Source organism: Cyclopterus lumpus, chromosome 14 (genome assembly GCF_009769545.1).
Source record: "Cyclopterus lumpus isolate fCycLum1 chromosome 14, fCycLum1.pri, whole genome shotgun sequence".
Lineage (NCBI taxonomy): Eukaryota > Metazoa > Chordata > Actinopteri > Perciformes > Cyclopteridae > Cyclopterus > Cyclopterus lumpus.
Genome location: NC_046979.1, coordinates 18437442 through 18724840, shown reverse-complemented (window position 1 = coordinate 18724840; position 287399 = coordinate 18437442). Strand labels below are relative to the sequence as shown.

Sequence of the window (287399 nt, the reverse complement as noted above, 5' to 3'; positions counted from 1 at the left end):
CCCCAGCATAAAGCCTACAGGGCAGCATGTACGGTTCATTTGTCCGTACACGGTGAAAGCGCCTCCCAGCACCAAATGAGTGGAATCATCCTTTAAGCTGCAGACTGAAATATGAAGTAGCGTTTGCACGATGAGCTGAACGCCACAACTTCTATCAGAGATCAAATCGTGAAAGTTTGAGCTTACATTCAAGATGCAGGGGAGGGAGAAAGAAATAGAGCACATTAATGGAATAAAGAAACCCATGAGCGTGAAATAATGGAGGAATCTCTCAAAACAGCAGTCTAAGTGAGATCTGTATCTGCTCCGACAGAAGCAGAGCAGAGAGGCAGAGAGGAGGAGGAAGAGGAGGAGGAGGCTCCTTGATGTGCAGAGGGCTTTTCTTCCCACCATACTGTGGCTCCGAGATTAGTGTTGAATGAACAAAAAAATAAGAAATATCGCAGCTCATCACGACGAAATGCAAACAATAGATGGACATTTTTGTCGACTTAAAAGTGACGAGGCGAGAGTTAATTATGGTTTGCCGAGGCTGCCGTTCTCGCGTCCTCACTTCCTTCAAATTGATTTTTGTGGGATTCTGGGTTTTTTTGTGTGAGATTTACTCAAATAGGATGCCAAGTATGCACACGTTTTCATGCACGTGAATGAAGTTGTCAGTTAATGAAAGCACAACATATTTATCTGTAAAATAAGTGTCTCAACAACGACAATAAATTCATATATTTTGACACATTGAATTTTTTTTTTTGTATGTACCAAGTCTAAGGTCTAATACGCCTGACAAGACAACCAGTGGTCCACTGGCTCAGTGCCAGTGCGTTGAAAGATACAGGCCGACTTCTGCCTCACAATCACATCTCATTTAATGCCCATCACCAAAAGGCAAGTGACAGGTGGGATGACAGCAGAAGAGGGAGCTCTGTCGTGCACCATGTACCGGGTACCCTTCACAGCAAAAAGAGACAAAACCTCTGAATGTCTCAGAAGCTGTTCCCTTTTCTTTTTTTTTCACTAATTCCAGCGCACAGAGGAAACTCAAATCCTGTTTCACAGTTCCCAGTTCAAGACTTTTCAAGGTTTGAAATGAAAGAAAATGAGCATCCACATTTGTTGTGGCCACGACCAAATGTATGGGCCCCAAAGAGAAACCAGCAGTGGGGCGTCTCCAATTAAATATGAATAACTGAGAAGATATCTCTACCACGTGTTCGGTAAGCGTCACCGGCAGAAGGTAACGTGTTTCGGCTGAGGCCTCTTCATCACACGCCTCAGGTTCTGATGCTCGGAGGGGGACACACACGCGTACACAAGCGCAGACACGCACAAGCGGTCCGTGAGTAATTTTAAAGAAGAAAAAAACGTAGTGCCAGGAAATGAGTCCAACATGTCGTAGCATGAGTGTGGAGATGTGTGTGCGTAAGCATGTTGTTGTTGTGTGTGTTTCAAGTTGAGAAGCGCATTGAACAAGATACCCCACTCTTTTCCATTCTGCCGTCACTCAATCTGTCACGACGTCCCGTCTGTTTGCAGTTCCTATTTGCTGTGTCAACAGTATCGCTGGCAGGGTGCAGCGAGTGTCTCTGACCATCGGTGGCACCCACCTGAAGTCCTTCTTTATGTTTTTCTAAAAATGTTAACAGCATGGGATGCTTTTTTTTATTATCATGTACGTGAGCAGAATTAAGAAATCAGAGTTATGTCACTTTAAAACAACCCAGCATAAAAAACAAAAAAGTTCAAGGGTCCCTGAAAGGTAATGTTGCATCACACACCGTCACTCCACGCAAGCTGTAACATGACAATGCAAACCAAAGGCTCCCCGTTGCCCTTCTGAACACCACAGGAATGACGGATGAACGTGTCGTGTCTTACCCAATGATGTAGGCCAGGACCACCAGCTGGATCAGACGGCACACCACTCCCACCTTCCTGTTCCTCACCAGCACCTGGCGCGGCGTCTCGTACTCGAAGAAGAAGTCAGAGACGGTGTTGGTGATTTGGCTCTTCATCTTCTTCTCTCATCGGCTGGCCCCACAGAGAGGAGGGTCTCTCTCTCTCTCTCTCTCTCTCTATACACCCCACTTATACACCCCACTTATACACTTATATTCTCTTCCTGGTCTCCTCTGCTTTAGTTCCTCACTGGTGACGAAGGTCCTCTGCCTCCTCTCATAAGTAACATTTGACGCGCTTCATGAAAAGTCCTCAAGAGTAGAGCTCCCTCCCTCTCTCCCTCTCTCCCTCTCTCTCTCACTCTCTCCCTCTCTCTCCCTCCCTCTCTCACTCTCTCTTTCTCTCTACCTCTCTCCCTCCCTCTCACTCTCTCTTTCTCTCTACCTCTCTCCCTCCCTCTCTCGCTCTCTCTTTCTCTCTACCTCTCTCCCTCCCTCTCTCCCTCTCTCTCCCTCCCTCTCTCACTCTCTCTTTCTCTCTACCTCTCTCCCTCCCTCTTTCGCTCTCTCTTTCTCTCTACCTCTCTCCCTCCCTCTCTCGCTCTCTCTTTCTCCCTCTCAATTCAATTCAATTAAATATGCTTTATTGGCATGAATGTTGCAAAAACAGTATTACCAAAGCATTAAGACATAACAACATAACATCCATCCATCCATTTTTCAATACCGCTTATCCTCATTAGGGTCGCGGGGGCGCTGGAGCCTATCCCAGCTGACATAGGGTGAAGGCAGGGGACACCCTGGACAGGCCGCCAGTCCATCGAGGGCAACAACATAACATATACAATTAATATAGATAGATAGGTAACAATAATAATATAACAGAGTAAATAACTACAGTATATAAGTTAAAAGAAAACACAGTTTGTGTGTGTGTGTGTGTGTGTGTGTGTGTGTGTGTGTGTGTGTGCCCTTGGGGTGTGGCATGATAGGACATATGGTGAACAAGGTGCGCTGTGTTTCCTTATAGTAGATTCTTAGTTTAGAGACTTGGGAGCTGAGCTGGTTTAAGAATGTTTGTCTTGTTTCAGTATATTTATCACATTTTAGGAGGAAGTGCATCTCTGCCTCAACCTCACCTGTCAAACAGTGACCACATATTGTGTTTTCTCTTGGTTGCCATGGTCACTGAGTCAGTAAATGGTCAGGATATGTCTCTGCTTCTGACCCCTGACATAAAATAGATATTCTACCAATTCATAATCTCTTTTTAGGGCCAGATAACATTCTAATACTTTGACTTTCAGTTTCTTTTTTCCAATGTTCCAAATATGTTTCTTTGCTTTGCTTTATAATTGTGTTTATTCTAACTGGTATTTGGAAAGCAGTGTTAGTGTGAGACTGGTCCGGGTTTTGCTGTGTATGAGAAGTTAGTCTCAGCAACAACTGACTTCTGGGTTCAGCTCTTTAAAATGGAGGGTGTCTTGATAATTTGATGGTAGGTGATTCCAAACACGTAGAGCTTGTTTGTGCATGTTTATTATAAGGGGATATCTGCCTAATTCTGCCCTACATGCATTTGTTGGGTGTTTTTCTTTGAACGTTGAAGATCGTTCTGCAGAATTCTGTTGTTGGAGTCCCTGCTCTGTGGGAGAGAACAGAACCATGGTAGCAGCACGAATCTCTGCCTGTCTGACGGATATCTCTCAGTGGATGTTCGCACTCCACCTTAAAATCAACTCTGACAAGACTGAACTTCTCCTCCTTCCAGGGAAAGGCTCTCCCACCCACAACCTGATTATTACCTTTAACAACTCAGTGTTGGCTCCGACTCCGACTGCCAGGAACCTCGGAGTGACACTTGACAGTCAACTCTCCCTGACTGCCAACATTATCGCAAAAACACGCTCTTCTCACTCAGAAGGCGGCACAGGTCCTGGTCCAGGCTCTGGTCATCTCGCGTCTAGACTAAAGTAACTCCCTCCTGGCAGGTGTACCTGCTAATGCCATTCGACCCGTGCAGCTTCTCCAGAATGCAGCTGCTCGACTGGTTTTCAACCTACACCCACACTACTCCACTCCACTCCCTTCACTGGTTACCAGTGGCTGCCCGCATCCGCTTCAAAACATCTACATCCAGTCCAGGACATGGTTGGAACCTTACACCCAGCACACGGTCCAACCTTACACCCAGGACACGGTCCAACCTTACACCCAAGACATGGTCCAACCTTACACCCAGCACACGGTCCAACCTTACACCCAGGACATGGTCCAACCTTACACCCAGGACATGGTCCAACCTTACACCCAGCACACGGTCCAACCTTACACCCAGGACATGGTCCAACCTTACACCCAGGACATGGTCTAAACTTACACCCAGGACACGGTCCAACCTTACACCCAGGACATGGTCCAACCTTACACCTAGGACATGGTCTAACCTTACACCCAGGACATGGTCCAACCTTACACCCAGGACATGGTCCAACCTTACACCCAGGACATGGTCCAACCTTACACCCAGGACATGGTCTACACCCAGCACATGGTCCAACCTTACACCCAGGACATGGTCTAACCTTACACCCAGGACATGGTCCAACCTTACACCCAGCACATGGTCCAACCTTACACCCAGGGACATGGTCTTACACCCAAGACATGGTCCAACCTTACACCCAGGACATGGTCCAACCTTACACCCAGGACATGGTCTAACCTTACACCCAGGACATGGTTTAACCTTACACCCAGGACATGGTCTAACCTTACACCCAGGACATGGTCTAACCTTACACCCAGGACATGGTCTAACCTTACACCCAGGACATGGTCCAACCTTACACCCAGGACATGGTCCAACCTTACACCTAGGACATGGTCTAACCTTACACCCAGGACATGGTCCAACCTTACACCCAGGACATGGTCTACACCCAGCACATGGTCCAACCTTACACCCAGGACATGGTCTAACCTTACACCCAGGACATGGTCCAACCTTACACCCAGGACATGGTCTAAGCTTACACCCAGGACATGGTCTAACCTTACACCTAGGACATGGTCCAACCTTACACCCAGGACATGGTCTAACCTTACACCCAGGACATGGTCTAACCTTACACCCAGCACATGCTCCAACCTTACACCCAGGACATGGTCTAACCTTACACCCAGGACATGGTCCAACCTTACACCCAGGACATGGTCTAACCTTACACCCAGGACATGGTCTAACCTTACACCCAGGACATGGTCCAACCTTACACCCAGGACATGGTCTAACCTTACACCCAGGACATGGGTTTACACAAGAATATCAACATATTCAATAGATTTTAGGAATTCAGGGTTCGTGCTCTGCAGCCCAAAGATGGAGGAGTAGAGGCCCAGCAGCTTATTTGAAGAAAAAAAAACTATCTCTCTCTCTCTTTCTCTCTCTGCACAGGGTCTTTCTCTCTCTCTCTCTCTCTCTCTCTCTCTCTCTCTGCACAGGGTCACTCTGTTTTCAGTCCTCCCGGCCACATATCTGCTGCACCTCCTGACTCTCTTTTCATTGCCCCCTGTTTTTGTTTCATGCAGCACCACAACATTGGTGAAAAGGACAGCTTTGGAATTCCCTCTTGAGTCAAATAAGTCAACAGCTGCCACAGACCTCCTCCTCTCCCCGCGCAATTAAGCCTTATCGTTTCCACGACGCTCTCTTCCTGCAGGCGATGGCAGAGAAACAAACACACAGTGTGTATTCCACAGTTAGCTTATTTGCTGTCACCGTTTTCAGACATTAAGCCCTCTTATGTTTTATCATAATTTTGTGTGGGAACCACTTTGGGTTTTTCAGCCCTCTCAAAAAGGTCCACTTTCTCTCCTTTCATATACTGCGAGCTGCTTTGCAATTCTAATTTTCGTTATTAGAGGAGAGGAAACGCACATTGATAATATAATGCAATTTCAGTATGCATGAATTGGAATATCACAGGAAAGGATTCCCATCTGCAAAATGGGTTTCTCACCATCTAATCTCCAGAGATTAGAAAATGGAACATCTTTTTTTGGAATCGTGTTTAAAATCCAAATTAAATCCATTAATCCATTCTAATCCATTCTAAGCATGAATATGTCCATGCATATCCATGCTTAGAATCTGGTTGGATTGCAAGGATTTTGCAAAAACAGCAATATGACAATATAAAATAGATTTAATAAATAATAATGAATTGTTATCCAGATATGTAACGATTATTAATAAATAAATTATTATTTGTAAACCCATAAATTAGTATAAAAGAATCATGGTACTCAGTTTACGCGATTACGTTACATATCATTAGTTTAACTAAGATAATTTAACATAAGATTACATTTTGGAAAAATAGGGAACACTTTTACACTTTATATTAATGAAATTCTAATCTGAGGGTTCTTCTTCAAGGTGTACAGGGAACTATTATTTCATATACACATAAATCAAATGATCAAGTTCTTTATAAATATCAAAATGTACCTACATAACTAAACTACTAAACCGCAAAAAATAAAACATACAAAAATGAATGAATGAATGAAGGATAAGTAATAAGAAATAAGGATAAGTGTAGAATGAATAACGATGAACCACAAACAAATGAAAAGGATTGCATGATTTGCTTCTTCCCCAGCGTCTTTGTGCTTTCTCGCCTCACAGGTTCCCATGAATCGTGGTTATATCTGGACCCTTGTCGTCCCTCCAGCCACAATACTGTCATTATTATTATTATTATTATTATTAGGCACATTACTATTACTGACACCATAACTGCTTTTATTATCATTATTATTCTACTACATCTACTGCTGTTATTATTAGTAGTCTGGATTTGTCATCATTATTCTGCTTACTGCTCTCATTATATGAATCATTTATATTTACATAATCATTGAATGTGGTGTAACTCTATTATGTTGTTAATTATGTACACATGCCATATATTGTACAGAGGATGTTGTATGTGTACAGATTGTAAAGCCCTCGGAGGCAAATTTGTGATTTTGGGCTGTACAAATTAATTGAATTGAATCCCTACAGACTTCAATCACAAATGGAACTAAAGTACAGTAAATCTCTGGACAGATAAATGTGATAAAATAATGAAATTATTTAATTATCATAAGGTTTCTCTAGACTTTACAGGGAAAGGATCAAATTATGTTAATAAAAATAGGCTCATGGTGTATTGGAGGGTGCTTTGTACCTCGGAGCTTTCACGTCCCACGTCGTTGCACCTTTTCAATTTGTTGTCAGTGTTATGATATGATTTTATCGCGGCATGCAAATTAACAGTTGATAATGACACAAAGCCAAATAATTTTAATTTTAAAGAATGTTTTTCATTTATTTGTGACACAGTACACATTCAAATAAATACATTTCTTTTTACTTTTTTATTTGATTACCTTATTTGATTTAGTCATTCGGGCATTTTAAATCTTCTTTTCAATATTTCAGATCCTAAGTATATTGAAAACATTACAATTAAAAGGGTGTTATTTGAACAGTATGCACCATAGCAAACCAATAAACTTGTGAATGTACCTGCCAGTCCGTACTCGGGTCACAGAGTCCCAAAAACCCTTATGACGTCAAACATCTGCGCCGAAATCTTACCACGTGGGGACGGATTTTTTTTTTTCCTTTTTTTTAAGCAAAGATAGCAAAACATCCGCAGTGGCGCTTTGCTGGTCTGTCAGTGGGCACGTGGAACAACTTCGCGTTTATTTTTAACGTCACACAAATCTCAAGAAAGAACCGCAAAGGTTTCGCTCCGAGGGTCACTTTTTCTAGACCATGCCCTACGACCCCGACCCTCCTCCGGCTAAAAAATTCAAGCCGGGGTCTGTTTTTTTCCGTCTGGACAGGAATAAACCTGGAATGCTGCTGCCTAGAAAGGGGAATGCCACCATTCCGATAGACGTCCAGAGGAAACAGCTTCCGATCTACCAGGCGAAGCCGCAGCTCCTGAACCAGCTGAGACAGCTCCACAATGCGATCCTCATCGGTGAGCCGCTGCTGCGACGTTAGAGGCTGTTTGTGCGACTCAATTAAAGGGATGATGCACTCTAAACCGGAACTGTATCGTCTGCTTGGCGACATTGTTTGAATCAGTAAAGTTCGACCAACCTTGTTTTCCTGATTCATCAGCTAGCCCTATGTCTATAAATGTTCTACGAGTTATTGTATCAACTAAATGAGTGAGTTGTATCCCATCTAGGTGGACATCGTGCTCCCAAAATGTCCCCTTCGCCTCTACAGGTTGTCTAGTGTAGCACCTGATCTCTGTGTAACCGTGACCCCTATCCTCTCTCAGGGGAGACCGGCTCTGGGAAGACCACTCAGATCCCCCAGTATCTGTATGAGGCCGGCATCGGCCGACAGGGCATCGTCGCCATCACTCAGCCCCGCAGGGTGGCTGCGATCTCACTGGCAGGGAGGGTGGCGGAGGAGAAGAGGACTCAGCTCGGCAAGCTGGTAGGCCCAGAGGACGGGTCTCCCACATGCTTGTTTACATCCCCTGTCACCTAGAGCTCCATCTGTGAGGTCACGAACAGACTTACACTAACCCTGAACCAAACTTCTCTGCAGGTCGGCTACTCGGTGCGCTTCGAGGACGTCACCTCCTCCGAGACGAAGCTGAAGTTCATGACGGACGGCATGCTCCTGCGCGAGGCCATCGGCGACCCCTTGCTGCTGCGCTACACCGTGGTTGTCCTGGACGAGGCTCACGAGCGCACCGTGCACACCGACGTGCTGTTCGGCGTGGTTAAGACGGCTCAGCGCAGGCGCAGAGAGCTGAACAAGATTCCCCTGAAGGTAGGGGTTGTCCTGGCTTCAATAAGATATTCTTTACACCGGGCTAATCCCTAACACTGCATGTGCTCATGAGATGATGGAGGCTCTCCTCTTTATTCATGTCCATAGATCTGTGTTGGTTTGTTAAAGCATCTTCTGTCCACCCAAACTTCTCTGTCTTGTGTAACCCGCACAGATCATAGTGATGTCGGCCACCATGGATGTGGATTTGTTCTCCGAGTACTTCAATAAGTCACCTGTGCTGTACCTGGAGGGCAGGCAGCATCCCATTCAGATCTACTACACCAAGCACCCCCAGTCCGACTACCTGCAGGCTGCGCTCGTCTCCATCTTCCAGATCCATCAGGTCAGAGCCGGCAAAACAATTCAGGCCGGGAATCTAATGTCAGCCCAGCCGATCTCCACAATTTGTTTTGCTTTTTAAATATATTTTTTACAACAGTAATATTTCTTTCTGCTTCAGAAAACACCACAAAAAGTTAATGCCTGGCGCGAGTCTATATATATTTAAGTTAGGAGTGTTTGCGTTGCACTTCCTCAGTGCGCTGACTGGCTCTGGTAGCATAGACAGACAAGAGTACACAGGTCTTTATTTTCAATATTATCTCCATGCATATGTAGCTGATGCTTTCCTACAGAACTTGATTAAATGTTGCAACTTATTTATTTATTTTCTTCAACATAGATCCACCTCAAGAAAGGTGATGCGATATTATAACGCGCTGCTAGCCGCGTCCCTTGTTCGTGAGGACGAGTATCTGTCATTTTGCAGCATTTAGCTCCGTCACTTTGCTTCATGGCTTTTTTTGCAGCCAATCACGTGTGGCGTCAGGCGGCGATCCTACAATCTGGCTGAAGCAGGCGGAGCAACTGTCTGCAGTTCAGAGCGACTGTATCTGCATCACACACTATGCATCTGGGTTTTATTTAGGGCTTATTTTAATAATCGATTAATCTGTCGATTTATTTTTTCGATGAATCGGATAAAAAAAAAAAACAACAAGATTAATTTCCAACCCTTTAGTCAAAAACAGAACTGAAAAAAAAAAAATCTTCAGTAAGTGCACAAACGGGTTACATCCCTGAGCTGTTAAAGTAATAATATATATTTTATTTTTTACAAAAACGGACTAACACAAAAAAATATACACATATGCTTTACATCTGCCAAATATATTTATTAAAATAAAGTGCACAAAAAGATGTATATTTTTGTTTAAAGGGACCTGAGCTAAAATAACGAAAAATACAAATCAGAAAACTTAACAGGATTTGTTGGAACGTCAGAACTTGTTCTTTACGCACACACACACACACACACACACACGCACACTAGTAACACACACACATATATTTGTCAACAATAACCGATATGTGACAAAGCACAGACATGCCAACAGATTGAAAAATGAATGGGCCAAAAAAGGCGAGTAAATAAAAACTTATCTTTTGTCTTGCAAACTACACCACCCCTGACTGTTATTAACGAGCTAACGCTAACTGGTCCAGCTGGATAACGAGTAAACAGCAGCACCAGAAGAGCTTCTGGAGGGACGTTAGGTTCCTTAGGTTCCTTAGGTCCCTTAGGGTCCTTAGGTCCCTCACTTCAAACGGAACACAAGTAGGATTCTGTAGTGACTTCTTACCCTGCTGTTGAACTCCCTTCCTCGTCATCAAGGACTCAACATGTTTACGTTTTAGGTGCTGAATCATCACTGTGTGCTCCCGTGACACGACGTGTCGCTTTTGCATATCTTGCAATTAACAGACCTTTTCGAATTATTTAGTGTGTAATGCTCCCACACCTTGGAGGACTTGGGCCTTACTGATTCTCTGCCTCCGCCATGTGTTTCAGAACAACGTTACGGGTCACTCCGATGCTCTTTCCTCCATCTTTTTTTGCTCTGCTCTGCTCAACTCGCTAATTTTTTTTTCTACTCAAACATCTCCGAGACTTATTGAGTGGCGTAATAATTGTGCGACACAAAGAATCGATGATGAAATTCATTGCCAACTCTTTTAATCATCGAATTTTATCGATACCTAGTTGTCTTCAATAATTTGTATAAATAGTTGGACTGGGTGAAAGGTTTTCGTATTCAGTAATTCATGTGTGATCAGCAGTGTTTCCACTTTTCAAATCAAAGCCCAAACAATAAAGTCTCTTTCCTTTCCCACGATTAAAAAAAAAAAAAAAAAAAAAGCAACAAAAACCTGCGAGTAAAGAGACCGTGCTCATATTCTGTGGTGATTGTTCGTGACACTGGAACCGAACGCAGCCTTTTTGTTTGCACGCAGGAGGCCCCTCCATCCCATGATATCTTAGTCTTCATGACGGGTCAGGAGGAGATCGAGGCTCTGGCGAGGACGTGCCGGGACATCTCCAAGCATCTGCCGGACGGCTGCGGCCCCATGCTAGTTATCCCTCTGTACGCATCGCTGCCCCCGGCACAGCAGCTCCGGGTCTTCCAGCCGGCTCCCAAGGTAAACAACAGCGAGCGCAGGAGAGGCCGAATGGTGTGGACACAGGGACTTGTTTTTGGGGGGGCGGGGGTGGATGATGGATGGATGGCACACTTTGTGCTCAAAGAGAATATCCGAGCAAATCTCAGATGTGCTGACGCTTGTCTGTCTTTGTTTCAGCGCTCCTTCTTTTTTTAAAGTGCCACTTGGAGTCTTGCTATGTGTATCGTAGACTTCATTCGATATTAAATGTGTATGTTGCCCAGAATGTTGTCCTTTCTACTATTTCCAGGGATGTAGGAAGGTCATCCTCTCCACCAACATTGCCGAGACGTCCGTCACAATCTCTGGGATCAAGTTTGTCATAGACACGGGGATGGTGAAGGCCAAGCGCTTCAACCCTGGTCAGATGATTCAGTCTTCTCTCATATCAGTATTAACTATTGAATCATGAATAGTGCCTTTTTATGAGAAGCCACCTCATTTTTTTTAATCACAGGTAGGCCCACAGCAGTCAGTGGGATGTAACTAAGGATGTCTACTCCAGTGCTGTACAATTTTAGACTTGTTTTTCAATTTTTCCATTAAATCTTAATTTCTACCTGTGTAGTTGTAGTACTCAAGGTCGGTCTCAGACAAAGAGGACTCAGGGTTTTCTTTCCTTTTTAAAAAAAATTTAATTTAGATTTATTTGTTAACATTATTACTGTGATTGCTCATAGAAAACATCGGAACGTTAACAACAACAACACGGACTTCTAATCCACTACACTTATAAAAAAATATTCTCCACTACATTAATCAGACATGCTGACTGTTTACTGTCCTGATAAAGATGTTTACATAGAAAACACACAATAAGCTTCCTAAATGAAATGCATTGCTAACGATTAACAGGACTTCCCACCCCGTTACCTCTTTATAAAAAATAATAAAACATGTCTAGTTGATGATTCAGCTGTCTATGCGTTAGACCGTTAGTTTAAATTCAAATTAGATGAGAAAAATAAATAAAATAATGTAAGATTCTTTTTTTGATCAACCCATAGGACTAAACTACCTGACTGATTATAAAGTAGTTCAAACAGTAAAATGCCGCTTGCACGTTGTTGTATTAACACTCACGATGTCATGTATAATCATATCTGTCATGTGGGCCTGTACTTTTTGCTGATATTACTTCTGTACTTTACATACTTTGGGGTATTGTGTATTAGTCGTTGAGTTATTTGGCTCTGACGTAGCTGTCCGTGTGCTGCCCTCAGACAGCGGGCTGGAGGTGCTGGCCGTGCAGCGGGTCTCCAAAGCCCAGGCGTGGCAGCGGGCTGGCCGGGCCGGCCGGGAGGACTCCGGCTCCTGCTATCGCCTCTACACCGAGCCGGAGTTCGACAACCTCATCCCCATGACCGTGCCCGAGATCCAGAGGTGCGTAGGACGTCTTTGTCTCCATGCAGATAATGTTGATGCATTTAGGTCAGCGTGATTGAACCACTGCTCTTGTGTGTGTGTGTGTGTGCAGGTGTAACCTAGCCAGCGTGATGCTACAGCTCATGGCTCTGGGGGTTCCAGACGTGACGAATTTTGATTTCATGTCCAAGCCCTCGCCAGGTAAGACGCTGTCGATCACGAAACATATTAGCCGTGCATTCTGGCCGCCGTCCAGCAGGGTCGGTGCGTCGTAGTGACCCCCGCTGTGTTTATCCCAGAGGCCATGCGCTCGGCTGTGGAGCATTTGGAGCTGCTGGGGGCCGTAGAGAGGAAGGAGGGGCAGGCTTTCCTCACCGCTCTGGGAAAGAAGATGGCAAGCTTCCCTCTGGAGCCCAGATATGCCAAGGTACAAACAAACAAACAAAAAAGCGCGCCACACTCTGCGCCTGCTCCACTCAAATAATATCATGGTGTGACGTCGCCCTGCCTCGTTTGCCCCGTCTTGCAGACCATCCTGCTGTCCCCCGACTTCTCTTGCGCTGACGAGATTTTGAGCATCGTGTCTCTGCTGTCGGTGGACACCGTGCTGTTCAACCCTCCTGCCCGGCGGGAGGAGGTGCTCGCCGCGCGCAAGAAGTTCGCCTCCAGCGAAGGAGACCACGTGACGCTGCTCAACATTTACAGGGCGTTCAAGAAAGTCAACGGCAATAAGGTAAGTAGAGCTGGACGAGGGGATGTGGTGAATGTGTGAGTGGGTGTGAGAGACGAAGCCAACGTCTAGAAAGACATTATGTTGCTGAGCTACGTCTGCTTTTACAGGAGTGGTGCCGGGAGAACTTTGTCAACAGCAGGAACATGGGTCTGGTGAAAGACGTCCAGGCTCAACTCAGAGATATCTGCCTTAAGGTACACATCTTAAAAAATACCTTGAATACTGAGGATGTAGGGCTGGGAAATATCACCTGAAAATCATATCGTAATCCCATCACCTTGGTAAAGATGAGTGAAACAGCATCCTATTATTTGTTTACTAAAACAGGTGGATTCCAACTCCCCAGAAACAAGTAGAAGCATTAGACTCAGCAAAACCCTCTTCTTTCCACTGTCTCAACCATTTGGTCAAATATTATTAATAGTTAAATATGTGCGTGTCAACTGGAGAGAAGAGAGGGCACAAAGCACAGCTGGTGGTTTGTGCCCTCTATCTATATTTTATATTTTACACAGTATGCATACTGTGTAAAATATTCCGTATTTATACTCCAGTGAATCCTTATTGTGAGCTAACGCGTCCCGTTCTGCCCGTTGACCCGCCAGCTCAACATGAAGCTTCAGTCGTGCGGGGCGGACACGGGGAGCGTCCGCCGCTGCCTTGCCCATGGGCTGTTCGTCAACGCCGCCGAGCTGCAACCCGATGGCAGCTACCTGGCCCTGGACACCCACCAGCCCGTGGCCATCCACCCGTCCTCCGTCCTGTTCCAGGCCAAGCCGGCCTACGTGGTCTTCAATGAGCTGCTGCACACGTCCCGCTGCTACATGCGGGACCTGTGCTTGGTGGACGCCGATTGGCTGATGGATGCAGCTCCGGAGTACTTTGGCCGCAAGCTCCACCCCTCCAAGAGCTAACCAATGGAGAGACGCGACTGGAGTGAACCCCCTTCCCTTCCTCAAATCCCCCAGTGGCGATAAAACTGTGAAATGTATTCCCTGCTCAATGATGAAATTGGATGGGGACACTTTTAGATTTTAATACAAGTGCAAATCGGAAACACTTTTCTGCGTAGTTAACTTCTCTGAATCTCACTACCTCCCAGCTGACGAGCTTTTGGAACGCGACACTGCAGCAGAGATCTGCATATCGAGGCCTCACAACTTTGACTTCCTGCAAGACTAATTCAGATTTTATATCCTGTGTTTTCTCCGCTTGGCAGTATTTGATCCGGCCAACTGAAAAGAAGAAAAAAAGATGTCACACATCGATTCTTTCAACATTTGCACGAGTTTAAACCGCACGGATAACCTCACTTGAGCTTAGTCTTGGGCTGAGATGATTTATCTATTCATTTATTCATAAAAGGTATAATCAGACTTGATAGAATGCCACTCTGTGTATGTTCATCTCATGACATATTGTATTTAGTTGTTAAGCCACCTACACAAACAAGATTCAGAAATTAGTGTGGTTCTGTTCAGTTTAATTTTGAATGAATATGAGGAATTAACTTCAATGTTAGCTTCTCAGAAGCTCAAGTAAAGCAGTCTTATCTTAAGCTTTCCCCCCCATGTAGTTTGGGGTTTATACAAAGTGGTCTTAAAGGATTTTATATATGCAAAGACAGTATATGTGTCTTAACCTCTGAGGTTATGTAAATACAAGAAAATATATAAAAAGTGCCAAAGTGTGAGTTAGAACAGGGGGTTTTGTCCCACGTCACAGTGACTTCACTTTTATAATGACTACATGCAGCACTCGTCTCGTCAGCTTGTGCATGCCTTTTCATTTATTTTTACGATTGTACCACCGGTTCCCCAAATACATGCACATGAAGAGAAGTAGCATGCCTCGTTCTCCAGGTTCTACGGATGTTGTATGTACCTCAGCCCCGACACAGGCGCACGCTGACAATATATGTATGCATAACGCATGGGGACTATAGTTAACGATCTGATCCCTTACGTCATGTTTAGGATTAGGATGGATGCTCCTCGTTTTGTTTACACTGGACTCAGGACTGTACAATGTTTAACTGTAACCTGAATAAATTGCTATTTCTAACTGTTCAAAATACCAAATGCATCTCGGGCTAGAGACCCATCAGACCATGTTACAAAGAGGTTGGCCCATTTTGTTTTTAAGATTGTTTTTTTTTCTTTCAATCACAAAGGAAAAGTAGACCATTTAAGATCTGCATGCTATAGAGTTTGTAATGTTCGCATTTGATACGTTTATGAGTGTATTTATTCTGAAGTCTTACATAACCTAACCACCATTGTTATAATTTCTAATAAAAATCAAACCACTGTCCCACAGAACAAGTCTACATGAGAGAGTGAAGATTCAGAGGCACAAGGGAGTAGTGGGGTGGGGGGGGGGGGGGGTATATATATGTGAGCTTCTATTAAAGGGCTTCTGTACAATATCAGACATGAAAACATTGGAAATTAATGTTTTGGATGTTTTTATAAAAGCTTTATTTATTTTTTATACATTTATAAATTCTGCAAAATAGAATGGAGTTAAACTTTACTCATTACAATGTGGTACTATGATCTAACGTCAAAGGGAGCATTTCACTTTTATTGAAGTGGTGTCATCCTCGTTTAGTTGTTGGAAAACAGCGCCACCTTCTGGCAGCAGGCCGTCGTGTCTAAATGATGCAACTGATACACGCATTACCCTGAACACATACTTATTTAGACTGATGCAACCTTTCCTCCAGGATGTCATGTCCACACTGTTCAACATATATTCATCTGTCCTCTCGTCTTTGATGGACAGCTGCAGAGACGTGTTTTATGTCTCCTATAATAGGGCGACATAAAGCACGTCTTTATAAAGCCACAAGGGGCACTGTAGGGTAGTTTGTTACGTACCATACATAACTATATATATATATATATATATATATATATATATATATATATATATATATATAGTTTAGTTATTATATTAGATAAGGCCGGCTGTGGTCGTATTTAAGATTGTATTTAGACACAGAGAATAATTGTGTTTTATTCCTTTTGCCTTCTAGGTATTACTTCCGGTTCAGAGGTCATAGTTAAGAAAGGTCAATGTGTCCTTCCACACGTGTGTCCTGTGAGCTTCCAGAAGCAGAGACGAGGAGCTAGCCGGCTGCTGTGTGCTGTGTCAACTTGTTGTATTCCGTCGTTACACACCTTCACGTTTCGTTACAGTCATGCTGAAGTCCGTAGTCCGTGTGGTGGGAGCCGCTGTTCGCATTTCTTCAGCCTCGACGTCCACAGCCCGAGCGATGCCACTCAGCTGCCCGACACTGTGCTCTCCGAGCTCGGCAACAACTCGGCCCTTCACCCGGTCTCTTTGGATGCTGAATAGCAAAGGAGCCTCGTCGGACTACCGGCCCAAACTGTTCAGTTCAAAGGCGTTGAATCCCTTGGTGTCGTGTGGATGTGGAGCACTGCACACGGAAGGTAACGCGCAATAGTCAATTAGAAAAGCGAGCTAATGTGCGCGTGCTTCGTATCGGGCAATATATTAACCTCCACGGCGTGAGAGAAACACGGTATAGCGGCAGAGAAGACTGAAGTCGCTCAGTTACCTGAGTGTTCTCATTTCCAAAGACACTTGAACGCAACACTAGCCTGTCAAAATTGAATTCAGTGGTCTCCTCTACGACTCAGTGTAACTTCACTGTAAACTTCACCTTGAAGCACTGTTCAGCTATCCTCACCAGAATATGTAAAAAGAGTAAGTGTGTTACAAGAAGTCCTATCTTATTGTAGTATATGTTGGCATGTGAAACAGCCTGGTGCGGATTCATGTTGAGGTATAAAGGCATCTTTTTAAATGCAAGTATATTATTAGTAATTGCAATTACATAGTAAAATGATTTAATATAGCAGATAATCAGTCAAGTATCAACTTGTGCATCTTCTGTTTATATGTTAGGATTACATTTTTATTTTTAGTAAAGCATAGTAGCATTGCATTTACGGTTTGATAGAGACTAATCTAATATCAGGAGGAAAAGCTGTGCATTAAAGTTGTCAGAGGGCTCCTAATGGGAACATGTTGCATTGTGAGAGGGAAGATTGCCTTAAGCAAGTGAAACTCTGAAAGATTGGATTTTCCTCCACTAATTTAGTCATAATTATATAACCTGTTATACCGTTTTCTTTCTTTCTTCAACAGGTGACAAAGCATTTGGCGCTTTCCTGTCTGATGAAATCAAAGAGGAGGCAAAGATCCAGAAAAGCACAACCCTCCCTAAGATGTCTGGAGGATGGGAGCTGGAGATGAACGGCACGGAGGCCAAACTCACGAGGAATGTTGCTGGAGAAAAGTGAGGCTGGCGCAGTCTGTGACTATCGAATCCTTGGTGACCTGGTGGGCACGCTAATGAGCTGCTGTCCTCTTTCTTTTTACAGAATCACTGTCACATTCAATGTCAACAACAGTATCCCTCCGAACTTTGAGGAGGAGGAGGAGGCGGCGGCAGATCAAGGACAGCCGAAGTCGGCAGCAGCAGCAGAAGAAGAGGTGAGTTATAACAGACCTGTTGGTTGAAAATGTATCTGAGATTTAAGCAGTCATGACTGTATAGTTGTGTTTAGACACGCAAAATGATTGTGAACGTTACAAAGATTATCGTTTCTTAACAGGAAGATATTGTCTCGACGCCCAACTTTGTTGTCGAAGTAACAAAACAGGCTGCAAAACATTCCCTTGTGTTTGACTGCCACTTCCCTGAAGACGAGGTAAGAGCACAGGCGCCATGCCAGGCCATATGATATTGACGGCAGCATGTCTCTGACCGTTTCAGTCTGACAGTTTTGAGTTTGCATCGAAAATTCTGGATTTGCATCTTTGCAGATGAGTCACGGTGAAGGAGAGGAGGAGAGCGACATCTTCGCCATTCGGGAGGTCAGCTTCCAGCCCGAAGGCGAGACCGACTGGAAGGAGACCAGCTACACGCTCAGCACAGACTCGCTGGACTGGGTGAGATTTGAGGCCGGAAACGGAGATTAATAATACACGCGGCGGCCGCTAATGAAGCTGATGACAGCCGTGTTCACTGGGATACCTTCTCATCGCTGCTGTTTTTTCAGGCCCTGTACGACCACCTGATGGACTTCCTGGCCGACCGGGGGATCGACAACACCTTCGCTGATGAGCTGATGGAGCTGAGCACTGCCGCCGAGCACCAAGCGTACATCAAGTTCCTGGAAGACCTCCAAGGCTTTGTCAAGTGTAACTAATGCTAGATAGATGCTGGAATTCACTTTTTCTTCCATACGCGTCCCGGCGTAGTCGGAGGTATGAGACTCCAGTAGTGTTGCAAGAGACTGATGATCACTTGCTTTCGTGTCTGTGGCATGTTGCCAGCAGTTGTCACATTTGGCTGCGATCGTGTTCTCCTTATTTAAATGTGATGTTATTTTTCTGTAAGTTAAATGAGAGTTTTAAATTAAATATACAAAGGTCATGACTGTGCAGAAACCATCTTTGTTCCCGTATTAACTGGAGCCCTTTGACGTGCTGGAGTCCATATTTGGGAATATCCTAAAGCCAACAAAGAGATATTTCCGTCAGTGTGTGAACTCCAAAACAAAACATAAAACTCCATGAAAATGAGACTGATTACATAATTAGTGTGAAACAGCGTCTGGTTTTACAGCTTGAGTCTTCTTGCCTCTCACTGGCTTGTAAGGGAGTTCACTTTGACTGTTTTGACTCTGACCATAAAATGTGAAGTATAATTATGAATGGCATTCATTAGGATGTCTTCAAAGAATGTGAGAACAGTGTCCAATAAAACAGTTTGATAATAACGGATGATTTTCTTCTTGCAATTAGACAATTGGAAATGCCGAAAGGGGGCCAAGTTACATTTAGTGGAACACGGCAAAGTACTAACACACATAAATCCTCCATAAGCACAATTAAAACCGTTATGCCTTCTGGTGTTCAGGCCAGAATGAAATCAGCACATCTCCAGACTCAATCGAATATGTAAAAGTGCCATTCAAACCATGTGATTGACCACAGCAGCAGGATGCTGACTTCTCAACAAGTCTCTTCCCGTTAACGTGTCGTGCTTCTGCTGACGGCCGTGTCCAATGCTGCGTATCACGTGGAGGTTATTTCTTCAAATTTGACTGGAACAAGACGTCTTCTCCGAGTAGATTCTGGAGGTCAATGGTCAAGGTGACCTCGCTAAACAATATTTATTTGTCCGTAACTCAAGAATTCGTAAGCAAATCATGACGACATTTAACACAAATATCTAATGGGATAAAACGGTGGCATTTCACATCCAAAAGGTCAACTTCAGCAGAAACACCTTTCTGGCCATTAAATGACAACAGATCAGACGCTGAAGCCGAGGCCCTGATCTTGGTTGTCCCCTTAATACATGTTAATACATTTAGAGACTTACATTTATCAAATACTCTTCAACTACTTGATGAATATGAATGTTACATTTCACATATTTTAAATTGAAACGGTATCCCAGATACAGTAAGAATAGCCTAGTGTATAACTACTGCTATGAACAAGCTATAGTGGTTAACTACTGTTATGAACAAGCTATAGTGTATAACTACTGCTATGAACAAACTATAGTGTGTAACTACTGTTATGAACAAGCTATAGTGTATAACTACTGCTATGAACAAGCTATAGTGTATAACTACTGCTATGAACAAGCTATAGTGTATAACTACTGTTATGAACAAGCTATAGTGTATAACTACTGCTATGAACAAGCTATAGTGTATAACTACTGCTATGAACAAGCTATAGTGTATAACTACTGTTATGAACAAGCTATAGTGTATAACTACTGCTATGAACAAGCTATAGTGTATAACTACTGTTATGAACACGCTATAGTGTATAACTACTGCTATGAACAAGCTATAGTGTGTAACTACTGTTATGAACAAGCTATAGTGTATAACTACTGCTATGAACAAGCTATAGTGTATAACTACTGCTATGAACAAGCTATAGTGTATAACTACTGCTATGAACAAGCTATAGTGTGTAACTACTGCTATGAACAAGCTATAGGACTATGTTTTGTATATTTTTATTCCGGAGAGATGATGAGGTCAAAAGGTTTCAGAGCATCATAACAATGCTAAAGATGGCTCTATTAATAATTACCGTCTTCAGTGAGTGATGGTGAGGAGGACTTTACCTCCAAAGGAAGTTGACACAATGATAGCATCTGCCTCTCTTGCACAACAGTCCACACACACCCGCACGCACCCGCGCGCGCATAGCGTCCCGAGCCGTGCCGTGCCGTGCCGGAGGCAGCTGACAGATGAGGGGCCTCGGTGCGGTCAGCGAGCGCCACTTCTTTCCGGAGACAGCGGAGTCTGTGAAGAAGAAGAAGAAGGAGAAGGAGAAGAAGGAGAAGAAGACGACGACGGGGGGAGTCATTTGAGGGGAAAGTTCACAGTCGGTCGACAACCGCGCGCCATGGCGGGCAAAGGGAGAGTGTGTCCGGCCGGCCGCAGCCAGCCGCTCCACGACAACTCCTCGGACTCGGACTCGGAGGCGGACGGCGGACCCGTCCGGGTGTTCTTCGGCACCGGGCCGCCCGCCGGCTCCTTCCCGGGCAGCCAGGTGATCCACAGCGGGCACTTCATGGTGTCGTCGCCGCACAGCGACTCGGCGCCGCGCGGCAGGAAGAGCGGCGGCTCCACGAGATACGACTTCGACACGGTGAACAGGACGTGGTGCCACACGTACCGCTACGGCCCGCTGAGCTCCGGGAGCCTGAGCATCGACCCCACGCTGACCCGCCTGTTCGACTGCATGTCCCTGGCCTACAGGTGGGTCGCGTCCTCCACACGTCCACTTGGGTTGATTTACGGCGCTGTAAATACATGATCTGTGTGAATGGAGATCTTAGAATGCAGTCATCTTCACATTGTAGTTTTCAAGTATTAAACAGTACACATGAATTATAAATAGCTGACCTTGCAGGCTATAATTGAAGTACCCCCCCCCCCCCCCCCCTCCTGCAGTGATCTCCCTCTGGAGTTCATAATTTACATGTTTTATTGTGAGCTATAAACTGACCACTGTGTAGACTAAGAACTCTGCGTAGAAATATGTTTGAACAGGTTTCCCTTTTTTAAAAAGAGCACAGATGTGTTGGGAGGGGGACTTCACTGTCTCTTGTGCAACAGCTTGGAAAATGTACACTGAAAGCTGGACTTTGATTCTAGTTGGCAGCCCTGGAAAAGATTACAGTGTCACTGAGGAAAAGAGAGAGACCAGGCTCAGAACATGTTTATTGTTATTGTTATGTATTACACACACATAACACAGACACGCGAACACACACGTGTGCGTTTGCGTCTCTCCCTGACGTTTTTTTTTTAAAGAGCAAGTTCTTCTGATTCTGACGTTTGTTTTTTTGATTTGAAAGATGAGCGCTTGAGAACGTTTCGTCCTTTTTGTTGACAACTTGTTCAAAAGAGTTGTCAACCTCTGGCCTAAAGAAGAGATATCTTTTTTTTAAATAGTTTTTTATAGTTTTGATGACAGTTGCACAATAACACCGGAGCCAGGGCTGGTTACCAGTACAACAGACCACACAATACATTTTTATGAAAGGGCTTAAAAACTATAAACTCTGCACCCTGTTTATATAAAACAATATTATTTATCTCCGTGCTACATGTCAAGTATATCGACTATGGTGTGAACCACGGAGACTTGCTGTGCCTGCACAGCATTTGTCATTACCCGTGGTGTTAATAGGTCTCCAGTGATAATGCTGTCTCGGCTGGTTCGGAGTGTGTGACTGTCGCTCCATTAAAAGCATGTTGAAAATGATTCCCCTCGGGCTTCCTAGCAACTCCCCGAGCACCACACATTAGGAAGGCCTCTTTCTCAGCACTCAGCAGGCTCAGGGATGCTGGAAAAAAAAGGTGCAAACAGCCTGACAGTGTACCGGTGGATAAACTGATGGGTCACTATTAGTCAAAACCAGGACAGGTTTCTAACAGGGGCTAATGAATATGTTCCACTTTAGAATAAAATAGTGTCTGTCCCTCTCTCAGTGTGCATCGAACATCGCCCATTTTCCATTTGAACAAATTGCATGTTTTCCCATTTGATTGTGTGTTTTGTTTGCAGCGCGAAGATAGTCTCCCCCAAGTGGAAGTCTTTTAAGGGTCTGCGGTTGCTGTGGAGGGATAAGATCCGTCTGAACAACGCCATCTGGAGAGCTTGGTTCATTCAGTGTGAGTCCACCACTCTTTCCCCCGCGCGGTTAATGAAGAAGGGCGTCGATGTGTCGAGCGCAGCGGAAAGTGCTCGATGGGAAGTCGGAAGCTAAGAACAAATTAGCGAGCAGACAGAAATGAGGAGTCGAACACGAAGTCGCCGTAGTACACACATTCATTTGTCTCCCCTGCTGTGTGTGTGCTGTGTGTAGATGTGGAGAAGAGGAAGAGCTCAGTGTGCGGCTTCGTCACGCCGCTGGAGGGCACGGAGTCCGATTCACATCGGAAACCTGAAGTGAGCGACTGAAGCGCGAGCTGCCTTCATTTTTCAACTGCACTTTATTCCAAATTCAAGTAACTGAAACATTTGTATTTATACTCTGATGAGCTTTGTCATGCACGTCTTATGCTTTGGTGTTTTCTGCATCATGTCAACAGGCAATAGTCCTAGAGGGCAGCTACTGGAAGCGAAGGATCGAGGTGGTGATCAAGGAGTACCACAAGTGGAGGATTTACTATAAGAAGAGGGTGAGCACTCTTTTTATTTTATAGAACACATATTTCATCTCGTATAGTTTTAGCCGTGTTTAACCTGCATTCTACCTCCAGGTCCCTCAGGTCGGCTGACTAGGGGCTCCTGGCCGTCCTGATACCCAAACTTAAAGGGACAGTTCAACCCAAAATCAAAAATACATATTTTTCCTCTTACCTGTAGCTCTATTTATCAATCTAGATTGTTTTGGGTGGAGTCGCCTAGTTAAAAGAAATATCGTTTGTAGAGATGTCTGCCTGCTCTGCAGTATGATGTCATTCAGGTTCTGGGGCTCAAAGCAACAAAAGGAATGTGTGGTTCAGACCCGAAATATTTTGACGCTATTGGATGGATTAGCGCAAAATTAATTACCTTTTTTCAAGGTCCCGAGAGGGTGAATTCTGAGAACTTTCGATTATAACTTAGGTCATCCCGTGACCTTTGCATTCACGTTTCCCTCATGATGAATTGTTATGAAATATAATTCTGCCCAACACTGTCTAAAGACACAACCATCAGCCTTAGCTGCACTGTGTGTTCAGTGCTAATAAGATGGGTATTATAAGCATTATGAAAAGTATTTCTTTTCTTTTCTTTTACAGCTTCAGAAAAAGAAGGATGATATTCTGTCCATGCTCCAAGAGGTATGACACTTTTCTGGTACTTTCTGTACGTCAAATATTGATTTTGACCCCTGAAAACCGAGTTGGCCCAGGCTTGTGTGTTTTGGTGACCTTTTAGCCTTCTTTACTTTTGAATCCAGTTGCAGCTCAACATATGATCATCAAAGTCCTCCATGCGGCTATTTTTAGCACGTTTAGCACGGGAGGGGGGGGGGGGGGGGGGGGGGGAGAATAGTGTTCACATGACAATGTGGCATCAGCCCACTGGGCGGCCGTCTCATCCCACTACTGCCTCTTTCACCTTCGGCATGATGGCCCTTTGATCTCCCGTCCCATTGGAAGCCCGGGTTTAACTCAGGTTAAAGATAATCTCTGTTTGTCTGGAGCTCAAAGTGTTACTGTTGATGCATTGAGCGGCTCTTCAAGGGGCACATATCAGCACGAAGATGACAGGTCAAAGATCACTGAACCAGGTTTTTTATGCTCTGTTTTCCCAACGCGTTATCTGGCCTTTCCTCCTCACAGATAACATCAAGTGGCTGGAGGGAGAAAAAAAAGCTCAGTAAAACCCAGGGTTTGTTTTTGTAACGTTAGGGTTTGTTTCATGTTGTTTTTAAAAGGCTTTCTCAACCCTCAAGGCCCCGGTCTAAATTCTCTCTAACTTGCAGGATATTCCATGATGATATACTATACTCAGCCAATCAGAGAAAAACCAAGACCTGCCAAGTTACCAAATCAGGTCATAAATTAAGACCGGGAGGCTGGCCAATGATTTGGATGATTAGCAATAAGTTCATTATTTTATAGTTGAAGCACTCATTTAAAGTCAGCTTTAGACGGGTCATTTTAAATGTTCTGGGTGTATTAGGACTGTGCCAATCTTCATTTTTGGTATGCTTTTTAGATGAATTACTTGAGACGTATCGATGCTGTCTTGAACAAACTGACCGTCTTTCAAAAGGGAAGTAAAGTAAAGTTTGTTTATCACCAGGAAACACGTCCAAAAGTATTCAGTTATAGTAAATGGTCAAAATAACCTGTACTTGTATATCTCTTTTCTAGTCTTCCGACCACTCAAAGCGCTTTTACACTACATGACATCATACACCCATTCACACCCATTCACACCCATTCACACCCTGATGGGAGGAGCTACGGTTCCACCTGCACTTGGAAGGATTTTCCTCCTGTGACAGGTCCTTGGTCCCAAAAATGATGTCGAAATATCTCAACAACTATATTGGATGGATTTCTAGTGACTTTGATGATGCACAGTGTTTCCCTCTAGTTCCATTAACATCAACAATTCAATTACACAAATTATGACAATTGTGTTTAGTTCTAATGAGAAAATATTAGCATGTTAATACCCTGAGATAGTGAACGTCTACAAGGGTGATGGTAAATATTACCTGCTATGTTAGCACTTAGCTCAAAGTTAGCACTTAGCTCGAAGCTGTGCTAAAGAACAGTCTTATAGAATCAATAGTGGATCCGCAGCGCTGGTCTCGATGTGTGGGGTTTCTTATCTTATCCTCTACTCCGGATGTGGGAAGAAATAGCTTCACTGAAGACACAAGCAAGAGGTGTTCGGCATTAACAGTCTCGTCTCTGCGTTTGTAACTTTCGCTTCATCTCGCAGATTTTTTTCTTCTTATCTATTCGTTGCGGGAAACACGTGAATAAAAAAAAAGTAGAGTAAATATTGCATCCATCGGAAGTGATGGATGCGTGCATGTATATATCCTTAGCGAGTCCGAGGCAGCAGCCGCTTGTCTTGGTCGGGGGCCTCGGGCCTCGTTGCTGAAATTAGGTCAGGGACAAAAGGCTGCTGCTCTTATTGAAACGGTGAGACATCGAAATAACGAATTGAACAAAGCCGACATAATGATAACCTTTAAGAGGCTAGTGTTTTTTAACAATATGTCAAAAGTGCTTTTTCATCATGCCCTGCTCGCACGCGCACACACACACACACACACACACACACACACACACACACACACACAACAATCTTACTAAATGTCTACTTGCACACACTTGTCCACTCGCTGAAAGAAAAACAAATCGAGAGGCAGATGAATAAATTACAAGAGGGGATGTCGTGTGCCGAGACGTAATCAAAACAGTTTCCGGCTCAATCTGGGCTTCCCTATAAATGTGGCGTCAGAGTTAGAAGTGGAGGGCAAAGACGAGGAGAGGCTGAAGCAAAGCAGCTCAAACCGAGGGGGAAAAGGACCGCAGCTCCATCTTCTGTGAGTGTCTTACTGAGAAGAGAACACGATGTGATAGTGGAAGACGTGTCACAATACGTGTTTGTTTCTTTGTGTAAGAGGATGTAAATTGTGTTTTAGTGGCTTGGCATTGTCATATTTCTAAACAACTTATTGAAGGAGCTTTAGCTGCTGTTAACGTGACCTTTTCACACCATCTGCCGGACATGTACGACTCCATCAATGCATCACTTTGCCTGTTCAGTGCTATTTGGAGGGAGCCCTCCATAGATCAGTGCTGGACTTGTCACTAGAAGTTGATTCTAAGCTCATCTCTGGCTGATGTGCTCCAGGGTCAGATCTGCCAGGCCAAGCTGGAGAAATGGTCCAATCACATGTACCAGGAGCCTGAGGCAGCGCCGGTGGAGGTCCACATGTTTGACCTGGACTGCCTCCTGTCCGACATCTCCGACACCTTGTTCACCATGACGCAGAAGCCGTGTCCCTGGGCCGGCGACCGACACGACAGTGAGTAGTCAGCACATTTGCAGATGTTGATTGAGCTGCAGTAATGTATGTCTTTATTTTCATTACTTTGATGTTATAGACATTTTCCAAGAGGCTTCAATATTTTGCCTACGTTTTGTCATTTGGGTCACGTGGGTCAGCCAAAGGAACCCACCCTACGAATAAGGAAATGCTCTATGATGAAAGGATAAAAAGCACACACAATACAGCGGACTATTAACAGATGCACCCACTCACATTTATCCCTCCCTCTAATGTCTGATATGATGTTTTCTTTGTCCTCAGCGTACACCAGCAATGCTGATATTATCCAGCCAGGTCTGACTCTGCAGCCCAACCTGGATGATTTCATGGATATACCAGGTACTCTCTTCTACTACTGTCTGACTGACTGACTGACTGAGTCTGCCTGCCTGTCTGTCTGCCTGCCTGCCTGCCTGTCTGTCTGTCTGTCTGTCTGTCTGTCTGTCTGTCTGCCTGTCTGTCTGCCTGCCTGTCTGTCTGTCTGTCTGTCTGTCTGTCTGCCTGTCTGTCTGTCCGCCTGCCTGCCTGCCTGCCTGTCTGTCCGCCTGCCTGCCTGCCTGCCTGTCTGTCTGTCTGTCTGTCTGCCTGTCTGCCTGTCTGTCTGTCTGTCTGCCTGTCTGTCTGCCTGTCTGTCTGTCTGTCTGCCTGCCTGTCTGCCCATCCAGTGTTTACTGTTTGTAACGTCATTTAATATTCAACTTGTGGCATAATATACTTAATAGTTGATAGAAGACGTTTGAACTGATTCTGGGAAGAGGTACCGGTGTTTTTACAGTCATTAATCGTTAACTTTAATGACAGTTCGATGTCTACATTTCTGAAAGGCCACATCCTGATTCACATTTTACCCACTCAGACACAATGCAAAATAAAAGTATTCTGGTATTAAGTCTTTAAAGCTGATTTGCAGATTCAATTGCAGAGATTGAGTTTTTACATGACATATTACATGACTTAAATCAGTTCTCGAGTGACACTCCTTTGTTTATGTGCTGTGTCTGCAGTAATGTCCCTCAGAGGTTTGCGTAGGGTCAAAGGCACGGTTGAGCGAGGGGAATGGGGAAGTGGGAGAGAATTCAACCGAGTATGAGGCCATTGAATAAAGCGATGGACTGGGAGATGCTGTGCTAGAAGTTATGATTATTAATTAAAAACCAATATTTTCCCAATAACGACGAATAGCAGGCAGCTGTTTTCAGCCAACAAGCTCTGATGAACACATTGTACTCCAGCTGCTCAGCACCAGACAGCAGACGGACACATTTGGGGACTAGCTGGTGAGTGCAGCGGAGCATTTAGCAGCTGAAGGGCCTCATATTTACTGCTGCTCATCTTGCCGAGTAGTTTGACACCACCGGTGGGACGTGTGGGTCCTCGTGTGCGACACAAACAGAACGGGGAGCCACCAGGCGGCAACCTCCGGGTCTGAAAAGTGAAGCCAATGCAAATGTGCCTAAACTTGCATTCTCTCTAAAGGCCACCAGGGGGCAACTCCTGTGGTTGCAAAAAGAAGTCACAATGACAATTTTCTGGGGATTTATTCTTGATTTATTCCCTCTGTAAACATGAGTTTATGGTCTTCTTTTAAACAGCATGATGTTCATTCAAAACAAGATGGTGACGGTCAAAATGTGGAACTCAAGGCTTCAAAACCGAAGTCCACAAACCAACGTGTGACGTCACGGGACATACGTCCACTTCTTATATTTAGCCCTCGGCGGCGAGCGCTACCAGAGGTCAAACACCTTTAAAATTGGGAAATCTTGACGGTGTGCGCTCAAAGCTTGTTTCTGCCTCCTCCAAGTGGCCTGAATAAAATGTGAATACGCCTGTTTTGGTGTGACATAATTCATTCTCTAATCCCCTGATGTCTTATTTTCAAAATGAATATTTGTCAATGATGCGTCACTCAGTGTTACATAACCTCAGTGTGTGAGAGGCAGGGAAAAGTGATATGCCCAGGGCCGCTTGCCAAACGGCAAGGAGACACAGAGAGCTGAGGAGCAGATCTCAGGTCAGCTCCTCGCCGTGGGGCACAGTGGCTGTGGTTGTTTTCGGCCTTTGTGTGCCTGTGGCTTCAAGTCAGCCTTTGTAACCCACAGACAGCCAGTGGCACAACGTGTGTGTGTGGCTGTTTGTCCTCACAGCGTCCGGAGGGGTCATCGGCCCGCCTCTCACGGCGGTCACAAGATCCAGGGAGCTAGTGAGTGTCCGTCAGAGCGCCGCAGTTTGCTCTATGTGTGCTTCTCTGAAGTGGGAATACGGAGCACTCTTCCGAGGCATGTCAGTGGTTTCTCTTCACTGAGGTGAAAACAGACACACTGGTATGTATCTGCAGATTCGCCTTGTGCCCACAGAGCTGTATGTGTGCACGGTGGCTCCAATGAGCCGAAAACAAGGTTCTTTCGACTGAAGCGAGTGAGTTCACGTTTGCCTCCTTAACTGGTCAACAAAAGAAAGCTGGTTTGAATTCGTGAGATGGGAAGAAATAGTTTTGCTCACATGGCAGCTTGGCACATTCAGTTGCCAGCGCGTCTCCAAAGGTATGTGACCTGGCAGGTTGGACGGTGACTCTCTGTGGGATGTGATATCAAACTGCAGGCTGGAACGTACAACTCCGGCTTGTTTCAGCCACACCCGTTAAAGAAGAAAAGCATTTTATCAAATGGATTTTATTTCCCATAAATACTGCATTATATCCCTGTTCTTATTTTCAGTCTATTTCCCGTTATTGCAAAGCACCTTGTGCTGCACTTTGTTGTATGAAACACATGTTTTTTATAATTACACTATAATAAGAATAAAAATACTTATTCTAATACAATTTTCATCCCTATAAATGTTACAATAATATTATTATTATTATTATTATTATTATTTTGTGGGTTTTATTTTCCACCTTATGTCATGCATTCGATGGATTATATTTCATTTAAATTCAAATTGTTATCTAGTTTTATTAAATACATTTTATTTTCAATAAATATCGCATTATAGTGTTTAGTTAAATCACTAAATGAAGACATGTGTGCACTGAAAGCATGGCCAAATACCTCTGGAGGTGTACATCCAGGACCATCCAGTAGATGACATCATCTCATTAGGGCTCTGTTGTGCCTAAGTGAACAAGTAATATTGATATATTGTTGGTAAAGTACAATGTGAAAAGCTTTATGTGTGTGTATTATATTTAATGCCCTTCTAGATATGAGGCGGCTGCATGTGTTGTGTCAGTTTGCAGTTAATTTAACTGCACTTTGGAGATTTGGGCTCGTTCCATCTGTATAGACGCTCAAAGTCTCATCCTACTTGACAGTCTGTGTGTGTGTGTGCTTCTCCCAGATATCTTTATGAACTACCGGGGCCCGCCCACTGAGCAGACTGCTTTTGCTGACTGTGGCTATTTCGAGATCGCGCCCAGCGCAGCGTTTGCTCCGCTGCCCTCCTTTGTGGTGACGACTCCTCAGCTACTCATCGACACCCAGCTGGCTCAGGTACCGCTGGTGTGAACGGGCTCCTCCATCTTGTGACAATGTACTGCTGCAATAAAATACTTGATCAGCAAACCGACGGCGCTACAGTTCACTCCGTAAAGCAGGTTGAATCTTTCTCTTGCAGCCCGATCTGTCGTGTGACACTTTGCCTCCGCCCTCCTCCTCCAACACCCGGCCGGACCAGGCCTGCGGTGAATACCACACATCTGGTATCATATCGGGAGCCATGCCCTACGGACATCAGTCATACCTCGATCCAGCTGTTTCTATAGCATTCACCACCAGCATCGAGCAGCCGGTTCCTTCAAGTATCCCCTTCCTGTACCCGTTGCCATGCCACAAGTTTGGTTACTACACAACCACCAGCGTGACCCCCACGGTCATCACTCACACCGCCTCCACCATGGGGGCCCAGGGCTCCGTGCACCAGGCTCCTGGCTACCCTCACACAGAGGACACGTACCCCCAGGCCTCCTGCCACTCTCTCAGTTACGCGGAGGCCGTGTCGGAGCCGGCCCACGCGGAGCTGCCTTCCGGCACCGCGGCCCACTGCTTCTCGGTCCCGGAGCAGGTGGCCGTCACGGGGGTCAGAGGGAAGCACAAGCAAAAGAGGGGAGGGGTGAAAACAGTCGGTGCCTCCGTGGCGCCGGCTAAACCCCCGTCCACTGCGCCCGCAGCCAGCAGCTGCCTGGCGAAGCTGCTCTCCTCCGGCGCCCGCGAACGTGAGTCCGTTTGTGTGCCTTCTTCTATCTTCGACAGCAGTTATTAATCTGAATCATGTTTCTGTAAGAAAAAGTGAGCAAACGCTTGTTTTGTTTTTGTGCTTTCAGAGAAGCCACCGCTAGGATTTAATACTTCTTTAGTGACAGCCAAAGGTCAGAGGTCATCATCGCCCAGCTCCTCGGTGAGCCTGTCCTTTAGTAAGAGCGGTGTTCATTTGTGTTGGATACTGACTTGTACAAGAACCCGAGAACACAGGGAAATGTTGTGCCAAACTACACATTGACTTCCTCCAGCTTCACGGAATCGACAAACAAGATAGGATGGCGTTAATGAGTGAGCATCAGAGGTAGATTTGATTATCTTCAGGCACATCTGAGCGAGCTCCTAAACCTTTGTTCTCAGGTACCGTCCGAAACTCCACACGAGCATGCTATTTATTTTTATTTACTATGTCCGAAATGCTATTTCCAAAGAGATATTGGAAGTTCAGGACATTATGCCGGCATTAATATCCCACAATGCAATGCGGTAGAGATAGCAATGTTAATAATAGACAACGGCGGACAGCTCGGTAACAACAATAACGTTTCGATTTCAGTATAAGACCTCACTTTTCTCGACGTGATATATATTGTTTAAATTAATTCAGACTTCATGATTCTTGCAAATCATCGTTTGGTTAACATGGGGTTGGCACGGGTTTCCGTGGTTACCCATCTCCAACAGGCAAGCAGCCTCTCAGGAAGTGACGTGGTAATGACAGTTCAGTGCGTGTGCAAAGATACATTCTGCTGTTTATTCACACAAAAGTATTTTGAGTATGTAAAGAAAGTCTCTTTTTAGCAGCTGGACCAGGTTCAGCCATTCACAATTTGATTTAGTGGGCTGACTAATGTAGTGCAGTAGTTTAAATACAATGTTTTTTCATATGCACTGAATCTGATTGGTTTTCAAACAGTCTGACAGTTTTAGAAAACATTTTGTTCACAAGAAGTCCAACATGGATCTATGATATGGCATAGTAGTATGGTATGATATATGGTGACCTTGTGTGTCGCCTAGCAGTCAAGCAGCAGCACTCATGCCGTCGGGGCTTCATCGCAGCTGCAGCACAGAGCTGGTTGGCCGGCGTTGATGCCTCTGCTCGGCCAGACCGCCCCCTCAGGTCACAGCGCACCCCACGCCAGCACCTCCAGAGGCCTGGCCGTGCCCGCCCTGCTCCTCCACGGCTCTTCCACACACGCCGGCTCAACCCTCCTCATTCCCAAGACCGAGAAACTATCTCCCGTCCAGCAGTACGGCGCGGACAGGAGCAGCCTCACAGGTATGCCCAAAAACCAGTGAACACCGACACCTGTCAGGTTGGTGCAATGGCAGAATGTACACGGTCAAACAATAAGGCCTGTATCGCCGCAGAGATATTCAGGATTCATTTTTTAAATGAATTACTGCGTGGTTATAAAGTAAAGAGACACAACTCTTTTAATGATTAAGGGGTCATTTTTCTTCCAATTCAGTTTTCCTGTCATGCAAAGAGAAAATAATACATACATAAATTATATTGGAAAGTAAATAAATAAAGGAATTATTACAAAGGTAACTGAATAAAGAATCAAATTAAAATAAATATCAATTTATGCCTCATTTTATTCATCAGTCTCTACATTTATTTTGTATATTATTTTAGTATATATAATGGCATATTAATTAATTAATCGAGTCATTTATTTATTTTTGGCAGCTTTCGTCCTCAATAGTCAAGGTTATCCAATTTTCCGGCAAATATAACGAATAGATATCACAACCTCTCTTTCTTTTAGTTAATTTTCCAGGACACACAGGTAAAATGTCACCACCAAACCCTTTGGATAGAATCTCCAACCCCGAGTCCCCACACTCGTGCTTCTCAGGACACGGAAAGATAGAATCAAGTAAGGTAGGACATACTGTCTCATTTCATCGACACGCGTGGTATTGAATATATATATATATATATATATATATATATATGGATACACATTTGACCTAGTACGTGAATCTGGGTGTGACATGTGATGTGCATATTTCTACACTGCATATGTTATCTGCAGCAAACAGAGAGCAGGAGGATAACTCACATCTCGGCTGAGCAGAAGAGGCGCTTCAACATCAAACTGGGATTTGACACGTTACATAACATCGTGACAACGCTGAGCTCTCAGCCAAGCATAAAGGTACCGCGAAAAAAAAGACGTGCAACTGCATTAGAGATAGATGTGATGAGCAACAATATTGAAGATTTGTGAATAACTGTGACTGACATGTGGGGATCCCTCTTTGTCTGCTGGCACAGATCAGCAAAGCTACCACGCTGCAGAAGACGGCCGAGTACATCAGTAAGATGCAGCAGGAGAGAGCGCAGCTGCACGAGGAGGCTCAGAGACTCAGAGAGGAGATCCAGCTCCTGAACTCTGCCGTCAAGTGAGACTTTTAACCATGCTTGACTTCCCTAGTGTGTGTGTGTGTGTGTGTATTTATGTATGAATGTGTGCAGACATGGAAGTGTATGCAGTATGAACAGTAGGAATGATCACAGCCAGTCACAACTGTTTCCATCTACATTTGGGTGCCTGACTCCGGACCTTGAAACCTCTTCTTTAATATCCCATCCTAGTATATATATATATACATTTTCTCTCTTCTCTCTTCATGCAGCGCGTGCCAGCAGCAGCTGCCGGCCACCGGTGTGCCCATCACGCGGCAGCGCTTTGACCACATGAGGCAGAAGTTCCGAGAGTACGTCCAGGCACAGACGCTGCGAAACTGGAAGTTTTGGATCGTATCCTTTTGTGAATTTAATGTAAGAGGTCAACAAAAAATATCTCGCTGCCACAAACGCAACAGAAAACAGGATTTTTCTTCCTGTGCATGAAACACAAAACGTGACTATAATATAATTGTTGTGTACTGAATGCGCTCATCTATTCCTGTGTGGGGAGATTTTTACTTTTGGTGAAATAGAAATAGTATGAAACCAAAAGATGGACTCTGTAGAGATGTAAGTGAGCTAATGTAGTTGTAATGCCTTCAAAGCGCAGTCTTCATCTGGGGCGTCTCAGTGTAATCGGGCAGATCAAATAAATGCATGTGTGTTGCAAATGCTAGTTTCATAAAGAAGTACCGGTAATATATACCCATAACTCTTTCCTCAATGATCACCCCCTCCGTTACTGCTGTCCTTATCTTGGATGCAAGATAAAAGGATTAGATTACCATTATATCATCTTGGTGTGACGCATAAATACACCTTCAGGGTGTTTTCTCTGCATGACTTTTGAGCTACTTTCTATGCTCCCTCAGGAGACGCTCATTCATCGAACTGCTGATATAATGAATCGAAAACATAAAGTTCTCCAAGAGGAAGATAGGAGCTTTTACCGTATATTTTACTGCTCATTTTCACGCCTTTCCAACGACAGTGCTGTTCAACAGTGGAAAAAAAAAACAACTATTCTGTTTTTTTGTCGACCACTAGTTCAGTGCCGCTTCCAAAACAATGAGCCACTTGCAGTGATGTGACTGAAAGTCTGATGATATTGTAATATTTATTCTTGTTACTGTAAACAAATCCCACGAAAAGACCAAAACCAACAACAAATTGGTTCTACGTACTATAAAATAGCATAGCACAGAAAAGACTTTATAATTTCTATCTTTTTTACGTGCAAAAAGTCAGAAATTTGTCTTTGATTTGCGCGTGCAAAATCTTCAATGAAGGTAAATTTAAAGAAATGGTGTACCATCCAGACAGGACACATTTACGTTATGACACAGCACAGCAGGGTTGTTCTTCTATCACAGGATCGGCGGTTCAATCCCCGGCTCCTTGGGACACTTAACCCCAAATTGCTGTGTATGAATGAGTATGAATGGTTAAATGGTTAAGTAGATGGGCCGGTGGCCTCTTGCATGGTAGCCCCTCCCACCAGTGTATGAATGGGTGAATGATGTAGTGTTAAAGAGCTTTGAGTGGTCGGAGGACTAGAAAAGCGCTATACAAGTACAGGCTATTTACATATCTAGACATAACACATTTTCATTAAGGTTATGATTTCTTCATATGATTTTGAAATATTTTTTTGTAGTTTTGCTTTTGGGGCGAGTTGTTCTTCTTAATATCAATTAAGTAACGTTCGCAAAACAAGAGCTTTAGCGCGTCACGTTTGAATGACTTCTCTCCTCAACCCGGCATCAGTTCAGCATCATCATCGAGCCGCTGTTCGAGTCCTACAATGGAATGGTGTCCACTGCCAGCGTGGAGGACTTGTGTCGATCCACTCTGTCCTGGCTGGACCAGCACTGTTCCCTTCCTGCCCTGAGGCCCAGTGAGTGCAGCACAACGCAGATCCAAACCCATTTTCTTCCTCCGCGTCATCGTCAGTGTTCCTTCCCACTATGATCTGTGTGTGATCGTCTCGCTGCTTGTCCCCTGCAGTGGTTCTGAGTTCACTCCGTATCCTGAGTACCACCACGGCCATCCTGACGGACCCCAGCCTGGTGCCGGAGCAGGCCACCCTCGCGGTCACCCGGGGCAACCCCGCCGCAGCCCTGGACCACTCCTTACAGCCCGCCACTCGGGACAATGTACACCGCATGTGACCGAGGAGAACAGACTCAGTGGAAACTTACCTGGAGTCCACCACAACGCACACAAGAGCACAAGTCCGAGGAGAGCCTGTGGTTTGAAAAGACTCGACGCTCCTCTCCCAGACTTTTGATTCACATTCCAAACAAAACTCACCAGCTGCAAAAAGAATGTATTCCAGTACACCTATACAAAAAATACTATTTGTGATTCGTGCTTAAATGATTGTAGAAGCATAATATACCTGTACTATATGCTACACGTTGTTTCTCAGCCTCATACATTTTCTTTGGTGAAGCAAAAAAGTTCAGATGAAGTTCAGTCACTGTGAAAAGCTTCAATTTCTGTTTCTGCATTTATTCTTAATTCCTTTCACATCTCAGGTTGTCTTTGGTTTTCGTCACATATATTAGTGTCTCAGATTACTGATTACATTTTCTCGGCACTATATGTCTCACTGCATCTCATAATTATCCCACGTTGTATTGGGTGTCACACACCAGTGCTCATGTGAAGTGAGAGAAAAATAGGTAGCTTTAGAAGGCAGGGGTTATTTCAGAATAGTAAGTGAAGTGGTTCTCAAAGTGCCGTTTGCGGACCATCGGGGCTCCTTGAAGGCGGCCCAGAGAGTCCCCACTCAAATGATAGAACAGTGGTTCTTAACCTTTTTTCAGTGATGTACCCCCTGTGAAATATTGTTTCAGCCAAGTACCCCCTAACCAGCGCAAAGCATTTTTGGTTGAAAAAAGAGATGTAATATGGATGATGGCACTGTGCCATCAGTGTCTGATTTATTATAGAATATATAAAATTCAGTTTATGAACTTACACTTTATTGAATATTTATTAAATAACTATTTAAAAATAAATATATATATATTTTCTCACGTACCCCCTGGAGTGCCTTTACGTGCCCCTATTTGAGAACCACTGTGATAGATGTCTGCATTGATGAGATATTTCATTTTTTAAGGCTAAACCTTCACAACAAAGAGAAACACATTTCCTTTGAGTAAGGACAAACCTCTTAACTCAGAGTTGTGTCAAATGCCTATGCAGCTACTATATTATATAAAAAATGTATTGTTTTGGTTTTTTGAGGCGGAGGGTAAATAATTTGCCATTACAGCTTCCAAACCTAAGCCACAGCATGCAGTTTATAGAAGACCATTCCTGAATACCCGGATACAGGTCTTCATCACAGCAGACAGTCTGCACTAATAACAGATGGCTGTGTTCCATTCAGTGGGCCATTGATCTGGGACCGTGATCCAGCATGTACTCTATGCCAGGAGCCGAGAGCTGCAGCTAACCGGAATGCAGCCATCAGTAGCTGCGCGTGTCCTACTGCGACATGTCTTCCGTGGAAGAAGCCGCTTTGAGGACTTGCCTTCACGTGATAATATACTAAATTAACGGTTGCCCATTGTTCGTGAAATAACGTCTACACCGGATAAAGAAAGGTGTACTCGGCCCGCTAGGTGGCGCTATGCCAGTGCGTTTCGTTACGGGCTGCGGGTGCTCCTCCGGTCCAACAGGGGGCGCCGCGCGTGTCGGCGGTGCCGGGCGAGGCGCCGTGCGGCGGCTTTGTGTTCCCAGAGCTCCTCCGTGCGCTGTCCACTTCAGCACCACCAGCCGAGCGGAGGCAGCGGGCTGCTAGCTAACGCCGAAGAGCAGGCACGGAAGACGCGGCTCAACATCAGCACCGACCCGAGTGGCAGAAGATACGGCGAACACACGCACGCACAGCCCCAGCGGAGGCGGAGGACCGCGGAATAAAGAAAAGGTAAGAGTTGTTTCCAAGGGAGCTCGAAGGGGTTCAAGTTGGCGGAGGGGTGCGGGGATAATAACGGGCAGCATCAGTGAAGAAGAACGGGCTCTCCCCTCCCCGTGCGGCAGCATGAACACGGTATGGGCGCATTAAGGTGGTGTTGACGTCCGTGGAGCCGTCTGTTCCTCGCGGTCACCACGCGGGTAGTTTAATATCACTTCTGTGACAGAGGCTTTGGGGGGGCTCCGTGTGTTCTGCCGGCCAGCCCCTCCTCGCTTTGCAGATGGTGGTGTTTTTCTTTTGTTTTTTTTAATAACTCGTCAATTTCCGTTGCCACACCAGCTGCTGTTTTTTCTCTCTCTTCCTTTTCTTCCCCTCCTCCTCTATTTTCTCTCTGTCCTGGCTGCGGGGCATTTCATGTCACGTCACTGTTTCTTATATCGTTGACATTTTTTTTTGTCTGTCAATTGAGGGGCGTATTGTGTTGGTAAAAGCGCGTGCACTCAGTTTACACATTCACGGGATTACCAGCACACAGTGGTACTCATCTCCTTATGCAGCCAGCATTGTGTCAGATATGTCGACGTTAGTTATCCGGAGCTGCATTCTCTGAAGGATGCTTGACTGTCACAGGCTGGTTTATTGTGCGGCATTGGACACTTTATGAGTGATTGTGAATAGTTTGAAAATAGACTATTATGAGGTCATATATTGTTTTGTCAATCAGGTGGACGAGCTTTACCGTTAACCCAGTTTTATTCTTACTGTGAGTGAATCCTTTACACTGTTTGTAATTATTATTATTATTATTATTATATATATATATATATATATATATATATATATATATATATATATAATATAATTGTCATTCTCCTGGTGTTGACGGGTGTCACTTCACAAACTATGTGCTTGAGTCCTGTCATCCAAAGTGTCAGGTGCACTGTGCACTGGGGGAAATGATGTTTCTCACAGCTTCGGCTTCATTTCAAACTTTGATCTGTGCTGCCAGAAGAAAAGAAAAAAGCAGTCACTATAGAGATTAATGTAGTTAAAAAGTTAAAGCATGAACACATAGATCATTTTATAAGGATTCAGAATTAGCTTAATTGAATTGCTGTGGTGGCTTTTGCAGTTATAGGCAAGATCCCCTTGGACATCCATATAATGTAACAAATAACCAAACAAATGTATAATAATCTATTTTATTGTTAGCACGAGAGTTCATCATACACAGTAAATCCCCGTTGGGGGAAGTACAGTGGTTTGTATGTACAGACCCGTCTCCAAATACATGGAGGGATATATTGTGACAACATATGAATACTAGAGCTGATACAATTACTGGAATCCATTAGTGGATTTACAGAAAAAGATTTGGCAACTATTTCCATAATCAATTAATCATTGGCACAATGTGTGATGTTTCCATCTTCTCAAATGGGAGGATTTGCTGCTTCTTCTTTTTTTCCTTTGTTGCATCATTGTGAACTATATATTTTGAGATTTTTGACTGTTGGTTGGACAAAACAAGCCATCTTGATGACATTTTGGACAGTCATTATTTTCTGATAAACTGAACGGTTTATTAATTGGGAATCAATCCTTGATATCATGAAGATAATCTTTAGTTGCAGCCCTGACTGGTTACAAAAACTCACAATCCAACACGCTGCTGCAAATTCCCTCAAGCTGTGATGTGACAACATTCACAAAAGCCTGCAGCTCATGGACGCTCCGTGAATCAGTAATCAGCGCTCCCTTCGTGACATGCAGCTCGGTTAGAAAGGGAAAAGTCAGCAGAACCCGTGTGAGTGACAGGCACAGCGACAGCGCTGACCAAACACTCGGCTGCGAGGGACTCGAGCGCCGCTGGGTCGGTCTGGACCGATCTGGACCGGTCCGGGCCGAAAGGAGAATATACCGAGCGTGTCTCTTCGCAGCTGTCTGGAGGGATTCGGCCCAGGTGAGGTAAGAGGCTGATCGACGGATAAGCCGCTCACAGAAGGTGTGAGGGAAATGTCAGTCAGTCTCGCAGTTATCTTCCTCCGCCGTCTGTCTCTCAGTTCCTCTCCCCACAAAGCATCTGTCTCCTGCCTGCTCCGCCTTCACATTGTTCCTGGCCGAGCAGCGATACCACCACCACCACTCTGCAGCATCTCAGTGGTTTCCCTCCTCCCCACATGCAGCCTCTGTCAGGGCAGGCCTCTTCTCTCCTTCCGCTGGCTCCTCCTCATGTCCTACTTCCTTTCTTTTCAGCTCTCCTGAAGGGCGAAGAGGGGGGGGGATGACGACGATGGAGAGCTGTTTATTTATTTTGTATCAGGCTGAAGTGTTTCCGGTAAGCACCAGCAGCCCAGACATTGTCTCACGACGAGGTCTGACAAACCATACACAGAAATTGCTGCAACGAGCACATTTGGAGGGGGGGGGGGGGTTACTCGTTTAGTGAGAACCGTGCCAAATAAACCGGGATCTGCAAGAAAATTGGCCTGAAACACCACTTTCGGATTCTCCAGCCGTGGAGTGTAGCGTAGCCGGGCTGTATAGCATCGCTGCAGGTGGTAGTTCCTTTATGTTCTATTTAATAAGCTGTGTTCTTCAAATCCAAGTGCACTGTGGGAATATTTCAATCTAAAGAGGTTTCTTACTGCTGTATCATGTGGGCGGAGGGGATGTAGGGATGGGCGGTAATTAAAATTGAGAATGTATCGCCTTTCAATGGATTCATATTGCGATGAGATATCGTGATACACAACTACGCCTAAATTGATAATAAGCACTCACTAACTCAAACTTGTTGATGATAATTCTCCTTCTGGGAATAACCCCCAGCTCATTTCTCTCAATGATTTCACTTTATGGTGCAAAATTAAACCAGTTATTGCAAATATATTTGAATGTTTTTTTATCCTCAAAGGAAGCTTACATTTGTCAAATTAAAATGCTCCATGTTGGATTTTGCTCTGCCAGTTGTCCTTTAAATTCTTGAGATTGTTGTTTAAGTTTTCATGATTGATGGTTACGATAACGACGAGCTGTAAACAATCTCTTTCCAGACGCATGGCCAGAGCAAATATGTGTGTCATCAAAGAATCTCCAAAAGGCCGCATTAAGGAAGTATCATAATATGAGGTCGAAAAACTACTTTTCTGGTCTGTCTCAGAACAATAGAGCTGTGTGAATATTAAAACCGTTTTTGCTCGCTATGCACATCCCTCCTGTTCATACTGGCCTTTAATGAGACCCCTTCCCCTCCGTTTTGGGGGGGGGGGTAGGGGTAATCCACACATCTGTGGTCCAATATGTATCTTCATCTGAGGCACAGTGGTAATTTATGGAAGATACCCACTTGATGTGAACTATATATTCTGTAGATACGGGTGCTGTGACCTCCAACCCCTCAACACTCAGGTTACCTGAGATGAATTCTATCCTACAAAATAGCACGCCACTCTCCCCTTGTTAAAGCACATCCATTTTTAATCCCCTCCTTTTGAGCAACCAAACAAACAGGTGCACTCTCTCTCTCTCTCTCTCTCTCTCTCTCTCCCTCTCTCTCTGGCTGACTCTTCTTGGAGTTTTTTGTTTGATGTTTTATCCCGTTTCTCACACAGCACATGCATCATGTGTTTTTTCTGTAGGTATCCAATGCTTTGTGAAACAATATTTTGAACTCACTGTGGGGGGGTGGGTTGTATTATTTTTGTTCCATCCTGCATCCCGGGGCCTCTGAAGAAACTCACGTTGCATCTACAGGAAGTACAATGCAGCTCCTGTAATGTACCCATGAAAACATGATCATTCTCAACTCGTGGAGTTATGAGTGGCGTTTTACTTCTTCTATGATTTTTAAGCAGACTCATGGACGCTGAGACACAGAGGACATCTAAATATGTGCATCTTGTCTTCATGTGACTATGATTAAGTTATGACTTTGTGATAGCTATAGAGTAGCCCCTGCTATAGAGCCCCCCCTGCTATAGAGCCCCCCCTGCTAAAGAGTAGCGCCCTGCTATAGAGCCCCCCCTGCTATAGAGCCCCCCCTGCTATAGAGTAGCCCCCCCTGCTATAGAGCCCCCCCTGCTAAAGAGTAGCACCCTGCTATAGAGCCCCCCCTGCTATAGAGTAGCCCCCCCTGCTATAGAGTGGCCCCTGCTAAAGAGTAGCGCCCTACTATAGAGCACCCCCTGCTATAGAGTAGCCCCCCTGCTATAGAGTAGCCCCCTGCTATAGAGTAGCCCCCCCTGCTATAGAGGAGCGCCCTGCTATAGAGTAGCCCCCCTGCTATAGTGGAGCGCCCTGCTATAGAGCCCCCCCCCCCCCCAGGCTGCGTGTCTTGGGGATACAGATGCCGAGACCATCCTCTCTCGTCTGTCGGAGCCCTTCGTCCCCTCACGTCCTTTTTGAAAACACACTTGACATTCAGAGGTGATTAAGTTCTTCTTTCGATTGTTTTGGATTTGGATTCCTTCTGTTCGTCTGAAACGTAACTTTAAGTTTGAGGTCAGCCTTTAAGTTTGAGGTCAGCCTCCCACTGTGGGAGCATTTAAGCAAACTTGGAAGCTCAAGAGAACGCCTGCTTCATCTCCTGATCAAAGGGAGCTTAGCCCCAGATTCATCCTCATCAAGAAGCAGAAAAACATTAGATCAAATTTACATCAAGGACTAAAAACGGAATAATTCAACCCAACTTTCATTTCTTATTTTGTGTGTGTGGGTTGTTCCTGACCGAACTTTGTCCTCTTGCGCTGCCGATTGTTAAATAATATAATATGAGCATGTTTTATTCAGTTGTTTCCTCAGATCTATTATTACTCAATTAAATATTAGCCTTGTTATCCATTAGAACCAGTGCAGTATTTTCCGATCTGGAGTTTGCGTGCATGTGCGTGCGTGTGTCTGGGCAAGAGATGTGTGATGGAAACGGGGGCATGGAACCGCTCGTTGAAGTCAATAGTCATGAGAAACGGACGCGCTCTTCTTGAGTCGAGCCCGTTTGAAGCTGTCACAAAGGGCACTGCATGAATGCTTGTTAGACATCTTTTGGCCTTGTGTGTGTGTGTGTGTGTGTGTGTGTGTGTGTGTATGTGTGTGTGTGGTACTGTCCCCTTGGGATCCCCTCCCTCTATCCTGCTGACTTCAGAGCTGCTTTGAAGTTCTTCCTCATAGGAGAGGTGAAGGGGAAGGAGAGAGAGAGAGAGAGACAGACAGAGAGAGAGACAGAAAGAGAAAGAGAGAGAGAGACAGAAAGAGAGAGAGAGAGACAGACAGAAAGAGAGACAGACAGACAGAGAAAGAGAGAGAGACAGACAGAGAGAGAGACAGAAAGAGAAAGAGAGAGACAGACAGAGAGAGAGAGACAGAAAGAGAAAGAGAGAGGAAGAACAGTGAAAATGTTTATTCCTGCACTCACTGTGCTCAGCTGAACTTTCCACCCCCCTAATAATTTGAGAGTGATGTCATAGGTTGGGGGGGAGAAAAAAGAGAGAGAGCGCTGTGTTAGGAATTTACAGCATGTTCGGGTGCTCTTCTGCCCCCGTCAGCTCATGAATAATGAAGGCGATCAGAGTCGAGTTCCATCAGGTGATCCCGGTGTTCTTTTCAGGAGCTCCGCATGTGCGTGTTTATGTGTGTGTGTGTGTGTGTGTGTATGTGTGTGTGTGTGAGAGAGTGAGAAGAATGGCGAGAGGCGCAATGAGAGCAGCTGCTACGGCCAACACACCCTCAACACAAAACCATCTGCCGTGCCGACTCCAGAGAAGTGACAACACACACATCCCACCCAATTATCTCCTCAGCAAACACACGCCATCTATCTGCGGGTTCCCTTTTGTACTCTCACGCACACACACACACACACACACACACACACACACACACACACACACACACACACACACACACACACACACACCCTTTAATGTGGATGACACCATTATTGCACGGTGGCTCAGGAGAATGGCACTTTGAATTTGTGCAACATTATGGAGGCAAAAAGAATTACAAGAGCATTAACCTTCAAATTTAATTTGGAAGTTCGCTTCATGCAAAAATCCACAAAAAAGGGCATGACATTTAAATAAGCGCCCCCCCAAAAGCCCAATCTGAGCTCTTCAGCCCTGCCTCGAGAGACGTAACACACACACACGTGCGCATGCACACACACACACGTGCAGTGTCGGCAGGTGTTTGTTGTGTGATAGATAGATGGTGTGTAGATAAAGATAAAGGGAAAGAGCGAGTGAGAAATGATCCTCTCAGCAGCCCGTCCAGAGCTGCCATAATCCTGAGTGGTGAAGTGGTGGAGGACGAGATGATGAGGAAATGAGACCGAGCCTCAAGAACGGCTTGTTTGCTAATAACCTCTCTCTCTCTCTCTCTCTCTCCACACTAATATAATCCCCCACCAGCATCGGCTCCCCCGTTTGTATATGGTCTATTTAAAGCCAGTTTAAATGTTGAATCAGAATGCCCTTTATGTGGATCCCGTGCGGCCCTTTGAATAAACAGCGTGTTAATTGCTCCGGGTAAACAGTGCTGTCGGTGGGAGCGTGTAATGAGTGACAATGGTTCAGCGTGAGTGACACCCTGCAGACAGCAGTAGATGACAAAATGTCATCAGTGCTGAGCCGCTCCGCACAGCTCCATTTACTTACCCCCCGAGAGATTGGACTGGGAATGGAATGTGTGTGTGCGGGGGGAGGGGTCAAGGACGAAGAGGAATAAAGAGCAGGAAAAAAAGGTGACGCTGCGAGCAAACAGTGCACTGAAAAGATGAATGCGGGCTCTGACCTTCTCCGTCTCTTCTCTGCCGAGCACCCTGGGAATTCATATCAGGCCAGCCTGCTGCAGCCCCCCCCCCCCCTATTTAGAGCGGGCCCGGGCCTAAAATACCAGTTTGTTCCCTTCATCCTCCTGCGCTCAGATGCAGATGTCTTGCAGTCTGACCTCGGCGTTACACCGTTCTGTCCGTCCACGTGTGTCTGTGTCAGAACAACTCCCTCCTGGCTGTCAGGGAGAGTCATGCATCTGTTATGGGGTGTGTGTGTGTGTCTGTGTGTGTGTGTGTGTGTGCGTGTGTGTCTGCTATGATGATGTCAAGGCGCGTGGACGTTGTGGTTGACGGGTGCCCCCCGGTCTCAGTGTGTTTATCCGCCCGTGTGTGTCGGATGGGGTGATGCTCCCAGTGGCTGCTGGTAAACAATAAACAACCCGTTGAACGGAGACACCATGCCCCCCCTCCCCCCCTCCCTCCACCCTTCTACCAAGCCACTTTGTTGACTACTTTACAAAAAAGATAGACGACATACGCTCTTCATTTACTAATCCATCTTCCTCAACTACACCTCCAGTAACTTCACCTTCTTCCCCCTTGTTTTCCTCTTTTATCCCCCTGTCTCCCAATCAAGTTCTTACCTTGGTAACCTCTGCCCGCCCAACCACCTGCCCCCTTGACCCCATCCCTTCTCACCTTCTCCAGTCCACTGCTCCGGACCTTCTTCCCTTTCTCACCCATCTCATTAACACCTCCCTCTCAACCGGCTGTTTCCCCAACTCTCTGAAGGAGGCAAGAGTCAACCCTCTCCTGAAGAAACCCACTCTCGACCCATCTGAAGTCAACAACTACAGACCTGTCTCTCTCCTTCCCTTCCTCTCCAAAACTCTAGAGCGAGCTATCTTTAACCAAGTCTCCTCCTTTCTTCACTGTAACAACCTTCTAGACCCCCACCAGTCTGGATTCAAGACAGGCCACTCAACAGAGACTGCCCTCCTTGCTGTCTCTGAGCAGCTTCACACTGCTAGAGCAGCCTCTCTCTCCTCTGTCCTCATCCTTCTAGACCTTTCCGCTGCCTTTGACACAGTGAACCACCAGATCCTCTTGTCCTCCCTCCAGGACCTGGGTATCTCAGGCACCGCGCTCTCACTCTTCTCATCCTACCTCACCGACCGCTCTTACCGGGTAACCTGGAGAGGATCTGTGTCTGAGCCTTGTCCTCTGACTACTGGGGTCCCTCAGGGCTCAGTCCTTGGTCCTCTTCTCTTCTCTCTGTACACCAACTCTCTTGGCTCTGTCATTCGCTCGCATGGCTTCACCTACCACAGCTATGCTGACGACACCCAACTGATCCTCTCGTTTCCCCAATCTGAAACACGGGTAGCAGCACGAATCTCTGCCTGTCTGACCGACATCTCTCAGTGGATGTCTGCACACCACCTGAAAATTAACCCAAACAAGACTGAACTTCTCCTCCTTCTAGGAAAAGGCTCTCCCACCCACGACCTGACTATTAACTTCAACAACTCAGTGCTGGTTCCGACTCCGACTGCCAGGAACCTCGGAGTGACGCTCGACAGTCAACTCTCCCTGACTGCCAACATTGCCGCAATAACACGCTCCTTTAGGTACATGCTGTACAACATCAGGAGAATACGACCTCTTCTCACTCAGAAGGCGGCACAGGTTCTGGTCCAGGCTCTGGTCATCTCACGGCTGGACTATTGCAACTCCCTCTTGGCAAGTCTTCCTGCTAATGCCATTCGACCTCTACAGCTCATCCAGAATGCAGCTGCTCGACTGGTCTTCAACCGACCGAAATTTACCCACACTACTCCGCTCCTCCGCGACCTTCACTGGTTACCGGTGGCCGCCCGCATCCGTTTCAAAACATTGGTACTTGCGTACCGTGCTGCGAACAGATCGGGTCCAGTCTACATCCAGGACATGGTCAAACCGTACACCCCAGCCCGTTCACTTCGCTCGGCTTCTGCCAATCTGCTTGTAGCTCCTTCACTTCGAGCTAAAACCACGACTGTTTGCTGTGCTGGCTCCTCATTGGTGGAACGAGCTTCCCATTGACATCAGGACAGCAGAAAGTCTCTACATCTGCCGTAGTAGCACTTAAATGTCCCTTTCCGATAGCACTTTAGTAGCACTTAAATGGCACTTACGGATAGTACTTTGTAGTTTAACTTTATTGAAGAAATTGTACTTGCTTGATTCTTGTTGTTCTGAGTTTGGACTCACGGTTTAATGCACTTATTGTAAGTCGCTTTGGATAAAAGCGTCAGCTAAATGACATGTAATGTAATGTAATGTAATGCCACAGCTCCAGCAGCTCCAGTTTGACTTCACGGTGATTGCTCTCTAACTTGGATTGCAGGCCACTTAAAACCACCCGGAGGCTTCACAGGGAACGATCATGCTCTCAAGAGACAACAACACATGTGCACATTATTATGAATAAGACTCATACGTCATGCAACTCTCTCCTACAGCACAGTGTGAAAGTGACTTTTTAGAGCAAATTATCATATTATTGTATGTGTGTATATCCACTGAGAAGGAACAGGCAGACAAGAATCACCCTACATCAGCCCCATTGTTCAGGGTTTAAAATCTTACATTTTGCTCAGTGAAAAATGATGTCATTGTTATTTATAAAACCCATTGTGTTTGTGTGAAGTCCTTATCTTCAGTAATGAAAACTAATCTAATATGTGTAATATATACAGGATGTGATATATATATATATATATATATATATATATATATATATATATATATATATATATATATATAGATGAAACAATGGGAAATTGTCTCAGAAGTTGTCAATCTACAATCGACTCTGAAGTTGTCTGATATTTAAGGTTTCTTATGTTATTATGTGTGGGCTGCACGGTGGTGTAGTGGCTAGCACTGTCGCCTCACAGCAAGAGGGCCGCGGGTTCAATTCCTGGTCGGAGCGGTCCTTCTGTGTGGAGTTTGCATGTTCTCCCCGTGGCAGCGTGGGTTCTCTCCGGGCTCTCCGGCTTCCTCCCACAGTCCAAAGACATGCTGCAGGTTAATTGATCTCTAAATTGCCCATAGGTGTGAATGTGAGAGTGAATGGTTGTATGTCCCTACATGTGCCCTCGATGGACTGGCGGCCTGTCCAGGGTGTCCCCTGCCTTCACCCTATGTCAGCTGGGATAGGCTCCAGCGCCCCCGCGACCCTAATGAGGATAAGCGGTATTGAAAATGGATGGATGGATCTTATTATGTGATAAATAGCTTATATTTGATACATTTGCAAGAGCAACAACTATCAACTATCACGCTGTGGTAAAGACATTCACGGTTCCCAGATGATGACTTGGGTGATCCTCTGACTTTAACTCTACAGCGCCACCCGGAGGTCTATATCTCAACAACTATTCAATGGATTGTCATGAGATTTGGTTCCGACATTGATGACCAAATATCTGCAAAACTAATGATCAGCCTCGGCTGTGAGTTGTGTTAAGTGCTAATTAGTCAAAAGTTAGTGCGCTTCTGTCCTAAACTAGCATGGTGAAGGTGATATTTGCTTGAAGTTATTTTCACCGTTAGCAGTTTGATAAACACAGGCCTCACGCATCAGCTCATATGCACACTTTCCACTTTGATACATTGGTATTGTGATTGAATGGTTATTAGAGAAGGAAAACAACAACAACACAAATAAAATGGGCCAGTGTTGCCTTTGAGAACAGATGTAGCACCAGTTGGTCCCTTTAAATAACGAGGCGTCCCGCTGTTAGTGGACATTCTTATGGCAGGCCCACTGATTTGATCAACACTCTTATTGGCAGCAGTTAGATTGGGCAAAATAAATCACTCACAATAGATACACTCAGAAAAGGACCAAAATATGTGGAGAGCATCCCTTTTTTGTGGAATCGCATCCATAACGTGTCCTTTGAGTCTGTCAAAGGCCGACAGTGAGAGAGCCAAACATGGCAGCCAGTGAGTATCTATGGAAACTACAATCTTCTGAGAGACAGCTTACAGGTATATAGACATGGATAGTGGATTGTGAATTATTTAGAAGCTCTATCAGACAGTGTCTGCCAGATGCAGCCCCCAGACTGTGAATTCAAACCTGATATTGGACTGCGAGGAAGAAGAGCTATATACGGTGGCAGCCCCCAGAGACAGACCCCCTCACTGGAAAACCCACAGAGAGCAACCCGCTCTCCGGCAAAATATCGTTCCCGTTCCGCAGGCTTTTAATGTCATTTGTAGACAGTTACGCAGTCTAGTTAGTGGAAGACAGCGATGTCAGATGTATTGTGGGTATTCTGCAGTCACGTAGAAGCGTCTATTCTGCCGAGAGGCGAAGTAACACATCACTGCAGTCAGTGGAGGAAACCCTTTTAACATCTCACGCTACCGCAGCCTTTTACAAACCTCTGTCACCACTTTGACGAAGCAACCGCAAGCAATTACTCCGACTAATTGTGTCCAGTTGATGGAAGGAAAGCGTTGGCAGCACAAGAAGCCAGTTCATCAAGAGCTGTGGAAGGGCCGGCCGGGTTCTGTCCAGAGAAGCATTCACTGCATGTCAGCGCTAGTATTGGGCCTTCATTTCCTTCGTACACAGAGAAATACAACGTACTACCTTTGCTATACGTGAGTATTTCCTTTTGATGCCATTTTATACTTAAATATTGATTAATTCACCTATAGTTACAGGTGTCTTTACAGGAAAATGCAATGTGTCAGCAAAGATGAAATACGTTGCTCCTCACACACACACACACACACACACACACACACACACACACACCTCTTTGGAATGTTCTAGTTGTGGCACCTTGTCACAATTCACATAAGTTGTTTGCAGTTCCACCAGACACGTTATCTCTAAACCGCTCACAGCGTTTCATTTGAGTAACCGAATACCCAACAAGGTCAAGGTATTCAATATTTCACAATAACAACAAAGATTAGATAAAATGGCCCAAACTGTTTTGTGTGCTACATACAGACATTGAGAAATGAAATACAACAATTCTTTCTTCCTCCCGACACTTATCTAGTCGCCTTTTTAGGGAGCTATGGTTGACAGTTTTACTGCAGTCATTCTTTAGTAAATTGTTCATTTTATAATTTCAATGCTACAATATGTCGGTAATTGGACTATTTGTGAATTCACCAGCAGTTGTATGATGTGTGAAATGTCGTTAGCAGTCGTGAGTCAAAAGTTATATTGTTATGTTAAAATCTCTGTATGTATGATATTGTACTTTGTGGTGATCTGTAGTACAGAACTAATTGTAATTCATCTACCACACCTGCACAACGTGTTTACAACATGCAGGCTTATTTTCTTCTCTTTCATACACTGATGCTCTCACTGGAGCAGCAATCTTTTTTGTACCATGCCACTATCGAAGCTTCCCATATCCTTGATTTAGTGAGCAAATTAAACTTCAGGCAATCAGTAGAGTTTGCTCTTTGGTCATGAGTGAAATGATGCCATTTCCAGCTCCTGATGCTAATTAGGCTGATTACACTGAATGCAGTCGGCCTGTGGCTGCAAATGCAGCAGAAACCCTCTCTGTATTGTTTAAGGAGAACAGGAGAGAAAAAAAAGAAAGAGTTCTTCTTTATCCACACGCATGCGAACATTGGGCCCAAGAGAATGCACTGCGAGAAGAACACTCGTAATGAGAACGCCAACGAGAGACAATTAAACAAAGAGCCTGCAGATCAGATAAAGCGGAGGAAAACACACCGTCCTGGGAGCTCGGCGAGGCCAAACACCAGCAGCGACGTTTATGGACGGCGGCTGCCATTTCCATTTTTGGGGAGAGCGTTTGGCTCCGTTGCTCTGCGTGGACCTTTACTGTTACACCCAGACCTTCTGTGTAGTTCACTGTCTGTTTTCTGTTGTTGTTGTCTGTCACTTACCCTGTCTCTGGTTTCAGAATCCTCCCTCCTCTGTGTGTCGTCCTCATGTGTGATTGCAGACCCCGCCCTCATTGTTGCCCCCTGTGTCTCGCTTTGTTTCCACCTGTGTCTCGTTTCCCTGTGTATTTAGTCTGTGTCGACCCCTTGTTCTGTGTCAGTTCGTCTCTTAATATTGGCCAGTAAAGATCCCTATTTCCTAAGTTCTGACTACTGCCTCTTTATCTGCCTTTTTGAGTCTCATTTCCTGTGGCTCCAATCCGTGACATTTACTGGAAGAGTTCGAAAAATGGCTATGTGGTGGGAGGCGGGCGCAGGGCTCCGTCCCGGCCCCTTGTCGAGTTATTCGGGAGCTGTGATCGCAAGAGGGACATTTTACTATTGCTATTGTGTCTGAGCGTTTGTCCCCGGCAGCGCCGCCATTTACCACGGCAACCCACTTCTATTAAGCAGGACTTTACATTACGAAGGAGTGTTATTGTGAGGACTTTCATAGCAATGGGAACTTCGAGGCTTTAAAGCCCTCTTACATCAGCAGTGGAGACCTTCTAGTCCTTTAACACGCCACAGTGCTGGTGTTGCTGGATAATTGTGTTGTTGCCGGGAGAATCTCATCTGCTCAGAAGACACAGGGTTCAAGGATTCACGAGGAAGATCAGATAGAAACATTTAAGGTTTCAGGCTATTAATAGTGTTTTTGCTAGTCAGATGGATGGCTATTGGTTTTGTGTCGACAGCAATCTATCGAAGCGGCAGAAAGCGTTGGGTGTAAATGAGCGTCAGCCGGAGTTCTTTGTCAAACTTTAAATTGGCTCGGCCAGCTTGAAATATATCGGTGAGAACTTTTGCCAAGTTTTTCAACGACAAAGGCAACAACAGTAGACTTCACATGTTGTTCTACTGTGCAAGGACTCAGTAGTGGACAGGGTTCCTGTCAAGGGACCCCGGCCTCCTCCAGAGCCCTGCCACTGGATTAGTGTGTGTGACCTTTACGCACTCAGTGAGGCCAAGTGGCCCCTGGGTGCCAGGCTGGGAGGCCGCCACGTTTTGTTCCCTTCACAATAGGACACGTCCGTTTGCAAACCTGGAGCTCTAACACGGACACGTTGCAGCCAGGGGGGAAAAAAAGCAGGAGCGATGGCGCCCTTTTGCCATCTTGTATCTATCCTAAATCCTTCAACCTCATTGATTAACCCCACAGTGTGAGCGCATCTTTCACTCGGTTTAAAGGAGTCAGCTGTCAGGGGAAATTTCATGCCCGATGCCTTTTCCATTAGGGGGAAACAGGAGATTCTACGTCCCTCAGGGGCACGCAGCTAGTCGTTGAGGACCATGGATCCTATAGGTTCTTTTAAAGCTCACATTGTGAGTCAGGAAGCGTGCCGCACAGCTCACAAGGCCGATACAGAGCAATGCAAAGTTCTATGTTCCACTCATCTGCAACTTATTGATGAATATACACTTTAAAGTGCTACAAAGCACTCGGGCATTGGACCCCAGCTCTTCGCTTTGGCAGCCGTGCAGTTATTTAAGGGGGAGGGTTTGTGAGGATGTTAGCCATTTATTCAGCGGCAACAAATATGATTACCAACAGAAAGTGGGAAATGTGGGCGATGGACAGGATTAGAGTGAGTGAGTGAGTGAGTAAGGGCAGAAATGGATCTGTGATCTAGTTACCGCTCAGGGTGAGTGTGTTAGAATCTGACATTGACTTTCTATTCATGCTGCGGGTTGACTGAGATGGTGAAAGGCTGGGCTCTGATTGGCTGATGAAACACCTGTCTTCTAGGCATACCGCTGCCTGTAACTAAAAGTCTGACATGGTAGGCAATACATAGATTAGCTTTTTTCGCTAGATGAGAAGATTAATATCATGCCACCAGAAAGCAAGTAAGCGCACTGCAAAAAATGTCAAACTTTTGCTTAAATTACTTTTATTTTCCACCACGGTCGACATAAACTCTTGGCAAACTGTAGGAGTTCTGGTCTCGGTTTTGTAGTCCGAGTTGTGTGGACCAATCACTTTCCAGCAGGCTTTGTGTTGAATGCAGGTGGAGAGCAAAAGAGGCGTTTAATCCGAAATGCAATCTCGGAACCCAACGGCTATCGTCTTGACAACTCAGCTCTTAATTTGTATAAATGTATTTGTAAACTGGCAACTTGGGAGACAATCCAGTAGCACATGTCATCTCTCAACCCCCCCCCTCAATAAAAAGAAAAAAAAGGTGTGTCACCTTTGCACCTTTCTGAAACACAAAAGTGACGCGAGCTTCCGAGAACAGACCAATGAACCTTTTATGATCTCAAACGTGATGTCAAAACACTTAAATGTCTTTAAGCATGTTTGAAACAGAAACTTAATAATTCAATTGAATGACCAGAGCTCTACCCCACAAATGGTTAGGTCTGACCCAGAAAGGAAGCGCAACAGAGTCTTAGACATCTACAATTAGTGATGAAATGTTTGCCCCTCACCCCCCCCCCTCCCTCTTCGCTGGCGCCGACGAGGCTAGTTCAAGATGACACAGTTACATTTAGAAGAACACTGATACATTTCCACCACATCATTAAAACGCGTACTTCATGATGCTGGAGAGAGAGAGATGACAAGTAAGGATTTTTCTATTTTTCTCTCCAATAATCCATAAATTTGGCAAAATCTGTCTTAAATTGTTGTTGTTGTTTTTGTTGTTGTTTTTGTTGTTGTTTAGGATTTTCAAGGATTTATTTTGCTCTCATAAAAAATTCCACTCACAAGCCTACCATGGAAACTCTAAGCTTTTTAACACCGGTGTAATCGACTGAGAAATGTGTCTACACTTCGTTGTAATTCTTACTACATGCAGAAAATCCTACCAGCGGACTGTGAGCGCGTCTTTGTAACTGAGCACCAGACGCGTGCGTGGAGAGCGTCTGTAGATCGGGGAGCATTTTGTAAGCGAGCCGGAAGACCGGGAGAGACCGCAGCTCAGCAAGGGACTTAAGCCAGAGTGCTGGGAGAGGAAACAGATGGCGTTGGTGGAGGGCGAGGGCGAGGGGGGGGGGGGGCCTGGCCAGAGGATATTACAGCAAGCCTGGACACACTCATCCTCTGTCCCCTGCCTCCCAGGGGATTAATACGCCCTTCATGGCTGCTGCCCATATGGGGAGCCACAGAAGGGATGTGACACTGAGGGGGGGGTTGATACTGTTAGCCATTTTGTCTTCTGATGTCTCACCGTGACTCCGTAATGTTCGGGGATCATGTTATTGTTGCGGCTGTAACATACCCAGTCGGCCTCACTTATGGAGGGCAGAGGAAGCGGAGTCCGGCAAAGGTGGGGGCCCCCACTGAGAGCACTTACAAGACTGCAGGTGTTCAGCGGTTAAGTTCTGTTTACATCAGCATAGCCAAGCTTAGGATTGGCGTAAAAAGCCCAAGGAAGGAGCACCCCCCACCATCTGGAGTGCTCCTCCAGTAATGGCATCCTACCCACCACCACAGCGGAAAATTGTCTCTCCAACAAAGGCCGAAGCGTCCCGTGCAGCTGCTGCTGCTGCGTGAGTATCGACTTGGTCTGGAGCCGCGTTGGTGTTGGTGACATTTCCTCGTATTCTCACCTCACCTCCGGTGCGGCCGAGGGCTCTGTCTAACCTTTGCGGCTCCAAGTGGTAGCCCACTGGAAGAGCAGCAGCCAGCTCACCTGACCTTTACGAGACCTGCCCCCCCCCCGCTCTTCTAGACCTCCGGTGTCTAATGCTGACATGCTAGATCCGCCGCCGTCCTCTGCAGCCTGTCTCTCTCTCTCTCTCTTCCACGTCACCACCGCCTTTGAACAGACATGAATTTCATGTAAAAAAATCACATTAATACATGGATATAAATTGAGGAGGACGAGAGGCGCTTTCGATGACCTCCAATCCCAGTCGTCACCTCAGGTGCCTGAGAGGGATGAAAATGAAAATCCATAGTGATGATATCACGACTGCACTTCTCGCTGGTGTTAAAAAGCTACCAGGGAAAAGTGATGAAATGAGCTTCATTAGTTCACCGTTGAGCGACGATTTACCTGTTCTTTTCCTGTTAAAGGCCCACTTTTCTAACCCCACTCCGCTTCCCATCCCTAAAAACATGCTCCTAATGTTATTCAAATCACTTCCTCTGAGTCAAAGTTTCATTCCCTGCCTTTTCCCCACTGATCAGCTCAGGGTATCCACAGCTGCTTTGCTTCCCAATCCGTGTGTGAATATACAAACTGTTGTCTGTGCCGAGGCTGGGGGATTAAAGCGGGATGCCTCCTCTGAAAGGTGCCTTAATCCTGCCCCCAACCTGCAGATTAGAAGCCCCTGCTTTTTGAAGATTTAACTCCATATCAGCTCCTTCCTGTGGCATGTAAACACATTTCAGCAGTGATTAGCCCAAAAACTGCTTAACCCCCCCCCCCCCTCCGAAAAAAATAAACACAGTCCTCATGAGATATCAAAGGCATTACCGCATTTCATAAAAGCATGTTATGCTTGTGTGTCGTTTCTTGGGGCAGTGTTCCAATATGTGCCGCTTCGTCGCCCCCTAGCACGTAGTCCTTTCTGACAGATGGCCCGAGGAGATCTGCAATGTGAGCATCGCGGCATTGTGGTTCGTCTCGTGTTGCCTCCCGCTTTGCACCGTCGCCAATACGGGAGAGATTGAGGTGTAGAAGCAGGGAGCAACATCAGTTTGAGGGAATTTAAACATTTAAAGGAGTATTTTTTTTCCTTTTTGCTCAACTGGCCTCCCTGCAGCTGCTGGGTGCGTAGCACGGGTCTGTCCTGGAGAGAGGAGCTGATGACGGATGGTCATCACTGTCGCTGCGTGTCCTCGTCTCCACCTCTCTCTCGTCTCCTGACGGAGGCCTGTTTTTCTCCCTTTGATCTTGATCCGATGCCGTCCCTCTTCTTTAGTATGCGGGGACGGACTCGAGGTCCAGGAGGATCAGAGACAATCGGTGTGACCTGTTCCCCTTCCATCAGGCAGCCAATCGGTCTCCCTCTCTGTCTTCCCAGTTTCTGCTTTTCAGCCGGTCAATATCTGAGCCAGATTAATCTCGTCCTCGCCATCAGTGGCTGTTTTTTTTGTCCGCACAAGCAGGTCCAATTTAAAATTTCACTGTTTGCATTTTTCAGTGGGAGAGCCTTTACGGGGAAATGCTGTCAAAACAGGGCTTTCTGCGAGGTTGACCTTGATTCAGTGGATGCTCTACGTCCTCCGGCGTCAGCTAATCACCGCGTGTCTCCTTGCAATGAAGAGAACACTTCCTTATCGTGACAAGTAGGAAGTGGACCTGTCAGTGATTGTGATGGAAAGGGACGGGGGCCCAGAAATATCGGGAGAAAACGGCAAAACCTCCTCTAATCGCTCTCCTCTGGCGCGGCATCAGACAGCGTTCCTGATCCGTCAGCAATCTCCTCCGGTGGACGGCCCCCAACCCCCCCCCCCCCATTTCCACACAGGAATGTATGTACACACTATGAATGCAGAGAGGAAAGGAGGCGCAGTGCTCAATCCTGTGACTGAACTGCACGTACGAAAGGGATGAGAGAGCAGAAGATGGGAGGAGGAGGAGGGGGGAGATATATTTGTGCATCTTATCTTTGTGAGAAGGCAACGCAGTGCACGGCCTCTGAGAAGCCTCCCCAGTGACACCTGTCCCCTCTCAAATCGGGGCCCGGTCCATTATTACCGTTGAAGCCCGTCTGAATGTAGATGTCGCCATCTCTAATTGGAGCACGCAGGCATATAATGCGCATGTTTATTCTTATAGATGATTACATCAGCCGTGAAATAGAAACCAGCTTCTGAGAGTTTCAATGGACAGCTTATATCTTTGACAATGTACGGGCAAGGCAAGCCTCACTTATTCACTCAGTGCATCTCTTACTATCATCATCATCATCATCATCATCATCATCATCATCACACATTGTAGTTGCTAGTGTCAAGAGGCCCATTGTGCACAACAGTCTCCAATGGACTGACTTTTTTCCCCGTGTGTTTCTTTTTCTTTCTTTCTTTTTTCTTCCTCTCTCCGTTTAAGAGTGAATGAAGCCTCCGCCGTGGGCTCGATTTTGCAAAAGCGCTTCTGTCCAAATTAATTTCAAATGGAATGTCGTGGTTGCCTTGGAGACACGCTGAGATGGGAGCCACTCATTGTAACTCACCTGTGCTGTCACAGGAAAGGCCGCCTCTGCATTTCAAGAAATGAAATACTCTTTTCATCGTGGGCAGCGGTGAAGTGGGTGAATCATAAAGGGAAATAGTTAGGATTTGTCATTGCCGGTGATTTGTCAAGGCCGATGTATTTACAGCCCCTGCAGTACTTTACAACACGTAACCCACAGAACATCACTGGCAGTTATTATGAATATTTCTTTGAATCTAAATGTGATCGTTCGTTTTTATCAGTCAGGGCCGCACACAGTGATTTTATGTAAGTTGAGGAGTTGATTAATCCTACGGCCTGTAAAGTATCTGGAAATAGTGAAAAATCTCCCTCACAATGTCCCAGAGTCTAAGGTGATGTCATCAAATGTTCTGTTTTGTCCAAACAGTCCAAAACCCAAACAGTATACATTGACTCAAACGTAAGACAAGAAAAAGAAATCCTCACATTTGATAACTTGGAATCATAAATATCTAATACAGAAAATCTTTTTACTTTAATAATATAATAATTCATCCTTTATCAAAATAGTTTTTTTTTTTTTGTAAATGGACTAATCTATTATTAGTCTCATTGTTTTTTGTCTGATCAAATCACACACACACAGTCCTAGTAATAAAACTCCTAATGAATATTGCCTCAAGAGTTTTTTCTTCTCACTTTAACTTTGATTTGCTTATTTATTCATGAACACTTAAAGGGGACATGTCATTTAAACAATCCCTCTTCCATTGCTTGTGCACAGACGGTATTACACAAGTTGTAGTAGAAACCCAAATTACAAGTATGGACCTGGAAATGAGCATGCTAGGTCTCCTTTAAACGTATATAAAAAGAAACACTTATGATTTAAAACCAAGTTTTCAGGCGCTTTAAATAATCAAGTTTAAACCAATTTACTATAAATGTTCATCATTTTGCAAAACGTACTGCTGTCAATAAAAAGTTCTACGTGTCCTTTGGTTTCCATCCATTTCCAGTATGAAAATCTAAAAGCTGTATCTTCAAACTTAAAGGAGTAATAATTCCAAGTGACAGCAAGTCTGCATTTCTATTATAGTTGCTATGTTGTGTCGTGAGTTTTCATACCCGACTGAAATTAATAGAAAAACTTAACTATGCGTTTGAAAATGGCAGAAATGTTAAATGCACATCATTTGTTGTTAAAGAGCTAAAAGTTGCAAACACATTGGTTCTTTAGGAAGGTAAACACATTTGTTTGGGCTACAATGTGCTGATGAAGGAGGTCTGCCTAATGAATCATAGTTCCTCTCTAATTAGCTTATTGTTCGTTCTCATTGCTGCACTCTCTCAGGCCTTTTCCGCTAAAAGCACTAATTAAAGGGAAGCGCTAGTTCAGCTGATGAGAGACGAGCATCACTCTTCTGCAGTAGCGTATTGATGCTCCAGATGTCAGGCCCATCTCACCGCTTCACTGTTCTCCAATCAGCTAGCTATTGAGGCGGCGCCACTAGTGCGGCGCGTGTTGGCGTTAGCGCTAGCGTCCGTGGGCTAATCTTAAATGAGCCCGTGTGGACCGCTCCTGCCGATACGACTCCAACAATGCAGCAACACATCTTGTTCTCCGAGGTCGTTTCATTGGAAGAGAATGCTCTCACTCTCCCTTTTGATTCACTTGTTCTTCTCCTATTGAATTGTTCCATCTTCTGAAGCCTTCGGAAGCCCATTCTTTTCTTTTCAGTCTACTCTCTCTTGTGTGGCCCTTGTCTCGTCCAACACACACGATTCTTCTCCATTATCTTCCCCTTTCTTTATCTGGACTGTTTTAATACGATGTGCCGTGCTTGTTCAACTCTGTATCCATAGCCGGTAGGTGTACTGATCCCCAGCCAGCGAGGCCCTTACCTTCTCCATATCCCCACTCTATAGCTCCCTCTTTCTCACTTTGTTTTTTTTGGTGTTCAGATGTCCTGACATGAAAGGTTGGGGAGAAGGAAACTGCATCTGATTTGTGTGCAGGCTCGTGGCTCCAGAGCCCTCGGCTGACAGCTGTGAATGCCATGACTCAGAGGACGAGCAGACAGCTCGGGCCTCTTGTGAAGTCTGATTCACCCACTGAGCCGGCAGGGCGGCAGCGGCCATCGGGGGATGTGTGTGTGTGTGTGTGTGTGTGTGTGTGTGTGTGTGTGTGTGTGTGTGTGTGTCTGTGTGATGAAATGAATGCCATTTCAATAATTACTGGATTGCAGTATCCATCTTCATGTAAGCTGATGTTGTGAACGTTGATTCAAGCTTGAGGGATCCATTGTTATATGATTATTGAAACTGAAAATAAAAGAAAGCAAAAAGAAGAATTTTAATTCCACCCCCGCCGACTACAATGTACAATATTTTTTAGAGTTACTCTGGTGCATTTATTTCACAAACGTTATCGTTGTGTCCTTAAGGGAAGATTTTTTTTAAAAGCTTCTTTCAACTTCAGTCCCTTTTTAAATGAAAAGAAATGCTGCAGTTTGTGCCTCTCTTCACATTCATTATTTCATCCCCATAGCAACCAGTGCACAGAATGTCATTTCTAAGCACTGGAAAGACGACAGTGTGGAAATAAATAGCTCAGGATTATTATGACGCTATTATTATAACTTTTAATATCAGATATTGTTCTTCTGTTGAATCAAGCTTCTTTTTTGCTCAACCTTCACAGACTGTCTGTTGATAAATGGTGCATAGTTGCCCTCGTCTAACCTAAAATCCTCCATCGATTTGTCTTCCTCCTTCCTCCCACTGTCATGACTCTAGATACATTTTTGATCATTGGCAAACCGAAATTATGAGTTTATTATTATATATTATTATTATTATGCATACATTATTATAGATGTTGCATTTAGGGCTAAAACATTGTGGAATGAAGACACAACATTATTGTATATTTGTAAATTTACTTTGGTAAAACTGGTTTTGATCCGGCTAAATACATCAGTCTGGAAACGTTAAGAGAATTGCTGGATATGTTTGGTTCTATTTTGATGAGTACTAGCTCTCCTCCTACCGACATGAGAAGATATACATTCATTCATACATACATACATACATACATACATACATACATACATATAATTCACAAAACATATTGATGGTCCATTAGAATGCGAGATTAGCCGTGGGCTGACAGGTGTGCACACACACGACCGGAGACTTAACAACACACTAGAAAATGCAGAAATGCATGATGGGTATTAATGAAGCTTGTAAACATTTAAGGGGGCCAACAAACCATCTTATTAGTCCGTGTGGGATGTACATGTGGACAAGGCAGCAGCTATAAATGAGAATGAGGCGTCTCATGTCAGATTAAATTTAACGGGCTGGGATATATTGTTGGCTCTGTTCCATTTGGAGTCATATGTTCATATAATCGAGCAGCAGATGCAACTCTTACAACCTCACTGGACTGCAGGGAAATGGAGCTGTGGATGTGTCTGCTGTCAACGGGAAGAGGCCCGCATGGGAATGTTTCTTTATATTCGTCGTGGCGATGAGGTAACGGCCATCTTTTATCTGTGCCTCAGACTTAGAATGGCTTTACCACTGCCATGTTTTTTGGCCACGCTAACGTCACGGTTCTGTGGCTGTCAGTCAGATGGCCGGCCCACCACTGCAGTCGAGTCCTCTCGAGGTCAAGTGGCAGTGGTATAGAGGAAAAGACATTTGAAGTCCTCTTTTTGACCGCAGTTGTTTGGACTTCCCCGCCGGCATCTAGTTCCCTCATCGGCCCCTCGCTCTATACGAGCCGGCTACTTTGTTCCTGTCAGTTCGTCCTGGTTGCTTTCTGGCTTTGTGCTTCTGTGTTCACCCGACGGTCCGCCTGTAAGCCATTCCATCAATAAGTCAGTGGAGTCATCCTCCGCCTGCTCCCGTTGCCCTGCATGGACAGATGGACGTGGCCTCTGCGGCAGACATTTTTAACTGAAGTTTGGTTCCAATTCATTAGTTATTGACCAAATACTTAAAATACTCATTCATGAGCATCAGATGTGCTCTGCTAGCTCGTGTCGAGGAGTCCTTATGAATGTAAGTCGCTAAATGAAATGCATTGTACTATTAGCATGCTAGCACGCTAAACTAAGATTATCTATATCATGCCTAAACATTGGAAAATCATATTCTCCGCGTGTTTATCACATGAATCCCAATACAAATAGTTTCCTTAATCAACATGTGAGAGCACGATGGCTTTACTCGGGTGTTGGACAGCATCTCAAAGGGAGGAAACAAAAGCCCCCACATGTTACAGGAAGTTGAGATGGTCTGGTTTCCGCCTGCACATTTTACAGTGGCAATAAATCAGCTGTAATTGCAGCTCATATTCCCCTTTGTTCATAAAGACCCTGTTTACGCAGTCTGCTACTTTCTCAGTGACACACTTTGACACGGTGGAAGAAACCGCCGTGACTTGGGTGCAAAGTAGTTCATCTAGAGACACCATGATACAACATGAACCAATAAACCAGCTTGCAGGGTCCTTTTACATCCCAACTGTTATAATTTTAGATGCAGGAGAAGTGCTCTTTGAAGCAATCGGTCTCTTTTGGCCTTGCGCCTCCTCGTCTGTCCTCGCCTCTCTTCTGTTAAAAAGCCTCTCGTTGTGGCTTTAATTAGCTACAAGGTCTCCATGTGGTCCATTATATTTAAGATTGTTAAATACTGTGACCGGAGAATGAAATCCATCATTATTAAAAAAAAAAAAAAAAAATGTAATTCTATTAATTAAAACACAAGAAACGGCCTGATGGTGAACAGGTCGTCATGCGGAGCTCTACAGCGCCGAACTGTTTCGCGCCGATAAATGAGAAATGCCACGAATCGTTTTCCTTTCAATATCAATCAGAAACATTTGGGACGGAACATTTGAGCAAAAAGGAAAGAAAACCCCAAACTGTGTGTTAGCTGGTGGGGAACTAATAACAAAATAAGTTGCTTCACTCGCCTGGAGCTAAGTGACAGAGAGCCCGAGTCCCCCTGTGCAATTAACCAGAGGCTTGAGCTCATGACTCATCCGCCCGCACCATTTGTGTTATGCATAAAGTTGCGTGGCAGCGGCGGAGCGCCGCCGGCTGCCGGAGATTACAATCCAGGAATGGTGTAGGCACCAAACCGCTAGTTAGAAGAAGCCCTTTGGCTGCGGCGAGCCAAACAATACACCACTGCAGACCCTCGACAAGTCCTATTCCTGTGGGAAATGAGAAGGGGCTTTGTTTGAAACTTTGAGAGAGGTCGTTGTTGTTTTTGTTTGGTAGAAGGTGGGCGTGCTTTTTTGCGTCCCCCCCCCCCCCGAGTCAATCAAAGAGCAGCAAGCGGGGAACGAGGTCGCTGCAGAAGTCGGGGAGATTGGCTCCGGACCGCTGCAGGCGACCCCTATTCAGCCAGGCTAAGAGGAAAGGTTCCATCCACATCAATGGCGCGTCTTCAAAGCGCTACAGTGTGGAAACATGATTAAACGGGCCGAGGGGAACATCGTTTTTTTTTTTTAACTCACCGACTAAAATTGGACTTACAAAAGATGATGGAAGTGCGGTTTGTGTTTTGAGTTTTCCTGGACTCTATTAAGTGAACCTTCCTGTGGGCTGTGAACTTACACGCCGCGAGGCCGACCGCTCCTCGTGACCCGCTGGGGAGGAGGCCACTTCTTAGCCGCCCTGCACCCAGAGCACTTTCTCTTTTTAGCTGCAGCATCGGTGCTGTGCGCATCCTCGGCCTCATGCACAAACGTTCTGACAAAGTTAGACGTCGGGTTTTGTGAATTTGATGGAGATTTTTTTTCGAGCGAATAATTTATGAAAGGGTAACCATTCGAGGATGATATTCCAGTATGGGGGGAGAAATATGTGAAATGTAAGATGACGATGGCGGGAGAAGACTTGAATTGGTGAGTCACCCACAGACGGCACGCTCAGAAGAAGCGCATGCTGGTATGGTGATGAGCTCTAATCTGCTGGACGTATGATGGATTCTATAATGGGCGGTCGGTTTGCACGGCGAGTGCATGGGGGCAGGCTAATCTCCAGATGGCTCTTTGACATTCCCAGCTTGACACAGAGACTGGTGGGTGGGGGAGGGGGGAGGGCACAGTTGAGGAAATTGCACTTATCGCTCTTCTTGAATGAAAGAAGGTGTTTTTTTTGGTTCCTTCTCCCTTTTTTTTTGGGCTTAAATTCCACAGTTCAATTTCTGCTGCCCTCTGAGTCTGATGAGTCACTGCAGAAGTTTGACTGAAGTTTTGGGAACATCATTTCTGGTATTAACTTGCAGCCCAGAAAGAAAGAGGGAAATTGCCTCATTCGGAAAAAGCAATAAGACTCTGAGCTGAGTTTGAACAGAGGGTTGTTTTTTTCTCGACACCGTACAGTATTTTGCTGCAGCTGGAATTTTCCGCTCCGACTCAGAAGCACACGGTGGCGGTATCAGATGAACTGCTTTGTTGGCGAAAAGAACATTGAAGCTTATAGTGGTGGAACAAAGGCCAAAGCAGTTGATGAAAGCTGAAATGCAACTTAAGATGGATCCGCTGAGTAAGCAAGGACTCGTGATAGAGGCGTTATGCATTAATACGTCCGACGTGGACTTCTTTTGTTGCGTATTCCAGTTTAATTTCATGAGATGCGTCCTCTTTGTCCTCTGTAGAAACAAAAACGGTTATTATTACTTATATATATATATATATATATATATATATATATATATATATATATATATATATATATATATATATATATATATATATATATATATATATATATATATATATATATATATATATATATATAAGGGTTATTATTACTAAAGAAGGCTAAGCTGCTACAGAGAAAATCATGTCACGCTTTGATCAAACACATTCATGGTATATGATATATACAATGTGCAGCATCTGTTCTTAAAAAAACATTCCTTTTTTAATACCCTGGTTTACTGTAATACCAAAGCACTGCCTGAGCCTATAAGAGATTGCAGTATAAAACATCAAAAAATGACATAACAGTTATGAATCCCAGCAACGCTCAATGAGCGTTTGTTTTTTGGGGTCTAATTCAGTTTAATTGAGGGAAGAAAAGCGACTCCCAGTAACTTCACAGTCCTCAAATGTATAATTATGTTAAAATGATGTCATTATTTATGTCCGTATGTGAAGCGCTGTTGGTTGTCCTACATTGAGGAATCAACTGGTGCGTCACCGTGAGGACTGTCGTGTGTGGTCACCTTGGCGACCGTAAAGCCGGCCGCGGATGGTCAGTAAAAGCTGCGCGTTGAACGTCTTGCTTGCTTTTCCCAAACGTGTCGGCGGTGGAGCCTTCAGGGTCGTTCAAGGCCGTCAATGGAGCCGCGCTGGCAAACCTAAGGAAAGTCATTTAATGGGGAAACCACTCGCAATTACAGAGTGCCTTTCAAGTCCGACCACTTTTTTATATACATTTTTTTTTTAAAAACAAGCGGTTTAAAGGAGGGTTGGGGGTGGGGGGGGGGGCTGAGCACGGCTCTCACCTGCCAGTGACCCCACTAATCGCATCAGAAGCAGTCCTGTGCTAATCATTCCTCCCCCACCCAGAGACGCCGCACAGGGAAACGCGCGGTCTGTGAGGTCGCCGGCGATGTTTTCTCCGACCAAAGGCCACGATCTTGCAGCCGCCTTCTCGCCTCTCACGCCGGATCTCTCGTTAGTATGATCGATACTTGTTCTCATCCTGTTTGCGTTATCTGCTTCGCTCCCGTTGATGCATAAAGAGCTCTTACTAGTAACTTGAGTCTTTCGCAGAGCTCTGCAGTTTTTAGAGAGGAGGTGTTTGCTTTAGCTGGCGTTCTTCAGCGCAGCAGCACATCAGCTTGGCTCCATCTGCTTTAACCCTCTCTTTCCCCCCCAAAAAAAGAGTAGAAATCTCGTATATCACTCCCAATGCACCAAAAGAAAAGTAAGTGAAGCACTTTACAGAAACCCCCCCCACACTCATTCTGACCCCATGGATATAAAAGATGAAAGGAGACATTACTTTTAAACCCTTTTAGATCCCATCCGTGCACCTATTTAACAATATATGCAAAAATAAATCCTCTTTTCTTCCTGTACAACAGAATATGAAGTGCATGCGCTTACGTCCAAGCTAGTCCCAACTTACCTTACACAGCAGTTAGAGTCCCACAATGTCATGGGATCATGCGAGAATCTCGTGATCACATATCACCGACACCGAGATTGTCCGTTCAGAACGGGAAGAGTATTTCTTCATTTGAAAAAAAGAGCAACAATATTTCTCAATGGAAAAGATGTTTTCGCTCTTCTCCCGAGAGTTTGATTGACAGATGGTTCGTCAAATAGCCTGCCAAGTCATTTTTTTAAAATGCGTGTCCTTTTCCCAAACATCTGGTGGTTCAGGTTAAACAGCAACCAATAATAGCCAATATCATAGCATCCACCCATCAATCAATCCTCCTCAGCACCGTATCACGCTACAATTATAACCCCGCCCATTTTGTAGAGGCCCAATTAAATGCAAAGTATTTGATTTAAATCCCTCTTGTAACTGTACGCCGCTCAAATATTCAGTTTTTCTGGGGATCGGTCACAGTAGAGAAGCTCGAGACGCTCTAACTTCTGTTCCACTGGGACTTTAAATCGGCAGAAATGTCCCAAGTGCGAGCCAATATCTCAACTGACCTCTCCCTCTCTTTTAGTATTCAGCATGATCTCGTTGTTCCGAAGCTAAAGTGCACGAGTGGCAGAGCGTCGGTAAACGGCGAATAAGGAATGACATGCGTCAAAACTTTTGATCCCCCATTTAAACATTCAAACAAGGCCACGGTGCACTTTTCTATTAGCATTCCTCACACCTCCTCCGCTCGGTTTTGTATGCACCTTCCATCAAAAGCCGATTAAAATAAGGGAAATGAATAAGAGAAAGAGAAAGAGAGAGAGAGAGAAAAAAAAAGAAGAAAGTTGCTTGTTTCCCAAAAGCAATCCAACGTGCCTGGAATGAAGAAGACACAGCTGACCTTGGGAGAGCTAAACGCATCCTCCGGGTGCCAAAGTGCTGCAAACAAAACACAAGCTTCCAGCCGAGAGGCAGATTATTTTGGGGGAAAAAGGCGTGACGGAAAGAGAGAGATAGGAGACAAAGGGAGACGGGGAGGGGGGGGGGGGGGGGGGGGAGTCTCCCTTCGACAATATATTCAGATCACCTACGTTGGCTCTGATTTTGTTTTGCTGTTGTCGGTTTCTGAGAGCGAGCCTCGCAGGATGTTTTTCCTGCTTCCCTCTAACAGACTAGGTCAAGCCCCCTGTTACTGCTACCCTGCAATCATGGTGGAGGGGCAGCCACCGCCGAGTGAGATCCAATCATCGGAGCCTTTGTGCACAACACGGAGTGACCTATTGCCATGAGAGAGGGGGCAAAGGGTGAGCGAGGCAGAGGGAGTGGGCTTTCAGCGAGGAGGCCAGGCCTCTGCTCGTTCCTCTCCAGGCGAAGTGGAGCCCAAGATCTTCTAAAAGTCAAAATAAATCGGCGCGTGCTTGTTGCCTGCCTGTTATTCCACTCTAATTGCAAAGGCATGCTCCATTAACCTATCGATAGGTTTTAATTAGGCTTCACCATAAGAGGCGGAAGATATGATAAGATTGGAACAAAAATTATTCCTGTGATGACACTGGATTGCTGCAGCGGAGAGAGGTAGTACAGCAGTAGTACAGTAGTAGTACAGCAGTAGTACAGTAGTAGTACAGCAGTAGTACAGCAGTAGTACAGTAGTAGTACAGCAGTAGTACAGCAGTAGGACAGCAGTAGTACAGCAGTAGGACAGTAGTAGTACATCAGTATAGCAGTAGTAGTACAGCAGTAGTACAGCAGTAGGACAGCAGTAGTACAGCAGTAGGACAGTAGTAGTACATCAGTATAGCAGCAGTAGTACAGCAGTAGTACAGTAGTAGTACAGCAGTAGTACAGTAGTAGTACAGCAGTAGTACAGTAGTAGTACAGCAGTAGTACAGCAGTAGTACAGTAGTAGTACAGCAGTAGTACAGCAGTAGGACAGTAGTAGTACATCAGTATAGCAGTAGTAGTACAGCAGTAGTACAGCAGTAGTACAGCAGTAGGACAGTAGTAGTACATCAGTATAGCAGTAGTAGTACAGCAGTAGTACAGCAGTAGTACAGCAGTAGTACAGCAGTAGTACAGTAGTAGTACAGCAGTAGTACTACTACTGTACTACTGCAGTAGTAGTACAGCAGTAGGACAGCAGTAGTACAGCAGTAGTACAGTAGTAGTACAGCTGTAGTACAGTAGTAGTACAGCAGTAGTACAGCAGTAGGACAGCAGTAGTACAGCAGTAGTACAGCAGTAGTACAGCAGTAGTACAGTAGTAGTACAGCTGTAGTACAGTAGTAGTACAGCAGTAGTACAGCAGTAGTACATCAGTATAGCAGTAGTAGTACAGCAGTAGTACAGTAGTAGTACAGCAGTATAGCAGTAGTAGTACAGCAGTAGTACAGCAGTAGGACAGCAGTAGTACAGCAGTAGTACAGCAGTATAGCAGTAGTAGTACAGCAGTAGTACAGCAGTAGTACAGCAGTAGTACAGCAGTAGTACAGTAGTAGTACAGTAGTAGTACATCAGTATAGCAGTAGTAGTACAGCAGTAGTACAGCTGTACTACAGCAGTAGTACAGCAGTAGTACAGTAGTAGTACAACAGTAGTACTACAGTAGTAGTACAGCAGTAGTACTACTACTGTACTACTACTGCAGTAGTACAGTAGTAGTAGTACAGCAGTAGTACAGTAGTAGTACTACTGCTGTACTACTGCTGTACTACTGTACTACTGCTGTACTACTACTACTACTGTACTACTACAGCAGTAGTACTACTACTGTACTACTACTGCAGTAGTACAGTAGTAGTACAGTAGTAGTACATCAGTATAGCAGTAGTAGTACAGTAGTAGTACAGCAGTAGTACAGCAGTAGTACAGTAGTAGTACAGTAGTAGTACATCAGTATAGCAGTAGTAGTACAGTAGTAGTACAGCAGTAGTACAGCAGTAGTACAGTAGTAGTACAGTAGTAGTACAGCAGTAGTACAGCAGTAGTACAGCAGTAGTACAGTAGTAGTACATCAGTATAGCAGTAGTAGTACAGCAGTAGTACAGCAGTAGTACTACTACTGTAATACTGCAGTAGTAGTACAGTAGTAGTACAGCAGTAGTACTACTACTGTACTACTACTGCAGTAGTACAGTAGTAGTAGTACAACAGTAGTACAGCAGTAGTACTACTGCTGTACTACTACTACTGTACTACTACAGCAGTAGTACTACTACTGTACTACTACTGCAGTAGTACAGTAGTAGTACATCAGTATAGCAGTAGTAGTACAGCAGTAGTACAGCAGTAGTACAGCAGTAGTACAGTAGTAGTACATCAGTATAGCAGTAGTAGTACAGCAGTAGTACAGTAGTAGTACTACTGCTGTACTACTGCTGTACTACTACTACTGTACTACTACAGCAGTAGTACTACTACTGTATTACTACTGCAGTAGTACTACTACTGTATTACTACTGCAGTAGTACAGTAGTAGTACATCAGTATAGCAGTAGTAGTACATCAGTATAGCAGTAGTAGTACAGCAGTAGTACAGCAGTAGTACTACTGCTGTACTACTGCTGTACTACTACTACTGTACTACTACAGCAGTAGTACTACTACTGTACTACTACTGCAGTAGTACAGTAGTAGTACATCAGTATAGCAGTAGTAGTACAGCAGTAGTAGAGCTGTACTACAGCAGTAGTACAGCAATAGTACAGCAGTAGTACTACTACTGTACTACTGCTGTATTACTGCTACTGTACTACTACAGCAGTAGTACTACTACTGTACTACTACTGCAGTAGTACAGTAGTAGTACAGTAGTAGTACATCAGTATAGCAGTAGTAGTACAGTAGTAGTACAGCAGTAGTACAGCAGTAGTACAGCAGTAGTACAGTAGTAGTACAGCAGTAGTACAGTAGTAGTACAGCTGTACTACAGCAGTAGTACAGCAGTAGTACAGTAGTAGTACAGCAGTAGGACAGCAGTAGTACAGTAGTAGTACAGCAGTAGTACAGTAGTAGTAGTACAGCAGTAGTACAGCAGTAGTACAGTAGTAGTACAGCAGTAGTACAGCAGTAGTACAGTAGTAGTACAGCAGTAGTACAGTAGTAGTAGTACAGCAGTAGTACAGCAGTAGTACAGCAGTAGTACAGTAGTAGTACAGTAGTACAGCAGTAGTACAGCAGTAGTACAGTAGTACAGCAGTAGTACAGCAGTAGTACAGTAGTAGTACAGCAGTAGTACAGCAGTAGTACAGTAGTAGTACAGCAGTACCTGGGAGACGTTTGTTCCTTCAGTATTGATGTCGTGTTGGATGATGCACAGATCAATATTGGCTGACGGGACAATATAACTTTTTTAATGGCCAATGTTGATTTTTAGAGCATCGCGGCCGATGGCCAATATAGAATGCCGACATTGTGTTTTTTCCCTTTTGTTTTGTATCTGATAAAATACAACGATTTACAAAATATGTACATGTCTAGAGGTAATCCAAAAATATTTCAGAAAATATCTACGTAAGTGAAAATCACTCATGTGTCAGCATCTCCTTGTTTCTGGGAGAGAACAAAGAAAGTAAAAAAAGAAAAAGGAAGTAACCACACTGAGAAGGCTGCCTGGCATCAATCTGTCACTACTGAACAGAATCTCATCCCCCTTCTTACCGTCAAGTCATCCACAACCTTTATAATTATAACTGCAGAATGGAAACTTAACATACACAATCTGTTGACTCTCGTCTAGTATTTACACGAGCAGGCCCATCAGGACTAAATGTACAGATGGCCGCGCATATGTTCTGTACTGAAACCGTCCTGCTGTGTAGATTTGCCACGAAAAACGGCACTATAATCATATCTAATCATATATTCAGATACAGGAAACATGCTGTCGAACGAGATGCACATGTTCTACCAGCTCAGGTGGAGCTTATTAACAACTAATAGCATGAAATCGCAAAACCTTCCCTCTGGCCAATCAGAGCGGAGCATTGGCCAGCTCTGACCAGGTTCTGACCGGCTCTAATTCAGAACATCAAGATAACAAAATGCTCATTATGAAGGAGAGATATACGGGTTTGATCTGTTTTAACTTCTGTCTTTTGAACCTGTTTTTGCTGCTGCATCAGTTTGACACCTTGCACATGGCCTTCAAACACATTTTCTAAAAGAGTCTGCTTCTTTCTGAAATGTATTTTCCAAAAATGTGATCATATTTCTTTAGGGAGTGCAGTTAGTGACCGTGCCCTGACAGCTTGATGGAGTCGCAGCGGGGGGGGGGGGGGGGGGGGGGGCTTAGCAATGGATCAGTCGACGGTGATTGTAATGACATTTATAGGTTCTGGTGTGTTAATGTTTCATCGAGTAATCGGTTTATAGACAGAAAAGCTGCATTTCATATCTGGCCGTCACGTCTATATTTATACTGCAATCAAATGGAAACAAGACAAACCACATTTTGCAGAAAATCTGCAAAATCCAATCCATCCCCTACTGTTATATCCTTATTATAATACATGAGTATCAGAAGTTGAGCTCGGCGAGATTCTCAGGCATTGCACTTTGTCATGAATATAGTATTGCAGCGAAGGGTAGTAATGCTAAATAAATTATGTCTTTACAAACACAAAACCATTGATCTTCCTTCTGCTCAGGGAGCGCCTGAGGTCAATTCCTTGTGTGGATTAGCTTCTAATGGCGGGCAGTTAACTGGTCATCCATCCATCACATATCCCTGATAGATCACAGCTCAGATTCAAACAATGTTATTTACACCTTATTTAGGACACACATAATAAAATCACCATAATTACAAGGTGGCTCTCTCCCAGGCCACCCCGCTCTCTAATGCCTCATTAGCCTAATGCTACATTAGATTATAATGAGACAAAGATGTCTTCCCCCTCTGCACAACGTGGCCGCGGTGAATGTTGTTCCTATTAATTGAGCTTTAAGTGTGCGATCCATCCGATGAGTCCGCCCTGCGCGGGCATTAAGAGAGCACGATGCCTGCACAGGAATGGCAGCATCACTGATTGTTGCTCCGCCACGTGGCCCGTTGTCGATCAGGAAACCACCGGGGGGTGGGGGGGGGGGGGGCAAAGAACAGGGCGACGCACCGGAGCCATCTTCTTTCAAGGCCTCTCACGCCTCTTTTATTTCAGAGCAATATCAGCGGCGGAGACAAAAAACACACGCAATATGGGAATGATCAAGTGCGCGTTATCTCCTCGCGATCTGAACACTGTGCGGCTTCGACGGCGCCACTTAGCATAATGACTAATTACAAGCAGTGTTTGTAGGGAAGTGACAGCCTCGCACGCCCTCGAAATCACGGCAGAAGAGGTTGCTGCCGCCATTATTACTGTGACTGCAGATAACCTTCAGTCCCTGCAGAGGAGCGCCGCCTCCTTATCAGCTCACGGACAAGTCTCCCTTTCTCTTTTCTTCTTCTATTTTTCATTACGCAATTAAACAATTTAGATGTCTTAACCCCCCCCCCCCCCCCACCCCACCCCATCTCCACACACACACACACACACACACACACACAAACACACACACACACACACACACAACTCTTGGGAACAAAAGGAGTGACTGCGGAATGATGCATTAGTGTAATGAGATGGCTCGATATTTACAGCACGTTTTTTTCCGATGATATATTCACTTGAATTAAGCTCTTTACAGCTTCTCGTGTGTTGGCGGATGCATGCGGAGAGGCGCGAGGTGGAGCACAAATGGGATTAGCTGCCCCCCCCCCCTCCCCCCCCTCTGACTGGATGATTCAGACCCGAGCAGTCCAGCTCAAGCTTTCACAGCCACTGACCACCTGGCTTAATTAAAAAAGGAAAGCCAGGAAGCATTGCTTCTGTTCTCACATTAGCGGGAGACAAGGTCATTTTAATTGGGGGCCTTCTGCGTCTCCCCGCACGTCATCTTGAAGTCGAGTCGGGGCCACCGAGCTAGAATATTCTACAGACTTGCTTCATGGCGAGCGTGTGCATGAGGAGAGATGGCTGCCTTGGAATATCAAGTGCTGATTTACTGTTTAATAGATTCAGCGCCGGGGCCTCCTGCTGTGCCGCCACCTGTTCCGCGAGAGCCATTTTTACCAGCGCGCCGCTCTTCACAAACAAGCACTTCCCCATCAACCAGTCCAAACGCTCCTAATACCCGCGAAGGCCGAGAGGCGCGTGCCTGACTGCGCGGCGCGAGCCTCTCGCAGCGCTGCTCCTCGTGATTGGGAAGGGATGAGGTATGCAGACTGCATATGGAGGTCTGTCCGTCCAGCCTCAGTGTCATCCCGTCTCCGCGCCTCCGTTTTCTGTGACAGTGATGAAGTGCCTCGGCCCGAGCCCTTTTTTTTTTTGGGCTCCTCGGTGAAAAATGAAGCCATTAAGTTGCGGAGGGAGAGGGCCGAGCCCCGTGGGTACGCCACGGCCTTCTTCTCCTAGCGCATGTTCTACAGTGGCCCTAACAGGACAATCCATCTCAATCAGTCTGTGCAGCACTTGCACCAGACATCTTTCTTTTTTTCTCACCAAAATGACAAACTCATCCTTTTATTAGTTCAGGAGCCAGAAACGGAAAGGTCGAGCGAAGTCAAACAAATGACTAAGCTAGAAAATATTAAAATATATATATATTTTGGTTTCATATTTTGCTGCTTGTGGTTTTTTTAATATGTTAAAAAGTATTTTCCACTGATGCCAACTTTTTTTAAATGGTTTCCAATGGTAAACTGGCAACCGAGCAAAATATCAGTGTCGGCGCATAAAGGGGCCTTCAGGGGGTTTTCAAAGTGCAGAGGATCTTCATTTTATACCATACTTTATTAATGTATGCCATGTGACTCTCCGCACTATTACCAGGGCATATAATTCAGTAGTACATTGGAAAGATGAGAGTTCTTTGAAAGATTGGACTCTAACACATTAACATGAAATCAAAGTGCCCTGATGCAGTCTAGTGCTGACCGTTCCTCTCCGTGTCTCCACAGAGTTCAGTCACCATGTACGATGCGGCGAGGGTGCCGTCTCCTAAGGATGGCGCAAACGGGATGGCCCAGCCCGCGGTCCCCGGGCCGGGAGCGGCTGCAGGATCAGGTGGGCCGACGCCGACCGCAGTGCTACAGGCTAAAAGTGAGGAGGGGCAGCCAGCTACGGAGGAAGAGGAGGAGGAGGAAGAGGAACAGGAGCCCAGAGCAGAGCCAGTGCTGGTGAAAAAGCCACACAGGGAGATTCTGGACCATGAGAGGAAGAGGAGGGTGGAGCTGAAATGTATGGAGCTGCAGGAGATGATGGAGGAGCAGGGGTAAGTACGTGAATACCAATGGTGCCTCATTGTCTTTTTCTATGATGACAATGTAACAGATGATAATGTGGAAGGGCTCCCTCGTTGGGAATGTATATTTGTGCAAGTTTCTGTAACATCGCCTGCTGTATAATATTCTCTCGTCTATTTTGACCGCCTCCCATCGTTCTTTATCATCTGTGTCGCAGTACAACGCTGATGCCATGGCGACGGCGGCTGTATTCATATTTTCTAATAGTTCAAGTCCACTCACGTGACTGCTGCTGTTATGTTTTCTTCTGCTGGTCGAACGGCGGGTGTGAAATATGTCTTTTTTTAAAAATTGTTGTTCGTTACTCGTGAAGGAAACTTGCCCAACAGTTCGTCTATCGATTATGATCAAATCTCATGGACGGCACTCGCGGAGTTGAAACGAGCACCTGATGACCAGTTTGTGCACCTAAGAGATTTTAATCAATCCGACCTGGAACACTTGCACTGAGCCTCACAGAGAGAGAGAGAGAGAGAGAGAGAGAGAGAGATGTGTTATCAGAATATGAAAATGGTCTTGCATGAAGCCCAATATGTCTTGAGCACAAAAACCAACCAAGCGACTAAGCATTCCGGTGGCAACGGGGGTTTGATCTCAAGTGACGTCAGCGTTTCCAGTGAAACAGCAGTTGTTTATCCCTCCTTACAGTTCGGTTATTGGGGTGCGAGCCGTGAAAGCTTTCTCTGCGCAGTCGAGCACTTGACATTGACAGCCGTGTACCTGTTGGTGTGCCGAGCTCACACGCTGCACCCAAACATTACATTCAAATCTGTAACCTGCCGAAAGTCATTCTCATCCCAATATTAGGAAGAAGAAGAAAAAGCAGCTCCTGCAGAGGAGTGTCGTAAACACAAGGGGCTGTGTTTTGTTGGTATGGCCATTTTTAGCAGCAAGGTATTGAAATGAGATGGGATCAGGATGAATACATTGTTAATATTATCACCAATAATGTCGTCTTTTATATTCCCTTTAAACAGCGTCTTTGTATGAGGATCATTTTGTGGTGGATCCTGTCGGCAGCGGCTTCCTGGAATAAAAAACTGTTCCATATTAGCTGAAGGACTCTACAGGGACTCTTGGCAGAGACATGGTGCTTCCTGCTTGGCCAGCTGCCCCATTTAACATAATTGCCAATGTTCACAATCAGCAAGCCGGTGAAGGACCACGTGCTCATCACTGTTCTAGTGGCTCCAGCTTGCTGGAGAAGAAAGAGCAGCTGAACACGAGACTGCTATCTGCACCAAAAACCTGGAGCCACGTGAACCACGTGTCACTCACTATATGGACTGTGATCCCCGTCACAACCGTAGACTGTGTATAAGAAGTGGACGCAGTCATGGTGACGTCTCCAAAACGTTGGTTTGGAGACGACAGCTTCGAGGCCTTGAGTTTGCCATTTTGGCCGTCGCCATCTTGGTTATTTGCAACCAGAAGTGACACAAGAGGGTGGAGCTAAGTACAACAATTTGATGTAACCAAAGAGTAGTTGCAGTTAACTTTCAGTAACTAAAAGCACACTGTGAAAGATCTGAAGTTCCATGAGGAAAACATGGACAACTCCCAGACTGTGAACATTGCGGTAGCAAACTGTCAATCACAAGATAGCCACGCCCCAAAAGTGTCTATTTTACTCTAAATGGGATAATAATTTTTGAAATGAACATCATCATTGAAATTAAAGATTGAGACTATAAACTCGTGTTTACAATGTTTACTGAAGTAAAGGGTCATTTTCTCATAGACCTCTGTACAATCGGACATTTCTTTGCCACCAGAGGAGTCGCCCCCTGATGGCCAGTAGAGAGAATGCGCGTTTACGTCTGCATTGGCTTCACTTTTCAGATCCGGAGATTGATCCTGGTTTCACTCGTGAAGATGCGTAGAGATTCATACATCAGCGGCAGCCGTCTGCGCACTTTCTTATGTCACGGATGCAACATTCCTCAGCCTTGATGTTGTTGCATGTTTGCAGCCAACTCTTGAACTTCTGCAACAATGGTGGTTGCCATGGAGACACTGGCCATCATTAGCACCAAATGTAGGATCAGCTGAGTGCGTGCTAACACCAATGGCCATGAACATTATAGTGACTGTAGTTGGCCCTAATCCACAATCTGAAGGCTTCTCTTAGACTATTCTTCACACACACACTCACACACACACACACACACACACACACACACACACACACACACACACACACACACACACATTGCTGCTTCAATAACCACAGCTCCCAGGCAAACTCCAGGCTAGCTGAGTCTGTAATTAATGACGAGCTTTGCGATCCTGCGTCGGTACGGAGAAAATTCACTTTCCCAGTAATACCTCATGACATTCTATTCACATCACATTTGTCATTTGTAGGAAGCCGGCTAATCCTTTTAATATGTTAAGGGAGGGTGATTTAATTGAATGCAGGGCAAGCCAATTAGTGAGATTTCTTTTTTTTGCGGGGGTCAAGGCTAGAGAGGTGGCTGGCTCACACCGGAATGCCAGTATGTGGGACGGGCTTTTTAATATGTTTTTGTTGATGAATGAACTAAAATGCACCTTTTAGAAGGGGGAGATGGATGAGACTTGTCTTCCACTAATTCTCCCACCCGTCCCTTCTTTTCCTGAGCGTAACTGTGCTTGTCAGAGAGTGGGGTCTTGTTAAGACGCAGGGCGTAATGGTGGCGCTACGGCAAATTGATGGCTGGAACGGAACCGCTGGACTCGGTGGAGGGGCGGGGTGAACTGCGGCCATCTGTCAAAGTCCGCTCATCTCATGGCTTGAAGTCGGCGTAGGCGCTCCCGGTTTGAGAGCAGTGTAAAAAGAGCCATGATGCCTTGTGGAACAGTGTTGTGGGAGGCAGCGGATTGCCTAATGATGACAGAACACAAGGAGGCCAGACACTCGCGCTGACCAGCCCCACACACCGCGTCCCACGGCGACCACTCAGCCTGTGAGTGTTTAACGCGCTGGACGGACTCGAGTCGTCTCGTTAAGCTGCAATAAAAGGAGATTCTCATTTGCCAGCTTGGCTCGGCGCGGCTTCCCCGCGCCTCTCCAATTTCTAATGTTCCTCTTTAAATGAGAGCGCGTGAGTGCATGTGTGCAGGATTAAGGGATAGAGCGGGGGATGAAACACTGGGACAGAGAGGCAGAGCAATGCCAGGCATTATACACAATTAAAAATGGTGGCTGGGGTCTGTTTTCATTTGTTGTGGATAGAAGCCAGCCGGCTCAGACTATACTGAACTCTGTAGAGGAAGCCTGCCTCCTTCTCTAACCCTGACAGCATGACAGACACTCCACACCCCACACCCAAATCATTCATGCCCTTCTCCAAAGATAAGACTATGAGAAATAGTCTGCCATGAGTGAAGGCTAACACCATTGGCTCCTGGGGTGAGCCCCAGGAGCCAATTAGACGGGCTGAGCAATTAAAGCTTCTGTTCATTTAGCTAGTCGATGCCTGGAAACATCCACCGAGTCATCTGAGTGATCTGCGCTGCGGGGAACATTTGCCCTTTTATATTAGATGTGTCCTATACAGTTGATCAGTTGGAGTGGCTCTTGGAGGAGACGGTACGGTATCTCTCTATCAGAATACACTGCATGGACCGAACACGGTCTCCACTAACGCTCTGTGGCTATACGCAAGATACGAGAACACAGTTCACACGGCTCAAGGGCCACTTTGCATGCAAGGGTCCACATTGTATTTCAGTGGTGTTTCTACCCACACTAATTGAGGCGTAAGGACGCTGCACGATTTGAACTCCTGTGGTGTCGGAGCCATTTTCCAGCTCTCTAATGAGCTCTCTTCACAGGGCCTCGCTCACCCTAATCGGCAGGCTACGTGGGGCTCCCTTTAACCTACACACACACACACACACGCACACACGCATCTGTGCACACAACGGAGAGGCATGCATGCACAAAACTGTGTGTTAGTTTGACTGTAGATAGTTAGACTGTATTTAAGAAGTTCAAGTTCGTCATTTTTGTTCTTCCCCTTTTTGGATTTTGGCTTTTGCCGTCTTGTTTTTGATTTTGCAACCAGAAGTGACACAAGAGCACGAGAAGGTGGAGCGAAGTGCAAAGGAAGGATGAACAAGACCATTTTTAAAAAGGGAAAACTAAAAAAGTGACAACTCCCAGACCTGACAACGCCATTACAACAACCTGTCAATCACATGGCAGCCCCGCCCTAAAGCATACCCTGCTTTATCGTCTATTGTGCTCTAAATAGGGCTATAATTCACGAAATGAACATCATGCTCCGCCAATGGTAAGAGCTTTTTAAACACGAGGCAGAAACATGAGTCGATGTCTGTATTAAAAGGTAATGCACAATGATGCATATCTGAATTTGTGTTTTTACATGTACTTAATGACACACAAGCAAACTAATGTGAAGACGAAACAGTCCACAGCAAGAAAACAGAGGTTTTATTGTCGTAGTCGGGAGCTAAATTGCTGCATTTTGGCCGCAACTGCTGTGGAATTGCTTTAATAACATCTGCAGTGACACTTTTTTAATTGCAAGAGATGTGCGTAGCCTGGATCCTAATAGGAGAGCTGCTCTCAGAGCCTCGAAGGCTAGAGCAAATAAATATCTCCACTCTGATGGAGCCAAAAAAGCCTGTGTCATAAGGCGATAAGCCCATGTCCTATAAGACTGAAAATGGAAGGGAAATCTCAGGGGGAATGACCCATTTCATACATTGTCAAGCGGGGCGGTCCCAAGCCAATATGGTAGGTACATGCTCGACAATAGAGCTATAAATCCTGTTGTTGGAGAAGATGAGCAATCAGAAAGAGAGGCAGTAGCAGATTGTGGCGCTCCGACCATTGATCTGCTTATACAGTGGGGGAGGTGGAAAGGGCAGCTTTATGTAGTGAGAGGAAGTGAACTCTTTTGTTGCTCCTCGTTCTGTCTGGTCTATCTAGTACCTGTTATCTAACCAGAAAATCTATGACCGGAGAGAGCATCAATTGAAAATCCTCTCCTCACTGTGGATCCGTGGGTCGTTTTAATTGTGACCCTGAAATAGCAAAGTGTGGGTGTTCGGACTCGCCGCCCCATGTTCCCGGCGCCATTCAATCTCGCTAACTACATCGGCATCACTTTGCCTCTGCACTCTTAGCGGCGGGATCGATGGCTGCAGAGTTTAACGGGCGCACAGCAGCGCCTGGGGACGACTTGTGAAAAAAAAAATGAAATAAAGGTTATTCTCTTCAGACATCGAGCGCAGAAACATCGCCGGCAGTCGGAGGGAGTACAAAACACAAGTACGCGTCCTCGTCGAATCGATGACCTGTGGGGATCTGTGGGTGCTCGGAACTGTCTAATTACTCCAATCAAGTTCTTTAATCGTGGTGATTTGTCATGACCAGCGTGGCGGGGAGCCCCTCGCTCTGATCGATGTCCCCTGTCTTAAATCACTGGGACTTTGCATGCTCTGGGCTAAGTGGCTTTCATTTGGGCTCCGCTTGGCTAACTCTGAACATCCCACCTCACAGACACAAATTAAAACATCCAACGTTTTTTTTTTTCTTCATTCCCAATTTGAATTCAGTGTCACCTGGCCTTGCTGAGAGTGACCGCTCCAATCAGCCCCTTCTGTGCACCGTGTCGCGGCACAAGAAGACGGTGTGTTAGGCAGGAAGCAGCTACCTTTACAGCGGCGAGAAGCGCTAATGAAATGTGCAGAGGACTTGTGTCAGTGTGCTCACCCTCATAGCCGCTGACAAACATCCAGCTTGTGGCCATTTACACAGATTGATTCAGAGCTCACCATCGATGTTTGCCTTCGCTTCAACGCAACTCAAACATTTTTGGTGATCACGCAAGAAAGATTTTTCTCTGACTTCTTTTGTCCGGAGATCTTTTTTTTTTTTTTTTTTTTTTTTTTTTTTTATCTCTGCAGGCGACTCGCCATTCGACAGGTTCTTGCCGGGGGGGATTCTCCGGGCTCTTTCCTCTACACCCCAGCCTCTTTGTTGCAGCAGCACCACTGCTGGGCCTGCGCTCTCCCCGGCCTCGGTTGGCGAGCTCGACCGAACAAAAAGAAACCCGACTTGGCTACGCTGCGCACAAGCTCAGAATGGAGCAATTCGAAGGAGGATGGAGAGAGAGAGAGAGAGAGAGGTGGAGGAAGAGGAGGAGGACATTTGCTATGCCATGTGTCAACAGAAGCTTTAGCTCCACAAGCTCTGACCCCTCTCGTCTTGCTTTAGCTAGTGTCAATAGGGATGACTGCAGCCTGCAGGCTCTAAACCCCTCACTGACATCAGCACAATGTGAAGGAGAAAGCCCGACAGCATGTCTGTTTGGGCAGAGCTGATTCAGCCAGTGTCCTCTCTCCCTCTCACCCGCTTGCCTGTCGCACGCCCTTCGTCGATGCGCGACAGACAGCTGAGAGCGCCGCTCGGGACTGCTGTGGGAGTGGTCGGGAAGCAGCTAGCGTGCGGCGATGTGCACGGAAAGCCATGAATATAAAGAGTGTGCTTGTGGCCTCCATTGTGCTGAGTCGGCGGCTGCCGGGCTGAGAGATTGCCGTACAGCAGGACCTGAATGGTGCTGTCACACCGGCTTGCTTCTTGTCCTTTGGGCCATCTTCCAGCTATTTCAGTCTCTCCCTCGCACTTCTCCTAATCTCATTCTCCACACCGCCAATGCGCTGATAGCACCAAACTCAGAATGCACGGTATCGACTGCTATATTTAATCTGGGAACACTCCTCAGACTAATGCCATTTCCACACAGAAATGAGCCCCCGGTGGATTTGCGATCCAGTTTATAGAATTGGTCCTGCCATGAGCCCCAGCTAGGAGAAGTGGAGAGGAGAAAGAGTCTGTGTTCCACTTTCACTTATTGTGGCGCTCACATGTCCCATGTTATCACCTATTATTTATCACTCCCCCCTCTCCTCTCGCCGCATGTCTCTACCTGTGCATCTCATGACATCCCATGACCACAGCCAGAGCACAATGTGGAGATGGTTTAAGATAAGATAAGATAAGATAATCCTTTATTAGTCCCTCAGTGGGGAAATTACAGGATTACAGCAGCATTGCTCACAGTAATAAGTAAAAAACAAGTAGTATGAAGTAGTATGATGAATGCACCAGGAGTTCAGGGCTGGATGAATTATTACTGCTGCTTGTGTCATTCACAGACTGGGAGGACGGAGCCCAACGTTGTATGCGTGGCACATTTGCCGAGGGTTTGATTAATTAATTATCTCCTGCACCAAATGATACCACAATGAAAGTGAAGTATCGTTTTTTATTATTTTTATTTTTTTACGCTCTTCTTCTCCACTGACTGACACTGAAGTAAATGAGAAATAAAACCCGGATACTCTCAATTAGAAATCTACAATGTGGCACAGACAGTAATTGCTTTCATGTCCCGTTGCAGCGGTCTGCAGTGTTCTGTCTGTCAGCTGGCAGAAAGCTCCTCTCATCCGGCCCACAGTTACTCTCAACTCAGCGCCTAGCTTGCAGAATAAAACATGACGCGCAGTCCGGCGCCCGAGCAAAGGAACCCGCCGGGGTCGCGAGAGGTTGACAGGGAGTCATCGGAGTATATACATCAGGTGGCGTGTCACCTTTGGTACAGATGACGCCGTTGGCCATTTGTCGGACTCTGTGTGATAACACGGCTCCGACACGGGCGTCCGGGAGCAGCCAAGACTGCAGATTAGGGATGAGTCTGTGTGTATTCGTGCCTGTACTAACCGCTGTGTTCTTGTGTCCATCCGCAGGTACACAGAAGAAGAGATTCGACAGAAAGTGAGCACATTCAGACAAATGCTGATGGACAAGGAGGGCGTCATCACCAGAGAGGGCCCGCACACGCAGCCAGTGTAAGTTACCGTAATGTTGCAGCTGGTGAAAACGGGATGTGTATTTCAGCCCCGCCTCCAAAGAAAGAAAGACAAGTGGAAATCAGTCGTAGAAACAGAACAGGAGGTGACGTTACGATAGAAGTCAGGGATACACCGGGCCATATTCCATGATTTTGCTTTAGAAGTCGAAGGTTGCGCATGCACACGGGTGGGAGGGAGGCCCAGAGGAAAATGCAGTTTGTTTGAAGTGTCAAGCTTCCTGAGGATAACAAAGTATAAATAACCTGCAACATCAGTCAAGCTTTATGCGGCACTGCACAAGTAACACAACCATCTACTGGATCCGTGTTGTTGAGCCTATCGGTTTGCATGCCGTCACATCTGCATCATGGAAGGGCTCGCTGCTTTGACCACTAGCTGCTCCTGTCCACGCGGGGCGGACAGGAAAGAGCCAAGAAAAAGACGCTGGAGTTCTAAACGGCTGTTAGAGGGTACAGAATAATCGTTGATGGACAGAATAGACACGCGAGTAAAGAGGGAATCATGCTGGTTGCAGTCGTGTGTGTGTGATGTCTGCGTGTTTGGTTTGAGTCAATCAGGTGACAGGTAAGTGTCGGGTCATCAAACAATTACTGTGAATGAATCTCATGAAAGCAAACATCCATAAACATTAAACACTGCACAAGCATAAATTGAGGTTATGAGAAAGGGCCTGCCAGTCTGACAATGTCTTCAGGCGGACACTGCAATGCATTGCAATTTGAATCCTTGGCTTTTGACTAGATAGTGCCTTCACCTCGCACATGAATGGTTAAACGCCGATGCTTTGAAAATAATCAGTAGCATTTTAAAGTCTATTCTAAACTCTGCTGGAAGCCATTGAGGCGAAGATTGGCACGATAATTGTCAATTTGTTTAGCGCTAAGCCTCACGCTGGCTCTGAGCGGTGTGGCCGGGTCTCGTCTGGAACCAAAGGAACCAAAATGAATGAATGTCCAGATCACGGACTCACAGACTCAGAGACTCACAGACTCAGAGACTCACAGACTCACAGACTCAGAGACTCAGAGACTCACCGCTCCGGCCGCAAGAAAACGCAGCAGGATGTGGGCGGGGTGACTCCTCCATCACGCTGTGTCTGCGAGTGATGGAGACGGTGTGGCGGTGGCAGCGTGACCCGCTGTCTGGGAACTAATGACTGGTAATGACGGCGATGCTTCCCGTCTCGCAGACTAGTGACTAATGACTCTCCCTCCTCTGCCCCCTCTGCCGCCGTCTGACATTTAACCAGACCACGCGGAAACGAGCAGCGGAGGACAGAGGGATGCGCCGCAGGACAAAACATAATAACCTTAATTCAATCGTTAGCGTGTCCAGGGGAAGTCGTCGGTGAAGATGCAGAAAGATCGTGTTTGTTTTTGCTTTCCGCGTTAGTTCACTCTCAAGGGCGCTCCTCAGTCTGGTCAATTTGGGATTTCAGAGCTCGCCTCACAAGTGCTGCAACTTTCCATTCCCAGAAAGGCCTTGGTGTGGAAAATTGAAGGTTGTAATTTGCAGGGTTGTTATCCCCCCCCCCCTGCCACACTCCCCCAGGCCATTACACACACACACACACACACTTCTTTTTGAGAGTAAACTACGTCCCTCTGCCATTGTGACTTTGCTTGTGAAGTGCCTACTTCCCTGAAGCATTATGGGTAACGTGCCTTGATCAACCGGTGGGTGGCCTCGGGGTAGAACTGTGCTATGGGCCCCTTGATACTCACTGCTACCAGCAAAAAAGCAGATCAACAATCCCCCGAATTAATAGGTAATATGCTAGGGGGCCCAAGTCACCGTAGTAAACGGCCTAAACAGTGATATGATGCTGGTGGTCTCCTCTCACATTAGGTTGTTTCACTGCCCTCTTACGTCTCTGAAGCTCCTGGTCTGCTTCTGGGCCTCCTTTATAGCAATGCTACTTTGATCCAGACTGGACTGTCTGAACCCAACCCGGCCCACTCATCTGATGGAGACGGACGGAGGCCCCCTGTAGTGTCCAATGTAAACCTCACGTAGAGCCCCTCATTCATGTCCCCTTCTGGGAATAACTTTGGTGCTCCTCTGACCTTTTTTCTCACACCGTGGGTCAAAATCCAATTTCATTTGTACTTTTATGATTCGGGTCCGACCAACTGACAAAGTCCCTATTTGTTTTACATGTAATTTGAGTTATTCTTATCTTTTAGCTTATGTAAAGTGTCTTTGAGTACCACGGAAAGCACTATATAAATGAAATGCATTATTATTATTATTATTATTATAACCTGCGCAGGTAATGACGGTCCCATCGGCCTCAGCTGCACTTTTTGAAATGTAATATTTAGACATTCAGATATTGTGAATGTACGTGAAATGCATGAACGTTTGAGTAACCGAGAGAGGAAATGTGGAGCTAACATGAACATGTTGTTTTTGATAAAGTATTTTATAAGTGTAAGAAAAGGAGAGTTTACACATCTCTATTAGCTGCGCGTATCCTCCTGTCTGCCAATGTCTTTATTCCGTGACGAGGAGCAGTTAATCTCATCCACCACGAGCCAAAAGAGATATATGTAGATATAAATTCAGATAATAGACTTATTGGTAGAGATGTAGATTTGCTAAATGAAAAGAGGCTCCGACACGAGCTCAAATATACTGCTGCCTTCAGTCGCTTTGACTCAGCTGGGAGGTTAGATTCAGATCTTTTCCACAGGGGCTATAACTATTGACAGGCTAGGCCCCTCAGCTGTAGCTTAATACTCTTACATACTCGCAGTAGACAAACAGCAGGATGAGCGAGCTCATAACTCTGTTTACCGATGTCTCACATTGATTTCCTGCAGAAATGGATGTTAGGGGAGAATGCAGCGTGTCGAGCTTCTTCTCGGAGCGTTCGTTAACCGAACAGGATCAATGGGGGAGACCGACGCTTCTTCATTATCAAAACAGAATGATTCCAGAGGAGAATAGATGTCTCGTTGCAGAACGTCAAGGCTACAGAGGCTTCCAGATTTCACCCCTGCGTCCTCATGCTGAGGAACAATTAATTCGACCTCCACCCACGTCCTCCCAGGATAACAAACTATAACTCTCTGCAGCGATAGAAATCTATCCGAGTGGGGATATGAATGTGCTGCAGCACCGGGGAGGGCCTTGGTTGTGCTCCATCACTGCCAGGTCCCAGCGACAGTGGCTCCATTAGGGACTGAGACACTCAACTCATCTCAACTGGGACCGACGTTGATCACGACCAGGCTGGACAGACGTCTCCAGCATATCTGAGCATCACTTCAGGGAATAGAGGCAGGACGGGGAGTTAGCTGATTTATGTTGGTAATTGCTCTTCTTGGCATTGTGGATCTTCCCTACAGGGACACTAGTCTCGGGCATAACCAGCTATTTTATTACATGTTTGTTTTAGAGACCTTATTCTTCGTGACACATACATATTGTATTCACAGCTTTAAAAGAACACTGCCCTTTACTGACATATCTAATATTTAATATTTTCTCGATGTTTAATTCTAGCATTTTTAAAAGAGTATAGACTGTAGTAAAGAGGAGTCTGCAGTATAATAAGCAGTATATTAAGTGTTGTCTGCATGTACAACCTCCACCTAACAAAAGGGTCCGGCATCAGAGCCTGCATGTAAAACCCAGGGCAAAGAAAGCCCACTAATCCCTCACTGCTGCTCCTGTAACCGCTCCTCTCGTTCAAATAGCCGCACTAAGATACTGCCGAAAGGGATTTAATGGGTAACTCTGTGTGTGTGTGTGTGTGTGTGTGTGTGTGTGTGTGTGTCTCTCTCTCTACTCAGCTTAACATTTAAAAGTGCCATCAACAGCATGTGGATGCGTTCCATATAAGGTCATCTCTCGTCCGTGTTGACTCCCAATTTCAAACTTATTAAGAGTCTCCAACTTTGTTCAAACACTTTAAATTCCTTCTCTCGTGTATCACACCCACACTGCCTCCAGTTGTTTACTTCTCTGAGACTGTTGTTTTCTGTTGCTCAAGTTCAAATTAACACGGTGTTTAGCAATGCAAGCGTATTCATCAGAGCAAGTGTTGCAGTGTGTGTGTGTGTGTGTGTGTGTGTGTGTGTGTGTGGCTCCAACACTTGCCCGTGTACTCAAAGGTGGCTTTGCCTGCATCGCTTGGCATCCTTGCTGTGCTCAGCCAATTAAGGGCTTTGTTGCCTCATCTCCTCCTAACTAACCATCAGGCCTGTGCCCTGTTCAAATCCTCCACACGCACTCCTTCCGGAAGCTTTACACCACCAGCCACACCAGCCGTCCTCTCTTGGTCTCGCGTAGGAGGAGTTCGGTGTGTGTGTGTGTGTGTGTGTGTGTGTGAGAACAGGGCTAGAGATAAACCATCCTTTGCTTTGACACGCTGCTCTCCGTGTGTCACTTCATTGTCTTCTTCTCATTACTCCTGCCTGTTTTCATCTCCCTCCGACTAACTGAGGCTGCACGGTTAGTCTTCGTGGTTACGTCTCTGTCTTCATCGCTCTGATCCAAATAACCTCCATATGTCCCGTATGCTCGGGGGCGTAATCATAAATAATACACTCGGAAGTGATTCCGCAATGTTGCACTTCCGGTTCCCTCGTCTCGAGGTCCATGTGTTTTTTAAATGTGTTTTTGTTGGACGGCTGAAACACAAGCTGAAGACTTTTTCATGTTTTGATCTGTGATATGAAATATTGTCAGTTAATACCCCCTTGTGTGACTTTTGAAGCCAAGTGGCGAAATGAGACTCCTAAACATCGTCATGCCGACTGCTCCGCCTCGTGTACTAATACTCACGCTATAGTTCCTTTATAGCCTCACATTCGCTTTTTACTTTACACCTTTTTACTAAAATCATAAGTGGTGAAGGGAAGATTTGTGAGGATGATCTTGCTTTACAAAATGAATTAATTTGAGACAGTCTCATCTCATTTTAAGTGGTGCCATTTGCTTCATATTCCTTGGAAAAGTCAAATCCATCTCCATCATGGTTTTCTTTTTTCTTGTTGATAAAGGCAGCCGTAATCTATAAAATAAATGATATGCTTATCCTGCATAAACTATAACAATAAGAATTAATTTTGAAAAAAACTATTCAATGAAATTAATAAGTTCTTATTTTCTTTGGTATTCTGTCAGATGCAATGATGATTGCTGGGTAATATGTGTGGTTATCAAATCTTTATATGATCATGTGACGACGTGATACAATATACATGGTAGCGAAGCCTGAAAGCTTTCTCTTTGACCTCTCTAGTTCATATTTCACAATCCAATAGCCTACGTCACTCATTTGTGTGTGTGTGTGTGTGTGTGTGTGTGTGTGTGTGTGTGCATGTTCCTACCTCACGCCACTGTAAATGCTGCATCTCTGTGTTAAAAGTAGCAGAAAGCCCAACGCATGACCCGCCGGGTTGGTAACAACGGTGGGACGTGTCAAGGTCAGACAGATAGGACTGCAACCAAAGAATAATCAGCGTGGTGTGTGTTCTTTATCTGTTTCTTTAGCCCACGTGAAGCCTGCAAGGTCAAAGCTAGTGGATCAGAGGAGGCCACATAGGAGAGAAGGGGGGGTAGTGGAGCAGGGAGGATTAGGGAGGAGGCTGCCGCCATCTGTCTGTATTTACAATATAGTGTGAGTGAGGAACTCGTCGGAAGTTATGAATCCCTCAAGCTGAGCTGCGAGAGTGAGAGAGATCATGATATTCTCACTGCTGGGGTGAGGCGAGATTAGAAAATGTCAGTGTAAGACTACAACCACGGAAAAAGTTCAGTGTGCGAGCGTCACACTTTCATACGCATGACTTCTTGTTTTCATTGAATTGCACCCAGAGTATAGTGCCAGATGGGGAGGTACGTTCATCAGTCGGCATGGTAAGGTCTGTAAGCCTTTAGACTGTGTCATGGAGGTCCATGACACAGTCTCCAGGCGGGCATGGTCCCCAGAGGATGGATCTCACAGACTTCTTCTGTAGCACCAACAGAAGGGTTCACCTCTGTGGGTTTGAGTGAAATGTCTCAACAATGAATTTGAAGGATTGCTGCATGACATTTGGCAAAGACAAGATGGTCCTTTGATCTTCGCCATTATCTGGTCAAACGTTTATATTTGAGATTAGCACATTTTAGCATTAGAGCTATAGACCGATAAATCATTCAATCAATTCATGCACACTATCCTTTTTCATAAACAAATCAAAGGAATATCTTCAAATGTTGTTTGTATATTTTATGAAGTTACTTCGAGCTAATATATCATTAGCAGCTCTTTTAAACTCTCAAATATGAAGAGCAGAATCTGCGTGGCAATAGTTAGCATGCTGACAATAAACTAATATGGTGAACGTTATATATCTGAGCGTTGTCATTGTGAGCATGTTAGCATGCTGACGTTAGCATTCGGCTCAAAACACCGCTGTGCATTAACGCTCCTTGACTCTTGTGCTTCCAGGGTAAACCACCTGCACTATCAGCCTGACGAGTATGACGGGAACCCTGAGTTGGTTGGCTACGAAGATGGAGACTACGGCCATGACTACCACAGCGACAGCCGGTAAAACACGTGCTTGAACACACCACATCCTGTGTTAACCAGCTCTGACCGCACTGGTGAATTGAATCAGCTTCACATGGCCTCAGATAAACATGAAACTGATCTCAATATATATATATATATAAAAAATAAATGCTCTTCAACTCACACAACACTCTAGTAAAAGCTTGTACCTGGACATGAACAAGGAAAAAGATCAACGGTCATTTCACCAGAGCGATTTCCTGTTTCCATTGTATGATAATGTTGCATATTATCGCAGAATGAATTGAGAAAATGAGAAAATAGACACTTATCGTCGTGCACGGCAGCAAATAACTATAATCAGAAATGCATTCCTTCTGAAAATGATTATCATAACAATCTCTTGTAAATGATTTCTGCCTCTCTCTCACTCTGGATCTCGTTTTCGATCTCCCTCCCCCTCTCTTGTTGTCGCCAATTCAGAGTGAAGAGGAAATTGAGCAGCTCTCCATCCCCTCGTCCGAAGAAAAGGAAGAAGAAGAAATCCGGCCGCCGAAGGAGCCGGTAAGTGGTTCGATTTGACTGTTTTTTTCTTTTTTACCTTGCCTCCTTGACAGAAAAATGGCACTGTGGTTATAAGAAGTGGAATTCCAATTATACTTGGTGTAAATAATGCTAACGAGTCATCAGAAACAGCAATTGTGGAGGGGGGGGGGGGGGGGGGGGATTGTAGGGAGTCAGAGCAAAGGATAGTCTCATCCTCTATTTTCTGTTGAAAAGGTCAGCAAAATAAATGGAGAGAGACTGAGAGAGAAGGAAATAAAGAGAAGAAAGAATAAGAATGGAGAGGCAGATGCATGAATGGAGCCGAGGGAAAAATCAGCTGAGCTACGATTGTGATGTCACCTTTACTAACGATAATCCTCTCCGATTCAATTCAATTCAATTCAGTTCAAATTACAAATTTGCCTCGGAGTGCTTTACAATCTGATGTGTGATGTATCGTAACAATGAGTGAAAAGAGCCTTGTTTTGTCATTTTTTGCCCTCTCTCCACCAAAAGGTTTGGCAGCTCCTCGCCCACTCACAGAGAGAAGAAGAAAAAGAGTGGGAAGAAACACAAGCGAGACAGGTGAGTGTGCACAGGCTGTGTGTGAGTGTCATAAGTGACATGTCATCACAAGAAAGAAACGTTTGTCAACTGTTCTTCACAGTGATGGCTGTGAAGGAAAGATGAGAGGAAACGGGGAGGGAAGGAGGAAAGACTAAAGCATAGGAAGTAAGGGAAAAGAAGGAAAGACTAAAGCATAGGAAGTTAGATAAAAGGAGGAAAGACTAAAGCATAGGAAGTTAGATAAAAGGAGGAAAGACTAAAGCATAGGAAGTTAGATAAAAGGAGGAAGCATAGGAAGTAAGGGAAAAGGAGGAAAGACTAAAACATAGGAAGAGAAAAGAAGGAACAAAAGGGAACATAAAAACGAAAGGGTAGCAAAACAGCGGGTGGACAGGGAAAGGAGGAAAGGTGTGAATAAATAGAAAGGGAAGATGGCAAGAACAAAGTCAAAACGAAATTAAAGTAGGATGGGAAAGGACAGGAAAGACAGGAAAATAGGGAATATAGGAAAGACCAAAAGATAGGAAGAAAATAGAAGTGAGAAAGGAAAGTAGGAAAAACAAGAAGAAAAAGGAAGGGGAAGAAAGAAAGCAAAAAAGACACAATTTAAGCGAGAGAAGGTTGAAAGGAACAGAGACTCAAGGAAAAGGAAGGGAAGAAGGAAGTGAGAGTGGCAGGAAACAAAAGAAGAAGAGAATAAAGTGCCAGAGCCTCATCAACAAACACTTGTGCAACACCCCGGGGTATCCTAACGACGATGAGTAATCGTGTCCCTAAACCCCCCCCCCCCCGACCTTGGGGGGAGCAGGGCTCAGCGCGTTGCTCTAATAACCCAACCGTACGGGCGCCCACAGAAACACAAGAAAAATGAGCCTCTCAGCAAATTGTAGAGGATCGCTGCACCGCCCCGCTCCTGTTCCCCACCCTCATCCATCCACGCACATCCGGGCACCACCCGTCCTCTCTGCTCCTCCCCCACTCTCCCCCTCACACCAAAGCAGCTCTGCATTGCAGGTACTGTCGATATATGAATAATGTATAGCTGTTGAAATGGGGGGGGGGGCAAAATGTAGGGTTTCCCCCCCCCCCCAGGAACACATGAGGAGGAGCTACAAACTCCCACTGCTGCTTGCTACAACTCACTTTGAAACAATGGGACTTGTGTCCATCTTGATGCACATCACATATACAGTATCTCACATGCTGTGTCCTGGGAGCAGAGGTGTGATGGAGTGTGTGAGAGAAGAAGAAGAAGAAGAAGAAGAAGAAGAAGAAGAGTAATGAGCTCATCCACAGCAGCCCCCGGTTGGAGCAACTGGGGGCCGCACAGCTCTGAGTCACGTATACATTACTGTGACAGCTCTATTACTCCCCTTCCTGTGGATCAACACACTTTGAGCCGCCACCGCAGCCCAGCCCACTGCATGCTTGTAAGTGTGCATAACAGCGGGAGGGAGGGGGGGGGCAGCGACTCTCACAGACCGGTCCGACTAATCACCATGGAAACTGCAGCGACGGTGAAAGTGATACGGAGGGCGTGTGTCGGTTGAGCACACGAGGACTGAGGGATGGCCGGCCTCCCAAATCATCACTGTCCGCTCTGACAGGGGGGGTCCCTGTAGAGAAGCAGTGAGGGGGGGGGGGGGGGGCAGAGCAGAGCACCCTGTGGACGCCTGCGTGTGATCCAGAGAGCAGAAATAGTCCATTTATTTACAACAACAACAACAACAACGATACACGACCCTCCTGCTGTTCACGGCAACTGAAACACGCTCATGTCCTGTGACCAAAACCTCCGCCTGCGCTGCTCCGTGTGTTCTCAACATCTGGAGAGCGCAGCTTTAAACGTTGTCATCGAATGTGGCGTCTGAGGAATCATCTGTGTCTCGGCTGCTTGGGAAGCTTTCACACCTCCGGAGGCTTAACGTAGCTTCAATATTCTTTGGAGGTGTTTGCGATTTTTTTTCTTCTTTAATGTAAATAGAAAATGTGGCACGCAGCACAGAATAGATTTTGGCTTCAACCTCCAGCAGTTGTCCAAAATACCACCTCCGATGTCCCAGAATGTATTTCAAGAAGCGAGTTTAGTAATTCCCCGAACCACATCAAATCTGGAACATGGGCGCGTGGATGTAAAAATACTTTTGTCTGGGAAGGTTAACCCAGATTACTCGTTGGAACAGTACCGAATATTAATCTTTCAGTTAATCATTATGATGATTGTGCTGTTCTTTGTCATCTTCTTATCTTTATAGATCTGCATCTGGCTCCAGGAAAAAGAGGAGACACAGGTGTGTACGGAACGAGACAAAACAAACACACAATACATTATAATATACATAATATGTGTAAGGTGTGTGTTATTGTCATTTCTGCCTACTGATTGTTCAAAAGACAATGCAATCCATATGGGTGAGTGGTACGCTGAGTTTCCTTTTCTTTTCTTTTGTTATAAAGGGTGTGAATGTGTGTCTCCCATGCTTCAAAGTGCGCAGCCCCGTTATCTTACGTATGCCATTTGTTTTTAGATCGGGCAGCCCAAAGAACAAACACAAAGACAAGAACAAACAGAAAAAGAGGTGAGAGGCACACAGAATCACTCTGATGCCATTCACATGTTAATGCTCTTCTTTCTGTGACAACGCTATCAGTTAACAGTGGATGTACATGCACACTGTGCACTGTGTGAACGACAGCGGGCCCCATTGGAGTCACGCTCATCCTCTCATAAATTTATATTGCTATTTTACACCCATTATCTCCGGCTCGGACTCACTGAGAATGTAAATGGCCGTGCTGTAAAGCACAGAGTGCGTCTGCCGAGCGCTGCGAGTCCAACACGATTCCCATGCCGCACGTTGTGCACCCCCCCACCCCCACCCCCCACCCCCTCCACACACACATACACATTTGATTAGAATATATATTGAAAGTGTTTGGCGGCACATTAACTGTTTTACATATCACAGGAGTGACTACTGAGCACACGGCTTTATGTATGTGTGTGTGTGTGTGTGTGTGTGTGTGTGTGTGTGTGTGTGTGTGTGTGTGTGTGTGTGTGTGTGTGTGCTTGCGTGCGTGCGTGCGTGCGTCCATTGGTCGTCATCCCCCAGGTCCCCCGGTGAGACCCCCAGTAGGAGTTCTCAGCGTCAAGGCAGCTGCTGTAGCTCCCGTAGCGCCTCCCTGTCCTCCACGCGGAGCACCTCCAAATCTCCCGGCAGGTAGACTCCTCTCGACACACACACACACATGTACACCTCGGCTCTGTACCGCTCCTCCTCCGCCTGTCGAGCAGTTGCCCTGGCGACTGTCGGCCTCTCTCTGACACCCGGCCCTGTGGAGACGTATTCGGAAGCCAATGGGACTCTAATAATAAGCCCCATTAAATAGCTGTGGTATCACTCATGCACGGGTCACACAGTTTTTTGATTTTATGGAGCGTCTGAATTTACCACGTAGTGATAGTTATTTGAAATGTCTGGCTTTGCGGTCTTGGATGTCGTGTTATTTTTATGATTATATCTTATTATGTTGTTTTTGTTGTTGTTGCTTTAAACAGCATTGGGCATTTTCTTTCCAATTATCTTTCAAGCAAATAGGAGTGCAATGGGGCAGTTAATCAGATGTTCGACTCTGCCGTACAAGTTATTCTTTCTCTAAAAGAAGCCAAGGACAGGGCATAATATTTATTTCATGAAGTATTTTGTCACATTCAGCCAACTATTCTTATCCAAGTGTAACACTGGTATTTTTCAACCAGTCTTCCTATGTTTTTGAGCCTCAGTGACTAATGGGGCCAACCCTTGTTAAAATTGATCCAGTATTGAGGGAGAACGCTGCAGAATAACAAGCTGCAATGACGCTGCTCCTCAGCGCTGTTTCTGCCATGGCTCAGATTGGTATAATAAGCAAACATGTTTGTTATTGTGTCTCAATCAAGAAGACTCTCGTTCTGGCATCACATCCACATCGCTGCAATCAGCTAAATATTCAGCCGTGACTGAATTTAAATTGCCGTGAACCGACAGCAAAGAGAAAGATCAGAGAGGTTTCGGACTCGACAGCAGAGCCAGAGATATTGTGTTAATATTGTCTTGATAACCACATGTGTGCTCAGAGCAGGAGCAGCCAATCAGAGACGCTGCATCTGCTTCATTCTACATCCATCCATCCATTATCACCCGCTTATCCGGGGTCGGGTCGCGGTGGCAGCAGGTTCAGCAGGCCGACCCAGGCTTCCCTCTCACCCGCAGCACTTTCCAGCTCATTCTGGGGGATCCCGAGGCGTTCCAAGGCCAGCCGGGAGATATAATCCCTCCAGCGTGTCCTCGGTCTTCCCCGGGGCCTCCTACCAGTTGGACGTGCCCGGAAAACCTCTAAGGGGAGGCGTCCAGGAGGCATCCTGACTAGGTGCCCGAACCACCAAGCTCCCCCCTGATGTCCGAGCTCCTTACCCTATCTCTAAGGCTGAACCCGGCCACCCTACGGAGGAAGCTCATTTCGGCCACTTGTATCCGAGATCTCGTTCTTTCGGTCACGACCCAGAGTTCGTGACCATAGGTGAGGGTTGGAACGTAGACCGACCAGTAAATGGAGAGCTTTGCCTTCCGGCTCAGCTCCCTCTTCACCAAGACGGACCGGTACAGCGCCTGTTTTACTGCTGCAGCCGCACCGATCCGCCTATCGATCTCCCGCTCCACCTTACCCTCACTCGTGAACAAGACCCCGAGATACTTGAACTCCTTCACTTGGGGTAGGCAGTTTTCCCCCACCTGGAGGGAGCAATCCGCCGGTTTCCGGCAGAGCACCATGGCCTCAGATTTGGAGGTGCTAACTCTCATCCCTGCCGCTTCGCACTCGGCTGCAAAACGCCCCAGTAATTGCTGGAGGTCACGGTCCGAGGAGGCAAACAGGACCACATCATCCGCAAACAGCAGAGAGGCGATCCTGAGACTCCCGAACCGGATCCTCTCCACCCCCTGGCTGCGCCTAGATATCCTGTCCGTGAAGGTCACGAACAGGACCGGTGATAAAGGGCAGCCCTGTTGGAGGCCAACACCCACCGGGAACGTGTCTGACTTACTACCGAGGAGACAAACACAGCTCCTACTGCAGGCGTACAGAGACCGGATGGCCCGTGCCAACGGGTCCGGCACCCCATACTCCCGCAGCACCCCCCACAAAAACCCCCGAGGGACCCGGTCGAAAGCTTTCTCCAGGTCTACAAAGCACATGTAAATTGGTTGGGCAAACTCCCAGGACTCCTCCAGTAATCTTGCGAGGGTAAAGAGCTGGTCCACTGTTCCACGACCGGGACGGAATCCGCACTGTTCGTCTTGAATCCGAGGTTCGACAAGCGGTCAGAGCCTCCTCTCCAGCACCATGGCATAAGCTTTTCCCGGGAGGCTGAGCAGTGTGATACCACGATAGTTCGAGCACACTCTCCGGTCCCCTTTCTTGAAGATGGCAACCACCACCCTGGTCTGCCAGTCCATGGGCACTGTTCCCGACCCCCATGCGACACTGAAAAGGCGTGTCAACCAAGACAGCCCAACAATGTCCAGCGCTTTCAGCATCTCAGGGCGGATCTCATCCACCCCTGGCGCCTTGCCACCAAGGAGCTTTTTGACTACCTTAGCGACCTCTGCCAGGGATATGGGTGAAACCACCCCAAAGTCTTCCGGTGCTGCCCCCTCTCCGGGGGACATGTTGGCCGGGTTTAGGAGTTCCTCAAAGTGCTCTTTCCACCGTCCGACGATGTCCCCAGTCCGGGTCAGCAGTTCCCCCCCCCCCCTGCTGAGAACAGCCTGGGGTAGACCCTGCTTTCCCTTCCTGAGCCGAGCCGTAGCTTCATTCTACATTCTTTTTAAAAAAAACATCAGTTGTGATTGATTTGTGGGAAATATTTAAAGGTCTGCCTGCTAAACATACTCTTAAGCATTTTTTTCTTCTTAAAGGACGTTTTGTTGCTGCCCCCCGTCCCCAACAGATCATCATATCAAACACACTATTGCTATAATACTAATTTTATGAGTCGTTGCCACATCGACAGGTGCAGACAATGGAGATGCACAGAAAGGGTCCGGAAACAAAAATCAATGCAGCTTTATTCTTGATCTTTGCACCTCTGATAACCCCCCCCCCCCCCCCCCCCCCAACAAAAATGTTGTGTACCATTCTATCAAATATAAATAGCAAACTGCTTCCTTCTGTGTGCATTTTGACTCAGCTACCATCTCCATCACGGCCAATGATATTTGGTACGAATGCTCCAAAACATGTTCTGGGCGGCTTGTGCCAGGCAAAGGAGATTGGAGAATAAATATCCCCCCCCAACCCCCACAAACATTCCTCCTGGCTGTGCTTTACCCAGTGTGTCGCTGTGTGGCTCTGCTCTTCCTCCAGACTGAACTCCAAGCACAAGACGGACGAGCAAAAGGCGTCCGCCGCCTCGCCGGCCCCGGGCCCCAACGCTCCCGCCGCGTGGCACAACGGGGACCACAGCCAGCGGAGCCGCAACGGCAAGGCCGGCAGACTCGACCACGGCGAGGGCGAGAAGGGGCACGATGTATGTAATCTCCTCTATTTTGCTGCCACACCCCCACCCCCTCCCCCCTCCTCCCCCCCCTCGCCCACACCCGCTCCAACGATTTATATCTGCCACAGTCTCTACCAATGCGATGTGTGATCTTGCTCCTGTTGTGTTGGTTGACATGAATTCTCATCTTGTTTGATATTGAAAGATTTTCTTTTATTCAGTTATTCTTAGGTTGTCGGACAGTTTAAATGATAACTATTATTCTTTCTGACGTGTAAAAGACACTCCTGTCCTGTGTAAAAACCGTGCCGCTCCTGCTGCTTTGTTTCTGGTTCTCTTTGACTCCTCTGCCATCTTGTTTTTACTTTTGTTTGTTTTCTCCTTGTTGTTTGCCGGTAACAGAGGGAGGCAGGGAGCAAAGACAAGAGAGGTTCTAGTGTCTCGCGTAGCGCGCGCCTTTCCAAATGAATGAGCAAAAACATGAGTTGTTCCTTCAGAGCGAGTGCCTGCTCAGGCATGAAACAAATACAGAAAGAAAGTTGAGCCAGGGACAGGTATGACTGCTTCAGACATTTTGTCTCCCACAAAGGTCCGTGCCCGTGAAGAAATATCAATGTGTCTTTTGGGAATGATAACCTCTTAAGTTTTACTGCAGATAAAGTCGTAATTAGCCAATGTTGCAAGAGTCACAATTACACGTCTGAGGGCGCTTCAAAGTGATAACAATCTGCAATTTCTCCTGGAACTGACAAATCCAATTACTTATGGAAAGTCTTGATCCGAGCATGCAAAAATGAATCGTTGCAAGGTACAGCTCCCCATTATCCGCTGTGTGCTGGCCCGTATGGAAGATTAAAAAAACTTCAATAAAAGCAAATCAAATCAATCAGGACAATTATATTGCTTTTTAGCCTCATGGCGCAATTAATGGATATTAAAGTCACAGTGAAAGGGAAATTAGAGCATCTTTAATGCATTCTGTAAAGTGATATATTTCCGCAGGAAATGGAATATTACAATAGTTAAAAGAGGGATTTAAATCAAATTCTAAGAAGGATGAGGGTTAATTTACGGAATTATTCCTCAACCACGTTTTTGCCTGCTGAAATCCAAACGCACGCTTCCTTTTAAGATATTGCACTGCTAGCTACCTACAAGCTAACAGTCAAGTGCGGTTACATGTGATGGGCGGGTTAGCTATTTACCCCCAAATCACATTTGATTGGATATATTTATGTAACCGTCAAGTTCAAGATGAGTCATCAAAAATACTTGCATTTACCTGATTTAAAATATGACAATTACATTTCCCATTTTGCTGTGTCGTTAGAATCTAATCACAACACATGCATTTCGTTGCTGTTCAGCAGAGAGCAGCAGAGAGCTTCCAGCACTTAAAGGCAAAGTATAGTGTCGCCATGAGGAAGTGCAGGGAAGATTCCTTTTTTGTCATAAAAATGCGTCATTTCTTTGTTCGACCTGGTAGATCTTTATATGAAGGCATTTTATATCTCCCACAGAAACTATGTTGCGTTAATGAATTAAAATCACGACACACAGTGGACCCTCTGAGTAATAAAATCCTAAAATAAACCTCCACACACTGTCCACAAAAGGCTCCCGAAGATATATAAGATATATTATAAATCATAATGTATTCCCTTCCAAGGCTTTAATATGGAACTGCTCCTTGTGTGTTTTGGCTCTTTAGAAAATAAGCCGCTCTGTTCGTCTCTGATTACCTTGAAGACGCTGAGTTTTAAATCCCTTCCTGCTATTATTGAAACAACCTAGCTATTCCATTTGGCAAATGGATCATCAGAGCGACTGTAGGACGGCGGCCGATTATGTTGGAGTAAAAAAAGACACTCAGACTGCAGAGATCGCTTGCAAAATCGTCTTTCTCTGTCCAATGTGCCTCTAAATGAGCTGCAAACGAAAAAGGATGTCTTCTATTTTCTACTCCAGCTTGCATGTGTCTATGAGATCTCATCTGGTCTCTCTCTCTCTCTCTCTCTCTCTCTCTCTGCTTATTTCATTCATTACTGTTTCTTTTTTTCCTTATCAAAAGTATGAAGTGGTATTTGCCCATGAATAAATACCCAAATCTTTCTGTCTCGTTTATATAAAAAGCACTCAAATGCTTTGGAACCGGACCAAGTAGGTTAACTGGGTATGTGTAATAGTTTCTTCTTGTCAATACCGTTGTCTTTCTTCTCAAGCACACGCTCTGCTCAGTGATAGATCCTCTTCTCCTCCAGGCGTCCAACAGCTCCTACCAAACCACCAGGAGTTAAACACGCTCCTCTCCACTGTTTCACTCTGCCATGTCTACCGACGTGCATGTGGCCCCTCTAGGGGGCGTGTCTCTTCTGTCCCTGGCGTTTGTTGTTTCTGCTCCATCTGCTCGGGCCAGTGGAGGATGGCAAGGCAGGTCTGTTTGATCATGTGCGTTAGAGCCATTCAGTCGGAATGTGGCGAGAGGGGAGCATGTAATTGGCTCACCCGTTTTTATTTTTATTTTTAGGCAGCATCTTTGTAGCATAAGGCGATGTTGCCATTCGTGTTAATCTCCACCAAAAGCTAAAATATTTTCTTCTTTCATGATAATCCTCAAACTGAAATCTCCGGTTATGTGTGACAGATCCTGGACCCCACTGAAGTTTGACTTTACTGCAGCAGTTGTGTGGTTTAGCAAATGTTCTGTCCAGCAGCTCTGGTTGTGTATCTTTATATATCTATCTATATATATATATATATATCATCTCAGTTTGTGTTCCTGTAGTTGTCCTCTCGCCCCGTTTTGGAACGGTCTCGTCCGCGATGTGGCGGACGCTCCCGGACGCTTCCCGTAGAGAGGCTTGGGGAAACGCCTGAGCACTGCTCTTAATCAGAGGGGAAGTTAAGCAGACGTGCATTTGCTAAAACCAACGAGTTAATCTTTCACCTCGAAGCCTTTGCTCTTAAAAAAAAACATATTTTAACGAAAGCATAAATCTCACCTTCATGCGGCTCGTACGAGTTTGCTTTTAAGGGTGAAATAGACATTTCACCAATGGAGCCAATGGAACTCAATTCTCCACCAATCATAGACCTCTACGACCTGCGAGCGTCACATGACTGAAGGAGACGGACGAAAACGCCTGTAGAATAGTTTTGCTAACGACCCGGTTGCTAACTAGCTCCCCAAGGTGATCAGTACTGAACACAACTGTCTGTGGACAATTAGTGAATCCCTCTCTTTTATTATTAGAGAAAGAAACAATGAGACGAGTAGCAGGGCTAGCGTCCTCCAAAGTATGACTTTATATCTATTATGAATATTCATGCAAACCAAACCTCTAGTTACTCTATGAGGGTTACAGATGGTGCACGCCAGCGGGTGAAAGTCAACCCCAGATTCACTTCCGTTTTGGATTGTGCTATATTTAAGTTTGGTGCAGGGTCGGCCATTTTCTTAGCTTCCTCTTCAATAAACACTCACGATCTGACACCTGTTAGCGGCGCTTTGAAAGCGTTTGAAGCCCGGAAAAAACTAAAATAATAACAAAACAACAACATTGCTGATCGAGAGGGATTATTTTAGTATGAGCCTACACATTTTTTTTCAGGTGAATCCTTCTCATTGTGCCTTTAGCGTGTGGGTGTGACTTAAAGCAGCGCTGTTCACAATGTCTGCCTCCAACATGGCACAAAACCATTCTAATTATCCAACAAAAAAACGGCATTCATAATACTCAGTATTCATCTATTGTACCATTTTATTTTTTAAATCAATAAAAACTCACAAGAGAACAATGTCAAACCCACCGCCAGTACTAGTACGCAGCAGTCGACAGGCTAGCAGATTAGCTCGCTAGGGTGGCGTTAGCTCGGGAACCCCGGTCGGTCATGTGACCCTCGCCTTGCAGGTCACGGTGGTCTGTTGGGATTCAGAAGGAGTTTCAGTGACCCTGATCTTTTAATGGAGGTGCTTTCCAACATATGCTTTGGGACTATCCGGTTGGTTCGGTAAACACATGTTTAACTTCCCCAAGTCTGATGAAGAGCAGCGCAGAGCCGAGAGGCATCCGGGACTGTCTCCTGCACAGTGAACGAGCCGGTCCCAAACTGGGCCAGTCGTCCTCTTGCTCATTATTAATGGATGTCTTCAAACACTTGAAACACACGTACATGGGCTCTTGAAAAACAACCAGGACAACTCACACATGTATTAACACGATTGTTATTTCAATGGGACCCAAGCCATTTTGAACGTAAGCCCCGTCCCCCGTTGGCAGTTTTAAACAGCAGATTTGGCGAAGCTCCTTGGGCTCTCCCTCCCTCACCGTACCTGTGTTTACAGTGATAAAGAAAGAAAAAAAGACGTCTTAAGAGTAGAGAAGTGCTGCTGCTGAAGAAGACCCGGGCCAAATTGTGACTGGGTTCCCTTTCAAATGTGCTGACTCTCTAGTTGTCCATCTTAGCAGTGACAGCCCCTCCAACACTCTTCTACCCTTCCTCCTCCTCCTCCTCCTCCTCCCCTCCTACCTGTTCATCTGCGTCATGTGTGACTCACGTCTCACTCTTGTTGTCCCGGCCTTTTTCTTCCCACGTATCTCTCACATCTGCCAGCTCTGCATGTCCCCCCCCTCCATCCCTTCCTCCTATAGCTTTATACTCTACTCTACATGTGGATGTCCACTAATATGACAATTAACTCTATCCGCTTACTTCTACCCCCCCCACCCCACCCTCCCCCTCCCCGTTTTGATACAAATATGGCTGCATTTGTACAAGCGAAAAAGACAAAGCAAATCATGTAGTTTATAGATTTCATCCTTTGTTTCTAATTTTAGTTTGATTTGAATTCCATCTGGGTTTCTTTTTTATTTATTTTTTTTTAGTTTTCTCCCCTCTATTTTCTTTGTACTTTTTGGTTTGTTTATTTCTCCTTAGTCTCTGGACACAATATGTAGCTTTGATACTAAAAGAGGTCATTGTCTTTTTCCCATTTCGCTGCGGAGAACATTCCTTTCTCCTTTTTCTTTTTTTCTTTCTTTCCTTTTTTTTGTTGATATTGCATACGTGTCACTGATTGAAATGGAAGGTAGGTAACGCTTTGCCTACGCACGTGATCTTTATGCAGATGAGAATGTGACAAGCACCCTAGCCTGAGTGACATCAATGTTTCTCTCTCTCTCTCTCGCTCTCTCTCTCTCTCTCTCTCTGTTATTTATCAATGGTCTCTAACTAAATTGATTATACCTCATCAATTATGATTGGATTACGTAGAGCTCTGGTTTTTCTCTTTCCTCCTTAACTTCATTCTGAAGTCCAATACCCCGCTCTATCTTCCAGGTCCATTTCTTTCTCCAGTTTTGTTTTCTTTGTTTTGGTAGAATGCATTCCTGTCTGTCCAGCATCTCTCTGTTTGTCGGTGAATTAGTACATCCGTCTTATGATTTCCACCATATTGATTTCCACGACTGTTTCTAACAACTGTCATGAGCACCAGTGGTTGTGTGTCTTCTCCTTCTACCGCTTAGTTGTCTCCTCTCTAGTGGAGAACGGCTCTTATTTCTGCAGCGACCAGTCGGTGCTTTTGTTGTTCCTTAGGCTACGAAGCAGTTCAGACTGCACATTGTAATGCATGTGAAAGAGACAGCTGTGTTTGGTTTCAAACTATAAAACGCCTGTTTGAGAGACATTTCCTTTTTATGACCTGCTTACAATGAGCAGTGTATAAGTCTCAACCCCTAGCTCCCACTGAAGCACTCGCCCATCTTCTATTTTTGTTGAATGCTTAAAATAGAGGCTGGGACTATGTTTGAACTCACCTTCCACCATACACAGATTATAGGATAAGGCTGGCATTACTCATGACATGTTCTTTTCTTACTATGAGCAAATCCCTTGAAAATACCTAAATCGGCATTGGTTTGATGTGTATGTCAATACTTTCTGACTTATATATTAGTTACCACTGAAGATGTACCATTTTAAAAAAGGGGTCACAAATATGTAGTTTTATTATTAACCAAGACTAAGAGTCTACAGCTGCACAAGTGGCTCAGTAAGACGAAACAATGCTAAATGCTAGCGTCAGCATGCTAACATGTTCAGAATGACGATGCTAACATGCTGATGTTAAGCCGGTATAATGCTAACATGCTAACATTAGCTAACTCCCACTAAACACAAAATACAGCTGAGGCTGATGGGAAAGTCATCAGGTATTTGGTCATAAACCAAAGTAATGCACAATATGTTTTTGACCTGATGCTGGCACTAGACCAGAGGATCACCAACGTCAGAGGGTTTCATTCTCTGGGGAACATGAACGTCTGTACAAAATGGCGAATCACCCAATAGTTATTGAGATATTTCAGTCTGGACCAACAGTGGACCAGGCAACCGACAGACACTTCCATCCGTAGAGCCGAGCTAGCTTCTGTAGGTAAACATCTGGGCTGTAGTTGCTTTAGCAAACCTCACTCAAACCGAAGTAAAACATTTGTTAGGAACTATTTTTACCCGCGGATGTATACACATGTGGGGCTCTAGTGAGTATTTACAGCACGAGGACAGTCTTTGTGAGTGTCTGTAAACTACAGAGCCCATACTCATGCCAATCAATAAGAAAAACACTGAATATTGCCCGCCTTATCCTTTAAGACACAGTAGTCATTTTGAAAACTGCTAACTTCAAGGTAATTTAGTTCTTTCGTGAGTCTAAAAGTACCTTTTTACTTTCAAATCCCAAAGGATGAAATCACATTCTTTATTAGATGCGATTCTACTGACCTTTCACTGACCAAATACTTTTCTGTTTTTTTTTTTTATTTAGTCATTCACGCAATAAAATTACTTTTGAATGCTATAACATGTGGTTGAACCCAAGCCAATCTCACTGTTGTCATAGGTGGCAACAACTCCCTGGAACTACATTAACAGAAAAGCTGGCTATTGTGGGAACTGGAGGCGCCCCGTATCAAACACAGACTGTCCCAGTAGAAGCTAAGGCGGTTACTGTAGCCTGTAACCGTGTCGGGCAGTAGAATAACACCGGCCCTGTGGTAGATACTACATGGAGAGAAAAATGGTGAAGAAAATACCTCAAACTCTCACCAGCCAGTTGCTCTCTGATGTTTAGGAAGGTTGCTGGGCCCAGAGGATTTACTCTCTGTGTGAGGGGTTCCCTGCACATTGTGGTTTTCCGCTCTGCTTTTGAGTTCTTTTCCATTGATTTCCATGCATTGTCTCATGAGTCACTGCCAGGGAAGGGTTTTGTGTCTTTTTCTCTTGCATTTTGTGAATCTAATGATGCACTTATGTTGCCCCACTTTTCCCTTTTCTTCATACCTTACCTACTAAAGGAGGGAATACCACTTTATTGGTAAGTGGATGTTAACCAGAAGGGAGTTAAACAAGAGTAACCATTTAAAAAAAATAAAGAAAATGGGTCGCTGTTCACATCTCAGCAATTGTCTTCAGGAAAAAAAAAATCCAGAAAGAGAAAATTGAGTAGCAGACGATTTGTTTTCTGATTCGATTGATTCAATAATTGTGATCTTTATTTTGTTCCTTCCATTTCTGTGATGTTCCGTCAAGTTGTCTTCTCTTTCTGTTTTGTTTCTTCTTTTTTAATCATTACTCCAAAAAAAAAAACTGAAGTCCTCTTTTTCTACTCTACAAAATCTGTAGCTCTGTACCTTCTGCCTTTGCTCTTTAACTTATTTGGTTCACAGTTTTGTTTGATTTTTTTCCCTCTCTTCCTCCTTCTCCTAGTTTTTTTGTTTGTTTTTGCGATTATGATTTCTTCAACTCATTATGGTTTTGCATGCCAAGTATTGCATGCGCTGCACCATAGAGGACTATCTATAAGCCATATGGAGAAAACCTAGACCTTTTTTCTTTTAGATGTTTACCTTCTTTTGGCAAGTACACCGTAGCGCTCAATCACCAACCCGGAAACACTCTAATGCTCTATTTGTCCTTTTTTTCTTTTTTTGTTTTCTTTCTTCCTCTTCTTCTTCTTCTTTTTCTTTTTCCTTTGTTGGTCATCATTTTTTTCTACAGAAGCTCCGTCTGCTGACCGCCAGCTCTGCAAGCATCCAGTCCTCTCTGCTGAGAGAGCACAAGCTCCACAGCGCCACCAGCAGGAGCCAAACGGGACCGACGTGCGCAGCAGGAGAGGCTGGGAGTGTGGATGGCAGGACCACAGCTGTGGGGGGCTGCGTAACCCCGGCGACGGGGAGGAGAGGGAGCCAGAGAGGCCAGAATAAGACCTCCCGCTCCCCGGCTCACAGCAGCGACTCGGCCCACTCGCAGCACAACCACACTCACCGGGGGAGGAACTCTCGCCGCCACAGAAAGTAAGTTGGCCTCGCGGCGCACGCCTCCCCCATCTTTCCACTTTAGCCGCTGTGAGAGAGTCGTTTGACACTTCGCTGTGTTGAAACCTCCCGTTACCCTAGGACAAAAGGCGGCCACTCTTCCAGGCGTCACCACCGCTCCAGTCGGGGTCAGGCACACCACCGGAGCCCGTCGGCATCTCCGGGACGCCACCCGCACACGTCGGGCAAGAAGAAAGAGGAGTCCCGGAGCAAACCCAACCTCCGGCAGCGCAGCAGCTCCTGGAGCAGCGGGCGCTCGTCCTCGCGCTCCGCCTCCAGGGACCGAGGCCCCAGCAAGGCCAAGTCCCCCCACAACAGACAGAACAACTCCAGGTAAAGAAGACCTCCCGTCTCCGTCACGCCGCTCTTTCTAATGCGCCTGGCTGTTCTGATGGCGCTGTTGTGTGTCCCGCAGAGAGAGAGACAGCCCGAACCGGTCCGACACCGACAGCCGAGCCCGCCGCCGCTCACGCAGCTACTCGCCCATTCGCAAGAGGAGGAGAGATTCGCCCAGCTTCATGGAGGCTCGCAGGATCACCAGGTAACGCATCATAAACCTGCGGCTGACGTGGGTCTGATCATACTTTGAATGATCTTTTTCCCCTGAACTCATCTGCTGTGTGGACTTCCTCCCAGCAGAGTAGCACATCTCCTTCACGAGACAGTTTGTTTGTGTTGGATTATATTTTCGGGGCTTTTATACGTCTGGAAATAACATCACTTTGACATGACACACCTTTATGGAGGTAAGTCACACTCAGTTATTTAACTAACATGGAGCGCACTGATGTCGCTCTTTGTTACAGCTGCAAATTACAGCCTAACAACAACAAGTTGTTTGTGCTTTAACTCACAAGTGAACATTTTAAGGAGCACATTCAGATCCCTTTTATCCTTTTTTTAGAGTGGAAACTAAATACTGCATACATAAAGAATGAGGTGTTTACAAGTGTGTAGGTTTGGTTCGGTGAGGGGGGATATTATGAAGTCAAACCCTGTTTTTCTACATTAATATGATCTAGCTATGATGGAGTTAGCTATTTCCACAGTAATTATACAAAACTAAATATTCAGATTCTTTGTAAATTGCTGCGTTGTGAATGCAATAACCCCGTAATGGTGCCGTCTTTCACCGCCATAACCCTGATTGACGGTCAAATCTCGAATATTAACTCGACATAAAAACAGATTAAAGGATTTATTGTTGTTGTTTCTTCACTCTGGAAACATGCTGTGGAAGTACTGATCGGTGCCTGCAGGATGTCGTTTGTGGCGCTATTATATTACAGTATTGTGTTTTACTGGCAGCTGTTTCTCTCCATTCAAATCAATGCGGCTGAATAACATAAACACCCCTCTCATGAAATGCAAGTCAACGGGTCCACAAACTACCGCCTGCAAAAGGACCAGGAAGTTGACACAACAGCTCTCTAAAACACTGAAGCCTCGTGAATGGGTTGTTCATTTAGAACTGGTGTAGTAGTTAGTTTGACCCAACTGTGCCTAATAAACTGGCGGCCCAGTGTACGTGACGAAAAAGGCATAAAACTGATAGAGAAATGAAGTATGACAACAATCTGTATTGATGGATTACGCTTGTTTTTTCTACTGATTTGTTTGTGTGGTATTGTTTATTGATCCAGTAAATAAAGATATTACAGTCAACACATCTAAAGAAATCACCCAAAAAATCTGTTTACGAAACTATTTTGATCACTTCCTAATTATCATTTGATCTTCTCCCATAGACACGTCTTCAGGCGTGTTTCTGTAGAGATGTAGTTGGTAGTTATTTCTTAGAAGGTCAAGAGAGGCGTGTTTCTGTGATAAAAAGAAGAAGAATGAAATCAGGCTCTCTCCCTTCGCCTCTCTTCCCTCTCAAACAAGCGTTAATGGACCTGGGTGAAATGTGTGTGTACCTTGTCATCTTTCACTCCAGTCCTTAAGGTCCCGCCTGCCAAGACGGACGGGATGCCGCTGAACCGAGCCACCAGAGGCTAGTTACCCCGGTAACAGTTGCCGCGCAGCAGGATCCGAGTAGTCCGACTCATGAAGCTCGGCTGAACAGCAAACCATCGGAGCTCCCCTGAGTAAACCTGTCCTCCTCCTGGGTTTTGTTTTTTTTGTTCTCCTGTCCTCTTTCTGCTGCCGCTTCATTCAAATTGACAAAAGAAACTCACACCGGCTCTGGAGCTGCACCCCTCTGCGGTTACGCACTAATGTTGTAACACGGGGAGATTAAAATGCTATCAAGGTTTTCTTTTTGTGGGTACCTCCATTGCGCAGGCCGTGGAATCCCAAATCAGATACAGGAGACAAAAGCTCTGGCTGAGTTATCTACAATGACAAGGTGAAACACACCTTGTAGCTGCAGGATACCTTGATAGCGTTTATCTCTCTCCGCACTGTTGACTCCACGATTTCTCTGGGTGTTGTCCTCCACCGAGAAGATGAGCTTCTTCTGGGAACTAACAGCTAATTTACCTTACAGGAAGCACTTCCAGGGTGGCTATTAACAAAGCGATTCATGCTCACGCTTAAACTAACGACAAGCATTTCTCTGCAAAGTGTGTGTGTGTGTGTGTGTGTGTGTGTGAGAGTGTGTGTGTGTGTGTCTGTGTGTGTGGTTAAACAGCTTTGACTTTTTTTAACCCATGTAACTGCTCTCTTTCAGATCCTACTCTGATCACAAGTCCACCACTTCTGTAGCCTAACACTGATTCGCTCTCCACCAACTAAATCTTGTCCTAATACATCACGTGTTTAACATCAGTGTCAAACAAAGGCCATGACAAGCTCCTCCACCACGTCTCCTAACGCTCCATCACCCCCCATCCTCTCCCCAGTGCTCGGAAGCGGCCGATCCCGTACTACCGGCCCAGTCCTTCGTCGTCCAGCTACGACAGCAGCCCGTCGCGGTCCAGCCGCAGCGAAAGCAGCTACAGCCGGAGCCGGAGCCACAGCCGGAGCCACAGCCGGAGTCACAGCAGAAGCCGGAGCCGCAGCTTGAGCCGGAGCCGGAGCCGCAGCCGCAGCTGGAGCCGCAGCAAGAGTCGCTCCCGCAGCCACCACAGCTACTACAGCCGCAGCAGCTACGACAGTCCCGGCTTCTGAGCCCTCCCCGGCCCACCCCCCCCCCCCCCCACAGAGGAGTCCCGTTACATTTGACTGTGTCTGGTTCATTGGTGAGCTTCGCCAAGCCCTCCGGCGGAGCCCGCGCTGCTGTCCAGTCCAGGGCCTCCAAAGCTCCTCGACCCGAGACCGTTATCTCTCGCAGAGCCCGAATCAAAGAGGAGAAATAGCACACCACTATGAAATTGGCCGTCACTGTTCATGTCTTCACGCAAACAAGGTATTAAATGGAAATGGGTCACCACGCGTCAAAAATTAATTTTGGTAGAGCCCAAAGAACAAATCTCGCTGTATGTTCGCACTTTCTTTCTCTTCTTCCACAACGCAACCAAAAATGAATTCATTAAAAAAATAAACTATATACTATATAAATACATATATATATCCTAACAATAGGAGCTGAGTAGAAGACAAAAAGAGGACACGTCGACGGCTTTCTGTACATTTCAGTTTGTTTTCCCCTCATCGTCTCCCCGAAGACTTCCATCCCATCGATCAACAGAAGTGAGAACAAAAGAGAGGTCGGCTGATGAGACGCGGAGGCAAAAAAAAAGGAACTTTTTTTAAATAATACAAATGGTATTGTATAGGTTTGTCTGTATAGATGTAAAGTCTCTTAAGTTTCGGCTTTGTAAACTATGCACTGTATATTCCATCTCGCTGGAGGAGGTTTGTTTAGCATGATGCATCAGGAGAGTACCTGGCCCACATGAAAGGTGCCAGGGTGCATCTGCTCCCCGCTGGCATAGACTGCAAGTCAGCCACCTGCATACACAGGTGGCTGGGGGGTGGGGGGGAACTATTTATTATGTAATTTTAATCTTCCCTGTTTAAATTATCATGTTGATTCTGCAAACCCTGACTTTATGTGAGTGAGTGTGTACACTGCCTGCACCTATACGGCTGCTGTGTGGTACTGTACAGGACAACAGTCTGCAAAAAGTCTCCATGCACATATTTGTGTTGACCACAACTATTTATGATTCCACCGTATTTATTCGTTTATTTATTGGGTTATTTATTATCTAATTTATTACCATTTATTTATCTTTTTTTTCCCCTTCTTTTTCTTGTTGCCATGAGCAGTAAAGCAGTTGGATCATGCTTTTGAGGATGAGATTGTGATGCAAATGTGTCCCCATTTTGAAAATGTACCGTGTGTGTCCATGTTTGTCATTGTGGCGAGGGCTCGCTGCCGCTCCCAGATTAGCGAGCAGGGTGACGATGCGCCGCTGTGCGTTTGAAAATGCTCCGATTGTAGCCGGTGGAACGGAGTCTTCGCCCACAGTTGGAATGGATACATTTTTCCCGGCACGCCGCAGTGGCTCTGCCGGTATTGAGGAGCGAAGGATCAGCCTCCAACAGAACCAAACGCCTCCCTGTGTGGGGCTGAGAGTCTATTATTATACTCTACTGTATATCTCCAGCCACCACATATTCTAATCCCTTTGTATAATGGGCCGCAACAAGCTTCCTGTCCCCTGGGTGACAGCTTCAGGAGGACAATATATGTGACGTAAGCTAGCATAGCAGGGACAGCTGTAATGCTCTGTCTACAGGTTGAGTAGTGCGGTAAACCAAGTGGCGATACGATCAGGGGTCACCCTAAGTCTTCCTTTGCATTCGTCTGGCCTCATGTCACTCCCAGTGTTGCAGTCCCAGTGTAACCAGACCTTACCCGACTATGATACTCTGCAAAACCTCTTAATTTATTCCAAGTATAGCATCGCTCCTTTGGTTCCACCAGTCATTTCTTTGTAATGTACAAGTTATTATACCTGACAATAAACAGAAACAAATGGGGAAGTAATTATACTCTCGTTCATTTTCCTCCTAAACACTTCAGACGTTGTGTATATTGCTGGTGGGAGCTTTCCAGTGCTTGATACTCACCAGAGACGACACGGAACCTCAAAATGGGCCTGAGTGTTCTCCAGCTCTACGGAACCGTTGGGACCTCCACTCAAACCAGTACTAAGGGAGGGGGGGGGGGGGCGTGCTCTATTCTGGGGACTGTGCACATATCAACACGGTGATGACATCTGCACCGTATATCACTGCAGAAGTATGAGTCGATGACAACACAATAGACATGTGCTACTATGGGATCAGAAACTATAGTGCGGAAGCTGACCGGCTAACATGGGGGCAGCGGAAAGTGACAGATTTATGTACTGCGGCCCCTCTGTGCCATCCACCTGCACACACACTTGTATAGCTGTAAGGTTGTTGACTATTTAGTACAGAGATAGGACGGTAAACACAGTTACACTGTTGGACTCGCTGGCCAACAACTGTAGCTGCAAGGCCCACTCATGTGTGAGGACCTGAACCCTCACAACCTTCATTAACGTCACATGTTTAGTGTTGGAGTGTTTACGAGGCCTCCAAATGAGCCCAACTACCAATCCCCCCTCTCACGGACTCACAGATTTAGGGCTGTCTGTTTGAGGGCTCTCTCGCAGACATTTTGAGTCCTTTATGAACCCTTTACATAAGTCCACATTTCTGCAGACTTTGCCCCAGGGAATTACCCACAATTCATAACAATGTGCCATTAAACCCACGTTGAGCATAGGGTTACCGGTGGAAGCGTGGAAGCGTAAGACATAGAAAAAGGAAACAAAGAGGAGCACATGACTGTTCAGCCTGGCATTTTAAATTTACACTGAAACCTTAAGGATTAAAAGAGACAACGCTTTATTCATCAAACCTTTAGTTTAGTTATTGATGCTGTGAGGAAAGACCTTGGAAGACGTTCAAATCAGGGAGTACAAAATATAAAAGAAATACCCACAATTGCACCTAACGTTTTCTGACGTTGTCATGGTAACGTGATATGTTGCAGCAAAGTGCTGTCCCTTTGGTATTTACACTATTTCAAGCCCTTGCAGCCTCTCACACTCGTTGATGTCAGTAAAGTCCCTGGGGGATCAGGGTTTAAGGCCCTGAGGGATCAGGGTTTAAGGCCCTGAGGGATCAGGCCACGGTTTAAGTGTGGGACAAAATGTGTACGTTCAATTGTGGGGTTTTCTGTTTTTTTTTGCTTCCTTCACTGCAAAGCACTTCAGGGGCCGACTTCCTGAAAACATATTTATGATGAATAACCACTCACAGTTCTGGCTATAAAAGTGGCCATCGGTTTAGGGTTGATTCGACTCTTCACTCACCATGAGAGGGTAACAAGACTTTAACTTATTAAATATACTGAGAGCAATTAAATAAAAGCCACACCCACAGAGTGCAATGTTAACGCTTTGCAGGGCAGATGTAACTTTATCTTCAGTCTTTTGCAAAGGTTTTTGTATTCAACGTTACCATTCTAGCATTAGCATGGTGCAGAGCATACAGAGCAGGATCCAACTTAATGCTAGCGCGAAACGTCAGTCAGCTGTTAGCTCATTGCATAAGAATGTTGTCTTTGTTCATGAAACAAAAGTTTCATTTTGAACCTGAGCAAGAAGGTGTCAGACATACTGTGTTTTAATGGCAGACATAACTGTGGTGGCTGGGGCGTGGTTAGGCTCAGCTGCAGAGGGGTGTGGGGGAGTGGTTCAGGGAACAGGTGCCGGGAATAGGCCTGATTGGCCTCAGCTGCAGGGAATCAAGGCCTGAGTGACTCTGCCCTATATATGGTGCGTACAGGTGGAGGCACGAGAGAGGGGAGCAGAGGCACAGTCTTGAGACAATAAAGCATATTAACAAATATACCCTTGAGTTTACTTTGGTGCTGGGGGGGGGAGGAACCTGCATGGGACAGCCAGGAACTTGTCGCATTAACACACAAAGATCAAACACTGCCACAGCTCAGGAGATGTTAATGTATTCAGTTCGATCACAGAGGTTACATGTCATTTGTTTTATAGGGCTAACATAAGATAATGTCAGCTGCACTTTATGTAACAACTAGGTTGTGGAATTTTTGTTTTTTGTAGGTAATTAAGTACTTAAAAATACCCAATTATACAGAATACAACATGACACAAACATTAAACTACTATAACTATACTTAAAGTCTTCTGAAACCTGAGGGTTTTCAGTAATATGAAATAAAAAAAAGATTTGAATGTCTTTGGACCCTACCCTATTCTCATTGGGTTGAAGATGGGTCCTTACCTACATGGAGTTTCCTATCGGGGAGTTGGACCCTCTTGCCAAAAGGTGTTGACCAATTGGGACGCGACCACACACGCTTTGTGTCAGACGTTTAGCCAAAAACTGGAGTAGTGAAACAAAAGAAACGTGACAGTGATAGTGATAGCTTCAGGCTGGGTTATGATTTTGGAATACATTTTTTTGTTTGTTATTTAAGATTATTTTCATTTGTTCTCAATCAACTTTTTTGTTATACTTCTTCTGAGATTGTAATAATCCGTGGACTATTATACTCACTGTCGGTGGAGGACTACAAGCGCAGGGTGAGGGTGGTCACCAAAAGCAGAACATCTCATGAGAGTGCCAGTGCCCCGCTGGTATAGGACCACATCTGTAACATACAACCGTGCCACGCAGCAGCAGTAACAGGCTGTCAGCTTATTAAGTCTAGGACACTAATAATGTGAGGGGTTGCCGAAAACGTCACAGACACTTATCTGACAAAAGACTAGCGTGGCGCTGGATGTGAGCTGAATACTTTGGAGAATGTGTAGAACAGACAGTTTGTCTCCTCAGCTCCTACGCTGCATCCTTCCTCCTTAGTGTCATTATTTCACCTATGTGACCTCTGGAAACTTTGGTTGAAGTAAAGTCCCACTAAAAAAAACACTTTTAATGGTGCGTTTCTTTGTCACTTGCATCTATGTCCCGCACTGACATTCCACTGTGTAGTTAATATGAGGCTGATAATAGCATGGTACTGCCTGGACTGTATATCACATCATGGCCTATAAAGAGACATGTTGGACATAGCATGTTAACTAATCTAAGGGGATTGTATTTGTGCAGCAGGCCCAGTTGAGTCCCACAGAGGGGTGGGGGGATAGTTTCAACAGTGCACTGGGCAGCTGTTACTCGGGAGGGCCTTCCTGTTGGATTCCATTGCAGTGCAGCTTCTGCCACAAATAGATATTCTAGTACTTACCGAAAATGTTGGAGGGGGTGTGAGCTGGAGGGGGCTTGAGTCAGAAGGGAGGGCTCTGTTGACCAGGGTGGTGTCAGCGTCTGTATAAAAGCTCTCAGCTGAGAGGCAGAGAGTACATTGGGAAAAACATTTTTCAGAGACACCAAAGGGGTCTTCATCTGCGGCCAGGAGCTCTCCATTACAGCAACACTCCACGAAAACGACAGCCGCCATGACCGAGAGACGTATTCCGTTCACCCTGCTCAGCACCCCGAGCTGGGACCCGTTCCGTGACTGGCAGCAAAGCCGCATCTTCGATCAGACCTTCGGCATGCCCGCCCTGCCCGAGGACTTCGCCACATTCCCCAGCACCCACTGGCCGGGGTACCTGCGGCACTCCGTCCTGACCCCGGACATGGCCTCCATGGGCGCCATGATGCCTCACACCCCAATGATGCCTCAAGCCCCCATGATGTACCAGGCCCCCATGATGTCCCAGCAGGCTCGTGCCCTGACCCGCCAGATGAGCACCGGCATGTCGGAGATCAAGCAGACCCAAGACAGCTGGAAGGTCTCTCTGGATGTCAACCACTTCTCACCCGAGGAGCTGGTGGTGAAGACCAAGGATGGCGTGGTGGAAATCACTGGTGAGCACACACACACACACACACACACACACACACACACACACACACGCTCGCTGGTCATCTGTTTGTACTGTCACCTAGCGCATGCCGATTCAAGTAGCCCACTATTTGTATAACCTCATACACTAAAAATCGGAGGTGTTGAAGGTAATTTCCTGCCAGGGAAAGTCTTTAATTGGACTACTCAATCTAACAACAAAATAATAACATCTAAAGATCTGCTTACATACAGGCCAGAGGCATAGATAACAGAATGCCTCACTTGGTGGACTTAGGTTTGGGGGGGGGCCTCACTTCTTGCCGTGAAGCGTTCCCATTGTCCGTCCACACTTGTGAAGGACCAAAGCTAAAAGTCTAAACTTGAGGAAATGTGTGTGGAATGGATCGTATAGTGTAATAGCTTATAGCTCTCTGGGGCCTTGAGCTCCTCTTTTCTCTGAGTCTCTGTCTGCCATTTCACTAAAAATGATGCTCTTACAGGGGATTTAGCCGTGACTCCCACAGTGTGTCTGCTACTTTAAAAGGACTGCTGGATCTGGTCCATGTTCAGGGTCCTAGGCCGGACTATGGCTAATACCTCACTGCCGAGTGACTGGGCATATAGTCAGGAACAGATAAACAAAGCAGTCGGGTCTCGTCAAAGTGGAATTTGCCACCTTATGTTTCTCATATGTCGCCTCCAAACAAGGATGTCTTTGATGTTTAAAGATGACATCACTTAGTGAAACTAAATGACTTTCGTGAAGTTGAGTTTTGTGTTCAATCCAAAGTGCAACCTCTTTATGCAGTTGACAATCCTTTTCATTAATAGTTCACACTAATCACCCTTTGGATGGCCCAGGCGCACTCACATTGCGGTGTCGTCCTGTTGAAAGGGGGACAACTGGGGACAACAACCTTTATCAGCCTGTTGTCATAACAAACATATTACTATATTTAACGTTTCAAAATTCTCCTGGCGAGGACGGGTATCGCTGTGACTAAACGAGGAAGATAAAAATACCACTTCAAATCCTTCACAAACCAAAATGGCAGCGTCATTGTAGTGTTTGGGGGAGTCACAAATACACATACAGTACAGTGGTAGATAAACAAGTCGGGATATTTTGAAAAATACACTTACTCACTTTCTTAGTGAGAAGATCGATACCACTCGTTTGCAGTAAATAAGGAGCTAGCGTGCCGCCAGGAGACAGTTAGCTTAACTTGGCACAAAGGGCCCGGCTATTTCTTGGCAAGGCACTGTGACTTCCTGGAGTCATCTTGAGGTTGCCTGACATGTCATGTGCTAAGACATTGTCCGGAACATTACCTCAGATAAGCTGCAAAATAATATTAGATATAAAGCCAGAGCCTGGAGCTGGTTTAGCTGAGCATAAAGACAGCTAGCTTGGCTCTGTCCAAGGCTAATACAACCTGCCTACCAGCACCTCGATGTGTAGTATGAACACGTCACTTTTTCCAGCACGTTAAACAAAATATTCGGGGTCAGGTCGTGACTTTCAGAGGTGCTGCTGGTCGACAGGTTTGGTTACAGTCGTTAGTATGTGCTAAGCTAACCGGCTTCCTATTTAGCATGAAAACAGGAGAGTGGTTTCAATCAATCTCATCCACCTCAAGGCAAGACAGTGAATGTTGCGTCAAAATCCGAACCAAAGTGTAACCCCGACCAGTTATCTCTGCGTCCTTCAACCAAAGCCCTCAGCACAAAGGGGTAATTAGTGATATTATTTACATTTGTGCTTTTACTACTTAAACAATAAAAAGACCAATTATACTTTGTCTTAATCTCGAATTAACCATTCTAGTTTTGTTTGTTAAAAAACTGCAATCAAACTGAATTTGGAGCAAGTTATAGAAAGTCACTATTCATTGTACAAATGATTACAAGATGTCTTATTACAGAGTTGCTCCACCATATATTAATTCAGGCACAACTCCTTAACTTAACATACATGGCCAATAAAGCTGATTCTGATTCTGATTCTGATTCTGATTAGTGCCATTTTTAGATAAAAGTATGTTGTCTGTCTCCTTAGGCAAGCACGAAGACAGGAAGGACGAGCACGGCTTTGTGTCCAGAAGCTTCACCAGGAAATACACGTAAGTAGCTCAGTGTGTTAACGGTCATGATCAAAGTACAAGCCTGTAGAGTAATGTTTGATTCAGTTCATATTTCACCCAAATGAGTTGTTGTTTTGTACACGTTTGTATACCAGTTGATGAAAGGAAGCTGCTGGCCATGCAACATGTCAACAGCTCACTTCAAAAGTAACAGATTTCCTATTAAAATGGGTTTGTTGTGGCTGTTTGGCGGCGGTTTTGGATTGAATTTTCATGGTGGAAATGCATTTCTCAGGGTGGATTCAGATCCCTGTGATTCTCTCATTGTGGCTTTGCTGCTGTGAGTCTCTTAGTTTTGGTTTGGTCCAGCCTGTAGAGGGCTGGCTGCTGCTGATAGCTAAATTTCATGCTCTGAAAAGCAGCAGCAAGAGCCTCCCTGTTCATCCCTCCCCTGGATGGAGTTTTTAGCTTCATAGAGCTCTGCTGCCATCCAGGGGCCACACTGAGCTGGTCTTTGGATCTGATTTTACCCGAAGGTGACTCAGGCATTATTGTTCCTGCCGATCTGTGTTGAAGTAGTAGCAGTGATGCCCTCCCAGACTGGTGCACTTCTTAAATCTACTGGAGCAACTTCTTAGACTGAAAACCAAACTGTGTTCTCTTGCTCCCCTCCAGCCTCCCCTCTTCAGCTAACGTTGAGAAGGTGGCCTCCTCCCTGTCCCCCGAGGGGGTGCTGACCGTGGAGGCTCCCATGATCCGACCGGCCATCGAGTCCTCAGAGACCACGATACCTGTCAACGTGGAAAACAAGGGTGGCGTGGTGAAGAAGTAGGAAGAGAAGCAGCACGCCGTCTCCCCCACGAAAGATATTGTAAAAATGCTCACTTTACGACTCCAACCTGCTTCTAGAAAGGTGAAGAGGCGGCTGAGCGCTCCTCCCAAAGCAGGCTTGTTCACGTGCCAGAGAGAGGAGGGATTGCCCTCGCTCCTCTCTCTGGCCTCCGTCTCTGGTAATGAGCCAACCCCAGCTGAGTGCTGCGTGTAAACACATCTGCCGTATGCCTGCTCTTTCTGCCTTAATTACACTCTTCATCTGAATGCAGGCAACCTCGGCTTAGCCCCGCTCAAAGCTTTGTCTTTCCCTCATTTACTCACCTCTCCCATTTCCAGGGAGTTAACCCGCTTCATGCTGCCCCCACAGACACACGTGAAGACAGTCAAGCGGATTGTAATAGGTGTGATCAAGTGAATTAAAAAACCGAATGCACACAACCACTTTGAGGGTAGAATAACACCCGTTAGAGTACACACTGTGGGACTGGACTGGAAATACACTGGTTTTATCGGCAAACTATTCAGGCATGCAAACACAGAATAAAGAGAGAGAAAGAACTGGTATTTTTAAGTCTCTTCTTTTGTTTGTTTTTTAAGTTACTAACTATGTATATGCACTGCACTAACGCTGGTGACATGACATCATGGAAGCTGTGTTCTGACGTTTGGAAACAGTAAGATAATATGTAACTAAATGGAAATGCTTGGCATCTCAATGTCGCGGTTTCTTATGCTAAATTATTCATCTGATGGTCGGCCATGCAAAAGAGAGCAAGTGAAACATGTCAGCGCCTGTGAGTGATGCAGGCAGCCCGGGACAAACAAGATTCGGCATCCCTGCTGTGTTGAGTTGACATTTAGGAGTCTAGCGACCCATCAGTCTGATTCCTGCACAGTGTTATAATGCACCAGCTCTCATTCAAAGTATACGGTGTCTGAAACAGAACGTAAACATTGTTTACAGTTTATTACATCACATACATCCCAATATATTACGCTATATTACGCAGAGCGGAATTGTTCAGTGCAAAAGGGATGTACAGTAAGTTCATCCCGACACTGACGTGATCTGTGGACCAGAGGGCCGGGTCTCTTCTCTCTGAAGCAGTTGATAGATACGATAAGTGTCATATGTACAAATATATATATATATATATATATAAATATATATATTTATATATAAATATATATATATACATATATATATATATATATATATACATATATATATATATATATATATATATATATATATATATATATATATATATATATATAGCATCATTGCTGCTGTGCATCTGCACTGAAATGTGTCATAACGACCAAAATTTAATAATTCCATGATACAGAATGTCCCTTGATAAATTATGCATGCCCATATCAATGCATAATTGATGAGATTTGCTCTACTCTTGACTGAGCATATTTATATATATATATATATATATATATATATATATATATATATATATATATATATATATATATATATAAATAATATAATATATATTAGTGCTGGGCAAAGATGAAAAAAATTAATCCATTAATCCCATGATTTTTCTGTGATTAACATTGATTAATCGCATTATGCGCAAAATAAAAGAATGAATTAAAAACTAGTGTTTGCAGAAAACTGCCATTGCAGTTGGAGGGTCAAGACAAATAAATAACTCTGTATGGAGTGTGTGATATCAAATGAATGACACTGTATGTAATAATCATATGTAAATTATGGAATATATTAAGTGATTGTGGAAGGAATCCAGAAAGCATCAAGCCCCCAACAAATATGATAATGTATGTGAATAAATCAAGGACACAGCCTGGAGAATGGAGCAGATGAGAGGACGCACTAAGGCAGAGGGACTGCTCAGGAATGTGGACGGGGGTTGGGTTGACCGACACCTAACATGGAGAAAGAGATAAGGAACAACAGAACGAGGTATTGTCCAATCGATGGACTACAAGAGGAGGAAGCGGGGTTTGACTTTAAGCTTACAAAGCTGGAAAAGACGAAAGATCCGGAGACCCCCGGGCACCAAACCATGTGAGTTTAGGGCCCTGTTGCAATCAATATACTGTACAGTTTTTGTTTTACGCTCAACTGCCTCCAGTTCAACAACCAGACAATGCAGGTTCAAAAAGAAAGACGTAGCAACACAACTGGTGACGTTCTGAATGGCCGGTGGCTTTCATCAGCTCCTTCTCTTCCTCCCTGTCAACTCATAGTCTTTGGTGTTGCGTGCCGGCCCACTAATGCACATAACTCCACTCTTGACTCCCAAGCTGCAGGGGAGATCTATTTCTAGAGCGCCCTGCTATGCACTGAGCCTCCAGCATGTTGTAAAGCTACACAGGGTAGATCGCAGACATGAACTCGTGCTTTTTGCCCCCTCTCAATGCTCCCAGGCCCGTCGTGACTAATAGGCTGCTTAATACGCTAAAATGAGATTTAAGACATTTCTATTCCCCTGCTTTCTACTCACAAATGGTGAGTGGGAGAGTTTTACACATCTGCCATAACAGATGTCCATTAGCTGAACATTATACTCAAAATATATGCATTTATGCTGTCGTTACTATGTGCAGTGTTATATATCTAATACACCATGAGCTTAGAGGAAGCCATTCACTCTCTAAACCACTTAGCGTTTCAACTTTTCCTCCTCTATGAGTCACCATTTCGTTACAGTTTAATGCAGGCCTAAATTATTCACGCCAGACCCCATCAATCCGGGAGCCAGCCAGTCCTTTTTAACCGGGGGAGTTCCTGGTGTGGAGCGTCATGGCTTACCGAGCTGTTGATTGGACGCCTCTCAGATCTCGACAATCCGCCCTGCACTCAAGCTGAAGAGGGCTGGATTGTTCTCATGGAGGTTCTCAAGAGATCTTTAAGTGTAAGCGGGTCATTTCAGAGAAGAAAAGAAAATCAACAAAATGTGAAAATTAATGAATAAATTCAGTTTAACATAATTCTCGTGTAAAATCTGCAGGGTGGACAAAAATTCTTGTCATTTTACTGTCAAAAGAAACAAATGCCGAGCCTTGATAGATATTAAGAAAATACATTTGTATTAAAGCCACATTTTGAGCCCCACTGTTAGAACGGTATCACTGCTGGCTCTGTTTGTGCATTGTGAATTATTGGATGGAAATATCTTTCTGCCAACTGTAAATGTAAACAAAGAGGAAGCTTGGTCAACGCTGATGTTGGTAACGTGTGACTTCAGTCAGAAAGGTATTTTGACAAAGTTACACTTTGAAATTATTGTTCATCTGTTTCCCATCTTTAATAATCACCAGTGATTTGGTTCAATATACCATGTTTATTAATACAGCCTGTAATACAGTACGGATACGGAGCAAAGTCCAATACTGATAAAGGTGAAACAACATTAACGGGCGCCAATCAGGACAGGTTACGCTGTATTGTGTAGCAATAAATCCTCCTCACCAAGATTAACTTCACCATAAGCAACCAAAACCAAATATTGATGTGCATTAGCAAGGCTTTTCACTAAAACTAATACTGTATATATATATATACACATACTGTACATACATATATATATATTACAATTTTATATTTTATTAGCTGTAAAAGCATATGATTACATATGTAATCTACATGCACAAAAACACTGATATCTGCAGTAAATGTGTGGACTGTAGACCTTTGATCAAAGCAGGTGGCGTGCTTTTTTTCTGCTTAGCAACAGCTTGGGATTGGTTGGTGGAAACACCTTAGACAGGGGGTGTCTTCCAATCACATGCCAGAGTGTTGATTGCTTCGCAGCCAATTAGCACTCACCAGCTGTTCACTAATTAGTTCTCCCTCAGTGATTTAAGAGGTACATTAGTCTTTGTAAATCTCGATTGACATCAATTTCCAGCTTTTCAGCCCAGTCATTCCTGGCTCCCTGAAACGTACTCCTTTCTCCCAGAGACGGCACTCGTGTCCTTATGTCAGTTAACTTCTCTTCGTGGAAATGTTTATAATGAATGTGAAGGTGGGCTGACACTGTTGAGAACAGTACAACTGTGTTCACCTGCTCTTGGTCCAGTTTGATTGGTCATGTCTTGTCAGTGTTTTATGAATAATGCAAAAGTCATGAATTTCTAACGCTGCTACAGATGTCAGCCATTTCTTCCAGCTGAATGAAATATCTAAAAGTAAATGTCCCGTGAGTGGATGTAAGTAATCAACATCTGTTATCTTATCTGTAAGTAAGTTTCTTTTTACTTGTATTTACTGTAATTGTACTTTTATTCCTATAATTCGTAAGTATGTATTACATTTATAATTACTGTATTTAAGTCCCATTCTGTTTGTCAAAATAAAAGTTGCATTTAAAAAAAAAAAATACAGTGTAGGTGTGTTTGAAGCTGTGTGTCTGTTCGCCTGTCTGTCTGAAGCTGTGTGTCTGTTCGCCTGTCTGTCTGAAGCTGTAGGTGTGTCTGTTTACCTGTCTGTCTGAAGCTGTGTGTCTGTTCGCCTGTCTGTCTGAAGCTGCACGTGTGTCTGTTCACCTGTCTGTCTGAAGCTGCACGTGTGTCTGTTCACCTGTCTGTCTGAAGCTGTGTCTTTGTTCACCTGTCTGTCTGAAGCTGTGTCTTTGTTCACCTGTCTGTCTGAAGCTGTGTGTCTGTTCGCCTGTCTGTCTGAAGCTGTGTCTTTGTTCACCTGTCTGTCTGAAGCTGTGTCTTTGTTCACCTGTCTGTCTGAAGCTGTGTCTTTGTTCACCTGTCTGTCTGAAGCTGTGTGTCTGTTCGCCTGTCTGTCTGAAGCTGTGTGTCTGTTCACCTGTCTGTCTGAAGCTGTGTCTTTGTTCACCTGTCTGTCTGAAGCTGTGTCTTTGTTCACCTGTCTGTCTGAAGCTGTGTCTTTGTTCACCTGTCTGTCTGAAGCTGTGTCTTTGTTCACCTGTCTGTCTGAAGCTGTGTCTTTGTTCACCTGTCTGTCTGAAGCTGTGTGTCTGTTCGCCTGTCTGTCTGAAGCTGTGTGTCTGTTCGCCTGTCTGTCTGAAGCTGTGTCTTTGTTCACCTGTCTGTCTGAAGCTGTGTGTCTGTTCACCTGTCTGTCTGAAGCTGCAAGTCAGAGGTGACTTGTCACTCAGCCGCCCCTGACGTGACACATGTTCTAAATGTGTCACTGGCCGGGTGTCTAGCTCGTATTAATGGTTCAGTATTGCGTCTTCACACAGTAAAAAACAAAAAGGTTGCATTTCTTTAATCACTATAATAAACACCCAGGGACCCAAATCAAACACACGCACGTCGTTTGTCGCACGCACGCTGGGTCCGGCTAAATGCTAGCATGCTAAAATGCTAGCGTTGAAAAGATGGCCCTAAAAACAGACCGAGGAGGACTTCCGGGTGACCAGGAGGTCCAGACAGGTGAGTAGAATAACACTCTGCTGGGCTGCACGCGGTGTGTGGCGTTTATATAGTTAATTTTGTCGGCCATGGTTATGTTTTATTCTTTGTTTGTCGCCTCTGTGGCTGAAGGCTCGTTGCAGGTCGTTTTTATTAAATTGTCTTTTGGTTGCTGTGAGGACGGGCTGCAAAGCCCCGTTATGGATATAACCGTTGCTTTGGACATGCGAGGCTCGTGTTGCTGATGTTGTTCCACTATAGTTTATACTTTTGACCGTAGCATCAAATGATCATCTCGTACTCGATCCACCTCATGACGAGTCTCCAGTTGCAAAAGGCTGACAGCGTGTTTGCAGACTCATGAGAGATGAGGGCAGTTTGTTTGAGATCATGTTTGTTTGGGACACAAATCAGAGCACAACTCTACTTCTATTTTCCCCACGAGCCGGCGATTTGTGTTTTTAAATATCTTCTTTGTGTAGAATAAATCATGATTTGGAGTGCAAGGGAAGGAACAGACATAAATCAAATCAGCTGTATTCAATATTTTCAGGGATAGTGATTCAACAATATCCCCATACATCTGACTTGCATGTTACATTGATGCAAAAATAATGTGAGTAACATGAAATATGACCAATTTCCGCAAATTATTTTTGCAATACCATATTTTTGCGCGCGTGCGCACCACTTGGATCCAGGTTGCCCAGCAACAGTGATGGAAACTTATAGCCTACTGTATATACGTACAATTCAGAGGTACTTTACTTCAGTTTATTTTCCACCCAATGTCCCCCCTCTACATTTGAGAGGAAACATTTTACATTTATTTGACATCTGATTAGTTTGACAAACAGAACATTTGATAAGCTCGTAAAATATTTATTTTCTACAGATTAAAGGCCCTGCTCTAATACAGGCGTATGCCATTAATGTTGCTGGTCAGGTTGTCATGCAAACTGCACAGCTGTGCTGGAATTTAGAATCTGTCGACATGTGACAACCAACGGGGGAGAGATGTGACAAGCCCAGTCCGTCTAATCAGGGAAACGATGGGTAACGATACCTGAAGAGACCATGGACCTTTGAATTACCCAGAGGTTCATTTAATATCTTAACAAAGTTAAGTTTTCTTTTACTTGATAAGGATGTGAGCACAACGTGATATCTTTTCCAAACAGGATTACAAAAATCCTGGTTTACTTCCAGAGTTTTGCATCATGCATCGCCGACTTTTACTTTTGATACTTGCTGCGCATTTTACAGATGACACTTCAGTGCATCTACTCAAGTGGAATTTTTAATACTGGACTTATGGAGTATTTTTGTTGTTTACATTGTGGTATTGCTAATGGAATTGCTCCCCCCACCCCTCCCCAATTGACTATTGTAATCCCCATTTTTACGTCACTGTCAATGGACTAAATCTGTGGGTTCACACCCACTACCACTGTCCAATACAACAAGCCAAGATGATGATCTTTTTTGTCAGCCTTACCAAGAATTGCATGGGACCATAGCGATGTCCGTAACGGATCAATTTATTGTCAACAATCACTGTTTTGGTATAGCGTACTTCAGCAAATGGAGTAAAGAAAACACAGATTAAAAGTAAAGTCTAGCTAACAATCGCAATAGAAGAAAGAAATAGAAAAGAATCCGATTTAAGGTCTTGTAATTCCATGTCCATATGAATACATAACATCTACAGTATAAGTTAATGAATTGAAGCTACTGTATAAATACATCACCAGCATGCACAATATTGTATTATGGAGAATATTGGAGCAGTTATCATCCTACACTGAAGAAACAGTATAATAGGCAAGTGCATCTCTTGAAGAAACTGAAGACAAAGTAAATCCACAAACCTCAGATCTGCTTTTAGAGCTTCCACTTAACGTTGCATGTGCTCTGTCCACAAACTGTAAAACCGAGTTCACGAATAGTCTGTGGTCCCAGGGGCTGTTTCCCAGATCCTACTGGTTGTCATGGTGATTGTATAACTAGAGAGTAAGGGTCGACTCGCGATCGTGGGTTCAATCACCTTGTTTTTTCTCTTTAAACATTTTTGCAATCTGGATTTCCGTGAATCAAATTGTTAGTTTTTTTTTTCCTACAAGGAGCCAATATTATCGTAACGACAATACTGATTATAAGAATTAGGTGTCCAAAAACAGTTAATTTATTTAATAAATCACACCAGCACATAGTTTACGTCATGAATTTGCATTTTTAGTTACAGTATCACTGTGACTTAGCTGGACACAGACCTGACACAAAGCAAAACAAAAACAATTATTTATTTAACATTTTTTATGTCATCCTCAATAACAGAGACAACGTGCTTGTCACCCGACGATCAGTGTGGTGCAACTAAAGGTGTCAACGACGACGCCCCTATAAAAGCCCTTCACCTCTCCACCTGTCCTCTCTCTCTCACGCTCGCCCTTGTCTCTCTCTCTCTCGCCCTCGTCTCTCTCTCGCTCGTTAGGCAAGGCCGCGACATTCAAGGTTACTCCGATTTTTCTGGTTGTTCGAGCATTGAAAACTCAATTTCCGAATGCTCCTCCCCTCACCAAATACAATAAGACAGCTCTGCTTCATTTGCGCGATAAGACCAGTCTCTGCCAGTGTGAAGGCGTGGCTACCCAATCGTCACACTGATGAATGACATACCTCTTGCTTCTAAAGTGGTATTTTGGCAAACGCTGCAGAGGCTACCAATGAAGGGGGTTTCATTCTTTTTTTTTTTGTCCTAGGTTATTTCCCAAACTAAAATTGTCTTCCCTCAGTCAACTTTTTTTAATTTTCACTTTTAATTTTGTTGAAAAATAAAAGAGCAGCAGCCGTTAGTACCATCAGCGGAATTGGCCGCCGACGTTCCACCACCCTTCCCCCTACCCCACCCTATTTAATTTTTTTTTTTTTATTTCTAAGAACTTTTCAACTAGTATTATTTTGTCATTTGTGAGCGCGCGTGTTTTTTTAAGTTTTTGGGCAGAATGAGGTTTTGGACTCTTTAATTGTTGGCCTCTCCTCCCTCGTCGTCCTGCTGGTCGCTCGTCCACAGCGTCAAGTTGTCTCGTAGCAGCTGCATGATCAGAGTGGAGTCTTTGTAGGAGTCCTCGTTCAGGGTGTCCAGCTCGGCGATGGCGTCGTCGAAGGCGGTCTTGGCCAGGTGGCACGCCTGCTCCGGGGCGTTCTGGATCTCGTAGTAGAAGACGGAGTAGTTGAGAGCCAGGCCCAGGCGGATGGGGTGGGTGGGCTGCATGTGCTCCTTGCTGATCTCGTGGGCCTCGCTGTAGGACTTCTCGGCGGACTCCACCACCCCGGCCCTCTTCTCCCCCGTGGCCACCTCGGCCAGGTAGCGGTAGTAGTCTCCCTTCATCTTCAGGTAGAACACTTTGCTCTCATGCTGCGTCTCGTTGCAGTTCTTGATCAGGAAGTTGTCGAGGAGGTTGAGCACGTCCTGGCAGACGGCCTCGAGCTCCTTCTCGATCTTTTCCCGGTAAGCGCGCACCATCTCAATCTTCTTCTCGTTGCCGTCGGCGGACGTCTTCTGCTCAATGCTGGAGATGACACGCCAGGATGAACGCCTCGCCCCGACCACGTTCTTGTAGGCCACGGAGAGCAGGTTCCTCTCCTCGTTGGATAGCGCCTCGTTCAGCTCTGTCACCTAAAGAGAGAAAAATGTACAGGCATATTGTTTGTAATCTGTTATCTTATCTATGTGAAGAGTTATGCAACAGTTGACAAGTGGGAAAGTCATAACCTGTAACATGCTACAACATATGACTAATCCTCTTTGCACACGGCAAACTAAAGCAAGCATAAGAACACCATCACGGATGCTTCCAGACAAACCGTACAACTCCCAAGGCAACTGCCTCTGCGGAGTGAACCACGCCTCCATCCTCTGAGGTGACTCCTGATTGGCTGGCCGCAGCTCTGAAAAGCTGGTTTTGTTTTGTTTGGACAGGCCTGTGTCTGGCTGGAGGATTTAATCCTTCATACCCCACTGGGACTGTGCAGCAGAGGCATCTTTACAAACCTTTTCTGAGTGGAAAGCCTGTTGTTACTTTCTTTTTCAGTTCCATGAGCAGAGCAGAGCAGGGGGCCCGGCCGGTCACGGCTCATCACAATGGGCCAGACTGAACGCCGTTACGGTCACCATAAAACTACATCAAAACTATGTTGATCTTCATAGGAAAAGGCTAAAAATCATTCAGCATTTACTAATTATTTAATGGTAATTCAGTTTCTTAAATAAAGGGGAACACTGTGCCTTAAAAGCTAAATAAATGCTTTGTAATAGTTGGCTGCTAATTGGCAGTTAACACAACGACTCAGGTGTTTGGCCATAAATCAAAGTATTGGACAAACTTAAAGTTCAACCTGATGATGGCGCTCCATGAAACATTTCACTCAAAACCACAAATGTCATCCTCATGGTGGCGTGAAAGTCATTCAAGTAGCTAGGATGTGGAAACCACTAATGTCTACCGGTACAAAAATGTTTTGGCAATCCGTTCTGTCTATTAAAATATGAAGTGAAAACTTTGACCCGCTGGGGGCACTGGATGAAAAGTCATGGAAAAACCCAAGTTATTAGGATTCTCCCTCTGGGGACCATGACAAAGTGGACTGTTCAACAGACTGATAACCACCCCGAGGCATGGTACCGTGGCTAAGAATACGATTTTTCAAATGTATTTGTTACTGTCATGTCATGTGTCTTCTCTAAACCACCCAGGTGGGGTAGCACTCTGCTGCTGCAGTGTTAGAAAGACGGGTCACTTGGAACTCTTATTCTCCTGTGTGTGTGTGTGTGTGTGTGTGTGTGTGTGTGTGTGGCATCCTCGACACATGGCAGAGCCTCAGGGTACGTCTCGCTCAAGGACATGATGGATTAAACCTGTGACCTTTTTGGAGTGCATCCTAGTCACGATGAGCCGACAGCTGTGTCACTCTGCTTTGGTTAGACTCCAATAACACACAGTAGCTACTAATCCCCGTTCCAGTTGCTACTACAGTCCATCGACACATTGTGTATGACTGCTCACGTCTCCATCTAACGAGCTCATTCTCAGCCGCCGTGAATGCGATCACAGCTACAGTTCTCTTCTGCAGAACGGACCATCTTTAATGAGATTACTGTAAAAGGGAGGGGAGGGGAGGCCAAAGACGAATCTTTGAAGCAATCTCCTGTTTCCATGGCGACTGCGAAATCTGCTTTTGTTTGGGAGAGCCATTTCTGTCTCTGCTGGAGACACGGGCCACAAGCTGCTAATGGCAAGGATGCTGACATGGCTGATGGTATGGAGAACGCTGCAGCACTGTGGGTGGGGATAAGTGCAAACGAGCCATTTCATAGCTCGCACCTTTGTGCCAACTCTTACACTGGTAGTCAGTCACAGCAATGTCATTTTCATGGCTCCAGACAAAAGTTATTCAAAAGCTTGCAGCCTGCGCATGAAAATGCCATGCAGAGCCGGAGGATGGTGATGTCAGTGTCCGCCACACACATTCATGCTGCCCAGAGCATGAGCCACTTCCATGAGTTTTCCCTCACCTTCATTGGGTCAAAATGCTCAGAATATGAAAAGCAGTTCTGAACAGACATCGATGGTCCCCAGAGGATGAACCCTTTTGAGCTTGGGGATTGCCCTGACTTTCTCTTATCGCCACCTCGTTGATATTTGTATAATATCTTCTCCTGAATGGATTGCCTTAAGATTTGGTACACGTATTAAAGTACATTTTAGTGCCACCATCACATCTTAACTATTTGGGAAATTGCTGTTAACTTTGGAACAGATAATCATGGTTCCCACAAATTACTTTGGTGCTCTCAACCTTTTCTCTGGCGCATCCACAAACCGCGTTTTGGTTTTGTGCGAAATTTCTTGACAACTATAAATGGATTGGCATGATATCAACTACAGATATTTGGAGGTCCCAAGCGGTGAAATCCGACCGGCTTTGGTGATCTCTCGACTTTTAATCTAGCTCCATCGGGTCAAAACACATATATTCCATCAGCTTTGGCTGCACCTTTTTAGGTGCTAATTAGCAAGCGTTGGCATGCTGAACCAAGATTGTGAACCTAGTGAATGTGACCTTCTAAACATCAAGTTGGCATCGTCACTGAGCAACAACCAAACATGCTTCTTGTTCCTTACTTTGCAATGATCAGTGCAGCCTCTAGAGGGCCTCGAGCAGCACTGTTGTGCTCGCTCACTAAGGAGTGTTTCCTACACAAGACATTGTAAAAATGTACAACAGTCATAAACAAACTGACCTCTGTACTCAACGAGTAGAAGACAGGCAAACAATAAATGGCATCCGTTGCGTAATGACCCCCCCTCCCTCCCTCCCTCCCTCCCTTACTCATTGCTGAAGCAGCCAACGCCCATTAAATTACAACTAGTGTAAACGAGTATCTGACCTACAGCAAATGCAACCAGTGCAGTAGGTCAGCGCTGGAGCAATGGAGAGGTCAGAAAAACAAGGCCCAAACAACACGTCTGTAAAAACACGGATGGCTTTTGTTTCAGGCAGAAAGCCCCGACGGAAGCTGCGGTGCGGGTGATGAATGGAGCTCTGTCTACTCATAAAGCTCATCAATCGCGTCGGCTCTCTCGTGAATCATCCTTGAACAAGGCAGTCACACTTCCAAACAGCTGAGTGTTAATACAAACGAAAGGGCCAGGCAGGACATTCAATAACTTCCTTTTTGACAGATCTCTGCATGACCATTAATATCCACAGGAGACGCACTGTAAGAGCCGCAGGTCTGCGGGAGTCAGAGGACGCGTCGGGCCTAAGTAGAGGCTGGGTGAGACCTCCACGCCGCCGCCTTACATTTCCATTTAATGGATTACAATTCCCATAATGAAGGCTCGCCACAGTCCCACAGCCCCCCGTTCCACGCTTTCCTTCTGTCTTTTCCTTGCTCATTTGCCCTCGCTCTCCTAACCTGATGTGACAACCCCCCCCCCCCCCCCCCCCCCCCCCCCCTCAGGCGGCAGAGCACAAAAGGCGCCGGGGACGACCTGACGTCATTGGCGGTGTGAATAAAGGCCGAAAGCCTCGGTGCTGAGAAAAGGGGGATGCAAGGCCGTGGATGCGCTTTTCTTCAGTTGTGGTGGTGGAGCGGGCGCTTCAAGTAGCGCGTCGTTGCTACGCTACCACGTATGACCTTAGCTTTTGTGCGTGTTCGATAAGACGGATGAAGGGTTGATCACTCAAAAGGAATGATTAAGATATGCAGACCTAAATTAGGTTATGCGAGAGGTCAAACACTAGTTCATGTAAGTCTGTTGGTACTCTGCCGTTATTAAAACAGGCAATATGCAATGTGACCAAAAGTAAAACATGGGTCGAATATGCACACTAGGACTAAACTTATTTATTTTAAAGTCAGACTAAGACGTGTTTAGCCCACATTCTTTCCTGCTTAGCTGTTGCTGTCAAATACTCTGCCTTCGTGGACAGATGAGGGTTAAGATGGCACTTCCCATTTAAATTGTGACGGCAAAAACACTTAATGTTTACTTGTCATGCAATAACCACTAAGTCCCATTAATAAATGGTAACTTTGAGATCACAGTTCAGAGGCACTGCAGACTCATCACCTATTGGCTGGTAGTGTTGCGAACGAGGACAGCACTGAGATTATTGTGTAATTGCATTACTAATACTTGGTCATGGACCGGCTCAGGGGCAGAGGATGACGTTTCACACTGGTGTTTTTAGGGTCGGTCCGTCTCCCAGCTATTCCCATCCTGTCAAAATCACTCTTTTTGTTGCACTTTCCGGGTCTGTAATAATCTTGTTAACTCGTTCAGGGGCATGATATTCCAAACAAATAACCCCGCATCATGTTGCCAAAGCAATAAGGCAACGACTTGCACAGACCTGGTGTTTAGTAAAACCTTTAAATTCTTAAAACCGAAAAAAGAAAAGAAAAAAAACGTCCGTCTGTACATGTTCTCACACTGAGGCGGATGCATACTCTCTACTTATTCCTTTTTCATTTTGTATGAACTGTATCACAACTGCAACTCAGGATAGATGTGTCAATGTGATGCCCCCAGTAATTCTACTCTCCCTGCACTCATGGTGGTGACTAAGCAAAAGGAAAAAGTGGACATCATGGCAACCGAATGATGCCGCGAGGTAATAAAGTACTGCTGTGGGGAATATCGCTGCGTTCAATTCCGCTGCAAATGTAAGAAAGCTGTTGTGAAATGGCCGTAATAATATAGTGTGTGTAGGTGGGTCTCTCTCTCGTAGTGCCTTTGTGACTCACAACTGATTCAAGACTCACTTCGGGACGTCTTGAAGTGTCCTGAGATGACATTGGCTGCATTCATATTTGGACTGAGAAAAACTCCAAAAATGAGGACGAACTGGTTTACAGGAAATGGATATTTAATAGGCTAGTTTTAGCACACTAATTGTTGCAATCTGTATCTAACATGAAGCTAATCATAAGTGTCTATATATATATATATATATAATAGATAAAAGAGTCTTCCACTCGCACCAGGGGCACATTCTAAGCCAATAAATCTGATTTGGCATTGAAGATATCTCCCACAAGATGCACCATCCCACTCACACCTCCTGAGATTCAGATCACTCCCTGTTTTCTACTGAAAATGTGTCCTGCCGGCAAAAACTAAGACACTGGTAGCCCGTGGAGTTTGCTTTAGGCAGCGAGGATTACATTTTTTTTTTTAAATGTCTGGATCCAGTCCCCGTTTCCCTTCCAGCTTATGGTGTTTCCCATAGCGACAGACAAATCAGATGCTGTCAGACTTCAGAGTGGCAGTGATGGCGTTCAGTCAAGTGTAACGGCCTACCCGAGAAGCTGAAATGTCATTTTGATTTATTTCATTATTTGGTAGCACATTCATAGATAGTGAAGTCCAGGAACAGTCCTATTTCCATATATTAGACCTTTGAACTCCCACTCAGTCCCACCTGCAACAAAGCATGTATAGTATGAAGCCGCTACATTTGGGTCGGGCCACTCCCTTCTGGTACGAATGCAGAACGTACAGCCAACACTGCATCTGTGATAAATGTATGGAAAACCCAACACTTCAACAAAGAAAGGTCTCAAATAAATACAAATCGGTTTTTTTTACAGCATATCTTTAAATAATTATCGTGGAGGCAGTTGGATAATCAGCAATTCTGATGCAGCCCTTCGATGTACAGCCACGTTCTTTTTAAAAAAAATCAAATGCAGCCAATACTACTCGGTACATATGAAACGTACATTCAGTGTACATCCAGCAGCTGCAACACAATGCATCCGCAGACTTCCATGAGAGAATAAGGCATTCAGTTCATTAAGTGGGACGGAAGCCTCGGGTCTCTGTGCCTGGCACTTCCTAAGACGCTCTCGAATGGGACGGGTGAGTGACTGTGCATGTGTCTACATATAAAGTTATATTGAATATTTATGTATGACCTGGCTAGTTTATTAAAGCTGAATGTAAAAAAAAAAAAATGAGACTGAGAGAAAATGAACTTCAAACTCAACCCCTGTTGTGTAAGTTAGATGACGTAATCGAAGGCGGTCATTTGGATGGTCTCTGAACAGGGACTCTCGGGAGTAACTTGGGAAAGGGGTCTCAAATGAGTCGGGTCAAGCGTTCAATGAAGCACATTTAACCCGGTTTTCTATGGAAAGGAGCAAACAACCATTAGCTCTCATTCTCGAAAAAATGACCCCAAAAATATAAATTCCACAATAATTAATAGTTTTCTGTTCATGTGGCTTTTTCGTTGAGAAGTACAGGCTCCTAGATTAATTTTCTGACTCTTGGTCCAAGGCTAATAGGCTCGCTAGAGACACACCTCGCACATTCTGTGCTCTTTAGATTTAAGGCGAATTCACAAATGACAATGCTAGGTCAGCCTTTCTGATCCGTTACCGGTCGCTCTGAGCCATCATAGACAGACAGGCAGGCAGCTAGAAGACCAGCAGGATTTAAAGCTCTACAACCTGTGATATAGCTTCTAAAAGATGAGGCTGGAAAGATACGGGAGGCCTGATAATGACTCTGCTGGGACATTGTCAGATATTTGTTTTAAACAAATGCGGCGCTAACAGCAATTCATGGACACCGTCGTTCATTTCGGTCGGGCCTGCTTCCCGAGTCTTCAGCGTTTTGTTCTGTAGAGCCCAAACTATTTGGCTCAGTTGCCACCCGGGGGCGGGTTGCCATGTCTGCAGTGGCAAGGGATTCCCCATGATGGGCGAGGCAGCAGACACACCCCGCTGCCTGGGTGCTGCAGAGAGACTGGCTGAGTGAGGGGAAGCTCTCTCTCTTTCCCTGACTCGGCATAAATCGGGACGAGGGAGGAGCTGTGCCCCCTCCCCCCCTGGCATGAACACCACAGCCTGGTCCTACAGAGCGTGGCATGGCCTTTTAACCACTCCGGCAGCAAACTTGTTGACTCTTGGGAGTTAAAGCTGATGTGGTTTTAAAAAAAGTTCCACTAGTCTAGCTTCCACTGGCCTGTACAAGCTGAGGCTACTGACCGGCCTTGTTAAGAAAAAGAAAACTGATGCAACTCTTAGAAAAAAGGGAATTCTATGATCATTATGGAGGAAAATTATAGAAATACGACACCAAAAGTACTAACCTCTGAAAAACATAGTAACGGCAACAAGAACGTCTTATCCCAGAGTGCCTATTAGTAACCACAGACACAATATGAAGTCCTGCACAGATATGGTGCCCATTCTTCTTCGCACAACATTCCTCGACTTTCCCTGCCAATGTGTCCTCCATGATCTCATTGTCCGGACAGTTACTGACAGAGAGATGCAGCCTTTGTGAAGCTGTGATGTAAAGACAGAAAGAAGAGGAGGAGGAGGAGGAGGAGGAGGGGAAGAGAAACGCTGCCTATATGAAATGGTGCACTACGGGTGGGCCGTGCTGCATCTCTGCCAGATGCTGCGGCACACGCCTCTGTGTGTGGAGGGGAACCTGCCGGGGAAGAGGTCGAGGACGCAGGGGATGCGGTTGCTACACGGCACCGATTGGTTCGGACGAGCCCCCAAAAAATACACACACACACACACACACACACACACACACACGACAGTTTGCTGCAATATGACATCCACGGATGAGGTTCTGGAGACGCCGCCCGTCCACCGACACCCACGTCCGTAAAGGTGGACGCTTCGCGTTTCTTTTTTTTTTTTTTTTTTGTGCGCCCGCTTCTGCGCAAATCGATTGCGATCAACCTTCAGCCAACATTGCGCTTCCCAATGCGCCAAAGCGAGTGCCAATAGGCGGCGGCGGAGGGGGGGGAGACGACGACGACGACGACGCGCACACACACGCCTGCTCGGGGCCGTCTCAAGTCAACGTTTCAAGTCAAGCCTATAGAAAAGTGGTGTATCACAAGTCGATGCCTCGTTATGTCTCACACCGGGACTCCTAACCCGGCCGTGTCCCCTCTCATCCCCGTGGCACCAGCCCTCTGCTCCGCCAGTATGCGCATCTTTCGACGGGCTCATTTCGCCACCAAGACGGGCGGTTTAAATCACGTCTCGTCATCATTAATGTGCTTCTTTTTTTCTTCTCTCCATCGGTTCTTTTTTTTTTTTTTTTACAACCGAGCAGCCTGGTCATTTTTTTAAATTATTTTTTAAAAAGAGCCTGGTGAAAGGCACCGCCCCAAGATCAAACAGTCCGCAGCTCAACCACAATCCACCGCAGCACACCGCCGAGCCCACACAACCCCAACACAACAGTCATTCACCGAATGACTGGTTTCCAGCTGAACCTCGTCGCCTCCGGGCTGTCCCCCCCCCCCCCCGACGCCTCGGACAATGTGACGGGGGGGCTTCACGGGCCTCGCGGTGCCGTTCAACAATGATGCTTCTCAAATCTCACTATGGCAGTGCTCAATGCCGCTCGCAAACACGTCTTTCCACTCAACGCGCTCTTTAATCATAACTTTCATACACCGATTTCGCGTGTCTTCCTCGCTTCAGTCACAAAACGAGCGGCGCGGTCCCCCCGCTGCGCATTGCTGCCCTAGAGCTCGGGTTAGCTAGCCGCCACACACCCCTCACACGCACACACCACGCTATTTATACATGTACACATGTATTTGTTGTATTATTTGTTCGTGGTCCAAACGGAGGAAACCTACTTACCGATTTCATGGCTGCTGCCATATCATCATACCTCTCCGCCTGCTCGGCCAGCCGGGCTTTCTGCACCAGTTGCTCGCGGTCTACCATTTTGGAGGTGGTGCGTGCGGTTTTTTTTTTCTCGTCTCCTGCGTGTCGGATAAATCAAATCGTATTGTGGCTGCTTTTTTTTAAATTTTTTTTTTTAATAAAATGTTATTTGCATGCAGAGTTCCGGCGCCGGGATCCTTCTCGCTGCAGCTGCTGCTTGCTGTCTGTGCGCCTTGCCGACGGGACACCCCTCCCCCCTCCGAGCACTTTCCCTCAGTTTGTGTCACCACCCCGAAAAAGGGCGTGTCCTCACCGGAGTGATGTAACGACCCTGGTAGTCCGGAGAGGATGACAGCGCAGCCTATTGCCCCACAGTCCGGCTGTGTACGCTGGGAGGAAAAGGGTGTCGCTATGTATTTATTACAATAATATATATATGGGAGTCGAGTGTTTTTTCGATCACACTCAAACGCCGAGCAAGTGGGTCTGTGCAGACGCCGGCTCCTGGGCTCCATGAGGGGCCTCAGGTCAAGAATCTGGCCCTCCTTTATTTCAGCTTGTAACAATGTCAACATTGTAGATATTTCTCGATCATTACATCCATACACCCGGCATGTGTTGGAATACTGGAGGGATCAACAGGAAGGCCTACTGAAATGCAAATATGCAATATGGCACAAGATCATATTCTCACAGTATCTTGCTCTCTTTTTTTGTGTGCATCGTTTTCTAGAATGTGAAACTTGAGGCTCAAGTTGCAAGTCCCGTAGCTTTTTTGTTTAAAATGTAAGTAGTAAACGGGTAATACTTAATTCCTGCTTTACATATTATTCCTATGATAATGATTATAGTGGATAAGACAGATGGGCTGCCATCAGGTCTGATTGGCTGAGTCACCTCCAGAGCTGATAAAGAAAAGACACACCCAAGACCATGGAGCAGTTCATATCTTGTTTGACTGCAATCTTGTTGCTGGGCAGAGGAGAAGAATAACAACGAGCCGAATAACTTTGACAAGTTAAAGATTTAGAATTCATCAATAGTCTCTCTTTTGTATCTTTTAAATCATGGAGAATCTGAATTGTTAATATTTATCTAAAATCATTTTTTTTAAAGCATTTGTTCTCGGGCAATACAAGTTGTTTGTGACACTGTCTTTGTTACCATGGATATGCCATTTCTGATGATCTGTTGTGATTGTACATATGAAGCAAGCTCATAACTCCTGACCTGCTGAGTCATTTTATCATGAGTCATCAAACACGCCCTCTTGTGCAGGCCACTCTGTCTCCCGGTCCGTGGAGACACTGGATGTTTCTGAAATGTATTGATCAGGTCCAACTTGGCTCTTGAGCTGACCAGACTATTGAAAGCTTTTTTCTTTGTTGAACTACATTCATACTAACCCAGTCCAATTCCAACTTAAATTATTGTGTTTTACTTTTATAAATACAAGTTTATAATGCTAAATTAATCTTGAAGTACATTTTGACTAATGGGGCTAAAGTTACCTTATGAATATTGTTTATTTGTAGTTTTCTTCATCATACATATTTGCAAAATTTTGGAGCTAAAGTTTACAAATTGTCTCCTTTCATCCACATAATTAATAACTGAGGAGCTTCCTTTAGTGTTCTTTACCTAATCATCAAAGAATCACACGGATAGTAAATATTTAAACATTTTGGAGCAAATAAGAGGGAGTCAGAAAAACATGTACATTTTTATATCATATTTATTTATAAAGTGCTTAATAGGCATAGATAGTTTATAGTATGTCATTATATATTGTCACATTAGTTATTTTGCATGTTGTTGTTGGTGGAGTACTCCTTCAGCAATGTGGAAGCTGTTATTTACAAAATAATATACAAGTCCCAGGTTGGTACGCCCACCTCCTGCCCATGGTGGAGATGGGCGAGTGGTTCCGCTGAAATCACGACAGCGAGCAGGTGACGCTAGCGTCTTCAGAGTGGTCACAGTTGTGCACATTCCAGGATATATGGGAGCACTCCTGCAGGGAGGCCTCCGCGCCGCTGCACTTGAGATTGTCCAGCAGGATTGTCCCCGAGCCGGGCCCGAAGAACGCCTCTCCCCGAGCCGCCGATGCCTCTCCACAGCCCAGCTGGCGACACACAACCCGAGCGTCGGGGAGGTCCCAAGCATCATCGCACACCGTGCCCCAGCCAGAATTTGAGTACATCTCCACCCGACCCTCGCATTCGTGCTGGCCACCCACCAGTCTCACCATTCCTGCGAAAGCAAAAAAGACTCGCGTGAGAGCCGGCATTGCGGAAACAGAAGGATGCTTATGTTGCTTGGAGATATATTTGACCTACCTTCAGAGGGTTGCGTGGTGGTAGCGTCAGGTATGCTCTCGGTTACTTGAAAGTCACGTCCATTTACATTCAAGAATTCAAAAGCTGAGGGAAAAAGAAATAATTCCCCAAGTTAGAGACACACTTTGCAGCAACATTGTTTCACAATTTCAACAACTGTTGAAAAATGTCCGTGAACAACAACTGTTTCAGAAAAGATGTATGATCATATTTTCTGATGGAAATCTCATTAAAGAGGAGTCTGTGTGTGCTTTTGATTTAGCCTTGAAGAAGTGGAATTTGGCAGTGAGGCTGATGTGCGTTGACTCATCCGCTGTATTTGTTATTCTCTCTGGGCCGTCTCCTCCTCAGAGTACTACATTTATGTATTGCAACCGGACAGCTCGAGCACAGAAGAGCGGATGAAGACTTTCAGTGGAATTGATGACTTAAGATAGCGATTTGCGACGCAGACATTTTCCAACGTTAAATGTGCTCCGTCACGACTGATGTGGCCCGCTGTGGCCCCAGATGGCAATGGGCGAGGTCCAGGCTGCTCTTACGTGCACAGATAACTCCGGCATCCTCATGGTGGCCACAGTTGTGCTGACCCCAGCCCAGGTTGGCGCAGTCGGACAGCTGCGGTTCAAAGCCGATACACTCCACGTTGTCCAGCAGGATCGGACCCGAACCGTAGCCGAAGTAGGCCTGGTTCTTGACCGTGATAGCTTGGCCACAGCCCAGCTGCCGGCACACCACGTTGGCGTTGATGAGGTCCCAGTTGTCGTCGCACACCGTCCCCCAAATATTTTTGTAGAGGACCTCTACACGACCCTGGCAGCTACTGTTACCGTTCATCACCCGAATGGCTGGTCTGCCTGCACAGGGATATACAGACGGATGCATCATCGCGGGGTCTTTTGCCCATAATTGCGTCAAAGTGCTGTAATATTCCCTGGCTAGTACTGTTATTGAGTTTCAAAGTTAAAAATGGTTACCTTTTGTCTGGGCAATTGTGGTAACAGTTGTTGTAGTTGGTCTTGTTGTGACTGGAATGTTTTCTGTTGCTGGAGGGAAGATGAGATGCGTGATTAGTTAACGTGGTGGCTCCACACCCCAGAGTGACAGACCTGTCCCTCTGGGGTGTCCCTCTTGGTCTGTTACACACTTTCACCACCATGATTCGTGGCACTGTGGCGTAACACATCTGAAGCCAATGGGGGAGAAATAGCTCTCCCTGTTGGTCATTTGGCAAAAAGACACAATTCATTTGAACGGGGAAAAAAATAATCTAGCAAAAGCTAATTGTGTGTGTGTGTGTGTGTGTGTGCACAGATAAACATCTGTGTACTACGGATGTATACCTTGAGTGTTATATGTTACCCAGAGCCCTCTCTGGTTTTCTGTTGCCAAAGGAGGTACAGTGGTAGATCCTGAAGTGGGTAGAAATGGAAATTAAATATTTTCTTTATTTGTACAGTACTTCTAAAATTGGTCTCTACTATTACTACTACTACTACTACTACTACTACTACTACTAATACAAACCCATCTCATCCTCAATATTTCCTGAAAATCAATAAGTTACCTTTTGAGATTTTAGTTTATCATAATTATACCTCAACATTACTAACTGACTTTTTCTCTACATGTGGTCAAGCTAACCATCTCCATCACTATTTCTAATGCCACATCTATTTGCACAACCACTACTATTACCACAACTACTGATAACGTTGTCATCGTCTGTAGCATATAGACAGAAGAAATGTAACAGTAAATAGTCACAATAAAGAAATGGTTATTATGCAGCTGTTAGCCATGCTAGCAGCTATTGGATGGGTTTTCTTGAAATTTTATACAGATTCTATGATTTTGAACTTGGTAAACCATACATCAGCCGCATCTTAGGATCATTAACGTCAGCATGTTTAGCATGCTGACGTTAGCTCGACAGAGCTGTTAGCGCGGCTGTAGACCCTTAGTATGTTTTGTTTCAATAATAAGGAAGATTCCTAGTTCACATCCGTACGACTTGTGTTAATGCATATTCCAGGACTGAGAGCAGTGTACCGGTGCAGGTGACCCCAGCGTCCTCATGGTGGCCACAGTTGTGTTTGCCCCAGTCCAGGCTTTTGCATTTAGACAGCTCCTGCTCGGTGCCTTGGCAGTTGACATTGTCTAGGAGAATTCGTCCGGTTCCGTAGCCAAAGAAAGAGTTGCTGTGTGCATAGACGGCACTGCCGCAGTCGATCTGTTGGCACACCACCCGGGCATTGTTGAGGGCCCAGTCGTCATCACACACTGTCCCCCAGGCTCCCTGGTAGTAGACCTCTACCCGGCCCTGGCAGGCGTTCGGCCCATTCACCAGACGGATGGTGCCATCACCTAAACCCAGAAGGAGAGAGAGGGAATCACAGGGACTGGTGTTTCTCTGCAACATATTGTAAGACTTGCTTTTATAAGAATCTTCATTAATGTCCAATTAAATATGTGCTAGGATAACTGCGAGCATTGGTGTGTGTATGTTGAAGACAAACGGACATTGATACAGGGTAGGGAAAAGGGTTTGGCCCTCTGTGGCTCCTGAAGAAGGAAAGTTAAGGTGAACATCTGATATAGCACTACCACACAGATGTTGTCATTACGCCCCGGCCCAGACAAAAACACACCTTCTAACCGAGACAATGGACATTCTCATGTGGCCATCATTTAAAAAAATGTGCTCCCATAGATCTGGATGGCTTCACTACATTTCCCGGTGGGTTTCATGAGGGCCACGTGAGAGTTTGCTAGATACGTCACTTGTGAACAAAATACTGTTCTTGTGATCCTCTTGGGAATTAAGGATAAAAAACAACCACAACAAAGGCCAACCCGGCAAACAATAAGGACTGCCTGGAATTCAAGAGGCCTTTGAGGTGTATTCTTTCCCAAAAGATACTTTCCACTGAGCTGAAAAGCTTTTGATCTTGTTTAAAATGTGATAACGTTTTCGCAAAACTGATATAATATATCCCTCCATTCAATTCATGTTAATTTTTTCATATAAACCAGTTTTTCTAAACACGGCCATCGTTCAAGCTCCTTTTTTATGGAACCAGCTTCCACTTTCAGTCCGGGGGGCAGACAGTCACCTCATTTAAGAGTAGACTTAAGACTTTCCTCTTTAATAGTGCTTATAGTGCTGCTATAGGCCTATAGGCTGCTGGGGGACGTTTTAGGATACACTGAGCTCCTCTTCTCTCTCTCCTTATGGACAAATTTACTTCTCTTCATTACACATTACTAACTCTACTTCTTCCCCGGAGTCTTTGTGCCTTCTCGCCTCATAGTGTAATTGGACCTGGCTGTGTCTGAAGCCGGTCCTGGCTCCTGACCCCCCTGCCTCATTGCCCCTGCTTCCTGCATCCAGCCCCTGGCCTGGACCTTGCCTCCTTCCCAATGGTCCTGCCTCCTTCTCTGTGCCTCCTGCCTCAAAGGCCTGGCCTCATTGGTCCGGCCTCCTTTGCGATGCCTCCTGCCTCCATGGCCCTGCCTCCTGCCATGGCCCAGCTGATGCCCCCCTCCTCTCTACCTCCTTCTGTTTAATGGATTGTGGAGGTCTGTATCGTGGTCTATGCCTACTACCATAATCATAATTGTGAACCATAATTTCTGTCATATTCATTGAATGTGGTGTAACGCTGTTCATTCTATACACATGACATCTAGGGTTTCTTTGGGACTTTTTCCTGATTCGATGTGAGGTCCTGGGACAGGGATGTCGTACGTGTACAGATTGTAAAGACCTCTGAGGCAAATTTGTAACTTGTGATTTTGGGCTATACAAAATGAACTGAACTGAACTGAATTGAATTCATTATTTAATGAAACCTTCCCTTGCATTTCATCGTAACATCTGGCATGCCACCTGTCTGCTGTCTGCTGTGTGTGTGTGTGTGTGTGTGTGTGTGTGTGTGTGTGTCCGAATTTGATCCCATTGCATGAAAAGCTGGTCTGAAGTTGAATTCCTCTGAATATATTTTCTAAGTATTGCCTGCAGTGTATTTCCAGCTACATTGGAATGAGCACATGAATAATGGTCTGATCTACTTATTTCAACAAACAATGCAACATCTGTCCTTTAAATCTTTACACAAATCTGCCTGGCATGATTCCCTTTTTAGAGGTGTGCGAGTAATTTCATCGGCCATATTCGCTGAAGATTAACGCCACAATCAGGTGTGGTTTTTGTCTTTTCAAGGTCAAATGCTTAGTCTCGCAACTTGTTTGGCAACTTGGGAGTAGTGGAAACCAGCTGTGGGGGGAAAAACAACACTGACATTTTATCACATTTTTAAGTTATTGTGGCTAACATGTTGGAAAACACTTAACTATTTACAAATCAAGCAGGCATGGAGCAACATTGGCATTCATTTTGAAGCATATTTCTGGCCACTTTCTCCACTGCTCGAAGTTGCCGCTAACTGTGCCTTCCTCCCGTCTGATGCCGAGGTCGTCATTAATGTACAAGCGCCCCATTATGCGTAGTGCACAAGTAGTTAAGTGATCAACTGTTCTGGAAAAATACTGATTAGTGCAGCTTTAAATTCTTTGTGCTTCAAAAAAATAAATAAAAAAGACATTGGTCCTTCTGACGTTCCAGGTTGGCAGACGACCAGTCTCATTTAGATAAAAGCAGGCAGCACTTACGTAAACCGGAGTTCCCCTGTGGCAGTGTGGTGCGATCCTCAAAACCTTTTTCCCCCACCACGGCTGGTTCTAGCAGCAAAAAAAAAAGAAGGCAGGGATTTGAGTCACGTTGTCCTCTTCTCTTTCTAGGGTCATACATGAAGAGATGATTCTCCACTACCTCAGTTTAATATGTTTTACTTTTCTGAGCTCATTCGTTCAATCGGTAAGTGTGGTACATCATAGGATTCAAGGGAACCCGCCCCTTCTTGCTGGAGCAGTGTAAAGTCATCCTCATGCATTACATTTGTGTGAGCATACCATATTTAACATAAAATGTGTAATGAGGGGTTTTGAAACTACATGGAAAATTTGGGGAAACGCATTTATTTGATATTGCTGTGGGCCAGCCCAAGACCCCAGGAAGAGGGCCAAGCTTTGAACTTAACTTTACGTAGTGGCCAGACGATGTAATTACATTACATTACATTACATTTAGCTGACGCTTTTATCCAAAGCGACTTACACTCATACACTGTAGACACAGACTTGCTTTGGGAAAGTGACGTCTGTAACTCGGCAGATATTTTTTACTTATTTAGATAGCTCAACTTCCCCGGTATGAACACTTGAATAATTAAGTTCTAAAGGTTGCAAAATTGGTTATTTTCCTTTTTTACAGTCTTCCGAACCACTTGAAGCGTTGTTCACCCATTCGCACACACTCACACACTGATGGCAGGGGTTACCATGCAAGGGGCCACCTGCATGGATGCTACACTAGGCTTTAGAAGTTGTGTAAAGACTTTACCTCTGCAGGTAACCCCCACATCCTCGTAGTGGTAACAGTTGTGGACCCCCCAGCCCAGACTACTGCACTGGCTGAGGTCTGCTTCACTCCCTCTGCAGTCCACGTTATCCAGCAGGACGAGCCCCGAGCCTTGTCCGAACTGAGAGCTGCTGCCCACCGCCGTCGCCACGCCGCAGCTCAGCTGCCGGCACACCACGTTGGCGTCCACCATGTCCCAGTCGTCGTCGCACACCGTGCCCCATGAGTTATTGTAGAACACCTCCACTCTACCCTCACACCGGCTAAGTCCATTCACCAGTTGTACTTTGGAGAGATAGGTGAACAATACTTCAGATGCATTTGGCTGGTAATGTTTCAACACAACTCCTTTCCCTGCCTTTGAGTGAGATGAGGACGTTCAGGTGGTTTGATCGGGGTTGTGCCACCTCACTGAGAAATCTGAGGCCAATTTCAGGGACAATTTAACAGGGGGGGGGGGGGGGGACATGAGAAGACAGACCAGCATGCCTCTAATGTAATGGCAGTTAATAGCAAAAAGTATAATCCTACCAAGTTAAGGCACACAATAAGCCACATGACTCCTTGGAAGCGAGTGAGGTGGATGCAGGAGAGTGGGAGGTAACATAACAAATAAGTGGGGATTAGGGAAATGGAGAGCTGGGAAAGTGTTTAAAAAGCCCCAGGCGCTGATCTGTACTCTCTTTCACTGACGCACAGCCAGCCACTGATATGCTCTCATATCGTGGCCTGGATGCAGACATGCTTTTCCTCAATATGAATGTCTGTGCAGGTGTGGAGGTGGAGGTGGAGGTGGCCGTCTCGCTCATGCTTACCTTGGTACTGCGTCCTCACTGGGGTTTGCACGCCATTGGCTGAAACGGGAGGGAGGAAGGGATATAGAGAAAGAGACAGAGGATAGGTACGGTCAAATTATTTGTTGAAAGGAGGCTCTTGGCCTTCCATAGTTACTGTACTCTATATCTACTATATCTATTTTCCTGTAACACTAGACACAGACTGGAACCACAACAGGAGGCCTGTTCAGAACACATAGGGCACCAGCCACAACAGAAATATGTTAGTCTATTCCTTTAATTTGGGGATTTTTGCCACACTAGCGCCATGGAAAAGGAGAGAAAGTCAACAACTATGGGTTGTTTTGGCATTAGATTTTAGATTGCATTTGCAACCTGACACTGAGTAAGACATTGTTAGGTGACTAAAATGTGGCAGTTAACATTCATGACCTGAAAACACCCTTTTGAAAGGGTTCAATTCGTAGGACGAAAACATGGATGACTCTCTCTGTCGCGGCAGCGGCCTGTCAATCAATCACAAGGTAGCCACGCCCTAAAGCATACTATACTTTATCATTTGTTTTCCTCATAATTTACTAAATGAACACCATAAACACAACTTTAAACTAGCAATTAGGGCCATAGACTTGTGTCAACTGTGTTTTATTGTGGTAATGAAGTGAGAAGCAAGGTCATTTTCTCATAGACTTCTGTACAATCGGACATATTTTGCCCCCTACTGGTCCTTAGAAGAAATGAAAGTTAAAGGCATTTCTGCATTGACTTCACATTTCAGACCCGAAAGTTGCTGCTTGGCGTCCCCATTAAGGTGAGTTGAGTGAAGTTTCTCTACAATTATTGGATGGATTGCCATGCAATTTGGTACACACATTCACATTCCCCTCAGGTCAAAATTTCCATTTGTTTGTATTTTGTCCTGTGTTGTGTGCTAATTAGCTAATGTTAGCATGCTACCATGCTAAACCAAGATGGTGAACATCGTCATGTTGGCATTTTCATTGTGAGCATATCAGCATGTTGGCTGTTAGCATTTAGCGACTAGCATTGCTGCCAACTCTTTATTTGTGAGCGACAATTATGATTCTTATCTGTGGGGGGGGCGGCGACACAACATCAATCAAATAACTCACTCTCTATGATAGCCCATTTATTTAATGTTTGCCTTTTAATGTTAGCCAAACAAATCAATTAAAACAGTCAATAGATATTTCATTCGCAAAACGCAGAAGGTCCGTGAAGATATGTGCGTGATATGTATTTCGGAGATGTGTGTGATTTGAAGCAACCCTGAGTTTCCCAAGAGTTTCTGGACCTGTATCGAGGACACTCTAGCTCCAGAAGACTAACATCTCTGGTTTCAACAACTCACAATGACACCAGAGGGACTTTTCTACCCAATTCATCAAAACCAATGTCGGTCAATTCACAGGCCTCTCCCATTTGTTTGTGGTATTGAAACGTGCACAATGTATGCAATAACATTGCCTATTTTATCTTTAGGGGCTGGTGACACATCCCTTTTCGGCACCTCGTGCAGGTTGAATTCTGGTTTGTATTCCAGGGAGTTTTTCTTCTAAGGGTGATCAGAAAAGTAAAACTTGAATAACTTAAATATTACTTACTGTGTACAGCCCGTCTGTTTATTTTCAAGTCTCCTGAAGTTTGAACACACATAAAAAAAAATGTTAGTAAAGCACTCATTTGGATTTTCTTTTGTCACCACCAAGAGACAAAAGCAACACGATGTCAGCACATTTGAATAAATTGTTCCCTCATGATATTTGTTGATCCATAAACGTCCAGTGAGCGGAATTGATCCTCCAAAAATAAGTTCAGGGCTTATAGCCAGCTATCACTGGTAAACACAGGGCCGACAGAAACTGTGGACACAAAAGCACTCCTCTACAGAGGTAAAATGAGTTCTGTCTGTGGACATGAGAGGTCCATTCATTTAGATTACTGATCCAAACTGCCATCATGTTTAAGAGTTTGTTTAATGATACATTAGCAGACAATAGCTTTAGATACAGCTTTGGAATCAGTTTCAAACTCTGATCCTTAGCCAGTGTATGAAAAATGACCCTTTAGGGAAATGACATACTTTTAGAATACGACACTTGCTGTTGAACTTGAAACAAGTGCACCAAATTTTAAGGCCTATTACTTTGCCATATATATTTCACATTGTTCCCCTTGAACAATGACAATACACTACACTTGTAATTAAAGAACGATCCTTTTAAAAAAAATCACGTGATTTTGTTGCTTCAAAGTAAAAGTGCACATGAGAATAAATCATTTTGTTTAAACTGGATTAAGATTGTCATTTCAATTTGTATTCATTTAAACGTATTAACATTATGCATAAATAAAAAAAAATAGGTTTCACAGACCGCGATAAAAAGAATACACTCAACACTTAAAGGCAGCTCCAAAATAGAGAGAAATGGAGCTGTTTCCCTGATCATATGCAGCATTCTGTACGACAGAAGGTGAACTCCTACAGTGAGGCAGCTTGGACCAAGTGGCCGTGACCCCCAACACACACACACACACACACACACACACACACACTCACCGAGTCGCAGCAGCACACTGACGGCCACCAAGACGAGGGACCCTAGCAGGGACACCAGGAGCCAGACGGCCGGGTTCCAGCACCTGCACTCGCTCTCCACCACACGCTGGCCTCGCATGGCTGCCTGACTGACCATCCGCCTGCAACACACACATTCACGCACTAGTCAGTCTCTCTCATCAGGCTCCTCAAAAGCCCCGCGTTGCATGTGAACACATGGCTGACACGACCACGATGTTTTGTCCTGGTTCAGAGCAGCCTAATTACGGTATTGGATTGTTTTCTCTGGTGGAGCCTGCAGCTGTGCTGTAGTAGGTATTGATGGTAGTCTGGCTGAGGTCAGGGTTGGGAAATGTGTGGCTCAAAAATAACCATTTTCCACGTTATGCACGTCACTCCCCGTGGACATTAGGGAGCAGTGAGAAAAGTCGTGCAAATCCCCGGGTTCCCCTAGACATTGAAAAGTGCTGCTGTTGCCAATGAAACACCTGGAACGGGGAGTAGAGTTGCGTTGCTGTTTTTGTACAGTCGGTACAAAATGGCCGCCGCGCACCTGCGCTGGCAGCGGGTAACGGAGGCGGCGGCCAGTGACTCTCGGGTGAGGTCTTGTTAGAGCCGAGGACGTTTCAGTTCCAATCTTCCCGGCATCGTCAACAGCTGGGGAGGGCTTGTGTTACAGACGGTCGTGTCTGTAATACAAGCTGCGTCTCCCGTGTCGCGTCGTGGTCTTCGATGAGCGCGGGGGATTTTCCCTCAGACGAAGAATAATGGGATTCACCGACAAATCACTCGATATATTCGTTCTGCGATAGCACTGCGGTCAGACGCTGAATAGCCTGCATTCTTCTCGAAGGGACACTTCATATACATGTAGCATGGCATGATTCAAACGCTTCGATAACATGCTGTGAGCGTGGGGGAAAACACAAACAAGTTACGCTTCAACCGCTGCCAAAAGATCAAAACAAACAATGCGTAATTTAAGGAAACGGGGGGAGTGAGAGCGACTCAATTTCCCATATTCTTTTTTGCGAGCAAATATCCCGGGAATCAATGCACACTGTGACTAGGAGCGTGTTGTCATTAGCAGAGACGCACAGTGTGTGCGGCTCGGCCTTGAGTTGTTTGTCTCTTCGCTCATGCAGAATTCCCCCTGACCTTACCCAGGAATGCGTATTAGGGGATGATGAGGGGAGAATTTGATATTGGCCCCTCGAGATAGTGGACATTCCGGGCCCAGTGGGCACAAAAAGACATTTCTGCTTTCTGTGGTCCCCATCGTCAGGCATAAACGCTGCTTCCTGCAATCTGTCACTAGAAGCCTCCAGAACGCTTAGGCACCCGATGACACTGCAGGGGCGCCTCTCGTCTCCTCGGAGAGCAGGAGGCAGGGGTAGAAGGGTGGAGGGGGTGGAGGGGTGTTAAAATCTTTAGCTTCTCTGCTGTATATACATAGTTATCTTCAGCTTACGTAGGGTAAATGTAACACACAAGCTTTGTAGGGCCATTAGTGGCACACACACACATACACACACACACACACAAAAAAGCACTTGACAGCAGCCACAGACACGACTCTGGGCCGGGCAGCCGCCTCCCAGGTCCGGTCCGTTTTCACTGGGCCGTCGTAGCGTCTGAAAAGGCGCAGTGCAGAAGGCCAGAGGCCCACAGAGAGGCCATTGTGCGCCCAATTGGGAGGTGGGGAGTTTAACACCAGCACAGCGCCCCAGAACCACGGCTGTCTCATTTGCAGCCCGTACCAACAAAACCACTCGAAACTCCGGGACAAATGGCTCAGTTATGAGGGATGAAAAATAATCTAGTCCCCAATGTTATGTTTTTCAATACTCCATTCATAGTGGGATGTAGCGCAGATCCGCTGGGGAATAATGTTGCCTTTTGTGTCGGCTCCGCTTCCCCTCCCTTCTCACTTCACCGCGCTGAGAAACGGCTGAAAGATGAGCCTTTTATGAGCAATATCTTTCCCCACACATCAAGTCAATTTATTTTCTTGTACTACGTAACAAAAACAAATTGCACTTTTTAAAAAATATGGAAAGTCCTTATTCAATAATATATATTTAAAGGTATTAATTCACAGAATCTGAAGATGTTTGACATTATATGATCTTTAATTTAAATATCTCCCTTGCAATACCACCGTATAACATAATAATAACAATGTCCCATCACGTTATAACAGACTTCCAGTTATAGCAAAAACAACTTGAATGACAGCGAGATTCAGCCCATTGTTATGTCGCAGAACCAGGTTCAACTTGTTCATTCAAATCAGATAAAGCAAGAAACAACTTAATATTTCATGAAGAAAAAAATACATACCTGTTGTGAGAGTAATTATCTTGATAATAAAATGTTTGTATAAAAAGCAGGATTCCTCCACCACCCAAAAAGAAGCTCTAAAAGATGTCCTCAGAGCTCAGACAGCTGGCAGCTTAATTCCACAGGTCACACACACACAGGTTTGTGTCGCGATGCAAGCAGTGAACTCCAGAACATCCAGCGCTACGTGTTCCAGGTCTTTCATCTCCTTCACCCTGCTTGACTATAAGTACCCGGCTTCGGTGACACAGATTACGTAAAGAACAATAAATACCAGGACATTTTATGGTAATATTCTTAACGCCCCACACCGGTCTGTGTTCAAAAGAAGCAGGAGGAACAAAAACAAACAAAACAGACAATGCAATGAAAGCTAAGCCTTCACTGGTACCCCTGCATCTCCAGTGTCAGGTAGCGCTCACGGAAGGTGCGGTCCTGCTCATCTCTGCACACACTCGCAGAGGGAGACGAGGCTGTGGCTCAGGTCCCGTGTGTGTGTGTGTGTGTGTGTGTGTGTGTGTGTGTGTGTGTGTGTGTGTGTGTGTGTGTGTGACTGACAAACAGTACTTAGTCCACACGGTGGAATGAGAAGACGAGGCAGACTGAACATGAACATCTTGCCAGAGTTCTTAGATATGCAGCTTTTAGTGTGAAGCTTTGTCGTGGCTGTGTGGGTCAGTAAGCTGCATTTGACCTTTTTATAGAGCGATGCGCTGTCCTAAAGATTGTTGTTTTCTTCACGCGTTACCAACATAATCGCCGCTTCAGCATGCACGCCCCCAGAAAGACATGTTACTCCACAAACTCTTTATTTCCATAAATTTGTTGTGTATAAACAACTTGTGTATTTGTTTCCCAAAAAGTCGCTCCTTTAAGCTCGAAAGAGTCTTAATGTGTCTCAATGTGGTTATAGTACACACACACACACACACACACACACACACACACACACACACACACACAGAGATGTTCTGTTGTCCTTTCAATTGCATGTCTCCTTACAAGTAAAAGCCTGCGGCCTCTCTGCATTGTGCAGCAGACTAATGGCAATTGCTTCCAAACACTAATCCTTCCTGAACCGTGCCGGCTCTCCACGGCCACTGGCGGGCTTTCCAAGGCCCAATTATTGGCTCCTTCCTGGGGTGTCGGGTATTCCGTTACAATGTGCTAATTTTCTGAACCTCCAGGATGGGATTGAGAAAACAAAGCCCCACGCAGCCAAAGTTACAGATTTACGGTCCGCCTTGTCTTTTTTTGTGTCTTTTTTTCGTGTGTCTGCAGCTTTAATCTTATTAAATTCCCTGTGAGAAATAATCGCGATGAGAAACTCTGAAATGTCCTTAAGTATTTTATTGAACAGACACTCGGAGCTCCTTCCCTACGTCTTTTGGACGTCTTTGCAGGCGGACGGAGCGAAGAAGAGCGAGGCGTAGGTTGTGAGCTGTCAGAGAAATCATAGCGATAACAACAAGTCGGGCATAGTTTACCTTTGTTTGGTGGCGAGTTCTGCTTTTTGCAACGTCTGCATGCACACAATATTCAGAGTTAAGCGATACAAGTTGCATCTAAAAGAACGATAAATTACGACAACAGTCAACGCGGTTAGTTTTGAGCTGGGTGGCTAACAAATATGAATATGTTAAGTACAATGACAGTTGTGACAGTAGATATACCCACCAGTACCTACTGAGCTGACAGTATCAGCCCATTCCTTTAATTGAATGACTCAGGTTGTTACTTTAATTCAACATCAACTCATTTCTTGGCCACTCGGGGGCAGCAGAAACCAGCAGTGACACAACACTGACATATTATCAGCTTATAAAGTTGCTTGTTAGCAAACGGCTGCTCTTTTACACATCCAGGGAGAAACATTAGTTCATTAGGAGTCGTGTTTCTGGTGAATGTGACTACACTTTAAAGTTGCAGAAAATCCACCATTAACCTAATAGTTGACCTAATTAATGCGCTTGATGTCTGCTGTAGTTAACCTTATGATTATAAACCCTGAGATCAGAGGCCTTCATGCACAATGTGAGAAAACTGTGCATTGCAGTAACTTACAGCAAATGACATTAAACCTGCAATAACAGTTAAACAGTTGCTTACTGACACATCCAGCGGTTACACGTTGTTTGTGGTCACCCTATATTCACTCTCCTTTAGCTCTGTTTATGGTCAATACGCTATGATAGGACATTTTTCTTTCATTTCAGGAAATACACATCATAAATCTAATACGAACATTAGTAAAAGTTATACATTAGGATTGCAGACTGTACCACATTAATCTGTTTACTGTGAAGAAAAGGAAACCAGCCACATGATTTGTATCTACTCTAAATGTGAAGAAATTATATATATATTTAGTTTATATAATCTGCCTCCAAGGCGCCGATAAATGTTCCTTGATTTTATGACTTCTTTTATGACTTCTCTCTGTTCTGCATAACATGAAAGCATTGCTAGTGTATTAAACCTTACAGTAACCATGGTAACGATTCACAAGTCATTTATATAGCCCATTATCACAAATGAATTTGCTTCAAGGGCGCTTCATAATCCCATCTCCAGTCTCCGGTCCTCTGAGCCCGGCTTCAGATAAGGTTAAACTCTCCCAAAAGAAACTTTACTGGGGGAAAAGAGAGAGCTCCAGAGGAGGGATCCCTCTCCCTGGACGGAAAGACAGGAACTAGATGCCGTGCCATGGAATAAATAACAACATTACAATAAAGGGCGGCAGCCACATAGCCTCCTCCCCACCATGATGATACTTCCAGAGAATTATTCTACAGTAATACCCATTTAATAAGCTTTCTTCTTCTCTGTTTCCTAGTAGATAAAAAACAAAACATATATGGCGTCACAAATGACGTAAAAAACACTGATGGCCCTCTCCCATTTGGGCTGAAGGGTCCAGGTTTACTGGAACCTTGAGCTGTAATGAGGAGATTGTCAGCAGTGATGAGCTCCAGTACGAGCCGGAGCTGGCTGATCCATGGCTGTGTGAGTTTAAAAGCCTCCTGTCTTTTTGAAGTGCTTTGAAAAGGAACCTTGTTGTCATATAGATGACTATATTATGCCCTTTATTTGTACAGTTAATGCTGGAGCAGGACATGTCGCCTGTTTTGAATTGTACATATTTAATGCCACTGCGAGCTCAGCGGTTTGTGCTTGTCTTTGCTACAGTTCATAGGGCTGAGATGAGAAGAGGAGACAAAGCTACCGCAAACAAAAGGAAGAAAAGACCTGTCTCCTCATTTCCCAGTTGAATTTCCTTACACACACACACACACAAACACACACACACACACACACAGACACACAGACACACACAGACACACGGTGTCAGCAAACGGGCCGTTAAGAAGTTTGTGGAATACGTGTCTCGTTAGTGTGTTGCCGACTTGGAGAGGTCAGCTATTGTGTATGTTCCCATGGGGCAGACTGGATGGAAAGTTCATACATCTTTATATTATATATGTCATGGGTTAATGAACATATAGGGGGCCTTGAAGCATGACATCCTGTTACCTTTTGTCTTGGACATTCATGTTAAGTGGGTCATGGAGGCAGGTAGTGTTATGTGATATAAGTGTTCAAATCTACAGATAAGAAGAAAAGAAGAATAGCAAATAATCCAAAATGTTAAAAGAACACATAATCCAAATATATTGTGTCTCAACTCTCAAAGGGTCAACGGACTCATTCCATAAGAGGTGGCCAGCATTTATTATTATCAGAACTTTTTCGGAACCCCACTAGTTTAGGATTTATTTCATCTTCCCTCTATATTTTCTTATTTTTTCTTTATTTTAATTATTTATCATTTCGTTTTTTTATTTGGATTTGTATATTTCATTTATTATTTTTATAATTCTTTTATTTCTATAATTTTTTTTTTTCGTGGGAAGTCAACAGGCAGGGGGTTGTTTTTTGGACTATTGTGCTTTCTCCTTATTTGTCATCTTTGCTGCTGTTTACGTTTCTTATATTGATTGTGGCTCCCTTCTTGCATGAAAATGTTAAAACTAGAATAACGTTGCAGGTGGGTTAATTATAAATGTTTATAAAATATACAGAATAAAAGTCATTAGTATTCAAACTTACTGGCATGTGTCCAAAACTACAGAGGCCATTTGGGCCAGAACGTATTGAACATGAAAATATAGGTTTCAGAAATATGCTTGCATCATGTGCATGGCCTTCACATCCAAACTGCAGAGGCAGCCAAGAACACTTGTGTGCAAACAGAAATGTGTAAAAGATCAAAGTCAAGGCCGACGAAGAGGGAAGTCAAGGGCAGCCCAGGCCACGGGAACAAGATGGCTATCTATCAGGTGCATCATTACTGTAGACGTGAACGACGATGATGATGATGATGATGATGATGATGATGATGATGATCTGGATCTGGATCTCGGCTGATTTGCTCTCCCACTCTCTCGGTTTCTGCCTCTTCCCAACAGTCGGCCACACGTGAGCAGCCGCAGATGGAAACGAGAGAGGGAGCGGCCCAAGGACACGGTGATAACACAGAGAGTGGTATGCTGGATCTCTCTCTCTCTCTCTGACGGTCTCGCTCTTTTTTCCCCCTCACAATGAACGCAAAACATTAGCGACGCTCTCGACTAATGCGAATGCATTAGTTCATTGGCTTGCTACACCGATGTAGACGAGAAGTAGACTAAAGGTCCAACTCTCTGTGTGTACCAATGACACCCAGCGGTCGGACGTGGTATGCGTCGCCTCTTTGATGGATTTTGGCAACATGATATTGAAAAGGTATGTACATACCTTTGAGGATTTATACATTTCAATATCACTGCCTTTGCCAAATAATGAAATCTCAGGAAGCCTTTTATCAAGGACCCAGGGATCATATGAAACAGTGCATTCCTGTTGATCATATCCTCACATGCAGAAGTAATGGCAACAAAAACACTTTACATTAGATGAAATGCACACTCTCGACATGACTAGTAAGCCCCTGTAATAAAATATTGCTGCGACCAGAGTGTAAGCATAAAAGCATAAAGGATCTGATTCCTGGTTAAAGGAAAGGGAAGGTGGTACCTCGTCCACAGCCATTTGGTCAGGTGGTAACATAAGGTGATGAGAGAGAAACAAGGTGTCATGGTGATATCTGTCTCCCTTTGCCACCACCTACAGACTTTCTGTGCGTTCCATTACCCATTCTACACTATTTAGTATGCCAAACAAAGATGTATGTCCCATTGCATATCAAATGCAATACGCCAAAAATAGCAGGATGTCTTAATGCTGCATTTTGCAATATGCAAGCCAGCCTGCTTTTCAAGTTCAACGTTATGAGGAAGTATTATGTCCCAAAGGACTGCATGCCTTTTCTTTTTTTACTTTTAGTACATACTGCAGCTTCTCTTACAAAGTACGTACTGCTGCATGCAGTATGCATTCAGTTGGGACATATTACTTTCTCATAACATTGAACATGGAAATTTGACTATCTTGCGCTTAAATCTGCTATAAGGACCGTGAGTCAGAATAGCCAGAAAAGTACACAGGCTTGCAGACTGCAAACATGTGACCAGATGTAATAGAACATCCTAGTATTTTTGGCATGCTGCATTTAACATACTATGTATTGGGACTTACTACAGATTTTTTCTGACATACTAAGTATAGTATGGGTATTGGAACGCACCGTTTGTAAGGACAGCTGCATTATGTACTAAAAGGTTAAAAAAAAAAAACTGTATGCGATTTGGAACGCAGCTACATTGTTCTGTGCTGCGTCTATATAAGCAAGAGGGTCAAAGTTCATAATGCAATGTTATGACAAAGTCATGTGTTCAAATTAAATGCATACTGCATGCAAAAGTATGTATTTTGTAAGGGAAGCTGCAGTGTGTACTAAAAGTAAATGCAATTTGGACCGCAGTGTTTCTCTTTCTCTCCAGGCTCTGCTTGTGGTGAAACTTTACGGACCATGCTGCCATCCCTTACCTGTCCACTAGTCGCCTCTTGAGAGATCCGTCCTTCCTTGCCTCCTCATGAGCCACTTGCACACCTGTCCCGCGTTTCCTATTAGCTTTGCTTTGTGTTTTTTTAAATATTGTGCTTGTTTCCTCTCTCTTGTTGAGCAAATATATGTTCATCCATTCCTTAATACAGTTTTCTTTTTTTCTTTTTTACATCCTGTGTGTCAGTGCCCTTTGATTTAGTAAAATTATTATCAGCCCAACCTATCGTGTTCTGTGTTAGCTCCTTTCCTCAATCCTTCCTCGTGCCAGTTGTCCAAACTGACACATGGGACGTTCCGTCAGTGCTATGAAACACACACACACACACACACACGCACACACACACACACACACACACACACACACACACACACACACACCACAAATATGAGTGCTTCCGTAAACACTGCACACTATAGGTAAGAGATGACAAATGTGAACAACCGATAGGAGGTTTACTTTAAAAAGTTTCTTTCAGAAGATACCAGTGCACATAACTCATATCTCTCAAACTCAAGGATACATTTTTTTATGACAAAATAAGAAAACTAATGCAGGTTTTGTGTCTGCCAACTTTCTCCGTAAGTGGTTTTGTACCAAAGGAACATTGGGGACATTTTGTATTTGAAACAAAAATAAACAATTGCCTCTTTTTATGATGAATCAAAATCCATCTAATCCAACAATCCCTTTGAACGGGGCACCATAATCTAGGCAAACGAACAAACCTTTACTACTCTGCACTAGCGGCATGTAGCCACTAGTGGTCATCCATCTCACACAAGTCGGTTGGACTTAATGATTATGTTGCCTTTAGGGAGTGTTGCAACACTGCAACTTTTGTAAAAATAAACAAATCAACAAATCTGTAAACACAGTTACCAAAAGGGGAACTTTCTATATTAACTAGGAAGTTTAGGAGTAGAACAAATATATTAATTTAAACGCGCTACAAGTCGTAAGGAGTTCCAGCCGGCCATCAAATAGCTGAAACGGGGCACACACAGGCGCCGTGAAGGCAGCATTGTGCCTGGACGGTCCAGCACAGTGACGCCGGGACAGGGACTGCGTGACCCGGGAGCCTCACAGATAAACAAACCCCTTCTTGCGTGGCTCTAGGGACCTTTAACAACTACCGTAAACAGTGTTGACAGACGGGCCTCGTTTCTATATGTCGACAAAAAGAAGTAACTTGGCCGAAGTAGGACGACTCCGTTGATGAAAAGTTTTAACGCGAGCGTTCGAGTCCGCTGAGCGGTGAGTTTGATACAAGTAGTTAACTTAACGGTAAGCTAACGCCGGCTAACGGGGCGAACCGTCAGTAGCTCGTGGTCAATTAGCCCCCTTTTATTAAAACGCGTTAAGTCAATTAGCTAACGCTGCTTGAACACGTAATAGCTCGTTACGTTCTGCTAGTTAATTAGCCATTGACCGAAGTCCCCCCTCCTCTGTAATAAGACCCGCTAAGACCTCCAGGTGAAACGGGCCAACCGGACAGTCGCGAGAGCTAACGGTGCATCGCTTTGCTGTCCGCGTAGGAAGCTCCGCAGTCCACTTGTTGCGTCCTCCACGAACTGGAGCTCGCGCTTCGAGGCGTGATCTCAATTAATGTCGTGCCGTTTTGTTTCCGTGTTCTCGTCTGTTTTAAAGGACGTCAGTTCTGCCAGGGTTTAGACGGAACGCATTATAACAATGTCAGATATGAAATACATTCATAATATGCCGGGGAAGGCATCTGCAATTAACCATTGCGTCAAGTATGTATCCAAGCAAACTGTAATGGTGGGACGTCCTATAGACAAAGCAAGCAGCGACTGACACCTATTTATTGACTCAATACTGTATAGAGAGGCGAGGGGCGGAGGTGAGGGGTTCCAGAAAAGTCACAAGTTCATCTGTGAGCCTGCTTTCCTCAAGCTTTTTTTCATTTATGTTTTCCATCTGAATCCTCCCTCTAACAAAGAGGACTAATACTGCAGTCATCGCCTGCTTTCACCATTTCAGCATTTCTCCCCCCTCCTAGATTCACCTTAAACGTTTGAATGGAGCTGACCATGTCTCCTATTCTCCCCCCCCCCCCCCCCCCCCCCCTCCACTGTCTCATCTCTCCAGTGACCTGCTGTCATCACTGCATGCTGCATGTCTGATAACCGCCCGTCACTCTCATTTTCCCGATGCATGAGCCCCTCTTTGTAGAAATGCATACGTCTTGCCGTTTCTTTGCATGCTGTCCCGTGAAAGTGTCGCAATGAGGGAGGGCCGGGATAACCCTCTGGCACTGTCCTCCAAGACACCACGTCGGGGCCAGACGGACCGCGGATGGGAGCTCGAGAGGCTGCGGGCTGACTGGGAAGCGGAGAAGCAGCGAACGCAGCGGGCCCGTGAACACCTCTCTGTGGAGCTCCGGCACCTGCGGGAAGTAGCAGAAAGGGAACAGCAGAAAGCCACGAGGGAACTGGCAGCCCGGCGAGGGGCTCAAAAGGACGGTCCCTCTCATGGACACTGGGGTCTGCTGGGTCAGGAGGCGGACGGTAAAGGCGGTGGACGGCGTGCAGAGAAAGAGGTGTTCTGCTTGTGCGGTGGAGAAACTTACAGGAAGCTGGAGCATTTGCTGCTGACGCTGTACGAGAAGATAAACGACAAGCAGGCGGTCTATAAGCTGCATCACAGGAAGGAGTCTGAGCTAGAAAAGGCTGTTTTCCTCTGCCACTTGCTCGAGGCCCATGGGAGAGTGTTGCAGCGGAGGCAAAGGGCAGGACACCCCGGCTACGTTTTTAACAGTCTCTCGAGAAAGACCACTCAGGGAGACAGCGGTAACTCCTGCCGGACGAGGCCTCTCCTAACCTACTCCGGGGCCGTGCCACACGGACCCCAGACTGCCTCCCGCTCACCGAAGAAGAAACCCAAACCAGCTCAGAGAGAGCAGCCCTCGGGGAGCAGGGCCGGCGTCTGTGCAGCTGACCCCTGCACCGCCGATGCAGTTGCGGACACCTGTCAGAGCGGCCCTCTGAGAATTTGTCCCCGTGACGAGGCTCCCCATGCTGGCTGGGACGAGCAGCCTCCCTCCTGCGGCGAGTCCTCCGGGTCAGACGAGTCACCGCCCTCCACATGCATGGACAGAAACATGGAGGTGAGCTATTTCTAGTTTCCAAATACCACACATGGTTCCTAAATGGAGTAAAGTATTTAGCATTCCTCTTGTACTTTTAACTCTGAAAACTACACCAGTGTGACATTTTATATATATATATATATATATATATATATATATATATATATATATATATATATATATATATATATATATATATATATATATATTTCTTTCTTTCTTTATGTAGAACTAGGCTTATGAGGATCTAAATATTAGCTGGCCATCAAAGTAATCCTACAGGAAGGTAACATCACCAACACCATGATCATCAAATCAAATTATAACGTTTTAGTAATGATGTAGCACACACAGCGCAGGCTGCATCACAGAACATATAATGTAAACATGTTGATTGCAAATCAATGAACACTTTTAATAGTCTACAAAATAGTTTGTTGTCTCACACTTTATTTGGTCAAGGACAAGGGATAAAGTGAAGACGGTGTGTAACTGTCAAATATTGAACCAAGCTTAGCGTGTGGTCTTTTTCTTGGGCACCAGAATATTTGTCAAGGCAGCAAGTGGTGTGTAGCCAGCAGCAACAACTGGTAGCATTTCCATTTTTGCAGCATTTTATTTGCCACTGTGAAAGGTTAAAAAACATTTAAATACGGCTGGTGTGAAAAGCATGTTGATGTTGTCGGTGCTGCGGCTGTCGGAGAAGAAGAACCGTGTGGGGTGTGAGCAGAGAGGAGGGGTCAGCACATGTGGGTGCATCTGTTTATGCCTCTTGTTTGAGTGGCAGAAGTGGGTCAGTGTGTTTCCGTCTCTTCAATTTTGGATTTGTTTTCATAGAGAGGAAATTGAATAATTAATCAAAGCTCCCCGACTGTGTCCAAACAGCAGAGCCTCATATTTCTTGCATGGTCTCGCTTCAGCTTGTTATCAGTCAATATTTTAAATGTTCAAATGGGTATCCCCTTTAAAACAAGAATGGACTCATGCCTCTTTTAATTATTCATGTCATGTTTTCAAATGTCTGTGAACTGTTATACCCTTTAGTCTATTTGTTTATAACACAAACGTGATTTTCTTTTCTTTCCATTCTGCCACCTTTTTAGAATTCACTAAATAACCAGTGTTTTTGTTATTACATTTTTAAAAGTTAAATGGGATACTGTTTTTGTATATACAAAATTCTGCATATGCAATTCACTAAGAGAAATATTCTTATCATAAAACAATTGAAAGTGCGGCTTATGAATTTAACGTGATTTAATTTTGTAACTACTATTTGATACAATGCTAATTTGCTTAAATCTGACATAATATCCACATGAGATCCAGTTGGGATAAAACAAAGAAAAGCACGTATTAATGTTGTTTGATATAATACAACACAGTCAGGCGATGGAAGAAAAGAAGAAGGGCTCGGTGATTTCATGGTGATTGTCCTCTGAAGTTTGCGAGATGTATTTAACCAGCAGCCGTCTCTTCGGTCTCATGACAGGCAGACGGGGGAGACATTGTCAAAATATGTCAGTGTGATGATGGGATGTCAATACCACTAAGCCATGATGGGACTGGCTGCAGCTCATTACTGTGCAGAGCATAGCAATGAGCTATGTTTGACTTGCATTGGGTTATGCTGACTGGATGCTTTCCTTTGTTTTATATTTACTGTACGTCGGCTGTATTCAACACAGGTCCACAACAGTAAAAATGTGGTTCTCTGATTGGGAACAGAGGTGCTGACAGGAAAACAAGTGTTTATTTTGTTGTCGTTGTTGTTGTCAGAGGAGCTGAAGCAGAATAGAAGTAGTGTTCAGTGGAGTTCACGTCAGCAGAGTTGGTTCCAGTCTTTGGGCTACTAAAGTCATGGTCTTGTGACCACACTGTAATTAATAAGGGAATAGGCAGAAGCTGTGAAATGCAGCGTCGGGGCAAAGTAATGAGCTCATTTCCCCGGGCATGATCTGTCTGGTCGAGGCTCATCATTGTTCAATTTTTTTTCCGTCAGTGGAAATTCACCCTTTTTCCACTGCATGTGTACCACTCTGGGGATGATGGGATGTCGCTTTAATCTTCAGAGTGAGTTATTGTGAACAATCGTAGCGTTGACAGCACTGTTCGTGTACTAGAAAACTACCACTTGCACAAAAAAAGAAGGTTTAATCTATTTTATACTTGGCTGCAGAATTGTGGGTTTTTCTAACACTGACCTTTAAAAGACAAGGTAGACCGTTGCCTTTCATCAGAGCAGCCACACACTATAGCTTCAGCCTTGTGTCTGCAACAAAACAGTCACAAAGTGCTCAAATACATCGTGACCCGCTGGATAGGAGATGAGAACAGGCCTGGGCGATAAAACTAACATCTCGGACTATATGTGATTTATATATCTTGAAAGTGCAGTAGTTGCGTCACATCAATTTCTAGCAAAAAAAAATTGAAAATATACGGTTAAACTGCTCATACATTTGCAACATGCCGTATTGGTCTAAAAGGACCACACATATAGCATCCAGTTTAAACAATATAGCACAATATTGCCTTATACTATGTATTGTGTGTAAACAATAATAATCCTAAAGGCTCTTTAAGGTAGCGAGCGGTTGCTGCCGCCTCCTCACACGACAGCGGCTATGCCACTCTCGTCAAGTCCACTCTTTCCGCACGAGTTGATTGATGGTGGAATTATTTTTTGGTGTCCGCCTTATCACCGAGGATGCACGGATCCAGTAAGCCAGATCAGTATCTGCACCAAGACCAAACTTATTACGTGGATTGGGTTACCGTCCACAGTGCGACGGTCCGCATTAAAGAACACTTTCTTTGTCAATGTCATCGACCAGCAGCTACCAGCTGCAACAATCTGTCACAGCGGGCGATGCGGTTTTAAGTGCCACTGCAATGCCTGGCCTCATGTGACCTCACATGAAAGTGATCCCCTTGAGTAGTTTGCAGGTGAGAAATACAGATTCTAAACGTGGGCATACGCATTTTCCTTTCAGCTACAACCTGCTCTGTTGGGCTTCTTAATGTTGAGATTGGAGTAGTTTGATAGCAGCAGCATTTTTACTATTATATAACTCGCTGTTCTGCTGGTAGTCCTGTTGTAAGATACAGTGGTATAGGGATCTTAAAGTGGAATACCCAAATATAATTGTGAGGCGTTGTGCTTTAAAACAATGTATAGTTTGTCACGGCTGAGTGTGGAATTAACCAGACGGCATCCCAAATAACTTAACAAACCCCCCCAGCCTGTGTTCAGCTTGCTCAGGAGATTTATTAAGCTGCTTCGCCCATTTGATTGACAATTAGGTGGAGTTCCTGATTTATACCTTTTTTATAGAGCAGAGTTGGAGTTGTTGCAGTACAGCTAAATGCCCAGTTCATTTGTAAACCATCTTTGAGTGGTGACAGTTTTTCTTTTTGCGTTAGAAGTACTGCTTTTCATGTTTTTTTCATGTCCTTGTCCGAGGCTAAATTACTAACATGGGTAGCAGTCATTAGCTCAAAGGCATCTTATTTGTTTCTCTAGTGCACAACTGCAGTAAAACATCCAAATTAGTCTGGACAGGACAGTCTTGTTCCCCTGCCTGCCTCCTGCAGCCTCCCTATGTTGCAGTGTGTACTGCCTATTGATTGTTCAAGGGGCAGCCAACATCATTCCAGCATCATCTCCATGGAAACGAGCTCTGGTCGCGGTGATGATTGGGCCCCGTCTCAAAGCCTGCCTTTTTGTGATAGGACGGCGTTAGCAGTCCTCCCTACCCCCCTCCTCTCAGCGACACTCGCCGTCTTACACACACACACACACACACACACACACACACACACACACACACACACACACACACACAGACACACACATTTTCCCCTTCGTCTTCTTTCTTCACCTATTCGCCGCTGTAACCAAGATGGGATTAAACAGCCTGTCGAGCCGCATTGCATCCGGATGAAATGCTTTTTTGACACAGCGGCGTCAATGGGGACGGATTTGCAGCGGGAGAGTCAACATGCCACCCACATCTCAGCCTCACTGAGAGAACGTGGACCGGAGTGGAAACCTGTTAGTTAGATCGTTCTCTTGTTTTTTCTTCTCCCCCTTCATCGCACGTCTCTTTTTGTTTGCTATCTTAGTCGGGCCTCCATGTGCTGTTTCAGCGTTACAATATGTTGAGTGGACTGGTGTGTCTTTTCCCATTTGTTTGTTGGACAAGTACTCAGAGCAACAGAGACTGACGACAGAGCGGTACAGCATGAAGAAACGGGTAATGTCAGTGCAGCGAGCAGGACTCTGGATCTGAATGCTACACGGTGATGAATACTAACCACAGGATGCTCAAGAATGCTAGCAGGAAGATGACACTCATTGGAGCCGAGGCCGAAAATATGTAAGATCCCTTTGGAGCTGGTTGTCCTCATTTTGGAAAACGTCACAGCGCCGAGAGGGGGGGAGGTTCTTTACAACTCCAGATTTAACTGTGACTGGTTTTGTCTCGGATATGGCACACAGACTCTTGCTCAAACTGATTCTAGGTGAGGAACTTCACCAGTGCCGTTTGTGTATGCTTGAACTCCCCACTTTATAGCGGTTTGCAAAGGTAAGGCTTGGTGTTGAGTTCCCATCAAGTATGGCAATAACAGTCCTGTGCTCAGTTTCGGACACTTCACCCCAGCTGTTAATGAAACCCTCCTGCTTGTGAACCACTGGAGAAAGGGAGGACAGTGACACCTTTTATCGTTTTTGAAGTCGACCTGCCGCAGCTGATTCCGTGTCATTCTCCCCCAAGCAAATGAAAAACCCGCCATGGCTCGGTTTTGGCCGGGCACCTCGTTTAGTCTCATTGATCCCACCTGCGCTGTTTGACTTTGACAGAGAGTGATGTACGACCTGTGCACCCGGCCTGAGCAGCCCGAGCCTGCACCGGCACACGCAGGGATGGAGAGCCAGGTGTCTGAGGCTCTTGGGCGACAGCAGCCGGAGTTGAGGGGGTCGGAAGAGCGGGACGATGAGCAACGGGGGCTCTTGGACAAGGCAGTCCCAGCCACGGCTAATATCACTTCGACGTCACTGTTGGGGAAAAGGCACCACTCGCTTTATGCAAACCTCAATGGTTTTGAAGCGGAAGGCATTCGCAAGGTGAGTTGAGAACATTTGTTGAGTCTGCAAGTACCTTTCTTGATGGTTGTCATGAAAAGGTTTGGGGCCCGGAGGCATGCGAGAGGCTCCCCACTAATATTGAAGACTAGAAAACATGTTGATGGCATATTTTCAACCCATTACTCAAACCATGGCTTTTGGTTGTCACATTGCAGACTTTAATATCTTGTCTGTTTGAAAGATGAAAAAGGATTATAAAGAGAATATGTCTTACACTGTTACATGTTGGAACAGGTGGTTGGATCACAGGGATGTTACGCTGAACTTGTGTGTGCAGCACATTTTCTCAACACTTAATCTGGGACAGTGCTGTATCGGCTGTAGTAGGAACAGAGGGCTGTCAGGCGTAATGCTGACCTGTTGTGATCTTGTCCATAATTTCACACCTCTGCATATCCTGTTACCATAGAAGATCCACTTAATGGTAGCCACATGAAAATCAATAGGACACCCATCAGATTGTCCACGTATCTGATGGCTGCTCATAATAAAGCCTGCACAATGACATCACTGCAAGGAACTATCAGAATACCTAACAATACGCCGTCCAACATATATCTTTTTAATGTACCAGTAAAAACTGAAAAAGTAGTCTGGAATATATGATTGTGAGTGGTTCAGCTGCACTAAATACAGTTGGTAGATACAGTATACAAAGTAAGAGTGCCCGTTTAGGTCAAACGGAGTACAATGTCTCCATCCTATTAACTTCCATGTTGAACTGCCACTCAGTAACACATACAGTACGCTGTACATATGCTTTTATGTAGGCCTGTCACTGTAATTACATAATCGACTTATCATACGATTTATAGGCATGAGCTTGATAATTTTTACGATATGGACTTATCAATAATTTTTACCGTCTTATCGGATGACATATATTAACATGATCTCGATATTTTTTACGTTATTGACTTGGCATACAATATTTGGACATGTGGTCAATAACATTTACGTCATCGACTTATCGTACGATATATATGAACATGACCTCGATACGTTTAACATTATAGACTTATCGTACGATATATATGAACATGACCTCGATACGTTTAACATTATAGACTTATCGTACGATATATATGAACATGACCTCGATACGTTTTACATTATAGACTTATCGTACGATACATATAAACATGACCTCGATACGTTTTACATTATGGACTTATCGTACGATATATATGAACATGACCTCGATACGTTTTACATTATAGACTTATCGTACGATACATATGACCATGACCTCGATACATTTTACATTATGGACTTATCGTACGATATATATGGACATGACCTCGATACGTTTTACATTATAGACTTATCGTACGATACATATGGACATGACCTCGATACGTTTTACATTATAGACTTATCGTACGATACATATGGACATGACTTCGATACGTTTTACATTATAGACTTATCGTACGATACATATGGACATGACTTCGATACGTTTTACATTATAGACTTATCGTACGATACATATGAACATGACCTCGATACGTTTTACATTATGGACTTATCGTACGATACATATGAACATGACCTCGATACGTTTTACATTATGGACTTATCGTACGATACATATGAACATGACCTCGATACGTTTTACATTATAGACTTATCGTACGATACATATGAACATGACCTCGATACATTTTACATTATAGACTTATCGTACGATATATATGGACATGACCTCGATACATTTTACATTATAGACTTATCGTACGATACATATAAACATGACCTCGATACGTTTTACATTATGGACTTATCGTACGATATATATGGACATGACCTCGATACGTTTCACATTATAGACTTATTGTACAACATAAATTAACATGACCTCAATCAGTTTGCTGATCACGATTTTTGCCCGCTGTGAAAGAATATCACCAACGTTGTATCCAACATGATGCCAAAAAAGAACAACATGGTTTACCGACCATTATCAAACTTTTTTTCACTGTGTGTAATCTAATGTCCCTACACTGACTAAACTACACTGAGACGCATTTTGTTGTCACTTCTGGTTGCGCTGCTTCTGTCACTTCGTCTGTACTAAAATTGTCTTAAAAGGACAGTATCATTATTGCAATTTTGTATGTGACAATATATCGTACTGCAGTTTCTCCCCAGTATGTTAGACTCTTGTTTGCAAAGGAATGCTAGTTAATAGTTATCGTAATTTTTCTGCCGTATTTTCCTTATATAGCACGACATGACCAATTATTTCATGAAACCTCAGTTCTTTATTTCTCATGCATTTCTCGCATGATTGAATGTATCCTTGGTTGAGGCAGAGTTTCATTCTTTAACCGAGGTAGTTTCCTGTGTGCAACATTGTCTGCTGTCTTCTCCACCCCCACCACTTCCTCACCCAATCATTAAACAATGGCAGCGGAGTAAAAACCCCTAATGAACTGTCAACACACAACATGGGAGAAGATCCTGGGCCACAGAAGCTGAGAGGGAGCATCAAATGATGAATTGGAATAGATTATTTGGCCATTTCAGACCAGTGGGGGTTGGAAGGGGCCTGTCACTCTTAGATTATTGTTCATAATCACGCGATTATTTATAGTGGGGCTACTTTTGTCGTCCTTTTGTCTTGTATACCACCTATAATGGATGACGGTGTGCGTGTACGACAGTATGCCTTTTTATAAGAATATAATGAACCTCTGTAGTTCTTAGAAAGTAAAACATTGATGCAAGACGCAGAGCAGGTATTCTACAGAAGAAGGAAAGTGGGTGAAACTGCAGCTGGAAATTGGCATCATGTTCAGCAACCCCCCTTATAAATGGACAAAGATGGCTGCTTACAGTGTAGGTGGATGTTAATCATCAGATCTCCAGAATCCAGTGTGGCTCAGCCCACAGAGCAGAACATTGATCAATGCATTGTATTCCACATAAAGCTGTTAAAGGTTTGGTTCTGTAGATCAATTAAACATTTGATGGGGAAAAACATTCATCCTTATATCTTCCAATAATAACTACTGAAAATATCCAAAATGATTTTATTTTATTAAAAATTGAGCGTAAATGTGTAGAAGCTGGCAGAAGTAGTGATTCATAATTTATTGTGAAATTATGACGACTGTGTTGACGTAGAATACAAGAGGGTATGTGTAGGTGCAGCAGATCGATTGTGTGTCGTTACTGTATGTGGTTGAACTTAAACAGGTGTATCATCTTATCTTATTTTTTCGGTAATCATTTAATGCGTGTATCTACTGATATTGAGTTTATAAGGAGTTATATTGGGGATAATATTTGCATGCCTATTGTTTTTATTTGCTCTTGTCTCATTCCATTGAGTCAACTTTATTTTGCTGTGGCTCATATGACTAATAGGCCAACTGTATACAGCGCAAATTACACAAAGCAGTTGCCAGTCTCTCTCTCCCTCTACTTCCATGATTACTCTGAAGGCTAATGAGCTTGTTGTCTGTGTGGTCCTCTGTGATCTCAACTCTTACACACCTGTCTGGATACCATATGGCTGCCTTGCTGATGACTGACAGGTTTACACTGTTCAAAATGGAGCTACCAAGAGATGAAGTACAAACAAGACCCTGTTTCTCCTTGGTAGCTCCCCTGAAGAACTTTTATGTTGCTATAATCCCTCCCTGTGATTGTAAAGCTAAAGACAGGCGGAAGTGGCCTTTTAAAAATGCACTTCTATTTTTCTCAACACAACGGTCTTAAGCGGACGCTCAATCTGTCTTTTAGGAATACCTGGACGGGCTGTTTGACTTGACTGGAGAGTGTGTATAGATACCTTAGTCCAGTTGTAACCCAAATGTTAGAGTACTTGGTTCTATAGCCACTGTAAGCTTTGTTACCTTGTCACCATGTAATTCCAACTGCTGTGGATACAATGACATAACTGATGCTCAGCAAAGATCCCTGCACAGTTGGACTGTGACGCGCTGACAGCCGCCCTACAGGTCACCTGCTAGTTTGCACCTGTGGGAGAACCGAAAGTGGAGCGGTGTGTCTGTATGGAAGACCTGATTTTAACCATTACGTTCCCTGTCATCCATCCTGAAACAAATCGCTAACCTCAAAGACGTTGGAGTCTTTTGAATTGTGAGTCATCCGCTTATTGTTCTGCTTCTGATGAAGTATGTGGTGATGAATCTAGCAGCCGCTGTGTAAGACAGACGAGTATCGGGTTGATTAAAGGGTTCTAATTACTCTTTTTTTTAAAGCTCCCTATGCCCAGCAGTATTTGTATTTGAAACTGCAAATTTACAAAGATGATTGCAGAAAAAGATGATATACTGTATATATATATCCTCGTGGAGCACTGGAATCCACAATGCAAATGTTGTGTTTTTCACGTTCAACCTGAAAAGCAGTGGATTACTTTCCCCCCTTTGACATCATTCTTACACACTATGTTAAAGAAATAGGGACTATTAAATATATAGGGTCTATTAGATATATCAAAGACGACAAAGTTCATAACGTTTGGTTTACCTGTGGGTTCTGTTTCAGGGCATCGTTGCTGCGCGGTTGCCTTATTGTAAACGATATGTTGCCTTGTGTGCAAAGCATGTATGGCTTGGCTGATTGCCTTCCTTGCATCCATGAAATCTTTTATATTACGTATTGTGGATCATTAAATTTATTAGCAAATCCCTTTACAGAAATGTAATGTTATTGGGCACAGTATTGATTCAGTGAATACAGCAATGTCACAGTGTCTTTTGTGGGGGTCAATATCTGTGTAAGATGTATTCCTGTTGCTGATTCTATACGCCTCAGGGTCCTACTTGTGTTTGTGTGCACATATGAGGCTGTTTTATTGGCCAGCCACGTTGTGTGTCTTGTGAATAATTGATGAAGCAGTGAGAGGGAAATCTCTGGAGCATTGGTCTCACACTATTCCAGCCCAAACATCGCAGTCTGTCTGGCTGCTGTCTGGCTGCAGCGAGGTGCGGAACGAAGGGTCAGCCGTGGCGTTCGCTGTCACATTCACTCACAAATGTGAAGCCAGGACTGGGTGGTTTGGTGGTGGTGGTGGGGGGTGTGGGGGGGTCGCCGCCACTCCACAACATGTGGAACCGACAGAATAAATTATTACTTGTACTAACTATTGCTCACTGGTGCACAGATTCTTAAAATTAAAAAAAATGGAAGTATATGCCACACTCTAATTATTATTATTATTATTATGGCCCATCAATTTACTTACCATTTCCCTGTCACCGCCGCACCTCCTGCCAATACTCTCACAAACCTCTCGTTCATTGCGAGAACAATTGCACACAAGTAATTAGGTTTTTAAAGGTGGGGAACAGTTTGCGTCATCAGCAGTTGATATTTCTTCCTCCAGCTGTTCTGGCAGCTGCAGCGTTTGCCTCTTTCAAGGCTTTAACTCAGACCTTATATCACACAGAGGGTGTCGGGCTCTCACGCGAGCCGCCATCCACGCGGCTACACATTTGGCGTCCATCAATGGCTTCCTGCTGCCATTTCTGCACCATTTGGTCCTGCTCCCAGACTGCTGGCGAGATTAATCCCTCGATTACCTGCGTCCCCCCCCCCCTCTGCCCGGAGGAAGAAAGAGAGACTGTTGGTGACCTGCTGAATGTCAAGAAAGGTTGCCAAGCCCTTTCATTACTGGAGTGCTTGCTTCTACCAGATGTGCATGTATTGGATGTGACTCGTAAAGGCTTGTTGTGGAACACTGTTAACAGCGTCTAGACATTTCAATGGTCCGACATTGTTGTTCGAGACTAATTGACAGTGTGTGTTCTATTAATGGCTCTGTCGTCTGGAAACTGACTTTCAAACCTGGTCGGCGCCGTGTTCTTCTGAATATGTTAAACATACAACGTCTGCCTGATGCCTACGCTCTAGATCATGACGTCACATTATTTGTATTGGAGGTCGACTGACAGTCCGATATTATAAAGGTAGTTTCGAGCAGGAAAAAGCCCAATGGCCGATTGATCAGCTGATAGTGTTGTGTTTGATATTTGAGAGAGACATTTTGTGTGGAGAATTAAACAGAAAACGGGCCATATATCACGTAAAATCTGTTCCTCAAATAGAAAAATGTCGGCCCACATTTCTAACCCTGTCGCCAGAATGCTTTCTGAAAATATCTCTCAAATGATCCAAATAATAAATATCTAAAATATATGTATTGTATATATGTATTGAATGTATATGTATATATGTATTGAATGGTAATGTGGTTTAAAGGTAGTCTTAACTATATAACGATATATTGTGCCGTCGCCAACAGAGAACTAATACTGAACTGAACACTTCAATGGCTGAACCCCAGTTTGATAGTGTTCAGTCATCTTGTCGCATTAACATCAGTATGTCAGTCACGTGTTGGCACAGTAATGGTGTTCACTAAGAATTTGAGAATCCCGTAACCGGATGCATCTTGAGCTTGTGGTGACGAGATGCTAACTGGGTGGAGCTGCAAGGAGGACAGTGACAGAGTAGCAGGAGGGAGTTATTGATTTATTTTTGGCAAGTACTTGCTGGTTAGATCCGTTTTTTCCAATTAATTTTATGCACTTCCACTTCTGGCTGCATCGTAGCTCGTGGTTAGTCAGCCCAGTCTGGGGAATGAGGTTGACTAAATGGTGGGCCCATATTCTTTTTTTATTCACTACACAGATGCTGTCGAAAACACTTTGCAAATTTGAGTGTCTATTTACATGAACATGAATTTCAAAATGCGCATTCAATATTCAAGACGTGAGTAAATTTATATTACATTGGAGGGGGCAAAAGCAAAGCAGGGTTGTATAGGAGGATAAATAAAATCCCAATATTGCCTGGTTTTCTCTATTATGATTGATGGGGTTTTAAATGTCAGATTCACTAATCAACCATTTCGAAGTGTGTCTGTTGACCACACATTGAGCTCCTGCCAGTGTGATGGGGGAGGGCGTGTATGCATATGCAATTTACTTTGGAAAGATTAAGGGTTATATTCTTTTGAAGCTCTTGGGGGTTTGAACCCGTGGAGGGTCGAGGACGAAAGAAATCATCCCCACCACATTCTTCCTCCCCTTCATCCATTTTCTGCTGAAACTGCACTAAACGGGATAATCCGGCGACCCCTCCTTCTGTTCATCTTTTGATTTATCATTATTTTTTAAACACCAGATGTTCTCCGCGTGTCTGACACCTTATTAAGCCCTTTGCAGGCTCGGGGGGATCGTGACATTTCTATTTGCAGGCCGTGAGACGCCGGCCGTGACCGTATGGATTTTAATGACCAGTGTTGTAAATGTTTATAGGAACAAAGCTCCGAGTCATAATGGAGACGAGACACGGACGCTGATGAGATGAGCTATCGGAATGAATGTTACACCCATCCTGCATCGGCGGATGCTAAAACATAGTTACCATGGCTTCCATGTCTTTACTTGGATTAAAGTGGGAAATCACGACTGGCATAAGAGATGAATAAACCCGCCGCCACGTGACAATCCACCATGACGTGCGTCTAATGGTTGAGGAAACTCATCCGTGGGTGGAAGCTAGATAGTCCGTACCACATAAAGGTGATGTGATGAAATGTATGCGCATCTTATATTCTAAACATGAAGGGGAAAAGGCTCTAACAAGCATTTCCAGGCGGTGCTTCTTTTCTTTCTTTCTTTTTTTTGCACAACCTCCTCTAGAGGACATTTGTATGAGGGGTGGTAGAGGTAGATTGCTGGATGTCTAGGGGGGGGGTCTGGTGTTGCTTCTTTGTTCTGTAACGCAGTAGAAGAGACCCCCTAATCTGTCACCGTCAGGTAGCCCTGGGGGGGGACGAGTCATGATAAATACAGGAGGGGATTTGAGAGGACACTTAAGAGGGCTTCTTCATGACTTATATATGAGTATGTAGGAGAGGGAGCTGCTGTTAATGAAAATACCCCAGGCCACAAACAGCTCTGTGGCTTTTTAAAATGTTTACTTCATTTGTATTCTTTTTGAAGAAATATTCTTTTACTTTGTTTGAGACGGATGGCAGCCTCCCTGTGTCCTAAAGACACAGGGAGGCTGCAACACCAGATCTCCATTAAGTTTAAGCCTAGTTTGTTATATAAAAACAGTGGGTCTACCTTTAGCATAGTAATTAGAACAAAACTTGCCTGCACTGTAAAAATAATGTGAGTGTGTACAAAATATATGATCTATTGTCGAAGATGAGGCAAAACACATTCGTCCCCAAACTTTGTTTGCGTCTTGAGTTCCCCGAACTGCAGTTTGGGGAACCTCATTAGAAATCCAGTGACGTTGTCCCTGCAGGAAACGGAGATAAAGAGCCATTGATTTGGCTCTAAATTGTAACGCCTCGCTGATAATGTGAAGTCCATTAGTACCCGCTTCAGCGCCCGGGCGGCCATTCACTGTCGGCGCTGGTTATAGGTTTTTCAGTTACTCGCCTCTGCTGGTAATTAAAACGGCGCTCAAGAGTCAGTTCTCCGACATGTGCCGTTTCAGGGTTGACTCTGTGGGAGGAGGCCTTTCCCTCCCTTCCGTTACTACCGGGAGATTAATTAAGGCACATTTCCAGATTCAGTTAACTGCCTCCTTCATGTCAACCCTCTGAGCGAACACTGCTGAAAGACATTTAAAGTGTTCTGAAATGCAGGATTAAAAAAAGTAGGATGTTAATACCTACACATTATTACGGTACTAAAACTATGACTATCATGTTGTGTTACTGCTTTCTTTGAATCTGCAGACAGCAGATTTACTGATTTGTATGTCACTCTTGTTTAATTCAGTGGCTCCTCCGTGACATTTCCAATATCATGTCCAACATTGAGTTAACAATGGCCAAACGCATGTGTCTGTGTGTGCGTATGCCCGGAGTGCATTGTCTGTGTCTTTGTCTTGCCGGCTCCGTAGAGACTTACAGTGGGGGTGGGGGAGGGGGGGCTTTCTAGCTGTCAGCTAAAAATGCTGATGTTGGTGTTTCCATAAAACCAGACCAGACATTTCCATACGCCTTACAAACGCTTCGCCGTGGATCCCAGACAAAAGGATTATGTGGTTGCGGAGCCTTATGAATATGTAAGACTAAATTGAACATTTAATGATCCATTCAGATCTTTGTTGATGTCCTCTCCGTTCCGCCTAGCCTTTAGATTCTACCAACCTTTTATTGTCAACATTTTCTGCATTTTAGTTTTTCAGCTTCTCTCTCAGCCAAATACACTATATGCTCATGAATTCTGCAAATATGCACGTCTACTATTACAGTGTGTTTATGTTTTCATTCATCAGGAACAAACCTCCCTTTTGTACATTGCAGCAGTTTACTCCTTATGATCCAGGAAATGAAATGAAACGCCATGGAGATGGGGCGGTTCCTAGTAGGGCAGGAAATAAATGAAACGGGACGGTGTACGGTGGCGCTGCAGCTGAAGGAAACACAAAACACAAGCAAATGGAGAAAACATGTTTTACCAATTTGACAACACACGATAAAAAAAAAGCTGCACAAATAAAAAATAAAAAAGGCAAACAATTATGGAAACAACCCACAGAACGGAAAACCAACAGAGGTTTCCAGGGGACACTAAAAAGTGATGCACATGCCAGGACAACGTTTGTTTGTGGCTCATGAAGTTACTGAACTTGGTTTATTGGTCAGGAGTGTTTTTATTTCCCTTTAACGTCAGATATTTGCTTATTTATCTAGCTAATTATCTGAACCATGTTTCTTTTCATCTTATTTACATTGTGTTCGCTGGGACTAAATTTGCAAGTTGTTACATTTCCGCTTTTTTTCATTTACTTTCTTGTCTCCTTCCCTGTGTTTTTTATTTTCAGTGCGTTTTGCCCTCAGCGTCAGTCTGAATAACGTTAATTTGACGCACAGTGAAGTTCTATTTACTGGTATTGCCAATAAAAACAGTTTTGCCTCACAGTGGAAGTTGTCGCATTAGCGCTGTGGCATGCTTTGATAGAGCTTTTAAACGTATTTATTTTTATTTAACTGTTAAATAAAAATACAGAGTTAAATAAAAAAAAACTAATAATAATAATAATAAACTTTTGATTTTTATTTAACTCTGTGATTGTCTCACTTTGTGTGCGTTGGCCCTTTTTTTCCAAATTCACATTGATATTCTATGTGCGAGCAGTTTTATTGGCTCCAAGCGAGACTCGTACGGCGATAGTGGCCAATTCGATACAAAGATTAGTCCTGATTGACTGGTTTCTATCTGCTATTTTCCCTTTTAATCCATCCACGGTGTCGGTCGTTGTTTCTCTACAAGCGAAGGGATGAATTCCAGAAAACCATTTCCAGTCAGCCTGAGAGGCACATAAAACACAACTGACCCAGATAATCAAGAGGCAACTCAGCCCGCTTCCTTATGAAGCTCAGTCTCGTCAGTGTCAGCTTTTTATGAGAATTACAAGTAATACATGTCGGGATGATTAGTAACGCGTCACTTGTGAAGTCCATCTTCAATGTTGCTCTTTTATGTTAGTGCGTCACTGAAGTTTAGTTGTTTTGATTGACCTTTTTTTTTCTGTTTTAGACTCCATTTTATGATAAATGGGATTGCAGTTAATCTGCGTCGCTCCAGTTGCGTTTACCAACCAGGTCAGTAACGTGTTGGCGCTGGAGCCGGCTGTCTGGCCCCTGAACTGTGACAGACGGGATGGGGTTTGTCCTTCAGCGAGTCCCTCTCACACGTGGACTCCACCAACACTGTTGGGTTCCATTATCTGGATTTGTGTCTCACACACACAAACAAAGGTTACCATTTTAATATGAAAGGGGTGGCCGTCTCTCTCAAAGGCATGTTTTACAGACCTGAAAGTACAACATTCTTTGTATTAAATCAGTAATGGATAACTTTTCCTGTCGTCACAATCAAACAGAATAGTCAACCTTCCCATATTTGACGGCTATTGATAAAAGTGGATTAAAAATGCTTCACAAAATGGAAGTATATGGTGACGTGTTCTAGGCTGTAGACGGTAACATTATGGTGTGCACTGTCGGTGTGTATGGTGTGTTTTTATAACCACTCCCTTCAGTTCATCCACGACGATTGCAGACAGATTCAAACAGAGCACATGGGACATGGCTCCATTAGGCCCAGGCTCTCCCGACAGACGTTTGTGTTGCCCCCCCCACCCCCGCCCTCCTGTTACTGCCTCGCTTACTGAGCCAGGCCCATATGAAGACAGCAGAGGGGAGAGCTGGCTGAATGCTAATATACTGGCCTTGAGTGGACCTCACCACCTGCAGCCCTTTTTCCTGTGGCAGCAAGAGAAGCAAGGAGGCGGGGGTCTGTTTTTTTAATTGTTTTAGCCCCGCAAGAAGCCAGCATTACCTCATGGCTGAAGAAAAGCCGTATTTCAATGCGATTTCCCAGGGAACAATTGCAAGACATGGACGCACTCCAAGATCATTAGACTACGAATGGAGGGCGGCGGAGGCCGAGTTCACTCTGGCTGGCTTCTCTTTGAGGTGATTGATTGGGCTCGTCCTGAGAGGAAGACTGGGACACTGGGACCGGATCCTCTAACTGATGGCAGAATAACTCTCGAGGACACAAAGGTTCATCTGAGAGCTGAGGCATTAAAGAGTGTGCGCTGTGGAGAAAAGGCAACATAACTTAGGTTAAGTTTAGGCTGCAGCTGTTTCTGCTCTATGTAGTGTTTGGGCATCACTGCAATGACATTTAGTTGTGTCGCGTGTCCTTTTGCCATTGGCTTGGTATCGCATGCCTGAGTAATCCTGTGGCTACTGACATGCTATATAGTGCAAACGATTTACTGAGTCTAAAACTTGAGTTTGAAGCTCAAAGTTCTTGAATTGCATCCTATTTCCGGTGAAATATTGCAGTATAAAAGACAGTGCACACTACACCCGCATGAATATCCCACAATGCAATGCGGCAGTGACGTAAAAGTTCACAACAGACGATGGGTTTGTAGTGTCAAATTATTGCTTTAATGCTTAAATGTAAGCGAGGCAGCATGAGTTCATAGAGAGATACAGTAGGACTCGCTGTAGTTTGGAGGTCTGTGTTGCTTCTTCATTGCTCTTCTTACATCATCCTACACTGTTTCCTGAGCCGCTGTCTTTTCGGCCCAATCGACGCTCGGTCAGTGCTGCTGCTGCTTTTACGTTAAAAGCTTTCCCCCGGTATTCAAACCTTCCTGATCCATTCACATTTCCACAGCGATAGTAATAAACAAGACAATATCTGTCTTGTTTATATCTGGCCTTTATTGTCAAGCAGCTACAGGAATCATTGACGTAACCACTGAGGTTGGAGAGCGACTGCTCTCTCCTTCTTAACTAACTATGAAGATTCGATATTGTCAGCGGATCAGTCTTAAATGTTACAAGAGGAGCGGCCACAGTGACGAGGTGCAGGCAGCACTTCTTGATATGCCCTACAAAAATGATTGTCTTGTTGAAAAGCACTTCTGAAAAAGAGCATTGTCTGAACCTTCCTTTTTTTCTGCGTGCATGCGTGCTTTCATCGTGTTTCTGCATCTGATCTTGACCATGAAAAAGAGTGCGTAAAGAATGGTTTGACTGATTAGTTACAGTAGCTCCTTATTTATGTTGCAATATTAAGGCCCGTAAATCAAAAGTACACTTTTCTTTATGTGCTAAAAATGAATATATTATTTTACTTCATTACTCATTACAAACACGGAAAAACCTGTGGCTCCTTCACAATAAACGCCACCCTGTATTTGAATGTTCGATTTGAAAGGGATTGAAACGTCGACGAAAAACAGGGAGCAAAAGCGGGGTTTGATTGCATGGAAATCTGAAGGCCGTAGCTTCAATGTGAAGTGTTGAGAAAGCTTCGGTCACGCTTAAGCAGAATAATGAGATGACACCGTGTCTTACAGGACGTTAGCTGGAGCCAAGAGGAGCCCAAAGAGAGCGTTGGAGTTTAAGGAGCGTGAACTTGCTGAGTCACTGGCTGTATTGATCGGAAGCATCCGTGAAGCAGCTTTAAAAAACTAAAAACGTTGCCTAAAGTGTCAAATAGTGATAACATTGTTGCTTTGACTGCAAGCTTTTCTCTCCTTATTCCGACAGTACTGGAAATGTATTTTAGTAAATGGTCGTGGGTCTGGCCGTGACCAAGGGATTTCTTTTGCATTCATAGCTGCTTTGTGTCTGGACCGTTAAAAAGATGTTGCTTCCTTTGCTACCACTTCTACAGTTTTAAATTATTTGTTGTGAAATATTTCCATAAAAACCATATGGTCTTTCCTGGCACTACTTTGCAACTAGACATTCAGACCGGGTGTCCGACGTTACCATCGCAATAGCACCGCAGGGCGAGCACACACACACACACACACACACACACACACACACACACACACACACACACTGGAGCCTCAGCTGCTGCTCCAGTAAACAGCTGGTCATTACTGTGGACTTAAGTAACAGGTACAGGAGCAAACCCTCCCCGGAGCTGCCAGACTGCCCGTTATCTGCAGTCACAAAGACGACGTAATCTCACAAAGATGGCGGTCACGTGATTTTTATTCCCCATGTCATCAGGATTATTAGTTGTTTTCTTTGTGCCGTTAGTAAAGTGCGATCGCGGCGGAGTGCTATGTGACGTTCGTAATGAGATCCCCAGTGTCGTAGGGAGGCAGGTTTACCGGTGTTTCACATGTGGAGCCCTCTGATCCATGCTGGGGTACGTGGCCGACCACCTTCTCTGCCACATCGATGCTGTTTTCATGAGCTGGTCCCTTCGCTCAGGGCTCATCTGTGTAACACCCGGGATCATGTCACTACTTTAAACCTCATAACGTGTTTTCATTTCAGTACATCACAACTGACTGCAGTCGTTAAATGTACACCGGGTTTGGTGAGCGTTTCTTCATTTCGTTACCAAGACAAATCCTCTCTTTACAGTTGATTGGTAATCCTGTCCAGTTTGAACGAGCTTGATCTTCTGCAAGGAAGGTTGATGACAACAAAAATAACAATAATTCTGAAGTAAATTAAGAAAATTAGTAAAAAACTGAAAGTGAATATTTTGAATCCAATTTATGCAATTTCTTTTCCTTGTTTTTCTTTTCCTTGTTTCTTTTCTTCCTCTCCTCCCCCTCTCCTCATAGCTCAGTATGAGAGCTGCGCTCTCCTTCCTCCGATGCCGATTTGAATGTGGTGTAATAGGTGTTCAGCGCCGGGGGCAGGCTGATGGAGTCGGCCTAATGAAAAGCCTTTTCGTTGGACTGTTTCGTCTGTCAGCGCTTGAGAAATGAAACTTGATACTCATATTGTGTTATGAACAAATAAATAAAAAATGCCAGTGCTGTGTCTAACCTCTGTTGTGCTTGTGTTTTCAGAATGGCACCGACTACGGTTTCCTGGTGCGTCAGAACTCTGAGCTCCTGCGAGCCCTCGACGAGCTGGAGAAGACTTGCACCACACTGAAGGAGGAGAACGGCCTGCTGGTAGGACTAAAAATAACAAGAGTTTATAGTCTTGACTGAAGGCTTCCTGGAAAGTAGGCCAGGTGCACAGAAGCAGCGAGCAACACACTTATAAAACGTGCATTGTTTTACGTTAGGTGCTGCTTGCTCCTTTTATTTGATTTATAAAAAGATGAATATCTGGTCAGTGGTTTGCCTTTTCCACTACGTAGCTTCAGACGACACCACTCTTCAAACCATTAACTCCTTACTCAATACTTTCTGCTACACTGCCGGGCGTGTTTTTGTCTGCTGACGATATTTTGTTTCCCGCGTGTTCCCAGCGGAAGAGCAGCGCCCCGGAGACCGAGGAGAAGGTCAGGCGTCTGAGGAGAAAGAACACCGAGCTGTCTGTTCTCGCTAAGAGGCTGGAGGAGAGGGCTCGGAAGCTGCAGGAGGCCAACCTCAGAGTGGTAAACCGCACAAACGGAATAAGCCCAAACTGTTTCACCAGCGACTGCGTTCGCCCTCGCCGTGACCCAGATGCTCGGGAGCGACTCATTATCAAGCGCCGCCACCCAAATCAGCATAATGTCCGGGAACGGGTTGAATGGAACAGTTTAGCGCGTGATGAATGGGCGCCTTGTTGGAAAAATACTGGCACCTTATTCAATAATTCAATGCATCACTGGATTGGCTGAAAGAACTCAGTTTTCAGCCTCGTGAGATTTAGTTTATCTCCAGGAGAATACACTCGATCAAGTTGATCGTGACTAACCTCACCTGAGTGACTTGAAAAAGCTGTCGAGCTCGCTTATGATGTAGAGAAGTTAAAAATAGAGCCTGACTTGTATAAATAAATACAGGAATGTCTCTATTTTTATCCTTTGGGGGATCTTATGATTTATTATTACCTTATTTAGGATTGTCACAACCTTAGCACACAAAGATGTTTGTCCCATCTGTGATTCCAGTACGTTCCAGTGCCATTTTAAGAGTTTTAAGCATAATTTATTTAATAATATCGTGAATAGAAATAATTTTGGCCAGGATGATCGTCTTGATTTTCATATAGTCCCATACCCATTGCCAGTTAGGTATCATCTACACCTCTATCCCATCTAAATCAAATATCAACTTCTATTTGTCATATCTAGTATGACAGATAATCCGATCTAGAGACGTTGCCACGTAAAGAGCACCACTCACCCACAACTCACAACATGGAAGGGAAGTTGGTATTGAAACATAACCTGAACGGCCCATTAAACTCAGATCCTGTCGTATGATTCTCATGAAAAGCTGCGTGCCGCTCGGCATCTAACGGCCTAATGCAGGAGAGGTCGTGAGAGGGAACGAGCCTCCGGCACAAGGCTGTCCTGCAGACCATGCATTCCTTACAAAACATGCTCAGTAGCTGGACAGTAGTGTTTGACTGTTAATAGCGTCGCTCTGTGGGGTGTATGGTCGACTTCCTGTACTTTTAGCCTGGTTTGTGTAAAAGTTTGACTGATCAGAATGTTGTCTCAGTTAAAGCTGTCTTCCTCTTTGAACTCCGTTCTGGTGATGAATCCAGAATTGTCCGTCTTGCTCCTGTGCAGGTGAACTCCCCGTCACTGTTGAGACCCGGGTCGGTGGAGCACTACAAGAGGGCGTTCGCCCGTCAGCGAGCTCGCGACCTCGCCCAGCACGCCGACCTGCTGCTGTCTAAGGACAAGGAGATCGCCGCCCTACAGCAAGAGTGCCGAGAGCTGGAGGCACGGCAGGGCGTCACGAAGGTACTCCTCACATGACTCCTCGGTAACCGGTCTGAGGTGTTCACCCTGATTTGAACTTGGGCTCATAGTTGAGACCACTTATCACCAATCTCTTTATCTGAACTCTCCTCATCATCCCTGCCACAAGCTCGCTCTCTGCTGGACAACGTGGGTACTACTCATCCTAACTCCCTCTTAAGCCCGTATTAGAAAGGCTGCGTCACTGCTGATGACTAGATGACAGTGCAGGAACAGGCTGCCTTTCTAAGTGCCTGTTTTTAATTACTGCTCCAGTGTCTTAAGAGCATCTGCCGGGTCTTTTTATTCTAAAGAAGGGTCTGACAGGCTGTCTCTTGATCTAGTGAGAGTGTCTATGCTCAATCCCATGTTCAACCCCAACATATTTCTCACCATGTGATGAGGGTGGAGTGGTTTTTCTCAACTTGAATGGGACCATTAAGATGTAATGCCCGAATCAGGTGACTTTTTATTTTTGAAAGTCCATGACCCAGAATCAGTTGTACTGCATTCATTAATTTGTCTCCTCTGACTGTTTTCACCTCAACGGATTTATTAAACACAATTTTAAGTGTTTTGCTGATTACAATTCACGAGGGAAGATATATCTTTATTTTAGATGAGATGTGACTCAGGTTTGTACTCAGGTTGCAGTTTTAAAACGTCCAACAGCTGATATTAAAATAGCAATAATGTGCTCACTTAACGATGTGCCCGTCTTGCGGCAGGCAGTCTTTAAAGCATGTGTGTGTGTGTGTGTGTGTGTCTCTGCTTAGGGCTCCCCTGTTCCATCTGGCAGAGTGGAATTTGAGAGGCTTCTCAGGGAGTCTCAGAGGGAAGTGCTGCGGCTCCAGAGGCAGCTGTCCATCACCTCATCCAGACAGCAGCACAGCCACAGTCCCGACCCCAGGGGCCCAGAAAGGTGTGGGGGAATCGAGGAGGAAGATGAGGAGGAGAAGGAAGAGGAGGAAGACAAGGTAAAGGCCCCTCATCACGGAGCACGACTCTCTGCTGACCCCTGTTGGCCCAATGCAATTTTTACATGAGAACCTTGTCTATGCACTTTGAAACTGACGACATCCAGTCGACTGTACATCATTTTGAAACGGCAACAGCTAAGTCAATTCCATGGCAGTAGCTGTGTAGTGGGGATAAGAGTAAATAATTACAAACTGTAATCTAAGTCAGTGTAAAGGAAGAACAACTGTAGCTCTTTCTAAAAAAAACTAGTATGCTGATGCTGTTCATCTTAATTGAGGTTAAGTTTGTGATAACAAACGAACACCAGATCATGTTTGGACCACCTATAGGAGCGATGGTGTTGTTACCACAGAACCACTTGGATTACAGTAAACGGTGTTCTGTAATGTAGGCTCCAGCCCGGGAGTTCTTCCCCCTGAAACCTAGTGTATATTTATGTTGGCATGGATGCTGTTTTGCAGCGTTATATAATGGCTTGCCGTTGGACCCGATACTAATCTGCCGCAAGCCATAATGAGATGATTCCCCGCCTTGAACTTGGGCCTGAGCAAAGATACCGAAGTCACACGCTCTGATCCTCTCTTCATTTAATTATCCTCTCTGATCAGTTCTTAGAAACCGTTCCTCACCCGTGAACTGATGCGCAGATATTTCAGTCACTGGCCGAACATGAAAAATGCACTCGCTGTATATCGTAGATCAAGATTCACGGGCCTCGGCTCATCCTCTAATCTGAAGATCGGCGGTCAGATCCCCGGCATCCTTGGCCAAAAATACTGAACCGTAAATTCAGTCACGTCAGTGTTTTAAACGCCAGAGTCTGAATAGGTGAATGTTTAAAAGTAGTGCTCGGCACTTCGAGTGGTGGAAAGACTAGAAAGGCCCTTTCCATTTAATCATATATGAATAGGTTACTTAATGCAGAAATGTAACATTGAGTTGGTCACACCACTGAACATCTGTAATAGGGGTGTTTTTTAAATGGTGTCGTTTTGAGAGGGTGCATTAATATGAAGGCGTGCTTCTCGTGTATGGAGTTCTCTTCTTGCAAAATACTCCACTGCCTTTGAAGTAGAGCAAATTCTCTGCCCGTGAAGCTCAAATGAGAATGCCGATTGTGGTAATCTCCCGTTTGTGGGACGGACGCACACACGCACTCCCGGTGGCACGCGCACACCCAGAAAGGGGCCATGTTGTGTGAACTCTAATCCCCTCTAACAACAGAATGGTACAGTCCAGTAATCCGCTCTCTGTTGCTGTGGCAGCGGTGAGAGGGTTTTGGGTGGTAGGTAAGACTCCGGCCGCACTAGACACTTTTCTATTTCGCCCTGCTCTGGATAACTAGCAGGCCAGGGGAAGCCTCGACGTTGCCACAGATCACACCAAAGGGGTAGGTCACCTTACGAGTTGTGTTGCCTGCGTGTGTCAGTCGCTGTGCCCCGCTGTCGTGCTCCTCGGCTAGCCTCATATGCGTCTGATGTGAGCCTGGAGCAGTGCAGGACTCAAAGTTGAGACTTAACACTGAAAACTAATCAGTGTTGTGACGTATCGGGAGTGTGAGAGCATTGGCTCAAGGCAGCGAGCGTTGCATTTGTGTTGGGATATTAAAAATGATCAGCTTATTCTGAAAGATTATCAGTATGTTGCAGGACCCATGGTGGTACACCAATAAGACTTCGCAGCTCAGGGGATTTTTCTTTTAGGGTTCTCGTAGCTGTAGTTTTTTAATATTCATTTCAGTAAATCTCCTGCTATATCCCACACGTCTGTGGTGGACTGCCACTTTCTTCCAAATCAGATAGACGGGGACATGCATGAGGCCTAGTCAAGGGCAGCCTCTCAGAAACCCGCTTTTATAACGCTTGTGTTTCAGAGCTTCCAGATGTAGAATTTAGACGGGGCCGACTTAGTGACAGGGTGGGCACAGAGTGTGATTGGTGGACATCGATATGCTCCGTATTAAAAATAAAATCAACGGCCAGGCCAATCCATTAAGGTGCTTTTAAAAGAAGTGATCCAGTTACCCGTTTCAGTAGTCTGCAGGGATTACACCAATGTGCTTATGGCATTCAGGGCCTGCTGAATGGGATCTGACCCTGCGTCAGTTTGCATGGGCCCAATGTGTACTTGATCCGGTTGTATATATGGACCACATCAGTGTGAAGTGTACACAGCGGCACCTCTCTGCGTCGAGCAGTGTGCGCGGTAGAGGCGAGCCTCTTAAGATGAGGACACATTCTGAGGCCTCTGCTGTGGCTTCAACACGAGGATAGACCGCATCCTTCATCCGGCCTCTGTTGATAATGATTGGATTGGACTATTTATCTGTAATTATTGTGTGTCTCACCTCCTCAGTCCCATTCATTTGGAAGACACACAGAGGTTGTTTTTATTCCCACTGTGACTAAGAAGCCAACTATCGCTTTCACGTTTCAATTTTAAAAGAAGTTCAGCTATTAAACGTGTGTGTTTGCAAAGAGCACAAGGAGCAGAGAGACAGGAAAAGGTGTTTCAGAGTTTAAAAGACCGCCGGCCGTCTGCTGTCTGCCGTGACCCGGCCAAAAGACAAAAGACAAAGCTCGACGCCGCCACCAGGCACAGTCTGTTAAAGTGACCAAAAGAACCGACACTGAAATAAAATCTGCAGAGGCATGTGGGGAGTGAACAAAACATCCAATCAAGCTGCAACTTTACTTAACGCTGAGCAAACAGGTCGACGCACGTTCAATGTTAAAGCCCACTCTGATAACGTCATAACGGGACTTTTAGCATCCGGGCCTCTCGTTTAGCATATTATATGTAATTGATGTGCAGAGTCCAGTAAGTGTGCAGCCAGCATTTTCACTCCAGCTTTTGTCCCATCAGATTATTCTCATTTGATCATTTTAATTTTAAACAGAGAATTTGTCTGCAGAGTGTGTTGGAATTGCTACTACTACTGAATTATTAATAAAAGATGGAATGATAATTTAGAATTTGACTACTTTCTCGCCACATGAAACCAACTGGATGGTTGGGTAATTCATATTTAATGAAACATTAATAGTCTGCATGGTCCTTTGGCGACTCATTCTCATCATGCTGTGACAGGATTCACCTCCATTTAAACATCATCAAATATTCTTGGAATGATCAAAGCAGTTAAAGGTAATATGTGTTTCCTCTGTTTGGTGGTAGATTGAAACAATTAAGTTAACATTCTTATTAATAACCACCGGAACACCCGTTTATGTGCCAGAAAGGAGGACCATACTGCTGCCAAGATATGATGTAAATGTGGCACTATAAAGTGGTCTGTACTCCTTTAACACCTGATGTTTTAGCTTTACTAGGCAATAACCCAAAAATAAAATATATTCCTTTGCTTATTGTTAAGCAATAACACAATGTGTCAAGAACTTTGAAGACGCTCCGAACTATGTATTATAGTTTTGTTTGCTGCACGTATATGGGACTTGGGTCAAAATGCATCACTGTTTTTCCTCAAGTATGCTATTTGAATTAGCTGGAGCGCTAACACCGCCTCAGTTGATCTTTTCTCTTAATCGTCCGTATGAGAATAGAGAATAAATCCATGACCAAGTAAAATCTGTAAAACATGTGCTGCTTCTTCGGTCACACTAAGTTTTGTTAGGTTGGCACATAAACCTTTGAAATTATTCATAAAAGCCTAAGCCTCGGTGTAATGCTCTCTATGACAGCCCTTTTTTTTCCTCACAACATTGTGGGCATTATATAATATTCCCCCGCTGCGCTCATCCGTCAAAACCATGTCGACATTATATCACACGTCGCCTGCACCCTGATTATATTTGCTTTGAACTCTCGCTTTCTCTTTGCTCTTTTATTATTATTATTTTTAACACCTTTCATAATGTGTTGTCACTGGGAAGCAAAATCTAAAGTTTAGAATTCTCCTCAAAGCCTCCCGTGATAGGAGTAGCTGAGCTGAGTCAGGTTTGCTCAATATAGAGATGTTATGAAGAGAGAGAAAAAGCACTGGAATAATAATTAAGAAGAATGAGGTTTGTTCAAAGTTGCAACAGGATTGTACCCCTCGTCACTCCCACCTTGGCACATGGCTGCCGGATTATAGCAGCGAATTCCACACACTTAAGCCAGCTATTGGTATGAGGTGCCATGCTGGGACCACCTGGCTCATGTGGACTTGTGACGGACCTTAAATGACCACCAAAAGGAACTGAAAAAAAATCGCTCATTTAAAGCCCTGATTCCTATCCCATTTCTTTTTTTTGTACAAGAGCCAATGGAATTAGTGCCTCCTGCTGGCCTTTCGTCACCACTACTAACACCATCTGGTCCCCTAGCCGCAAGATAAACCAGGGATAGCCTCGCTAAACTTCACAGACATGATGACACTGATGTGGTGCTAAACCGCCCCAGTGGGTCACATCGGCTCCGTACCGAGGTCTTCGGTATCCACCACTATGCTGATGAAGGAGAGACGAGCTCACAGCTCTGCATGTTTAACAAACAGGCGTTTAAGAGACAACTAACACGATTGTCTGGGCCCCAAGTAGTAGTAGTAGTAGTAGTAGTAGTAGTAGTAGTAGTGGTAGTAGTAGTACAGGGGGAAAGGATTCTGGGAATGTGCATCTTGGGATATATAGTTTTATGTCATACCAATGAGAATCAGCTGAATTCCTTATTAACTGTTATTGCCAGGTTGCTTTGGGTGATAGTTTTTTGGTTTCTAAAAATAAGGATGAGCCGATCAAGTTGTAACTCTTGTCAGGTTTTACTTTTCTCACTACTGTAACTCTTGGTTGGAAGTTTTTAGCTGTTATAATATAAAATAATAGTGCTGCAAGAAGCTGAAAACATCACATAGTCAACAGACATTACAGTTATACAGCAAAGACGAGGTAGAAAAACAAGTCAAATGTTGCCCATGCCCTAAGAGATACAAATAAATATGCATGGGTGCTTGTATCTTCTGCATCGTTTATCATCAGTCTAAAGACTGATTAACATAACTATTTTTTACAATATTTGCTCAGTTTTGTCAAATATTAAATATTCATTGCAGGTAATTGCTACCAGTTCATAGACATCTAATGGAATTGTTTGACTCTGATAAGAAGAAACAAACGACAAATAAGTAGAATACAAACTGCATCTGTTTTGCTAACGCTGGAGTTGATTTGCAACAGTGTGGGTATGTGACTGGTTTAACAGTACTCGTAATGTCTGTCACAAGTGGAGACTGCCTGAAGTCCGGAGTGATAGTGTTTGACTAACGATATAAAGGAATGGAGGGCGTGAAGGAGCGATCCCACTTTGCAGAGCGCCTCTAAACCTGTTACTGGGTCGTGGCTTTGGCTGCACTAGCACAGTTCTACTTTGAGCGTAAGTAGGTTTGCTCTAAAATTAGATACTGATTCCCGACTCTTAACCCTCACCCAATGTCAGCCTGCCCCCCACCTGGATCCTAGTAAGTCACATCAGGCGAATCATCAAAATGAATAGCTGAGGAAAGCCCCCCCCCCACTGTGAAACGTTTAAGTCACTCCACCCGGCCTAATTAGACAGAACAGGCTAATGTGTTGTAGTCCTGTTGCAGGCTGGAGGGGATTCCCCACTGGATTATTCTTTAATTGTAGTTGGACCACTGGGAAGGAGGCTTGCTGCTAATCCCTCATTCACAGCAGGGGGTGTAGCATTGAGTGTGACCTTACAGTATAACAATCGCATGTTTGCTACTTTCTCAGTATCGTGTTTTTAAACTGACAGTTCACAGAAAAATCCAACCTCCATATTTCTCCCTCTTACCTGGAGCGCTATGTAACGATCTAGATTGTGACCTGGTTACTCACGATTATCCTAAAACCTTGTCGGGAGCAGTTTCATGTGGGAACTATTTTTCTTTCCCGAACAACTCCCGCTGACATTGAAACATTGATGCCGTACTCCATCTGTCTAGCTAGCTCCGCGGTGCTAGATGAGCTCACGGTATCGGTTAGCAATAAACAACACCAGCCTCTTGTCCACGAGTAAACCCTGAAAAACTAAACAAGCTAGTTTAATAAATAGCACTGCAGAAAAAAATATGTATTGATGATTTTGGACTGTCCCTGTAAGGTAAGAACGGAAGCTTTTTAGTACAAAAAAATATAATTTCCAGATTACCTCTGTACATATGAAGTGACTGAATGATTGATTATCCCCGCCCATGTCAGGTTGTAGGAGAGACCCCGTGTGTGGTATTAGATGAAGCTCCATCCAGGTGTGAGAAGACTCCCGGAGAGGAGGAGGAGTCGGGGCTGCGAGTGACGCCCCAACTGGGCCTTAGCCCGTCCCCCTCCCGTCAGGAGGAGCACACAGAGGAGCAGCATCTACAGTTTCTGGTGAGATTATCCAGCACTATACTCGGCTGATATTTCATAAAGACACTGTCATGTGGCGCAACGCGCAAAAACTAAAAGATCAATGTGTCAGTTTCCAGCACCAATGTGCTCCATCTTTCTGTCTGTTTTCTCTTAATATTATTTGCATGTGAAGCCGCAGCTTGAATTCAGTGCTGTGACTGAGCCGGCTGCCACCGAGGGGAAATCTATGGTCAGATTTGTTATGTAATGCAGCAGGATTATTTTGAGCTTGTCCGCTGGACAGAAGAGTGGCACATTGCCCTTGCTGACTCTCCAAGAGGGTCGCACGGCTTACACCGACCATATTCCCTCTCGGCTCTGTGTTGTTGACTTCCTTGGTCAGGACGGAAAATGTAGATTCCTGACGTGAACCGATGATTACACGGTCGCATTAGCGTCAGTGACAGGCTGCATGTCTCCTCAGCCTTCAGCAGTGGTGCTCCATCCTCAGCCTTTCACTGATGAGTCGGTCCGTTTTGAAAAGCTGGTTTTGCAGTCATAATTAATGTGCAGATGCGCTACTGTCATTTTTTCCAAAGTTCCCATTTACATGATTTGCTCGAATGCATAGCTGCAAACACATATTTTTTATTTTGTCCAAATTAAATCTGCATAATGGAAATGAGCTAGTAAGTATAAAACTGAGTGGTTACACAGTCTGGCTGCACAAGGAGCTTGACGCTTGAATGTTTTTCATCTTCGTTGGACCTTTTCCTCACATCATAGACCAACTGGCAAATATCTGAGAGGAGTTACATCACGAGTACCAGAGAGACGATGTTAGTGGTCATCCACCACTTTGGTCCAGAAAGAAATGTGATGGATTGCCATCAAATGTGGTTGAAACACTTATAGTATGAAGAGGGTAAATACTCAATTTAAACAATCCCTTAATTTTTCATCTAGAGCCAACATCAGGTCAAAATTGTATTTCGTCCAATACTTTTGTTTTTATGACTGATATCTGCAAAACTGATGAGATTCCCATCAGCCTCGGCTTTACTGTGTGTGTTTTGTGCTAATTAGACACTATTTACGCGCCAATTTAAGACCGTCAACACGGCGAAACATTTGTACCTGCTAAATGTCAACGTTGAGAGCGTGCTCGGCCTCGTGGCTGAATACTGTGAACAATACCACCTGTATGCCGATGGCACCAGCTCAACCCCGGTCCTTTTGAAGGTCCCATACAAATAGCCCCTTTGCGTGGTTTAGACGACTATAAAGAAAACAGTTTGAAAAGAGAAGAAATAGTTGCAATCATCTTGGCTTGCTGCACGAGATTCGGGTGGTTGAAGCTGTGGCCGATACACAATCAAGCAAATCAGACCACAGATTCCAGTTGAATGATCATTGTTGTCTCACTGTGTCATCACCGGTTCACTATATTCTCCAGTCGGCTACAATTAGTTCTGTAGCTTCCCCACCCCCCACAGTCCCAGAGGTGATTGAGGTTCTGAGGCCGCGCTGAAATAAGCTGATTTCTCCGATGTTGGTCCTGCATGTAAGCTGCATTTAGAATAATTAAAGGATGCTAAGCTTTGTAATACCTCATTGTCATCATGTCAGAGGTCAATGTGGGAACTAAAGCCAACGTATTCTGCATTGCGGAATGCAAACGCAAATATTTCGCCACTATATCACGTGTTGTTTTTTCATGTCTTTGCACTTCTACGGTATATCCTGTACGTCCTATTAAAACCACGTGTTAGAGCCGCATTAGAGTTCAAAATATGGATTCTGTGTAACTCTCCTTTGCTTTGTTTTCACTGTCGTTCCAGGAAAGCGAGCTGAGCAAGAAGAGAAAAGAATGTGAAAACCTCGAGCATGAAGTAAAGAAGCGACAGAAGAGATGTCTGGATTTGGTAAGCAACCTTCTTGCTTCAGGCATTGTACCGCGGTGGACATAAGGATCACTGGGAAGCCACGGATTTCCTCAACTTGATCTGAACCTTGCCCTTGTGGGTTATAACAGGAGAGCCAGCTTGAGGATGAGCGAGGCAAAAATGAGCAACTAAAGGAGGAGGCAGATCTCCTCAGGAGGAAGGCACAGCTGCTCGACCAGGTCAGTGTCGAGCTCTATGAACGCTTTGTGTTTTCTTCTCTGTGGAGTGGCTCTCAATTTCATAGTTGTGGCGATCATAGCCATCAGTTGATATAATATTACGATAATGTTGCTCGCCATCGTAATGCCCAGTAGGTCCAGCAAGACACTCGGAGAGACTTTTGAAGCAGTAAAGCAAGAGCTCGAAATAGCAGAGAAGAAGGAGCACTGAGAGAAATGATGTTCTCCTCTCTTTCCTGTTGTCAGACTCGGGCTGAGAATGAGGAGCTGAGGGAAGATCTCTCTGAAGTGACCGCTCAACACAACTCAGTTCTCGAGGAGAACCAGAGACTCCGTGCCAAACTGGAGAACCTAGAGCAGGTCCTAAAGGTACCGCTGGTGCTACTCTATCTATTGCTTTTCAATTTCAGCCCCTACCCTTCTACTGGGGGGAAAGAAAAAATGTAATTACATTTGTTTTTATTCCAAACAGCATATGCGAGAGGTCGCCGAGCGAAGGCAGCAGCTGGAATTGGAACATGAGCAGGCACTGGCTATCCTTAAGTTCAAACAGGATGAAATCAAACGGTTACAGCGGGTAAGAAGCTCGGCCTCTTCTACACTTTATGTGGTTAGCATGCCCGTCTTTCATTCAAGAGGTTGGCAGTTCAATCCCCGCCCTAGTCGATGTGTCCTTGAGCAAGACACTTAACCCTGCATTGCTCCCCGTAGCTGTGTCTACGGTGTATAATGTAAAGTGTCTTTGAGTATCTTGAAAAGCACTATATAAATTAAATGGATTATTATTATTATTATTATTATGTATTCCACTAGTGTTTTTCTTGCTAAATCAAAACCCACATGTCCCACAAGGGGAATGGGCGACTTTGTCCAGCAGGAGGCAACCTTCAGGCACCAATAAAACAGAGTTTGGCAACGCAGCTCGCTGTGTTGTGAAGTTTATCTGCAAACAACCTACGTTACCCAAAATGAATATCTTTTTATAATTTATTTTTTATCCTCAGGCTCAGTTATATGCCAAGAGGGAGCATGAAGGAGTGGTTCAGGTGCTGGAGGTGAGTTTGTGTTGCACCACATTATTTCTACACCATGCAGGGCTTTTATTGCCAGAACTTTACGATGAGTTTTACCAAGACAAAAATCTGGAAGGCGCTCGTGTTTATTACAGTCACACGAGAGACTGGAACTTGAGTCACTCAGCCCCGACATTACAAACGCGTTTGTAATGTAATTCGTCCTATCTTAAGCAAAAAGAATGTGAACATTTTATGACAGAAAGACACTGAAGCAGCTTTTTATTCTAATCTGAACACCTGGCGGAGACGCGGTGGCAGAAAATACTTGTGCTGGTGTTTCTGTAGCACTCGGGGTGGGGTGGGGGGGGGGGGGGGGGGGGGGGTCTGGAAAAACCGTTTGAGCAGATGTGTTCTGCGCTGCTCTGTGACGTTCACACTTGCTCTCGGTGTGAGTGTATTCAAACCGAATCCATTCAAACTGTCGGCGACAGTTGGAAGTCCCCGTCCGCCTGATTGGCTGCTGTTTTAGACCCAAAAAATAAATAACCTCAAAAGGTCCTCCACAGTTGATGACTATACATGTCTGCTGTCTGTGCTCCACTTTTTCACCCAGTGCATTTTGCTAAAATGAAGTGTGTATTTTATTATAGGAGTTGACTCAGCTTGTGTTGCAGAGGGAGCTGGTAGAGTATAGTTGCTACTGTTTTTCTTCTTCTTTAAATGCTTGTTTCCTTCCTCTTGCTGAGTTTCTCTCACTTGCTCTGTCTATTTAAACCCGAAGCATCACAGGAGAAAGTGTCTTTTCCCTCTCGAGGCCCCAAGCTTGTTGCCAAGTCAACGCACTGCCTTTTGGAAGATTAGGCAGAATATTTGAACCCCATTTTTAAAAAAAGAAAAAGAAAAAAAAAGGCAGGTGTTGGCCGCAGATGGCCAAAGACACCTTCTATTGATACTGGTTCCCCAACAGGATTTATTTCTGCTTTTATTAATAATATTAGCCTTTCCCAGATTCATTGTTTCACAAGCATGTGTTTCCTTTTTTCTTCTGTCCTTTGTTACCTTTTTGCTAACCAGAGTACACTGGACTGCATGCAGGTAACCTTTTGCCAAATATATTTACCCCCCCCCCCACACCCACCCACCCCAGATGGAACCCAAACCCCAATTCATTTTATTGAAATCCTTTAAGTTTAACTTAAACAAGAGCAGCAGTAACAGCCCCGTAGTAATGATTATAAAACAGTCTTTCATAGGGGCTTCATGTGTCGACAGAGGCCCATTTGATGCTGGCGCAGTTTTTTTTATTAGTTCTTTTAGGTTTGCAAACGGTGTGTAAATGAGGTCATTCACATGAGACCAGATAACAGTGTGTCTGTGGCCCGGTTAGCGCTCCCAGCTGCACTGAGCCCGCTTATCACGCCGGCTTGTTATTTGATCTTGTTATATTGAGGTAGACTCCCCCATCACTGAGTCGGGCTGCTTGTTGTAATCCAGTGTTCATTTGAGGGTTCCACTTCAGCTCAGCGGAGCCAGATAACGGCCGGCTGCAGGCGAGGCTTTGCGTAGGTGAGCGCGAACAGGAAATGTTGTTCAGACGCTTTCGTGCGGAGGCTTTTCGTCAGATCAGCCTGCCAGGAAGCTCGCGCCGCAACCCGACAGAGAAATCAGCCACATGTGGAAACTCAGGGGAGCTAGGACAAACCTCTATAGTGTAATAAAACCTTGCTGTCTAGTGGCTTCATTGAAGTGAACCTAGTGTCAAACAGATGCGGAACATGCAACTTCTCTAAACCGACTGGATGCCCTCCCACTCTTTGTTTCCCATTTTACCAGAAAACTACCTGCCTTTGTTTCCCTCCCTTTTTCTTTCAACTCAACCTGTAATTTGTGTTTTGAAGCTTATGTTAAATGTTGCACTGACAGTTTATATAGTCTGCCTTGAAGAAACCTTTTGTTTTAACAAACCTTTCATGTATGGACTCTGTGTTTTCTGAAACTGCTTCATCTGTAATCCTAACTGTAAGATCAGATGTGAATTGTTTTTATCTCATCGTATAGTATAACCAAGTAAGTATCTGTGTCGGCATCAAAGGTTTCTGCTTGATGCTGAAAGTGTATGAAGCAGGTTACTTTCACATGCAGGGCCCCGTTTTAATGGTGCAACCACAACGGCAAGCGTAAAGCTGTCGTTCCAGGGGTGCACAACCTGTCTGGGCACCCTCAGCCAATCAGTGGCTTTGTTTGCACGCGATTGAATAGAGGTTAACCTGCCTGTGCTCCTACATGTGCCCCGAACACTAACCACTAAAATGCCACACAGACAGTCAACATGTCAGATCCCTCCACTTGACTGAGGTGTTACAACAAGATTCACATAATCAGCCAGGTCCAAACTCTTCACCAACCTCTTCTTAACATCTGCGCTCCCATGCTTGTGTATTTAGTCAACTGCCTAGTAACTGTGCTTTCAATGTATGGCTGTTTTCCCGTCGTGCCATTTGCGCAGTCAAAGGTACGAGACCTGGAGGACAAGTGTCGCAGCCAGAGCGAGCAGTTTGGCTTGCTGTCCCAAGAGTTGGAGAAGTTTCGACTGCAGGCCTCCGCGGTGGACCTGGCCGGCGCCAGCCTCCTCAGCAATCCCAGCCTCTCTCTTCTGACCAACGGGGTGGGTCCTGCAGAGCGAGGTGAGCCACGCCGCCGTGTCGCGCTCTCACGGCCAGAAGTACGACCGATGCCGAGAGAGTTAGAGTTAGTTGTTCGCTCATGATAGTCGATGATTGCTAACCGCCATTAGCTGGACATCAGAGGGTTCTTTGTGCCTTTTCTGTGCTATTTAGTGCTTTAAAGGGAATTTAACAAATTGGTTTGTTTATAAAATACCCCCCAAAAGACTTACTTGCATATATAATAATGCATATAATTAAAATGTTAATAATCCATAATTCAACTTTCAATCTTTTTTTAAGTGTACTTGGATTCTTTCATTTCCAAAGGAAATCCTGCCACAAAGCAGGGCGTGGGAGACCAGCAGCATCAGTCTACTCTTGGACAGAATGCCTTTCAAAGACCCGCTTTTGTGGATCAGAAATACAAACTGAGCACAACCGCTTACGTTTCAGCCCGTTCAACACAGGCTGTGACTTAAAGGCGCATGCTTTTAGAACATCCAATGTGGCGTAATCCCAGCCACAACTGCCTTAAATCATAACAACAGTGCAAACTAGTCCAAATCGTTCCTATTGTATGTGTCCATCCAACCTCTTTCTCCTTGCCCTGTCCATGTGTTTTAGACTGCACTGATGGCTCATGGGACATGGTGTCTCTGGGTGAAATAGCCTTCTGGAGTCTCGAGGGAGGTGACACTCTCTCCTGCCCTGAGGGTAAAGATCCGCTCGGTACGCTCTCCGTCTCTGTCAGTCATGATGTGGTTGGGCACGGTCACAAAACGCACGGCATGTTTCTAACCCGCCATCTCACCCCCACCGTCACAGCGCAGCACCGTCTGTAAATGCTCATCATCGCATGAGGGTCAGTGCTCGTGGGCCGAAGTGAGAAAATGAACCAGTTAAGCCCCTTAGCAGTGCTGGTGCGACACACCTCTGACCTCGGACAGATGGAGACAGGATTTTGTTTTCTCCTGCACCATTTAATCAGCTAGTTTCAACCTTGGACCTCCTGCATGTCAACCGGTGACCTCGGCCCACCTAACTACTCATGGATTCAACCAGTTCAACTAGTGAACTGTTAAAGTCACAGATTATGTATTATCCTTTTCTCTCTCTCTCTCTCTCTCTCTCTCGCCTGCTAGATGTGGCTGCCGCGCTGCGCCTCGGGGCCACCCCCCACGCTGCGGGGCTGTCCAGGTTGGAGCGCTCGCCCGTCACCAAGCATCGAGAGCTGCCCACCATCAGCGTCAGCAAGTCAGGCTCGTCCTCCAGCAAGTCCGAGACCGTGCACCTCACCCCCAAGTCTGACACGCACCTCAGTCCGCACAAATCAAGCCCCACACATGAGGTACCAGCCTGTCACGCATGTCAGAATGTCTTTATTCATCATTTATCAGGAGCAGCGCTCTGTAATTCTGAACTTGATAGTAAGTGATGTGCAATTTGCATGTAAGGCGAAGCCACATCTCACACACGTTTGTAGGCGTGGCTTAAAATGAAACGGTTGCTACATTTGAAAGTTGCCAGCCACTCTAAATATCTGCAAGCCAAAATGGTTTCCCTTTTGCCAGAAATTTATGGAATTGTGGGTGGGTGCTCCTTTGGTCCCTTAAAGGGGTAGTTCAGATTTTGTTGACGTGGGGTTGTCTGAGGTGCTCATCCATAGTCAATATATCACCTCCAGTGGGTATCGGTCAACCCACCCCCAGTTTGGAGAAACAGACAGCAGAGCAATGTACTGCTGTGGACGGGGGCGACATATTTTAACCAACCTGAAAGAAAGACCTAAATCAAATTTCTGTGTATTTTATACAATATTTTCACTGCTTTACCGTCCCGTCGGACGTTACCTGCTCTCTTCAAAGGGACTCCTTTGACAAAAACAGTCCTTTACCACATCCGTGTTCTGCGTCGGTACATACACTGACTATGGATAAGTACCCCACAGCACCCCACTTCAAACTATCCCTTTAATGTTCACCAGGGTGACGTCATCCTGCAGGACTCCTGCCTGCAGCTCTTCTGCCGTCTTTGTTTCCACATCAACGGGCAGATTACTCATCAAGATTACCAAACGCACGATCACATTGATTTAATGGATTAAAAAGCTCTCGTGAACCTCCCTGTCATCTCACGCATGCACAGACAAATATGCTCACGCTTCCTCTGCTCATTCACAAGAAAAGTTGTTTGGATCTTTCGCCGCGACATAAGTTTGTTGCTGTCAGCCAGAGAGACAGACAGTGGTCTGGTCACTTGTCTGCCCACATTTCAATAAAGCTCATATTTAGTGAGATAATGAATTCGCCACTGTGGATTATGAAGGTTATATAGTAGTAGTTGTAAGTGATTATCTTTAAAAAGGTTTTCCCTGGGAGCTATAAATATACAAGCCCCTCTTATGTGTACGAGTGTAGCCGCTATGAATGGAAAATCCAACAGTGCCTCATTAATATTAAAATCACTATGTCACAAAAATATTAGCACAAAGTTTCTTCGCGTGATCATTCCTCAGATAGTTGCTCATAACCAATTCAGTATTTACTGGAAACTGATTTATTATTTTATTGAAAAATGATAAACTGAGAAAAAGAATGTGCTCGTTTATTCAAGCTAGTTCACAGCGATCCCTCTACTATATCTGTTATCCCTATTTAATAATTTTTTTCACACATTGCAAGCAGCTCTCCGATTGCCCGAAACAGGCACTAATCTGTTCATGGTGTTCTCAGTGGACACCGCCAGTGAAGTGGAGGAGCTGGACATTGACGTAGCTCCTGCTCCGTACACAGCCAGCAGAGGAGCAGCAAAGCTTCAGGTTTTCATTGCGAGATACAGGTGAGTATTAAACTAAGGCAAGTGCTGACTTATGTGTCAACAGTTTGTGAATATGGGATAAAGAAATAACATACTGGTGAATGAATTTTTTCAACAGCTATAATCCATACGATGGCCCCAATGACAACCCTGAGGTGAGAGCTTCCACTCACGGCTGGAGAATACATGCTATGTGTATGGCGACATGGACGACCGACGGCTTCTATGAAGGTAAATCTATGAGTGTGTGTCGTATCTACAACTTCATATTTCTGTCCTGTCGGAGTGTTACGTGTTTTTTAATGTGGCTTCCTTTCAGGTGAGCTGATGGACGGACGGAGAGGGCTGGTCCCTCTAACTTTGTGGAGCGCGTGTCGGACGACGATGTCATGAGCGGCCACCATCCAGAGACGGGGGACGCGTCCCACAACTCCCTGCTAGACAACAGCCTGCACAGTGCCAGCCACCAGCATCACCTCCAGGTGGGCGTCAGCGCCTCAGAAAGGGACAGAGGCCTCTGCCGCCTCTGGCCCTGCCTCAGACCCCCTCGGATTCATCATCGGCCTTGGCTGTCCCAGCCCCACCTCACCAACGGCCTGGACTTGGATTTGGAGGAGGTGGGAGTGGACATTGTGCCTTACCCACGTAAGCTCACCCTCATCAAAGCAGCTTGCCAAGAGCATCATCATTCGGCTGGGACCCTCCGTTGGTGCCGGCCGGGTGGGGGCAATGTGTGGAGCTACAATGTGTACGTGGATCAGGAGCTGCGGCTCAAACGTGCCCTTCGGTGCCCAAACCAAAGCGGTGCTGGAGCGGTTGGACATAAACCTCAGGCCTACCGTGTGTCAGTGCAAAGCCTGACGAGAAGGGCCCCTCGGACTCAGCTGCGCTGCAGCATGCTGGTCGGTCGGGACGTTTGTGTGGCGCCCACGCAGCTGCGCGCAGAGAGGATCACCGCCACCTCTGCCAACCTGACCTGGCTGCACCAGCAACAGTAACTATGTGCACATTGTGTCCTTGAACGAGGAGGAGTGTGAGCTGGTGAAGGCTGGCCGCAGCTCGCTGTGCCTCAATAACCTCTTGCCCAGCCTGCAGTATGCGGTCAAAGTGGAGGCACGGCCGCACCGCACGCCCATGGGAGTTACCCGTGGAGCGACGCGAACACAGGAGCGCCTCCATCACCTTCACCACGCTGATGGCAGGTCAGGATTTGGTCTTTTATTTGCAATCAAATCGTCTAATATCTAATTACACGTGCACATAATCAACGGGTCATTGATCAATCGAGACTAATTCATCCTCGGTTGAAAATTAAGTCAGTGTCAAAACATAAATTGGTAGCCTTTTTGAGAATCTTTTTCAAAATATTTACAGCCGTATGCTTTCAGCTCGACAGACGCAGCTGATTGCATAATAAGGTCATTCAGATGAACGTGTAATATGCAGTGAAAGATGCACTGCACAAGTCCCCTTACCGCTCTGATCTACCTTCATCACACATTAAGCTGCGTGTCATTGTTTTAACCGTTAACCATTGTTTAATTGTGAACCATTGTTAGCTGCTGTCTCTCTGTTACTAACAGTTCACTGCTGGTTCTCTCCAGCTCTTCCCTTATTTGGAACAGCACAGTGACCACAGCTACATGTTAAGCCAATGGGTTATATTTAGATGATGTCTTTTATTCAGTGGGGTGATTCTGTACCTCCCACACAACAACATCAGTTTATTCATGAGAGCCGCTCTCTTATTAATTAGCCACAGCGCCTTGGCACAGAATTAATTACTTTCAAAGGGAAATGGGTGACTTGATTGGCTGCCGAGGATGAAGTAGGGTTTTATTATGATTATTATTATGATGGCAAGTTGGTGCTTTCCAGCAAAGCTTTTCGCGAGACTAAAAGGGGACGCTCAAAGAATCGTAATTTCACATCAACGGATGTTGCTGTCAGTTTGTGGCACTCTGCTCCTTCTAATCTACTCTGGCCATTTTGTTTTTTGGTTTTCAACGAATGAATGCTTCTTTGTGATCGGTGTCATGTTAGATTTTGAGTTGTGTTTCTCTAAATGACCGTTCGAATTTGCTTAAGTTTTCATGCCCGCAGTCTGGAATGCAGGTATATGGTTTCTAAATGTATTAATGTCCCTCTAGAGTCTTAGATGGCGCTGAATCCGTAGAAGTACATTCCCTTTGTGATATTCATTTCTTATCCAAGCACTGTATTTTCAATATGTGTGAATTACTTGATCCAATAATAATATGAAGATATTTCTCTATCTTTGCTTGCCACTGGCTGTGGTGTGACGCTTCTAATCCCTCAGGACCCCCTGATGCCCCTTCTGATGTACAGCTGGAGCACGGCCCCTCCCCGGCCATCGCCCTCATCAGCTGGCTGCCAGTCACTATCGATGCTGCCGGGACCTCCAAACGGAGTCCGTGTCACTGGATACACTATATATGCTGACAAGAAAAAAGGCACGAACTTTAAAGTTTCTTTGTGTGGCCAAGCAGTGGGTTGTGGTTATATATCTCTGCCTATAGAGTTGTGTAAGCTGCTGTACAGTTAAAAAATAAATGTACCTGTCATTCTCCCATCCAAGGTGCTGGAGGTGTCTTGCCCAACAGCCGGCAGTGCCCTGCTGGGCCCCTCTCAGATGCAGTCCCTGCTGGCCGCTCAGGAGCTCACTCTCCGCACCATGTCCGCCCACGGGGAGTCCTGCGACTCTCTGCCAGTCAATGTGGCCCACCAAGCTGGCCGCCATCATGGCGGGTCCAGCTACTTACCGCCCCATTTGTGCAACCCCAACCCCGCACACCTGCAGGCTGCAGCCCCCCTGTCCTCGCCGCCGTCCTACGGGAACTCTGCTGCCAAAGTCCTCCCACGCTGCCCAGCGCTTTAACCATCAGACGCGAACATCGCCGGCCTCTCAGTTGAGGCTGCTGCCAACCCTCCTCAGGCTCTCCACCCGGATGACCTTCTCTTATCGGCTTCATACGTGAATGCCTGGGCCAACCCCTCCTCTGCCTTGGCTATGCATGAGGCCACATTACCAGCAGACTCCACATTACTCTGGAGGTAATTGTAGTTTGACACAGATTATCTGCAGCATTGGGTAGCTCATGGGGACCCATGTACTTCAGAGCTTGAACAGCCGAGTCCTGCAATGTCCTTTGAATCTGAACACGCACATAAATGTTTTAGGCTGAATACCATTATCAGCTTTCTCCATCACAAATACTGTAAATGCCCGCTTAGAAAATTGTTTACATATTTCCCCTGAGAGTCATCTTGTGGTTTATGTTTCTATTCATGATAACTCTCTGTTGTATGGGTTCATTGCAAACAGGAGCTTGCTAATATGGCTAACCGTTAATGCTGCCAATTTGCCAACATGTACAACCAATATAGGCTAAGTGTGTTGCCCACCACTACCAAACTATTCAACCACGAATATCTAGAATGATTAGAATAGAAAGTTAATTAGTGTTGCGTGGACTATCTCTCTCGCCTTCAGGTAAAAGTGACCTCTGCGCCCACCTCACCACCTCAACCATCTCCGAGTAACAGGCAGCAGCAGCAGCAGCTGTGTTGGAGCAGCGCATAGACACCAACAGCCCCGGAATGATACGTCCTTGTCCCGTCTATGGTCGAGTTCTTCGAGGACCCCGGTGCCCATCTTGCGAGCCCTGAGTGCATCCCTACCCCGCCCAAAGCCCCGATCACAGACTTCCTTAATCCTCCAGACATTACCTTCACCGGCCGCCCAAGCGCTCGCCGCTGGAGTCCGAAGCCGAGGAGGAGCGAGAGAAATTCCCGCTTGGTGTCCATGGAGGAGTTCTTGAGACAGGACCAGGACCAGGAGCCAGCGTACTGTAGGACGCAGCAGGTCAGCAATGATTTCTTGGAAAATGGTTTACTGGTCACTACAATAATTAATATGTCACGTTTGCCCATCATCCTATTATTGGTTGAGCCCTCCAAGGGTGTTGTCTAATTCATTTGAATAGTCTAATTCACCAAACAAAAGGATAGTTTGTTGGGTTGTGTGAGGTTCTGATCACACTGATAGGCCATGCTGACCCTCACACTTTCAACCTTGATATAGATGATTATATATATGAAACATGTTAAATTGCATTCCATGTAGCTTCAAGACATCTTAAATTCAACTTGTTGAACCTGCAGAAACCCTAATTAAAATGTACCTATTTATTTGTTAAGTATGTGTTGCTTGAAAAGCAACTTGTTTAAATATCACCTTATCCTGATGGATTAATGGAGACAATGCATAATGCAACGTTTAGAGCATACATTTCTTGACTCTCGCATTAAGAAAGCCTCCATCATTATTAGTTCATAGATTTTTATCATATTTCAGTCAAGTCAGCTCTTACCAGCACTGTTCTCCAACGGTAAAAGCATCGGGCCAATGCCAGGCGGCTGTTGGCATGTATATATTATTAATACTGCTTTTTTCTTTTTTTTCTTTTTCAAGGGTGCATTTGTATCTGCAACATGTTATCGTTTAACCCGCAGATGTATTTGTTGTTTTATCTATATTTATAGGAAAGACTAATAAAGGGTTTCACATATCAGATAAATTGGATAGTTTGTTTCAGTTTGTTGACGTATGTTATTGCAGAAGTTACAGCCGAGGGCTTGTGGAGCCTCCCAGGTGAGTACCACGCAGACAACAGCCGGTCAGATCTGTCTGACATCCTGGAAGAGGAGGAGGAGGACTTCTACTCTGACCACCTCGGAGACCGCGCAGGAGCCCGGGGCTACATATTCAGAGCGAACAGGGTAAAGCAAAGAGTGCACTGCATGTTCTGTGGCCATTTGTGAGTTCTGCTTTTGAATGAAATATTATTCCTTCAGTTTGTCTTGCATAGTTAAGTCGTCATTCAGTGGCATTCTGTCATTTGTTTAATCATGCTTGATTGAGATTCTTCTTTCTTCTTTTTCTTTTTTCTTCTCCTTCCTCTTTTCTCTTTCCTTTGCAGGACCGGCTTGTCCTCTGCTTTGTCTGCACTTCCCTTATTTCACTGAACGATATGATTATCCCGTCCCTCCTTCACCAATCACCTCTTGGTTGCTTTGACCTTTGGCCGTGTAGTCGCGTCAGTTGGAGCCTTCAGACAGTGATGAGGAGGTGCTAGAGAGGATCCTTAAGTTGCCTGCTCAGGTCCAGGCAGCACAAGAGCTGTTCATCATTCCCGAGGTGACCGAAGAGGAAGATAGCAGTCAAGAGGAGCTTTCAACTCAGCCTTGGCCCAGGTCCGGCCACCGTGGCCCCAGAGAACTCGGAACGTTTTCACCGCGCCCCCCAGCATCACTCCAACCCACACCCACACTTCCCCCCCTCACCATCACCACCACAACAGGGAGTCCCAGATCCCTGACCAAAGAGCCTTTACTCAGGCAGGTCAAGCCGAAGACGCAGCACAGGGTGCACTACGCAGACACCGTTGACACCATCAAGTTATCCTGAAGATCAAGGACCTGAGTTTCTATGAGGGTCCCACAAGCAGGCGGACCCGCTGTCCTCACCCAGCTGACCCCCACCAAAGAGAGATCACTGCTCAGAGGGCTAGGGGACCGCCTTAGGAGGGAGGCCATGCTCAGGAGTCAGATGGCTGTCGCCGCGGCAGCCGACCCCGGCCATGGTCCCAAACCCGCCAAGACCCTACCTGGTCAGCAAAACGGTGCAGGCTCTGAGGCCGCATATCGGTCACGGGGAAGAGATTGACGTGGACCTACGGCACCGATGACAACGACAGCCCCCGGGGAGGTAGGGATGGAGCCGATGAGATCCGAGTGGTGGGTAGAAGGGGCTCAAACGGAGCACAGCAGACCTGCTCACCCGCCGGGGGCTGCAGGCGGACTTCGCCGGTAAATGTTGCTGCAGTGCCAGCTGCAATGTTTTCCCAGCCCCCTCCTCTCCCCTGTACAGTAGCAGCGTAGATCTGACCCTCTGAGTGCTTTAGTGGATATCACTTAACTCCATCGATCTGTAGACGGCTACGTTTTCCATCATCACCGCTGCAGTGGACAGAGGGACGTTCGGTAGCACAATTTGTGTGGCATATTTTGCTGTTTTAAAAGCGGGAAAAGAATACAGTTTATTAAGCCCATCATCACCCAGTTGCTTCAGACTGTTATTTGTAACCCAAGTGTCGCTCACGTTGTTCTCCCTCTGTCTAACTGCACTACTTCCTGTCTCGTTCATTGTTTTTCCCACACCTTGAAAAGCCACTCGGCTCTTGTCTTTAAGCAGTCTGGCCTCATCCTGCATTAGCTTACAGTGGTTGTGCTTTGGTCTGTATCCGCTAACACCACCATAGTGGTTTCCAACAGTCGGATGTTGACTCGTGGGGTTGGATGAAGTTTCAATCGCTACTGAAATAAGTAACAATTGAAATGGATTATCATTAGTTTAAGCATTAAATGATTGAATATTGTTTAAGAAAATGAACGGCTGCATTTGCAGAATGAACCCTGAGGTGATTGTGTTTCTGTATTCGAGGGTTTCTTTTATTGTCTCGTTTCTTTTGCTGCATGGCGAGCAGGAGTCCAGCCAAATCCAGGCAGGTCCATCGTGGGGAGCCCAGGCCGAGCTCTCTTCGAAACCAGCCTGCTCGCAGTCCAGGCAACTCAAAGGTCAGAGACTCTTTTCCTCTTTTGGCTTCTTGTTTCCTCCGTGTCTCTCTCTCTCTCTCTCTCTCTCTCTCTCTCTCATCTCTCTCTCTCTCTCTCTCTCTCTCTCTCCTCATTCCTCTCTTCATCTCTCTCTCTCTCTCTCTCTCTCTACTAAAGCGGGCCAGCGGTCTGATGCCGACACACCTGGGCCTTTCTGTTGGCAAGGCCCCCTCTCTCACACGATGCTAGTCAGATTAGCACTTGTTAGGGAGGAGGGGAGGGGGGGGGTCAGGGTGGAGGAGGCGCTGTAGCTGCAGAGAAGAAGTGAGGAGAGCCTGCTAAGCTGAGAACCGGCTTAACTCAAAGTGGCTTGTCATGACAGGAGGAAGTGACAGACATTAAAATAGTAACCTCGGTTAGCCGGCAAAGGGCCTGCCGAGTGATGAGCGCCCTTCTCTCTCCGCCTCCACGGCCTATCTTTCTTCTCAGCCGCTGATGCAATGAACTGCACACTTGTTTTATAAACCTAACCTGTCGGGTATGTGTGTGGGTGTACAGTTTGCTACACACACACACACGCACACATCACAAAAGCATACGAGCACACGTGTGCGCAGATAGAGGAAGGGAGCAGGGACTGGAAAATCAGTAGAGGATGTGAAAGTGTGCAAGTTGGCTGCCTGTGACTTTGCCACAGATGGGCTGATATTCCCTAATGAGATAAGAGAACACGTCAAGTAGGCTACAGTGGCAGTGCCTTGAGCCACACCGGTGTCACACCTCTCGTCACTGGTGGAGTAGGCGAGAGGCGTGACACCATTTACAAGCTGCTTTGCACAAAGCTGTGATGTTGCACCTTTTAATATTGGTGGTGTGTTGTTTTTTTACTTTTTTTTTTGCGCCTGTGTTGTAGGTAAACTTCAGAAGAGAGGGTGGGTCAAACGCAGTGGGTGTTCCCTGGTGCTCTTGCTGCAGATCATGAACGGGTGCACATTTGTCCAAACGCTCACACGGCTTAGGATCAGTGGTTTAGCTTGATTACCTCTTTTAAAGACATGCATGTGCTCTCCGAGCACTCTTCAATGCAGCGCAGCAGTTGGTGGGGGTGTGGGGGGAGGGGCGAGCTGGCCTTGCTATTTGCAGAGGCTCATTGCGTGGCGTCGTGACAATATATTGTCACAAAGAGTCAGGAAGGGAGTCACACACACACCACTTCCATTAATTGAAAATGAAATGTAACTGGAGACTGAACCACTTAAAAGATGTTGTAGTTGCCAGTAAATACAGCCCCAATAACCAGAGCTCTCCACGCTGCACTTGTGAAATGGTCTCCGGAGAACAAGCGCCATTTGATTTCATACATCCGGTACCAAATGCACCTGGAATGAAGTATTGTGTGTTTGCCTGTGTGCGCGCTTGCAGGTGATGGTGATTCCCAAAGATCAAAAGAGACGGAGACATACGTATCTTTGTGGCCCTCTTCCCTTATGATCCTGCCTCTATGTCACCCAATCCTGACGCTGCCGAGGAGGAGCTGCCCTTTACTGAAGGACAGATCATCAAAGTATGTCCCCACACCGCTCCGACGCTGCCTCCACAATCATGCACGCTGTGTACATCGGTCTCCCATGAGTCATTTTGAACCCCCCACTGTAACGTTGATGTACTGTGTGGTATTTAGTATGAAGCAAAATATTGCATGTGTGTGCTCCACGTCAGGAGATACATTTTTACACTCCTCTCCTCAGGTTTACGGAGATAAAGACGCAGACGGGTTCTACCGAGGGGAGTGCGCCGGTCACCTGGGCTACGTGCCGTGCAACATGGTGTCTGAGATCCAGGTTGGAGGATGAGGAGACCCGGCAGCAGCTACTGCGACAGGGCTTCTTGTCCACGGCGGCCTCCATGGAGAGATAGGTAGGTGAAGCTGTCTGAAGACGTGCCTGTAGGCAGATTAGGACCAACGGTCTGTTCTGTGTAAGTTGTAATCATGTTGTGTGGTACAGTACACACCCTTTACCATAGGTGTACATTGTGTAATGTTCTACTCGTTATATATCGCCGCTGTTTGTGTTTTAAAGTGGTAAGTGAAAATAGCAGCACAAGTGTTGCACATTTCTCATTGTCCTTGTCTTCAAACTGTCCTGCTGTGTAAAGTCATATTTATTTGTCTGCAGTTAAACAACGAAAGCTTTTTTTCCCCCTCCAGATGAGAGGAGGAGATGTAAAAGCTGTTGACCTGTTGACCAGCACAAAGAGAGCTCTGTTGAACTCGAATGAATTCCAAACTGTCCCTCGTGGCATTTCTTTGTATGTAGTGCACAGAAAGCACAACCATCTAATCTCAGTCCCTTCGCTCTCGAGCAGGCGTCTCCTAGAGAACACAAACTGAAGACAAGTGTTTGCCCGTGGCGAGTCGAGCTGACACTTTGCTTCTGTTTCCTGCTTTGCACCAGAGCGGTATAACTGCAGATGGTTTAACCTTTTCACTTTCACTTGTTCTCAGTGCTGTGTCTGCTGGTCACTTTTTTTTTTTAATTGCTCTTCGCTGGCTTCTCATTGTCTACTTTGTCTGGTCTGCTTCTCTCAAACAATTGCACCTCTGTTTCTTTTTGGTTTCATTTTTTTTTATTTTCATTTGTTTGTTGTTGGTTTTCCCTTCTAAAACTCCATAAAGGCACTCGCACACACGCACAGCTTCCCCGTCGCCCCGTTCCACCGCCGAAACCGAGACGATCCAAGAAAGGTGTGTCTCGCTGCTGATTGCGGCTTCCCACCTCCCGCCTCTATTCTCTCCTCTGGTTTGCTTCTCTTTCTCTTTCTGTCTCTTTCACTTTTGCTCTTTCAGTGCTTCTCACACGACCAGGGGGGATTTGTAGGTCAGCTACTGTAGTCCTGAATTCAGACAGCTGGTAGAGCATTAGCACCATGAAAACTCATTCTATAATCGAGCCGTAGAGTTCCACTTTCTTTTAAAGTGACATCGGCTCTTCAGAGTAATTTGATCTCTTCACAGTTTAACCTTTTATGATTTTTGTGAAAAGGCACATCCAGTACTGAGTCAGTCCTGTCCGCTTAATATTCATGTCACACATTGCAGACAAAGCAGCAGAATTTGGCGTTTATGGTCGTACCGAATAGTCCAAATTCCTCCCACCGCGGGTGGGAGGCCTGTAGTAAAGTCTAGCAGAAATCTAACAGCACCATCAATCATATTTATATATAACTTTCTAAGCTTCATATGTAAACATAATATAAAACAAAGACATTCGGTACAGCCCTAGTGGCAGTATTCTGCTCTGATGTCACATGATTACATGACCACCTAAAGGTCTCTTGCTGAGGCATCCATCCCCTCTGATCTCCATCTGTGACTTTGTGTGATGACTGAGACTTCAGACAGGATTACTCTTTGGGCTTTTGGGTCTGGTATCATTCTGTGTTTGTTACTGTGCTCTCTCCCCCCCACCCCAATCCCACCCCACCCCACCCCACCCACCCCCTCTCATCCAGTGGAGTCTGCCGCACTCTTGGAGGAGAGCGTAGACTCCTCCAGCCAAGGTTTGTAGTTGGCACGTTGCATGACGACCCTTTCTCCGTCCACTGGAGGACAGCATGTGTTTACTTACTATTTCATGCATTTGCGTGCCATTTGTGAGCTTTTCGTTATTCGTTGGACTGCTGATAACGTCACAGCTCACCTTCATGCATCCTTATTCGGGACTGTTTGATTATTTAGGGGTTTAATGAAGAATCGTACCTTTTCAAAGATCCTCAATGACAGACCAAAACAGAATGCAGGTTCCTTGTGTTGTAAAGAATAATAGAACAATTCAGTGTCAAAATTACATTACACAAAAACATGGGAAAATAGGGTGCCGGTTTAAAAATACAGACGTTTACTTTTCATTTCTTCATTAACCCCCAGTTATACATGTCAAGCAGTCCCTTCTCCTAACTCCCCTTTTCATTTCACAGTTCAACGTGGCGTCATTTAATCATTAAACCATTTCTGTTGTCTTCACTTTTACAGCCCGAGGAGCTTTTTCCAATGAAAATAAAAATGCTAACTCTCACTCCTAATGTCTAATTGTCTTACTTCCATGCGTGTGACTGCAGTGGTGTGACTTTTCCTCAGCTTAGCATGCCGCTGAGTGGGTCGGCCACGCAGACGATGAGCTGCATGCTGATGAGCTGATTGTAATTGCAGAGAGGCGTTACTCCTCTTATTATCAGGATGTCAGACTGTAACGTTTGCCCTCTCCATGTTTGACTGACAGATCCCAGCCTGCCCGCCGCCGCCGCCGCGGCTCCAGCAGCTATGGGCATCCCGGCCCCAGGAGCACGCAAGATGGTCGCCATCTTTGATTATGACCCACGAGAGAGCTCCCCCAACACTGACATCGAGGTCAGACATGCATAATATCTTCTCTTTTCTTTTATTCCCAGACACGGCACGATATGTGCGGTGGTGGTTTTTGCTCATTATCTGCCTGTTTTTTTCATGACTGGATTCAGGCTGAGCTGACCTTCAGTGCCGGAGACATCATCCACGTGTTTGGTGACATGGACGAAGATGGCTTCTTCTACGTGAGTGTTAACGTGACTCTAGAATTCGGAGTTCATTGCTACGTCTTAGTGACAATCCGTTTTTCTGCTGTCCGTCCTAAAATAGTGTTTTGCCATTTATTCTTGAAGCCCAATTTCACATCGTCATATCAACAGTCTAAAATCTATTACATGAACTGTGATGTATGACAGCCTGTGATGTTAGGAACCTGGATCCGTCAACATTTTAGCTTGAAACTTTACTTTCATGATGAATCGATTTATTGACATATTTGTCAATTGCGGCGTATGGGTTGTTAAAAGGCGCCCTCATGTCCTCACAGGGAGACTTGAATGGACACAGCGGCTTGGTGCCCTCCAACTTCCTGCAGGCCGTCCCAGAGGACGCTCCGGCCAAAGCCCTCTCTGCTCAGCCTGCACCAGAACCCAGGAGAGAATCACAGGTGGCTTAGAGCGTCTGTCCCATCTAGCATGCTCTCCTGTGGGAATACGTTCACAAATCACTGCCTGCAAAAGTTATTTTTGACTTATTCCTTTTTCATGCATTTTTGGTTGCGGTGACTTTCTGTTGTGTTTCTTTAATCTTGCCCTGTCGCATTTCTTTCGCCCCGCTGTTTCCTGCATGGCCTTTTGCAGAAGCAGAAGCGAAGTGTACACTTTGAGACTTGATCGTAAGTGTTTTCAGATCGGAGTATAGCGGCTCAGTGATCACTAGTGTCCCCGTTTATGTCTTTTTCCCTCCGCCTTACCTGTGGTCCTGCACTGCTTATTTGTGTAGAACCTGAACCTACCGATGGTTTTAGTTCATCAAAACAAGAAGCGGAGCTCTCAGATCCCCTGTGCGTGTCCTATCCTTGTATTTCCCTTTTGGTCTTAGCTTTAGATATTTGGCGTGTTGGTTCTTAAAGTCTGACTCTCTTCCTGAAGGGTACCCGGACGACTTCCACGGAGCCACAAGGACCCGGGCCCTCGACCCCAGAAGAGGCTTCGTACCCACAAACAGAAACTCCTTTCCCAGACCCAACAGACCAGACTGACCCACCACCCAAACTGGCCCCCGCTGCATGCCCCGCGTCAGACCTGGACCCTGCACCAGACCCCGTTCCGGGACCTGCTCCGGGGCCTGCTCTGGGTCCAGCAGCAGCGGGGGCCTGCTGCTCCCCCCCGGCCCCCCTCCCAGCAGACAGCCCGACGCAGACGGACCGCTCTGCACAGGGCAAGAAGAAGAAAAGCTTTTTCTCTAAAGGCAAGAAGCTGTTCAAAAAGCTGGGATCCAGCAAGAAAGACTGAGTCAGCAGTTGTGGCTCAGAATACTCGCGTCACATTGAAAGCACTTTTTCTATCCTCACCGTGAGTCTCGGTTGGTAGCCGGTGCGGTTCGGCCATCGGATCTCATAGCCGTTGCTCCAGCCGTCAGTAATTCTACATTTGCCTTAGAGCACTGCTAGCAGCTGTTAAATATTGGAGTCCATCAACATACTGCTTACAGCATCACACTGGCATGTTGAAGTGCATGTTGAAGTGTGCAAACACCAGTATACTCTCTAAATACTACCTAACGAAGCATTTGCAAAAATGTGAAGCTCGACACAAACCACTTAGTTGTCTCTTAATGGATCGGTTATATTTAGAACAACTAGGAACCGAGCGATGTTGAACAGCGGGCCCGACTCCAGCCCGGTTCAGACGCAGCTAATTAAATATTAGCTCTAATGTTCATGTACTGGTGCCACTTTATTTATTTGAGGCAAACGAACAGAAGCAGCAGCAGCCTGTCTCTTCCTCTGTGTGACTATGAATGCACATCGCATACCCTGTGTTTCTCGTTTTTAAGTATTTACACAGTACTTTGTACAGAACAGGATATTTATTTCGTAAAACCTAACCTACTCCACATTGCATGAAGTGACATCGGGGCAGAAGGTTTAGTCATTTAGAGCCGAGATGATCCGTGTAGGTTAGATCGAGCTAGTTATGGGGTGTCGAGGTTAACAGTAGAGATTGTTTATCGAAGGTAAAGAATGCGAAGAGTTACCCTTCTTTTGTGTGTGTGTGTGTGTGTGTGTGTGTGTGTGTCCACTGATGAGACTGAAAACAAGATGCCTCTGGTCATCAATAAGCTCTGTTAGCTAATAGTGCTGCAGCGAATGATAATTATTAAGTCATTATCGATTAATGAATTAATCGTTTGACCTGTAAAACATAAAAATCTGTCATGGGATGTCTTGTTTTGTTCCACCAACTGTTCGAAGATAAGCAATTTATTATGATGTAGAGAACAAAGGAAATTCTCTTATTTGAGAACCTAAAATATTTTGTGCATTTTCTTAATTGATGATCGTTTTTCAAAAATAATTGCCAATACATTTTCCCTCCATCAACTAATCCAGGGGTTTTCAAAGTCTGACAGGACAGTGTGCCCCGCCCCCTTGATCAAAATCAATAAACCCCACCCTGCTCCCAAATAGTTTGATTTTATTATAAATATGTGTATAAGATGAATAGAGGAGACTGAGTGTTACAGGAATATAAGAACCATGTCGAGCCATAGCGCTGTCAAAGAACTATTGGAAAAAGTTCATTAGTATGGCCTTTTGTCTCTTATTATTATTATTATTGTTCTGTTTTAGGGGGATAATTGTGCTCTAATGTTTGGAACTGCATGTCCTATGATCTATGATTGTAGGGGCTTCAGGGGATGTAAACATGTATAATGTTGCCACAGGGTCAACGACTTCGCTGCGGGCTACACATTTAATAATGCCCTATTTTTTTAGCCCATATTTGTTGGTGGACAGTTTGAAGACCTCTGGACTAGCCCTCGCTAATTAATACTCCAAAATCACAATACTCAAAGTAAAGTGTGTGTGTGTGTGTGTGTGTGTGCATGTGTGTGCATTGAGTCAGACAGGCTGAGTTTATTGTGTCCACACATTTGCATCAGAACATTTTAGACTTTGGGTGAAGCTAAATAACGACTTGAGCAATATTGCGCGTTGTGCTCTGCAATACTAATAATACACAAAATAGAAGCATTGTGCATCTTGTTGTGCGACGGCTTGCTTCAGGATGGAGTAAAGCTCTTCGGTGTGCGGCCCTTAGTATTGAGCGCATTAGTCCTGTTAGCGGTGCGACGCGGGGCTGTTGGGTAACTTCTCAGGTTTTCACTTGTAGTTTCTTCTCAGATGCTGAGCCACCCGTTGACTCCGGCTGTTGAAAACTGCAGGATTATGCCAAAATCGTAGGTGCTTTGCCGGTTACCGTAGCGACGAGAGGCCGAGCATCCGGCAGCGGGGTGGGGGGGTTGTTCTGTGGCTAATCCGACTCGAAGCGCGGAGCTTCGCCTTTTGAAGGTCAGACCTGATTTCACACCCGATGACACAAGTCGGAGGCAAATAATAATTGTTTTCTTCTTTAATGTTCTGAATGTTTTAATTGTTTGTCAGCGTTACATAAAGGGAGCATGACGATGCCAAGAGCCACGGGAGGGCGGGTCGACAAAGACACTTTAGAGAGCCGGGACGGAGGCAACACTGAGGCTGTGTTTTTATTTATTTATTTATTTCTCATCTTTTCTTTTTGTTTATTTTTCTCAAAGACGGTCGAATGCTCAAAAGTTGCCGAAATGTACAGCGAATATTTGTACCGCTCCTGTATTTGACGGCCTTCAATGCACAAGTTTTTCTTCTTCCCGCTGTGTAGTGAGTACTGTTGACTGAATAGGACCTCGGCCCATATAGTGTTTTAGTTGATCATATTTAGCCTTACAAGAAGACCTTGTTTAGTCTTAATATGTTGTTTACAGGATGTTCATTGACTGCATGCATACCAATGTCGTACCCATGTTCGGCCTTATTTATGTTACTGCTCATATTTATGTTTTTCCAGGGCGGACCTGTCTACAATGTTTGAGTTGTAGATTGTCAATGCAGTGGAAAAGAAGCTGTGTGTGTATATAATGAACAGTGTTGGACTTGTGGCATATTTTCATAAAGCGCGGTAAACTTTTCTTTTCTTTTTTTTCTTTTCTTTTCTTTTTTTTTTTTCCTGACCTTCATTCATTGTTTTTAAGTGGAAGATTTACCTTTTTATATGTTCATGTTTTTATTACCCCTTTGGAAGCTCATGTGTAAATATGTTTTGTTAATATTGTTTTTCAGAATTTTCTTTTATTTCTCTTTTTTTTTTTGCATGTCCAGCCATGTGGGTGGAGGACCAGTAACTGAAGATGTTGTACACAGAGGACTCGACTCGTTGACTTGAAATTGTGATGGTTTTGTTTCCATATGGATCTTTTTACAGGAATAAAGTATGTATATTTTCACAGAAACACAGTGTGTGTGATGCTTGCGGTTTGCCTGGAACACAGAAGTTGACACCAGGTACTTTTTTTACATGTTCATCTTTATTGCACATTTATTATATTATTATATGTACATTACTCTCAATTCTCCGTTTGTTTGTTTTTCAGGAATGAATTCTAAAATGGAGGAAAAGGGTTGCGAGCTTCGCTCCGCGCCGCACGCCGCCCATGTGAACGGGGGCCGCCTGGGGCAACACTCTGGGCGGCGCGTGGCTTCGTGAGACAAAAGCAGCTTCCTCTTTTGTGACTTCCTGCGCGGGGCTCCACGCGGTGGCCCCTCCTCTCGCTCTCCCCTGAAGCCAACAGTACACTCATCCATAAAGTAGGAAACACTACACTGTGGCGATGAGTTTAGTAGTGCTTTCTACTTTATGGATGACTGCACTGTACGTCCACTGCTCGGCATCCGGCGTCTTCTGCTGCGCACACACACACACACACACACACACACACACCAACCCCTCCCCACCACCAAACTGAAACTTCTCGTCTCAACGCTCCAGCAGAACGCACTTGAAGGTCAAACCACAAAAGAAACCTCCCACTTCCTGCTTTGCCTTGAAACATTTGCATGAGTGTTTTTTTTTTTTTTTATCCAAGTGAGGCCTGTTTTTTGTGCAAGACAAAAATCACCCAAAAGGCCCCACCCGAGGGCCTCGAGCCGCCCCTCGGTGCGGCGTTTGAGGCAAAAGTCTGAAGTAACCCGCCTGCCGGAGGAAGCGCTATCTTGAGGAAGCCATTTTGGCGGCCATGAGTAAGCTTTTCTGCCCGAGCTTTGTACCTTCTAAAGTCTTGGAAAAGGACGGCAGACATCAGTTGAGAGACAGATTGAAGCAGATAAAACGATCCAGTCGATACATTAGACACTCAAACAAATAAATAATATTACAGCAGCAAAAGAAAAGAAGGAGAAAAAAAAGAGAACGTTCATTTTTAAGTACAAAATTCCCAAAAATGGATCTCTGAATAGAGGTCACTTGAGTAAAGGTTAAAAAGAAATGCGTTAATGACGTCAAAAATATTTCTTTATCCAACAGATAAAAAGCTCCTTTTTCTTTTTACCACGTCGACACAAATAGTTCAGGCGTTAAATACTCGACGGCGTCCAGCATACGTTACCTCAACCTCCGTTTCTTTCCTGCTGGTTCCAAGTGCCGGCGGTCCGAGCAGCCGCTCACAGGTGTCTTCAGTCTGTCCGAGGAGCGGATGATGAAGAAGAAGAAGAAGTTGTCTCCTTTTGAAGCCTCCACAACCACGTGACGTAACCACAGGAAGAGGTCTAACAGTCACAGCCGCTCTCCTTCTCCTCTTCCGGCTTAACTCTTTGCCTTCTAAAGGCGCCGTTTCAAAACGCTGACGCCAACGAAGAAGGCTTCTTTTTTTTTTTCTTCTTTTCTTTTCTCCATCACAGTGACTCAAATAGGAAACCGATTATGTCAACATGTTTGTATTTGATATTTTAAGTACAAACAGTAAAACCATCCCTGATTCTCTCAATAATTTCCTGTCTCTTGATCAACTTCAAATCGAATCCTCTTTAAGGCTAGTTTTTCCATCTCGAGCCCCCCCCCCCCCCCCCCCCCAGACATTCTGCAGCTTTGTGCGCACCACGGTGTAAAGTGAAGTTGGGTAATGAGGGGGGGGGGCGATGAGGACACACACCAGTGTGAACACATCTGTATCTTTCCCCATCAGTGGCCTATTTTTACAATTAATATTTCGGTCAGATGATTTAATCATGAACGACACGCATTGGCTCTTTTTTTTTTTTTGGGCCCAAAAGCTCAAGATGGTGTCAAACGATAGCAGCGAACCAGATGAGGCGCCGCATGGTGAAACTGCATTTGAGTCGGTTGGTGTTTCAACTGAAGCGGCGTGTCCTCATCCGTTACTCACGAGCTCAGATGTGCATTAAACGGCTGCTCGCGTTGTTCTTCCTGTCCATAAATCCTTTAAATGTCAGTGCAAGCGTCCACGCGCCTCGCTTTAGGATGTTTACACAGAAGGCCTCTCTGGCCCGAGTTATGAGATGGACTTTATTTAGTAGAAGCGCCTTGTTTGGGTGACATTTTGTCTCCCTACCGTTACCTTGTTGTTAATCTGTTGGGTCTCAAAAGTGAAAGGCAGCCGGTTTCAGTTCCTTGTAAATGTCCAACTGTAACCTGAGGGTTTCTCATAATGCTAACCTGGGGGGGGGGGGGGGGGGGGTTTAGGGCAGAGCCTTGTGCTGCGTGCACTGAACTAATGCACCTTTTTACAACCTTAAAAGCGGATGAAACGCTCGGCTCTCGCTTGAGGTCGTTGATACTGTTGCATCAATCTGGAACGTCTAAAACTAGACGCATACATTAGAAGCTTACCATATGTTTATGTCAAATCTTCGTGTGAAAAGAGGCTTGTAACTAAAGCTGTCAGTGCAACGTTCCCCTCTGAGTTGTGATGGCATCGAAGTGTAAAGTAGCAGAACATGGAAATACTCCAGCAGAGTACCTCGGAGTGATACTTAAGCACAATACTTGAGTAGGTGGTTTACTTTGCGGCCCCCTGGATGTAAGCTCAGCTGAGGATCTGAAACAACACGCTGCAGTGTAGGGACGGTCAGGTCTTCTCCAGCTTTACTCCCGCAGGTCGACGTCGTTCAGACATCTAAAAGAAAACGTGTCCAAAAGGTATTCGAGGACAGATGACGAGGGAGGAGCGCCAGACAAACCCGTCTCTCATCCTGAATGTTTGAGACCAAACGGGAGCCTGCTGCCTGAGGCTTCTGGGTATCCATCGTCTGTATTCAGAGTCAATCCCTCGTGGGGCTCTAGAGGATCCCGTCGCTCACAATGCAGACATACGGTTTCTTTAAAAGCCACATTTTATTTTATTTTAGGCTTCAAATCTCCTGACCCCTGTCCCGCATTTTTATTAATCCCTGCCGTCTTCAATTTATTGAGTCACGCGCCTCTGCTGAAGTGCTGTGAGGCCGAAGCCCCCCCCCCCCCCCCCCCCCCCCCCCCCCCCCCCCCCCCCCCCCCGTGTGAAGAGTAAATGCACTAAAGCCGGGCCTGATAGACCTTATCAGGGCTGGCAGCCATTTCCCCTCCCCAGGCGGCGCTCTCCAGGCTTCTCCTGGGACCGCGGGCCGGGTGTCGACACCCCCGAGCCCCCCAGAGGCTCATTGCCCCCCCAGACCTGCGAGGCCCGAGCTGCTCTGCACCGCTCCGGTGGAAAGGAGGTTTACTCACGACTTGTCCTCAGATCAAATTCTGAGGCGCTTGCACTTTATTGGAGTGTTTGAGTTGTTGAGTCCAGGCTCATTTTGGATAACTCAATGTATTTATTTTATTCATACAGATAAATACAGCGGACAAAACATGCATGAAATAAAACTATTATACAGTCAGTTAATGGGGTAAAAATTAATAATACATATTTATCATGATCTACAGACATGTATTCGAGTGTGTGAAAAACCCCACACCAGCACTTGCTGCTGTTTCTCTCAGCTTGTTTCTACGTGATGTATGAATAAAGTTGTTATATAAATAAATAAATAAAACATGCACAGTGTATTCGCCGATGAATAGATCCAGTTAAATAAAGTTAAAAGAAATACTGAGGCCTAAAGATGATCAAATAAAAAAGAGAGAATATAGAGTTCCGAAAAATGACAAACATTTGTGTGGAATAACTTTACTTTCCTCTTTTAAAGAAAACATTAATCATCTCTCGCTTTTTAGTCTGCAAGAGGCAGGAAGTGGTGTCCGCCTGTTGAAACTGTGTGTGTGTGTGTGTGTGTGTGTGTGTACATCCCCTTTAACTTCCCTATCTCTATCCCTGTCGGACGGAGCACTATCCAAGACTGAGTCGAAGACGCTCGCTGTTTGTTTGTTTGTTTATTTGTTTCTTTTTAACAGAGCTCACCAAGCAGCCTATGAACCTCGAGTCAACACCTCATCTAGTTACCCCCGCAGCTTGAGGCCTCGACACATCCAAATAAGGGCACAAGCCAACGCCGGCACCCTGTTGCGAGTGCTCAGACGAAGGGTGCGCTTCTTTTTCACACGCTCAGACAAGAGCGCGCCGGGCGGCGCTGAGAGCCGTCCTGGTAACGCCTGTGTGGTTGTGGAAGCCCGGGCGGGTCCCGGTTTTGTTTTTTAGTTTGCTTCTCTCTCGTGACGGGACTTGACGTGACGGGACCCACACGCGGTTTTGAAGCGAGAACAGGTTTACGTCACACGAGGGGGGCGGGGTTTAAAACCCCGAGGAGTTGTGTTTCACGCAGCACTCATTATTGAGTTAAAAAACCACGATTATTTTAGTTCTCTCTCATTTGAGTACAAACTGTTTCCAACCACTTCATATTCTCTGTTCCTCTCGTGATGGAAAGAACGAGACATCTTCTGCACATTTGAATAACTGATATTTGGTTTGTAGTATATTTATTTTTACTTCACTGCCTATTTTTTAAACGTAAAATCTGAGTTGTGTTCAAAACGGCAAAGAGATGAACTGTATTTCCTATTTTACCATAAAAGAAGAGATTCTGTATTTAAGACGTGTTTTATCATTGGTCCTTATTATTATTTAAACATCTGCATTCCAGACAGACTAACATGACGGTTATGGTATTTCTTAAATTAAGTCAAGAATCGTTTCACACTACACAATGATAAACTCTTTTGCGGCTGTACATATCGTTTCATATCTATACGTGTTCCTGCTCTGACTCACAGGGGTATTCCAGCCAGCCTCGTGCACACGACGGAGAATCGACCCCTGAATGCATCAAACTTCCTCTTCACGCTCTGAGGGCCTCAGTCCACCTGAGCTGCGCCACACAAACACAAAGAGCCCCGAACAACGTGTCCCTTTGCCCACTGTCACACATAACATCCATCATAACAGCCAACTCCATTATTACAGCACTCATAAAGGGCTTACTGTGAATAATGCTCGTATTCGGGCCTTGTCGTGGCCTGTGGTCACACTCGGGTTACTACATTCTGTGCATATGGGAACATGTACACGTGACACATTAAAGGTCCACTGCGGTCCTTTTGTCCTTAATGTGGCTGGAAAAAAAAAAAGAAGTGAACTGAGACATTTTGAACAATTACCACATGAGATCAGAAAACACAGCGAGTTCTTAAGCAACACTGCTGCTGATCTTCCCGTTGAGCTTCATGAGAATCACCGAGGAGCCATTTCACAGTGTTGACATGGTTTCTCAAGAGAGATGTGCAATTATATGTGGGAGCGTCATATAATGAGCCGCTGCTCTTTTCCTCTGTCTTGGGGGGGGGGGGGGGGGGGGGCACGTGGTTCCGGTGTCGCGGCCTGCTGAAGGGTCGGCACCGATCTACATGTTACACTCCTCCGCATCCGGCAGCGATGCAGTCGGTGGAAGTCAGTGTTGTAATTCACGTCTGTTCGGCCACAGCGTGTTTACAGAGATGACTGGATGGATTAGATAACCTCCTGGTATTTTAACTATGTTTTACATTAAGAAGTGCAGGAAAAAGAAAATAGGTCGTGACCTTCTGTCTCCCTCTATGATCCATTGGAGTGTCCAGCAAAGTAAAGTGAGAGATTTAGGGAGCGCCTAAACAACCTGCCATGTAACTAAAGATCAGCACCAATAATAACAATACTAACAATAGTAATAATAGAGCTCACCGTGCTCACTTCCAGAGATTTAAGGAGTCCTCTGTGTGCGTGACTCCGATCCGTCAGGTTATAGTCATTAGACAATGGCCAGAGCCTCTAGCAATAAGCACATCTTCCTCAAGAGTAATACAAGCGTAACTATAATAGTGCTGCAGCTGAACAACGACCTACAAACCTCAGATGTTATTACAGACTATTGTACAATGAAATGTAACCAGAGAAACTATTTATAAGAGACAATAGGTGAGAATAATACAACTAGTCACACCTCCAAGAGTTTGGCTGATGGTTCCCACTACGGGCCATGTTTGGTACTGCCTGTGATTCCAGCACTCGGGTGTAAAGCACCACCTTGTGACCCAAATAAATAAGTGCAGGTGGTGTCGTATTAGTGATGTTTAGATGTTTAGTTCCTCCTCTCCGGTGTTTCAGATCAGTCGGCAGACAACAGTGATTCTCCACGAATACGATGACCTCTCTTGGTTCAGTGGGACACGGCGATGAGGATCTGAACCATGGTTTTGATGTGATTTTAATTCTGTTTAGTATAACAAGAACACAGCAGCGGATGTAATTAGTTGTGCAAGTATTTGGTCATAATACAAAGGACTGGAGGGATTTAATCAGAGATTAAGATCAGCAAAAGTGTTATGATTAATCCTGCTCGGGACAAGAATGTCTCAAACCAGATTTCTCGGCAATCCATCCAATAGTACGAAAGTCGTAACTTATTGACCGACATCCCGAGAGCTGCTAGCACGACTGAAAAGAACACAGAAACCATCCACTGGTAAAGGAAGTGAGGTCTCCTGTCTTTCATCATTCCACTTGTTGCTGTGTGGTGAGGTTAGGCGATCGGTCTCTGTGACACCGAGCGAAGGACACATGGGATGTGGATTGTGGACCTCGATGGTTTTGGTTTGTTACTCCTTTTGGGGGAATGAATTGAGCTGTTTTTCAGTGACAACCTTAGGACACGCCAGTTGACCGTCCCTGAATCAGCAAATATCACAGCGTTTACTGAGCAAAAAACTATTACTCACATTTCTTTAAAAAAACAGACCTTTATTATTTTACTCAATTGTCCAAAGAAATTAAAAAAAAATTAAAACATCTTCTCCTCTATAAACACCAATGCTATTATTTTCTAATCGCACAACAAACATGAACGGACAGTTGAAAGGCAGTTCCTCAGGACGCCACAGACGTGATCAAGTCCCCCTGTTGTTCCTTCTGTCTGGAGTTGGGCCTGCGCTCTGCTGCCGGTTTACGTCTTCACCGCCGTGTCTCTGGATTTGTAGATCACTCCTCTGCTTTTCAGCTCTCTCACCACACCTTCAGACGAGGGGGGGGAAATAAATGCAAAACTCGTTAAGTAAGGAATTCCAAAATCAAGAAAAAGCCAAACATTTAATTGTTTGCGTATCGAGGCAGAATAGTTCAGGTAAAGTGTACCTGGAGGTAGTCTGCCGGTCACCGACACTGCATATACACCTGGCTTGAAGTTGCCTGTAGGATGGAACCAGAAATACACACATTATTTATCTCGACAGCATTTGGAGTTTGTTTACTACTGTACAACTGCATGCTTCCCTTAAAAATAGGGTCCTTATTGACATCATGCTGAGACTTTGTGTCTTCTTCGGTGCCTCTTTTAAGAGTAGTTTATCTACTCCATCCTGGTCAAAAAACCGATTCATGCAGCTTTCTGTATAGGCACACGTCCTTACCTATCCTCTGCCATTTAGCTACCCAGCTGTCCTCGGGGCTCATCATGGATATCACACTGCGGACATACAGGCAGTAACGGTAAACATCCAGAAAACTATGTGAAAGGGTTATTTATTTATTTTAAATAATCTATGCTAAATGTTTACCCATCGAATGAGGAACTCGTGCATTCGTAGACCATCTCCCGGTTCCCCTTCATCTGAAGGTAGGACTCACAGTTGTCACAGCCGTCGTATTCAAACTGGTCGATCGTCTAAAGGGGACAAGGAGGAGAGGAAAGGTTTGGTTTTAAAGTCCTTTATTCCACTATCGCGAGAACCGCAAAACATTCTACAACATCATTGAAAAACAAGTAAGTAAGTCAAACAAACAAAACAACAAAATATAGCCAAATAAACAATCCTAATGTTAAAAAAAAAAAGTATTTCAATGAGCATAACATGCTCCCAATAGTCCATTTGTCCCTGAAAGCCTGGACATTGTCCACAGCGTGGTAATTTCTTAAGAAGGGCCAAGTCGCCCTTCTTGGGCAGCAAGGAGAGGAGAGGAAAAGGAGGAGAGAGCTCTTGAGTCCAGGACGATAACAACAGAGGAAAGAATGGATGCAAACATGTGGAATGGACTACAAGTTACTGCTCGTACCAACAGACGGAACTAGGAGCACAAACCCACATTTTCTAAATCAAGGTCCCATTGAAAAGCATTACGTTACTTTAACGCTGACATTTATTTGTTTGGACACAACATAAGTGGAACAACTACAGCGCAGGAAGCGGCTACAAGTTAGCAGGGAAGCTAGCTTTGAGTGTTCGCTTTCTCGCCATTCACAAGTTGTACCTTCACTAACGAACACAGCAGACAGGCTCGCAGATGGCGGAGGTCTTTGGGGACCGTTTCCAAGGCCATTATGTTCAGCTCCCGGACAAAATACTGCCGTATTACCGAAATATCAAACGGATTAATGTTTTTGAATAATTCCAGTCGCCGGGGAATTACGTCACCGACTGCGAGGACCTTAAACCCGGCGTAGAGGGCCATATTGTGTGCCTGAGTAAAAGTCGTTATATCTCCATTGTTTAAAGCAATCGTTTCAGTTACAGGGATCAGGGTTGAGTTGTTATGCATAATTACATACTGTATATTAGTTCCACTATGTCCTGAAACGTGTCATGTAGATACTACATTTTAGTTTTACTAATCTATTTAGTCATGCATACATGACCATCGGGATGCAGGCTATTGAAAACGTTTTGATTATACTAAAATATTAGATGTTTAAATGCAAAAGTAAATACTTATTCTGAGTGGATGGACCTAGAGGTGGAAGGATAATGTTTTTTTTGTATACTTGAAGACCATCTGGATACTTTAAAAAATAATAATCATATGTCTAACTTTAATCAAAACAGATTCAAGCATTTTGACCCACTGGCTTCCTGTTAGTCATGGGCTACATTTTAAGATCCTGTATATATTCCCTTGACTGTTGATAATGATGCAATGATGATGATAGAGCCCCTTGATCCACACACACAAAACAAGTGTTCCTCTGGATCAGACATTCCTTATTAATCCTTACTTTTCTGTGAAATGACCAACAGTCACAACATGTTTCTATAATTACATGCATTTTGAATGAACTGTTCTTAAATTGTCTGTTTTCAATGATTGTTTTATTATTAACATGTATTATTTAAAACTGTGTTGTTATATCACTTATCATTAGCACTATTATTTTTATGGAAAATGTTAGATCAATATAGTGATTTTTAATACAATTCAGCAATGTTGTCCAAATACACATTCAATGACGCAGTTTGCTTTTACTACATTTTGGCACATACATATCCATATATCCATCCATCTATCTACATTAAATAACAATAGCATAAGAAGGTTTTGCTACCTTATTATTTAAATTATTTAAAGTGTTCAAATAAGGGAACTGTAGCTAATTTCCAGTGTACAGTAGACAAATTAATTTACTAAAGTAACGTCACTTGTGCTACACTTGAATTTTAATTGTATGACCGTTTGTACTCGACTACATTTCAGAGTGAACAACTACTTTTTACTTGACTGTATTTGTTTGACAGCGATTGAAACAACTTTACGAAAAAAAATTGTTTATGCAAAGCATCTTATATCTTTAAAAAGACGATTTAATTGGTGATAAAATCAGCTCCACCGTGACCAGCTGCAAGCACTTCTATATATATTCACTAGTAAACAGCAATGATTTAATGTATCCTAAATAATATACACATCTGAAGCGATAATTCTGCATAAAGGGCACATTTACTTTTGATACGTTTATTATGACGAAACGAGCCATAAACGGTCCGCTCGAGCCCTAAAACGTGGTGGAGCGTTTGCAGTTGGTGCCAGAAACTCGTCTCGTGTGATAAACGTTGAAAGTCCAACAGCGGTTCTGGATCAGAGTGAGACATGTTAGAAGATTCAGGTAAAGTCCCAGTTTACCCGTCATGGAGTTTCTTCTTGGTGTGCCAAGACCCACACAACACACACATGACTGTCGGAACAATCTCATGCGACTTTACCGAACCTCACTGTGCTAAAGTTTATTTAAAATACAGAGCCGTTGAAGTTAATTAACGTTAATTGGTGAGCTAACTTTCGCTAATGCTAATTTAGCTCACCAGTTCACGCTAACAAAATAGCATTTCCGGTCTTGTGTACAGAATTTATTTATTACATGTTTTAAGTTGACATTATTAATAACGTCACAAGTCAAGTTGTTTAAAGTTTAGTCGTTAATCTGTGTAAGTACGGGTAGTTTGAAACGTTAATGTTCAATTAACCGCAGCTGTTCTTACGTTAACTTCACTGCTAGCTAGTACCCGGGACAGGTGCACTTCCTGTCATAGCAGGAACCAGAAGGGTCCGAAACCAGGACACAGTTCCGTTAGCTAGACAATAATACATAATAATAATAATATTAATACATAATGTTAGGTCACTAACGCTACCAGTTACTGTTATCTGTTTGTCATTTACCATATTTATCTAACCTATATTTACTGTTTTTATTATATTTGTATATCTATGCCTATGTTTATTGTTTACAGACAAAATCATGGGTGTTGGGGAAAGTCCCCTCCCCGAGACCATCAACCCCAATAACTTCCCAGCCAAGCTATGGCGTCTGGTGAACAACCCGGCAAATATTGCCATCCGCTGGAACGAACAGGGCCATGTCATCATCATTGATCAGCATCTCTTCGAGGAGCAGATCCTGTCCCCCAGCAGCAGCGCCTCAGACAACGTTGACGCCTTCAAGACAACCAACTTCTCAAGCTTTGTCCGCCAGCTCAACCTTTACGGCTTCAAGAAGGCCGACATGACCGCAAAAGACGTCAGCGTCCAGTGGGACTGCGTGCGGTATCACTATTTCTACAACCCAAACTTCCTGCGGAACCGCCCTGAGCTTGTCGCGAGTCTGAGGAGGCTGACTGTCCAGAACAAGGCCATGATACAAGCTGGTCTGGATGTGAAAAATCGGGGCCGGAGCCAATTCCGCCGTTACAGTGGGGGCTATGAAGGCAGGGATACAGATGTTACAAGAGGTGAGTGTCACCGCATGACTGTCAGTGGGGAGGTAGCTTTAGATAGTAATGGTCACACACGTTTCCCTGTAGTGTTACAGTGGACAGTGCCACATTAAATATCACTATAAATAACATTGTCTGATGCGTACATCCAGCGTACAATCCAGTGCGTTCACGTTATTACAATATTGCTGTCTAACAGGTTGTTGCCACGCTTTGCTTCTTCCCTGTTTCTGCAGGCAACTATTCCCTGATGAGCCCCCCTCATCAGGAGTTTTCTCATCCGTACCATATAAACAAAGCTCAGGCCACGATGGCTCACAATGGTACGCCGGTCCCACCGAGATTCCTGACGAGGGGTCATGGTGCAGCTCTGTCACCCAGTGCCTTCGTGACAGACAAAGGGATACCTGTATCTTTCAGCCAGCACTACCCCACCGGAGCGGCCTCCAATGCCAACGCCATGCATATTCAGCAGGGTTTATTGGCCTGCTCAAGCCGCGGAAATCCAAATTACACGTTCAATGCGCAATATCAGCCTGGCTACTACTCCCCACGTGAGCATGACATCAGTTAACCTGTTACGAGAATGGGTGGAAAAGTTATAAACCACACTGTTTACATCTCTTTACACAAATAGTGCATGAGTGAAATTACTTCTTTTTTTCAGCTTCAGTGTACTTGTAATATAATAAAATATAATAAAAACCCAAATCCTGCATTTTATAATCTAAAATAAAATCTTTTGTCCTTCTGGAAGTTTGCCAGTGCTACCAGTCGAACCTTGTGGCATCCCAAATGGCAGGTAGGGGCCTTTCGACAGGGTCGTTCTCAACCCACAGTTATTACCAGGTAGGTGAATTGGACTGTACCCTGTCACGTAATTGATGACTTCCACAAGATCTGTGATTGGTCAAGGAGGATGGCGTTTTGTGAACACGTACTGTGTCTCGAACATTTCTTTTTATTTCACTGTTTTAGGCAGGTTATCCTGTGAGTATGTTGCGTCATGTTGACCACAAACAGGACTCAAAGACCAAGGAGCACCAGGAGGTGAAGAAATGTGACATTAACTTGGACACAGTTTTCCAGATTGCAGATGGGGTGATGCAAACTCCGCCCAATAGCAGCCTGGTTAGAGTTGTAACCCCACAGAAGCCAGGCCCCGTGCTTGTGCCGTTCTCCGGTAACAACCCAGCCGGAACAGTGAAATCTAACCATTTGTCCCCTGTGACCGTCAGGGCCGATCTAGTCTCATTTCAACAGGAGGAATCAGTGATTTCACTCACTGAGCAATTGCCGGAAGATGCCATATGTGAGGTAAGCCTAGACATTGTAGATTTCCTCAAAGAATTTAGCTCTTCTTTTCTAAAGACAAGATACTTTGCTGAGGAATGGCTGGATGACGTCCGTCTGGCAGTTTGCAAATAGAAAAAGTCATCCCCGATGTGTAACAATTGATATAGTATTCATATTTATTAGAGAATGTGTAACAACAGAGCAGAAGACCTGTACATTAGTTGCTGATGTTTCCTCTGTGCTCTGGCCAGGTTACCGTTGATGATGCAAAGGACACTGAGGTTATAGGTGTCGAGGTTAACGACTCTGAGGGACAGCACTCAGGCCGAGAGCAGCACAGGGAGCGCGACCAATCTCTACAGACATTATTGAACATTTAGGGAGCACGTCCAGAATGAAACTAGTGGAAGAAAGGTTTACTGACAGTTGGTAGTATTTCTTGTTTTGGCGTGCGACAGGGAGTCTTGATTCACTGCACGATGTGATCTTAAATTCTCACTATTACCAGACTTTAATCTCCATTTTTAATGATTCTTTGTATTGCAAAGGTCTGTTGATGTGTTCAGATTGAAATCTTTTTTTAAATTATTTAAATAATTGTATAAATTGTTTTGTGTTGTACATTTCTGTGTTTCTTTATTGTAAGTGACTTTGGAACATTTTAAAATGTAAGTAACAGTCACAGTCCTATTTTCTTTTGTGGAATTACTTGTACTGGTACCACGGTAAATATTTAAAAATAAATTGTACAGGCACATTTATACCTCGACATTTTTGCCACAGTAGTATCTCAAATGTAATGCTTTTTAAGAATTGTTGTTTGAAGTATAATTTATTCAGATTTGTTGCAGTCGGGCTGACACAGCCTCTCATTTTAATTTACAGGTGTTTGACTTCAATTTGTCTGCTTTTAATACCTTAATCGGTTTGTTGTAACAAACTGATGGAATGGGGAAGAAAATGTTGAATGAATTGCATTAAATTATAATTATTAGATCTACTAGTGATACTTTGCTTTGTGATGGTGACCTAATGGTGGTTGCATTTCCCAACCTTTTATTTCTCGCTGCATCACTTATAAGGTTGTACTTTTAAAACGTGTAATTGTAACAGTTTTTTTATTATTTTATTATTTTTAATTAAAATGAAATGTGTTTCCGATCATTCAGCTGTCATCGTGTGTTTAATGATTTATTGTTGCCGCTGCACTCGTGTGGTTTGGTGTCTGGTGGGTCTGTACGTATTGACCACTAGAGGGAGCCACTGGCTCGTTTCTGATCAGCGCGACGACTGTGTGGCTGCTCCGCCCTCAGTCTGCAATGTGGCCTTCAGGTGCCCCTCGGAAACTCCTCTCTTGTTATTACTTTAACTATTTAGTAAAAAGTGTTTTGTGTTGAAAACGAAGCCCATGATATTGTAAAGCTGTTAATAATCAATGACTAGAACTTGACATGGCATTGCGTGAAAATAGGAGTAACTACCTGTCGTATTTTCACTCTAATTTAAATAATAGTATCAAAATAGGCCTACTAACCTAATGTACCTGTAACAACATGGCCGCTCATGGTTTTAAATAACCCAGGTGACAAAAAAATGCAGCCTTTTTCCAAAACACATTTTGTCACACACGTGCGTCGTTTCAATAAAGCTCCACTGTCCGACGGCACGGGAAGGCAGCAGGACAGTGAGCAGGTAGAGAGTGTCAATGAGATCCCAGGGGAGCGAGAGACAGTTCGGGAGGTAGACTTTCGGGACGGTGTCATAACTACACGGTGTCCCTTCACGTTATTAACTTGAAATACAGCGCACAGGGAGTTTGGACCGCTTTATTCCGTACTTTTTGTTGTGTTTTTATCCCGTAACCGTTGATGGATTTTGAGAAACAATTAATTTTCCCCTCGGGTGTTCTCAAGAGGATCGTATCTAATTTCTTACAGTGCAGCGGAGGCACTGAACTCAGGGGAATGCATGTCTGTCTGTCCGTTTGTGTGGGTGCGTTTTTTAGTTTCTTTAGTTGGTTTAAATGAAGACCGACAGTAGAACTTAAGTAGAGAGAGTAGCTTTGGCTTTCAGACCAAGTTAGAAGTGAAGTAAGGCAACAGTCCATTTGCTTTAGTTAATCATTAGATAGAGCGGCTGAATTTAACAACTTCTGCGAGGATTATTTTTCGCAACTCTTTGGTTGTAAATATATATATATATATATATATATATATATATATATATATATTAACCAACTTGTTGGCACCGCGGTCCCTCCAACATGCCTTCTAACTATGCGGCGGCAACCTGTAAGCCAGCCTTTGAAGTTCAAGTTGTCGCTCTTTGCTTTGTGTGAAGATTTATAAAGAAAAAAACCTAGCGGGGAATGTGTGTGCGCGTGTGTGTGTGTGTGTGTGTGTGTGTGTTTTGTCAACTCGTGTTTGGTCGTGAAAGTGATTTGTAAGGCACAGCGAAGGGTGCACACGCTGTCATATTAACAGCAGTTAGGATACAGATGAAGAGGGGAGCTGCCCTTCTTCTGGGAGAGAGAGAGAGCGAGAGAGAGAGAGAGGGGGAGAGAGGGGGAGAGAGAAAGAAAGAAAGAAAGAGAGAGCGAGGATACAGCAGCTCAACTAGAGCCCGAAACACGTTACAAACGAGGACGTTTGTTTGTGTTGTCTCGTGAAGACCGGGCCCCTGGAAGCCAGCGCACACTTCAACACTTCAAGCTCGCGCACAACGCGGCGTGTCTTCGCGGCGCCTTTGAGCGTGCACGTTTTTTCTCCACCCGCATTAACGACACTGGATAAAAGTTTCGGAAATTTTTTCTTTTTTTTCTTCTTCTCCCTGTAACAACGCGCAGTGTCCCGTGCAGGACACCGGAGTGATAGGCTTCTCTACAACGGTGCAGAGTTTGAATATTAACTCCGGTGCTGAATGGAAGTTTTGGGACATTCACGCGCGAGTTCTGATGGCAGTCCTCCGGCTGTAAAAGTTTGGATTGTATCCGTTTAGCACTTTTTTTGTTTTGTCGTCGAGGCAGGAAGAAGAAGTGGGACGTGTGCGTACACATAGACCCATACATATTCTCCCCACCCGTCTCTCCGCGGTGCTCGCCTGCTTTGAAGTCCACCATGTGCGGCCGGGCACCGCCGCTACAGCCGAGGCCATGACCGTCCCGCAGCGGCGCCTGGCCGGGCTCTGGCCGTGGCTGCTCGTGGCGGCCCTGCAGGTGGTGCTGGGTCAGCCGGCCCTGGAGTCCGAGCGGCCGGTTTTCCGAGCGGTCATCAAGGTGGCACTGCTGAACCACGAGCTGACGGGGAAGCCCATCACCCTGGAGGGGGTGTTCGTGGGAGGAAGTGCCGGCTCCGCGGAGGGGAAACTAATGCAGGTAAGGTCACGTCGGGCTTCCCGTCCTCACTCGTTTTTTACACTCCAAACATCTGCGGATGGACACCTGCTGTCGTAGTGGGACAGCTGTGTCACGAGCTTCGAACCGGCTCCTCCTGCGAGTAAATAGCGCCCCTCATATCAGGAATGCAGAGCCTTGCTCAAAGACACGCGCACGAGCAATGTGGACGAGTCTTCCTTTGGGCCGTCCATACACACTCGCATTGGTCTGTTGCTCTGGTAACACTTGGTCCTAATGGACCTGCTTTGTTATGGTAGGTGTTCTTCTGTAAAAATGGGCCACTGAACTTTATATGGTAAAAAATATCAATGAAAGTTAAATGTTGCTATTCAACGTCGGTATATTAGAAAAAAGGTTGTTATTGATTTGAAAATGGTTTTTCTTGTCTAAGTGCATCAGTCCCTCTGAGGAGAGACCGCCAGCCCCACATGATTCTCTGCCCCGAGAAAGCAGTTCACACTGAGTACTGATGAGCCAAAAGATGTTCAAACCTGAACAAACCGTTGTCAATGAAAACACTGTAGTGATCATCGTTTGCAGCCGCTGCCCCAAGCCCCTGAACTATAGTGATGACATGCAGGTGTTGGTAAGGTTAGTTTGTTGTTCAATCTAATATATTTTATTCAACCATGGGATCAGTTGATGTTGCCAAAAGATGACAGCTTTGTTTTGCACTAACTATTCCTGGCATCTAATGCTCTTCCAACATTTTTGATATCAAGGTGTGGCCGATGATTGTTAAACAACTCAGCGAATCATGTTTAGACTCATGCAAACCTGTAATTGAAGCAAAAGTGTTTTTTGTGTTTTTTTTTTTTTTTACCATTTAGAAAATGTAAAGCATGTGCTCTATTCAGTGATTATATTAAGGATTCAGGAGCGGATGAAGGCTCCTGGGGTCTTTTTTGAAACCTCGGCTGTGTCAATTTATTTGACCTGGTCCACAGATGTGAGGTGCTGCGGGATAAGGATGTACGCGGCTTCTCATCAGTACCATTTGTCAATGTGGGACGTTGGCAACATGTTACGGATGCTCATCACAGCGCATGTGACATCATACACACATCAAGCTCTCTGTGATTTCCAACTTCCTGTTATTTATCAATGTATTTATTTGTCTTCTGCCGCTTAAAAACCTTGCGCAGTATTCTATTCTGCTCTAAACACAAAATGTACACAAAAAAAACACGTTAGAACACACTGTAAAGTAGCACATGAGTCAATTTCCTTTTTTTAATGTGTGAAGAAAAGGTTCCCTAGTGCCACAGTCAAACTTTCATCTGTTTTAGTTGTTTCCTCAAAGTTAGACAACTAATCATGATTGTGTTCGAGGCTTGGGAAGTATAAACTCTGCTTCCAACAGTGCACCGAGGTGGTGTAATGCTGCAGGATGCGCTTTGTTGCAGCTTAGGCCTGTTCGAACAGGTCCTCATTGCCTCTGCAGGCTGCTTTACGGTCCGCTTTATGTTCTTGTCTTCCAGTGGATGGGGGGGAGGAGGAGAGGTTCTCTGCCTCACGCTGTCTTTGTCCTTCTTCTTTCTTTAATTGCTCCTCTGGGTTAAAGGGGTAGTTTACCTGCCTTGCTCTTTACTAATGTACATTTTTTAGGTACTGGGTGTTGGCCACACAAGTTACACCAAAACAGTCTGGATCGATAATAGCACTACAGGTAAGAGGGGAAAAATAGTTTTTTGATTCTTGGGGGTGACCTGTCCCCTTTAGAGCACTGTTCATGTATTATCATGACCACAAAACAAAGTTGTAAGTATAATTTCCTGCCCTGTCGGAAGAAAAGTGGCAGTCCTAAAACGTCCCCCAGCAACCAAAGTTCAACCGAAATCCCATTTAAAAAAAAAAAAACTCTGCGAGTGTTTTTGCAACGTTGAAGAAGGATCAGCCTTCCCTGCTTTTGCTGCTACTTCAAACCGTGCAGATACCTTGTAGCCTTTTGGCGATGGCATGATTTGGTCATGTTTGCTAACACAGCTCCAAGTGCCTTGGACTGAAGGAATTCCCAGTTTCCCTCCTCAAAGTCATGAGACTATGCTTTACTACACATCTCTCTGATCTGATCTATTCAATTTAATTCAGTTTATTTTGTATAGCCCAAAAATCGCACTTTCCGAATTTGCCTCAGAGGGCTTTACAATCTGTACACATTACATTACATGTCATTTAGCTGACGCATTTATCCAAAGCGACTTACAATAAGTGCATTCAACCATGAGTGCAAACTCAGAACAACAAGAATCAAGCAAGTACAATTTCTTCAATAAAGTTAAACTACAAAGTGCTATCAGTAAGAGACATTTAAGTGCTACTACGGCGCTACCTTCCCTATTACAATACGACATCCCTGTCCCAGGACCTTACATCTGATCAGGAAAAACCCTATCACTGGGAAAAATAGGAAGAAACCAAGGAGAGCAACAGAAGCAATAGATGTCATGTGTACAGAATGAACAGCGTTACAGAGTTACAACACATTCAATGAATATGACATTATGAATAATAAGTAGTAGGCATGGACCAAGATCCAGACCTCTACAATTCATAAAACAGAAGAGGAAGAGATGAGAGGGGGGCATCAGCTGGGCCATGGCAGGAGGCCGGGCCATAGAGACAGGATGCTGGCCCACCAGGCAGGAGGCATCGCGAAGGAGGCCGGACCAATGAGGCCAGGCCCTTGAGGCAGGAGGCACAAAAAAGGAGGCAGGGCCATTTGGAAGGAGACCAGGGGCTGGATGCAGGACGCGGGGGCAAGGAGGCACAACCCAGGAGCCAGGACTGGCTCCAGACACAGCCAGGTCCAATGCACCCTCTGAGGCGAGAAAACACAAAGACTCCGTGGAAGAAGTAGAGTTAGTAATGTGTAATAGAGAAAAGTAAATTCATCCATAAGGAGAGAGATAAGAGGAGATAGGTCCTCAGTGTATCCTAAAATGTCCCCCAGCAGCCTATAAGCCTAGAGCAGCATACCAAGGGCCTGGACCAGGGCAAACCTGATTCAGCCCTAACTATCAGCACTATTAAAGAAAGGAAAGTCTTAAGTCTACTCTTGAATGAGGTGACTGTGTCTGCCCCCCGGCCTGAAAGTGGAAGCTGGTTCCATAAAAGAGGAGCTTGATAACTGAAGGCTCTTGCTCCCATCCTACTTTTTAGGACTCTAGGAACCGCAAGTAGCACCACATTTAGTGAGCGCAGCTCTCTAGTGGGACAATATGGTATTACAAGCTCCTTAAGATATGATGGTGCATCACCAATCAAGGCTTTGTATGTGAGGAGAAGAATTGTAAATGTGATTCTTGATTTTACAGGGAGCCAGTGCAGAGCAGCTAATACAGGAGTAATGTGATCTCCTTTCTTAGTTTTAGTACACAAGCTGCATCATTCTGGATTAACTGGAGGGACCTAAGAGACTTATTAGAGCAGCCTGATAATAAGGAGTTGCAGTAATCTAGTCTAAAAGTAACAAATGCGTGAACCAGCTTTTCTGCATCTTTTTGAGACAAGATGTGCCTGATTTTTGAAATGTTACATAGATGAAAAAACGCAGTCCTTGAGATTTGCTTCACGTGGGAGTTAAAGGACAAGTCTCGGTCAAAGATAACTAGAGATTCTTTACAGTGGTGTTGGATGCCAGGGCAATGCCATCCACAAAAACCACTTCACCAGATAATTGATCTCTGAGGTGTTCAGGGCCCAGTAGAATAACTTCATCAGGAAGTTGCAGGTCATCCATGTCTTTATGTCTTTAAGACATTCTTGAATTTTAGCGAGCTGGTTGGTCTCGTCTGGTTTGATCGATAGATATAATTGAGTATCATCTGCATAGCAATGAAAGTTTATGGAGTGTTTCCTGGTAATGTTGCCCAAAGGAAGCATATATAAGGTAAATAAAATTGGTCCAAGCACAGAACCTTGTGGAACTCTGTGATTAACGTTGGTGGTCATTGAGGCTTCATTGTTTACAAATACAAATTGAGATCGATCTGATAAATATGATTTAAACCAGCTTAGTGCGGTACCTGAAATGCCAATCGACTGATCCAGTCTCTGTAATAGGACGTCATGGTCAATGGTGTCGAACGCAGCACTAAGGTCTAATAATACCAGTACAGAGATGAGTCCTTTATCTGATGCAATTAGGAGGTCATTTGTAATTTTCACCAGTGCTGTCTCTGTGCTGTGGTGTTTTCTAAATCCTGACTGAAACTCCTTATTAATCAAGAGTGGGCTTTTTCAGGAGAGGTTTAATTACAGCTACTTTGAAGCAGTGTGGTACATGGTGTGTTAGCAAAGACACATTAAAAGCCATCCAAATATACACCAGGGCATACAGCCGTTTCCAAGGCCATTCCACCTGAGGACAGATTCGCACTGGTTGAGGGCAAGAGATCATCAATCTTGCCTCTAATAGTTAAAATCTTTTTATTGAAGAAGTTCATGAAGTCATTACTACTGAGGTCTATAGGAATACACGGCTCCACAGAGCTTTGACTCTGTCAGCCTGGCTACAGTGCTAAAGAGAAACCTGGAGTTATGAAACTGGAAGTGTGCCCTGTCCTCTTAATGAACACATTAATTGGAACACTGGCTGGGGTCCGGCCAGTGCGATGTGGACAAATACAAGTGCAAAGGATTTTTTTTTTTTTTAAATGAAGCTTGCATTATGATCAGAGGAGCAGTGCAAAGGCTTCTGGGCTAACTTTGAACTTGAGAGGACTGTCAACTGTCCTCTTTTGAGAGAAGGACTTGGAGTTGATCCTCCAATGGGCATTGAGCTATAAAGGACATCATAAGGGCTCCACCTTTTCTTCTTCTTTGCTTCAAGCCATCTTGACTTTCTTTTTTTATCCTCACACTGTATTATTTTGTCTTTGAAATGTTGAATTGACCTTTTTTGAGAGCTCCCTTAAATACATCAGCTATAATTAAGGCAGGGCAGGCAATTGACTGAACACCAGTTAACTCTGCGCCACTTCACATTCCTTCATCTCCCTTCTCAAGTGTCCCACAAGGTACCGAGTGCCTCCCTGGCTCGACTGTCCGAGGCCGGTATCTGCGTGTTTTCGATATGGCCCGTTTGGGAACGAGGGCTGGGAGGGCGGAGGCGGCGCTGAGGGAGAACATCAAAGCGCATCCAGTTCCGAACGTGAGCCGGGATGATTAAAAAGTCGAGGCTGTTTACACTACACTTCCCATATGGGGCCCTCGCTCCCCCCTCTAGATTTCCTGTCCATACTTCCTATCTCCCTGGATGAGATAACAGCCTGTACGGGGCTCCTCGCCGCTTCATGTGGAGGTGCTGCTGCCCATAGCTTGTGACTTTGTACACGTGGCATAACATAGATATAGATGAAGAAGAAGAAAAATACATATTTGTTCTTTTTTTATCAAGGGTGTCCGGGTCCCTGGGATTTTGTTTTGGTTTCATATCAGCCCTCTGAACTGAGAAATGTGGAAATCATCAGAATGGGATCAGAAAATGTGTTTGACTCCAAAATGTGTTTGTAAGATTTTATATACGTAGCAACAGGGATGTAGATGAATTGGGAAAGAATATCTTAACAGTACAATGGCTGAATATTTGACGAGGAACCTCTGATTGCTAATGAATCTGGAACAACCTTCAGGTCAAATAACAATACAATACATTAACAGTGAGAGCAGCAGCAGAAAAAGACAGAATTTTGCTGCAAGACTCAGTTTCCATCCCCCCCGCATGAGACCCCGACGTTAACAGCAGGAGAACCACGTCCCTATCGGTCCTATCTGCCTCGGCGACGCTGGCAGCGCGATAAAGGTACAGGGGAAATCGCCTTGAGCTCACTATTTCTGCCCTGCTTTCTCCCACAGCGCCTGTTAAAAAGAACGCTTACTTTTCTTTGATTAGCTGCTATCTATGTACAAAAAAGAAGGCTACTCGGGGACAGACGTTGAAGCCACCGTATCGCATGATAAATATGCTCGGCATCGTTGACAAGGACATCGTTCAAATTCCCTGATTGTCAAGACGAGCTCGTCGTTTTTTGTTGGTGTTCCCCACGGGGTCATTGATTCAGCGCACACCGCTAGCGCTCTTCCTACCGTCTCCATGTTGCCTGTGGCGCCTCGCCTTGAACAGATCCCCACGCGTGTCCGACCCCTCCAGACAACGCTCTGGACTAATGGTTTCTCCTCCTGAGCTGCACCCTATGCAGCACAGGAAGCAGCGGCTAGGTGCCTTCCTGTCAAACCTTCTTCCACAGGAGATGGCTGCTGAGATGCTTCTCGGGAAGAAAAGGGCAGAGGCAGGTAGGGGGGAGCATGGCAAATCTCTTAATCCCGCCGGCCCCCTTCTTTTTAAGTCATTAGACCAGGTCTGGAATTCATGGACGTTACACAACACATTCTTTTCGAACTTTTCATCACTCTCCTCATGCAAATAGCAGGAGAGAGTTACTTTGCTTTACTTTGCACACTTACTCTGCTACTGTGACTGTTCTGCCCGGGTGCAAAACACTCCCATGCTTAATTGCTTAATCCCATGTTTGTTTTTGGCCGGGGGGGGGGGGTCACACATCTATGTAGAGCATGCAAACACGCACGTATTATGGTATAGGCATTACTTACTGTGTCTGTCTGTGTGTGTGTGTGTGTGTGTGTGTGTGTGCGCTTTCATATTAACACAGTCCATTGATCTCGGACAAAGTGGCGGAAAAACTTGAAATGGTGCAAGCACACACACGCATAAACACACACTTAACCAAAATGATAATGATACAGGCTTTGTCTTGCGGGTTCATTGTGTGTCCCTCTGAGAAACCACCGGGGCAGCAGAGGAGCGGCAAATGAACGCAGCTCTTTTAAGTTGTGCCATCGTGTATAGCCTCGCATCCATTACAATGTAGGGCAGTGAGTCACCACTAACTATAAAAGAGTATGCAATCGCATACACACACACACACACCTACACACACACACACACAGGCGTTGGTTTTTCTTTGATGGCACCGTACCTGACATAGGGCCAGGCGGGGCCAGGGTGTGTTCAGGGTCAGCGGAACTCAATTATATTGGGTTAAACGGTTGAGACTGCCTCTGCATTTTTGCATTCCCACTGAGATTGGGATCTCGTGCGGCCTTCCTGGACGCGTCCCACCTCCGGTGCAGGTCAAGTGAAGCACCTGTCCTCCAACCTTATAGTTGAAACCGATCCACTGGGTGTGTAAGGGCCGAGCTGTCCCTTCCCCCGGTGGATCGAGGCCACATTTGTAAGGGATTTGCAGGGAACAACATTACAACGGACAGCAGCAGGATTCATATCTAGGGGGGCCAACCATATTCGTTTTGTATTCTGCGCCAGGTGAAGGAAGAATGCATGTGTATAAATTGTCAACAAACAATCTACCAAAATACGTGTTTGGTGAAACGCTGCAGGCACTTTCAGGATTTGACGTATGCACTTGAATTTATATGCCGATTATGACATTTTCTAAACAAACGTTCTAAAATATTACAAAACTACGAATTGGTGACATTTTGGGCCGACATGTAAACTGCAACTCGACTGGTTGGCGAGGCGATGATTCTAGTTATTCGTGCTCATTGTGCGGCGTGCGGCGTCATTACGATAACTGTTGCCATCTGTTGTTGCCAACTGTTGCCAATGAAATTTGCCCCAACGTGCCCTTGTGCGCCACCATGAGCTCAACATGCGTACAGATTGCGTAAAACTGCAATATGGTGTTGAATCCCCAACTGTTAGTACTCATTCGGGACAAGTAATATCCTGTTAGTTTCAGTCAAATTACTTCATAGATATAGATTTTTATCATGAAGTGCCCCAGTGGTTCATCTGCCCCGCCTGCGGTGGTCGAAAGCGGCACCTCGCTAACATCAAGGGGCCCGGAAGCTTCTCTGCAGTTTCTCATTTCTCTGTCCGTCTCGCTCCTCTTCCTCCCACGGCGCGGCTTCAAATTCCTCCTCCTCACCTCCTCTCCTCCAACCAGTCCTCTCTTGTTTCTTGACAGCTCTTTAAAACGGTTGCAATTCATTGCATGTTCTTTAGTTTCAAGGGCAAAAAGAAAAATTGGCTACACGCACTCAAACGGCAGGAAGCGCTTAGTTCGCTGAGAGCTTGGAGGAAGAGAGCCATCACCATACCACAGATAAATGCTCTCTGACAAACGCCCTCCCTCTGTCCGGCTCCCCGTGGTTCCTCCAGACACACAATCATTTTCTTCTTTTTTTTGTCACCAGCAATGCAATTTCATGCAAGTTGTTTGGTGGGCTTTAAGAAGCAGGATCTGCACCGAGCAACTCTTCGGAGTGGAAGCACATTTTCTACTTTTCCGCTTGAACGCTCGGCCCAACGATCCGCGAGGAGGAGCTTTTGTGTGTGTGTGTGTGTGTGTGTGTGTGTGTGTGTGTGTGTGTGTGTGTGTGTGTGTGTGTGTGTGTGTGTGTGTGTGTGTGTGTGTGTGTGTGTGTGTGTGTGTGTGTGTGTGTGTGTGTGTGTGTGTGTCCTATACTGAGATCATTTTCCAAACTCTATTAAGCGGGATCAAAGTGACTTAGATCTTTCAGTGCTGCATTACTACAAAAGCAATATTGTAACTCCAGATCCAGGGAGATAGCGCCGCTGACAAAAAAAGCTTTATGTCCGCTGAAGTCACATGGTCAATTCCAAACAACACACGGCATGTCCCGTTTATGAGCTTTCTTTTTTTTTTTTTGTGGCCTGCTCAGAAAGACCTCAGTGTTGGTTTCAATATTTGTCCTCATACTTCCGTGCTGCATGCAGAGTTTGATTTATTGATTTAGAAAAGCTGAAAACAAATGTGTCTGTGTGAAACGGCACTAAAGTGGCTTGAGACGAGATTAAATATGTGCCTTCCACTGTGGCCTTGCAGCACTGTACTACACTCTGCAGCAGTGAAGCCTGGTCGCTGTGTTTGTAGGGGCAGTTTGACACTACAGATCCCAGAATTCTCGTGGGCAGAAGACGGCATTTAAGTCCAAAATACAAAAGGAAGAGTTCACGGCACGGCCCAACGAGCTCGATACAAAGTTAGCCGTTAATTTGTTTTGGCAGTCACTTAAGACTGTTCTGTTCCGGAGAGTGGACTGTAAACAGTGTGGCTCATATCAACCAGATATACAACTACAAACGATAACCCTGGATTACATTCTTGCATCATTTCCCACTTCCCTTGAGTCCCTTGTGCTAGGTTTTAAATTTGAACAGCTGACGATGGTAGACAGAGGTTTGATCTCATGAAGGATTAATCAATTTAAAGTACTAATTGAGAAATGCATATGTGTGACTGTATCTGTGTCCGTTACTAATTGTTCAGCTTGCGCAGTTGATTACAGAACCTACAATGAGACTCATAAAATAAACAGTAAACCAGACAACACGCTTCTGTCCTGGGAATTCAGTTAAGGTCACGGTGTTAGCGTTGTCAGTCCTCACCGTCACCTTCTCTTGTCTTCCTGATTTCAGATGGCCTCTTAACTGATGTGAGTAAGGTGCCATATCTTGATATAGCTCGCTGAGAAGAAATATAACTCCCAATTAGCTTGGCTTGAAACGGACTGTGTTTTTACCCTCGGCACGTTGCCTGCCTGCTCCTGACGACTGCTGTGTGAGCGGAAGGTGAATGATTGTTCTCCGTGAAGGCGGCCGACCATCGCACTCCGAGTCACATGCCTGCCAGCATGATAGATGGCTGTTCTCTCAGTTGGACTAAATGGAAAGTGCATGCTTCTGAATAAGACAAAGGGTTTGTATGTCTGCCAGACAAAGTGTGTTTAACTGATGTGTTCGTCTCCGCTCACCTGCGGAGAGAGTTTCCCCTCTTCCCCTCCGGGGAGTTTTATGTTGACCGGTGGGACTGCTGTCACGTGACAATTATCTCCACGGGTCCATTTGTTTCTGATGAACTGAGATCTGACTCACAAAAAAACGCTGAGAAAACCAAAAACTGTGCCAAAAAAAACTAACCTTGGTTCGAATCCCAATGTCGGCACACATTCACCCTGCTGAAGAGTCCAATAAGCAAGCCAGAATAACTGAGTCCGTAACAGCTTCATTGTGTTTTTTTCACTTCTTCCTTCCACTGTGGGGGGGGCGAGGGGGGCAAATCTATTGATTGGCTTTGAACCCTCAAGTAACTCAAAATTGAGCATGTGCAGGCTGGTTATTTGTTATGACTCGTTATGCTCTTCTTAACAATGTTTTTTTATGGCCCTGCAGACACTGTGAGGTCCTTTCATAGCAATATACTCCCTTGAATCGTGCGATAACAATGCTGCTACCAGCCATGCAGTGACCTTGTTGCACGCTCTCAAAAACAACTAAACCCAAATATGACTGCACCCGGTGGACCGTCCAACGGCCCTCGGAAGCGGAGTGCGTCTCTAGGAAACCCAGTTCCTATTGGCCGTGACCTCCGGACTGGCTGCTCCTAATTAGAAGCAGTCCCTCTCTGTGCCTCCCTCTCATTGTCCAAAGTAAATACCTTGGCACCCAGCAGGAATGCTGACGGACTGCTGTTCAGGGTGCTCTGAGAGTCGCTGACTCCCCTCATGTTTGACCCTCCGCAGTGTGGCGCAGCCGACGCTAACGGCTAACACCAGTCGGCATCGGAAACTTCACTGCTGGAATCGTTAAAAATATGCCTCACTATCTTGGCTTTTCCATGCCAGCATGCTGTGTTGGTTTTCCACTTGGAATAAGTTCAGATCTCTCTCTCTCTCTTTCGCTCGCTCTCATCAAATGGCCTTGGCCACAGACTGGGACTTTGGAGGGAAGTGATAGTTGGGTGGGTGGGATATCATTTAAATCTGGGTTACATAACCTGTGTATTTACATTCATTCCAACATAATGCTTCCTGCAGCCTCCTCCGAATAAACAAAACAAAAAAAAGATCATGGCAGTTTCAGTGTCAGCCGCCCTTGGTGTGCAGCGGTTTACGGGAATCAGGTGAGTGGATCAAAAGGCAGTCTGTATTTCAGAGAACAGGGGCTGTGATGTCTCACCAGGGCCATTCACCTGATAACCCCCTCTGGCAGCCATTCGGTGGCAGCAAGAAAAGTAGTACTCGACTGCTAACAAGGCATGTTTGCAGAGCTGCATGCAGTCACGTGGGCTCCTTTTTTTACTCTGTGACGGTCTGTTGGTGACCACAGCTGCCAAGCCCCAGTGCCTCACAGGCTGCTATTTAAACCCCCAGATTGCTGTGCGGGAGCGGAGTGGAGCATGGTGTTGCTCTTTGTTCTGGGCCCTAGGTTAGGGTTAGCACAGCATTACACCACAGCAGCCCTGAAAGCCAGCTCTAAAGACTAAAGCAGAGCTGTGTGTGGTTTGGTGTTTGGTCTGCTCACTCTGAGATTAGAGCAGCAGGTTGGCAGAGGATTGGGTAATGACATGTCTGCTGCGCTCAAGGCCTTGAACAGTCTGCGACTGCAGGGAATACTTGAAAGCAAGGCGCGCTTGCGCACACACGCACACACGCACACACGCACACGAGTGTAGCAGTTCTACCTCTGGTAGAGTAAATTTGACCATGAAGAATCACCAAGACACGCTAACATTGTGGTCACAGAAACAACATAACATTTCTAATCTCTGCCAAATGAGATGTGACATGGTCAGCCACTAATAGTTGTGGACACAGATGACACATAATGTTCCACTCATGCCAGTGAGTCAAAATCTTATTTTCCAGGGCATTAAGTCTTCATGGCTATATACAGTGATAATAAATATGAAAATGAAGCGGTAGAACATGAGAGGAAGTGTGCATGTTATCATAAATAACGTCATGGTAACGGCACTAAAAGTTGAATGATAATTAGTTTAAAGGGCTGTCCATGGCTTTGATCTTCACCCTCTAACGCTCCATCAACATCGGGGTTTGTGCATTCTTTCCATTTCACACAAACTTGTGTGTTTGTACATGCTTGGAAAGTTACCGAGCCAAGATAAAGTGGTTTATCTGTGTATTCACAGCATCTACAAAAAAATGTAAACAACGTAAGATGCAAACAATGTTAAACGTAAAACGCAAATAATGTAAACCGTAAACGATTTAAAATGCAAACAATGTAAACCATAGACAATGTCAAATGCAAACAATGTAAACTGTAAATACTGTTGCATGTAAACGACTTAAAACGCAAACAACTTAAAATGCAAACAACTTAAAACACAAACATCGTAAAATGCAAACAATGTGAACAGTACACATGAAATGCAAGCAACGTAACGTAAGTGCAGAAAAGACATCACTAACGTAACTTTAAAATAGCTCGACAGCACTTTGGGAATTGAACACTAGTCCTGATCATAGACCTTCTTGTTGAGTCCTGTTTGTTTGACCCGTCGACCCACCATAACTCGATTTCTTTAATACTGCGTAGATGTGTTAACACTGCAGTCGGTATAGCGTTGTTACTGCGCACGCTAAGTGACTTAACAAATCGGCCTGTCATTCGTACGCCATTTGGTGAGACCGGGCTGACTTCCCATAGCATTTTATGAAGACAATCCTGCTGAGTGCTCATTACAGTACTTTGTCCTACACGAATCAACAGCATGTTGATGAAGCTCCAGTTCAGACCTAAGAGCCAGGAGCTGAGCCAAGTGTCCCAGTGCTGTACCAGATCCATCTGAGAGGGAGGGAGGGTTGGGCTGGAGAGGGGGGGCAGCAGTGCGTCTACTGCAGTTCTCTGACCTACCTCCATGCCGCTGACTTCCACTGTTTGCCCACTCGGTTAACTATTACCAAAAGGCCGTGTACATTGGCTGCAGCCCATCGCTCTTACACATACTGTGGCCCTTTATCAAAGGAGACCTGCACTACAAGCCCTGGAGTCCTTCCAAAAAGGCCAAAGCCACAGTATCTGCTTCAGGACCTATCCCAGCGCCGCAGTCCTATCTGAGCACTCCCTCCTGTTTTGCCTCCTCATCTCTCTCCCTCCTCTTTGCATTCTCTCTCTTTCTCCTAATCTCCTTGCTTGAACATGCACATGTCGGTTAAACTGTCCTTGGCAGGTACCTCACCCACTCGTGCGTCCTTTTTATAATCCCTTTTTATGTTTGCATTCAGTTGCTTTGGCGTGGTCACGGTGCGAAAACACAATTTGCTTTGCCTCAAACCATGATGTTGTTGTTTTTTTCAGGATTTACACGTCTTTTATTATTAAAAATACATGTGGATGTCTGAGACGATCATGCAGGGAGCAGCAACAAGAGAGTCAAGTGAAATTCTCGTCTCGTCTAAATGATGCAGTTCACATTTTTAAAATCAAAAGACAAATTTAATTACTGATGAAACACTTCAGTGTTTGTCTATTTTGTTAGCCCATTATTTTGAGATGACAATTCAATTGTGTGACAATCTTGAGATATCAAACATCGATAATGTCTGATGATGACTTCATTGTCACCTCATCTTGAGATGAAAGACTCGTAGTTGAGCCCGGGACCCAGCCCGGTTACCCAATACATTCAGACAGAGTGTGTCTGTGAGGACGTAGCCATAAACCAGATAAAGCGTGACTAATCAACTCATCAGATTTAATTATTGACTTACCGTAAAAGTCAAAAGAGTGAGCCAAATGGGATAGAATCTTTATCTACATCCAGTTGGACGTTGGTAAAGCAATACATTTGCAATCTGTCACAATCGAAAGAAAAAAAATGTATATAGAGGTAATTATATAATTGTATCATTCATGGGGCCTATGAGGACCAGAAAAGCCCTATTGGCTATTTTAAGATAAGGAGATGTGCTTTAAATTACAAAATTCAGTACATTTCTGAATGAGGAATTGCCTCCACTCGACTGTCAACATGGAACCGACTGTGAGCCAACGCTGCTAATGACGCCTGGCTACTGAAACACATACAGTACACCAGGAGAGCGACTTCAATTCATTACACCATTACTCTACTATTTCATCGCCAATAGGCGTTTGTGCTATATTAATGCTCAGAAATGTAAACCTTTTAAAGTTGTATTATCAACATAAATGGACTGAACAAATATGAAATTGTTTTCCATAGCTGCATCATAGCAATGAAAGTAATGCATTGCATTAATGAACAGAGTTTGGGATGTTTGTAGTCTCTAGAGCAAGTCATTTGAACATAAAGCTGTGACTTCAGATGTTTCCTTATATTTCAATATTCATATAATTCAGTGCACATGACAGTGTTTTATGTCTTTTTTATGGGATATTTTTTGTTTCTTTGAGTTTTGTGCCCCGATGTCACAAGTCGTTCATAAAAGCCAAGTCCTATATTTGTGATATTGGGCTATATAACATAAACTGAATTGAATTGAATTGAATAATAAACTATCATGTTCTATTTGGTCAACCAGAGTTCAGAAGCGTAATGGATTTGTTATGCCAGCTGTCGATTCGTACTGATATGCGGCTGCCATATTGTTCATGTCATATTGTTCATTTGGGAATGTGTGTGTGTGTGTATGGCAGTACATTAATTTTGTCCTCTTTCCTGTCAGAAATGACGTTGTGTTCCTAGAGGAGCTGACAGCAGCCAGGTGAACACTGTGAATATGCCCATCTGTATGTTTATCATAATAAACATTTTCTTGCTTATTTGATCAGGTGGCAGCCTCATCATGCGTGAGCCAGTTGCTCACTCATATAAGGTTGAGCCTGACTGTGCACATGACACTCTTGTTGGTGTGAAAACAGGCTTTTAACTGTTCAGAGTTGTTTGTGTATTAAACTTGGAATTTGATTCTTTGTTATTGATATATAAACACAAAGTGATTTGAAGTGTGTGTGTGTGTGTGTGTGTGTGTGTGCGCGGTGCAGACTGTATCTGAAAGTGCAATGTCAGATATCCCAGGGCCATACACGTCTCTATTGGTTCAGTGAAGCCTGCTATTGGGGAGAGATAATCTCTCACCCCTCCCTCTACCTCTCCCAAGACTCACTTCCTCTCCCCAGCAGGAAGTCCTGGCCTTTTTCTACCCCAACTAAGCAGCGGAGACGGTCGTTGGAGCCCTATCTCTGCAGCTTTAATGAACTCTGAGGTGTGTAGTGTCATTCTTTAAATGCCAGAGAGCAAATGATTAGAAGCACCAACAGTGCCGCTTTAATCCCTGACCTAAATGTGGTTGATCAAGTCGGCTCTCTGGTAGCGGTAGCGAGCTGTGCATCACAGTAAGCTCGCCCAAAATACAATATTATGCTTTATGTTCTATTTCACTCTGAATAGACTATAATTTATTATCATGCTGTATTGAAGAAGACTAGTGGTTGAGACCATGAACTCATATTTACAATGTTTACGGAGGGAATAAGTCAAGAGAGAAGTAGTCATTTTCTCATACTACACATACATTCTATACAATCTGACTTCTTTTTTGCAACCGGAGGAGTCGCTCCATGCTGGTCAGTAGAGAGAATGCTAGTTTGAAGACCAAGTCTATCCCGATCCAACCGATATTTGAGTGGTGGACAGTCTAACCTGGCCAACAGAGCACCGTTGCCATCCCTATCGCCACGATGCAAGCTATGCTGAAAACAGGAACTCAAACTTTAAGTCGACCCGCATTTCAGAGCTCTTTTTAGTCTCTGCTGATGGGGCGGTAAGGAGCCGGAGTCAGCCTGACCTTGTAGATGGCCTAGGTCTGGTCGGGGACTGTAGGACAAATGATGGCGGCGCTTTATTGTGGGATACGGCCAAAGACTTCCCAATGCAAAGTGCACAATGATGCGAAGGCCAGACTATGGTAAAAATTACAGCTCTCCGGTTCAAATGTCTGCACTTGCTAACACATAATTATGTTGAACACATACAGTTACTCACCACCTCCCGAAACCCAGTTATTGCTGTAAATAGTCTAATTAGGCACAACTTTGAAAAACATTGAGATCGCAAACACACCTCCCACACACTTACAATACACACACATACACAGACATAATATGCTGTGGTTCCAGTCTACATGGCGAGCACGGGGGAGAGAGGGCAGTACCCTGCAGAGGGTTTCTCCTCCACACCCAAAGACCTTTTGTTTCCTCACATAATGTTTTCCTTTTGGGTCACCTCTCCAGCCTTTTAGGGCAGTGAAAGTGGATCCGTTCAGGGCCTCTCCATTACATAGCCCATCTGATAGGGAGCGCCAGATAAGTCCCCCCTGTATAATAAATGTCTCATATTTGATCTTCACAGGTGGGAGCGATCTCACAGCGCCGCAGCCGGGGTGCCTCTCTTGGGACGGCTTGCACAAACACCTGCTTTTTTTTTTTAGGGGAGGAGAGGAGAAAGATCCGTCTGGTCGCCTTTCCCACTTGCGCTTTGGTGCACAAATACACTCTCAAAAGAAAACACACACACACACACACACACCCTCGTGGAGCCGTTTTCCCCCGTGACCCTGCGCTGTTCTGGTGCGTGGGAAGGTGACAGGTTAACATACCCTTGCTTATTCAGCCCCGACCAACCTTTTCAGGAAGCTTTATGGTGCGAGTCGTAAATGAGTTAACTCCCAACCTAGAGGCCCCCCCCCCCCCCAGCCTTGCCTTCCCATAGCGCACAGGAGAGAGCACCTCTTGTCCGGTCGGGGGTTCAAAGTTCAGATGCAGGTCCCGGCAATCATTGACGCGGTAGAGCGACAGTGTTTTAATGGGAAGAAATCGAAGGGAATATAAGGCTTGGCCTCCAGAGTACACAAGAGATCATAAATACAGTGGAAAGTAAATAGTGGAGGCTGAATGTCAGGCTGCCTTGTTAGCAGGTATAGTATTGCACAGCTGTGGTCAGAATGGGAGACATGGAAGAGCAACTCTAGCCGTGAGTTATGTTTCTCCGAGCTACGCCGAGTATGCGGTACTTGTTCCCTCCTTAGCGTTCGCTAACAGTCAAAGCTTTGGCTTGTCAATCATTTTTGTCAGGGCAACGTTTTCCCTTGGAGATCATTGGCCGTGCGGCCTCGGGGTGTGTTCCAGCCAGGCGAGCTCTCCCTCTCTGCCCCACCCACTGCTCACGGTTGACTCTTGGACACGTTGTGCACTGGCGTGGTGGAAGACTGGGGACTCGCTTCTGTTTCTCCTCTGTCTGATTGTGTGCCATTTAACAGAAACATTTCACACACCTGAATGCAGTGAATGCATGCAGGGGGGGGGGGGTTCAGGTTCTTTCTTACCAGAGGCTCTTGAAGGAAGGAGAATCTGTGCTGTGGACTTTACTACAGAATACCAAAATCAATAATTTATACTATTGCGAGTCTCACCGCTCTTTGTTAACCGTACTTGAGATAGGGCTTGGAAACGTTGCATTGTTCGTTGTTTTACTGTTATTCAGATGGCTTATCTAATGTCAATAGATGAAAGGTTCTTTATATCAGTCAGCTATTTTAAAAGCACTATCAAGATTTGTTTTTCCAGCGGTGGAAATAGCCACGCCTCCCTCTTTAAAGGAGCATGGATTACATGAAGAACAAAATGGCATTTAGGTAGCATTCAAATTGTATTCTACGATATGTACACTATCCACATAGTTCACTGAGGGATCATCTGTACGCAAGCTTTAATCCGTAGTTAAGCGAAGGGGCTGACCTGGCAAATGTTGTCGCAGCCAGTGTTTGTGTCCAGTAGCAATGGAAACAGGCATTTCACATATTTCTTATTTTTTCATCTCCCTCTGTTTCCTCCGCTATACAGATTCAGTCACTGTAACCTGCACGCTTCACTCTGTCATCGTCTACCCCGCTTCTTCAGCCCCCATATTTTTAGATCTCTTATCTGATATCGTCATGGCAATGCAGAATAAACAAGCCGTTTAGATAGCTGACGTTTTTTAAATTTTTTTTGAAAGCTGGAACCTGTCTCTGGGTCTTTTTGATCAGAGAGGCCTTTTATTCTGCCAAGAAGCTTGAGAGAGGGGAGGTGTGTGTGTGGGGGGGGGGGGGGGGGGGGACGACGACAATGAAGCAGCCAGAAGAGCAGCGGTGTGAGCAACTCTCTCTCTGAAATGTGAGGAGAAAGGAGCAGAGCTGCCGAATCTTGAAAAAGTATTTTTTCACTGAACTGACCGAGAAGCCGAGTGCAGCCTCCACAATATGAGCCTGACACCGTCATAACGCCTTGTAAATCAAATCCTGTCTCAGAATTATAAACTCTATAATGTATGCTGTGTGGCTGCATCTTCTTCCCACAAACTGGGAAGGAAACAGACAATGAATGGTAAACACTAGTTGTCAGGGGGTTTAAGGTGGAACGGTGAAGCGGCCCTTGGCGCTGTCCCCAACTCGCTTGTCGATGTCATGCGAGTTGGTAAAGGCGGTCGGCCGAGTCCCTCAACCGAGTCGTGGTGAGAAACTGTGTCTGGGGATCGCCCATATCAGTGTGGTGATCTTGGCATAGATGGAAATCAAAAAAACCTAAACAATCCAAATGAAATGTTTCTCATTCAGATCTGTGTTACATTTGAAAGACAATGCACATTTTGGTGACTTAGACAGAGTAATTGAGTTGCGGTCGGAGCGCGTGCATCAGCTGGAGGGGATGACAGTGACATTGTGGGATAATGAGATGGGAGGGCGGTGGCGACGGCGGCGGCGACGACGACGAAGTAGGTGTGCGCTCGTGTTCATGTGTGCCAGAATTTAGGTGCTTTGCCACAATGCGTGCGTGTGAAGCTGCGCACGAGCACCGAGCCTCTGCGCGGTGAGGTCACTGCTCATTGGCCCTTTTGTTGGGGCAAGGTTGGGGAGCAGTGATGCCTGCCGCAGAAGGGGAGTGTGGGAACCAACTGGCCGGGGCGCACAGAGGATGGGGGTGGGGGTAAAAGGATGAGGTAAATGTTCTGGAGCCCAACAATCAGCATGTTGATGTCTTCCCTGGGTGGCCTAGTTCTGCAGGGGCTGCAGGACAGCGCCGGTCTCGGGGCGCTGCGGCCAACCCGGTGCAGGGGAACACATGGGTGAGCTCCCGTGCTCGCTCGCCGCTAAAAATAACAAGATGGAATCATTCCGCGGGGTGTCAAAATATGTACTCCACTTGATACCGAATCCACCAACACGCAGCATATGAATGGACGGAGGGGTTGCAGTGCATGCGTGTTTTGAGATTGTTGGGTGGGCGCAGTGTTCTCCTTGTCGAACGCCGTGAAGAAGCTCAGAGCTGAGAATTTCGGGTCAATTCGTGGTACCTCCAGTGTGATTCTGGCTTTGCAGCCATGTTGCCACTTGTCTGTCAACATTGTCATTCTTTTCACCAGGCAGGAGATACTTTCGTCACAAGAAATTCCCGAGATACTGTAGTCGATTTGGAATTACATGTGTACTGTCTACTTTTTATTTGACCTTTTTCTTCATATCCTCCTCTAACAGTCATTTACATGAACCCACCCGAGAAGTTTAGAGGGGAAACGTCTCTTTGGTGGAACAGTTAACATCTCATAGACATATAAAACTAGACTGTGCTTTTTGTAAGGGTTGGAATCCACTACTTTAATCTTTAACAACATATTTCACCATAAGCTTATCATATGCTTTATTTAAACATGTCTTATTGTGTTTTCTGGCATCATTCATGAGTATTTCCATCCGTTTTTATCTTTTAGGGTTGTTAACCATTTGCTATTGCTGTCCCTTTAATACAAAAAGAGATATCTGCCATGCAGGAACACACACACGGTTATGTTAACGATATCATTCTTCTTTCGATATATTCTGTAATAGTAAACATGAACTCTCTTTTAGATGGACAAGATGGTTTTCTCCGGATGTGATGGGACCCAGCTTTTATTGTGGGTGGGGCCTCGGACGGTGCTACTTTGGCAAAACATCACAGAGATTACAGCCTTGGTGCTGCGAGTTGTAGCTTTGGCCCAGTAAGCGTTGCTTACAAATAATAATTAGCCTTGGCTTTTCCCTAGAAATGGCTTGCACTGTGCACATTGTGGTCTAACTTCAGGCCGCTCAGTAGCTCTTGACGTTGCTTGACAATACAATACCCCCGACAGTCTCCCAACCTACTCTATTCCTTTGCATATACTTATATTTTTTTCCAAGCACAGTTGGCTCCTATTTGAACAATGCCCCCCCGCCCCCTCTTTGGAGTGTAATCTTAACTGCCAGCACTCAAAGCCTGGCAATGAAAGGCCAGCTGTTCCCCGCCCTCTGCCGGCCTGCCCAGGCCTCCGTTAGATGCCTCGATGGTCGCACACTCTCTCACAAACGAAGACACCACACACACACAGACGGTCCGAGCTCGTGTGAAAGCATGAAATGCCATTACCGGCAGCGTCAGGTTACACGGGGCACAGGACCAAGCTATGTCCCCACTGCTAACGAAAGGATGTGTAGACGTGCTACACGCTAACTGCTCTCCCAGCATGACGCTGCTGCTCTGCGAGCGCGTCCTCGAGGCCCTGGGGTTTTTGTCGGAGTTTCAACCGTGCGACAGGAATAGAAGGCCGCAGTCTTTAATGTTCGAGTCTCCCGCAAGAAAGCACAGGCCGCTGGTGGGACCCCTTGGAAGTAGCAAAGGCTTCTGTGGTCAGCTCGTCTATGACTGAGAGGAGATCTCGCTACTGTTTTGAAGCTGCGGCTAATCAAATGTGTGGAGGAACGTCACTGCCAATGACCGCCTATAGAAATGAAATATAATTAGGCCGACGTTAACTGCGTCGCTCGTGCTCCTTTTCAGTCATTGGCTGCTTCGCCCATAACATATGTGACCCGGATTTTCATGGCCTTTTTTTATTTTCAGTCTCGCTATGCTAGCAGTGTGTCTGAATATCTGGTAACACTGAAAAGACAATTAACTAAGTAACACACGTTAGCACGTGTGGAAAAATCAGCCTGGGTAGCGTTGGCTCAAACAGCCGCTAGCGTGGTTGGAGGCTCTTTGTCTTGTTTTTCTGATGATCTTTGAAGGAAAAAACACAATAGGTGTAAATATTACACATTATGACTGTAATAGCCTTTTACATTACCTATGTAATTAAATAATGTGCATCTATTACATTAATCAACAGATGCACATTATTTAATTACATAGGCAATGTGAAAGGCTATTACACTGGTTGTTTATTCAAGTAGCATTTGTAAGAAAATATGAATACCAGCAAATGGACACACAAAATATTGTAGCAACATCATACTTAAAAAATCCTAGATTTCCAAACAGAGCTTCACGGAATAATTTAAACACTGCTATATGAATTTCTGGTTATGCAATAAATATTTTGTGGATAAGATGTCACCCTGTTGTGAATAGTTTCCAGCTTTGGGAAACAGTTTCCAGTGCATTTGCTATAATTACATAATGCATGGGAATAAAATAGCGTATTGTAGGCCGATACCGCACAGTTGTTGCAGATATAGTGGTGGTGCTTTTGACGTAGTGGGGGGATTGGTTTCATTTCCGCACGTGGGAGTCTTGCTCTGCGTAGCCCGAGGACAAGCAGCCGCATCTCTTTTGCAGCTGATATCGGCTCATATCACTTCTTGAGTCTCGTCCGTCACGGGGATGCATTTTTCCGATTATGTTTTCTCTTTCTCCTGCTTTTTCCCTGTGATTCTCTTTTGTCAGTGTCGGGTTGGCTTTAATGAGTGGACTCCATTGTTAGTTGGGGCGGCCGCCTGCTTGCAGCTGTGGATGAAACTATCTGCTGTATTTGGCACGGCGCCCGTCTTCAGCCTCAGTTTCTAACAGGAGGAGGTGGAGGAGATGGAGGCCGGCACATTGGATGTGCTTGATGTGGACTGATGGACAGTAGACAGCTTGCCATGTCTGCAGGAAAACAAGAGTGCTTTTCTAATCTAGATGGCGAACAGCACTTGAAGTGAAAGTTAGTTTTGTTTTCCAATTCTGTCGTCAGTGGCGCTTCCATATTTTATGTAGTGTAATCTGCTTGAACAGTTTTCATGTATGTGACGACATCAAACTGCAGTATAAACTCTACCTTAACCTGTGGGCTCCACTGTCCCCTCAGTCATGATCATGACCCAGCAGATGCTGCTGACAGTCAAAACACTGAGATCTCTTATCGTCTTCCTGCCCCTGGTGGATTACTTAGTTTTGTCCTATAGGGTTGGTTTGTCATGAGCTTCCCTCGTATCTCTGGAACTCTATAAATCATCTCTTGACATCAGCTGAGACGGCCTCATCTTTTTCAGGTGGATGAAGGTGACGGAACTCCCATTAAAATACACATTCAAATATGATGAAAAAAAAAAGAGGAACGTTTAATTGGGGAGATTCCATCTGTCCACCAGCTGTGTGCTGGATGCCATGGTGACTGGAGGTGCTCACCTGGATCTTTACGTGGAAAAAAGACTCGCCAAAAAAGACATGGAGTGGTGGTTCTGCTTTTCACAATACATCTTTGACCAAGTGACAGACACTAATATGCAGAGAGCTAATATGCTCATACAGCAGCCCGTTGTCTGGCGAACTAACAGAATTAACGTTAATGTACTATTGCTGAATGAGTGGTCATTATCGCAGGTGGATTTGCTGCAGCTTGATAAGACTCTGTTTATTATGTAAGTTATGATTAAAATGGCGACACGATTGACAATGAATCATTGAGTCTGAGCTTTAATGAGATAATTATTCTGCCTTATTCAACCATTCCTTTTTAAAACTGATGTTTGTGATGGGTGTGTTACTACACAGGTTACAACTGATTAAAACAAGGCAAGAATGCTGTCAAACTTTGGTGTGTGCGCGTGTGTTAGTGTGTTTGTGTGTGGAGAGTCTTGAAATTCCAATAGCTGGGAAGTTTTATATTTGTTCCAAAACAGTGTGCGGGCTGGACAGTAAGCAAAAGAAACAAACACCTGGTGTAGTGATTGTTGAGTCATTGGTATTTATCCTCATTCATATTTTTGTGCTCGGCATCAATCATATTCTAACCTTTATTATCCATTCAATGAGGATATTTCTGTCTTTACTGCCACATACATCAGGGCAGGCATGTGAAGCCCAGTAAGTTTGAAGATTGCCGTCCCGCTCAGTGGTTTTCGGCTGCCGGAGTGGTTTCAGACCCCGCCGCCCGTCTTTTGTGCAGCTTTGTGTACAGTGTGCCGTGTTCGTGCCGTGTTCATGCCACTCTGATCAGCACCAGAGCGAGCTCCCCCCGGTAACCTGGGTGGAAATAAAGGAGCGGGATGAAAGCGGGCAGATTACATATTCATCTGGTCCATTTAGAGGAAGTGAAGCCTGCAGAGATGCCTGTCGAAAGGCACACCGGCGGACACCCAAGATTACTCACAGGTGCAGCTGTGAGACGCACACACACATACACTTCAATCTCTCGCTATCCCGGAGTCTTTATCCTCTTCCTGTCTCTCAGTTTCAGACACTTGTGGTTCGCCACCTTCAGCTCGGCGCGTCTTATCGCAGGCCCTCATCTCCCTGGTCTTGGCGCGTTTCTGCATGTATGGTCTTTGTCTCTTATCGACAATCTACCTTCCTTATCGGTTCCCTTTTATGCACGACTTTTTTTTCTTTGCTTTTCTTCTTTCTTTTTTTTGCTCTTGAATGTTGCCGCCATGCTTTTTTTTATTTTTTCCACAGTTGCTCATACTGAAGTCCTTCATAAGAAGGTCCTGCTACAAGGCCAACGTTTCTTTCCTCGCCGAAAGGGGGAAAAAAGAAGGGAGGACGACAATGTTGTGAGGGAGAGGCACAGATACAAAAGGGACAAGTGGGAAAAATAGTTATTTTCTTATGAGTAATTCCAAGTAAGTGAATATGCTAGGTTCCCCACCAAAGTATGAATCCTCTAAAGTTATGTTCGCTTCAGAAAAACACCTGAAACAATACAGGCCTCATGGAAACACTTCATTTGCATTGAATTATTGATCATTTAACGTATAGTTACTTATATTCTTTTAATTAAGCCAAAGCTGTACTGATAAAATACAGTCTGAATGACGGTGTCAGTTGTAGCCGGAAGGTTTGGTTAGGAGCTCGAGCTTCTTCTCCGTGCATGAACAAAAGAGTTAGCATTGCACTCCTATAACGCTGTCTGATCAACAATCTAAATCAAGGATAAAAAAACGATGCAGCAGAAGCAGCGATGGCATCTTTATTTTTTCATTTTTTATTAAATGCATCCCTTTTCACTTATTCAGTAGTAACAGCAGTAACATCAAAAAAGAAAGAAAACAGTATAAGATGGGAAGATTTTTTTTAAATGTAATTGTGGTGTGCAAAAAACAGCATTAAAGGTGGGGGTGGGGTGCTAATTTGACAGATCAAACTGTGTTTATAGGTCTTGAGGAACTTTCTTTGTGGCTCAGCAGTTAAACAAACTCTTGGCAAGATACTTCAGTCACACAAACGGCACTTCACTCATACTTCATGGAGCGTAACTGTGCCCATTCAGAGGAATCCGGTTAGCGATGCAGCGAGGTTACCAAACTCCACCAGTGCTCGACGGTGGGTTTGGCTGACTCCAGCGGTGTGTGAGGGATCTCTGGTGCCCTCTCTCTGTAGACCAGCCGGTTGGATTGCATGGTTGGGTTTTGGACCCCAGAAAAACTATAAACTGTTTCTGCTCTGGAAAGACTGCAACATAATTCTAGTCTCCTTTCATGTAGTGTAATTGTGATGCACTGCATGAAAGGAGTCCATTTTTTCAAAACATAATGGAGAGAGTATGGTCAGCAACCTCATGGTGACATACAACATCCAGGAAGTCACTGCATCCCTCAAAGAAATAGTCCCACGCGTAACTAGTTTGCTACCTATGGACAAAGCCAGGCTTGCCGTTTACCACTGTTTCCAGTCCTCCCGCTAAGCTAAGCTAACCATCTTGTGGTTTTAGCTTCCTATTTGGCACACAGACATTAGAGCTGTCGTCTCATCCGTCTCTTTACGAAACAGCAAATGAGCATACTTCCCAAAAAAAGAGACGTCAAGGCATTCCTTCAAGCTGTGCAGTTCACTGCGCGGGACGTTTCCGCCATGAATCTTGCTCTCCTTGGGGGTCTCGCAGCTTGACAGGTTGTGATTCATTGATTCATACCCGGCCTACCTGCCTACGTGTTCTGCCTGATTGGCCCGTAGGGCCTAATAGACGGCGGGCTTATGAGCGGTAGCAGCAGGTCTGCGCCCTGGGCCAGATTCATCGCGTGCAACCGCTTCAGCCTCTAATTAAGCTTCTGAAGGGAGCGACAGCTTTTATTGAGAATGGAGATTCTTTTTTTTTCGCCTTCTTCGTATATTCCACGCCCTAGCTGCTACAAAGGCAGGAAACTAAATGAAAGATGCCTTCCATTCAGGCCCTGGTTAAACCTCAATGTAAATCTGATTCATAGACCTGATGCCTTGTTGTTACATTTGTGCTCGGAGAAGTACGAGTGTGTGGATCTGATTGTGTTTGGTGGTGGACAGGGGGGGGCTGCATCCACAGGTTAAGGGGGGTGCGGGGGGATGATTCCTCCAGATGATCCTGCGTGTAGCAGCAACAGCGACGCAGCTGGAATTGTTATCTCTTTTGATATTAGGGCTGCATGTAATGTGGAAAACACCCTGGGCCGGCTCCACTTCCTCCTCAGGCGAGAGGGGTTTCACATGCCAGTGGGTTTTTATAATCCCCTCGTGATTTGTAGTTTATTCCACCGAATTCATCCTTAGCTATGTTAAATATTTCCCCATCGCAGGTTTTTTTTTTCTTCTTCTTTTTTTCAAAGAATATGGGGATTACATTTTGCTCTTTCTGAAGCAAATGAGCCACAAAAGCAGCCTGGATCAGATTGTTGTTGTATTCCGTGGTTGACTTCTTAACGCACTCTTTAGAACGAGCCCAAAGTGGAGCTCATTGCTTGAAAGGAAATTCAATAATGGAAATGAATTTGCACCAGTCATAAAACTAGACAAGTGTCCGATAAAAGGATGCGTCAACAACTGACTGACCAGTTAGGTGGGGCCTGACATTTGGGAAGTATTTTCCTCAGAGCCTTTGCCCTGTGTGATCCTCTCTCTCTCTCTCTCTCTCTCTTTCTCTCTCTCTCTACCTTAACAACTTTGGAGGAAGTGCTTTGGATGTCATTGCCCGTCTACCCCAGAGGGGCTGCGTGTTGAGACACTCGTCCCTTCCTTCCCTCACTACCTTCCCTTCACACCCCTTGCACTGATCTCCCGGCCCATCCACCTCTCCTGAGGTCTGGCTTGTGGGGTCTATGCATTGAGACACAACGCACACACACACACACATAAATAGGAATACTCACCGTAAAAACAGCGCCACCATCCCTTCGCCACACCAAATGGATGCAGGCCCTCTTGTGCCTGGCGATGCGTTTGTGCTGTGTATGTTCATTCGTGTTCGAGGAATGTCTCAAGTAAACCAGCAACGGAGAGTAAGGTCTCGGCAGTTGTTTTAGCGCCCTGTAAACAAAGATGTTTGCTTGTATCTCAACACTGACCAATGACAGAGGACGGCCCTTACTGCGTCACAGTATATTTAAGGCCCTTTCAGGTAGTAAGCGTTACATGACTCCATCCTTTGGTCCTCCACCTTTTCTTCCGCACACATGGACAGCTAGTTTCTCTTATCGTTGTTGCCTCCCATTCCAACTGTCGTTATGATGCCACTGGTATCACCAGCTCTAATAACGTCAATTAAATATGAAGCTGGCACTAGCGAATGGTTAGCTTAGCATAAAGACTGAAAGCAGGTGGAAACAGCTAGCCTGGCTCTTTTGAAAAGTCAAAAAATCCACCTGCTAACACCTCTAAAGCTCACTACTTATGTTACACCTCCTTAGTTTTATTCACACACAACAATAAGTGTAAAGTTAACACATTGCTGTGTCACATGTGTCTTTGTTCTAGTTATGTGTATACTGTGATGTGAATGGGGTCAAGCTTTTGGTGGAGCACTAATATCTGTCAGTGAACTTTAGAGGCGCTGGAAGGATGATTTTGTTTCCTTTGGACAGCGCCAGGCTATTTCCAGTCGTTATACTAAGCTAAGCTAACAGACCGCTGCCTCCAGCGTAGAAAATATTGAACTATTCCTTTGTAATGGTTTCCAATTGGAAGAAGCCAGCCCACTTGCACGTTGAATCTTTGTTGCTTGAAAGAGTCTTAAAAATAGCTTTGTTGTAGCCAACAACTACCATCATGGTTTTATAAAGCGAAACCTGTATACAGTCGGTCTGAGAAATGCCAATATTAACACCAGCATTGATGTGTTTTATCGTTGTCATTGTATTTAGTTTACAGCTTAAAAAACAGATCTAAGTGTGCAGTTCCTCTTTGAATATTCATCTTATTTATGAGCTACTGTAGTTAATTAAAGCAGCTGGGGTTTTAGTGGATTACCCTCAGGCGAAGTGAGAAATGTTCTCCTGCGTGGGAGGTCTTGAGGGTTGGGCTGAAGTTCTGCCTTAAGAATAACCAAACTATGAGAAAAAAAATCACAGTAAATTAATGATTGAATTATTAATGAATTACCTTAAAACAAGGGGGGAACAAAAAGGCCGGGGCTGTGACCTCCCTCCAGCGCTGTAAATCAGTGCCTAGTCACTCTGGAGTGTCCTGTTGGAGGAATTAACTCCCAGTAAAACAGCCATCACATGAAAGACAGCCTGGGGCGACACCGCGTAACACAACAAGAGAGTTCTGGGCTTCTGGTCTTCATCTCGCAAATCGTGGCGATTTCCACTATTAAGTGCCTGAGTTCCTTTTCTAAAAAGCATTTAAACAGGAATTAGCTTTAAAAAAAGAAAGAAAAATAGAACAAAATAACTACAAAAAAGGCAAAAAGTTAAAGCTTTTTAACAGTCGCTATGTCTGGGATCAAACTCTGTTCACCTCAAACAAATAACTCGGAAATGCGCTCGGTATTGTCTCTGAGTGCATTGGGGCATTTGGAGGTGTGCTAATGATATTTTTGCTGTTTTGTTAATCCGAGTGACGTGTGCGGCTGGCACCTTGGTGAAAAAGCACGTCTAAATCCTGTTGGTGTGCCAAGAATCACAGAGAGAAGTCGAGATAGCCACTTAAGTCATAGTAATACTGCCTAAACTTGAACAGTGCAGCAGCCTGCGCTATCAGGATGACTCACTTCAGGCTCTTCAACATTGCAGTAATAAATGGCTGTCAGGATGACTAAAACCTCTCCTCGAATCACACACATGTCGGCTGGTATTGATTTAATAGTTCATTCTAGGCTACGGGACTGGTCTGAAATATACAGAGGGACACACCCACAGCTTACCTAATGCTTCATGAGTTTAGACGGAATTAATTCCTTTGCAATTACCAAGCCCGGTCCCATGAGTCACACATGTGATGAAATCGATTAAACTAAATGGAGGGTAATGCAGGAAGGGAAAAAAAGCTCTGTGTTCCCCCTGTGATCGTGAGGCTATTTGTCACAGAGGTGTAATTCTAGACCGAAGAGTGAGAGTGCTTTTCTTTATGTTTTCTGTGTCTTTTGACAACACATTTAAACGTATGTTTAATCTATGAAAAGTAGTGATTTTTGTATTGATACAAAGTTAATATACAGTATCCATTATATACATCCACCATGGTGGCCTCCTGACGGTGGCGTTTTGAATCGAACCCAATTAAATAAAGAAGTTGAGAAGCCTCGATACAACATGTGCCGTCAAAGATGGCAACCGATTACGACTTGCACGCTTCCAGCAGAAACGGAGAGGTCCACTACTTACATCCGTTGAATGGAAGTCCATTATTCACTAATGTGTTTTAGCTCTGGTGTGGTCCACCGACTCCTATGAAAAACATCTGTCTGTCTCGGCTTGTTGAATGTTTGATGCTCCTCAACATATTTGCAAACCGTGAGACCTCAAAAATAGGAAATGATTTCAAAAACCCAAGGTGGCGGTCTGGGTTTCCTCCTCCAGAAAGATTGGAGTTTTAGAGATTTTGTTCCCTGCTTTCTGGGGACTTGAACGTTTTCTTTCATTCTTTCCTTCCATTCAGTTTTTGCCCTTGCTTGAGTAGTAGTTATTTCTCTTAGTGCCCTCCGTTTCTCTCTCCGTCTCTCCCTCACTGAAGGCCCATTCAGACACAATACGACAACGCCACCACTGTGCTCCGAAACCAATCCTCAATGGCTTGCGGCGCGCCGTGACAATGTTTCGCTGCGTCAAGCAAAGGCCAACTTTAGTCGCTTTGTGGTGCGCCGAACCAAAGTCGCTCTATGACAAATATGCCACAATGGATTTGAAACGGTATGCACTTCCTGTCTCCTAAGTGGGTGTGGTTTGCCTCTCACTCCCCCTTGGAAGTGTTGTGAACGTTGTGTCGAAGGATGACACCAGATTGGGTTATATTTATTAAATCTATTGATATTTTCTTTTACGAACACTCGATATTGACAAAAATGAGTTTGCTAGGGCGGATCTCTCGATAGTGGGTTGCTGAGACAGATGTGTCATAAATATGGAGACATTCAATAAAAAAAAAAAGCTTTCTTTGCTAAAAAAGATTTGGAAAAGTTTGGGACTATTCTAAGAGAACTAACCTTGGATTTTGAGAGAATTTAGATTGAGATTTTTCCTGTTTTATTTTTACATTTAATACCAACCAACAAATGTATAATAATAATTGGCTAAATAATTGATAATGAAAAATGTCAGTTCCAGCCCAGGACTTAAACGTCACACCTGTGAACAAAAATGACCTCAAATGACAGTAGGTTGACTCTCAGGGAGTCCCTGTTATGTCTTTTTATTTTATTTTCTATTGTCAAAGAGCTTCGGCTGTGTCTTTCTCTGCATCGTAGCGAGCCACAAAATAAATAAAAAATGAAACATGTGCTGTGGATAATATGAAAAACATGACTCATATAATCAGAAAAAAAGTGAATGTGCCTTTTTTGTTATTGTACAGATGTTTTAACATCAGCGCAACACCCACTGGAGCTTGTTTTGAGCTGTTGAACGGAATCATTAAACTTTTGGCGAAAGATGTTCCAGCTACGCCACTTTGCCGTTAAACTGCAACGATAAGCAGGTGCGAGCAGGTTGTGCCAGTCAGGAGTTGAGTGCTCCTAAAGGTTGCCGTCGCTGTGATGCGGTTTACCAGGAGTGAGCTGGAGCGGGTTCCCGTTGAGTGGCAGCCGGCATTTTGCCACACTGCACCGGTTCCCCCGAGGGACTGGTCTGTAAAGCTGGTTCTGATTTGCAGCCCACCCACAGAGCAGCGCAGCTTGAATGGACCCAACTGAGGGAATGCTGTGCTTTCCCTCGCTCCTTATCATTTCCCTGCCAGGAGTTTAATTTTATGCGTTTATTTACTGCGGCCCAAGGTAGAGCTTCATTGCTTAACCCCCCCACCCCACACCCCTTCCCTCCTTTCCACAGGCTGCAGGTGTGTGTGCACTCGGCCGAGGAGATTTGTTGGCTTGTCTACAAAGGCTACAAAAAAATGGATTCTGGAAATTCTGGTTCCACTTTACAGTCCCGTCCCTCCCCTCACAGTATATGCTACAAACCAACCGCCTGACCCACCCACAGCTGCAGGAAAATGTGATGAAAAGTTATTACCACACTGTTGTTGTCACCTGCCCGCTGCTTAGCAGAACATTCCTTTCCAGTAGTCTTCAATTAGCGATACACTTTACTGATTTGATGAGTCGGACAGAAGATTGGACAAACCCGATTGTTTTTGTGCTGTCGCCGGTTCGGCAGACGAACCTGACTCGCATGACGGTTAATAGGCAACTGCAGAACTGTCGGCATTGTGGACCCTCCAGTTGAGACGGGATTCTCAAGTCTCCTTTCATGTCACATGAGGTCACCCTCTTTTGTGTCCACTGCACAAACACACAGAGACACACACATGGTCCTCACACCCTCAGGGCCGGAGGAAGGAGACCCAGCAGAGGAAGTGTAAAGGTCTAATGTGAGACTGCTGAGTGACTCTGGAAAGAGACCGGATCAGGTTGCGGGGGCCAGCCAGGCCTTTGTTAGGAAGATGAGTGTATCTGCCTCGGTGAAGGGGCCTTGTCTCCGTCAGTAGGGTCCCGTTTGTGTCGGAGACCCCTGGACCTGCCCGTAGGCGCTAAACGCAGAAAGCTGCAGTGGAAATTTGAATTCCTTTGTAATACAGAGGAATGCCATTCACACATTTTTTACTTGCATAAAGATACTGCGCCCAATGATTCATGTCATTGTAATTCCCTTTCGTGGCTCACACACTTTGGCTCATGGATTAGGATTTATGGGTTGCTTTCAAGATATAGATTCACCTTAAAAGATATGTTTTTTTCAGAGTACTTATGTACCGTGAACCCCAAAGTGCCAGCTATCAAGGCCAACATTGACATGAATAAAAAATGACATAAAAAATGATACACCATGAGAGGGACACAAGGGGTGCGTTTACGTGCTCAAGGCTACAGGCTGCTCAGGCCTGTAAAATTGTACGTGAGGGATTTGCCCTTAAGGTTTGCCAACTCTCTCCGTGTACGTCAGTGAAGGCCTAGGCTTGTGTCCAGAGGTGGTGGGTTAGCCACCATATTAGAAGACACCGGAGTAAATCTACCCCGAAACACCAGGCAAGGACGGACCGGGGGAATGTTTCAATGGAGCCCAGTGGAAAAAAACTCAAGTGTAGAGACTGACCACATGAAAAGCTGGCATCGAAATAAATATTCCATCAGGAAAAGGACTCAAGGAGCTCCCTGGAACTGACCTGAGACCGGTTTTAGAGATTTGTTGAGGCTAAAAGATGGAAGCAAAGTACAGCACACTTTCTGTCTGGGACATACCGTCTCTTTTCTACAGCAATGTTTTGTCTGAGAGCTCCCAGGTTAGGAGGAGAGAACAGGGCGTAGCTGAGGTAGCTGCTGTTTTTTATTTGTATTTTTATTATTGTACATTACCCTCCTGACCAAGCGCTCTCTTACGTGGGGGCCAGTAGTGGGGCCTGCCTGTGGTGTCGGCCCGGGCCCTTAAATCACAGACAGGCTGTCACCGCGGAAGAGATTTCTCCAGCGGCTACCAGAATACACCCATGTGGACCTGCCCTGCCAGGCAGCACAAGTACCAATTTGAAAAGCTTCCCTGTGATATGACAGCAAAGTGGTGATGACAGGCTGCGCTCTGTTCCGGGCTCCCCTACCTTTCATCCCCCAGAGAGAGAGAGACACTGCTGCAAGGCCTTGGAAGTAGGAAGTAGTGCGCCATAATGGTGCCGCTGCCCTGCGCTCGAAGGACGCCCGGTGTGTTGTTGTAGGGCAGTCTGGATTCAAGACGCTCAACGTGGTCTTTCCCCCTTCTGTAATTATGCACAAAACATATCTTAATGAGGAATGAATGAATAAATAAATGTCAGATGTGCAAATGCCGTTTTGTTCTCTTGAGCTGCCTTTTGCATTATTTATATTGTTGCACTATCTATCTATCTCACACACACTGGCGCCCAACAAAACTGCAGAGTTCAGTCATCAGACTGTATGCCGATGGTCAAAGACACTCGGACTCTTCCTGACATGGCACAGTTCTGTGAAAACGAAAGCCCTCCGATGGCAGACAGCAGCAGCAGCAGCCACGGCTCAACTTTACTCTGTCCGTGTGTGTACTGTATACATAATGTTACCACGTAGGACAAGTGATTTATGTGTGTATACACACGATGGAGACTTTTACGAGCGTACATATGGATGTGTTGAGTGTTTGTCGGCGAGCGGCGCCGAGTGTGCGTTGCTGCCACATCAGGTAGATGTCCTCGCACGACTTGAGTCCAGTACTTTGATACTTCGGGGCACCGAAGGTATCCTAAACCCCTTATGCTTTAGATAACTTGTTTGGGTTAAGTGCACCAATGAATACGTCTATTACAGCCTAATTATGACACACAGTCAAAACAAAGGAACATGTTGACCGTGTGTCTGTGCCTGTTAGCTGAACATGATATCCCAGCCTGATTGGCTAGAAAGGCAGTCAAATTACTAAAATCCCCGCCTCGCTCAACAATATTCATTCATCTCACTCCAGGCATTTTTTAATAATTAATATCATTGTTCGATATCTTTGGTGTTTAGCGGCCTTTAAGAAACACTATTTCCCATAAGCCCAAGGCAGTAGGTCACCATGACACAGACAAAGGGAGACGGGACAGGGAGGCTGAAACTTAAGACGGCAGATGTAACAGCACAAATGATATTTAGATATTTGGGTGGACCATTATTTATAACTGCCTCTTTGTTTTGTATGCTAACAAATTAGTTATCACTTCAAGGGGACATATCATGGAAAGCTCTTTCAGTGCTTGTGTTGTATTCAGGTATCTGGAGCGACGACCAACCCACAAACTGTGAAATAGATCAGAAAGCATGTGATTTTACAAGTGATTTTACAAGTGGCTCCCATTCCGACGTCACATGCAGGCTTATTATAAGAAATCGGAGTATCTGCACCCACGGCTTGAGAGATGCCAAAGGTGTGCCGTCGTCAATGGGTGCAGACTGGTCTTTTCCTAGAGGGGGCTTAAAGAGACGGTCGCTAAGACACTGCACACATTTTAATTGAAAGTGCTGTAGTTTAGTGCCCCTGTTTATTTCAGAATATGGGGAACAAACCTGAAGCCTCTTCTCTTACTGAGGAAGGCTGATGAAAGAAGGCATCAACCGTGCTTACTTATTTATGACGGCATCGCCTGACCCTGTACGACAAAACACGGCATGCCCGAAGCGCATATGTCCATTCATTTGCACACATTAAATAGTCATTAATACTGACTTTCTTAAATATCCCTGTTTTTCTTGGTCTATTAACTCATCATCTGCGTAAGTTTGCGGGCCTTAATTCTGTACTGTGTGTACTACTGTACAGAAAGCACATCAAACCACGACCACAATGCGCATTTATCCGCAATTATGCACATCTTTACACCCTAGTGACACTTGATCAGTTACACACTCTCTTTTTTTTCACACACACACTGGTTGTAAGGGAGACTGGCGATCCAAAGGGCAGCAGTGTTTACCTGCCCACTTGAGTGGATTCCTCAGCCGGCTGGCTCAGACGCTGAGGTGGAGGCTGCGGTGCCTGTGTGTCTGCTGTCTACGCCGGAGACATTCTTCGCCTGATATCATTGCTGCACGCCCAACAAAGATGTTGAAAGGCCATATTGAAGCAGGACTACGAGTGGAGGAGGGGAGGGGGGGGGGGCAGTTTGAGGAGATGGATGGACTCGGCTCATAAAACCCACTATCGTCCCGCCGGGCCGCAAGCTTTTGAAGTGTCCGCCACGCGGAGGAGGAGCAGTAGTTGCGAGTTTTCTCTCTGTGTGTGTGTGTGAGACTGTGTGACTGTGTGTCTGTGTATAGGCATGTGCATGCGTGCGTGCGCGCGATCAACGTGTTGAAGTGAGTGCATCTGTGTTTGGGTAATAAATTGTCTCTCTCAGTACGCACACACACACACACACACACACATAGGGCCCACTGTACATGCCGCGTGCAGTCAAGCTCATGCGTTCTTGCTTAATCACACAGGGGTGGGTCACGGGTGCACGCACCGCAAGGAGAGGAGGCGACTTCAAAGCGGCGTGGCAGCATTCTCTCCGCCCAGCCTGTTTACACTGCTCCATGGAGTCTGCATTCCTCTGTCTCACTTTTCCATGGCATTCCACGAGGAGCTCCCTGCTCCTGGCCGCGTGCCCACGCCTCAGCGACGTCTACCACCCTCCTCCTCCTCCACCACCCCTATACCCATATAGTGCATGCATACTTTTGTCCACGCAGCTCTACGCTCCAAGGCCTATATACCGAGGGGTTGCTCAGGTTGCAGGATGTGCGCGCGGGCCCAGGCAATCTGGTCACGTAAACATTCGCGAAAAAAACGTATTTAGTCGCTGTGTTTACTCGCTCGCTGCCTTTATGACAGCGTTCCTCCAACATTGGCCACAGGTGATGATGGGATTCCTTTTAGGGAGGAGTAGACTGAAATGTGTCTGTCTTCTGCTTTCCTCCCCTTGGATTGAATTAGCGGGTCTTCCGTGACAGAATAGTAGGTAATGACAACTGCACAGTTTAAAAAAAATAACTAAATAAGTGCTTTTATTGAGTTTTTCATCTTAAAAGGAAACATTGGAGAGACCTTTCTAAAAAAGTTGTTTTCTAGACAAGATTTAAGGATGAAGGATGGAAAGGTTTTGCAGTGTACAATAAATGTATACATGCCGGAGGACAGATGTTATAGGAATCAACCGAGGAAAGAGGAAGTCAGTGGGTTAAGTCATTTTTGTCTGTCGTTTGTTTTGAGCAGATGGAGAGGACGGGGATGCCTCGGAGAGTATTGCAGGGGAAATGATTTACAGTGTTGAGGCCCTCAGCCCACATTTCCCTGCAACCGTTTGTTGTATTACGTTCACCAGCCAACAGGTGACCCACACCTGCCGCCCAACTGGTAGACAAGACCACAAACTGCATGATCCCTTATACAGAGCACTTTCAGGAGTCATTACACCACATTTACATTTAAATTATTTGCCTTCTTAGAAATCAATTTAAAGCGGTACTTAGAAAATAGCAATTGCAGCCTATTTAACTTGTTGTGATGAACGAGAATGGTCGACAAATATTGAAAATATGATTACTATTGGTGGGGGGGGGCAGTTGCATACTTCAAACTGATGCTCTTTATTTAAAGGGTGTAATATTCTTTAAAGAAAAATTATACTTTTTTTTTTTTTATTCGCATGACATCCCGACAGCAAGCAATGAATCAAATCCTCTGGCCCAAGAAGAAAGAAAAATTGGTATCTTAATGAATATGAATACTTTTGCGGGCGTGGCTTCGGAGATAAGCCTGAAGAGACGACTTGTCGTCTTTCTCGCTAGATTAAGGGACTTTTGGAGCGAGGGCTGCCAGCTACCTTCATTGGAAAACAGTTTGCAACACTGGCCTGGTTTTCTTATCATTTCTAAAAGTCTAGCATACTCTTGCTAGTGTTTCCTCAAGATTACCAACCGTAGCTTTCAATTATTGCGTTTAAATGACAGTCGTATAGTTAAACGTCCTCATCGTGGGCTTTTAGGCTGTCCTCACACAGGGCTCTGTGACCAAAGCAATTGCTCTCTGGCTGCGTTTGTCACTGTACAGCGGCATCCATTTTCAGCCCTCAAGCTAAGTTAAGGGTTTAAAGCTCTATGAGGTTGAATGGGGGAACAGTCGGAAAAGCAGGAGCAGCAATAGGAAGAGGGACGGGAGAAAAATGGCGCCCTCTCGTATGCCATAATAAAGTTTGACCCTTCTTTAAGAACAGCATTTTGCCACATGAGACTTGTTAATGGACGGGTTCAGTGTGGTGGGGGGTGGGACATGGGATTGCATTTCCAAATGAAAGTGGGATGTTAAAAGCACCCCCAGCAGCCTCCTGGTTTTTAATTTTATGTGCAAGTGTGTAAAAAAAGGGCACCTGTCTCTTGTTAAAGAGATTCCCACTGCAAACCTCCTCCATCGTCCCTCTCTGAGAGTGATGGTAATGTCGGTCGTAAGGTCCACCACGGATGTATAACCTTTGAATGGCTTGCCATTGCATTTACTGCAGACATTCATTGTCCCCAGAAGATGAATCCTACTGACCTGCCTGGTGATATATGTTCTCTTATCTGGTAAAATATCTCATTGGTGCATCATTTGGTACACTCGCATGCTTGCCAGACCACGTATCCTCGTGACTTTGGGCATCCCGTGACCCTTCCTCTAGTGCCACCATGAGGTCGGCATTTGTGTTTTATAGGTGACATGTCTTCGCAACTTTTAGACAGATTGCATCTGATGAACGCCCCCCCCCCCCCCCATGATGAATTGTTTGATCACAATAAAAACGTTGGCGCTCCCATGTTGTCCTAATTTGCAGATGCAAAGTGCAATTTAAAAGCCCATAATTGGCGGTCATTAGGATACATGTTAGCGTATAACAGACCTCCTGCCCCTTTGCCTCATATTTCCCTTTGTGTCGCTTCTCCTGTGTAACTTGGAGCGCCCCTCCTGTGAACACCCTTCCTCATTCTCCGGGCTCAAAACTCTTTCAACATAGCTGACCTGAGAGTTTCCAGCCACGGGGGATTGACGCATTGAGAAGTGTGGGTTTTCTCTCTGACTGACGTTGTGGAACCCGAGAGAGTCTGCAAGTGGTGCTGCCGGCCAGAGATGGGGCCGGAGGAAGCCTGGAAGGCGTGTGGATGTGGCCCCCGTGTCTACGGGGAAGAAGGATCACTGCAATACCAACAAACTGCCGGGTTACCGACCCACTGACTTGTTATGACAGGGAAGTGCTGTGTTGATGTTCAACTCTTGGAGCTTTGAAATGTATAGCACCGCGCTGGCCCGAGGCTGACGGAGTGGCCCTGGTTGTTGGTGGTGTACTTATACGTGTTTGTGCAAGACCTCAGGGCCTGCGCAGGAAGCGTGGACAGGACACAGCGCTCCATCCCTCTCTCAGGCTTAAAAAGGGGTCCGATGCCCTTCAACTGGTCGCTACCTAATACAACATCTGTAGATGTCAGTTTATTGTCATACTAGTGCTCGTGATTTTAATGTTTTTCTGAGTGCTGTACGTTTTTTGGGATTCAAAGGTAGCTAGTTTATTTCAGTTCATCCCAGTTCAACTTTTCTTTTTTTCCCGCTGCATGTTATGATGAAAACCTTCTGAGTAACCGGTGCCCTCGTCATGTGACATTGCACCGGTACAAGCACTCAGCAGCCTGGTTTGTTGACAGCGGTCAACGTCACTCCTCGGCTCCCTTTCTTCAAGACCAGTTCCTCGTCCCTCTCCAGGTTCTTTCTTCTTTTCCCTTGTCTCACCCCTTTTATAAAACAGAGACAGTCTGACGGGCCCGGAGTCAGGGGGGTGGGGGGTAGGAGGTGGGTGGGTGGGGGGGAGCACTCCTACTTAAAGAAAGCGCCTGGGCAAATTTGGGGTTGGTGGTAATTATTTGGGCCTCATTATGGGATCAAGTTTCCCTCAAGTCATTCTCCGCGGTAACCGTTACTGGATATGGGGCTGACACTGTCAATAAAGCGCAGGGGGAAAGATGACACGCCTTTTGTTTTGACAGCACCAAAGCAGTAATGGCTCCCGTTCGTTTTGCATGTGCAAAGAGAGGAGAGGCGAGGGCCCCACAGAGCCCACTTTTCCAGATGCTGCGGCAGAGAAAGACCCTCGGCATCATGCTCGTATGAGCCTTCCATGTAAATCTACTTTGTGTAGAGTCATGAGATACTGTTTGATGGAGGAGTATGAGGAATGTGTAACTGTGTCAACTGTGGCACTGAGAGCTGGACCACACCGTGTGTGTGTGTGTGTGTGTGTGTGTGTGTGTGTGTGTGGTGTGTGAGACTATTGGTCCAGGGATGGATATTAATATATATACGGATATATGACATTTGAGAAATAACCACTAAGACTTCTGCAAACGCCCCTGCATCCAGCGCTGGGTGACTTACCCCTCTGCAGGACCACAGAGTGACTTTTCGCACAGTTGGATCAGTATATACACGCTCATGCGCTCACACACACACTCGCATGCAAGCACATGCTCAGGTGCCTCTAGCGACCACGCACAGTCGCAGCGCGCTCCTGCTGCAGCAACGGGGAGCAATGGGTCAGTGTCTCAGCCCGTCCCATCACCTCGGGCTCCCTCATCCCTCAACTAATACGTACACCGAGCCAAATCTCAGCAGGCACATGCTGTACCAGTTGCCCGGGGCAACCAGATTCCAATCTCTTTCAACTTTTTTTTACATGCGGTGCCATTTGCTCTTTTTGGCAACCCGCCCTTTTTTAGAGAGATAGAATCAAAGCAGAAATTAACTGTGTAATGCTGAGTTTTGCATTACTGAAGAAAAGGAGTCTAATAATAGGACAGCTAATATGCAAATAAAACTCATGCTGTTAACGTTGGCGACCAAAAGCTGAAGCCTGGTCTCAATTTCTAAACTCACTTCTTTCTCACTTTAACAGCCTGCATGGAAGATTTCGAGTGTGTGTGTGTGTGTGTGTGTGTGTGCACACATGTGGCAGGGCTGATTGAATTCTTCCCTGATATGCACCAACCCTGGCAGGCTTTCCAGGCCTCTGGGCAGAGCTCCATTGAAGGAGCCGTTTGCCGTGCTCGCTCCCCGCCTTGATCCGCACTGTGTGATAGAATAATCGCACTGATGCACTTCTTTCATCCCCTACTAAACCAATCTGCTTCGTTTTGATCATTCCTGAGGAGGCCTATGACCGAAGGGGCTGGTAATTGAGTGGTGGAGCTTGATGAGAGGTGCACTATCTTTAATGCCTCCCACCCCCTTTAACGCACTCTGACATAACTGCCTGCGCCTGGTTCCCTGCTGGCAGCAGATGAACTAGAAAGCTCTCTTGCTGATTATTGGCAGATGAAAAAAGAAGATCCGCGCGGCTAAGCAAAGGAGGGGGGGAGAGAGAAAATATTATTGACTTCTCACCGCAGCTACTAGTTATTCTCCTCTTTTTCTTTCCATGTATTTGTTTTTGAGGCTGTCAGATGCTTGCCTCAGAATACTCTTGGGGTAGTCTTTTGATTGAGCTGGAAAGGAATGCCTTTAATCGTGGCTACAAAGGAACCGAGGGACACGTCCCCGTCGGTTTTGCAACAGATCTAGACAGATGAGGAGTAGGAGGAGGAGGAGGCAGAACGCAGCAGTGAGCATTGTTAACAGTCTGTGGGGAGCTGTTTGCGTGCCCTGTGGTTTCTGGTCTCTGTGAAATGGAGACTCAGTGATTTGGTTTCCCAGGCCCCCCTTTTTTTCTTCTTTTTTCTCACGGCCGAACATAACCCAAATGAAGACGTTGCACACTGTCCCAGTTGTGATTTATAGTCCCGTTGCAGCGTGTTCCTAAGTGGCGCACACTGCACCGCTGGTGGCACATGGAGAGTAGCCATCTGATTGCACGTGGTGTGGGCAGATTTAAAATAGAAGTTAATGCGTAATCTCGTCAGGGACGCAAAACATAGACACTGTGACCGTGGCGGTGGTTGCCCTCCGAGCATCAGAAGAGCGAGAGGAGAGTGAAAACCAGCCACTACGTCTGAGCTCGATTGGTTCAGCTTTGGGATTATTATCTGCTTTATTAGGAATGATTGCACAGTCCCCGTGCGTCGACATGTTTAACATCACAACAAGATCCAAACATGACCGACCAAGCCTGGAGAAATCATTTATTTTTTCAAAACATTTCCCAGAAAGCTATAGTAAAAGAGAGCAGAGGTCATGGCATCGGGGAAGTGGTGTCATTAAAGGATATTTTTTTATTGATTTTTCTTTGTTCAGCTGTAAGCCTCTAATTAGGGCCTAGTAAATGTGGGCTGGTATAGAGGCAGCTGGCATGCCGTCCAGGCCAGGGGTTCATGCTGCCTGGCTTCCACAACAGGGGCTTCCATTCAGAACATCATGCAGGGCGAGGTCTTCAATCAGGATTATTTATTTCCTATCTCATCTTCAACTCATATTCTGGATTTGTTTCTGCATGCTTTAGCGTCTTTGAGTACTCATCTCCTTGTCTTCAGTACTTTACAGTTCCTACGGTTCCTAATCTTTTTTTTGTCTGATGAACTCTCACATCCCTGCCAGGCTATTCTCATTCACTGTTCGTACTTATACCTACAAGATGTGATGCCCTATGATTAATATATAACCCACGTAATCGTGAGCCAGATTCAAGGAGACGGTTGGGATGGATGGATGAGTCAACAAACACAGGACTTTCACCTCGGAGGCGGCTGTTCAGGTCTCGAGTGAAACAAAGTCATCGTTGACTTATTTTAACATATTTTACATACTTAAGTAAGTAACTTACATACTTTGGTATTCTTTTCCTATTTATATATATTTATAGTATTTCTGCGCTGGTGCATTTCTCGCTCGTGTTCCTGGACATTCCTGAGAGAATGCATGAAAAAATGACAAACATTTTTAAGAAGATATCATACAAACCGTTGGATAAGGAAATTGTTGAATCAGTTGTCCCTGTCAGATGAACGTACCGTCCTTTAATTTTGAAAGTGGATGTTATGGTAATCACTGGTCTGTAGGTCATCAATACATTTCATTAGTAATCACTGGTCTGTAGGTCTGGCCCGAGGTGTTTCCCTCACGTCGTCTTTTACCTCCGTGCCCAGAGTCAGCGTTCTCTTCCCCCCTCTACTCTCTCTCCTTGTGACAGACATGCACCAGCCCTTTTGCAGCACATTACGTCAATTCCCCTGGACCAAGGGTGGGGGGTGGGGGAGGTGCCAGCTGTTGATGTCACCCACGGGTCTTTTTAATTTAAGGATTTCCGCTGGGTGAGATGAGATGAGGGGGAGCCCCGTGACCTCAGCCCACAGCCACATGAAGAGGCCCACCAGAGCAGTACCAGCAGGGTGGGACCGCTCTCTCCGCTGGGGTGTGTGGGGGGGGGGGGGGGGGGTGTGGGGGGGGGGGGGGGGGGGGGGGGGGGGGGGGCAGGTTACTGGGCCACTGCTGGGTGAGCTGTAACAAGGAATGATGGAGGGAGCATCTCAACGATGCCATGTGAGGGAAGTGATGCTAGCGGGTGTTTTATTATTATTTATTTTTTAAGGAGCGGTTTGCTTCCTTTTGGACTGCCGTGCGATTCCTCGTACCCGTGACAGCATGTCTGTGACTTGCAAACACCACTGCTATCCCTTGAGCCCTTAAATGCAGCCTTTCAGCAGCTACGAATTTCCTCCCTTTCAGAGGGGATCAAATGTTCCTACCAAAGACTATCTCTCGTTCTCTCTGTCCTCAAGGCTTTGAGTGGGAGTGAACATCGCCGTCCGTGTAATTGATTTTGCTTGGGTGCCAGAGTTTTCCCTCTTGATATCAACTGAGAGCGGTTTAGAAAGGAAACGCCTTCATTGAAGACATAACCATTTCTGACTGTCCAGATTATCTAAAACATTGTTTTGCTTCAACATCCTTTAGGTTACATACTTGCAGGTTACATGTGTTGTTGTTATATCAGGATACAGGGTATGATTCTAGAGGTTAGTGTAATCTGTTCTATTGGTTTACAGATGTGGTTTGATTTGTTTTTCCCCCACCACCTCCGCCTCCACTCCAAATCTCTTTACACTTAAATACTAACTTTAAAAGATAATTAAATAATCTAAATGGTTACGTTCAGTAAGAGTTCGGTGCAGAGGAGCAAGTCTCCACCAAAGTTCATTCAAGTATGTCAAATATTTCAAGTGATTCCATCCAGCCAATTTAAGTTTTTTATTTATTGTCAACGGTACGTGAGATTAGTATTAAAGTGTGCAGTTTTCACTGTACCAGCTCTCCATCAGTGTGCTCAGCTGATTTTGTTTTAAGACGCGACAAATATTTTTTGTTATTACTTGACACATGTATTCCTCATACGCCAGACAAATCCCGATCCGGAGAGATCTGCGTTGCTGCTCATTTCTGATTTTTACAAGTGATTATTTTCCTTTTCTCGTGTGAGATGATAACCTCTTTCTCTCCCTTTTTTGTTGTTGCAGTATCACCCTCTGTCTCTGTGCAACACAAGCGAGGATGAACGACAAGAGAGTCCCTTCATCACCATTGTCAAAATGGAGCACAAGGTCCCCCGCTGTCTGCCGATGCTCGATAAGGTACAGATCACACACACACACACACACACACACACACACACACACACACACACACCGTTGAAAATACTCCATGCCCTGAGAAACTCCCCTCTCCGTGACCCCCACTTCCACTTCCAGACATGGCAGCAGACAGATATTCCGTCTTGCCATCTTCTCTCCGGCACCCCTTCCGCTCTTGGATTCAGCCTTTAAAGAGAAGATGGTTTTAGAGGGAATTATTTGGCAGGAGCCTAATGTTTTGTTCAGGACGGTGATCTTTCAGAGTGAGGGCTTGGACAGGAGGGGGGTGGGCTTAGCTCAGCGCTGCTATGTAGCAAGTGGCAGTGAGCCCTGGCTTTGGATGTAAGGCTTTTTCAAGCCCCAGCTGTCACTGGTCCGATCCCAGCCAGCCAGCCAGCCAGCCAGCCAGAACCAGACACTCTGCTTCCCTCTAATATGAACGCAGCCGGAGCTCCATAGATTCCGCCCACGATGGTTTAGATGTATGTGCGACTGACCTAAATCCCCCTTGTGTTTAAGTATCCTGCCATGCACGCTGGCTGGCATATCCCAACTTTAAAGTAGTGTGATTCAAAACTGTTGCTATTTTTTCCCCCCTCGTTTTTTCAAGTGGTGACAAATTAGCAGGCAGGAATATAGTTAGGCGACTGCCTTTTTTTAGCCTGTGTTTTCGTTTCCCCTAATTTAAAGCCATGTGTAGGAGCTGCCCGCCGTGGCGACGATGTAGAGACATTCCCACACTTCCCTGCTCCTTTCTTCCTCCTCCTGTTGCTCCTCCAGTGGGAACCAGACCAAGCAGGCCAAAGGGGGGTGGTGGTGGTGGGGTGTTGTCACTCAATGCTGACTCCCGAAAACAGTTCTGATTAAAGCCTTAATGGCAACACTATGTTGTCCCATAAACAAAACACGGTCTCTCCCTCATGCAAAAGTACCCTGGAACAAAAGGCTGTTGCTTCCGAGTGCTTTCTCCCTCCCTGCAGATCGCCTTTGAAATCAGGAGAAGTGAAGGGGGAGTGTGTGTGTGTGTGTGTGTGGGGGGGGGGGGGGGGGGTTGTTCTCTCTTGTTGTTTTGGTCGCCTGGAAAGTATGTGTTGCAGTAAACTCCGCTCCAGCCACCTGCATCCTGGCTTCCGTAGCGAGATTCAAAGCTTTTTGGTCGTGGTGGATTTATTGGTGGGGTGGGGGTGGGAGAGGGGATTCATCGTGCAGCTGTTGAAGAGTTTGGCCTTTCGAGGAGGATGAATCAGACTGTTCGGGATGTGCGGTGCTGGGTCAGCCGCGGTCTCTGGATGGGACTTGTTTACAGTTTAGTCTGACTGCAGCCCGCCCCTGATCTATAGATACCTCGACGGCCACAGAGGGCTCGTGTTGCACCGCGCGCACTCAGAATAGACTGTAAACCAAACAAAGTGAGCCTCCAAACCTTGAGGGATAAGGTTTCATTGTTGTCCTTTGTTTTTATTTTGGTTTTCAAAGGTTTCTATCCGCAGGCGACATCATAAACATGGAGAGATTCCTTTTGCTGTGATCTGTGCCGCCTCTCGCTGCTCTTTGTTTTACCCAATGGATCTCACAGTTTGTCTCTGAGGATGTCTGTGCTGCCGGACGTCTTCAGATTAAAAGGAAACGCTTTCTCCAGACACCCTCGATACAAAGTTGTGCATTTACTCATCGCCCTCTCCTGGTGCGTTCTGCACTGCTGGCAACCTCTCACCCACATTCACATATTTGTATGAAATGAGCAGAAGTACTGCTCCTCCAACTTTGAAGTGGAAGTCTTTAATAATCCTGCAATGCAGTCAATCTTAGAAGGATATTGTTCTTTGCACACAAGTTGATACTCCCTAAAGAAATATTTTTAGAACCCTGTAGGAAACTAAATTTAGCAACATATGGGGAACAATACGTTGCACTTATTTTCAAGGAATCTTATTGGCATACTATAGTGATTTTTCTCAAATTAAGAAAAGCTTAGAACAATAATATTGATTGTGATGGTCTCCCCTTTTTTTCTTCTTTTTTTCACCTCTTGGCCTCAGTTTAAGCCACACCCTGACATATTTCTTGGATCTGCGCCGTAACCACTCGGCTATAAGGTCGACCCCACGGCTTTTATATTTATTTTGACTCACCTTCTTGTCAACTTTGAATCTTCTAGAATAAGACTTGCATGCTTCCTACCGATCTGTGTCTCAGACACAGCCCTCTTTATGCACTTGCCTGAATCAAAACCATCCACCGCTCATGTGGTTTTGCATCATTACACAACACAACACAAGCGGAGGCCACGGGCTTCCTCTGCCAGCATGTCGTGCTAGAAGTTATTCGGCGGCTTTTCGCTCGCCAGCCTGGATTTTCTGTTTGCACCAAAGCCCTGGAAAGGTTCTCAAGCTAAGTCACGGAGCGACGCATGCCTCAACGAGTAAAGGCCTCGCAGCGGGTTCCAGTAGCGCTACTCTGAACGCCACGCCAGGCTAACCTTGCTCTGGACAGAGGGCTGTGATCTGGGCTCTCGGAGACGCCAGGCTGACTTCCCCCCATTGTCAGTTAGAATCCACGGTTTTATGCAAACGGCGAGCTTTTACCGTGATCGAGTCTTCGGCCTCGTGTCTGAACTTGTTGTCTCCCATAGAAAGCCTCGCTTATTGATTCTGCTCCTCTAAGATGAAAAGAGTTACGGCCTGATTGTGCAGTAATCCTGTTTAAACGCTCTAACTCACTACACGTATATGTGCATGTGTGCAAGTGCACATCCGGTAGAAAGGTGGCCAAAGGAGGGATCGAGAGGTGAACAACACTGATGTGCTTATTTGGTATTTATGATGTCATAGCCATATATGATTGTTAAATTGATTTCGTTCATCTAAACCGTGGTATAATTACTGTCAAACAAGACGGTTGCTGGCATTCATCAAATACTCAATATGTGATTATGTTATTATTACCTATTAGTTTTAGCTATAGGTGTACCTCGTCACCTGGCAACTCAGTTTATATATATGTATATATATATATGTATATATATATATGTATATATATATATATGTGTGTGTGTGTGTGTGTGTCAAAGTTATCTCAAAAGCTAATTTTCCACCGCAGTCCCAAACATGAGCAAATGTTTGGTGGGATGAGTAGGGAATATAGAACTCATCAAGCTAGTGTTAATGCAAACAATACAAACTCGGGAGTACTACCCTTTTAAATACATTTATAAAGTTTGGAGATAGAAGAAAGTAAAAAAAATTATCGGAGGTCAAAGGATATGTAGAAATATTTAGATTTCATACTTTACTGATATAAATGATGATATTATTAGTTTAAAAATGTAATCCGTGGCTCCATGACTCCATATGTACCATATAAAAGTCCCTGTTTGCCAAGTGGAGATTATTTTCCTTGTAAACAGGAGCCAACAGCAGAACGGATCAGGAAAATGTAACAACTACTTTCGCTGTGGCTAACTAAAGGATGGATAATAACACAAATACGTTGCTCTGCACAAGTTTTGAAAACTGGTCTGAATGGTCCAATCTGTCCTCTCGTGTGGTCTTAACTTTCAGGCCGGGAAGAGCGGTCCCAGTGACAGGAAGTGGTTGAAAACAAGGGAAGCCCGTGGAAGGGAGGAATAAATCACAGCCATGACAATGTTTTTGTCTCCTTGTGTGTGATTGTCTGTCGGGGGTGACACTGACCTCCGGTCATTCCTGCCTGCTGTTTTTTTTTAGCAAAGACAGGCTGGAAATGCAATGGCAGCTGCCTTTGGCTGCTTTTCCTCCAGTAGCTGAGTCCAACGTCTCCGGTTCACCAGAGACGAGTCGAGCAGGAGGAACACAGGGCAACATCTGGAAAAGGGGGAATATTTCAGCTTTTGGGAGTAAATGCAAAAAGCAGCAGGTACACAAAGGACATTTTGGCGAGGATGAAATGCATCTCTGTTAGCAGTTTTGCTTTGAGTTCTCTCCCAAGAAAATTAATTATTTGCTTGTCTTTGCCAGACAGTCGCACGGTTGTCTTCAAAAGGATACGGCATAACTTTATGTTTCTTTCTATTGGTCAAAGGTGGACTCTTGGCTCATAGACTGGCAAGGGGCCATGCACCTTAGATTACTCTAGATCTTAACCTTTGAAGCTCACAAAACACACTCATCAGACTTCTTGCTGTTTATAATATAAGAGAAACTGTAAATCACTCCAAGAGAAGTTCGAAAACCATGCAGCGACATTTCCAAATCTGTTTTTCAGTCCTCTGAGCAACGAGCCCCGTCTTCATTTCATAATCCTTTTCTCTTGGTCAGATAGGTTTACGCTGCTGTCGTCATTTCATCTTGATACGCAACAGCTTCTAACGTGATGTGGAAGTAGCTTTGGGCTTATTTTTCCCCTTTCTACCAAGCGGCAGCGGGACTGTTCCAAATATTTCTCCTGCTTTTTAACGTCTTTAAGTGATTCTGTTGGGCCTTTTCAGATATTTCCTCCGTCTGGTACCGTATGCGTCATAACTTTTCTCTTTAAAAACGGCACGACTGACTCGCCACACTCCTCTGTTTGACCCTGACGACCGTCTTTTCCCACCCATTTCATCTGCTGCTAAAGTTAGCTCATATAAATGGGAAGATATCAATGGCTGCCTTCTCTTCACTCATTATGGCTCATATGGTACCCATAATATCATTGGTAATTTGATTAGCTTGTCATATTTATTCAGTCTTTTATTTAAAAATAGATGGTGTTGTGACTGTGAGGGTATTTTCCCGAGCCAGCCTCCTCTGTTTCTTGTTCCTTTCATGATGCTGCAGCTATTAATGGAGAAGCCACTCTCACAGGGTTTTGGATAAAGCCGAACAATGTCTCTTTTGTGAGGCCGTTCCCTATGCAAGCAGAATCATAGTTCATAGTTTGAAGCTTCATTCATAACGTTGACATTTGAATTCTAAATCAATGTTTGAATGCCGCTGCTGCAGAATGGGGAAACTCTGATTGGTATTATACCATTATACCAGTATTATACCATTTGTAGAATTAGATTCCAGTGGTGGCTGTGTAGGACTGTTTCGGACTTGTGGGATCCAAACATTTCCAATAACTCCAGGGCGCTTTAAATTCCCAAAAGTAATAATTAAAAAAAAGAAATATATAACCAAATATTCTGATTCAATTCATAGTTATTGGCGTTTAGCCTTTCAAAAACAAAATGTTCCCTCTGGTTAGCTGTCCAGCTTGCCGCAATGGTGGTTTAATTAAAACAAAGAAAGCATTCTGCAATCTGTGACTAAACCCGTTTAATCCAATGAATTCACTGTATCTGTCAAATTGCTGGATTTTGGTTGATTTTTATTATTATTTTGGGGGTGATGATGACGTAATAAAATATGACGACAGACTGAGCTTCATTTGAAAACCTCTCCAGCGAGCATGGCTCAGGACTTCTTTTTGAATCGTCCTGGTTCTTTATTATAAACATGAATGCATGTGTAATAAGGTGAAGAAGGAGTCAAGAGGAAAAAAGAGAAATTATGTATTTGTATGATTTATAATGGGTCACTTTCCACCAACCATGACACAGTGACTATGATAGAGGTCAATCGTGACATATTGGCGGGTAGCCCCTTTCTTTTCAACTCCAAACAGTTTGGTTTGTGCACTAACAAACAAAAATACTCTGACAGACCGTCCAAAGTGCTGGCTACCGATAGGGTTGACTCAACCTGGAACGAGGGTTGAAAGCGAAAATGAGCCGTCAGTAGTAATGGATGTTGGTGAAGTATCTGCAGTCCAAGGACGGGAAAACAGAGTGATAAGTCTTCTGTTGTCGTCACATACTGTAGACAGGAGAGAACATTCCCATGGGTCTCAGACCAAAAATATTTTGTACAGATAAGAGCCCTGAGCAATCACAGTATCATTTAAGTTCCAGCTGCTAAAGTTGACCTCAGTTTCTCTGGGAGGGCCTGTACACAATTTCACAAAGATTTCTAGGCTCATTAAGTACAGATGGCTGCTGTATTCACGCCGCCCTGTGCTGTTAATGCCGGTGTCCTCATCTTACCACCTGAGTGCCTCGTAATCGGTGGGAAACCTGAGGTCACCAGCTGGTCACGGTGCTAATTCACAGACGGATTCTGTAGACGTGGGGGTGTGCACGGCGGTACCTAAACTGTACGGCAGTGTACATTTAACACGAGCTCTGTGCAATTGTCGGAGATTAGCAAGCATAATAACGTGCTTTTATCGCTGGGTGGGGGGGGCTTGGCTTCGTGACCAATGAGAGGAATACTTCAGGTTTTACCTCCACGATGAGAAAGTGCATTCCTCTTTTTGTCGCCACTTCAAAAGCCAAGTGGGTGTGCTTTGCATTTTGCAGTCACTGAGCAGTGGTTTTGGTGACTGGTGAGGCACAAAAAGAGAAAATTGAAGGAAAGAAAAAAACAGGTGAGCTTCAGGTGAGCAGGTTGGATGGAAAAAGGACAGCGCGGTTGGATAAAGCTTGCGATGGATGGAATTAGGCCTCCTCTTGTCTTGCTGTGGGGTAGGAAAGTGGGTTGTGGTGCTCAGTGTGATCATTTATGACCTTTGGGGTAACGGGGTGAATCTACACAAACAAATGTGAAAGAGGAATTAGAGGTTACATTTACTTAATTCTCAATTGGAAGCTCTTGACACTCCATCCATCCACCACATGACCCCTGATCACCGCTGCATTCCTACAGCTACGAAGCAACACTAACTGGCCCTGGGGCCGCTGCAAACGCCACTTAAAGCGCGCAAGCACGCCTTTTTAGTTCATTAACAATCAATCACACACCGTTTTAACCTACAGGTGACCAGGACAGGCCTTCCAGTTGAATAAGAGTATTGTGACAGTGAGGAGGTTGGACACACAGGCTTAAACAGACGTCGCCTTGACCTGCGGGCTCAGTTTAGCGTAAACGAGATGTGAATGATTTGCGGAGGGGTGCGCGTCTCCACCGCTGCACTCTCTCTCCCGTCACCTTAAATAGGTGGAAAATTCTCTGGGCCTAAAGGTGCGCGCGTTACTCCTGCGGCATCTGCCGGTGTATTTTCGTCCACCTTCTTCCACGTGTCTTGTCCTCAGTGTGGTTTTTCTTTTCTTCTCCGCCTCGATGCCAGCGTTGCTAAGCTAAACATTGACTCTGAGCCGGCGGCACAGAAGCACTGCCCTCCCCACACCGTACGTAAAATGTGGAAGACGTGTTGTTTGCTTTGAGAGGTGGTGTTTCTCGGATGCTGGCTCCTTTTTTTCTCCCAGCGATTAGCAGCTTGTGGCTCTCCCCTTTCTCACTCCAACCCCCCTCCACCCCCCCCCCACCCCCCCCCCACCCCACCCCCCCCCCCCCCCTGTCCAATTTGAGCTTGTCGACAGCACCACCGCAAAACTTTTATACACAAACAGTGAGATGTCCACAGCACCGCTCGGTGGGAAGTACCTCTCCAAACGCTCATAGACGCTGTTGGAATATCACCTGGATGTGTATATGTGTGGATTTCGAAATATGCCCCTCTCAACAAGTATTTAGTACAAGCTTATATTTTGTCCAGAGTCCGGTTTCCCATCGTTTCCAGCCTCACTTGTTGCATGCAGGTCCTTTCCTACTTTTTGCATCTAACATACATATGTATTTTAATCAATTTAAAGTCAAATTCAACCTAAAGGTTTGTATTTCAGTTCACTTGACTTGGGTTTGATGTCTGGCACCGTGGCAAAGTCGTGACAACTGTGCTGACACTGTAGGTTACTGTAATTATCTTATCACTTAATTATCACAATCGTAATAGTCTTCAGGGTATCTTCATTATTTGTATTTGAAATAGCATAAAGAATGCATCCCTATTATGGTAGTTCTAATCTAACAAGGTAATGGCAGTGGCCTCGCATGTCGTCGTTGTGTTAAAGGCGCTATATTTGATATTACGAGCGTAAATATAGCAGAACACTATTTGCTATGTAAAGTGTTGTGTGCATGCGAGTGGACATACTGCTGTATGGCGGTTTACAGCTAATAACGCCGTCACGACCGGCCGCACGGTCAGGGAAGTGCAGCTCCCGCCCTCTGCCAGCACTTTAGCCTTTGTTTGCACTGTCAGCATTGTTAGCCAGCCGCCGGGTGGAAAAGGAGTCTCGGCAGCAGAAACATCCGCGAGTTCTTTGTGTCAAATGAGGAACTGAGACACAGGCTGACTGAACGTTGTTGATTCAACTAAATGCCTCATTGAACTTATCTCGAAATGCATCAAACCTGCGGTTTATTTTTACGGACTACTTTAGCGACGCTAATTGTTCAAATGAAGTTCCGTTAAGTTCGCATTGTTACGCCAGCCGGGAAACAGTTTCAAATTGAACCAGCGTAAAATGGTTTAGAGTTTACTTTCGCACAAAATTACCCTTGAAATTACAGAAAACCTTGCGTTATCTCAGCTGATTGACACACTTGTCTTTCACGGGCAATTGTGTATTTGTGATTGTGCACACGCATACATAAACATGCACAGCTGCCCATGTGAGCGCCTATGTGCGTAGGCCTGCTACCGTCATCGGAGAATGCAAAGTGTTTGCGTCTAAAGGGCTTCGTATTAGGGCGGCCCATCTCTCACTTGCCACTTCAAAGGGAGAGCGCAGGGGTCAGGGTTTCATCAGGCTGTCGTCGGGAGCAGGCAGCGGGAGAGAAAATGCCGCCCTAAAAATAGAACGCCATGTCATGCTCATAAAGACAGACAGAGGCCAGATGATACGTTCTGTGCCAGACTGCTGTTATTAAAATCCCTCCTTCCAAAACACCTTCAGCTGGCTGCAAGGGGTGTGTGTGTGTGTGTGTGTGTAAGGGTGTGTGTGCATGTGTGTGTGTCTGTGGGTGGTTGAGGACAATTTTTGTTGGGCGGAGTTGGAGACTTCGACACATGCAAAGAGAGAGAGGTTTGTGCACTTCCTTATCAGCTCAGATTTTTGGCATTGCTGGTCGGAGTTCATTCTTGGTTCTCACTCCCGCCTGCAGAGCTGAAGAGGTTTTATCCACAAGGGGGGGGGGGGGGGGTTAAATGGAATCATATGATGAGTGCCTAATGGCCCTCCAGTTACAACTGTACTATATGGCTGCCTCTCTCCGATGAATGAGGCGTTCATGGGGCAGCAACTTATTATTACTGATGTATTAGTCCTATGATCTTCAAGCGGTTTGAACCCTGGAGTTTTTTTAAGGGGGGTGGCTTGTCAAAATAGCTCTGCAGATGGGATCGGGCCTGGTCTTGCCCTGGCTATGGGGAGAAGGGAGGCCTGGAGGTGTGCAGAAAGTTCTGACTATAGAGGCATCCCACTGCAGTCTCACACACCTTTTGACTTGATCAAAGAAACCATTAACTCATATTTGTAACTCATCTGTTTTGGGGTTTGGTTTGTCAGCAAGAAACGTTGCCGTATGCTCCCCATAGGGCCAGTTAAGTTTTGTCTTCACCCCTGGGGGGGCCTTGAATGTGAAGGTGCTGCCCTTGAACCCCCCCACCCCCACCCCATCCCCTTACCGCTCAAGAGCCACACGATAAAACACGAGATGTCGTTCTCAGCCAGGACATTCCTCTATTAATGACAAAGGCGACCGGTAAGCCCCGTGGTGAAACATGACGAGGGAGAGCAGAAGGGAGGAGAAGGCAGGAAAAGAGTCAAGAGAGGTGAATGGGTTGATGCAGAGGGTGGGAGGGCGAGGCCAGAGGGCGACCCACGCCGGTCCCGTCTGTCAAGTCCTTCAAGGTCACGTCAAGAAGGTCAGGAAGAAGCAGGACTGTTGACAGGAAAATGTAGTTGCTTTGATTTGACTCTCTCTCTCTCTCTCTCTCTCTCCTCCCTTTTTGTTGTCGCCAGTCCCTCTCTGCCACTCACAGATATCCCCCTTGTTTGCCTACCTAATTCTCTTCCCACCCTCCCGTCCTCCATCGGCGCGTCTGGCACGTCCCAGTTCTCATTGTGTATGCTGAGCCGCTGCCCTCTTTAAGATCTGCATTAGAATGTTGTTTTTATATAGCAGCAAGCGGAGGCATGTGGAGTCTCTTTTGAACCGCTCGGCAAACAGATGGAGGTTTTCACGCTGCCTTTATGAGATTAAGAGAAACATTCCCATAAAAAAAAGAAAGAAAAGGGAGAGAGAGAGAAAAAAATAAGACATCTCCCCGTGTCCCTCCACGTTCTCACTTTTCTCTCTGTCTTCATCTCTGACTCTTTTACGATCTTTCTTCTTTTTTTGGCCTGCCTCAGGCTTGGGCAAGGGCGCGCTGCTGGTGAAAGTGAAGTGGAAAGTAGACAGGTTTGTGTTACCAATAACTACTTCCCCAGGCAAGCAGGCGAGCACCAAGCGTCCCCCAGAGTTCAGAGCAAACCGGCAAACAGGTCTTGTGAGTCCCACACTGCAGGCGGAGGGAGCGAGTTCCTGTTGCAGTATGAACCTGTTTAACTCGGGTAGGTTAGTGCCAAGTACCCCCACCCCTGTGCTTTGGCTTTTAACAGGGGTTTGACGAAAGAGATTCACAGGGCAAACAGTGAGGCTCTACAGTATGTAATGCAGTGGGATACAATGAGACTATTTAGACTCTGATTTGTATGGGGTAAATGCCCTGCAGCCATCAAGCATATTTATTCATAAGATTGTTTTTTATTTAGATACATCGACCCACATCTCATGGAAAAAGTGTTTTTCGAGGACAGATAACAACAAAAAAGCAAGTCAAACTCTATACAGAGCTGTACTTCCCCACCAACCCCTTTTTGGTGTTGTGTAAAGGTTTATCCACGCTAGCTTTGAGGCTCTTGGGATGTTGCGGTTGGTCACACCACTCAAATATTTCAATGACTATTTGATAGTTTGTCATTATTCTTCTGACAGACACTTATTATCCCATGACGCTTTTCTCTTGAGCCATCATGAGGTGCACATTTGTGGTTGTGAGTCAGCACAACACATGGATTTGGTCCAGATATTCATCCCCCTCAGGATAATCACTTTGATTTTTGCTGAACTATCCTCCAGAAATCTTTATATTTATCATCTCAAAGCACCACAGTTGCACGGCCTCACAGAGCTGCATGGTCCTAGACAAATTAGTCTAGTTTTTACTGAAATGTAGTAATATAAATACGAGGTGAAGTGACTCTCCCAAAGATCAGATATCCACTGAGCCGACTGAAAGAACTTGATATCTTAAATACAATTTTAAGCTATTTCCATTTGTTGCTTTCTTTTACTTACTCTCCACTACATTTATATAAGGATGTAGTGCACTTTTCATACCACCATGATTTGGCAGCCATAGTAATTAGTCACAACACGATGTTAAACAAAGCTCAAAGAAGTGTCAACAATAGATGAAATGAAATGACATTTTTACTTTCTACACAAGGGTATTGCTATATTATTACAGTCATGTGATTACTCAGTAATCTACAGTCAGAATGTAATGCACAGTATTTGTGAAATCTAACACAAATACTGTATTTAGTTCTTTCTAGGTTTGTGTGTGTGTGTGTGTGTGTGTGTGTGTGTGTGTGTGTGTGTGTGTGTGTGTGTGTGTGTGTGTGTGTGTGTGTGTGTGTGTGTGTGTGTGTGTGTGTGTGTGTGTGTGTGTGTGTGTGTGTGTGTGTGTGTGTGTGTACTGTAGAAAGACTTACTGCACGGCCCGTTCCAAGAATGAATTCCTGGAGGCTTACAAGAGCTGTTGAATGAGATGGAGGGCTCAGGGCAGGAATGATGGGAGGGAAGGAGAGGAGGGAGGCTGCTTGACGCTGTAGGAGGGTTGTCAGGCTCTCACTTACAGGCCTGATTAAATAACAGGATGCTTTATGAAAACAAGAACATTATCTGCCTCTTAAAAGGCCAGGAAAGGCCCTTTAATTGGCTTCCCTCGAGTCTCTGTGTTGCCGCCCGTCGCTAAAGAGAAAGAAGAAAAGAAAACGCCACGGCCCGGCCACAGACTGAGAGAAATTATGCAGGACACTTTCTCTCTCTCCTCTAGTTATGCTCTCATCACTGCCATAGGAATGTATCGACATACCGATACCAAGCCTACAAAACAGGGTGTCTTCTTCCACTATTCCGAGCTGAATCTCTTGATTGGGTGCAATACAAACAATAAAGAGATAGTGGCTCTTCTGTGGGATCGGGCAGTTTCTCCCTAGACATTTGGAGAAGTGAGAAGAGAGTGTCAGAGGTGCGGTTTGGCGGGTTTGAGTCCAGAGCTCTAACTCTACCTCTTTACATCTTTTTTCCTGGCCCGGTAACTTAGGTGGTTTACTTAATTATAGTTGTTACACTCAAAAAATCTTGTGATGGAAGTATCTTGATAGTTGAAGCTGTAATTCATTTCAGAAGTATTTCACATAATTACACAGGCTGTTTAGAGAGTGTTTTAAAAAAAAAAAAAGATAAAAACTATACAGTATATACAGTGTCGTTTTCACACTGGTGAGATGCAGGTCAACAGATTCTTTCTTTTTTTTCTTTTGACAGCTCCACGCTACTCGTTTCCCTCTGTTTTCAGCCTTCGTGCTAAGCTAAGCCAACCATTTCCTGGCTCTTGCTACATATGTAGCAGACAGATGTGATCTTATTCCTTTTACACTCACCAAGAAAGTGAATAAGTTTATGTCCTCAAATGTCAAAGTATTCCTTTTAATGAGTGGCACAGCATCTTCTCCTCCTCGACATGTTTACTGGCAGTTAAACCTCCCCGTGCCCGGGCATCAGGCGGGCTGGGGTTCAAGGACCGAAACGGGAGGTCAGGTGGTGGCGTGTGTGTGTGTGTGTGTGTGTGTGTGTGTGTGTGTGTGTGTGTGTGTGTGTGTGTGTGCAACGAGTCGAGCCTCTGGGCTCCATCATCAGGGCTGTCACTGGCAGCCACATCAGTCTCATCTCTCCCGCTGCCCGGCTCTTTGATGTTTCGGGGGACGTGTTTAGCAGGTGACAGTGTATCAGATGACGCCGGTCTCTCTCTGTCACCCTGCGCTTCGCCTTTCAAATGTGTGTTACGGTGTAGCGGGGCCCTGCCAAACGGGGGGAGGAGGGGGGCAGATAGGAGGAAGAGGGCGGGCGGGCTGAGCTTTAATACTGTTTGTTCTCTTGACCTCTTTAACCTCCAGACCGGCAGATCGGATTCATAACTTTTTCCAGTGTCTTTCTTGCTCCTCGAGGAGTGTGGCCAACCCAGGTTCTGGATTTTGTGCGTGTGCATGTGCGTGTGTGTGTGTGTCAGAATGAATGGGAGGAGGAGGAGGAGGAGTGTGTGTGTGATTCAGACCCACCCCTTCGGGCTCAATACTTTTCCTGAGAGCGTAGAATCTGCTCACCTGCCCTGACATGCCCACCCGGCCCCCCCCCCCCCCTCCCTCTCCTCTTCATACTCCCCCTCCAGCAGCCCCACATCAAAGTACCCCTGTGAGTAATGGATACCCAGCAGGGCCACACCCTTCCCTCCTCAAAACCAACTCAACTGCCGCTCAGCCAGTGGCGAGCACCCGGCAATCACACAGCACGCACACACACACATAGAACAGTTATTCACACACAATTAGACTTAAATATTCCGCTTTAAAGCAAGTTAAACAATATTGAAAACAAAGGTGTGCATTTCAACATTGACAGCGCACCGGGAGAGAAGAAGTAGAAGGAATGTATTGTCACTAGGAGAACTTGTAATATTGCCCGGTGCATTCAAGATGTATAGTCTACTAATTATCTGAAATAATTCAGTTAAACCAATTCTCTTGGCTCATGCTGTGCAGTGATTGGTCGTATTCGTTGTGCTAGCGCCTATTCATCTATCGGTCAAATCGTCCACCACTTTGGTCCAAAGTCGCCATTGGATGAATCGCCATTTAAAATTGTGAACGGACATTCATGAACCAACTGACTTTAGCAATTCTCTTACTTTGCATCCAACTATCTGTAAAACATTCCCATCAGCCTCAGCTGTACTTTGGGTTTTGTGTTAAGTATCAACTGTTCAATGGTCCGACACGGTGAACTTAGTTGAAGACACGACCTCCATCAGCATGTTGCAGGACTGTCATCGTCAACAGTCTGCCACAGAGGATTTTGACGTCATGTGACAAACCAAACCGTCCCGGTATCTCCATAACATCCACTCAGACGCAGCGACGTCCCAGTGCGTCGGTAATGGTTCCAGTGTGCCGGGCCAGTCAGGAGAAATGACAGAGCAGGGAGTCGGCCTCAGACCTGCAGGTCGGAGCTCTGCACTCTGTCATTAGACACTTTAATGCAGCGGCACCACAGCCTGCTCGCCTCACTCCTCTCATCTCCCGCCCTTCTCTTCTCTTTTTTCTCTCTACCCCTTTCACTCTCACTCCTTATTCCCACACATATTATTCCATGGTGTAATTTACCCCTGCAGTGAACGATAGTCACGCTGAGAAAAAGACACGTTAGATTGAGTTAAATGGAGTCTGGTGGCGTGTTTTTAAGGCAGGTTTACGGCGGTGGGTTACGGAGTGTGTGGCGATGTGTAATCAACTGGAACACGAGGACAACCATGCTCACTAATTAACTTAGCTTGAGTGTAAAATGCCATACTTGCTGGTTGCGTTCATGAAAATGTCTGTCTAAGCATAATCACAGTAAATAAAACTAAATAAAACAATTTTTGGCTTCTCAACTGAGAGAAACTATTTCATCTGAGTCCAGATTAATTTTCAAAGAGTGTAAATGCAGTTGTTACTAGTCCTCTGTCCTGTCCTGCATTGCTTTGTATTTTTTTGCCAAAACTCATTTATTGGAAATCCCTGAAACTTCTGGAACAAGTCAAATTATCTCACTCCATTGGCATTGCAACATGAAGAAGAAAAAGATAAATGGATGGCTCATTATGAGAATAAATGACTTCCTGAGACAGATATGAAAAGTGTGTCTTTACTCCCCCTTTAATGCACAGATTCAAATAAAATCTGCTGTCAAAAGTCAGAGGTTAGAAGCTACTGGGTCACACTTGAACTCTGAATATAGTTCTGTAATCATAGATGTTCAACTAATATAGCAGATGTTTCCCCATGGCCAGACTGAATGTGTCTATGTGTGTGTAATATTGTCATTATTGCCCCCTCCCTTTTCTCTTCCGTTACATTGGAAACTGGCTGCGGATGAAGGGGGATTTGCCCTCTGGCTTGATTCGGCCCCTGGCGGTGCCATCCGCACCACATTAGACCCCGTGACAAACACTGAGACGTTAACAGGCAAAAGCGATCTTGTCAGGCAACGGAAAAACCTTGGCGCGCGACCCTGAAGTCAGAACACACTGTGATGCCAGGCCCGGCTCACGGACGGCACTTCGCCAGGGATGTAAACACACAGCGCTGGCTGGCCAGCCAGCGGGCCACCCGATGCTGGGGGGGAGGGGCCTGCTCACTGGCTTGATCTGGTGTTTATACAAGATGAGCTGTGGTTAATACTGCCGTCAGCCAAGTGCTGCTCGTAGTGGAGGTGGAGCACAGATTCTGGAGATTGTTGCGTGAACCGGTCACAATATTGGATTTTCACAAGATTATCGTGGCCAAAAGAAGTCCCGATAACGGTATCATGGCGACATCGGTGGACATCATTTTTAAAATGCTGATGAATCACTTGCTTCTGTAAACTTCATTGTGTTACAATTGAATGTCACTTTTTGATAAGTCAAAGCATTGTATTCAGCTTTCAAGTTATTTTTTGTTTATTATTTTTTTCATAATAATAATGTTGGTGAAAGTTTGGTGCATCCACACCAAATCAGGCGTCCGCCCATTCATTTGAATGTGGGTAGTGTGGGGCTAATGGAAGCAATGGGGGCCCGCAAGGGATGCCCGGGGACCATCCCCCTAAAAAAATGTAGTGTCAACTTCTGGAAAAAACGTAAGCGCTGATTAATGGATCAAAGGGGTCAATCAAATGAGTGCAAAATGTTAGCATTCTAACACGTCGAACTAAACACACCGTAAACACAATGTCCAGCATGATAGAATTTACATTGAAATCAACTTCAACAATAAAAACATTACGTACAAATGATGGGAAAAGAAATCAAGGATTAAAAAATAAAATAAAAATGCTGTTACATAACAGAGAAGCTGGTCACAACCGCAAAGAAGTGAAAATGTTACAGTTGAGAGTGATACAGCTTCACAAAAGTCTTGGAAAACAGGGAAAAAGCAAGCATTAAATGCTTTGGGCTCCGTCTTAAAATGTCATTGTCATTGGCACTCATGTGCCCCATGGCATGTGCATTTATTCCATTTTTTTGTAAGAAATGACAAATTACATGAATCTCTTGTAGAGAGTTACTGCAACAGAAGTATACTGTGAGAATTAGTATGGTGTCCGTGTTGCATGAAATATAGACTATGGAGAGTGTATCTTCTTGTATACAGGAAGGCGCCAAAGTTGGGGATGTTCAAATTCAAATGCATCTGTAAGATACAGATACGCAAACGTGAAGGTGGTCAGTGCTGAATGCGTACCTGCACTTGTACCCGTGTGACCTCCCAGTGCCTCCTTCTGGCTCTGTGTCCTCCAGGTGTGTTTATGTATTGCGACGGCTCGCTGATGCGGACAGCTCTCCCCGCTGCTCCTCACCGGCCTCGTCTGGAGTATTTACACTCTGTTTCCCAGGTCGCAGCGAGACTTCCCCCCGCCCTCTGTCGAAATCCAATCAGCGCCAAAAGCAGACTCCTGTGGCCACAGCGTTATTGTTTGTTAGCTCTTCCAGTGATGACGTCCTCCGCTGTATACCCCTGCGGCCATTTCCGATGCCGCAATTGTTAGTGTTTACTCAAATGCCAAAGAGCGTTGAATCCACGGTTGTTTACCGAACCACAGCGATGTCTGTTCCGTTCCGACCGTAACTAAACCCTGATGGAGATGTTGAAACCCTCCTTTTGAACTTGCCTTGTTTGCGTCACAGCTTTTCCCTGCGCCATTAAAGGTTAAATATATCCTCCAATAGTCATGAAACGAGATCTCTTCCGGGGTCCGTAGCTCCACAGTGGAGTGTGGCTTGGCGAGCACACTGTGGTGTCACTGCTCCTAATCCTGTGATATAATACGACCACAGCAGCAGTCATTGGAGAAGTATGTTATGATATGTTCTTGGACTATAGGAAACTATTTGGAACTGCTTGTGTGTGTGTTTGTGTGTGTGTGTGCGTGCGTGCGTGCTGGACCACAAGATCACCACGATTACAGGACATATGGACTTATAGTGCCGCATAGGGGAACTTTTGAACCCCAGGTAAAGCAACTTCCCCACATGTCACAGATCTAGCATTTTTATTTTCTCTTCTTTTTTTTCCTCCTACGTGACCGCACCCCATTTAGGCCCATGCACGTACTACAATTACTGTTCTGATGAAACGGGGGAAAGGCTGTGGAACCACAGCTGTAAACCAGATCAAAGGGGATATGTTAATTTTTTATTTGACCTCCCTCTGACCGTAAATACTACGGCCACCAGCGTTTCTGTGGGACAACGTTGTTAACTCTAGACTGCGGGCTGCGTTGTGCGCAAACACACACACACACACACACACACACACACACACACAGATGGCCATTTAGCTGCTTTCCAAGTCATGATCTGCAATGTCCTTTGAGGTGTAGGAGGGGTACACTTCTGACATTCTGCGTAAACCAACGAAGTTTCTCCGTGTGTGCGCATGCACGTGTGTGTGTGCACGTGCATGTGCGTGTGTGTGTGTGTGTGTGTGTGTGTGTGTGTGTGCTCCTCCCTGCCCAGTAGGCTCTGAAATCCCTGTTGAGTGTTGTGTCTGACCCGGGTGATTAGGTGTTTTAAACTTTAAACTTAATGAGGCGTCTCCTCCTCATTACGCGTTGGCAGATGCCAGACGCTTGAGAGCATGTGATGAGGTATTGATGAAAAGGCTGCGATTTTCTTTTCTCACTGGCTTCTTGTGATGCTCCAGAAAGCCTTTCTAGGGGGGGCTTCTTTTTTTCTTCTTCTTTATTTTTTTTTTTACAGAGAAAACCTACACAGAGCAGGTTTGACAGTGGAGGCCACGCGCACAATTCAAGGCTCTATCGGCGTGTTCGTGCCACGATATCATTGGCACAATATCTTTTGTAAATCAGACCTCGAGACGGGGGCCAGACAGCAGTTGCACATGATGCACAATTCGTGGTGCCATCAGCGGCCGCAGTCTTTGTGAGTTCGGCCCTCAGTCTTGGTCAGGTACGACCAGTAGCTTGTGGCGGCTAACCTTAGCTAAGTGCTATGTTACTGAGACTATTGAACCATTCCGCTGAACACCTGTACCATTGTTTGGATATGATTCACCGTTCACCATTGCTCCACCTGTGGCCGCATTGTCCCGTCTGTCATTCTCGTGAAAAAGCCATTGGTTCACTCTCACCGCTCTCATGGCATTAGTTCAGGCAACAGCAGGCCGCTGATTTCAGTCACAGAAGAATCAAACAACATGATCCATGTTCACAGTATCTTTATTTAAAGTTTAGTTTCAAAACAACACACTGTAACATGACATGGTGAATGAAAGCGCTCAGAGTCCAGTTTGAATACACAGCGTCCCCGTTTGCATGTCGGGGGCATTTGATTCTTTTCACTCGGTCTAATAGTCCCGCACTATTTCTTCCGGCTTCACTCTCCAACTTTAGAAAAGGTCCAGTCGGGCGGCAGATTGGCGCTGTGGCCTTCAGATTCCTGCTTACTGCTTTTTCGGGGTCAGTGTTTGGCTACTGTGGGTCAGTAGTTAGCAGGTCTGTCTTTCAATCAGAGGATCGGCGGTTCAATCCCCGCTCAAGGCCCTATTCGCTGAGTCCTTGAGCAAAACACTTAACCCTGAATTGCTCCCCATACGGTGTGCTTTGGATAAAAGCGTCAGCTAAATGAAATGTAATGTAATGTTTGGCCTCCAGAGTCAGGTGGAAAAGTGGCAAGTGGAGCTGTGCTTTGTGCCGTGGGGTCTGAGGCTCAGTGCATGACTGCCACCTAGTGATGGGTTGAGGCAGTGCATGGTCTGCTGTATTCACATGAACTGTCTGCTGCATGGATGATGAGCTTTCCTACTGAATATGTACTTTCTCGCCATTATCCTCATCATATAGATGGTATAAGAATCCCCTGAAAATGTCCTCGCTGTCTGAATGTTTCGTGTTTGACCGTCCCCTCTCCCGTGTCATCTCCTTCAGGCCCGCATGGCGTTGGACAAAGGAGCTCAGGCGGTTATCTTTGATGTCAGTGATGACGCCAACGCTGCTGCTGAGGTGAGTGCACGGACACAGCTGCGGCTGCATTAATCTACAAGACTATGCAGGGCAGCGGAAATTTCACACTTGTGTCTCTGTGTCTTTCTCTCCCTGCTTTTGTTTTTTGTACGACACGCACGCACACGCAGCTGCGAGAAATGGACTCCCTGCCGAGTCCAGTCGTGCTGGTGGAGGCGGAGGTCGCCGAGGAGTTGATGGGTCTGGTCAACAAGAACGAGGAGGCCAAAGTTCGTATCGAGATCATGGTGGAGCAGCCCAGATGGGTAAGCACCGAAACCCGTACACACACACACCTCTCTCTCTCTCTCTCTCTAGGAAGTCTTAAGAATGGCCCATCACGTTAGCTGAGAAAGTGTTGATTTGGACTGGATGTTTCTTTAAGTTTAAGAAAATAATATAAACATCTTGCTCTCTGTCCATCTTCTTTTCAGCCACATTATGATGTGGGTATCCTGCTCACCATCGTCCTCGCTATTCTGACCATCGTCCTCATCTTTGCTTTCCGCTACAAGTGCAAGTCCAACAGGACCTGGGTGAGTGATCCACAACTCAGTTGGAGATTTTTATTTACACTTTTTCAAGATTTTTCCTAACCCTCGCTTCATGTGCGTGCAGGACTCTGTCCATCAGCAGACCATGCAGGCCATCAGTCGACTCGAGACCGCAACCTACAGCTCCCAGGGCTGCTCGAGCTCCCAGCGCCACCGAGCGGCCTGGGGGTCAGCCAGCAGCTCCAACTCCAGCCCCGTCTGTGCCATCTGCCTGGAGGACTTCCAGGACGGGCAGGTAAGAAGAGAGATATATATATATATATATATATATATATATATATATATATATATATATATATATATATCTGTAGATTTAACGATCCTTTGTCAGCTGTTTATCATCAAATCTGTCTCTGTCTCACTTTCATCCCCAAGCATTTGAGGATCATCTCCTGTGCTCATGAGTTCCACAAAGACTGCGTCGACCCCTGGCTGCTTCAACACCGCACCTGTCCCCTCTGCATGCACAACATCATGGGTGAGGAAAAGCATATTTTCAGTCAAATATTGGTAAAGAGGACAAAATTGCAACAATGTTGCACACAGAAGAATTTTAGTCAATTGCTAAGATGTAGATTTGATGTATAAAAAAATAATACATATCTCTGAATTCTTTTTTTAATCTGCTATTACCAGTGCTTATTGAGTGTTAGCTGCAGTATTTAGTGTATTCTGACTGCTGCTGTGCTTCACAGGGACGGAGCGGCAGCCCCAGAGGAACAGACTCCAGCAGAGTCCAGAGCAAAGCCAGGGTTTCCTGCACCCTCAGTCTTACAGCAACCCGCGCAACCACCCCTTCCCCCAGCATGCCATCCCCTTCTCGATGAGGCCCCACTATCCTCGGGGACCCTCCGGACCTTATCCCTCGCTCGGCCACTACACTGGCCCTTCCGCCGTGGATCCCCAAACACTACATTTCCTCGCCAGCAGGCCGCTTGGCTGTGGGTACCATCTTCCTGCAGAGGGTCCCGGGAGGCCCCACAGGATCGGAGGTAACTGCAGGACGTCCACGCACCACTACACCCCCCGCCGGTCCTGCCAAAACTACCGCTCGTCCTGTCCGGCCCAGCGCAGTGCGTCCAGCTCACGGCTGCACCACGCCGCCTCCGTCGCGCCACAGGCCCGCGGGGCGCCGGCCCACGGCAGGCAGGACAACGCCAGCTGCTCCGACGGCAGCTACCACACAGAACGCAGCGGATACTTGGCCGACGGGCCTGCGAGTGACTCCAGCTCGGGGCCCTGCCACGGCTCCTCCAGCGACTCCGTTCTCAACTGTACCGACGTGTCCCTGCAGGGTGTTTATGGCAGCTGGTCCACCTTCCGTAGCTCTCTGAGCAGTGACTACGATCCATTTGTGTATTACGGGCCGGGTTCTGGGCACGCCCCCCGCAGGAGCAGCCTGGAGGCATGCGCCCAGGCTCGGCCCAGGTCTCTGGATTCCGTGGTGAACAAAGCCGGTTGCCCCGAAGAGCAGCCGCAAACTGTGTTCAGTCACATCCACTACCACCGCCACAGACACCACCACTAT

At 45.2% G+C, this 287399-nt stretch overlaps 13 protein-coding genes across 18 annotated transcripts in view; 9 read left to right on the top strand and 4 right to left on the bottom strand.

Annotated features, from left to right (window-relative positions):
- The window catches only part of p2rx1 (purinergic receptor P2X, ligand-gated ion channel, 1), a 16013-nt gene extending 13778 nt beyond the window's left edge, over positions 1 to 2235 (bottom strand). For all 5 annotated transcript variants that reach the window (XM_034549520.1, XM_034549519.1, XM_034549517.1 and 2 more), the window contains exon 1: positions 1876 to 2235. In XM_034549520.1, coding sequence (XP_034405411.1) covers positions 1876 to 2012 — 137 coding nt within the window. In that variant the 5' untranslated portion in view covers positions 2013 to 2235. The remainder of the gene's footprint in view (positions 1 to 1875) is intronic.
- A 5293-nt stretch (positions 2236 to 7528) lies between these two features.
- dhx33 (DEAH (Asp-Glu-Ala-His) box polypeptide 33) lies at positions 7529 to 15672 on the top strand. Its single transcript, XM_034550730.1, has 12 exons — positions 7529 to 7939; positions 8249 to 8409; positions 8524 to 8751; positions 8927 to 9097; positions 11050 to 11235; positions 11507 to 11618; positions 12480 to 12639; positions 12734 to 12822; positions 12921 to 13048; positions 13151 to 13354; positions 13462 to 13548; positions 13960 to 15672. The coding sequence occupies exons 1-12, from the start codon at positions 7729 to 7731 to the stop codon at positions 14266 to 14268; spliced, it is 2046 nt and encodes a 681-aa protein (XP_034406621.1). The 5' UTR covers positions 7529 to 7728; the 3' UTR covers positions 14269 to 15672.
- A 729-nt stretch (positions 15673 to 16401) lies between these two features.
- Positions 16402 to 19173, top strand: c1qbp (complement component 1, q subcomponent binding protein). Its single transcript, XM_034551031.1, has 6 exons — positions 16402 to 16812; positions 17534 to 17684; positions 17770 to 17881; positions 18004 to 18099; positions 18215 to 18340; positions 18451 to 19173. The coding sequence occupies exons 1-6, from the start codon at positions 16560 to 16562 to the stop codon at positions 18598 to 18600; spliced, it is 888 nt and encodes a 295-aa protein (XP_034406922.1). The 5' UTR covers positions 16402 to 16559; the 3' UTR covers positions 18601 to 19173.
- A 1377-nt stretch (positions 19174 to 20550) lies between these two features.
- LOC117743094 (carbohydrate-responsive element-binding protein) lies at positions 20551 to 35613 on the top strand. Of its 2 annotated transcripts, none has more exons than XM_034550852.1 (17): positions 20551 to 21189; positions 22505 to 22611; positions 22806 to 22888; positions 23032 to 23121; positions 23728 to 23769; positions 26315 to 26489; positions 26775 to 26852; positions 29856 to 30007; positions 30132 to 30729; positions 30838 to 30911; positions 31796 to 32054; positions 32551 to 32666; positions 32821 to 32943; positions 33063 to 33190; positions 33425 to 33548; positions 34965 to 35094; positions 35205 to 35613. In XM_034550852.1, the coding sequence occupies exons 1-17, from the start codon at positions 20570 to 20572 to the stop codon at positions 35366 to 35368; spliced, it is 3063 nt and encodes a 1020-aa protein (XP_034406743.1). In that variant the 5' UTR covers positions 20551 to 20569; the 3' UTR covers positions 35369 to 35613. The 2 variants fall into 2 exon arrangements, with proteins under 2 accessions (XP_034406743.1, XP_034406742.1); XM_034550851.1 differs by having other exon boundaries at positions 31793 to 32054.
- Positions 35614 to 72125: 36512 nt separating this feature from the next.
- srrm3 (serine/arginine repetitive matrix 3) lies at positions 72126 to 106015 on the top strand. The gene is made up of 13 exons (XM_034550711.1): positions 72126 to 72437; positions 80233 to 80334; positions 86807 to 86908; positions 87356 to 87436; positions 87935 to 88003; positions 90241 to 90276; positions 90514 to 90564; positions 91099 to 91206; positions 94391 to 94553; positions 102585 to 102880; positions 102983 to 103234; positions 103317 to 103442; positions 105748 to 106015. Exons 1-13 carry the CDS (start codon positions 72136 to 72138, stop codon positions 106013 to 106015), a joined length of 1956 nt encoding a protein of 651 aa, XP_034406602.1. The 5' UTR covers positions 72126 to 72135.
- A 5248-nt stretch (positions 106016 to 111263) lies between these two features.
- On the top strand, positions 111264 to 115178 carry hspb1 (heat shock protein, alpha-crystallin-related, 1). The gene is made up of 3 exons (XM_034550294.1): positions 111264 to 111739; positions 113779 to 113842; positions 114479 to 115178. The coding sequence occupies exons 1-3, from the start codon at positions 111325 to 111327 to the stop codon at positions 114633 to 114635; spliced, it is 636 nt and encodes a 211-aa protein (XP_034406185.1). The 5' UTR covers positions 111264 to 111324; the 3' UTR covers positions 114636 to 115178.
- Positions 115179 to 120779: 5601 nt separating this feature from the next.
- ywhag1 (3-monooxygenase/tryptophan 5-monooxygenase activation protein, gamma polypeptide 1) lies at positions 120780 to 132535 on the bottom strand. The gene is made up of 2 exons (XM_034550925.1): positions 132216 to 132535; positions 120780 to 123692 (listed from the first exon to the last, which is right to left on the bottom strand). Exons 1-2 carry the CDS (start codon positions 132300 to 132302, stop codon positions 123036 to 123038), a joined length of 744 nt encoding a protein of 247 aa, XP_034406816.1. The 5' UTR covers positions 132303 to 132535; the 3' UTR covers positions 120780 to 123035.
- Positions 132536 to 134178: 1643 nt separating this feature from the next.
- LOC117742894 (scavenger receptor cysteine-rich domain-containing group B protein) lies at positions 134179 to 143577 on the bottom strand. Its single transcript, XM_034550544.1, has 10 exons — positions 143442 to 143577; positions 142486 to 142518; positions 140879 to 140917; positions 140046 to 140348; positions 139256 to 139318; positions 136634 to 136948; positions 135925 to 135993; positions 135559 to 135627; positions 135124 to 135438; positions 134179 to 134495 (listed from the first exon to the last, which is right to left on the bottom strand). Exons 1-10 carry the CDS (start codon positions 143575 to 143577, stop codon positions 134179 to 134181), a joined length of 1659 nt encoding a protein of 552 aa, XP_034406435.1.
- Positions 143578 to 152989: 9412 nt separating this feature from the next.
- Positions 152990 to 154934, top strand: LOC117742893. The gene is made up of 2 exons (XM_034550543.1): positions 152990 to 153046; positions 153902 to 154934. The coding sequence occupies exon 2, from the start codon at positions 154014 to 154016 to the stop codon at positions 154932 to 154934; it is 921 nt and encodes a 306-aa protein (XP_034406434.1). The 5' UTR covers positions 152990 to 153046; positions 153902 to 154013.
- Positions 154935 to 159774: 4840 nt separating this feature from the next.
- On the top strand, positions 159775 to 207412 carry LOC117742892 (peripheral-type benzodiazepine receptor-associated protein 1). Its single transcript, XM_034550542.1, is given in 36 exon segments — positions 159775 to 160032; positions 174421 to 174528; positions 174831 to 174959; positions 176088 to 176264; positions 177038 to 177238; positions 183443 to 183610; positions 185413 to 185496; positions 185607 to 185696; positions 185943 to 186065; positions 186169 to 186273; positions 186701 to 186751; positions 187363 to 187395; positions 189219 to 189396; positions 190521 to 190726; positions 192110 to 192216; positions 192314 to 192353; positions 192355 to 192384; positions 192386 to 192409; positions 192411 to 192426; positions 192515 to 192541; positions 192544 to 193178; positions 193180 to 193313; positions 193315 to 193397; positions 194516 to 194619; positions 194621 to 194683; positions 194795 to 195091; positions 195848 to 196106; positions 196838 to 196998; positions 197312 to 197676; positions 200269 to 200398; positions 200583 to 200678; positions 200680 to 200749; positions 203115 to 203242; positions 203353 to 203424; positions 203727 to 203846; positions 204331 to 207412. Coding segments are annotated over 36 exon segments (5235 nt in total). The 3' UTR covers positions 204694 to 207412.
- Positions 207413 to 214468: 7056 nt separating this feature from the next.
- On the bottom strand, positions 214469 to 216188 carry supt4h1 (SPT4 homolog, DSIF elongation factor subunit). Its single transcript, XM_034550060.1, has 5 exons — positions 215993 to 216188; positions 215302 to 215408; positions 215155 to 215210; positions 214880 to 214933; positions 214469 to 214759 (listed from the first exon to the last, which is right to left on the bottom strand). The coding sequence occupies exons 1-5, from the start codon at positions 216059 to 216061 to the stop codon at positions 214692 to 214694; spliced, it is 354 nt and encodes a 117-aa protein (XP_034405951.1). The 5' UTR covers positions 216062 to 216188; the 3' UTR covers positions 214469 to 214691.
- hsf5 (heat shock transcription factor family member 5) lies at positions 215353 to 221038 on the top strand. Its single transcript, XM_034550059.1, is given in 7 exon segments — positions 215353 to 215507; positions 218245 to 218742; positions 218964 to 219281; positions 219485 to 219576; positions 219706 to 220044; positions 220275 to 220327; positions 220329 to 221038. Coding segments are annotated over 6 exon segments (1359 nt in total). The 5' UTR covers positions 215353 to 215507; positions 218245 to 218252; the 3' UTR covers positions 220396 to 221038.
- Positions 221039 to 223259: 2221 nt separating this feature from the next.
- LOC117742675 (E3 ubiquitin-protein ligase RNF43) overlaps positions 223260 to 287399 on the top strand; it is a 66458-nt gene continuing 2318 nt past the window's right edge. Inside the window, exons 1-8 of the mRNA XM_034550243.1 lie at positions 223260 to 223396; positions 265927 to 266040; positions 285243 to 285317; positions 285449 to 285583; positions 285752 to 285853; positions 285936 to 286106; positions 286247 to 286349; positions 286567 to 287399. The exon at positions 286567 to 287399 is cut by the window's right edge and continues 691 nt beyond it. Coding sequence (XP_034406134.1) covers positions 223391 to 223396; positions 265927 to 266040; positions 285243 to 285317; positions 285449 to 285583; positions 285752 to 285853; positions 285936 to 286106; positions 286247 to 286349; positions 286567 to 287399 — 1539 coding nt within the window. The 5' untranslated portion in view covers positions 223260 to 223390. The remainder of the gene's footprint in view (positions 223397 to 265926; positions 266041 to 285242; positions 285318 to 285448; positions 285584 to 285751; positions 285854 to 285935; positions 286107 to 286246; positions 286350 to 286566) is intronic.

What these genes read in the sequence shown, in the direction of transcription:
- srrm3 (XM_034550711.1), top strand. Translation starts at nt 72,136, where the DNA reads ATGTACGATGCGGCGAGGGTGCCGTCTCCTAAGGATGGCGCAAACGGG. An exon ending in GAGATGATGGAGGAGCAGGG is followed by an intron (nt 72,438 to 80,232) that starts GTAAGTACGTGA and finishes GTCCATCCGCAG; the next exon opens with GTACACAGAAGAAGAGATTC. An exon ending in TCCGGCCGCCGAAGGAGCCG is followed by an intron (nt 87,437 to 87,934) that starts GTAAGTGGTTCG and finishes CTCCACCAAAAG; the next exon opens with GTTTGGCAGCTCCTCGCCCA.
- LOC117742893 (XM_034550543.1), top strand. Translation starts at nt 154,014, where the DNA reads ATGCTGTCCCGTGAAAGTGTCGCAATGAGGGAGGGCCGGGATAACCCT.
- c1qbp (XM_034551031.1), top strand. Translation starts at nt 16,560, where the DNA reads ATGCTGAAGTCCGTAGTCCGTGTGGTGGGAGCCGCTGTTCGCATTTCT. An exon ending in TGGAGCACTGCACACGGAAG is followed by an intron (nt 16,813 to 17,533) that starts GTAACGCGCAAT and finishes TTTCTTCAACAG; the next exon opens with GTGACAAAGCATTTGGCGCT. An exon ending in GCCACTTCCCTGAAGACGAG is followed by an intron (nt 18,100 to 18,214) that starts GTAAGAGCACAG and finishes GCATCTTTGCAG; the next exon opens with ATGAGTCACGGTGAAGGAGA.
- LOC117743094 (XM_034550851.1), top strand. Translation starts at nt 20,570, where the DNA reads ATGATAGCATCTGCCTCTCTTGCACAACAGTCCACACACACCCGCACG. An exon ending in TGATTTCATGGATATACCAG is followed by an intron (nt 26,853 to 29,855) that starts GTACTCTCTTCT and finishes TGCTTCTCCCAG; the next exon opens with ATATCTTTATGAACTACCGG. An exon ending in GAAACTGGAAGTTTTGGATC is followed by an intron (nt 33,549 to 34,964) that starts GTATCCTTTTGT and finishes ACCCGGCATCAG; the next exon opens with TTCAGCATCATCATCGAGCC.
- hspb1 (XM_034550294.1), top strand. Translation starts at nt 111,325, where the DNA reads ATGACCGAGAGACGTATTCCGTTCACCCTGCTCAGCACCCCGAGCTGG. An exon ending in TGGCGTGGTGGAAATCACTG is followed by an intron (nt 111,740 to 113,778) that starts GTGAGCACACAC and finishes CTGTCTCCTTAG; the next exon opens with GCAAGCACGAAGACAGGAAG. An exon ending in AGCTTCACCAGGAAATACAC is followed by an intron (nt 113,843 to 114,478) that starts GTAAGTAGCTCA and finishes GCTCCCCTCCAG; the next exon opens with CCTCCCCTCTTCAGCTAACG.
- supt4h1 (XM_034550060.1), bottom strand. Translation starts at nt 216,061, where the DNA reads ATGGCCTTGGAAACGGTCCCCAAAGACCTCCGCCATCTGCGAGCCTGT. An exon ending in ACGAGTTCCTCATTCGATGG is followed by an intron (nt 215,211 to 215,301) that starts GTAAACATTTAG and finishes GTATGTCCGCAG; the next exon opens with TGTGATATCCATGATGAGCC. An exon ending in GACCGGCAGACTACCTCCAG is followed by an intron (nt 214,760 to 214,879) that starts GTACACTTTACC and finishes CCTCGTCTGAAG; the next exon opens with GTGTGGTGAGAGAGCTGAAA.
- ywhag1 (XM_034550925.1), bottom strand. Translation starts at nt 132,302, where the DNA reads ATGGTAGACCGCGAGCAACTGGTGCAGAAAGCCCGGCTGGCCGAGCAG. An exon ending in TGGCAGCAGCCATGAAATCG is followed by an intron (nt 123,693 to 132,215) that starts GTAAGTAGGTTT and finishes TTCTCTCTTTAG; the next exon opens with GTGACAGAGCTGAACGAGGC.
- LOC117742894 (XM_034550544.1), bottom strand. Translation starts at nt 143,577, where the DNA reads ATGGTCAGTCAGGCAGCCATGCGAGGCCAGCGTGTGGTGGAGAGCGAG. An exon ending in ACAGGGGAACTCCGGTTTAC is followed by an intron (nt 136,949 to 139,255) that starts GTAAGTGCTGCC and finishes TTCTGGGTTTAG; the next exon opens with GTGATGGCACCATCCGTCTG. An exon ending in CGCTGGGGTCACCTGCACCG is followed by an intron (nt 135,994 to 136,633) that starts GTACACTGCTCT and finishes TACCCACTTCAG; the next exon opens with GATCTACCACTGTACCTCCT.
- dhx33 (XM_034550730.1), top strand. Translation starts at nt 7,729, where the DNA reads ATGCCCTACGACCCCGACCCTCCTCCGGCTAAAAAATTCAAGCCGGGG. An exon ending in GGCCAAGCGCTTCAACCCTG is followed by an intron (nt 11,619 to 12,479) that starts GTCAGATGATTC and finishes TGCTGCCCTCAG; the next exon opens with ACAGCGGGCTGGAGGTGCTG. An exon ending in CATGTCCAAGCCCTCGCCAG is followed by an intron (nt 12,823 to 12,920) that starts GTAAGACGCTGT and finishes TGTTTATCCCAG; the next exon opens with AGGCCATGCGCTCGGCTGTG.